The sequence below is a fragment of the Hypanus sabinus genome, chromosome 2 (assembly GCF_030144855.1).
Source record: "Hypanus sabinus isolate sHypSab1 chromosome 2, sHypSab1.hap1, whole genome shotgun sequence".
NCBI lineage: Eukaryota > Metazoa > Chordata > Chondrichthyes > Myliobatiformes > Dasyatidae > Hypanus > Hypanus sabinus.
Genome location: NC_082707.1, coordinates 86,366,323 through 86,602,907, shown reverse-complemented (window position 1 = coordinate 86,602,907; position 236,585 = coordinate 86,366,323). Strand labels below are relative to the sequence as shown.

The window sequence follows — 236,585 nt, the reverse complement described above, 5'->3', positions numbered from 1 at the left end:
GAGGTAAGGGATAATGCTAAGATTAGAGTTGGTGCTTGGGTTGTCTTTTCCAAATTTACTTATAGTGATACGTTGTGGAATAGGACCTTCCAGCCCTTCAAGCCGTGCTGTCCAGCAATGCCCAATTTAATCCTAGCCTAATCATGGGACAATTTACAAAGACCAATTAGCCTCGATCTGCTGTTACCAGGTTCAGATATGGCCCAGGTGCGGAGTGAGAGACACTGAAGCAGGTCGATAGTTCACAGGCTTTAATGCGAACAGTGTTAAAGGGGGAAAATAAACAATAAACGCTAGGCCCAACAGGCCAGTTAACTAAAACTCTCAAACAGGAAACAAAGCCAACACCACGGCTGAAAAGAACATCTAAACATTAAATGAATACCACTAGTCAGTTGACTCGACAATCCAGTTTCTCAGGGAAGACAGAAGCAAACAGGCAGCGAAGGGTTACTGTGCTCTGTCCAAGTCTCGACAAGCACTACGACGACAAGTATCTACCACAATTAAATAATAATTAGCTGACACATACATATTCACAAGTGCAATTGCCGTATCTACTGCGCAGCCAAATCCGTGGTCGTGACGTTGCCTTCATCAGCCATGACACAGAATATAAGAGCTTGGACGTCATGTTACAAATTTGTAAAACATTGATTACTCCTCACCTGGAGTAATTCACTGTGGGGAAGGATGTGATTTTCTGGAGACGGCACAGAAGAGATTCACCAGGGCACTGCCCAGGTTGAAGCATTAGGAGAGAGTGGAGAGGCTGGGCTGGTTTTGCCTGGAGCTGAGGAAGCTGAGCAGTGTTCAGACTGAAATACAGAATTATGAGAGTTAGATGAAGTACGTGGTTAGGAACTTTACCCTTTATCTAAAATAAGGGGGCATGGGCTTTAGAGGGGATTTGAGGGAGAATTCTTTCACAGTGGCTGGACTCTGGAATGTGCTGCCTGAGGAAGTGAAAGAGACAGATACTCTCCAAACGTTTAGACATCTAGACAAGTGCTTGAATCTCCAAGATATAGAAAGCTGTGGACCAAATACAAATAAGTGAAATTAGTATAGGTAACTAAAGTTTAGCCAAAAGGGTCTGTTTCCCTGTTGTGTAACTATAACCCTAGACCCTCAGATGGTTCCCACGTTGGAAGCAGCAAATGTAACCCCACCTCTTGAGAAAGAGGATGAGAATAGTGCTAGATAAAACGTTAGAATCTATTATTCAGGTCGTGGAAATAGACTAGTCAGAAAATAATAGAATTTGGCACCATACATTTTGAAAGGGAAATCTATTAGCATCTTTGGGCTTGTAATCTCAAATGGGCGTGGTATATATGGACTTTCAGACAGGGTTTGATGAGGGGCTATAGAAGCAGGAATGAACCAGTTGTCTGTGTCTTGTGAGTTTGTGAGTGGTGGAGGCCATACAAGAAGACAAAAGTGTTCTCCCCGGTCCATCAAGCAGTGTGCTCATGGTTAATCCGTCTGGGCCTCAGAACTCTCTGTGCTGGTTCCACCTAGCTTGCAGTTCCCCAATATTCGAGAAAAAGACATCTACCTTCTTATTGAATCTTCTAAAGAATCGTCCTCAGAACCCTCTGTGATAGAGAATTCCAGAAATCAATCATCCTCAGTGTGAAGAAATTCCTACGCATTCCATTTAAAATATTCATCCCTTATCTTGTATTATGTCCCCTTATTCAACATTCTCCCATGTGGAAAAATCTCAACCTCCACCCTTAGGAACTCATATATTTCAATAAGGTTACCCTCTCATCCCTTTAAACTCTGAGGAATGCAGGCCAGACATTTTCTGTTTTCCATAACAGGACTTACCCATGCATTCCAGGGATTAGCCTCCAAGTTCCTTCTGCATTGTGTTTCTGTCTGCAAAAAAAAAGGATACAAATCTGTACACAGTCCACTTAGTGTGGTCTTACCCTTTACAAAGTAACCGTGCTTCCCTGTTTCAATTTCCATCAGCCTAGCAATGGAGGCCAAAATGTCATTTGCCTTAAATAATTGTTGAACTTGCACACTTACATTTTCAGGGATTGGTGCAGGAGCAACAACTGTTCACAAGGTAGAGGCAGTCACGGGGTTACAGAGGGCTTCCACACATGACAACTATCCATAATTGATTCCTTTGCAAGTCAGAAATGCTCATTTTCTAGAGTTATGTTGTTCTGCATAACTGAAAATTCACCCTAAAATTGCTCATAATTAAACTCCACTGTATCCTGTATCCTTGTTATTTTATCATTGTTATTGCTACCTAGAAAAAAATCTTTAAAAATGTATGGGAGAAATTGTGTAAAGCTGGATTTCTGTAAGTCACGTCACCCACAACATTATATGAATGATTTGAATGGATCTAAATTAGCCATTGAATCGCCGCTAGGTGGCAGAATGAGCTGTGAGTAGGGTGCGGAAACCCTTCATGGGAATAAAGGCAAGAGATTCTGTAGATGCTGGAAATCCAGAGCAACACACAGAAAATGTTAGAGGAACTCAGCAGGTCAGGCAGCGTCTTCAGCAGTGGTTCCCAACCTTTTCTATGCCCCACACCCCTAGGAAATATTTGATTAATGTTTGCAACCCCTACAAAAGTAGTATCACATTTGAAGATGAAGAAGTCTAATTTCTAATTTTTGAACCACAAATTGAACCACATACAATACTATGGGTGAACAAATTGAACTTAAAAAAAGTAAGCTTTTAACTCCGTGCGTAAAATGCAAATATTAATTGAGCAATCAGATTCTAATTTTTTCAGAAAAATTTGTAAACAGTAAAATCAATCCCAAATGTGAACATAAAATTCAATGACTTCTTTGCTCCTGCTTCTCATTCATGATTCTGTCAAAACATGGAACTTTCTTGCTGACTGTGATCCGCAGGTCTGCCTGTGGATTCAGGCGATTCCTAGATTTTGTCTTGGTTGACAAAAGAGAACTGAATCCAGATTCACACAAATACGTTGTTGCAAATGGAATGAGGACACGGAGTGCTTTTCCACCAAGTCCTGGGAACATATCCAGTGCTGCATACCAAAACTCCTCCAAAGTCTTGCTTTCAAATTGCATTTCAAGAGCTTGATTTGTCCGCAAATCAATAAGATCTTCATCATCTGACATTTTCTCCAAATTGTCGGAATATGGATTCATGATCAATTCTTCTGAAATCTTCAGGTCTCCAGCAGGAAAATATCCATCAAACGATTCTGGCAGCATTTCCAAATGAGCCACAATTTCTTCATGCACAGTAGGAGTTATGGATCCAGCATCATCAACCATCTCTTCTAGTGAAGGAAAATTTGAGAGACTGCCTCTTTCCATCCTTTGATGCCAAATACATAACTTTTCTTTGAAGGCATTCAACTTTTCACGAGCCTTCAATATGTTTATCCCTTTTCCTTGAAGAGAAACACTCAGGTCATTCATACGAGTGAAAATGTCAGCTAAGTAAGCCAGCATTTGGGCGAATTCCTGTGATTCCATTGCCCCAACCAGATCACATTCACGCTCCTCCAGAAAAACTTTGATTTCTTCCCGCAGTTCAAAGAAGAGGGTTAAAGCTTGTCCTCGTGACAACCAACGGACTTCTGTGTGGAAAAGCAAAACTGAATGCTCACTTCCCAGATCCTCACAAAATGATTTGAAGATGCGATGGTTCAAAGCACGCCCCCGATCCAGTTGATGATCTTCACACAAGTATCAACTACTTTCTTCAAACTTGGAGGCAATGTTTCTGATGCCAAAGCATGCCGATGAAGAAAACAATGGGTAACCTGCAAGTCTGGAATCTCCTTTTTCATCGATGCAGAAAAGCGAGATTTATTTCCAAACTTTGCAGGTGCCCGTCAGTGCACACAGAACCAATGACTTTGATATCTAAATGATGTTTGGCAAAGAAGTCTTTCACCAGCTGCATCACATCCTTTGCAGTTGTGTTTGTTTTCAGATCTTTACAAAACAGGAAATCTTCCTCCACAGCACCATCATTGACATACCCCACTAATGTGATGAGTTGACTACAACTGGAGACATCAGTTGACTCATACAACTGAATAGAGATTTTAAGAGGACTAGCTCTGACATCTGAGATGACTTGGTCCAAAATATCTTTACTCAGGTCACTGATTGGGTTGTGAATTACATTATTTGATAGGGGCACCTGTTCAAATTTTTTTTCTTGCTTCTTTGCCCAGGATAATTGTTGCCATTTCCAGTGCACATGGCTTGATGAGATCTTCCGCAATTGTACGGGGCTTCTTGGATTTGGCCACTTTATATGCCACTTGGTATGAAGCAAGAAGTAGTGGTTCTTTAACAATTTTGGAGGAGTTCCTTTGATTTTCAATGACCCAGCATCATGTCCTTCAACATCAGCTCTGCCATGCTTGTTCTTGAAGTGCTCTTGAAGCTTGGATGGCTTCAGATTTGAGTTGGAAAACACAACGCTACAAAGAATGCACTGGGGTTTTTGCAAGCCATCATTTCCTGTTGTGCAAGTGAAATCAAAGCACACATAGTCATCATTCCATTTCCTCCTTTTTGACATGATGAAGGGTCAATGAAGCGTTAAGGGTAAAGAGAAAAATATGAGCTAATATGAGAAAAACTGACTAAGTCAGGGATGACCACTTTACTCAAACAGACACGCCTATAGCAAAGTATCGCAAGAAATACACTTTCAAATATTATATTACAATATTATCTGTGGTTACGCCAAGATAAATCGTCAAGTGGAAATGCTATGGGGACACGACACGACTTATTAGGCTACCCTCTACTGAATTTACACACCTATTTCCGATGATTACCGGAGATATGAACTCCGAACACACGATTCAAAGTCCTCAGAGCTAACCATGATACCTCCTCAACTAACACAATTCAAAATTATCAATGATTCAAAAAAAGACCTTTTTAAGAGAAAAAAGATCTTTGAAATTCAAAAACTTCTCTAATGCATTGAGACAAATACTAATGAATGACTTCAGCTGCTTTTTATCAAAATGCAGCTTTTTAAAATTTTATAATTGAATAATTTACCTACTGTCAGCGGGTTTGGTTTTAACGTTACTCGATGGTTGATTCGGGATGTATAAAGATTTTGGCATTATGAGATGATTTTTAACTCTGAGAAGTAACCTCCTAGCTAACATTGATGAGACTCCTCAATGCTGAGGTGTAACTCCCAGGTAACACTGGTGAGTCTACTCAACGCTGACTCGGACAGCGGGAGACTGGAGTGAGTTTACGTCTCTCTCGACTCGAGCAGCGGGAGACTGGAGTGAGTTTACGTCTCTCTCGACTCGAGCAGCGGGAGACTGGAGTGAGTTTACGTCTCTCTCGACTCGAGCAGCGGGAGACTGGAGTGTGCTTGGGACAAACGTTACCACCACTTCTCAAGGCACACTGGCAACTGGCTGAGTGATGACTCGTGACTCGTCACTCAAGGACACAAGCCACTCTGTGTCGCACCCCCTGAAATTCCATCTCAGGCACCCCAGGTTGGGAACCCCTGGTCTACGGAGAGGATTAAACAGTTGACACTTCAGGCCAAGACCCTTCATCAGAACTGGAAAGAAACGGGAAAAAAGCCACAGTGACATTTTGGACTGCAGTGCTAGGCAGTTGGGGATTAAAATAGGGCAGTGCTGTTACTTTGTTTAATATACTCATAAGATCACTCTATGAGGATTCTGGCTTCATCTTTTCCAGTCCTGATGAATGGACTTCGCCCAAAACCTCAGCTGTTTAATCCCTTCCATAGATGCTGCCTGACTTGTTGAGTTTTTCCAGTGTTTTGCCTATGTCGCTAAGGATCAAAACAGATTTATTGAATGGTAGATGGACTATAGTGCGTAAAAATGTGGTTAACCACTTCAGTAGAATAAATTAAAAAATAAAGTATTTTTAAATAGTGATAAATTGAAAGATGTCGGTGTTCAGAGGGACCCTGGTGTCCCAAATCGGGAGTCAATAAGAGCGAACATGTAAGACAGAATCAGGTTTATTATCACTGACATGTTATGAAATTTGCTGTTTGTGGCAGCAGTACAGTGCAATACATAAATTATTACAAATGACAATAAGAATATATAAAATGTAAATAAATAGTGTAAAAAGAGCACAAAATAGTGAGGTAGCGTTCACGGGTTCATGGACCGTTCAGAAATCTGATGGCAGAGGGGAAGAAGTAGTTCCTAAAACACAGAGTGTGCATCTTCAGACTCCCGTACCTCCTCCCTGGTGGCCACTGATAATCGATTAGGAAGGGGAAAAGAGACCCAAAGAACTGCTGATGCTGGAATCTGGAGCAAAAAATGGAAGGTTTGAGTATAAGAGTGTAAGTGCTTTACTGCAATTAGGTAAGACCCTGGTGGTAGCAGTCTGATCTTCCTCAGAAAGATTGATCTTGCAAGAGAAAGAATGAAATAAATAAAACACAGAAGCCAGAAGTATGATATATAACTAGAGAGTGCAGGGAATACTCAGCAGGAGGAGAGGCAGAGTTAATCCTGTGGGTGGAAGATCCTCAGTCCTGAGAAGGGGTTGCGAAAGGGTAGAGGGCAGCTATGGAGGCCAAGTTATTGGGTTCATTTAAAGCGGAGATTCATAGCTTCTTGATTAGTAAGTGTGTCAAACGTTACAGAGAGATGGCAGGAGAATGGGGTTGAGAGGGATAATAAATCAGCCATGATGGAATGGTGGAGCAGACTCGATGGGCTGAATGGCCTAATTCTGCTCCTATGTCTTATGATCTTAATTCTCTTAAATTAATAGCTATTCAGTATAAGGTACCCTATTTTATTCAGTGTTCAACTTAGTTTGCAACTTTCATTAACTTGATTCAATTTAGGTATAAACAGTTGTGAGCTAATCTGGTTCCATAATTTGAAACACTTTAAAGAGTTTATCTCATTTTCAGACTTAACTTTCTTTAGTTAGTAGCCACTCAAGAATAAAGTATTTGATCTTAATTTAAATGGATTTGCAACAATTCATTACAATGTTTGTATTCATTTCAATGAACTTTACTGAACTGTTGTATGAATGAAGGTATAAAAATTAATTCTGGAACATTTGAAAAGGTAGTTGTCTGAGTGGTCCACGATCGAACGGAAGCAATACCGGAAGATGCTAAAGAGATTAGTCATTCCCAGGTCAAAAGCAGTCCACTGTCGAAGGTCTGTACAGGCAGTGAGTCCCGGGAGTTACAAGGGACGGTGAACCCCCTCACTCCCAGATCACCAGGGTCAGAGGTCCGTGTGTCTGGAAATTGAGGTCTCTGTGAGTACAGAAATCGAGGCCCAAAGGTCAAACCCAGGTTAGACCAGAGGGTGAGGCTGAACGTCGAAGTCCAGAGCGCAATTTCCACTGGCTCAGAGGTCCATGCTGATCTGGAAGGTGAGCTCCAATGTCAGACCCTTGATCAGCAAGTCCTGGCGTGAAGCCCAAAGGTGGAGCTCGATGTCCATGAGTCTGAGAATCTGGGGACAAGAACTGGAGGCCTGGAGGTGGCCTGTCCTGGGGTAGGAAGCCTGTCTGTATGCGTGGGAGGAATGGGAAAGGGGATCATTTTGCTGTTGTTGGCTTGTTTTGTTGTTGCTGCTTGCGTTGTTTGGCTGAACATTGTGGATATGGTATGTTGTCTCTGAAGTGTGTGGTACTACTTGCAGACTGCTCCCAGCACACCCTTGAGTGCCTGTGTTGATAATGTAAGTGACACAGTTCACTGTATGCTTCGATGTACGTGTGATAAATAAACCTGAATCTAAATCTAAACTTTCTTTAATTGTCTATATGGACCTTAGCAAGGCCTTTGATAAGGTTCCTTAAGGCAGAATGGTCTGGAAGGTTAGATTGTGTGGGATCCTGCGAAGATATGGTATTAGATTGAATTCATAACTTGCTCAACGGTAGGATGCAAAGGATGATAGTCAAGGGTTGTTTCTTAGACTGGAGGCCTGTGTCTTGTGTTGTGCCACAGGGCTGAGTCTTCCATGGTGACCTTCATCAATCAGGGTATTGAGTATAGGAATTGAGAAGTTAGGTTGCAGTTATATGAGGCATTGGTGAAGCCACACAAAGTATTGTATAATTTTGGTCTCCTTGTTATAGGAAGAATGCTATTAAACTAAAAAGAATGCAGAAATTATTTACCAGAATTTTGCCTGGACTTGAAGACTTGAAATGTAAACAGGACCTTATTCCCTGGAATGAAACAGATGGAGGGGCACTGCAGGTGTGCGGTCACACGGAAGCTGAAATGCTCCCACACACAGAGCCTTCGTTGTCGAGCAGTTGAAATTTTCTTTTATATAATGTTAATATCATTTTGAAATCTATGTTAATAAAATTTGAAGTCAGGAGCTCATTGCTAATAAACTGTCAGCTGACTCAATGCCAACGGTAGATGTCATTGGAACATTTCAAGCTTCTAGTGCTGACTGCGAATGTGGATTCAGTTCTATGAATTCAATCAAATATAAATCCAGAAACAGAATAGAAGTGAAACATTTGGATGATCAAGTGAGGATTAAGATGTATCTCTCATCTAGACATGAAATTAATCTGCACAGTGTTTATAGACAATGGATTTGAAATAAAGACAGACAAAAAAATGGTTATGAAATGTGAAAGGTTTTCTTTGTTGTCTTGCATTTCATTATACCCTTCAATTAATAAATAAAATCAAAGGTAAGTGATTTCTCAATTTTCATTCTAAATATTCATCATATGCAGATTACACAGTTTTCAGGCCCAGTAAAAATGTCATGCTCAGCACTCATCATCTCCTCAGCTGACCTCACTATCCGCTGCAGGGTCTTGCGATCCAAGGTGATGCAATTCCCAAACCAGGTAGTGATGCAGCTGCTCAGGATGCTCTCAATACAACCCCTGTAGAATGTGATGAGGATGGGGGTGGGAGATGGACTCTCCTCAGCCTTCACAGAAAGTAGAGACGCTGCTGGGCTTTCTTTGCTATGGAGCTGGTGTTGAGGGACCAGGTGAGATTCTCTGTCAGGTGAACACCAAGAAATTTGGTGCTCTCAACGATCTCTACCGAGGAGCCGTCGATGTTCAGTGGGGAGTGGTTGCTCCGTGCCCTCCTGAAGTCAACAACCATCTCTTTTGTTCACATTCAGAGACAGGTTGTTGGCTCTGCACCAGTCCGTTAGCCACTGCGCCTCCTCTCTGTAAGCTGACTCATCGTTCTTGCTGATGAGACCCACCACGGTGTCATCGGTGAACTTGATGATGTGGTTCGAGCTGTGTGTTGCAGCACAGTCGTGGGTCAGCAGAGTGAACAGCAGTGGACTGAGCACGCAGCCCTGGGGGGCCCCTGTGCTCAGTGTGATGGTGTTGGAGATGCTGCTCCCCATCCGGACTGACTGAGGTCTCTGTGGTGAACTACATATACCTGTCTGGACACGCCCCCCCCCGCTGACTGCTCCTGTGGCTCCTCCCACGGACCCCGGTATAAAGGCGATTGGGGACACCGCCCCGGCCTCAGTCTCCAGGATGCAGTGTGGTGGTCAATTGCTGCTTGTTCTTTTTTCCAGCCAATAAAAGCCTATATCTCGCCTCACGTCTCCGAGAGTTATTGATGGTGCATCAGTCTCCCAATCAGAAAGTCTAGGATTCAGTTGCAGAGGGAGGTGTTCAGGCCCAGTAGGCTTAGCTTTCCAATCAGTTTCTGAGGAATGACTACACCCCAGGGACTAAAAGAGGTGGCTGAGGAGATTGTGGAGGCATCTTTCAAAGATCACTAGATTCTGGAATGGTTGCGGGGGACTGGAAATTTACAAATGTCACTCCGCTCTTTAAGAAGAGGGGGGAGGCAGAAGAAAGGAAATGATAGGTCAGTTACCTTGACTTCAGTGGTTGGGAAGATGTTGGAGTCCATTATTAAGGATGAGGTTTCAGGATACTTCGATGTGCATGATAAGGTAAGCCAACGTCAGCATGGTTTGCTTAAGTGGAAAGTTTGCCTGACAGATCAGGAAATAACAGGCAGGATATACAAAGGAGAGTCAATTGAAGTTGTTTACTTGGATTTTCAAAAGGCCTTTAACAAGGTACAGCACATGAGGCTGCTTAACAAGGTGAGAGACCATTGTATTGCAGGTAAGATACTAGCATGGTTGGGAGATTGGCTGAATGGCAGGAGGCAAAGAGTCGGAATGAAGGGGTCTATTCAGGCTGGTTGCCTGTGGCAAGTGAAGTTCTGCAGTGGTTGGAATTAGGAACATTTCTTTTCATATTATATGTCAAAAATTAGGATGACGTAATTGATAGCTTTGTGGCCAAATCTGCAGATGTAGAAAGATAGGTGAAGAACAGCTAGTTTTGAAGAAGGTATGGAGTCTGCAGAAGGACTTGGACAGATTGGGATAAAGGGCAATGAAGTGGCAGAAGTGTAGGGAAGTGTATGGTCATGCACTTTGGTAGAAGGAATAAAAGTGTAGACTATTTTCTAAATGGGGAGAAAATTTTAATAATCAGAGTGGAAAGGAACTTGTGCAGGATTCCCTAAAGATTAACTTGCAGGTTGAGATAGTGGTGAGGAAGACAAATGCAATGATAGTATTCATTTCGAGAGGACTAGAATATGAGAGCAACGATGTGATGCTGGGGCTTTATAAGGCATCGATCAGACTGCACTTGGGTGCTGCATTGTGAGCAGTTTTGGAGTCCTTATCTAAGAAAAGATGTGCTGACATTGGAGAGAGTCCACAGGAGGTTCAAGGGAATGAGATAGGAATGAAAGGGTTAACTTATGAGGAGCTTTTGATGGCTCTGAGCCTGTACTCGTTGGAGTTTAGAAGAATGAGGTGGGATCTCATTGAAACTACTGAATATTGAAAAGCCTAGACAGGCAGGTAGTCATCTTGCAATATTACTCAACTATTACTGAAATATTAAATACACAACAGTTGTGTCTTCGGAAGATTTATAGATGGCATTTGAGTTGTGCTTAGCCACACAGTCATTGGTGTCGAGCAGTGGGCTAAGCACACATCCTTGAGGTGCACCAGTGTTTCTTGTCGGCGAGGAGAGGATGCTATTTCCGATCCACACAGACAGGAAATTTTTCCCAGAGAGGAAGTCAAGGATCCAGTTGCAAAGGGAGGTGCCGAGACCGATGTTTTGGAGCTTTTTAAATTAGAACTGAGGGTGTAATTGTGTTGACAGCAGCCTGACATATAGTTATTGTCTTTATTCCAGAGAGCTGAACATTGTGCTGAGTCTTTAAGTGACGAACAGTGGGGCAGTACCTGATAATGTTCATCACATCAGCATAGCGTATTCTATTTTACATGAATCCGTGCAGGACCATTCCAAATCTTATTCCATCAACAATTTATTTATTGTATGAGAGACTGTAGTCTACTTTTCTTTAAATAGAGAGAAACAGAAGAGTAATTGGCAATGATTCCCTCACTGTATATCTATTTTAAAGTTAATGGCCTTTCTAATATAACATATTCTATGTTATCCGAAGACATCTAATTGCGTTAGTGGTACCATTACAAAGCTTTAGTGACAATGTAGTAATTAGTTTCCAACAACTGTAAGCAAATGTAGTTTGACAGATCAAAGTTCAAAGTTCAAAGTAAATTTATTATCAAAGTATGTGTATACTATCATATACTCACTGAAGATTTATTTTCTTGCAGGCATTCACAGTAGACCAGAAATACAATAGAATCGATGAAAAACTGGACAGAAAGACTAACAAACAACCAATGTGCAAAAGACAAACTATGCATATAAGTAAACAGATAGTGCTGAGAACATACAGTAAGTTGCAGAGTCCTTGAAAGTGAGTCCATGGGTTGTAGAGCCAGTTCAGTGTTGAGGTGAGTGAAGTTAACCACACTGATTCAGGAGGCTGGTGGTTGAGAGGTATTAACTCCTCCTGAATCTGCTGGTGTGGAATCTAAGACTCTGTGCCTCCTTTCCAATGGCAGCAGTGAGAAGAGAGGATGGTGGTCCTTGATGATGGATACTGCTGTCTTGTGTCAGTGCTCCTTGTGGGTGTGCTCAATGGTGAGGTGGGCTTTGCCTGTGATGGACTGAGCTGCGTCCACCACTTTCTGTAAGCGTTCATGGACATGGGTGCTTCTCGCCCAGGACCAGGCCGTGTCACGATCCTCTCTACTGTGCATGTATAGAAGTTCTACAAGATTTTAAACAACATGCCAAATTTGCAACAACCTCTAAGACAAATGATTATAAACAACTTGGTTTCTCATTGTAAAACATTGGTCTTTTTATTTTAAAGACATTATAGGGTAAAACATCCATTTTGTCAAAAGACAACTATCATTGTGTGTGGCATTATCTGTAATTTTAATTCTCACAGTAGGAAGTAACTTACATCAGGTTATTTTATTTGTTGTTTGACAGCTTGTAATTTGCTTCTGTTTTAGTGAAGGCAATGCTGGAGCAATTGAACTGCTAATTCCATTGTAAGAAATTGCTGTTTTGTTACTAACCACCGGAGGGCAGTGCAAGGTCAAGATGGCGCTAAACGGCAACTTCTTTGCTTGCTTCTTCAGAAACAGCTCTATTTCTATCTTTGATCTCTCTTTTTTCCCTTTTCAAGCTTCTTTTGAAGACCCTGACCTGGAGTTACACCATGACTTCAGTTCTGTGCGGGAATGGGACCCGCTCTCAGGGCCTCACGAATGGCCGCTTTTGGTATCCCAAGGACGTAGACTGGAAGACTAGTGCGGCTTTAGGGCGCCGGATTTCTGTGGCTCTGGAGGTTGGCTGATTCAAGGCCAGTGCCCCGATTGAGGCTTCGCGGGAGAACACGGACCATCGAGAGCAAAGGGTTAGCCGCTGGCTATGCGTCCAGAGACCTGAGGCTTTCCAGAGCCAATTCTCTGGGCGCAGAGCTCAGAAAAAGTGACGCAACAGACTTTTAACATCATAAATCAGCGAATTGTTTGTTATGTCTCCCCTTTCACCGTGAAACAGGGATACCTCTTTTTTCCTTATTAGGGAGAGCGAGAGCCTGCAGTATGTTGAGTTACCGGGTGAACGAGTAGTCTTGGGGGGTACTGTGAGTCTGTGTCTTTATTGATGCTTTGCTGCACGCTTGGTTACTCAGTAGAGGGTGCAGATGCTTTTTTGCTGATGGTGTAGGGGTCTTGTTGCTTGTGCATTGGGAGGGGGAGCAGGAGGGCGAGGCTGGGGGGGGGGTCTTCGGGGTTCTAAAGTTTAACTGTCATTCATTCTTTGGACCACTCCTCTGCTCTTGTGATGCTAGTGGAGAAAAAGAATTTCAGGATGTATATTGTACACATTTCTCTGACATTAAATGCACCTACTGAACCGCTGTAATATCAAATATTCTTAATCAAGCAGGAGTATTCCACTTCGAGTGCTGTAACATCTTAAAGCACATTTGCAATGTAGGAAATATTTTCCCCAACAATTGAATTTATACAGATTGTAAAGCACTTTCCTTTATTGAAAGTACGTTTATTATGAAAGAATGTATAAATTATAAAACCCTGAGATTTGTTTCCCTACAGGCAGCCGCAAAGCAAGAAACCTGAAAGAACCTGAGTTACAAAAGTAAAGACTAACCAACCCCAAATACACACAGAGAAAGAGAACAAAAAACATAAATCATGCTAACAATAGAAGCGAGCAAAAATAACAGTGTTCTGAGCCAAATTGAGTCCTTAGATCTAAGTCCCCGGAACAGCCCGGAGTAGGCCCGGAGCCTCAGTATTCAGTTCATCACATTAGCAGGGCAAATCGCCGCAGAGTTTGCAGACACAAAGCACAGCTGCCGGGAGCAGACTCACAGCCTTAGCGTCATGGTGTATGTGTATGTACGGAGAATAATGCTAGGATATTGGAAATATTTATCTCATCATAAGATCTGCAAATTGTGAACAAGAGTCTCCACCTGCATATTTAGACCTTGACATATTGATTGACAATGAACCCTGAAGGTGTTTGCATGTTTCACCATTTTGAGCACTGGGTCCTCACTCCCAATTAAGTAGGAGACACTTCCCAGCTCACAAAGCAGATTAAACATAGTTGTTTTTTTTTATTTTAAATAGAATACATTCATTTTGAGGTTTAATTCTAATGAGAGATTATAATTCCACAAAGGAGCTCCAACCATCTGTACAATTCTTACAAACTAGATAAAAATACCAATGAGTTCCAGATGAACAAGTCATCTATTGAGAAAGAAGGCTCTGGGAAGAGATTCTTCATGGAGGAATGGTTTCTGCATCCTCATCTCTGTAACTCTTCCCCACCCTTTACTGTCTTCCAATATCTTTATCTTATTTTTGCCAGTTATCTCGTGGTGACCCCATCAGCATGTGACGTTTTCCCAACTACACTGATCAAGTCAGATGGCAGTTGCCAAAGACAATATTATTTTCTGATTAGGTTGGAGTCTCAGTTAAGTTAACAAAAGGTTTCCTGAACTTGGATTGATTTCTGAAAAGGAGGTGTAAATAGTACTTGTTAAAGATTAACAAAAAACATCTTGAATCTTAGACAGCTTGTTCTGCTGTGTTAAAAAGGTGAGACCAGCAAAGATCCCCCGGCACTTGGAGAGAGAATATCTATTACACGTCCTTGTTGCAGAGCGAAGTTCTAGCCAAGCTGGTCCCTGCTGAAACCAGTTTTGAGATCGGTCTCCTGCCAGGACTATTCCTGGGGCAAGTCTCTCACTCTACAAACTGTTCCAGTAGGCTAGCAGTAGTAGAGGACTCCTTCTTGATTGTGTGATCATAAGTTGTTTACGCGTTCACTTCCTTGATCTCAGCTGTTCAAATTCTTAGCAGAGTTTTAATTATCATTCAAAAGACAATGTTAAACATTCACATATGTAAAGCTATTTTGGTCAATCTTAAAGGTTTCTTCTTTTACTTTACAACAGATCTTGCTTATTCCAATTTTGAAATAGTGGAATCGTTGATCAGCAATTTCATATATCTTTACTTCTTTTTAGCTAGCGAGGTTTTCAGGTTAAACTGGTGAAGGTAGTCCATTTCTTTTCACAAGAGTCTTCATATTTCCCTGGACATCAAGCAACATCCATTGTTTTAGTGTTCTGGAAGTAAGTTCTATAAGCAAGACCACTGATTCTTTCAATGCACACAAAATGCTGGAGGAACTCAGCAGGCCAGGCAGCATCTATGGAAAAAAGTACAGTCAGCGTCTCAGCCCAAAATGTACTTTTTTCCATAGATGCTTCCTGGCCTGCCGAGTTCCTCCAGCATTTTGTGTGTGTTGCTTGGATTTCCAGCATCTGCAGATTCTCTCTGGTTTCTGATTGGATCACTGATTCTTTTTTTGTTGGTATTGCTGCCTTCTTCTCTTGGCGAGTTTTTCACGATAGTAAAGCACGTGATATATTAAAGCATATTGGTTTGAATATAAATGTCAAGGGAGTAGACTGTGAGGGAATGATGTCATCATTAGTGGTTAATACACCACTTAATTAGGTACACCTGTATACTTGCTCTAATATCTAATCAAATCAACAAATAATGTTGCAGCAGCTCAATACATAAAAGCATGCAGATATGGTCAAGGGGCTCAATTGTTCTTCAGACCAAACATCAGAATGGGGGAAGAAAAGTGACTTTGACCATGGCATGATAATTGGTGCCAGATGGGGTGGTTTGAGTATCTCTGAAACTACTGATCTCCTGGAATTTTCATGCATAACAGTCTCGAGAGTTTACAGGGATAGTGCAAAAAAACTGCAAACATTCAGTGAGCAGTGGTCCTGTGGGGATAAAACGCCCTGTTAGTGAGAGGTCAAAGGAGACTGGCCAAACTGGTTCAAGCTGACAGGAAGGTGACGGTAACTCAAATAACCATGCGTTACAACAGCGGTGTGCAGAAGAGCTCCTCTGAATGCACAGCACGTTGGATCTTGAAGTGGGCGGGCTGCAGCAGCAGAAGACCACCAACACACACTCAGTGGCCACTTTATTAGGTACAGAAGGTACGCAATAAGCTGACCACTGAGTTCATGTAACTGCACCATAATGTCCCTAATCCTAAACACGCTGCTAAACCTTCTTCACCACTCTGTGTACTTGTATGGTGGCATTCAGTACACTGCGTGCCCCCTTTGTACCACAATGCCCATCAGCGACCTGCCAATCACTGCATGTCCTACCCCAGATTGAGTGTCCGAAATGCATCACCTCATACTTACATAGGCTGAAATCCATTTGCCATTCCTCAGCCAATCTCCCTCTCCGATCAAGATTCTTTTTGCATAGCATTACAAACTGCTTCACTGTCAACAAGACCCCATAACTTAATATTGCAGTCTATTTAATATTTCAGTAATACTTAAGTAGTATTATAAATATATTGTTTGATTAAGCATTCTATGTTTGTGTATGTAATTTATTATGGATTATGTGTAAGAAGTATGTCAATAATATACGGCATTATGCCACCTCATCATATGTGAGTGCCTCACTACAAAAAAAAAGGAGGAGAAAAACTAAGCAGACACGAAACCCGGCTCCGGCGTTTTTCTTTCAATTAGCTTCTGGAGTTACAAAACATAACATGTATCATCAGCACGTGTCAGGCAGTCAACTAATAACAATATTATAAATATATATATACCACATTGAGTAGCAGCACAACGTCGAATTGTGAAGTTTCAAGATATGAGAAGTGACAGCACTATGGCATAGTGGTTAGCACAATGCTCGATGGGACTGGTGACCCGGGGTTCAATTCCTGCCCAGTTTGTACGTTCTCCCCATGACTGTGTGGATTTCCTCTGGGTCCTCAGCTTTCTTCCCACAGTCCAAAGACTGTGTTGATCTTTTAACAAGTTTAGTTGGTCATTGTACATTGTCCCATGATCAGGCTAGGATTAAATCGGGAATTGCTAGGCACCACAGCTTGAGGGGCCAGAGGGCTTAATCCACACTATCTCTCAGTAAATAAATAAAAATAAACATCCAAATCATTTACATAAACAATGAATAACAGAGATCCCAACATATAGAAGTGCATAAACAACATAGACAGTGACAAACTTTGGTTTAAAGTGAACAGGAAAAGGGATTGAGATCTATTTTCACCTAGAGGGTCATTGTAATCTGGAAAGCAGTGCCTGAGGAAGTGGTGGAGGGAGCGATTCCCACAATGGTTTGACAGTAACTTTAGTCGTCAAGCCATGGAAGGCTATGGAGTTCAGTGTACGAGTGTATACAACATGGACTCGATGGGCTGAAGGGCCTGTTCCTGTGCGGCATGACTCTAAATCATTACAAATTCCCCAGTACTGCTCTTCACAGAAACAAAAAATGCTGTATATCTAATGTACAACAAACAAGTTCCTTATCTATTGCAAAAGAGGTTTGCAGATGGTGCTGCACACAAAGTTAAATGCTCTTGCATAATAGAATGTGCTTCACTCTTCACTCAATGGCTGTACAATGAACAGAGCTGTGCCTTACAATGAAATTAACTATTACTGTTGCTCTTCACATAAAAAGCAGTTTAATATCTGTCATAAAACAAATAATTTCACTGGAAGTAAATTACTACATCCAGTGGGAAAGAGCTTTACAAATAAAACTGTGTAAGACCATAAGACATAGGAGCAGAATTACACCATTTAGCCCATTGAGGCTGCTCCATCATTCAATCATGGCTGATTTATTTTCCCTCTCAACTCTATTTTTCTGCCTTCTCCTCATAATCTCGGACTAATCCAGAACTATCAACCCCTGCATTAAATATGACTTGGCCTCCTCAGCCATCTGTGATAATAAATTGCACAGATTCACCACCTTCTAGCCAATAAATTCCTCCTTTGCTCTGTTCTGAAGGGACATCCTTCAATTTTGAAGCTATGTCTTCTGATCCTAGACTCTCCTACTATTAGAAAGACCCTCTCCAAATCCACTCTGTCTAGGCCTTTCAATATTCAGTTGGTTTCAATGAGATCACCCTGCCCTCTCCTATTCTTCAAAACTCATACAGGCTCAGAGCTATCAAATGCTCCTTATATCTTAACCTCCTCAATTCTGGAATCATTCTCGTAAACCTCCTCCGGATCCTCTCTAAGCCAGGACATCCTTTCCGAGATATGGGTCCCAAAACTGCTCACAATACTCCAAATGTCGTCTGACCATTGCCTCATAAAGTCTCAGCATTACACTCTTGCTTTTATATTCTAGATCTCTTGAAATGAATGCGAACATTGCATTTGCCTTCCTCACCACAGACTCAACTTGCAAGTTAACCTTGAGGGAATCCTGCAAAGGGCTCCCAAGTCCCTTCGCATCTCTGATTTCTGAATTTGTTCTCTGTGTAGAGAATAGCCTACTCCTTTACTCTTTATACCAAAGTGCATTACAACACACTTTCATCGGTCACTCCTTTGCCCTTTCCCCTGTGGTGCTGTGCTCTGGATAAGGTCCCTTTGACTAAGACGGTATTTCATACTAAAATGGCTCTTAACTAAGTCAAGCCTTAAAATAAGATAAACCATTAAAACCTATCAGTATGCATATACGGGACAGCATGGTAGTGCAGTGGTTAGCATAAACATTTACAGTACAGGCGACTCGGGTTCAATTCCTGTATGCTCTTCCCCGTGACTCTGTGTGTTTCTTCCGGGCGTCACGGTTTCCACCCACTGTCCAAAGACGCACTGGTCAGTAGGTCAACTGATCATTGTAAAATGTCCCATGAGCAGGCTACGATTAAATTGGGTGTTTGCCGGGTGGTGCTGCTCGAACGGTCGGAAGGGCCTCTTCTGCGCTGTATTCAATAAGTAAATAATAAATATAGAGACATAGTTTACAATCTGTCATGACAAGAATACTTTCAGTTCAATGAGCTTTGCAAGCAATGCTGAACTCTCATGGGATGCCTTTGAATAAGATAACATCTTTCATGCTACAATGATGCTTGATGCTTAACTAAAAAGCATTCAGTCTTAGAATAAGAAAAAACCTTCACAACCGCACTAGTATAACACTCACAATAAACAGGCTGCCACACAACTACATTCAGTTAATGGAAAGTTACTGCACGAAGGATGAGTTTTGCAGATAGTGCTGCACTCTCAGCCAAAGAAAACAGTGAACTCCACACTGTAATGGCTCTTAATTAATTGGAGTTGAGTCCTAGGAGATAAACCATCGCAACTATTCCGAAATCTCTCTTCTCATGAACCAAGGTAGTGGACATGCTGCCATACGTTCAGTGGATAGAAGTTGCCTCTCATTTTGGGAATGAGCTTTACAGATGGTGCTGTACTTGCCTGCGCATAATATGGAGAACTTCATTCTGCAATTGCTTTTAAAGCATCATTTTGTCACCTTTTGGAGCATTGGCATACACTTGCTGTTCCTCTTTTCCACAATCAGGTCCTCGCAAGATGCTCACATGAAAAGTCAGGTGAGCTGCTCGAAAACCAGAAAAGCCTCAACTGTTGCAAATCCAAATTGCTAGAACTGCTACGGAGGACAGACGGCATCTGTGAGACGAGAAAGAGCAAACAGGAAATGTTCATTGAATTTTACAGCATGGAAACATGTCCCTCAGCCCAGCTCTTCTAACCATGATGCCCCTATTGCCTAAGCTTGGTCTATAAACCTTCCTATTCGTGTACCTGTCTGAATATCTTTGAAGCATTGTACTTGTACCCATCTCTGCCACTTTCTCTGGCCGCTCATTCCATTTACCCACATCCACTTACCCCTCAGATCCCAGAACCAGAATCAGGTTTACCATCATCGGCCTGTGTCGTGAAATCCGTTAACTGAGCAGCAGCAGTTCAATGCAAAACATAATATGGAAGAAGAAAAAAATTAAAATAAAATAATAATAATAAATAAATAATCAATTACAGTATACGCATATTGAATAGATTAAAAATTGTGCAAAAAACAGAAATCGTATATATTTAAAATGTAAGGTAGTGTTCACAGGTTCAATGTCCATTCAGGAATCGGATGGCAGAGGGGAAGAAGCTGTTCCTGAATCGCTGAGTGTGTGCCTTCAGGCTTCTGTGCCTCCTACCTGATGGTATCAGTGAGAAAAAGGCATGCCCTGGGTGCTGGAGGTCCTTAATAATAGACGTTGCCTTTCTGAAACACTGCTCCATGAAGATGTCCTGGGTGTTTTGTAGGCTAGTACCCACGATGGAGCTGAGTTAACTTACAACCCTCTGCAGCTTCTTTCGGTCCTGTGCAATAGCCCCCCTCCACCACCCCGCCCCCCCCCCCCCCCCAGCAGACAGTGATGCAGCCTGTCAGAATGCTCTCCATGGTACATCTATAGAAGTTTTTGAGTGTATTTGTTGACATACCAAATCTCTTCAGACTCCTAATGAAGTATAGTCGCTGTATTGCCTTCTTTATAACTCCATCGATATGTTGAGACCAGGTTAGATCCTCAGAGATCTTGACATCCAGGAACTTGAAACTGCCCCTTTGAATCTTTACCATCTCAGCTTCAATCCCAGTCCTCTCATTTTTAGCTCCCAAACCCTGGGAAAAATATTGTGACTATCTATCCTGTCTATGTCTCTCATAATTTTTAAACCCGGTAACATGGTTGGTGGGATAGAGATATGTCTCTACCAAAGGAGGTGTAAGGAGCTCCTTCATTTCACTAGCCAGCAGGTCACCCTTGGGCAAGGTGGAGTACCTGCTTAGCCCCCTGATCAGGGTCACATGAAACCATGGAAGCAGGTGGTGAATGGTCGGCCAAGCAGCTGATGTGTATCACAAGTCCTGGTTATGCGACCACTGATGCTGGGCAGGCAAGCTGTGAAGAGTTTTGGTAATGGTTGGGGTCATCCATCTTGTAAGGACACTGCCCAGAAGAAGGCAATGGTAAATCACTTCTATAGAAAAAATTGCCAAGAATAACCAATGGTGCAGACCTTGAATGCCCACATCACACGACACGGTACATAATGACGATGATGTAATCTCATCCCTCAGGCAACTGCATTCCAGGAAAAACATTTGCTACCTATCCAGTCTTTCCTTATAACTCAAACCCTCCAGTACTGGCGACATTCCTGTGAAGCTTCTCTTTATCTTCTCTGCTTAATCACATCTTTCCTGTAACGTATCAATCAGAACTGAATATAATGCTGTACTCCAAGTGTGGCTTAACCATCAACTAGAAGATAATGTTCCAACTCCTGTACTGAATACCTTGGCTGATAAAGGTTAGCATAACATATACCTTATTCACCACTCCATCTACCACTTCCATGGAAGTATGTGCTTGCTGTGGTGAACCACATACACCCGTCTGGACACGACCCCCCCCCCCCCCCCACCGCTGACTGCTCCTGTGGCTCCTCCCACTGACCCCGGTATAAAGGCAATTGGGGACACCGCCCCGGCCTCAGTCTCCAGGATGTCGTGTGATGGTCAATTGCTGCTTGTTCTTTCTTCCAGCCAATAAAAGCTCGCCTCACGTCTCAGAGAGTTATTGATGGTGCATTACTTGCACCCTTGGTCTTGCGGTTCAATAATACTCTCCCAGCCTGGTTTATAACTGGCCGTTGGTCTGTTGGCATCCACACCAGACTTCGAGGTAGGTGGCCCTGAGTTCAAATCTGGCTGGCTCCCGCCGCTTTCGATCCGTGCTGGGTCGAGCGTTGAGCTAGCAACTCAGCCTCCTAGAAAAATCAGACAAATGCTAAAGAAACAGCAAGGTTGCCACCCGATGCACCACAAGGTGTAGAAAGGAACAACAATAACTAATTCAACTTCCCAATCTACATCACTTGTCTCTTGTCTGTTTGTTTGTTTATTTATTTATTGAGTTATAGCTTGGAATAGACTCTTCCAGCCCTTTGAGCTGTGCTGCCCAGCAACCCCTTATCACCTAGCTTAATCACGGGACAGTTTCCAATGACTAATTAACCTACCAACCGATACGTCTCTGGACTTTGGGAGGAAATCAGAGCACCCAGAGGAAACTCACACAGTCACAGGGAGATTTGTACAAACTCCTTACGGGCAGCGGCAGGAATTGAACCCAGGTCACTGGTACTGTAAATCACCATGCTACCATACCTCCATTTGTCATTCCCTTGCCACTTTCCCAGCTGATTTATATCCCATTGTAACCTTCATCAATGTCCACTATACCACCAATTTGGCGTCATCTGCGAAGTTACTGAACATGTCATCTGCACATCATCAGTAAATATGATGAACCATAAAAGTTCCGGCACCAATCCTTACAGCACACCACTGGTTACATGTCTCCAATCCGAAAAGCAACCCTCCATAATCTCCCTTTGCCTCCTGTCAACAAATCAGTTTTGTATGCAATGAGCTATTTCTCCTGGATTCTTCTGGACGAGCCTATCATGTATCTTGCTGGAGTCCTCTGGCCTGCTCTCATCCATTCTCTTCGTCAATTTGCGAGAAATAAAATGGGATTTCCCACACAAAAGCTATGCTGATTATCCTTAATCAGTTCTTACATTTTCAGATGCAATTTAATCCACAGAATCCCTTTCAGTAACTTTCCAAAAACTAGCCTGTAGCCCCTTGGCTTATCCTTGCACCACCTCTTAAATAAATGCCCAACATTAGCTTTCTGCTGTCTTACACACACATTGCTAGCAAAGATTTAAATATCTCTACCAGCCACCCAGAAATCTCCTTTCTTCCTACCCACAGTATCCAAGGATATTGCTGGTCAAACCCTGGGGAATATCCTTCAGCAATTCAAGATTGCCAACACCTCATCCTTTGTAATGTTGATTTAGAGTCACAGAGTCATGCAGTCATGTAGTGTGGAAATGGACCCTTCAACCAACATGTCCATACTGACTGAGTTGCCTGGTGAGCACATTTGGCCCTTGGCCCTTGAAACCTCTCCTATCCATGTACTAATCTAATCTAGATCATTGAAGCAGTCTGAACACCAACACATGCAGAACACTATTAACCATTGGCAGCCAACCAGAAAAAGACCCCCTTATTCCCACTCTTTGCTTCCTGTCTGTCAGCCAATCTTCTATCCGTGCCAGTATATTTCCAGTAATACCATGGGCTCTTATCATGTTAAGCAGCCTCACGCATGGCAGCTTTTTAATGGCCTCTGAAAATCTAAGTAAGCAACATCCACAGATCCTCTTTTGACTTGTTACTTAGTCAAAGAATTTGAACAGATTTGTCAGGCAAGATTTTCCCTTAGGAAAGCTATGCTAACTTTGGCCTATTGTGTCATGTGCCTTCAAACACCCCACAACCTCAACCTTCATAATACACTCCAACATTTTCCCAGCCACTGAAGTCAGGCTAACGCCTATAATTTTCTGCATTTAGCCTCCCTCTCTTCTTAAAGAATTGAGTACTGTCTGCAAATTTTCAGTCTTCCAGAACCATTTTAAAATCTAGTTGTTCTTGAATGAGCAATCCTAGTGCCTCCACAATCTCTTCAGCTTCCTTTTTCAGAACCCTTGTGTGTAGTCCATCTGGTCTAAGTGACTCATCTACCTTCAGACCTTTCAGCTTCCTAAACAACTTCTCCTTAGTAATAGTGATGACACTCCTGAATTTCTGGCATACTGAAATGTGCCTTTCACAGTGAAGACTGATGCAAAATATTTATTGAGTTAGTCAGCACTTCGTTGTCTCCCATAGCTACCTCTCCAGCTGTCTGATATCCATTCTCATTTCTTTTTTATTCTTTATATATCTGAAAAGATATCAGGTATCTCTTTTATATTATTGTCTAGCTTGCCTTCATATTTCATCTTTTCCATCTTTATGGCTTTTTAGTTGCCTTCTGTTGGCTTTTAAAAGCTTCCCAATCTTCTAGCTTCCCACTATATTTGTTGTGCTATATTGTATGCCCTCTTTTGTTTTTATGCTGTATTTGTCTTGCTTTGTCAGCAACAATTGCCTCATCCTTCTACAATGAGGCTTCTTCTTTGTGTTGAAGGATGATGTGTCTCTCAAATGACTCCCAGAAAATCCAGCCTTTGCTGCTGTGCCATCATCCCTGCTAATGTTCCCTTCCAGTCAATTTTAGCCAGCTACTCCCTCATGCTTTTGTAGGTTCCTTTACTCCACTGTAATACTGATACATCTGATTTTAACTTCCCCCTCTCCCTCTGCAGGGTGAATTCTCTCATATTATGATCACTGCCTCCTCAGGGTTGCTTTACTTTAAGCTCCCTAATCAAAGCTGGTCCATTACACAACACCCAATACAGAATCGCCTTTTCACTAGTGGGCTCAACCAGAAGCTGCTCTAAAAAGCCCCCTCATAGACACTCTACAAATTCAGTGATGCCAACAACATCTGCAAATTTCTAACTGTGCAGCAAGATCTTCTACCTTAATTCATATACACCCTATCCTCGTTATATGCGGGGGATACGTTCCTTGCAGTCAGCGCATAATGTGAATAATTATTTAAATGGAGAAAATAGGGATGCATTCCAGAGGGCTTCCTGAATATGTTTTATCTGTAATTTATTCACATTTTCATACCAATGCGACACAAAAGCTGCACCACAAAAGGCAATATTCATATTTTGTATTCATCAATTTAATCAAATCAATCAAATTTCATCAATTTAAGGTAATATTCAACATAATAAATCACAGTAAGTTAATATACTAGGGTGTACAATACTCACCAACAGTGGCAGGTGTGTTCGCTCGGGGAGATGAGTGGGTGTTGTGGTGCAGGATCATATCAAGCACGGCAAGGGGGTGAAGGAAGACTCACAGAACTCTTAGAAGTGCTGGCAGCAGGAAATGACACCGGTTTGAATAAAGTGGTGAGGGTTGTTTGCTTGCCAGCATTTTGTTTTTCAGCATAAATTTGCTTGTAGGGAAGAAGGGTTGACGACAGGGAACGACTGAAATGCTGACTCCATTCTAAACTTGAGACCATGTCCATCCCCATTTGTGCCAAGTGTTCTGACTCCCATCATTCCCTCACCGTTGGTAAACTCCCGGGATTTTCAAAATTGTCTGTTGCTTGCAGCATCTGAGAGATAAAAAAGTACGCCTTGAATATGGATCACACCTTGGTCGAGTGGCTGAATCAGCGATGTGTTTGGCGGCAGGAAACGCAGTTATGTTAGGATGAATGCTGTCCAAATGTTTAGGATGGGCTGGCGCATTGTCAAGCAACAAAAGAACTTTAAAGGCAAGATTCTGTTTCTGGCAGCAGCATCCCAGAGCTGTGTTACCTTCAGCTGATGCTGCATTGCTTATAATTTCCAACTTTTTTTCAAGTGTTAAAGCAGTTCTCTGCTGCTCGGCTGATGGCCCAGGACGCTTAGGAGGCATAGTTAAATATTTCAAGCACAAAATCACTGCATCATAGGTAAAACAAATAAAAGTTTAAGAGCACAAGGTCACATGTCCACACATTTCCAAAACCAATGCAAGACTGGCGGGAGTGAGACTGTGAGGCACGCGCACGTGACTTGTATTGGTGGGAAAGCAGTGCTCCTCGCATAACTCTGAGTTTTGGGTGCACATCAGGAGACATTGGTAGAAATAAGTTCCTCGCATAACTGTGAATCCGCATTGACTGAAGACGCATATAAAGAGGATAGGTGAATTCAATAGAACAGTCCTGTTTTCCTCACCCTTTTCAATTTTGTATCCATATTATTGGAATTTAAATTCTTATTCATTTCTAAACTTCTTGTCTTTTTTTCTTTATTCTGGAGATTTACATAACCTCTCCTGCACCCTCTTTCCCTTTTATCTTTACTTTTCCAAGCTGTTGAACGTACTCCCTAATATTTAGTTTAAAGCCTTATCCATTGCCCTAGATATGCAATTCACCAGGACCCTGGTCCCAGCATGGCTCAGGTGGAGTCTGTCTCATCGAAACAACTCCCTCCTTCCTCAATACTGGTGCCAATGTCCTTTGAATTCAAACCCCCACCCCACCACATGAACCTTTCAGACACGCAATTACCTTTCTGTACTTATTCTGTCCTTCTATCTTAACCTTTTGCCTATTTGCATGTGGCTCAGAGATTACTACCTTTTTGGTTCTGCATTTTAGTTTAGTCACTAGCTGCTCAAATTTCCACAGCAGAGTTTCTCTCTTTGTTCTTTCATTGGTACCCACGTGGAGCACAACAACTGGATCTTTCCCCTCCCACTCCAAATCTCTTTTCAAATCAGTCAAGATGTCCTGAAGTCGGCCATCAGACAACAGAGCTATCGGGCTACTGGATCCTAGCAACGGATAAATTCATCTATTCCCCTGACAATACCATCCCCTATTACAACTACATTCCTCTTCTCTTCACATCTCTTGAATGGCTCCCTGGACCATACTATCACTGTTCCTTTCTACAGCCCCCACTCTCATCCTCATGGGGAGCAACAATCTCAGACCTGTTGGGCAAGCTCAAGGACTGAGGCTCCTCCAGCACCACCTCTTTGTTCCCCCTACCTGCCTCACTCTCAGTCACACCCCCTTGTCCCTGGCTACAGACCGAACTTGAAGTAGTTAATGCGATGGGTGTGAATGCTTCCTGAAACAGAGAATCCAGGCAACTCTACCCTTCCCTGACGCATCGCAGTGTTTGAAGCTCAGGTTCCAGGTCATCACCCTTGAGCCTGAGTTCCTTGAGCAGCCAACACTTGCTGCAGACTTGGTCACCGGGAACCACAAAGGGGTCCACCAGCTCCCACGTTATGCAGCTACAGCACATCTCCTAATCCTGCATCAACAAGAGAAACTCTGCAGGTGCTGGAAATCCGAGTAACACACACAAAATGCTGGAGGAGCTCAGCAGGCCAGGCAGTATCTATAGAAAAGAGTACAGTTGACATTTCAGGCTGAGCATCCCCATTTTATTTAATTTGTTGTAATTTTCTTGATTATAAAACAGCAATACTATAGAAATATAAAAAGAGACATTACCTGTGCATACCTGTGCCTCCTTGCTGAAGCCTCTTGTTCCAAAAACCTCGGATACCTGACTCGTCCACTGGCCCACTCCAAGATAACCTCCTCTGCTCCTCATCAAAGCTTCTTGAAAGCCTTGGCTCTCCACTCTAATGCAGTCCCACTCCAACAATGGCTGCATGCACAACGCTTGCTCCAATCGCTTTTCATTGGTCGTTGCCAAGTGCCTAATTCCCCTACAACCTTTAGACCACCGGATGTCCAAAATGGCCCTGTTCCCTTTTACAAATCACACTCCCACAATGCACAGGGCAACAGCTCTTCGCAGTCTCAAGCCCACTCAACGTCCTCCGCACTCTTGGTATTTAGCACACCCTCACTGGGAAGAATGCTTTCACCCCTGCTTGTGCCCGACATTATCTTATATGTCTCCATCTCATCCCCCGTCAGTCTCTTATGTTCCAGGTAATAAAGGTTCCCAGACTGTGCAACCTCTCCTGGTATCTCAGACCCTCAAATCCAAGCAGGCTCCTGCACTCTTTCTAATTTAATGACATCTTTCCTGTAACAGAAAGGCCAAAACTGTTGAGAATATTCCCAGTGCGTTTTCACCAATGTCCTAGAACTCCTACACTCAGCATAACTCCTATATTCAATGCCCTGACTCAATTTATTCCGGATATCACTGTTCTCTTCCCTGAACGATTCGAGTGCTGGGCCGGATTGAAGAGGCTGGGGTGCTGGGACAGGAGGCGAGGCAAGGGCAGGTTCTGCTGGTTGCTCAGCTCCGTCTTGTACTGAGGCTGTAGCCTGCTCCCGCTCCGGTGGTGCCTGGCTTTGTGTCTTTGGTAAAACTTCAGTTCTGGAGCTATTTGCTTACTTTTATTGTTTGCACATTTTTTTTCTCTCTCTGCACATTGGGTGTCCTACGGTCTTTTATTTTTAACGGGTGCTTTTGAGGCTATGTTTTATGGCTGCCTTTAGAAAGGCCAATGTCAATGTCGTATAATGTACACGTGTTGATAATAAATGTACTTTGAACTCTCTAAGTTTTCTGTTTTTACTTCTGGTGAGTTGCTTATTCAGCCTCCTGCGTCCACTTAACCGGCACTGAATCGACAACAACTTATAAGTACCTGCTCCTTACCGAGAGGCAGGAATCTACGTGAATAGTAACGGGAGATAGTCCAGCTTCCGCTGAAGACGGCTACAACGGGCATCCAAGTTTTGAACATGGATTACTCAATTGCCCAGAAGCGTTTGCAGTGAAATAAGAATTTCAAACCTCAATTTCCTCAGAAGTTGGTTCCGAACAATGGAGTTAAAACCGATGGAGTCCCGAAGACTTTGTTTTTTCCCCCCCCCTTTTTTCCACTGTAAATCAGGAAAGCTGAACACCTCACTCCACTTCTTAGTCTCTGAGACTAGATTTCTTATAGCCCTGCCTCTGTGTTTGCTTATCGAACACTTGCTAGTGGAATAATTTGGCTGCATCTGGGTTTGGGATTTATATGGGAATTGCAGTCAGTGGCTCGCTCAAGTTTTGTGGGCGGAGTCGGGTCAGTGCCAGAGTCTATATTAGTAGACTACATCTCCCGGCATGCTGCTAAACCCGGCGCTGATGCAATGGGTAGGTGCTGATGTTGTCGCTCTTTGTTTAGATTCAGAATAACAGGCAATGGGAGAAGATCACTCGGTGAAGGTGGCTCTTATTTTGTAATAAGAACAAACGCACCACAACAGTGTCAAAAAAAAAGGAAATTGTGCTGTGGTACCATCTTGAATTGGAATCAAATCCTCAAACTCAAGATATCAACAGACAGGAAGAAGTTAACCAGAAAATTAATCTTTGTTGGGAAGAGTCGTTTCTGAACGAGAGCGTCGTTCCTGAGCAGTAAGAACTTTTTTTTCAACTTGCAGATTTTAAACGTGGAACGGCTATAAGTGACTGAGCACAAACGGGAGATTTTGTACATTGATTAGTTTGAGTCAGTGGAAGTTTTGTGCTTAAACAAAATTTTCGTGTTTCTTTCCAAAACACGAAAATAAATTCTGGTAGCAAACAGATATAAAATTAACTTGCTTGCTGATGGTTAATTAATAGTTATAATCATGTTTGGATTGATATCGGTGCAATGATGTGTGTGTGTGTGTGTGTGAGAGGGGATTATTTATATTCAGTCTTGAACAGAGCCTCGCAGAAAGTATTGTTTATGCAATTCCGTTTAAAGCTCAGTCAGTGTCAGAGCGAGCTCTTGGGGAAATAAAGATGGTGCTGACGCGGACTGTTATTGTTCTCCCATGTGACCAGGAGAGGGCTTTGTTTACATTGACTCCCGGAACAGTCGGAATACAGGAATCCTCGGACATAAGACTCCGTGGCGAATGAAAATTCTCCAAAGCACAACTCTATTGTAATCGGATTCCTCTAAAGAAGTAAAAATTAATATATTTAGCCTCATAAGTATAGCGAGTGTGATTTTCCTTTGACTTTTAAGGAATGATCAGGAGAGGGCGCTCGGTGAACCAAACAGCTTTTGTGTTTACCATTTGACGCTGTTTTCCGGGCGGATTTAATATATTTTATCTTCTTTGCTGATTTGAGCTCCACAAAGTCACAGACAGCTGATCCAGCCTGGCGTCGGCCAAAATTGCAGTTTACGACATGTTTCAGGAATCCTGTGGTTTTCTGTCCTGGCAGAGCGGCTGAGAATTGAGGAGCTCGAAATCTTGAAATATTTTGTTGGAATATGTTCTAGTTGTCAGGTGGAGTTGAGGGATATTAACATTAGAGGAAATAAAACTTTGTTGAATAAAACTGTTCTAGGGGAATGGACAGGTGCCAATGTTGGCGAGGTTTGAGTTGCACTGCCAACTGTAAAAGTGACGCATAATTAACTGTGAATGTAGAGGAAGTTTTTAAAACCTTTCTCCCTGTGCCCTCCCGGTGCAAAGATCGAGATAGCTGGATGCCTTAAGTCACTTCCTTTTACTGGTGAACAGCTCCAGATATTGGTGGGGCCAGTTCAACATGCAGAACTGCGCATCCACATATGTAAACTTCACAGCTGATGCCCACAGCCTGCGTCTGGGTGCTGCTCTGTATTTGCGCTTGTGCGCCGTGTTGCTACGTGTAGTTCCGTGTATGTTGCGTGCACATGCCACGTGATACACGGCTGTTTTGATTCAGATGCGTTTATGAATTTGGAGCAATGCCAATCTACAAAGAAATCCGTGCACCTTTCTTTCGTTACAGCCGGTTTAACCTGATGCAACGAAAGCGATCGTTGCCGATCAAAAAAATTGCACCCGGAATTGAAAGTCGCATCCGTGTAATCAAGGACATTAGTTACAAAGGCGAGGAGTTCCGCCTCGAATTTGTTGTTTTTAAGGTGGTGCTATCGTTTCCTGTTTTGTGAAATACATTATTTCCCCTTTGATAACAAATGAACTTCAGTTCATTTAGGTTAACAGCGTATATGCGTGCACAACAAATTAAGCAATATTACCACAAATTAACAGATAATAAAATATATTCCAGAATATTGACCTATCTATATACATTTCGATATTGTGCAGAAGTCTCCAGCGCATTCTGTAAAGCGAGATGCTTTCAAAATATTGAAAAGTTTCTAAATAACAACAAAAATGACTATAAAGAGCAGTAAACAGTTAAAAGAAAAAGAAATCAAGTCAATATTTGGTGTGATCACTCGTGCCCTTTAAAACTGCATCAATTCTCGTAGGTCCACTGTTACGCAACTTTATTAGAAAAACTGGCTGGTAGTTTGTTCCAAACATCCTGGAGAACGTGCCAGAGTTCTTCTGTGCCTCTCTAGGTTGTCGCAGACAGCCTCAGTGATGTTGAGATCAGGGCTCTGCCCATCAGAAACCATGTAAAAATCTAAGACGTTTTGCACAGTACTGTATAGGATGTCCTTCCAGTTACCAAATAACACTTAATACTACTGAGCTAGTACAAAGCTAGGTATTCTTCTTTGTGTTTTCCATTCTCGTCCCTACTTTAACTGAAATACAGTATTGTGCAAAAGTCTAAAGCATTATACACACACACACACACACACACACAGAGCAATGTTCACACAGTACTGTACTTTCCCCCATTTCTGACATAATCCAAGTCACATATATTCACTACTTTTATTTCATGAGGTAACTTAAGTGCTTGCTTATTGACGTTTAATAATGTTGCATAGAATGGGGCTATAAACCCCATTAGGTCATAGTGTAACCACCCTATAGGTTCCATTGCCCCTGCGCTCATTCCCTATGGGTGTGCAACTTATTCCCTGACAAAGTCCGTCCGCATCCTGACTCTATTTCCACACAGCCACTTAGCTATATTTTTCAAATAAGGGTAATTTAAGTGCCACCCTTCCTCTCCTTCAAAGCTGTTTCTCTTATCAAAATTGTTTATGATTTTGAATATCCCTTTTAACTCTTCTGTTCAAAGAAGAACAACAATTCTAGGAATTCTGTTCCTGTACAGGCCACCCCTGGGGCACAAACACTATCTATACATCAGTATTATGGACATCTGTACATAATATTCAGCTGTTCTAATATTATTTAATATATAAGAGTCTGACATACATACTTTTCATTCCTATGAGCAGCAGAACTGCTCCCCTTCCCCTTTTATCCCCCTCTCCATTTTTCTCCTCCCTTCCCCTTCCATTCTCACCCTCTCCATCCACTTCCCCCTCCCTCACCCACACCCCCCTCACCCCCACCCCCCTCCTTGCCCCTCTGTCTCCCCCCTCCCCCCTTATGCTTTGGTTACTGTTCTTATCGGTCTGTGTTTTTATACCATTCAGTGCAACCATGTGGAGATGTGGTTTCCATATCGAGTAACCATTGGCTGCGTTCTCTGCCATGGATAAGATTGAAGGACATCTATAAAAAGAAACCCATTCATTATTGGGGGATAGCCTGTACACAGTTGGAATCAGTCATCACTTGGTGTTTGCCAGGCTCTCAGATGAACAGTTGGATCCCTGCAGTTGCCAGGGCATTCAGAAAAATGCAGACCTACTCACCTCCCTCATACTATTCTAGTACATCTTTTCTGTCGGTTCTCCAAGACCAGGATTGTGGAGTCTGGAACTGAGCACAGTACCCCGGCTGAAGCCTGACTACTGATTTATACATGGAGCTTTCAGATGCCTCGCACTTGTTTTCAATTCTTTAACAAAGCTGAGAGCCTGATTTGTTTTCCTAATTTGTCCTGCAAATTTCAAATAGTAGTGCATCTCTCACTTCCTGTGCCCATTTTAAAATTATCACTGAGTCTTATAGCACAGAAACAGGCCCTCAGCTCCATTTAGTCCGTGCTGAGCTATTATTCTGCCTAGTCCCGTCGACCTACCCTCCATATCCCACACATCCACGTACCTATCCAAATTTCTCATAAATGCTGAAATCGAACCCAAATCCACCTCTTCTGCTGGCAGCTTGTTCCACACTCTCACCACCCTCTGAGTGAAGAAGTTGCCCTTTGTTTCACCTTTCAACTTTAACCCATGACCTCTAGTTCTAGTTTCACCCAACCTCGGTGGAAAAAGCCTGCTTGCATTTACCATATCCAGATTCCACTTAATTTCTCCCCTCATTCTCCTGTGCTCTAGGGAATAAAGTCCTAAATGATTTAACCTATCCCAATAACTCAGGTCCTCAAGTCCTATAAGCTTAATTACCCCTGTGTAACAATACACTACCACCTGTGGCTGACTAGACTGAATTACAAACACATAACAAGTAGACTTCAAGCTTAGTGGAGACATTTGATAAGTGGAGACTTCACCTGGCTCTCTCTAATCAATCTCCCTCCAGAGTAACAGATCACAAGTCCATTCTACAAGGTCAGAACTCAATTACTATTAGTCTTTTGCTTCTGATAACATTGCCTCTGTATTCAGTACATGCAGTGTTTTGTGGACATGTGAAGAAGAATAATATGTAGATCATTAGTTAAATTTGTAACTGAATCTGTTCTTCTGGTCCAGGGTCACGTAGGAGCTTCTTACTACAGAAAGTGGCCGGATAAAGACATGGTGTTGATCTTGGGCCGACGCATTAGCAGGGATGACAACCACTACCAAGACTCGCCCATCACCAAACGTAAAGTCTTTGAGCTTGAACAGAAGCCCTTGACTGGTCAAGAGGTTTATGACTTTTCCTCGGGCTCGTCCCATGCCGAGAGCATCCTGGAGATGTTGAATGAATTTCGGAACAGCAGGCTGTTCACTGACGTGATTATCTGTGTGGAGGGCCGAGAGTTTCCCTGCCACCGCGCCATCCTCTCTTCCTGCAGCAGCTACTTCAGAGCCATGTTCTGCAATGATCACCGTGAGAGCAGGGAGATGCTGGTGGAGATTAATGGGATATTTGCTGAAGCCATGGACCAGTTCCTGCAATATGTCTACACCGGGAGGGTAAAAATCACCCCAGACAACGTACAGTATCTCTTTGAAACTTCTAACCTCTTCCAGATCAGTGCCATCCGAGAGGCATGTGCCAAGTTCTTAGAGGAGCAGCTCGATCCTTGTAACTGCCTGGGCATCCAGAAGTTCGCCGACACGCACTCCCTGAAGTCTCTCAACTCCAAGTGCAAAGGCTTTTGCCTGCAGACGTTCTCGGAGGTCACTCAACACGAGGAGTTCCTGGGGCTGCAGAAAGACGAGCTGATAGACTACGTCTCGAGTGATGATCTGGTGGTCGGCAAGGAGGAGACAGTATACGAGTCTGTGATGCGTTGGGTCTATCATGACATGGACCAGAGGAGGCCCATGATGAAGGAGGTGCTGACCCACGTCAGGCTCCCCTTGTTACACCCCAATTACTTTGTGCAGACGGTGGAAGGAGATCAGCTGATCCAGAATTCTCCTGAGTGCTACCAACTCCTCCACGAGGCCAGGAGATACCATGTACTTGGTAATGAGATGATGTCACCACGGACTAGACCTCGCAGGTGAGGGGGTAAATGAAACCCAACACTTTTAATTAAAGTATCCCAAGGTTACCGCTACTCTGTAAACAGTCATTTGGGTTGAGACTTAGCCATGGAGAAATAACCTAGGTGGCCTCCCTGTATGTAAAGCCATTCCATTGACTAAAGGGTTTTTATTATAGGAAGCAAGCTGACAGGTGCCCTGAGGTAGATCCAGTTAGACTTTATACATCTTGAGATAATTTAGTCCATGATTTGTCACAACAGGTTGGTGTAAAGCTACCGAGGTTCATCCTGAACAGAACCAGATTTCAACCAGACTCAGAATCCCAGCTTTCATGATTGTCAATTGTGACAAGTGCTGTCTTTTCACAAAAAAATGTTTCTACGTTACTACTGACACTGGAGTGCATTAAGCACTTTGCAAAAATGGCACAGGTAAATGCACCATAATTAGTAATTAGTAGTATTCTTTTATTGACACAAATGCTAATGGACATCCATTTAAAGTAAAGGGAAGCTTTAAAGGAGATATGCAAAGCAGGGTTTTATTTACACTGAAGGTGGTAGATGTCTGGAACAGGCTACCAGGAGATACAATAGTGGTGCTTAGACAGACCCATGAATATGCAGGGAATGGAGGGGTCATGGGCAGGTGGAAGAGAGATACTTTAATCATGAGCCAAAGGGCCAGTTATTCTAATCTGTGTTGTTTGACTCTCTCTGTCCTTTCCTTCCCTCTAGGTCTACAGGTTACTCTGAAGTTATTGTGGTGGTGGGAGGCTGCGAGCGTGTGGGCGGCTTCAATCTGCCTTACACAGAGTGCTATGACCCAGGGACTGGAGAGTGGAGATCGCTGGCCAAACTTCCAGAGTTCACCAAGTCCGAGTATGCAGTGTGCGCCTTGAGGAATGACATCCTAGTAACAGGTAAAGGAACGAAGACTGCAATAATCAAATAGAGCATCACACATTGTCCTCTCACACTCTGGGACTGGCTGGTACTTAGGGTCGAAAATGCAGAACTCAACTTGAGTGACTGAAAAGAGCTGCACAATTAAAGGTAGTATAATGTGGAATAATCGACTGCATCCACAGATTTTAATAGAATCCATGATCTTTTTTTTCATGAATTATCCTCTTAGATATGAAGCAGTTTTTGTGCAAGAACTGACGGCAGTGTCAACCACTTCCTATCATTTTCACCCCTCTATCAATGCCCTCCTCAAAACGTGCTTTGATTTCAAACATGGTCTCTTTCCCTGGGCTGTCTTTCTCTTCCCTTCACTTCCTTTGTACTTTACTGCTGCTGTTCCTCTTCATACCACTCCTCTTTCTCTCTCTTCACTCATTGCTTCTGCCCCTCACTTCCACAGACTTCCCCATCCTTGCTCTTCCAGTTTCTTTCTCCTGTTCCTCCCTCTCCACAGTTGGAACTATTGGGATCTCAGAGTCTCACAATAGGAGACTAGTGCCTTGGATTGCTGTACCTGATCATGCAAAGGCAAGATTGACAACCAAAGGAGTGAATCCATACTTGGTAGATGGATTTCTGCAGAATCAACTTATTGATAATCATGTCTTGGAAATGTAGCTGTCACAGAGAAGACCTGAGCCAGCACAGGTTCCATTAATGGGTGGATGGAAGTGCAGAGCTGTTGAGGATCCACTGGGGGACAGGCATACCCGTGACCTAAGCAACAGGCTGCACATTCAAGATGTCGATTGACTGATTTAGATATTAAACTTCTTTAAAGCCCTCAAAATTTGTCCTAATCTCCTTTCTGAACAGTCTCCACTGAAGCTTTTCAAAGTTCAAAGTAAATATATGTCACCATATACGACCCTGAGGTTCATTTTCCTGTGGGCATACTCAGCGAATATGTAGAATAGTAACTATAACAGGATCAATGAAAGATCAACCAGAGTGTAGAAGACAACAAATTGTGCAATTGCAAATATAAATAAGGCACTATAGAAAGTTGAAAGTGGTGTTTAGATTTTTCTTTATGAAATAGGCTGTACCATAATTGAGCCCAGGGTACACAATTGGAGTTTAAATGTTCCTTCCCATTAAGAACACTAAAATCATTTTCCCTTCATATCCTTTGATGCCATTTATCCTAATCCAGTTGCTGGCATAGGTTTCAAAATTCTGAGCGCTCTTTTGTGAGTCAGTGGTTCTAATTTATCCCTAAACATAAGATTGCAGCTCTTTGTTCATGTTTCCCTCTCTATTTGAAATAGTACCCCTGTTTCTGCAAGCAGACAGTGGACGCAGCAGAAATCTGGTATAGGCCTATTTCCGCTAAAGCTTGTAAAAACACTGCACGGGCCCCGTTTCCAGCCGGGTCTCCAGTTTCTCTTTGTCTCCGACAGGTGGCAGAATCAACAGCCGTGATGTGTGGATGTATAACTCCCAGCTCAACATCTGGATGCGAGTGGCCTGTTTAAACAAAGGCAGGTGGCGCCACAAAATGGCTGTCCTTCTTGGCAAGGTAAAAGCAAGTATTAAACAAACCATAGCTTTTCATTCAGATTTAAGAAGGAAATAAACTCTTGTTACTTGCCTTTTTTAATTAAATGAAGATCAAAATGGTTCAAAGAAAATAAGGTTGAAGTGACTGATAATTAGTTAAGCCTGATTTGCAACAGCTCTCATTTAGTTTCTTTGATGGCTAAGTGGAAATGTGTACATACAAGTGTGCTACAGCTCATCACAAAACAAGTTTTGATCTTCAGTTTGTTCTCTGCCTCTCTTGATCTTTCAGTGATCTCCTCTCTCTCCCAGTTCCTTGTTCCTCTCTTTTATTCAACCTCCTTCCCCATTTCACGGTGGTGTCTTCACACATCTACCTGTGATTCCTTCTCAACTTTTTGGGTCACTTTTTGTAGTTACGCCTTTCTTTGTGTCACAGTCCATTCTATTCTCAATACTCTGTTTAGGAAGTTTTTCAATACATAAATGTCAGCCGTATTTCACTTACAGCACATTGTGGATTCCATTGCCCTCTAGTGACTTGAGAAAAAAAATCCACGTCAATATTTCAGCTTGTACTGTGTGACCTCCCACACAGAACTTTAAAGTGAGGGCCACCCACTCATCCAGGTGGATGTTAAAACCCTGTCATCACCCCTATTTCAAAGAGGGGCATTGGAGTTCGAATGTACTGAACGGTTAAACCCCCAAGCAACGTTACCGAAGAACACTCCTTGGCCATTTCTTTTCATGCTCTGTTCAAGTGGAAATTGGCTGAAATGTTTTCCTGTAGGATAACAGTTCAAAAAAAAGTACTCCTTTGTTTGAATTCTTCAGGATGCTTTGAAACATGGTCCTTCTTATAAAAGTGACAGCAAGTGCTGTGGCTTTTGTTACTTTTGATGAATTGGTCCAGTAATATAAAAATAGATCTGTTGCCTTTGTCATTCTAGACAGTAAGGTTCAAAGTCAAAGTTGAGATTTTTGCCGTATGTGCAAGTACATGTGTACATAAATGCAGTGTAAAACTTACTTGGAGCAACTTTACTGGCACATCAGATGTGCAACATTCACACAAAAGCATAACTTAAAGATAAATTATGTGCAATTTTTGCAAGAAAGAACAGAATTAGAGCAAAAATAAAAAATCCATTGTAGTGTGATTAGGGTTGGACAGGTTGGTTCGAAAGCTGAATGGTTGAAGTAGGTGCTCTTGAAGCCCTTGACGTGGGACCTCAGGCCTCTGTATCCTCTTGCCTGAATTAGTGGCATGACTCAGATGATAGAAATCTTTATCAGATGTTTGAGGATCTGGGAGATGTGTGGTAGAAACCTGAGCTTGGTGAATGAAGACAATGTGCATCACCCATGAAGTGACTACCGTTGCAATGAAACAACATTAACACATCTCAGCCCAAAACATTGACTGTTTATTTCCCCTCCGTACATGCTGCCCGGATTGCTGGGTTCCTGCAACATTTTGTGTGTGCTGCATAAGATTTCCAGTATCTGCAAAGTCTTTTGTGTTCATGATTAACAAGTACGTGCGTGAATAGACATCTGCTCAGAATCTGCACAGCCATTTGAAAACTATCAAAAGTACGAAAGGTATACATGTGGATTAAGCCTTTAGATATGGAAGAGGAATGGGATTTTGCACTACACAAACACCTGTCAAATGGTGTAAGAACACATTTTAGGAAAAACACCATTACAAAAGGAGTTTCTAAGGTCCGAAAACTGGCTCACTAAATTAACTCCAGCTATTGTCCTGCTGTTTCCTCAGTCATTTAGTTTAAGAAAACTATTTTCAAAGTGTATCACTGGCAAGTTCGACACAATTTGTATCCCTTAGGAAGATTGCAGTGATGTGAAATCTTGATCCATTGTGGTTCATATGATGAAGGTACTCGTTATGCTATTTTTGTAGCAAGTTCCAAGACTTCAGTTGAGTGACAAGAAGGGAAAATATATTGTTGCTAAAAGTAAGGATGGTGTGTGGCTCAGAGCCAAACTTATAGGGACTGGGTTTCCCACAGATCTTTTCTCCTTTGACCCTCTAGGCAGTAAAGTTTATGGATTTCGGAGGAGCTGCAGTGAAATTGCTGCATTGGATTTTGGAGGAAGATAGAAGAGGAGAAAGGAGAGTGATGTTCTTAGATTCAGTTGAAGGGAAGAAGAAATGTTAGTTTTTAATTCTGGCCTTGCTAGAAGATGACACTGTGTCCCTTTATTGCTCTGTAGTTTCAAATGCTGTCACACAGATCAATCTCCTAAAACTACTTCACCACCGGCCTATGTGCCACACTATTTCCTCCTTCAGGATCGAGGATGACTTTCTTTCACTCTGCATCTGTGAAGTTCTGAGGTAGCTACTCAGGCCAATCTGTGAAATGCAAACTCTTCGACAGGTGGAGAAGGAGATGCTTAACTGGGCAAGTGGGTGGGTCTCCTCCAGAAAGCAGAATACACCTTCCAGGTTCTTTATAATTTGACATGTCAATGTCAGAGTGTTTGAGTTCCCTAGCAGTGTGTGAAGAGTGAAATTAAGGTACGTCCCTGCTGCAGTTGGGATCCTGGCATTTCAGGTCCAGAATTCCAAAGACTGGAGTCTAAGATTCTTTAAACCTGGGATAACCATTGTACCCCAGCCAGCCAGCATACAGGCCTCACAGAGTGAGGCTTTGATCCAATGGTAAGGAGGACCAAAATTAGCCAACTCCTGTAAAAATTGGCTAACCCTCCAGTAAAGATCAAGTAAAACAGCCTTTTTATAAAAAAAGACTCCCCATTATCATAGTTATGCAAGGGTTAATATCGGGAAGTTGTTGTGTTGGAGCTATACAACTACAGCGATGATCCCAGACTGAGCACCTCTACCTTTGCCACGGTTGTGTTATTCTCCTCCCAGGAAAGCCTGCTTCTCTGTGTCGGGAAACACTGTTGTGCTCTTTGTGTGGGTGAACATGCTGAGGCAGGTAAAGCAAATAAGGCTGGGTAACCGAACACCTAGCAACAGAAACGCCAGGGGCTCTCTGCTAGGCTCTCAGATCAGCCACTCACAATGCGCTAATCATCTGGAATATTCCGGGTCACCTCAGTGATACTGGATCCGTAAACATGAAGCACCAACTTGTTCAAACTGGTTGCTGTGGCTTTAAAATGGTGATAGATTTCTAAAAATTATCCTTAAAATATCTTTATCAGAGCTGGTGATTAGTTACTGACATAGAAGTTAACCTTTTCCTCCACAGATTATGCTGGATCTTCTAAGAATTTCCACATTTTCTGTTTCAGTGATGTTACTACCTATGACATTAGCATGTCAACTTTATCATCATCTGTTTTCTGCCAAATAGTGCAACAAGCAGGATTTTCCCTCAATACACAATCGTCATACCTAGAGAGTTTATGAACACCATTAACATCTTCCAGAACATCAGGGATATTCTCCTTCTTCAAAGAACAGTGTTTCCCTTCCTCCACCGTTGATGCTGCCCTCACCTGCATCTCCTCCACTTCCTGGACGTGCTCCCTTACCACATATTCCCAACACTTTAACAGGGATAGAGTTCCTCTTGGCCTTACCCAGCACCCCATGAGCCTCTGCATTCACCTAGTTATTCTCCGCATCTTCCGCCATCTTCAAAGGGATCCACCCCACCCCACTCCCTGCTTTCTACCAAGATCGCTCTCTTCATCAATTCCTTGTCCATTCGTTCCTCCCCATTAATCTTCCTGTGCTGGCATTTATCTATGCAAGTGGAAGAGATACTACACCTGCCCAGTCACTCCTTGCTCATCTCCATTCAGGGCCCCAATCAGTCCTTACAGGTGTATCAGGTCCTCCTGATGTGGCCTCCTCTGCATAGGTGAGACCCAGTGGTAGATTGGGTGACCACTTTGTGGGGCATCTTCGCTCCATCATCAACAAACAGGATTTCCCAGTGGCCAATCCCCATTTCCATTCCAACATATTGGTCTGTGACCTCCTCTAATTCCACTAGGAGGCCAATCTCAGTTTGGAGGAACAACATCTTATATTTCCATCTGGGTAGCCTCCAACCTGTTAGCATGAACAGTGAATTCTCTAACTTCTGATAATTTTCCCCCTCCTCCTTTCCTCTGCTTCTATTCTGCACTCTGGCTTCTTTTTTCACCTCCTCGGTGCCTCTCCTTTCCTTTCTCCCATGGTCCACTCTCCTCTCTTATCAGATTCCTTATTCTTCAGCCTTTTACCTTTTCCACCTATCACCTCCCAGCTTCTCATTTCATCCCCACCTCCCCCACCCACCTGGCTTCACCTATCGCCTTCTAGCTTGTGTTCCTTTCCCTCCCCCTCACCTTTTTATTCGGACTTCCTGCCCCTTCCTTTCTTGTACTGATTAAAGGTCTCAACCCAAATTGTCTAATGTTTATTCCTTTCCTCAGATGCTGTCAGACTTGCTGAGTTTCTCCAGCATTTTGCTTGTGTTACTCTGGATTTCTAGCATCTGCAGAATGTCTTGTGTTTATGACATTCAGTTCACTCCATCTCTGCCTCGCTTTCAACTCTCTCGTGCTTCTTTCATCCTGACCTCCTCACGGGAATAAATCAGCTTGGAAACAGGTCCTGTTCCCCATCTCATCCATGTCGACCATGGTGCTCATTTGCCAGAATTTGGTCCCTATCCCTCTAAACCTTTCCTATCCATGTACTTATCCAAATGTCTTCTAAATGTTATCATTGTACTTGCCTCAACCACTTCCTCTGGCAGCTTTGTGCTTGTGTTCACCACCCTCTGCATGAAGAAGTTGCCTTTTTGTATCACTATGCCCTTTTAAATTCCCCGTTTTATTTGGCGACATCTGTGAAAAGAAGCAGAGTTAACAGAAGTTTTTCCACCTGAGGTATTAACTGTCTCTGTTTCTATTGATGCTGCCTGCTTTCTGAGTGTTTCTGGCATTGTCTCATACAATTTCTGATTTCTAACATCGTTAGTTTTAAAGAGAATGTTTGAGGTCGTACAGAAAGAAGTTTTACCCTGTTTTCACCTTTGTACTTAAGAAAGGATGAGCTGGCATTAGACAGAGGTTTAACCAGTTTGATTACTGGGATGTATAAAGGACAGTTGAGCCTGTTGGGCCTATTATCATTGTACGTGTGATGTTATAAGAGTGGGTGCTTCCCCTAGTGAATAAGGCAGTGCCCACTTCATTAGAAGTAGAGTTGGGAAATTTCTTCTCAGAGGATGGTAAACCTAGATGTCTGTGGAGCTGAAGTCAGTTGTTATATCCAAGACAGAGATCAACAGACATCTGAACTAGTAGAGGTATGCAGAGAGAGTGGGGAAATGGTTCTGAAACTAAAATTGAATCAACCATGATCTTACTGAAAGTTCAAGGGGTCAAGTACATTTCTCGTTCAAGTGTCTTAGTTATCCTGTTGAAATCTTAAGAATGTAATTTTTGAAAAATTGGTCATAGGTAAGGAACTCTTCTCTGCGTCTAACCCACGTGTTACCTGAGCAGACAACTGAATGTTTAATGGGGCAGCATAAGGTTAACTTTCCTCTGTCACTGAACTGGGATGTTTGAAGGCACAGTGTAGAGGGAGGTTTACCTCCTTATCAATCACAGTTGAGCAGCTATTGTTGAATGCGTGTATGGACTATGCACAGGTGGAATGAAACACATCACAGGCATAAAGCATTAGAGACTCAGCATTGACAAGAAAATCATAAATTGCTAATAAATTACACAAAAATTATATAAGAAAAAACAAAATTGGAATACAAAAAAACAAGGTCCATTGTCATACAAAGTGGTGTTGCTAAACTGAGGTAGTTAAGGTTGTGCCAGTTAATTCAAGAACCGATTGGTTGAAAGGAAGTAACTGTTCTTGAACCTGGTGATGTGGGACTTTGGACTTCTGTTACCACCTGCTACAAGAAGATGGCAAGGTCCACGTTGTGGGGATGGTTATTAATAGTTGTTGCCTTCTTGATGTTTAAACTTATGGTGGGGAAGGATGTGCCTGTGACATTGGGCTGACTCCACTACTCTCTGCAGCTTTTTACACTCCTATACATTTGAATTGCTCTACCAGACCAGACTTGAACCAGTGAGGACAGTTGCAACAGTACGTCTGCAAGCGTTTGTTAGTGTTCAGTGACATGCAAACCTTCTCAGCCTTTCCTGAGTGCTCCAGTTTCCTCTTAGATCCCAAAGCTGTGAGGGTTAGTAAACTAATTATCCATTCTTAATTGCTGCTGTGACTGGTAGAATCTGTGCAACAAGGAATTGATAGGACTGTGGGGAGACGAAAATAGGTCATGGTGTGAACATGTGCTTGATAATCAAACCGGACTTGATGGGCCAAAGAGCCTGTTTCCGAACTGTAACTCTGTACAACTGTATGAAAAACGAAAATCAGAGGTGTACAGCCAAGTAAACTACTTGGCACAAAGGAAAATCGTTGTCGTGGTGGGAGAGCTGCCATCTCAGCCACGGAACTCCTCTTCAGGAATCTCTCTGGATCGCGTTCCTGACTTCTGCATAGTACAGTATATTGGTTAAAACAGAAAGGTGTTTGGGAAATAAGAGCACTCAGCTTTGTACCAACTCAGTAGTGTTAGGTGGCATTTGGTAACTGGAAAGACATAATACTGTATACTGTACCCTAGTTTTAGGTACCCTAGCAATGTAGATGTTCCTGAAATTGAAATAGATGAAAGTTTGTTTTCCTAACACAAGTCCTAGGATATTTGAAACCTTGTAAGTTCCAGTAACATGATGATATGGCACACATTGCCGCTTTGTGTGGGAGTTGGAGAGGGCAGAATGCCAGAAATGCGAGAGTGTCAGTGACCAAAGTTGCTCTTACTAAAGAGAAGGTGTTTGGGAAGCTGAAAAGCCTAAAGGTAGATAAGTCATCTGGACCAGATGGTGTACACTCCAGGGTTCTGAAAGAGGTAGCCGAATAGATTGTGGAGGTGTTAGTAATGATCTTTCAGGAATCACTGGATTCTGGAATGGTTCCAAAGGACTGGAAATTTACCAGTGTCACTCCACTCTTTAAGGAGGGGGGGAAAGAAGAAGAAAGGGAATTATAGGCCAGTTAGCATGACGTCACTGCTTGGAAAGATGTTGGAGTCTATTACTAAGGACAAGGTTTAGGGGTACTCGGGGGCACGTGATAAAATAGGCAAAAGTCAGCATGGTTTTCTAAAGAGGAAATCTTACCTAACAAATCTGTTGGAGTACTTTGAGAAAATAACAGGCAGGATAGACAAAGGAGAGTCAGTGAATGTTGTTTATTTTGATTTTCAGAAGGCTTTTGACTAGTTACTGAATGTGAGGCTGCTGAATAAGATAAGAGCCAATGGTGTTCCAGGAAAGGTACTAGCATGGCTAGAGCTTTGGCTGATTGGCAGAAAGCAAAGAGTGGGAATAAAAGATTTTCAATCTGGTTGGCTGCCTGTGACTAGTGGTGTTCCGCAGGGATCGGTGTTTGGGATGATTCCTTTCACGTTGTATTCCAGTGATTTGGATGAAGGAATTGATGACTTTTTGGCCAATTTTGAGGACAATACAAAGATAGGTGGAAGGGCAGGCCTTGTTGAGGAAACAAAGTGTCTGCAAAAGGAGTTAGATAGAAAGGGAGAATTGGCAGAGAATTAGCAGATGGAATATAATGTAGGGAAGTGCATGCTTATGCACTTTGGCAGAAGGCATAAAGGTATGGGCTATTTTCTAAATGGGGAGAAAATTCTCTATTTAGGAGATGCAGAGGGACTTGGGAGTCCTCGTGCAGGATTCCCCAAAAGTAAACTTGCAGGTAGAGTCAGTGGTGAGGAAAACAAATGCAATGTGAGCAGTCATTTCAAGAGGACTAGAATACAGGAGCAAGGATGTAACCCTGAAGCTTTATAGGGCATTGGTCAGATCACACTTGGAGTACTGTGAGCAGTTTTGGGCCACTTATCTAAGAAAATATGTGCTGGCATTGGAGAGAGTCCAGAAGAAAGTGATCCCAGATGTTTGATAGCTCTGGGCCTGTACTTACTTGAGTTCAGTAGAATGATGGGGGAAACTCAATGTAACCTATCAAATATTGAAAGGTCTGGATAAAGTGGATGTGGAGAGGTGTATCCTATAATGGGGAAGACCAGGACCAGAAGACACAGCCCCAGAATAGAGGGATGTCCATTTAGAACAGAAATGAACAGGAATTTCCTTAGCCAGAGGGTGATGAAACTGTGGAATTCATTGCTACAAACGGCCATTCCAGCCAAGTTATTGGGTATATTTAAGGCAGGGGTTAATAAGTTCTTCATTAATTAGGACATCAAAGGTTACTGGGAGAAGGCAGGAGAATGGGGGTTGAGAGGGTTAATAAATCAGCCATGGTGGAATTGAGCAGACATAATGGGCTGAATGGCCTAATTCTGCTCCTAGTATCTCTTGTGGGTTAGCATGGTAATGACCACATGATTTTGAACAAGGCACTTCATTTCTGGCATCTTTACATTGCAGTAAAGAGGATTTAATATTTAACTGGCTCATATTTCCAGCAGGCAAAGACTTTGGTTAGTAACAGTGTAGTGTGTTTATCTGATATACATGCTATCCACTAATGCAGACTGCCAAGATACAAGCAATAAATCATTTGTGTTTTTAGAACAAACCCTCTCCATGACACTGCAAGACCTCTTCCTCAATAACAAATACCTCACAAAATTCCCCCCCACCCCACCTGTACTCAGATGTATCCGAGCATTCCAGAATACAAATTCTCTCCTCAGTTTTTCTAGAAGATACATACACTTCACAGCCGCACTAGAACAAACATTGCCGAAAGGGTGAGAACAAACGTACCCACCCCAGCAGGACTAGACACACATAGCCCCCACCCCCCGTCTGAACAAGAGCAGTCATGCTCTCTCCAGCAGTGCAGGAACACTTAGGCCCTCCCTACCAGAACAAATGTGTCCTTCCCACCGGTACTGGGACACCAGTCCATCCCAGCAGTTAGAACACACTTCCCCTTCTATCATACCCTCAAAACTAACCAAGGTCTGGCTGGGCCTGAGTACTTCCTTGCGCAACTGGATCCTTGATTTCCTCACTTGCAGACTCCAGTCAGTTTGGACTGGTAACAACATCTCCATAAACTCCATCAGCACCGGTGCACCACAAGACTGTGTGCTAGCCCCTGCTCTGCTTACTCTGTATTTATAACTGTGAGGCTAAGTACAGCTCCAATGCCATACTTAAGTTTGCTGACAACTCCTCTGTTGTTGGCCAAATCAAAGATGGTCACAAATCAGCAGAGAGATTGAAAATCTGACTGAATGGTGTCAGAACAACTTCTCATTCAGAGTCAGCAAAACCAAAGGACTGATTACTGACTGCAGGAGAAGGAAATAGCAGTGCCACTATTTTTTAAAAAGTTTGCAAAGATGTCATCTAAAACTTTAGCAAACTTCTATAGATGAACAGTGGAAAGTACCTTGTCTGTTTGCCTGGATACACCAATGCCCTTGAAAGGGAAACCCTACAAAAAGTCGTGGATATAGCCCAGTCCATCATGGATAAAGCCCTCCCCACCAATGAGCACATCTACTTGGAGCGCTATCACAAGAAATCAGCATCCATCATCAAGGACCCCCCACAATCCAGGCCGTGCTCCCTTCTCGTTACTGCATCAGGAAGGATGTACAGGAGCTTTAGGTCGTACACCACCAGGTTCAGGAACAGTTAATAGTCCTCAGCTACCAGGCTCCTGAACCAAAGTGGATAACTTCACTCACCCCGACACTGAGCTGATTCCAAAACTCATGGGCTCACTTCCAAAGACTCTACAGCTCAAGTTCTCAATATTTATTACTTATTTAATCTATTATTTTTATTTCATTTTCTTTCTTTTTGTATGTGCACAATTTGTTGTCTTTCTCACATTGGTTATTTGTTTATATTTGTGCGGTTTTTCAATGATTCAGTTGTGTTTTTGTATTTTCTCAATATGCCCACAAGAAAATAAATATCAGGGTAGTATATGTTCACACACACACACACACACACACACACACACACACACACACACACACACACACACACACACACACACACACACACACACACACACACACACACACACACACACACACACACACACACACACCCTTTCTTTCGTTACAGCCGGTTTAACTGATGCAACGAAAGCGGTCGTTGCCGATCAAAAAAATTGCACCCGGAATTGAAAGTCGCATCCGTGTAATCAAGGACATTAGTTACAAAGGCGAGGAGTTCCGCCTCGAATTTGTTGTTTTTAAGGTGGTGCTATAGTTTCCTGTTTTGTGAGGTGCATTATTTCCCCTTTGTAACATTTAGGTTAACAGCGTATATGCATTCACAACAAATTAAGCAATATTACCACAGATTAACAGATAATAAAATATATTCCAGAATATTGACCTATCTATATACATTTCAATATTGTGCAGAAGTCTCCAGCGCATTCTGTAAAGCGAGATGCTTTCAAAATATTGAAAAGTTTCTAAATAACAACAAAAATGACTATAAAGAGCAGTAAACAGTTAAAAGAAAAAGAAATCAAGTCAATATTTGGTGTGACCACTCGTGCCCTTTAAAACTGCGTCAATTCTCGTAGGTCCACTGTTACGCAACTTTATTAGAAAAACTGGCTGGTAGTTTGTTCCAAACATCCTGGAGAACATGCCAGAGTTCTTCTGTGCCTCTCTAGGTTGTCGCAGACAGCCTCAGTGATGTTGAGATCAGGGCTCTGCCCATCAGAAACCATGTAAAAATCTAAGACGTTTGCACAGTACTATATAGTATGTCCTTCCAGTTACCAAATAACACTTAATACTACTGAGCTAGTACAAAGCTAGGTATTCTTATTTGTGTTTTCCATTCTCGTCCCTACTTTAACTGAAAGACGGTATTGTGAAAAAGTCTAAAGCATCTCACACACACACACACACACACACACACACACACACACACACACACACACACACGATTTCCTTTGGACTTTGAACTTCTCTTGTCAGTCCTAGAACACCAGCCTCTTTGACTACAGTGCTGGAGCACACAGCCAGCATTACTGGAACACTTTGTTCCTGCTGCAGTACTAGAACACTGCAACTTCTCCCTCCCCAGCAGAACTAGAACACTGCCCCTCCCAATGTTACCAGTATAAGTGTTCCTTCCCCAGCATTATAACAACAAATACCTGCTCCCCAATAGCAAAAGCCAGACTAGAATGTCACTCAGCAGTATTAAAATGCTACTTTCTCCCCAGTAATGCCAGGAAACTTTCCAGCACTAACACACATTCCCCATTACCATGCCTGTCTAAAACCAACCATATTCTGAGGACTTGCCATTCATAATCTGTTACTGAGAATGGAATACCCACTGAACTTTCGAGCTCAGTCTGAATACTAGGAGTCTTACTTCAAACCTCATTTAGAAGTGCTATTCGGCGAAGGGTGAAAGTTACTCCATTGACGAGCAGTTTTCCTTTACTCTATCCTGCCGTAGGTCTACGCTGTGGGCGGCTACGATGGCCACAATCGACTGAACAGCGTGGAATGCTACGACTCTTTCTCCAACCGCTGGATTGAGGTTGAGCCACTTAAAGAAGCCGTCAGCTCGCCAGCTGTTGTCAGCTGTATCAGTAAGCTCTTTGTGATTGGAGGAGGACCTGATGACAACACGTGCTCTGATAAGGTTTGTTTCAAACAAGGAATGACTAAAATGACAAAGTCATGCACATGCATGTCAGAGTGTATGTTCACTGGGTTTATGATTTTTTTTAATTTATATTCCATAAACAATATATAATAGCAGAAGTAGACAATTTGGCCTAAGTCCACTCTGCCTTTCAGTCATGGCTGGTATCTTTTTTGCAATTCTATTCTTCCGCCTTCTTTCTGTAACCCTTAACACCCCCTATTAATCTCTGCCTTAAATATATAACCATTAACCTGGCCTCCATAGCCCTCTGTGGCAACAAATTCTATAGTTTTATCACACTAGATGGAGAAATTCCTCTTCTCTGTTCTCCCAACAGAAGTTGTTGTAGGGGTTCCTTAGCCAGAGCCTTCGGCAATTTTGGCATGGAGGGAGAGAGGAAGAGGAGAGTACCATCTATTGAGGCAGAGAGGGCCTCAAGATGGCTGTGGCTCAAAAGAGGGGAGCCATGGAGTCATAAGTAGCTAGCAATCTGAACACGAGCTGGGGTCTGATCAGCCCCGACTGGGTCACCTGGAGGAGGGTTTATGATGTTGACCCGAAACACCCGATGATTCCAGGAACATCACTGAAGATGCTTCCAGAGGCATCAGTAGATGTATGTACACGGTGTAGGTATGTGACTTTATTCCAAGGCTGTGCCCTCAGATACTACACTCTCCAACTAATGGAAATTTCTTCTCCGCATCCACTCTATCCAAGTCTTTCAGTGTTCATTAGGTTTCAACGAGATCCCCCCTTATCCTTCTGAGTTACACTGAGGACAGGCCCAGAGACACAAAAGACTCCACATACACTAAAACAGGAGATTAAGCTTTATTTATCACATGTACATCAAAAACATACAACGAAATGTGTCATGTGTGTCACGTCAAATCAGCGAGGATTGCGCGAGGCAGCCCATACGTATCACCATGTTTCCACCACCAGCATAACATGGCCACAGCTCACTAACCCGAACGGTGTTTTTGGAATATCTGAAGAAACCGGAGCACCTGGTCACTGGGAGAATGTACAAACTCTTTACAGGCAACGGCAGAATTAAACCGCAGGCTGGTGCTGCAGAGCAGTACAATTACGGCTACGCTACCGTGCCACTCCACGGATAGAGAACATAAAACAGAACAGCACGGGAACAAGCCCTTGGCCGCACAATGTTAAATTAGTCATCAAATGTCCAGCTAAGCTAGTCCTTTCTTGTCAATACAATGTCCATTTCCTTCCTTTTCCTGCACCTTCATGTGCCTTTCTTAGTCTCTTGAAAGCCCCTGTTGTATCTGCCTCTGCCATCACCCCAGTCACCCCCCCCCCCCACTCTGTGTGGGGGAAATATACTGGTTGTCTGTCTATGCCTCTCGTAATCTTGTGTAACCCCCGGGTCGCCTCTGGCTCACTCAGCTCGTTCTCGTTTAGAGGGAGCAGACTTCGGCCCTGCCAGACTGGGTAATCAGCTGGTGTGGATGCTGTGTGATGTCCCCGCCTCACCCAAAAACAGACAGTACACCCTATGCGATTAAATGAGTACAATCTATAAAGGTTACTATAACTAAGTGATTAATAACGATACAGTATATATGAAGAAAAAACTAAAGAAAAGGCGCCAAACTTATCAAAGTCCAAACCACTTCGTGCATAACCGTTGGAGCTCAATTACTGAAGTCTTCTGGCCACCATTCGATCCCCTCCGAACTCCTCGACTCGCAGCTTAGGACCATCCGAAGTGGTCAACCAAGCACATCTAGCTTCATCCCACCTCCTCGGAATACCTCCTGGCCTTGGACCCCCGCTTGGGGTCCGTTCCTCGCCCAGTTTACAGCATCGCGTCCTCTCTCTCTCACCCCCTCACGCCGATCTCCCCAAAAGCCCGCCAACAATAGCTTACAGACTCAGAAGAAAGAACAACATTAATCCCAATTGGTTTACAAAGGAATACAATTCTCGTTATCAGTAAATTTTAACCCAAACAAGCTTCCAGCACTCTCTCGCAACAAAAAAGCATTCCTGCTTTTAACAAAACAAAGAAGCCATTTTGATTACATACACAGTAACAAAGAAAAAAAGAAGAAACCCCCTTTACACTTATAAACTTCAATCAGATTTCCCTAAGCCTTCGCCACTCCCGAGAAACCAACTCAAGTTTGTCCAACGTCTCTTAACAGTACAGAGCCACTAATACAGTCAGCATCCTGATTAACCTCCTTTGCACCCTCTGCAAAGCCTTGACAACTTTCCTGTAATGGGGCTGGTAGAACTGTTTGCAATTCTCCACACGCAGCCCAACAGGAGTTTTATAAAGCTGCAATAAAATGTCATCTCTTCGTCAGCTATAGAAGGCAAGCGTGCTGTATGCCTTCTTTACCATCTATTCTGTCTGTTTAGCCTCTTCCAGGGAGTTAGACTTAGATCCCCAAGATCCCTCTGTATGTCAACATGGTTAAGGTCTTGCCATCTTTCCGTTTGATCTCTGAAAGTGCAGCACTTCACATTTGGCACGTTAAACTGTCTGTTGTTTCTCCGACTGATCTGTATCCCACTGTGTCTTACCGGCAAACCTCAGCACTATGCACAGCACCACATGCTTTGTATCATAAGCAAGCTTACTAACCCGCCAATCTTTTACCCAGGTCATTTATACATAATCAGTGGCCACTTTATTCGGTACCTCCAGAGTGTATGTTCATAGTTTTCTTATGCTATAGCCTATCCATTTCATGGTTGGATGTGTTGTGCTCAGAGATGCTCCTCTGTTTTAACAGGTGGTCATTTGAGTTACTTTTGCTTTCCTGTCAGCTTGAGCCAGTCTGGCCTCTCATCAACCAGGCATTTTCACCCACAGAAATGCTGCTCACTGGGAGGTTTTTTCTTCCCCAAACCATTCTGTAAACTCTCGAGACTACTGTGTGTGAAAATCCCAGGAGGTCAGGAGCTTGGGAGATCCTTGAACCACCCCTTCTGGCACCGTTCCACAGTCAAAGTCACTTAAATCACATTTCTTCCCTATTCTGATGTTTGGCCTGAAAAACAACCAAACCTTTTGAGCAAACACGAAGAAATCTGCAGATGCTGGGAATTCAAACAACAGCACACACAATGCTGGTGGAACACAGCAGGCCAGGCAGCATCGATAGGGAGAAGCACTGTCGACGTTTCGGGCCGAGACCCTTCGTCAGGACCTTTTGACCGTGTTTACGTGCTTTTATGTGTTGCGTTGCTGCCACATGATTGTAGATATTTACATTAATGAGGAGGTACACAGATGTACCTAATAAAGTTGCCAATGAGTGTATATCAGAGGTTCCAGCATGGATCTTTGCTGAACACTGACAATATAGACCTCCAGCCAGAATAAGGTCCCATTTACCATTACCCTCTGTCTTCTACGGGCAAGTTAATTCTGAATACAAATTGCTAATTTACCATGGATCCTAATCTTTTGGATAAGCCTCCCATGAGAGATCTAGTCAAACACCTTACCCGCTTCATCAATCACCTTTGTTACCTCATCGAAAATCTCACTGAAGTTAGTCAGATGCAACTTATGGCTGCACGGTCATGTTGACTGTTGAAGTCACCCAAAACAACAACCCTGTTGTTTTAGCCCTGATCTTCCTGCATATCTGCCGATGACAGTGGGGGGAGGGGATGGTTGTACATTCCCATCAGCATGATTGCACCTTTCTTATTTTTAAGTTTTAGCCATATGGACTCAGTGAATGAGCCCTCCATTCCGTCCCCTGCAAAAGCAGTTGCGATATTGTCCCTGATTGATTTGGCAGCTCCCCCTCCCCCTTTACCTTCTTCTCTATCTTCATGAAAACATCTAAACCCTGGAACATCAGGCATCCATTCTCAACTAAGTCTCTGTTATTGCTGCAACATCATAGTTCCACATGCTGATTTATGTTCTAAGTTCATCACCCTTACTCATAATATTCCTAGCATTAAAATACACATTTCAACCGTTCTGTCCCATTGTATCTATTACCTTATTCCTAACTCTTCTCCCTGATCATGACATCCTCCTTCCTCTCAATCGCTCCAAATTCTTGTGTGATGCTCTGGGTTCCCATTCCCCTGCAAAACTAAAAGTTCTCGAGTAGCACCTGCGAATCTCCCAGACAGCATCTCCAGTTAAGGTGCAATCCGTCCCTTTTGTGAAGGTCACCCCTGCTCAAGAAGAGGTTCCAGTGATCCAAGGACTTGGAACCCTGCTGCTGCATCTGTTCCTCAGCCGCTCAGTCATCTGTTCTGCCCTTCTATTCCTGAGAGCATCCCAGTGAATCTTCTCTGAACCTAAAGTCAGCGCATCTTCCCTTGAGTAAGGGGCCCATGTGTTGTGGCCAGGTCTAGCTTTAGGAGTATGTCATTTGAGCAAGTGGGGCATAAATATGCATGTAACTCCACATACACACACACACACAGATACACCCCCACACTCATATACACGTACACTGACACCCAAACACACACAGATACACCCCCACACTCATATACACGTACACTGACACCCACACACACACAGATACACCCCCACACTCATATACACGTACACTGACACCCAAACACACACAGATACACCCCCACACTCATATACACGTACACTGACACCCACACACACACAGATACACCCCCACACTCATATACACGTACACTGACACCCACACACACACAGATACACCCCCACACTCATATACACGTACACTGACACCCAAACACACACAGATACACCCCCACACTCATATACACGTACACTGACACCCAAACACACACAGATACACCCCCACACTCATATACACGTACACTGACACCCACACACACACAGATACACCCCCACACTCATATACACGTACACTGACACACACACACACACAGATACACCCCCACACTCATATACACGTACACTGACACCCACACACACACAGATACACCCCCACACTCATATACACGTACACTGACACACACACACACACAGATACACCCCCACACTCATATACACGTACACTGACACCCAAACACACACAGATACACCCCCACACTCATATACACGTACACTGACACCCACACACACACAGATACACCCCCACACTCATATACACGTACACTGACACCCACACACACACAGATACACCCCCACACTCATATACACGTACACTGACACCCAAACACACACAGATACACCCCCACACTCATATACACGTACACTGACACCCACACACACACAGATACACCCCCACACTCATATACACGTACACTGACACCCACACACACAGATACACCCCCACACTCATATACACGTACACTGACACCCACACACACACAGATACACCCCCACACTCATATACACGTACACTGACACCCAAACACACACAGATACACCCCCACACTCATATACACGTACACTGACACCCAAACACACACAGATACACCCCCACACTCATATACACGTACACTGACACCCACACACACACAGATACACCCCCACACTCATATACACGTACACTGACACCCACACACACACAGATACACCCCCACACTCATATACACGTACACTGACACACACACACACAGATACACCCCCACACTCATATACACGTACACTGACACCCAAACACACACAGATACACCCCCACACTCATATACACGTACACTGACACCCACACACACACAGATACACCCCCACACTCATATACACGTACACTGACACACACACACACACAGATACACCCCCACACTCATATACACGTACACTGACACCCACACACACACAGATACACCCCCACACTCATATACACGTACACTGACACCCAAACACACACAGATACACCCCCACACTCATATACACGTACACTGACACCCACACACACACAGATACACCCCCACACTCATATACACGTACACTGACACCCACACACACACAGATACACCCCCACACTCATATACACGTACACTGACACCCATACACACACAGATACACCCCCACACTCATATACACGTACACTGACACCCACACACACACAGATACACCCCCACACTCATATACACGTACACTGACACCCACACACACAGATACACCCCCACACTCATATACACGTACACTGACACCCACACACACACAGATACACCCCCACACTCATATACACGTACACTGACACCCACACACACACACACAGATACACCCGCGGACACATGTGTAACTGTTTGCATGTAATGAGAAACAAGTAAGACCCTTCCAGCCCTTCAAGCTGTGCTGCCTAGCAACCCCCAATTTATCCCCAGCCTAATCACGGGACAATTTACAATGACCAATTAACCTACCAACCTACTGTGGGAGGGAACTGAAGCACCCGGAGGAAACTCGCGCAGACCCAGGGAGAACATACAGACTCTTTACAGACAGTGGGGGGAATTGAACCCAGGTCGTGGTACTGTTGAAGATTGTGCTAGCCACTGCCATCCCATATTGCCCCTGTGCCACAGCGGGTAAACTGCTGCCCTGCAGCTCCAGCGACCCGGGTTCAATCTTGGTATCTGTTGTTGACTGTGTGGAGTTTGAATGTTCATCCATTGCCAATGTTCTCCCCAGATGCTTTGGTTTCCCTCCACATCCCACTGATGTGTGAATTCATAGGGTAATCATCCACTATAAACACTCGTAGGCGAGTGGCAGAATCCGTCAGGAGTGAATGGGAGGGTGGGATTGGTGAAAAACGGGTGTTTGATGGTGGCATAGAGTCAGTGGGCAAAGGGCCTGTTTTCATGCTGCATGTGATCGTCTCCTTCCAGACTTGATAATGAAGGGAGTTGTTCCGTGTTTCATGCTCTAATCTGCTTCTTTAATCTTCACCAATAAAGACACTAAAGGAGACTGTTCTTCATGAGGTTCACATTAACTTCCAATTAATCCCTGTTTTTATTTACTGTAAGACCATAAGGTATAAGATATCTGGGTCAGGAGCAGCATCTCCAACACCATCACACTGAGCACGGGGACTCCCCAGGGCTGTGTGCTCAGTCCACTGCTGTTCACTCTGCTGACCCATGACTGTGCTGCAACACACAGCTCGAACCACATCATCAAGTTCGCCAATGACACGACCGTGGTGGGTCTCATTAGCAAGAACGACGAGTCAGCTTACAGAGAGGAAGTGCAGCAGCTAACGGACTGGTGCAGAGCCAACAACCTGTCTCTTAATGTGAACAAAACAAAAGAGATGGTTGTTGACTTCAGGAGGACACAGAGTGACCACTCCCTGCTGAACATCAATGGCTCCTCGGTAGAGATTGTTAAGAGCACCAAATTTCTTGGTGTTCACCTGGCGGAGAATCTCACCTGGTCCCTCAACACCAGCTCCATAGCAAAGAAAGCCCAGCAGCATCTCTACTTTCTGTGAAGGTTGAGGAAAGTCCATCTCCCACCCCCATCCTCATCACATTCTACAGAGGTTGTATTGAGAGCATCCTGAGCAGCTGCATCACTGCCTGGTTTGGAAATTGCACCATCTTGGATCACAAGACCCTGCAGCGGATAGTGAGGTCAGCTGAGAAGATCATCGGGGTTCTCCGGGGTCCAGTGAGGACACCAGTCCTCATCAAGGGATCAGCAGTGGGAAGGATGAGCAGTTTCAAGTTCCTGGGCGTCAACATCTCTGAAGATCTATCCTGGGACCATCACACAGGATCGGAAAAAAGCTGCAAACTCAGCCTGCTCTGACATGGACACAAGCCTCCCTAGAATCAAGGACATCTTGCAAAGGCGATGCCTCAAAAAAGGAGGCATCCATCACCCAGGACATGCCCTCTTCTCACTACTACCCTCAAGGGCAATGTACAGGAGCCTGAAGACACACACTCAATGTTTTCGGTACAGCTTCTTCCCCTCTGCTAATAGATTTCTAAATGAACAACAAACACACGTGTTCTACTTATTTAACTTAAATATCTAAATATGTCTTACTATAATTTATAGCTTTTTATTATTATGTACAGCTGCTGCAAAACTGCAAATTTTATGACACTGCGCTGGTGATATTAAACCTACTTCTGATTCATTGTACTACAGAACCATAAAGGGCAAGAGCACACCAGGCTCTCTTCCAAGTGTATTATTAGCTGGTCGTAAATTGGTCAGTTCCAGTGGGTTCACCTTAGATGTCTCTTAGATAGTCTGTTCTTGTTCCTGATCACTCTTGCTAAGTGCATATACAGTGCTGTGCAAAAGTAGAATTGATTTGATTTAGTTTTGTACTGTTTACTGCTCTTTATAGTAAGTTTATTGAAAGTAGGAAGCTTATAATTTCATTACTTTTGGAAGCATCTTTGCTTTACAGAATTTTTTTTACATGTGCCTAAGAATTTTGCACAGTACTATATAATGCAAAATGAAATGTTTCAGTATCTATCTCTTTACTTATTAATGTAACAATGTAAATATTACTGTTTTATGATACCTATATATATTTGTATATATATCTACAATGCCTGTACGTGTTTTAGTATCTTTACAGTAGTTCTTTGCATATTTGTGTTATAGTTGATTTTCACAGTTACTGTGAATATAATTACACATTTCCTTCAGTAGCCTTACATGTATATTTAATTATTAACGTATCTGTTCCATTTGGGCACATCCTGAAGTGATGAAAGATGCCATACAAACGCAGGTATTTATTTTCTCCAACAGGTTCAGTGTTATGACCCCACGACTAGTGTTTGGCTGCTGCGCGCCCCCATTCCCATTGCTAAACGATGTATTACTGCGGTTTCCTTGAATAACCTTATATACGTGGCTGGGGGTCTGACCAAGTCCATCTACTGCTACGATCCAGTCGAGGACTACTGGATACATGCGGTGAATACCTTCAGCAGACAGGTAATCATTATATAATCTGTTCTGAGGGGTATTTTCACAGCACTTCTACTGTGAAAGTGTCCATCATGTGATCTCATTGCATTGTTCCTAATTTTCTCAGAATTTTGAAAATTCTCAGAATTTTCTCGAATGTTTTCTCTGAAAACAATGAGATGATCTCTAGTCTGTCACCCTGTATCCTGTCTTAACTGATTTCAGCAAATTGGAAACAAGGGTTAATGGAATTGGCGTCAACCAATGGTATTTTGTACTTTAGTGTTTGTCACTAATTCGGGTAGTATTAATCAAGAATTTCAGTGCTTCCTAACAGTGATTTTACAATTCATTTTAGTACTAAGGAGAATTGTAGAGATTGCATTTTCCCAGTATCATCACGTCATACTTCTGTGTGACGAGTATACTGAAACAAAAAATTCCCGGGTCAAACACGTGGAGTAGGAGACTGAAACCAGCTACAACTGCTTTAATTTTGAGCCGGGAATATTTGTTCAGTGTGAACGCTGAGGTAAATCCAACAAGGGAGAGAGTGACATGGCAGAGAAACCATAGAGGAAAGCAGACAAAGTGCAACGTAAGAAGCATTTTGAATATAGAGGGACTAGGTGCTTTTGGTAACTTAGAGAGTAAGTTAGGAGGCTGTTCTCATTTCTACTAACCTGCTTCCACTCATTATCTCATCCCAGACAGTATCTTACTTTAACTCTGCTGATGCTGTTTGGATAAAAACTTGGGTGTCATTGAATGAAACATCCAAAAAGAATACACGCACTACTTTATTATTTCTGTTTTTGCTGTATTTATTTAATTCAACTTTTTAATATAGACTTACCGTAACTCCATTATTTTCTATATTTATCACATATTGCATTGTACTGCTGCCGCAAAGTTAATATATCTCATGACACCTGCCGGTGGTATGAAACCTGATTCTCATTCTGATCTTTGCAGGCATGCTTATCTGTGCAGCATCGTAGAGCTACTGCCTCACGGGTCCAATCGACCCCTGGTACAGTCAGCCCAGGCATCACAGTAGATTACCATTAGAATGAAGGGCTGTTGGGAGAATAAAAATGGGATAACTAAGATGGGTGTCTTATGGTCACTACTGTTTTGGGCTGTATGGCCCATGTCCATACTCTGAAACTTTTGGACTCTACTAAAGATGGAATAGAACATAGAACAGTATAACACAGGAACAGACCGTTCCAACCATGATGGTTGCCAGACTAAATAAACACCTAAAGTGTTCCATTCTACCTCAACAAGGTCCATATGCCTCCACTCTCTGCTTATTGTTGTCTCTATCTTAAACACCTCTGGCCACATTTGCCTCTACCACCATCCCTGGCTGCTCATTCCAGGCACCCACCACTCTTGTGTAGTAATAAAAGAGAACTTGCCCTATGCATCTCCTTTGAATTTAACCCTTCTTACCTCAAATGCATGCCTTTGAAAAAAGATACTGACTGGCTATTCTATCCAAGCCCCTCATAATCTTATAAACTCAGGTTTCCCTTCATCCTCCACTGATGAAAAATGCCATTTAAGAGAAGTTCATAGACTATCAGTTGTTACGTTCACTGATAATAGGTAACTGAGTTACCAAATGTTGTGGTCTTTTATAAACTGATTTCTCATACATTCTGTTTTCTCTGTGCCCAACAGGAGAGTTGTGGGATGTCAGTATGCAATGGGAAGATCTACATCTTGGGTGGCAGAAAAGAAACAGGAGAGGCCTCTGACACCATCACATGTTACGACCCAGCAACAGGAATCATCACAGCAATGGCAGCCATGCCCAGGCCCATTTCCTACCATGGCTGTGTGACAATCCACCGATACAATGAAAAGTACAGACCTTGAAATAAGATCTCCAGTTCCCACCCAATGCCAAGTGGTAGAGAGAGACAACCTAACTAAAACTTCCTATGGAGGAATGGAGTCTGCCTCTGAGGGTTCTATATAAGACAATTATTTTCTTGTAGCACATTCTTAAAAAAATTATTGAGCCTCATTTCAAGCATTTTATGATTTTGATATAGTTATAGATCAGAATCTATTTCCTGAGTTCCCAGTGGTAAGAATACCAAATCTGTGGCACTGCAGGCAGTTATGCCACTTGCCCACGTGCCTGCGTCCCTTAGATAATTCTGGACTGTGAATCGTCCATTCAGTTACATTGACACATATCTCTTCATCCAATATATCAAGTGCTAATTTACTTTAAAAATACAAACATCGATAATGCATTAATGCTGCTTCCTCCACCCATGCTCTCATTGACTTCATTAACTTTGATTCCAACTTCCACCCTGCCCACAAATTTACCTGGTCCATTTCTGACACCTCCCTCCCCTTTCTTGATCTTTCTGTCTCCATCTCTATCTCTGGAGTCAACTTACCTACTGATTCTCACAGCTACCTGGTCTATACCTCTTCCCACCTTGTTACCTGTAAAAACACCATCCCCTTCTCTCAATTCCTCCATCTCTGTCACATCTGTTCTCTGGGAGAGGCTCTCATTCCAGAACGAAGGAGATGTCCTCCTCCTTCAAAGAAAGGGGCTTCCCTTCCTCTTAACTTCCCTTAACTTTTCCCTCTCACCTTATCTCCTTGCCTGCCCTTCACCTCCCTATGGTGCTCCTCCCATTTTCTTTTCCATGGCCTTCTGTCGTCTCCTATCAGATTCCCTCTTCTCCAGCTCTGTATCTCTTTCACCAATCAAATTCCCAGCTCTTTACTTCACCCCTTCCCCTCCCAGTTTCACCTATCACCTTGTGTTTCTTCCTCCCTTCCCCCCACCTTCTAACTCTTGACTCCTCATCTTATTTCTCTTCAGCCCCGATGAAGCGTCTCGGCCTGAAGCATCGACTACACACTTTAACATAGATGCTGTCTGGCCTGCTGAGTTTCTCCAGCATTTTGTGTGAGTTGCTAGAGAAAGAAACAGTTTTCTTATATTGATTCAGAAAAAAAGTCCAAGGCTGTTTAATCCAAGTGGAAATGTCATGTTTGATCTGGTTAGAGAGGTCTTTGCGTCAAAGACTCTGAAGCCTGTCCAAACACATGAAAGCATCTATGTCACCTTGATGTTGATGGTAGCTTCAGTGTGGCTCACTGGAAAAGCTGCAAGGAAGTCATTTCTTTCACCGTTTGCTCTTTATTGAGGCTGATGACAAGAAAGTTTTGGACTTGATGCATAAGAGACCCTGCCTCCCTCTTCCCCCCCCCCCCCCCAAACAACATCAGTTTCCTTCTGTTTCAAAGAGCACATAAGAAAAGGCAATGATTAGTGAGAGATGATCCCATATGGTGAGGTTTAAGAAAGTCCACTCACATGTCTCCTCATCATTGAGCACAGTACACCTGTGTCTGAGTGGAGTTTGCACGTTCTCTCTGTGACTGTATGGGTTTCCTGCGGGTGCTCTGGTTTCCTTCCACATCACAAATTCATGAAGGTGGGTATGTTAGTTGGCTAATGTGAATTGCCCACATTGTGTAGTTGAGTGGTAGAACTTGTGACATTGATTGGAATGTGGGCAAGTAAAATGGATTGGGTAGGATTAGCGTAAAAATGAATGTATCATGTGATCAGTATTATGGGCATTATTTCCAACATAATGGAAGACACAGTATAGAAGATAATTTCCAATAATGTTTAAGAGAAAATTAATAAAATGATTAATATTGCCATAAGATCACCAAATCTAGCAATTTAATGTATGATACCTTCACCAAGCCTAGGTAATTTCTATTTTCACAGCACTTGATTCATGATTTGAACTACCTGACCCCAATTTGGAGATCTTGTTTTTTAAAATTGGAACTCCAATAACTTATTTGCATCACTGGGAACTTTAGAATGCATGGAATTGATTACAGGAGTATGTAAAACCAATACATCATATGTTGCAAGGTGAATCAAGAACTTTTAGGTTTGGAAGTTGGATCAAGCTGGTTGACTTAAGAGATGGATGAGAAATGGACTTGGCACATCGCCTGCACAGATCTGTATTTTGCATCTTTTTGAGTATTCTGTTAAAGATGTTTGTTTTTCTTCTCTTTTGTTCTCAGCCAGAGGTTGGGAAGCATTAGAAATATCTGAACTTGGAATTGGTTAACTAATCTTTGATAATTGGCTTACAGTATCCATCTGATCAACAAGGGTGTGCACATTCACGACTATGGAAGCTAAAATATCTGCAGTCCGGCAGAAAATTGTATAACACGGAGCTTTATTCACGGCTAAACACTCACCCAAATAATATCTTTAATTATCTAAGTGGAATACCTGGTGCTTGAAAGCAGCAAGAATTGCAAAACTTGGGTTTCTGTCTGTGGACTATCACCCTGCTGCCTTTCCTAGCTCTCCACTTCTGTCAAGGAAATATTCAAAATGCACTATGTTGGGTGACTTCAGTTTATATATGCTTTTTATTTAACTTAATTATTTTATGTTTTTGTATATATTATTTTAATGTTCAGCTCAGCGACGGTTTTATTGTAAATAATGTCTTGCTACATTATGCTATTTCTAGTGCACAGCTCAGTGAGGAATTGCTATTGATGAGCACATACTGAGATCTGAATTTGGCATAAGCATTCTATAAGAGTGAAGTAAGAGTATTAATGACTCAGTCACAAAGGTCAAATGGAGCTGTTATTTTTGCCACAACAAGCCATTAATTTTCCCTTTTTTATTTTTGGATTTATCTAAAAACAAACTATCTTGGGAGGAGACAAGCTCTGAATTGGAGTAAAGTGCCTGTTGAATTAGTGGCCATTGATTTGTTCGAGGAGCAGTTTGGGCAGACTGCTCCCAGTGCAACAGCCAGTTAGTGGAATGGGTCTGTGAGCCCAGGAGAAAGGGCCAGTCAATGGTGTTCTGGTCCCTATTACTGATTTGTATGCCTTGTGAACCTGGTAAACTGATTAATAGCATGCAGGAGGCTGCGATGACATGTACAGCTTCAGAGAATGTAGTGGAGATGGAAATGTTGTTCCCCATTTGCCAGGAGTTAGTCTTCTGACAGGTAGGCCAGATAGACTTAATAAGAGATGATCGATAATGCCAGAGTAAACAACTTGCTTAAACATAATGAATTCTCGGCTGAGCTTTTGGTGGAAGAATGGTCAGGCAGAATCTAAGGAGAATGAGATAAAGCAATGCAGAGAAAGAGACTTCATCAGAGAAACAATAGGCAAAGAATGTGTGATGTTAATGAGACTTAGACATAACTCCAGCCCCAGCACTGGATGTTGTTATCCTTTACAATTATATTTTATACTCCTGACATAACCCAATGGCCTCAATCTGCCGTTAGCAAATGAAAATCTTACAGCCTAGAGGCTTGCATGGCTCTTAACTTTGAGCAAAAGTCAACATTTGCCATCCCTAAACTCTTCATGGAGTGTTACAGCAGAAAAGTATTAGGATCTCAGTGAAACTTTGCCAGATGGTAAGGTATGGCAGGAGAGATTTTGCTTAAGTGCACTGAGAATGTGCAGTCAAAGTAATAACCAGACCCATTCAGGGCTGCTGAGACCTTGAAGGCAGATCTATGACTGACTGACTGTGCCTTTTACCGTCCCTGTTTCAGGATTGCAAAGTAGGTGGTTATCACATTTTGCACATTTTGTTGTATGTTGTGCTCCTCTATGTATAATCTTCAGCACTGTCTTGCTACATTCTTGAGGTGGTTGTATTTCAGTTGTACAAGACAAGAATATTTTTCTGTAAACTGCTGGAATGCATAATGTCAATTTAGTGCATGATATACAAGAAGCATGAGTCTTTGCATTAATTAACTGACAGTGATGCACAGTATGGTTGTGGCTGTTGCAGTATATCCACCAACTGCCCTGTAATCTGGATGAAAATGCAAATAGTGTGTATTACAAATTCAGCAAATATTTTGAATAACTCCAATCAGGAAAGCTCAAGGTGATTCAGTTTCCTTAATGGTTTAATCATAGAATTTGGATTCATTAATTAGATTTCAACTAGCGGTTCACTTCCAGTTATCCATTCTTCTACATAAAGCAATCTGTACTTTATGGCTAGATTCCAACCTGGGTAGCTCTCTTCCCAAGTATTCACTGTATGGAAAGTACCGACCTTCAGTGTAAGTACGAACATTTAATCAGATCTGCTCAATAGCAAGGAAGAGAAGCTGTCATTTTGAGTTTGTATTTCAGAAGTAGTGGGTGTATATTTTTCAGAGGGCAAGGGACATTTTTTTTAAAGCTGTAAGTAACTGGTAACCTTTTTTTTATATAAATAAATGAATTGCAAAATGGTTGTTATTTTTGTAACAGTTGGCTTGTCTTCAAGACAGAATATGCTTTATATTTGTTATGTAAAGTGTATGTTGGATGTAGACAAACTTGTGTTTTGAGGGTTGTGCAGTATGTTTTAAGCTTGAAAAGAACAATGTGTAGAAAATGTGAAGTCAATAATAATATTCTAGTAGGTAGTGTCATCTAGATGTCCGATTGATGATGCATTGGATATTCTATCTCTGGGATTTTGGTAACGTTTTGGCCCTTTAGGCCACCAGTCTCTCCTTAAATCCTTGCATTGCTTTCTTTTTTTTAATGTGCTCCTTTAAAAGCCACTTTTTTGAGCAAGGATTGATCATCAAAATCATAATAAAGCTCTTTTTGATGGTATCATTGTTTTGTTCCATTATATTCTTGAATGATAGCCCAGATGTCTATCAGTGTAATTGCTGAACCAACAATCCAAAAATTGAGCTCAAATTCCACTGTGGCAGCTGGGGAATTGAAGAAGCAAACCAGTTATTGGCATCGATTTGTTTTAAAAAGCTAGCTGACTAATGTCCTTCCACAAAGAAAATTTGCTGTCCTTGTCCGATCTAGTCTTTATACAACCTCAGACCCACCGTTATTGTTAACTCATTAATGGCCTTTGAAATTTCCCAGCATGCTACTCAGCAGTACAATAACCACTACATTCAAATAATAAAACTGGTCAGACCGTTTGGCATCAGTTCAGACACCAAATGAGGCAAAGTCCTTCCAAGCCAATCTTAGAAAACCTCCATTTGCATCTGGGAGTTAGTGTCTTAAGTTGACTGACTGACTGACTGACTAGTTAACAACCTGACATCATTGTACACACATAACATGCTAGGTCACAGTTCCTGGTAGGTCCTGAACCACCGGCTGGACAAACCTACCAGAAGGGGGAGGATAGTATTAAGTGTACAGTTGTCATATGTACCAAAATGCACTGAAACCCTTTCGTTTGCATGCCACCCAGACAGATAATTCCATACATAAATACATGGAAAAATACAGGATATAATGTAATGGTTGCAGATGAAGTCTAGGGCCATGCAAAGTAGATTGAGAGATCAAGAGTTAATCACTACCATATAAGAGATTAGTTTGTGGTAATAAATAGGGTAGGATATCTTGTAAGCCTCTTAACTCCAGAGTTTGTGAAATTTCAAATCAAATCAACATCAAATCAAGCATGGGCAAGGATATTTCCTGATTATTACTGTAGCTTGGCCTTCATTCATCTGATAACCCCGCATATTTCCATATTGAACAAAGCACTGAAAGTAGGCAGGGCACCAAATGTACACTTGATGGGAGACTTCAATATCCATAACCAGAAGTGGCATAGTCGTGTCACTACTCACCTTCAGGACTCGAGATAAACTGTGTTGACCTCAACCTCACCAGTTTAGCTTTGGCAGATGTATGTGGATGACCACAGCAAAGGACAGCAGATCCTAGAGCATCAACAGAGTCTTTCATTAATATCCAGCCAGGGATGGACTGGTTTGAGATGTGAAGTGCTTGCCAAGGTCAACAATGAGCAAATCTGAAAGTGAAGTGCCAAGCTGGTGAAGTCATAAAACAGGAAGTCTTATGTGCTAGATAATGAAATAACATGCAACAGGGAGAACCAGGCCAACAGATTAGATTGAAATTCTGCAGCCCTACCACATCTGATAGGGAACAGCAGTGAACAATTAAGCAACCAACCATCACTGTCCACAAAGATATGGGGGACCAATGTGAATGCTGAACAAATGGTAGAAGTGCTTTCAAACTTGTTTATTCAAAGCAAAGTCATTGATCCAACCCAATTCCCCCCTGAGATCCAGTTTAATTTGCTTCATATGATAATCAAGAAACAGCTGAGAGCACAGGATACAGGCATTTCTGGACTAATCAGCATTCCAGTAATCATACTCCAGAATTGACCATATCTTTAACTGATTATTCCTGGGTAGTTAAAACAATGACATGTCTTCATTGATATGAGTAACTGCCCAGATGTGCCCTGACGACCCAAAGAACAACAAATCCAATAAGAACTATTCAATCAGATTCCTGTAAATCATCAGCAAAGTGTTGGAGGGAATTGTTGACATTGAAATTTATATTCACCAATGACCTATTCGGCTAAGCCCAATTTAGATTTCATCGGAACTTCATCATGGCTTTGGTCCAAAGATAAATCAAAGAGTTGAATTCCATAGGTGAAGTCAGATGCACTACCTTTGGAATCAAAGAAACATTGACCAAGTGTGGCATCAAGGAATCATGGTAAAATTAAATAGGCATCGAAGGGAAACAACTCCAGGGAGCTGGAGTTGGAGAACTCGGGGTCTTTTGGGAGGCTGACAATTTGATTGACCAGAGATACAGACAGATAGTTACACCTGAGGTGCAGGACAGGGGTAAACTGGGTGACTGTCAGGAGAGGAAAAGGGGATAAGCAGCCAGTAAAGTTTACGCCTGTGGATGTTTCTTTCAATAACAAATGTACTACTTTGGATACTGTTGAGTGGAAACAACCTACCAGGGGAAAGCCACAGCAGTCAGGTCTCTGGCCTGCGGATTTGCTTTGTGACTCAGAAGGGATGGGAGTAGAAGAGGAGAGTTGTGGTGATTGGTACGGATTCAAAATAGGGGAACAGATAGGCAATTTTGTGGTTGTGACAGAGATTACTGAAAGGTATGTTGCATTCCAGGTGCCAGGGTAAAGCATGTCTGAGATCGGGAGGGTGAAGTCATTGGCACCAATGACATAGCTAGGAAGAGGGATGAAGTCCTGAAGAGAGAATATAAGGATCTAGGTAGGAAGCTGAAATGCATGACTTAAAGTATGGTCATCTCTGGATTGCTGCCTGTGTCACGCACTGGTGAGGGTAAGAATAGGATAGTTCAGCAGATGAATATGTGCCTGAAGAATTGGTATGTGGGCAGGATTTCAGATTTGTGGGTCATTGGGATCTCTTCTGGGGAAGGTATGACCTGCATAAAAGGGACAGGTCACACCCGAACTCGAGGGTGACATATCCTTGCAGAATGTTTTGCTAGAACTGTTGGGGGGGGGGGGTTTAAACTAATTTGGCAAGGAGATAGGAACAAGAGTGATAAATCAGAATATGGAACAGTTGGGGTAAAGGTAGACGCAATCTATAGTGAGATGGTGAAGAAGGATAGGTAGTAGTTATGGCAAAATTGCAGTCAGTTGGATGGCTTTAAAATTGTGTAATTCATTGTAAGAAGTATCAGGAATGAGTGCGATGAACTGAGAGCATAGGTCAGTACATGGAGCTATGACAGTGTGGCCATTATGGATACTTGTAGGTCACTGGGGCAGGAATGGTTGCCGGCTGTTCCAGGGTTTAGATGTTTCAAAAGGAACAGAGTGGGAGCTAAAAGAGGAGGGCGAGCGGAATTGCTAATCTGGGATAGTATCATAGCTGCGGAAAGGAAGGATGTCCTGGAGGGTTCAGCAGCTCAGTCGGTGTGGGCAGAAGTAAGAAACAGGAAGGGAGCAATTACTCTATTAAGAGTATTCTGTAACATCCCCCCCCCCCTCCAAATAGCAACAGAGACACCATGGAATGACTTGTGAGGCAGATTTTGAAAAGGTTAAGAAATAACTGTGATATTGTCATGGTAGACTTCAAATTCCCTAAAGTTGATGTGCCTCCTCAGTGCAAAAGGTTTAGATGGGGCAGAATTTGTTAGATGTATCTAGGATGGATTCCTGACACTGTGTGCGGACTGGAAGCCATACTGGATGTGTGACAAAGAAATTAAACTGGTCAGGTGACGGATTCCTTAGTGAGTGAGTATTTTTGAGACAGTGACTCCATGCCCTTTACCATAGGAGCAGATGGTTTGGGGAAATATTTGATTGAGGGAGGTTAGTTCATATCTTACTAATCTTATAGAGCTTTTCAAGTAAGTAACTAGGAAATTTGATGAAGGAAAGTCAGTGTAAGTAGTCTACATGGGCTTTAACACAGCCTTTGACAAAGTCCCGTAAGGAAGGTTGGTCAAAAAGGATTAGTTGCTTGGCTTTCAGGATGAGGCAGTAAATTAGAATAGACATGGGCTTTGCAAGAGAAGCCAAAGAGTGGTAGTAGATGGTTGCCTCTCTGACTGGAGGCCTCTGAGTTGAAGGGATCAGTACTGGGTCTGTTGTTTGTTATCTACATCAGCAATCTGTATGATAACATGGTAAACTGGATCAGCAAATTTGCAGGCGACACAAAGACTGTGGGTGTAGTCGACAGCAGGGAAGGCTATCAAAGTTTGCAGTGAGATCTAGACCAGCTGAAAAATGGCAAATGGAATTTAATGTAGACAAGAGTGAGGTGTTGCAATTTGGGAGGACGAACCAGGGTAAGAATAAAAGAGTGAGCAGTAGGCCACTGCAGAGTGTGGTAGAACAGAGAGATCTGGGAACACAGATTCATAATTCCTTGAAAGTGGTGTCATAGGTAGAGAGTGTTGTAAACAGAGCTTTTGGCACAGTGGCCTTCATAAATCACAATACTGAGTGCAGGATCCGAGATGTTACAGTGAAATTGTAAAAGATGTTGGTGAGGTCTGTGGGCAGCTCTGGTCACCTACATACAGGAAGGAAATCAATAAGATTGAAAAAGTGCAGAGAAAATTTGCAAGGATGTTGCCAGGACTTGAGGACCTGAGTTGTAGGTTAGGACTTTGTTCCCTACAATGTAGGAAAATGAGAGGGGATTTAATAGAGGTATACAAAATTATGAGGACTTAGATAGGATAAATGCAAGCCAGCATTTTTCAATGAGGTTGGTTGAGATTGGAACTGGAGGTCCTGGGTTAACTGTGAAAGGTGTTTGCATCATACACTGGGGTGCTCTCTTCAGTTACCTGGTGAGGTAACCATAACCTATGGCCAAGGGCAGATGTTGTCAGGGGGTGCCCAACCTTCACAGAGTGTTTCAACCCTTAACCACTCCAGTCTCCTGTTAGTGGGTCAGAAAAGGAAGCCAAGTCACCTGAATGGGTTTTTAATCAAACTGTGCTCTCTTTCTTCCTTCTTCACTTCCGCAGCTGCTCCACCATCCTGAGCTTGCACAGCCATTCCCACAGTTTACTGGTTAGATCTTTGTCACCTCTTTTGTCAACTGAACTGTATTTGAATTGTTTGTTCAGGGTCTTTATCTCTCCTCTCAGGTGTAAAATCTCCCTTTCCTTCCTTTTTGGTTGCTGTGATGGGTTAAGATCTCCTATCTTCTGCATTGGGCCCAATTGCTCTTTAGCAAAGTTGAACACAATGGCTGTGAGGAAGTCAATTTTCCTGTAGGCAGGTCCTGCCAATGTAGCTTCCAAAATGCAATCCAGGTCATCATCGAACTGTTTCCAATATCATTGATGATCTAGGCTATCTGATCCTCTCTTTCCTTAATGAATGGATTAGGGTGTCAGTGGAGGAACTCACTTGGTCGCTCGTCTGGCACTGGGATGGCTCAGGTGCAGAGAGATCTTCAGCTCTGTGGGATGCTTCCTGGATGTTGAGTCCGTGTGTTGCACTTGAATCACCTTTGTTCAACAGTTGCACTTGCTTTGGTGTATCTTGAGGCCTTTGATGTTTTCGCAGATATTGCTGCTATGACACTTTGCAGTGAATGCCTCCATGGTCAGTACTGTTTGCTTGAGCCTTCTCGTTATCGTATTTCCAGTCCTGGCCATTGCCGTTATGTCTGTCCTATTGAGTCTTTCATCCTCCTTCCCAGGAGATTCTGGGAGTATTGCACATTTAGTTCATCTGTAGTTTGTATGGGGCTCTCTTGCAAGCGCTGCACACAAGGTTGCTAGCCTTCTGTGCCCACACCAGTCTTTCCTGGAGGTCAGCTATCTTTCCAGCAACACTGATCTTTCTTGATTGTGATTTAGTCTTTCCTGGAAATCATTGGCGAACCAGATGTCACTTGCATCATCCACTGGGTTGCTCTCTTCAGTTCCTGATGAGGTAACCGTAGCCTTTGGCTAAGGACAGATGGTGCCCAACCTTCATGGAGTGTTTCAACCCTTAACCACTATACTCTCCATAGAAAACATAGAAACATAGAAAATAGGTGCAGGAGTAGGCCACCAGCAGTGGAGGCCAAGTCATTGCCCATCTGTTCCTGACTTCCAGCTCAACTCCTCTCGCCTGCTCCATATCCAGCAGAAGGTTCTTTCTGCTTCCTCCCCCACCTTGGTCTTTGCACTTTTCATCAAGGCCCAGGGCAGACAGTGACCTCCATGCTGACCTTGCCGGGAACCCTCTACAGCCAATCTCTGTAGCCACGTCTGCCATCCTTTGCCCCTGCAAGCCTGCACTAAGGACTGGTACTTCAGGGCCCTCCCCCCGTGAGCCTCCTCACGTCCTTCCTCCTGTGGTACTGTGAGTTCCACCAGGGTGAGTTCCTTGTCTTCAATGGACCACAGTGCAATGTCTGGTCGAAGTGTGGTTTGCAGCACCTCCGAGTACGACAGCTTCCTCCCCACGTCAACCCTCATCTCCATGCTTAAGGAGAACATGGGAGAGTGCTTCTTCACTCAGAGGGGCTGAGAGTGTGGAATGGTTGCAGTTTTGATATCAACATTTAAGATCAATTTGGATAGGTACATGGATTGGAGGGGTATGAAGGTCTATGGTACTAGGCAGAATAATAGTTTGGCATGGACTAGATGGGATGAAGGGCTTGTTTTTGCACTGTACTGTTTTATGATTGTCTGAAAACAGCTCCCACAGCTCGATGCATTCACAGTCATACAAGATCCATTTTGTGTATGTTGCTCCAGATTTGTAACATCTGCAGATTCTCTTGTGTCTGTGATTTACTGCTCCACTGCAAAGTCCCTTTGAGGGATGCCTACTGTGAAGAAGTTTAAATCTTCTCAGTGGAAGTTCAGTAAAATCTGTGATCACTGCTGCCCTCCAACTCTTTAAACAGGTGCTCACCCAACCTTTCCATCTCTGCTGAAAGCTATTACCCTCCCCATGGCACTTTTCCAAGATACCACAAGAGACAAAACATGTGCCCCTTTACTTCCTCCATTTGTGTAATCCTGAGAGTTTAAGACTTTTTGTAGGTGAAACAGTGAGTTAGTTGTACTTTGAATTTAGTGATCCACATTCAGTGTTCATGGTATAGTCTTTTTAAAAAAAATCACACGCTTGGTGATTACTTAATGACACCTCCATACAGTCAGGAAGGTTGTCTTGAGCCTCAAAGGTCTGGCATTTTAATTTTCTATCCCCTTCCCATTCTAACTTCGCCATCTCTGGTTCCTTAAACTGTTTTCAGAAAACCTTGAGAAATGTAGCTGATGCATTAGTCTTCAGGACTCAACACTGAATTCCATAATTTCTGATAGTCTGTCAACATTGTCTTGCATCTCCCTTTTCAGCAGTCATTTTTACTTTCTTCTCTTCTGGTAATTTTGGATTTTCTTCACTTCCTCCAATTAATACCCCGCCCAGCTCCAGCACCATTTTGAGTTAATCAATCTCTCCTGGCCTCCATCCAACCAACATTCTTCCCTTTAGTTCTCTCCTAATTCCCTCCTTTCTCTGCAATTTAAAGCTCGTTTCATTTCTAACATTTCCCTGTCATTGATGCAAACTAATAATTTTATTTCACTCTCCACAGATGCTGCCTGATCTCCAGACCATTTCCAGGTCCCTTTCATAATCTCTCTGTCAAAGTCTACTTCCATCTTAAATCTGCATATTTCTACTTCCCTGTAAAATGCTAATAACAGCAGTTATTGGGATTTTCTTCTGTGTTTTAGTGCTCTTTCCCACAAATGTGCACGGGGATTTAATCTTGGAAAGGCAAGCATGCGTAACTTAATGTTATGGTTAAACATGTGTATACTTCTAAACTTCACTATTCTTTGGATAGAAATTGTGTTATGCCATTTTTGCACTCAATGACAACTTGTGTTTACCCTTATAGTGTCTGTTTCCTCTCCATTCATCTGAACTAGTTGATAAAATATCTCAGAATCTCACTTACCAAGAATTATTGTCACATGAAATACAATTCTTCATTTCCAACTAAAACAATCTGGATTCCTGCTTTAAATCCTGTTGAACCTGAATTTCCTTCCAGTTTAAGTTCATGTCCTCTAGTAAAAACCCAGTGAATCATTTGGGCCTACATAGGCTGTGAAATAATAATATTTGATATTATTCATGCTCCCTAGTAACGGATAAAGTTTATTTTTCATCCTGCATGACCATAAATTGTCAGAGAGGAGGTCTGGGATAAGCTCATTCATTTCATGAGTTGAGGTACAGCAGTAACAAAGATCTTGTTCTCTGTACTTATTCAACAAGAGCATTTAATGGACTAACCTGACACCAAAGCACTTCTAGTACAATTGCCCTGTCTGTGAGAGGGCTCTGTTGCATGGATTGGTGATAGTTCTCTAATGCAGTGGAAAAGTTTTCAAAAGTCACCAAAAATCTAGAGCCTTGATGGAGCTTCATAACATTAGACATCAAGGTAAAAAGATTTTAGGAGAGATAGCCAAAAGCTTGGACAAAAAAGTCAGTCTTGAAAATCATTCTTAAGAAGGAAATGTAGAGAAGCAGAGAGATTTAGGGAGGAAATTTCAGAATTAAGAACATTGCTGCAGAAGCTGTGAGCTTAGGATGTTTTTGCACCTTACTGCTGGGTAACACACACCACAACCATGTAAGGCCAAGGAACCGATCAAGAATTAGCAAAGGAATGAGGTGGAGGCTTTCGAATTAGCACTAGCAGAGTGAGCAAAGGATCAGGAATTAGCAATGGGAGATAGAAAAAAATGACGGGAGAATTTGCAGGCAAGTATTGTAAGTAGACAAGGTCTCTAAATAAGAATACATTATCCATCAATTGATCAAGAATATGCAGTGAAATCAAACTAATTTGATGAGAGTTTCTACACTTTTTAAACCAAGATGGTAGGCTGTATGTCTTCAGGAGAATATTGAATTCATGGTATAGCATGTAACTCGCATGATGATTCAAGAGTGATTGTAAAGAAGCACCACTCAGGAGGGCAAAATATGAGAAGTACTAAGCCAAGCAGTTCAGACCTGGACTTCAGGAGAACAATTCCAAAATTTGTAAACGGTATCAAATTGAAAAGAACTTCCATTTGTAACAAAATATAATAAGATATTAATAACTTCACAGAATAGAAATACAATTGGCTTATAATTTTAAGAGAGATAACTGTAAGGTGATTTTTGTTTTGTAGAATAAGAGGCTAAATAGGATAGAGAAAAAATGGGGGGGGGGAAGAAAGAACACTGGTGATTCAAGTTGAAGAAGTTTATAAAAGCAAATCAAGTATTGAGGTTCGTTTCAGAGATACAGAATTCCAAAACAAAGACATTATTGTAAGTATATTAACTAATGTTTGGAATTTTGGGACTAATGGTCACACTTGTTGTGTTTTACATAGGAACAGGGACATCCTGCTTATGGTGAAAAAAAGTATTTGAAATGATTGCGGGGACACACCTAATATGAAAGTCTGAATAAATGGGGCTATTTTGTGGCCGACAGTGATAGTGTTCTTTATGATCATGGAATGGTTTGACGCATTCAACTAAATGCACCACTGTGAAGTTCTGGTGGTGTTTCTTTGAGTTAGAGACACCATATACAAATACGTCATTGCTGCTGCTGGCTTTAATTGCCCCTCTAGTTCAGGGACAATTAATTATGGGCACAAAGTATTAACAATACTGTTGTTCACATTGTTGGATGACTAAATAAAACGTACATTTTCAAAGTACGTGTACTCTGAAAATGTACTTTCAAAGTTCAAAGAACATTTATTATCGAAGTACATATACTTTATACAACCTTGAGATGGTGCATTGGGAGCAAACAATGTGAAAGAAGGAGGTAAAAGGACAGATGTTGCATCTCATATTCTTGTCAGAGTTATGTAGCATGGAAAAAAAGCCATTCAGCCCACTATGTCCATGCTGATCAGTAAGCACCAAAGCTTCCAACTTAATTTCACTCACTCTGTTTTTGCTTGTATCATAACTCATCACTTCTATCTGTTATCCAAATGTGATGTTGGCTCATTTTCTCTTCGACTGTTCTGGCCTGCTGCATACAACCCACATCCCTGCCCAGAGCAGCACGTCACAATCAAAGAAAGGCACTCAGCCTCCAACTACAAAGTAATTCATCTGGACTCCATTAGAGATGTTCCCTTTATTCTACTTATGTATTCCCAATCCTTTCTGTATCTGAAAACCCTGTTTCCCAGAAGACTGGCTGATTGTCAGGTTGCAAAAAGTGGGAATAAAGGGACGCTTTTCTGATTTGCTGCTGGTGACTAGTGGTGTTCCGTAGGAGCTGGTGTTGGGACTGCTTCTTTTCATGTTATATGTCAATGATATGGTTGATGGAATTGATGGCTTTGTGGCCAAGCTGTGGACGATAGAAAGTTAAATGGAGGGGCAGGCAGTGTTGAGGAAGCAGGGTCTGCAGAAGGTCTTGGACAGATTAGGAGAATGGGCAAAGAGCTGGCAGATGGAATACAATGTATGCAAGTATATGGTCATGCACTTCGGTAGAAAGAATAAAGGTGTAGACTCTTTTCTAAACAGGGAGCAAATTCAGAGATTGGACATGCTAAGAAACTTGGGAGTCCTAGTGCAGGATTTCCCGAGGTTAAGGTGAAGGTTGAGTCAGTAGTAAGGAAGGCAAAGGCAATGATAGCATTCATTTTAAGAGGACGAGAATTTCAAAGTTAAAATATACTGTAATACTAAGGCTTTATAAGGCATTTGTCAGATAGGGTTTGGAGTATTGTGAGGAGCTTTGGGTCCACTATCTCTGAAAGGATTTGCTGACATTGGAGAGAGTCCAAAGGAGGTTCATGAGAATAATCCCAGAAACAAAAGGATTAATGTATGAGTGGTATTTGATGGCTTTGTCCTATACTCACTGGAGTTTAAAAGAATGAAGTGGGATCTTCTTGAAACCTATCGAATATTGAAAGGCCCAGAAAGAGAGGATGTAGAAAGGATGTTTCCAATAGCGGGAGAGTCTAGGAGCAGGGGGCACAGCCTCAGAGTGCGAGGAATTTTTGTAGCCAGTGGCTGGTGAATATTTTGCTATTGGTGCCTGTAGAGACCAAGTCATTAGGTATATTTAAAATACAGTTTGATAGGCTCCAGATGAGCAAGGGTGTCAAAGGTTATGGGAAGAAAGCAGGAGAATTGGGTTGAGAGGGATAATAAATCAGCTGTGAATGAATGGTAGAGTAGACTCGATGGGCTGAATAGCCTAAATCTGCTCCTATGTCTTATCACCCTCCCCATTCAAATGAAGGTCTGGCATCTGAAATGTTAACTTTATTTCTTTTCCACAAATACTGCCTGACCCTCTGAATGTTTCTGGCGTTTTCAATTTTTATTTCAGATTTCCAGCATCTGCACTTTATTTTGATTTCTTTTTACTTGAAACATTTGTATGTAACTGAATCGGAATCTGGTTTTATTATCACTGACATATGGTATGATTTTTTTTTTGCAGCACCAGTACAGTGCAAAACATAATTTTTATAAGTTACAAAAATAATAAAAATCATGCAAAAGACAACTAATGATGTAGTGTTCAGCATTCAGGACTGTTTAGGATTCCCCTGTGATCTCTGATAACCTGCTTCACAATAAACAACACCTCCTAATTTTGTGCATTCACATCCAGATCAATTTATATATTAACAAATAATAAAGATCCCAACACCAACCCCTGCAGCACGCCACTAGTCATTGGCCTCCAATTCTGAAAAATATCCTTCAATAACCATACATTACTTCCTACCTCCATGCCAATTTTGAATCTATGTAACCAGTTCTCCTTGGCTTTCATTGGACTTAATCTTCCAGAGCAGCCTACCGTGCAGAATCTTGTTGAAGGCCTTGAAGATGTCTAAATAAAAAACATCCACTGCCCCAGTGTTGTCTAGCTTTTCGGTTACCTCTTCAATAAACTCTTAAAGGTTTGTCATACATGACTTCCCACTCCCCAAGCTGACTCCTCGTAATCAGACCCTACAATGCTGGTAGATCCTGTTTCTCAAAATTCCCTCCGTAACTTCCCCACTACTGATGGCAGGCTGACCAGCCTGTAGTTCGCTGGCTTCTTGAATAATGGAACAATGTTAGCCACTTTCCATTCTGTGGAACTTCACCATTGACTAATAATGAAGCAGATCTTTCTGCAAGGGCCTTCTGCAATTTCTCCTCGAATTATATTTTAAAAGTATGTAACTTTAAGTGTATCTGAAACATTAGGAACATGTAATGAACTATTAAACAAGAACATTTAATAACTATATTTGTTTAAATTATAAAGTACTTGGAGTTGCACAAAGGAGATCTCCAGCCTTCCATGGATTCAGAGTACTCAGTAAGTTTGGAGTTGGTGCCCTGACTGCATGTAACTGGGTTGTATCTGGAGTTCCTAAATTCTTCTGTTGAGGATGAATGAAGAGCAGAACTAACGCTGTGAAAGGAACCATCGATTTAGGATGATGTAAAGAGAGGGGGCAGGCATGTTTGCAAAGGCATTGCGTAGGAGATCCTCAGAAGTGTTAAAGGATCCACTGAATATGGATGCTGGTGGAAGGAAAACTGGGAAAGGGTGATAGCTGAATTGTGGGGAAAGGGACATACATGTTCAGGGTCCTTGTCAAACACTTGGACGAGAGAAAAAAAACATCACTGAATGACAAAACCTTCAGAATAAGTGCAATGGAGATACCGAGACTGGGGGAACAGGATAGCCTTCTGTGAAGCAAGGTAGAGGAATTAGAATTGAAAATACACTTGGACTAAGATGTTAACTGTCCTGTGCTGTCACCAGTGGGTTCATCAGTTGATCTGCCACCTGTCCTCAGGAGTTTCAGCCCGCTTATGGTCAAGACTCCCTTGAGGTGGTGGGCCAGCACCACCTCCCACTGGTGAGCTTAAAAACCTGGCCTCTATCAGAGTTGATGGTGTCTTCCATCCAACAGATAGTCTACTCTTCAGGTGAATATGTAACTACTGAAGGGTTTGCAAAAGATGGATACACTCTCCGACTATCTGCCCCTCTGGACGTACTTGGTCCACACCCATGATGATCCTGTCTCTGCTGCCTCAGCTACATTATCATTATAGTAAAATGATATAGGAAAGATGATAGTTATAGTCTGGTATCTAAAGAAACAGATTAAGTACAAGAACAACAAATAGAGTAAGAAATAAGGTCCAGGTATTCATCTCTCCTGCTGTACATCTGGATTCTGTGTGCTTCGTCATTATAGGACCTCCATGTATAGTCACTGCTAAAATGGGGTTACTGACACTTCTTTTTGAGGCTAGTTCTGGTCTCCTGCCTCATTTTTCTTCCATCTCTTTCGGAAGGGTACATAGTGAAACTTATATGGGAGGATGGGGTTGATGGACTGATTGGCTTTGCAGGTTAGAAGGAAGTGACATGTGCAGGGAAGTAGGCTGAAGAATTTGCAGACATTGAGAGTGCTATTTTTCTGTTCCTCCAAGTTTGGAAGGAGGAACACAGGATTTTTGATTGTTGTTGGAAATCTTCAATCTCAATGTTACTTTATAAAACGTAGATGCACCGGCATCTTATGCCTTAAGGTGCAGGTCTCCTGATTCCCTTGAGCCACTTAAATAACCATGGTGAAAAATATAAGGATTGAAGTTTGAAAGATGTACTAGAGAGGGAGAAAAGAACAGTCAGGTTTAGAAACAAAATATAGTAAGTATGAATAAGATCTCTCCTTCATTTCTTTTAAGTAGAGAACTACTGAAGTTGCCACAGTTGGTAGGCATAGTAAAAAGTCAATATTTCACAGGGAAGACTGAGTAACCATTTGAATGATGATTATGAGTAATGTTCCTAGTGTCTCTGCAACTGGATCTTCAACTCCCTCATCAGGAAAGCACAACCAGTGCGGTTTGGTAGTAACACCTTCTCCTTGCTGACAATCAACAAACTCTCAATCGGTGTCAGCTAGGCCAAGGAGCTGATTGTGAACTTCAGGGAGGAGGAGTCGGGAGAACAAAAACCAGACCTTATAAAGGGGTCTGCGGTGGAAAGGGCGAACAGCTTCAAGTTCCTGGGTGTTAACAACTTGGGGGCCCAACACATTGATGCAACCATGCAGAAGGCTTGCCAGCAGCTCTACTTTATTAAGAGTTTGAAGAGATTTGTTATGCTCTAAGGATTCCTGAGGTTGACTATAGCTGCAAAACGGACGGCATCACTGCCTCAAATGGAGATTCTAATGCATTGGATCAAGAGTCTGGAGAAGGTTGTAGACTCAGCCAGCTCTATCACAAGCACAACCCTCTTCACCATTGAATACACTTTCAAGTGGAGATGATTCAAAAAGGTGGCATCCATCACTAAGAACTCACACCATCTGGGAGATGATCAGTTCTCATTGCCTCTTTTGGGGAGAAAGTTCAGAAAATACAGGAGCTGAAGACCCATACTCGGTGTTTTATGAACAGCTTCTTCATCTCTGCTATCAAATTCCTGAACGGTCCATAAATCTATGAACTACCTTTTAATTCCTTTCTTTCTTAAACATAAATAGGGATGGAATAGGCCCTTCTGACCTTCAGAGCCATGCTGCCTGCAAACTATCGATTTAAACCTAGCCTAATCATGGGACAATTTACAATGACTCATTAACCTACTATCTCGTACGTCTTTGGACTGTGGAAGGAAACAGAAGTACCTGGACAGAACCCACATATTCTGCAGGGAGGACCTACAAACTCGTTACAGAGGATACTGGAATTGAATTCCGAACTCCAATGCCCCGAGTTATAATAGTGTCGCATGAACTGCCCTACCTTAGCACACACAGTTTTGCACTATTTATTTATTTTGTAATTTATACTCATTGTTATGCCTTGCTGATTCTGATCTAGGCGTGTTACATCCTGCAACAAAATCATAGCTGGTCTTTACATAAATATCCCCATCCATGCCCAAATATTTCTTAATATTTATTTATCTATCTATCTATCTACCTACCTATTTAGTGCAACATCACAGAACAGGCCCTGCCGGCCCAACATGCCACACCGCCCAGTAACCCACCTATTTAACCTTAGCATAATCACGGGACAATTTATGATGACCAATTAACCTACTAACTGGTACATCATTGGACTGTGGGAGGAAACCCGAGCACCTGGAGGAAATCCCTATGTTTCACGGTGAAGATATACATTCCTAGAATTGAACCCCAAAATGCTGCAAGCTGTAATAACACTATGCTACCATGGTGCCCCTAACAGACAGATTAAGAGTAAGGTTAGCACTTTGAACTGCAGGTCAGGGTGTTTCAGTGGAGGGTGCCTCACAGGACAATCAACCCCAGTTCAATCCTGACCTCTGGTACTGTCGATGTGGAGTTTGCACATTCTCTCTCTAAACATGCCAGTTTCCTCTGGATATTCCAGTTTCCTCCTACAGTCCAAATGCATGCACTTGGTAAGTTAATTGGCCACTGTAAATTACTCCAGTGTAGATGAGTGGTAGAATCTGTAGGGTGAATAAAGTGGATTAAAGTAAATGTCTTAATAGACTCCGTGAGCCAAGGGACCTGCTTTCTGCACGGATGGGGAAGGCTTAGAAAGACACGGACCAAACACCAGCTGCTGGGTCCAGCTTGGTTGAAATGGACTAGTTGGGCTGAAGGGCCTGCTGTTCGACTCTATTTCCAGGCACATTGTAAAGGAAAGAGATGTTAAACGGAGAGATTTATGGGAGGAATTCCGACTTGGAGCTCGTTGGCGGACAGAGGCAGTGCTGCCAGCGGCGGAGCGATTAAATCTAGCATTGAATGCTGAAGAGCCGAGAATATTGGATCAGTGCAGCCCGCCCTAAGAGTACATCATCACCGAGGCACGGGGGCACAAGCACCGGCAGCGTCTGTGAGGTCCTGGCGGAGCGCAGCCGGGACGCTGACTGACGTTCCTTGCGAGTGTGCTTAGCAGCGCCGCGCCGCGCCGCGCCGCTTCCTCCCAGCCTGGCGTGCGGCCGCCTCACCTCCCAGCGGGGCCGGGGCTTTGTGTCCCTCTGCACTCCCCTGTCCGCGGCTGCCGGGCGCAGGGACGGGTCGGGGCCGCTCACAACTCCTCCTCCACGGCAGGCCTCGGGCTTTCGGCGGGCTCGAGTAGCGGGCGGCTTCGCAGACGCTTGGAGGTGTCGGGATAGGAGCGCAGGTGGGAGGGGGTGTCCGCGGTGAGTACAGGCCGGCCGGAGGATGAGGCCAACGTGGATCTGGGCAGGGAAAACGTGGAGAGGGGGATGGGAGACGGGAGAATGTTGGGGAAAGGGTAGTAGATGGTGGAGAGTGGGAGGCTGGTTGGGGTAAAGTGGGGTAAAACTAGAGAGAGAATGGGGAGCGAGTAATTGCAGGGGAGTGTATGGGGGGTGGGGTAGAATGAATAGTTGAAGGTAGCCAGGGGTAATTGGATGCTAAAGAGGCAATGTGGGAAAGAGAGTGTGTGTAGGTGGGGGTAAGGTAGGTGGTAGGGAAGGATGAATAGGAAGCCTGAAACTGTTCAGCAAAAGAGGGGTATTATGTGGGAATTAAGGTGAGAGGTGGGAAGGAATTAGGGAAGATGTGGTGATTAATAGGAAATAAGTTGTTGTGAGGGGCGGGGAAGTTGGCTGAAGTGAGCCTCTTAGGGATTGTGACAGGAAGAGGCTTGTAGGAATTATAAAGATTAGGGAGGCAAATGGTAGAGACCATGAGGTGAAAGAGGTGGACAGAGTAGAGAATTAATGAGCATGAGGGGCAATTCCTGAGGTGGGGTGGAGCAGAGAGTGGAAATGGGTTAAAGAAGAAGGAGAGCTTATGGTGAAGAGGGAAAAGGGGTAAAAGTAGTGAGGATATGTAAAGCAGAAGGATACAGAATTGTGTCAGGGAGGAGGACAGTCTGGAAGGGTCAGGAAAGGAACAGGGATCTGTGAGGGGAATGGAAAGTGATGGCTACTGTAAGGAAGGAGAAGCGTGAGGGCATGGGTGAGAGCAGAGAGCTTATGGGGAGAAAGGAAAGGAATGTGGAAGTGGAGAGAGTTTGAAAAGACAGGAAGATGAAATGGTTAATAGGAAGGTTGTGAGAGATTTTGTGGGGATGAATATTGAGAGGGGTTGTAAGAGGGGGAGACTTTCAGGGGTGGGGAGAGTGAATGTGGTCAGTGGGAATGACGTGGGTGAGGATTAATGAGGACAGTGTATGAGGCAGCAGTGGCGGAATATAAAAGTGAGAGAGAGGGAAGGGTATTGTTGGAGAGGGATATCCTGGATCCATGTTGGCATGACTCTTTCACCTATTTCCTTCCACTAAATGTTAAATGATATTTTAAATATTCTTCACTATATTATGACAAGTCTTTAATCTTTTCATGTTGAAGCATAGATTTGCCAAATCTGGTTTTCTGCAAATAGCACCAATGCTAGTAACATTCTTTATATATTAGTTACACGTGAATCTTTTCCCAGGAAACTGATATTCATATGAGGGGATTGCATACTGGTACATGAACTGCCTGGATGTGCTCATATTCTTAGAGCTCCAAGGGCTGAGCAGGATGTGTTACTAATGCCTTGGCCACCTAACTTTATGGACGTGATCCTTTTTTGTCTTGGTTCTTGGTTCTGTTAGAAAGTTGACCTGTGTTGGATGGTTTCTTTGGTGGCTTTGACAATGTGCAATGATTACCTTTGGAGCTGTAAAACTTGATTCCTTTTTATGAAGAATATGTCAATTATGTGAAAACAGTGTGGAGTGTAACACACTTCCCAATGGAATTTCTGCTGTGAAGGCAGCTGAAGCATCTTGCTTATGACTTTTTTGTCCTTGTGTCTAGAATCGGTCTTTAGCTTCCCAATTTCAGAGTTTACAAAATAAAAGGGGGTTTGTGATTGTGGTATTGTGAGTGCACACTGTCACTGTCTGCCTATTTATAGACAGCTGTGCATAATTTAGTGCCTGAATGTCTGATACAGACTTAAGATAATTCATAACACAGTGGATAATTAGAGACAAGTGTCTAACAACTAATCATCTAGATGTGGTAGTATGTTGTACACCTGTTGCTGCCATAGACTTGATGTCTTTGGGAACATATATTTATCAACAGACCCAACCTGTGAATGTGTATGCATGTCTGTGTTTTAATATTGTAAACAGGGAGCAAATACACAGGTTACAAATTTAAGCCCCTTTCCAAAGTCCTTGAACACATTAATCTGATAGGATCTGTAATGTGGACTGAGATTGGGAAGGGGACAAGGAGGGGGTAAATCATGGATGGAGAAAGGGAGAGGAGAGGGAGCGGGAAGCACCAGAGAAACATTCCGTAATGATCAATAAACCCATTGTTTGGGATCAGATGGCTTTGTCTGGTGTCTCGGAGCTGGGTGTGTCTGCACCCGCACCACCTCCCCGTCCCTCACTCTCCTTCTCTGTCACCTGTCCACACCCCTCCCGCGCCACTCCACCTTTGCTGTTCCCAACATCTTTTGCTCCCACCAGATTTACAAACTCTATCTGTGCTCCACAATGACAAATACAGTACTATGCAAAAATCTTAAGCACCCTGGCAATATGTTTCTGCCCAAGACTTCTGCACAGTACTGTAGTGTGGTTGGCATCCATCTGTCTTGAAGTTCAGTGGGTGATGATCATCATAGTCCTGAGATGCCCAATTGGCAGGATCCTCCTCTCGGCCTCAGCAGTAGTCCAAAGGAAAGCTTATGAAGCGATACGTTTGGCACCAGCTTGGCTGCAGGAGTTGCTGGAAGGAGGCTTAATGGTGTCCAGCGGCCTGAGGGGCTCCACTCCGGCTTTTCTGTCTGGGTTTACTCCTGTAGACTTCGTCCCTCCTGAGGCTGCCGACAAAGCAGTGGGGCTATTTACCCATAGCTGGTGATCTGGTTGATGAGCACCAGGGCGTACTGTTGCTACGTGTGCAGGGGCCAGACCTCCTCCCCATCCTCTGTAGTTCAGCCTGAGTCCGAAAGGAATTCGGTTTCTGTTTGTCGCCAGCGAGGATGCACTACATGAGGCTTGCTTTTGGAGAGGCTGTGTACTGGCAGGGAGAGACCTACACACTTGGCTCTCCTTTTTGCGAAACTGTTAACCAATGGTGGAAGCTGAAAGTGAGAGTGACAATCACGAGCCAATACACTACCACACTAGACGTGTCACACCAACCATTTTGACACCACGGTACAGTATGTGCATGTGTACATATGTGTATATGTGTGTACACGCACACACAAAAGGTTGTCAAAGGACAGCAGGATATAGATCAGATGCAAACATTAACTGCTCTGTTCTCTCCATAATTTCTACCCTGAATTTTCTTCCTTTTCTTTTACATCTGCACTTTTCCTTCTGTTAGGAAAGTGCCAGACTCACCACTTCAAAATATTATTTTTGCCTGGCCTTTCACGTAAGCTGATAATGTGAAGCAGTCAGCAGGTTAGGCAGCATATGTAGAAATAAGGAACAGTTGAAGATCAGGTCAAGGATCTGAATGTCTATCTGATAATGGATTATGGATCTTCAGCAAGTAGTTCCCACGTCATGGTAGTGTTCTGTTTCTGAGAACTGTTTGTAACCTGAACGACTGGTAAATTGGAAACGAACCGCAGTGTGTGGGGTGGGGGGGTGGAATCCCAGAACAGAGCAAGCAGGCATGGGAAGAGCTGCCGCCAACTGGTCTCGTAGTCCTGGTGAATGAGCAAGAGGAGTCTGCTCAGCTCGATTGCTGAGGGTCAGGTTGGGGGGAGGCAGGAAGAAATCATAAGGAAATTCCCTGTTCGCACCCGACATAAGCAGCCTGCAGCCAGCAAATCTATCCCATCCATCACAGCCGTTTCCAAAATGCTTGTGTCGGTGTGTATATGTTGACTGTTTATAACCTAGAGAGGACCTGTAACTATGCTACCTTTATGCTGTTTTTCCAGAAATTTCTGTTTATATTTCAGAATTCTAATGTACTTGATGTCCACTTCCCTGTATTCAGGTTCGCAGGTAATTTCACTTGAATGATACCATGCAACAGAAAGCAAAGCATCTTGGAAGTGTTTATAAAATCGGCATGAGATGCCTCAAAACAATTACCGGTTTGCTGAAAGATCTACAAAAAACAGAGAGATTCTTTATACTTCCGTGCATTTCCTTGTCTGCTGCACCTCCTTTCGCTCCATCTCCCTTACTTTTCTCACGCACACCCTCAACTTCTGCCCCAGTCTCTCTCTGCATTATGTTGGCAGTTAGCATCTGCTGTTTGGGAACAAGTTAATTACCGTTCAGTTCAGGAGTGGTTTTCTCAGTGGGTGTTTCTCTGATATCTCCATGATCTGGCACTACAGCAGAAATTCAGGGGCAATTATAAAATATACAAACATAAACTGGATGACTTCTACACTCTTCACCTAAACCTACCCTGTCTAATAGAAAGCAAGTGATCTTGTGAGCATGTGAATGGAGTGACTGGATAAGCTGAGGACCTTTTTTTTTCCTTGGAGCGTAGGACAATGCCGGGTGACCGTATAAAGGTAATAGATAATAATGAGGGTAATAGATAGGGTGAAAGAATGCTGCCTTTTTCCCCAGTAACAGGAGTCTAAAACTAGAGTGTATAGATTTAAGGTGAGAAGGGAAAAATTAAAGGGAAATTGAGGGGAAAGATTTTCACACAGAGGGTAATAGAACAAGCTGCCAGAGAAGCCGTAGAGGCAGGTGCAGTTATAACATTCAAAAGGCATTTCAGCAGGTACATGGAAAGGAAAGGTTTAGAGAGGTTTAGGACGGACACAGGCAAATGGGATTAGCTCGTGTAGGTAATTTCGTTGGCATGGATGAGTTGGGCTGTATCACTCGATTACTCTTGTATTCAGTGAATACTGAAATTCCTCAAAAAAGACACCACATAATACTGGGTTCACTTGTCAGCTATGGCAAAACAGTGGCATTCTCACCTCTAAAGTTGCTTCCACTAAAGTGACAGGAGCACAAAATCCAAGCAATGCTCCTTTATGCTAGTAACAGTGCCAGGATAAATCGTCAGGTATATATGCCAGGCCTATATTTCATAACTTGGAGCTCTTGTCAGTATTTTGCTTGAATAAGTACTGTACCTTTCTGTGCCATCTACCCATCTACATTTTTAATCAGTTTATATTAGAAATCCAGCCTCATTCAGACTATTGGCCTGATATCCACAGCTCCCTGAAGATGGCAACACCAGTAGAGAGGATGGGAAAGAAGATTTAGAGCATCTTCTCTTCATTGGCCAAGTCACTAAACATAAAAGGCAGGATGTCACTTTACAGCTATATATAACTTTTGTTAGGCCACTTTTGGAGTATTGTGTGCAATCTGGTCACTGTGTCCCAGGAAGGATTTGGAAGCTTTGGAAAGGGTGCAGAAGAGATTCAATAAGATATTGTCTGGATTAGAGAGAATTAGCTATAAGGAGAGGTTGGACAAAATTGGATTATTTTGTCAGTAGTATCAGGGGCTGAGGGAGTGACCTGATAAAAGTTCATTAAATTATGCGAGGCATAGGAAGGGCAGATAGTTTTTTTTCTTCCACTGTGCAAATGTCAGATACTAGTGGGCATTGGGTTAAGGTGCAAGAGGAAGTGTAAATGTGAATTATGAGGAAAGAATTTGGATGTGCTGCAAGCGTAGGTGGTGGAAGTGGGTGCAAGTGGAAGTTTCAGAGCCGTTTTGACAGCCACGTGAACAGGTTATGGAAGGATGTACACCATGTGCAGGCAAATGAAATTAGTTTATATTGCAATGCTCAGCGCATTATGCTCAAACAGATATTGTGGACTGAAGGATCTTACTGTGCTATATTGTTCTATGTTCTACTTTCATTTAAAGCTGATGTTCTGGTGCAGTGTTTATTCCACCATCAACTTTAGAATAGAGTTCCTGGTCATCTCATTTATGTTTGTGGAACTTTTGTCTAAATTGGCTTTTTTATTTCCTATGTTTTATAAAAGAGGCTGCACCTTCAAGATAGTATAATATGCTTCTGTGAAGGGCTTTGGAACTTGGGAAAGGCGCTCTGTCAGAGGAAGTTTGCTTTTTCTTACTTGGCCATTTGAGAACTGGTGATTGTTATTGAAAGAATTACTGATGACCTCCTGCTCAGTACTGTTGCATAATTTACTGTAAACCAACGCTGTTCCTTTAGTTGATGCGTGACTTCATTTCTTCTGTGGTTCTTCCTTGGAACTCGTATGTTTACAATACTCTGCCACTAATAACCTAGTTTATCATTGCTGTCCCCAGCTTTCTCTGAAGATGGCAGGTATGAAAAGAAAAATCGAGGATAAAGATCCAGACTATGAAGATATCTCAGTCTGCCATCAGAACAAACGATGTAAAAGGATTGAACATTCGGGTGAGTATTAGCCAACATTTCATTTTGTGTGCGCAGAAGAGGAATATTCACATTTTGATAGATTGGGCTCCTATTTTGAATTTTTCAGTGGTGTGATTAGTAGTTGATTATCCCTTAGCATTCTTTATAAGTATTATATAGAGAATATATTTAAGACTATAAGATATAGGAGCAGAATTAGGCCATTTGGCCCATCGAGTCTTATCTGCCATTTCATCATGGCTGATCCATTTTTCCTCTCAACCCCAGTCTCCTGCCTCCCCCTCCCTATATCCCTTCGTGCCCTGACCAATCAGTAATCTATCAACCTCTGTCTTAAATATACATAAAGGCTTGGTCTCCATAGCTGCCTGTGGCAATGAATTCCACGGATTCACTACTCTCTGACTAAAGAAGTTCCTCCTCATTTCCATTCAGAAAGGGCGCCCCTCTATTCTGAGGCTGTGTCCCCTTCTGGTCTTAGACTTTCCCACCATAGGAAATGTCCTCTTCACATCCACTCTATCAAGGCTTTTCACCATTCGATGGGTGTCAATTAGGTCACCCCTCATTTTTCTGAATTCCAGTGAATACAGGCCCAGAGCCATCAAACGCTCTTCATTTGACAAGCCGTTCCATCCTGGAATCATATTTGTGAACCTCCTTTGAAACCTCTCTATTTTCAGCACATCCTTTCTAAGATAAGGGGCCCAAAACTGCTCACACTACTCCAAGTGAGGCCACATCAGTGCTTTGAATGCTAACATCGCATTTGCCTTCCTCACCATAAACTCAATCTGCAAATTAATCTTCAGGGAATCCTGCACAAAGGCTTCCAAGTCCCTTTGCACTTCATATTTTTGTATTTTCTCTCCATTTAGAAAATAGTCAACCCTTTTATTTCTTCCACCCCAGTGCATAACCATACACTTCCCGACACTGTATTCCATCTGCCATTTCTTTGCCCAAACTCCTAATCTGTCTAAATCCTTCTCTAGCCTATCTGCTTTCTCAAAGCTACTTGCCCCTCCATCTATCTTTGTATTGTCTGCAAAAGTTGCAAAAAAGGCAGCAATTCCATCATCCAAATCATTGATGTACAAAAAGAATCTGTCCTGACACAGACCCCTGTGGAACACCACTAGTTACTGGCAGCCAACCAGAAAAGGCTCCCTTTATTCCCACTCTTAGTCTTAAGTCAATCAGTCTCTGCTTTATCCACGTTAGAATCTTTCCTGGAATACCATGGGCTCATAGCTTGTTAAGCAGCCTCATATGTGGCACCTTGTCAAAGTCCTTCTGAAAATCCAAATACACAACATCAACTGATTCTCCTTTGTCTATCCTGCTTGTTACTTGTTACAATTCTTTGAAGATGTTTGTCAGGCAAGATTTTCCCTTGAGGAAACCATGCTGATTATGGCCCATTGTATCATGTGCCTCCAAGTATCTGAAAACCACATTATTAATAATTGACTCCCAACATCTTCCCAATCACTAGGGTCAGACTAACTGGCCTATAATTTTCTTTCTTCTGCCTCCCTCCCTTCTTGAAGACTGGAGTGACATTTGCAACTTTCCAGTTGTCAAGAGCCATTACAGAATCCAGTGCTTCTTGAAAGATTATTACTAATGCCTCCACAATCTCTTCAGCAAACCTCTTTCAGAACCCCGGGGTGTAGCCCATCTGGTCAGGTGACTCATCAATCATCAGACCTTCCAGTTTCCCAAGAACCTTTTTGTTGTTTACGCATTTGATGGTTTTGTTGTGTGCGATTTTTCTTTACTTTTCTCCACCATGTTACTACATTAAAATTACTATATTATTTTGTAACCTATTCTCTATGATGTCAGTCTGTGGAACCGTTAGTTCTTATTTCTGCATGCTTGTAGTTTTGAAGGAAAATTCAATTATCTGAATTAGGAACTTACAACACTGAAGGAACTCATTTGGTTGGTGCTTTGCTAAAATGATCCAAAATTTAATATATATAGTCAAATTAAAGATTTCTTTTGAGGGACCGTCCGATTTAATTTTCCTAGATGAGCCCATTTCATCTTATCTAATATTTTGGAGCAAGCTTCAATAGCTTCTAAGCTTTTGTACCAACTTATGGGTTCTCAAATCTTTACTAGAACTTCTGTCATTTAGATATTGGAATTGTTCATTGCTCCAAGAATGATCTAGCAACGGTTCTGGACAAATTTAACATCTCTACTATTTAATTCTATCCATATATGCAATTCTTCAAGTTTTCAAAGGGTTTGCTACCACAGACACAATTTTCACTACAGGGAAAGATTAGAATTGGAGTTACGATTATCACTGGAATCCTGCTCAGTACTACCTTGACAAAGGGTTGATTTATTGCATCAGTTTTGTTCCTGTAGTCAATGCTTACAGGTCTGTACCTCTCTCCCTTCAGCTTTTTAAGACTATCTGCTGAGATGGCACCGTGCTGGATACTTGGAATGAACTTTGCCGTGTGTTGCTGTTCCATTAACAATGGAGCAATGATCCCATTGCCAATCTGCTCTGTGTGAAATGAGCCACGAAGGCAATGCATAGTGGCTCAAACCACAAACGAGAGAAAATCTGCAGATGCTGGAAATCCAAGCATCACAAACAAAATGCTGGAGGAACTCAGCAGGCCAGGCAGCATCTGTGGAAAAAGGTGCAGATGATGTTTTGGGCTGAAACTGTTCAGTAAGACTGTTTTTTTCCATAGATGCTGCCTGGCCTGCTGAGTTCCTCCAGCATTTTGTGTGTGTTGAATGCATTGTGGCTGCCTGTGACAGTTGATGTTAAGTGGGTTTGGGTGTCAACTCCGCAGTGTACTTCTTTTATTCCAGTAAATCAGTCAGAGCAGTTGTAACACTTGGATTAAGTAGTGCTCTGGGTTTTGGTAACCCTGATCTAGGCAGGTAGTAGTGCAAGGTAAAACTCAGTTAGATTACTCTCCAGAAACATCCTTTCCTCCATATCGCTGCTGAAAAATGCAAAGGTGGTGTTCAGCAATGGTGGCTCTAATCAAATAACCTATGAAGACTGGTGCTATGAATCCTTCCTCCATCTCACACACCTTCCTAGTTCAGTAACTCACCATCATCAGTTTAGATTAAAGTTTAAATGGTTTTGTGGCTAAGTTTGTGGACGACACCAAGATAGGTGGAGGAGCAGGAAGTGTTGAGGAAACGGAAAGGTTGCAGAGAGACTTGGTCTGTTTTTGGAGAGTGGGCAAAGAAATGGCAGATGAGATACTATGTTGAGAAATGTACGGTTGTACATTTTGGAAGAAGAAACAGTCAGGCAGATTATTATTTAGATGTGGAGAAAATTCAAAAATTGCAAGTGCAAAGGGACTTGGGGGTCCTAGTGCAGGATACCCTAAATGTTAACCACCAGATTGGATCGGCAGTAAGGAAAGTGAATGCTATTTTGGCATTCATTTCAAGAGGAATAGTGTATAAGAGTAAGGAGGTGTTGATGAGGCTCTATGGGGCACTGGTGAGACCCCATTTGGAATACTGTGTGCAGTTTTGGGCCCCCTATCTGAGAAAGGATGTGCTGATGTTGGAGAGAGTTCAGAGAAGATTCACTAGGATGATTCCTGGATTGCAGGGACTAAAATATGAGGAACATTTGTCGGCTCTTGGATTGTATTCATTAGAGTATAGAAGAATGAGAGGGGATCTCATAGAAACATTTCGAATGTTGAAAGGGTTGGACAGAGTAGATATAGAAAGGCTGTTTCCCTTGGTGGGTGAGTCCAGGACAAGAGGTCACAGTCTTAGAATTAGAGGGTACCCATTTAAAACAGAGAAGAGGAGAAATTTTTTTAGCCAGAGGGTCGTGGATTTATGGAATTCGTTGCCACACACAGCTGTGGAGGCCCAATCATTGAGAGTGTTTAAAGAGGAGATTGATAGATATCTAATTATTCGGGGTATCAAGGGATATGGGGAAAAAACCGGAAATTGGAACTAGATGGGAGAATAGTTTAGCTCATGGTAGAGTGGCGGAGCAGACTCGATGGGTCGAGTGGCCTACTTCTGCTCCTTTGCCTTGTGATCTTGTGTAGAAGGAAGTGAATGCTGTTGATGTTTAGCCTCAGTGATTTTACGTCCACTGCTTCCGGCTCTACCATTTGGTCTGTCGGTATTCCATTGTGTGCTGGATGCACTGCTTCAGTTACAGAGAGGAAATTACTGTTTTAGTGAAACTTTGACTGCTTATCTACTCAGTAATGGTTGGAAGGAGAATGGATCTTTAAATTAATTGACATCAGCACTTAGACGACATTCTATGTGCAGAATTCTTCTAAAAATGAGTTGATATCTTTTAAGTTAGTTGTATTATCAGCTTTCAGAAAGGAAGGATTGGCACTGAGATCTAGGCATTAACCTAATACGAGGTGTTGCAATGAACCACAAGTGCTGACTTTTTGCCTCCTTCAAAATGCAACGAATTAGGTAAACAAGACTGCTAAATCCCTCCTACTTCTAACAAGGACTTGCATTTTTGCGGCACCTTTCATGACCATAACTTGTCTCAATCTGCTTTACTGCATGTTAAATGTCTTTTCCAAATATTGGAAACATGGAAAATACTTTGCATCACATGAACAGCAGTGTGTTCAGACCGGATATTTAGTGATGTTCAAGGGATATATTTTAGACAAACACCAGTTTAAAATCTGCTGTGACATGTGCATCAGAGAGGTGAAGTCAGATCGTCATACATCTCAGCAGAAAAATATGCAGTCTAGCCTAGAACCCTGCACAATTGTTCAGGTGCTGTCTCACTATATCTTGTCCATCTGTAACATGAAGTCCCAACTCTTGTACTCAGTACCCTGTCCAATTAAGGCAATTGTGCCAAACGCCGCCTTCTCCGCCTTATCTGCCTGTGTTATCACTTTCAAAGAATTAAGTGCTTGTATCTCTAGGTTCCATTGTTCTAATTTCAAGGCAGTGTTTTTCCCCTATAATATTTTTTGAAATGTCTTGATACAGTTTTTGCATTTTTTTCCTTCAATGTTGAGTAATGGATGTTAGAAGATATCCTGTTGGATAATTTTTCTCAGAAAATTAAAGATTGGCTGTCAGCCATGGAGCAAGGTAGAAGCCAATAGGAGAGTTGTTCCTGCTAGACAATTACTTGGAAACCAAAGGGAAACATGCTGATGACAGAAATCTGAAATGAAAAGCAAAAATACTGATAGAAACCTGAGATAAAAGCAAAAATGTTGGAATCATTCAGCAGGTCAGGCAATATCTGTGCAAAGAGAAACAGAGCCAGTTTCCAGTCAAAGACCCTTCAGAACTGGGAAAAGGAGAAGACAAGTTCATTTCAGGATATGAGGAAGGAAATGGTTGGTGGTGAACAACCTCCTTGGAATGCTGGGTTAGAAATGAAAGAAGTGTTTGGTGGCAGAAAGTTGGTGAAATTGGTGGATATTGCATAAGGTGATTCTGCTAAGTACAGAGGCTTGGTGGAAAGTGAGGAATTCAATTCTGGCTCTGTAATGCGTGAAGGTACAAGAGACTGCAGGTGCTGGAACAGACAATATGCTGGATGAGCTCAGCAGGTCAGGCAGCATCTGTGGAGGTTGGGGTTAAGAAATAAGGAATTGTCAGCATATTAGGCTCTGATGCAAGGTTTCAACCCAAAGCATTAGCAATTCTTTTCTCCCACTGATGTTGCTTGACCGGCTGTTCCTTCAGCAGACTTTGTTGCTTTGTAACCCAACGAAAGGCAACTAAAAAAGTCTATAAATAGGGAAAAGATGAAATATGAGCAAGACTACCCAAGGATATAAGAGAGTAAAAGGGAGGTGAGAGTTGATATTGGACCACTGGAAAATGATACTGGTGAGATAGTAATGGAGGACAAGGAAATGGCAATGAGCTTAATGGATACTTTGCATTATCTTCACTGTGGAGGTCATTAGCAGTGTGCCAGAGGTCCATTAGTGCCATTGCTATTACAAAGGAAAAAGTGCAAGGCAAACTCAAAGGTCTTAAGTTGGGTAAGTCCAGATGGACTACATCCCAGTGTCCTGAGAGAGGTTGCCAAAGATATAAGAGGCATTGGTCATGATCTTTCAAGAATCACTTGATTATAGCATGGTCCCGGAGGACTGGAAGATTGCAAATGTCTCTCCACTCTTTAAGGAGAGAGAAAGGCAAATGAAAGGAAATTATAGGACTGTCAGCCTAAGCTCAGTGATTGGGAAAATGTTGGAGTCTATTATTAAGGATGAGGTTTTAAGGTACAAGGAGACTAATGATAAAATAAGTCAAAGTCAGCGTGATTTCTGTAAAGGGATATCTTGCCTGAAAATCTGTTAGATCTTCGAGGAAGTACCAAGCAGAGCATTTGATAAGGTGCCACACATGAGGCTGCTTAACAAGATAAAATCTTAGGATATTACAGGAAAGATACTGTCATGGATAGCAGAATGGTTGACAGGCAGGAGGCAAAGAGTGTGCCTTTTTGGTTGGTTGCTGGTAACTAGTGGTGTGCCTCGGGGAGTATTGAGACCACTACTTTTCACATTGTTGTCAACGATTTAGATAGTGAAACTGATAGTTTTGTGGCAAAGTTTGTGGATGATATGAAGTTAGGTGGAGGGGTAGGTAGTGCTGAGGAAGCAATGCAATTGTAGCAGGACTTAAACAAATTGGAAGAATGGGCAGATGGAATACAGTATTGGGAATGATATGATAATAAGTTTTGGTAAAAGGAGACTATTATCTAAATGGGGAGAAGGTTCAAACATCAGAGATGCAGAAGGGCTTGGGAGCCCTCATGCAAGACTCCCAGAAGGTTAATTTACAGGTTGAGCCTGTTGTTGAAAAAGCAAATGCAATGTTGACATTTTTTCAAGGGTAATAGAATATAAGAGCAAGGAGATAATGCTGGGCCTTTATAAAGACACTAGTCAGGCGGTACTTGGAGAGTCCGGAGGAGGTTCGCAAGGATTATTCTGTGAATGAAGGGGTTAACGTATGAGGAACGTTTGGCAGCTTTGGGCCTGTACTCACTAGAATTTAGAAGAATATGGGGGGATCTTTTTGAACCTACTGAATGTGGAAGGGACTAGATAAGGTGGATGTGGGGAGCTGTTCCCTATGGTGGGAGTTTTCAGAACTAGAGGGCACAGCCTCAAATTTGAGGGCCAACTCTTTAGAACAGAGGTAAGGAAGATTTTTTTTTAGCCAAAGCGTAGTAAATCTGTGGACTGCTCTGCAGTGGAGGCCGAGTCTGGGTATATTTACAGTGGAAGTTGGTAGTTTCCTGATTGGCCAGGGCATGAAAGGATATGGCAAGAAGGCAGTTGTATGGGGTTGAGTGTAATCCGGGATCAACCATGATGGAATGGTTGAGCAGTCTCGATGGGCTGAATAGCCTAATTCTGCTCCTGTGTCCTATGGTCTTATGGTAATGTAATGCATGACCCTGTTTTCTGACTCAAGTTCTTCAAAAGAAATTTCAGAATAAAATAAATCCAAAATATTACAGATACTGCAAACTTGAAATATGAAGTTGGAAGTATTTAGTAGGTTAGGCAGTATCAGTGGAAAGTGAGAAAGACTTAATGTTTTAGATAAAATACCTTTTGTCAGATGTAGGGATGAGAGAATGTAAGTTGTGTTAAGTTTGAAGAGAATGTGAGGAAGGATCGGAGGTGTGAATTGTAGAGGTACCCTGCCCTGTTTTTAAAAAAAAAGACACACAAAGTCAGGTTACTGACAGAGCCTGCTCTTCTCAAGAAAGATTTATGTGCACCATGCCTCGATCAAAACAAATTTCAGAGCACCTTAGAAGAAGAATTGTAGGGATGCATGAAGCCAAAAAAGGCTAGAAAAGCATTTCTAAGGACCTGAGTGTTCGTCAGTCCACAGTCAGAGAACTTGTTTACAAATGGAGGAAACTCAGCACTGTTGCTACTCTCCCTAGGAGTGGGTATCCTGCAAAGAAAAACCCTGAACAAGAATGGTGCTCATCATGGAAGGACGCTACCAAGGAAACCACTGCTCTCCAAAAAAAAATTGTTGCATGTCTCAAGTCTGCAAAAAGACCACCCAGATGTTCCACAATTCTTCTGGGACAACGTTCTGTTGACAGATAAAACAAAAAGTTGAATTTTTTGGCAGAAATGCAAAAAGTTGGAGGAGAAAGGACACTGCACACCAAAACCAAAACCTGATCCCAGCTGTGAAGCATGGTGGAAGGAGCATCATGGTTCGGGTCTGCTTTGCTGCTTCAGGGACTGGACCGCTTGCAATTGTTGAGGGAACAATTAATTCAAAATTGTATCAAGACATTTTGCAGGTGAAGTACACCCACAAAATGTTGGAGAAACTCAGCAGGCCAGGCAACATCTATGGGGGAAAAAAAGTACAGTTGACATTTCGGGCTGAAACCTTGTCTACTTTTTTCCATAGACGCTGCCTGGCCTGCTGAGTTCCTCTGGCATTTTGTGTGTGTTGCTTGGATTTCCAGTGTCTGCAGATTTTCTCTTGCTTGTGATTTTACAGGTGAATGTCAGGGTAGCGTAATAAAAAGTTTAATGGAAGTTGGATGATGCAACAAGACAAATTATCCAAAACACAAGAGTGAATCAACAACAGAATGGTTTAAAAAGAAAAATATTGTGTTTTGTAATGGCCAAATTTGAGTCCATACCTTAACTCAATTGAGATGCTGTGGCATGACCTGAAGACAGCTGTTAATGCAAGGAATCCCAGAAGTATTGATGAACTGAAACAGTTTTGTATGGAGGAATGGTCTAAATTCCTCTTCACTGTTGTGCAAGTCTGATCAGTAGCTACAGGAAACTTTTGGTAGAAGTTATCGCTGCTAAAGGAGGTTCTACCAGTTATTAAATACAAGGATTCACATGCTTTTTCTGGCCTGGACCATGAAAGATTAAGTAGTGTATTCAATAAAGACACGAAAAGTACAATTGTTTGTGTTATTAGTTTATGCAGATTGTGTTTGTCTATTATTGTATCTTAAATGGAGATTAGACCACATTTTATGCAGAGAGCCAGGTAATTTCAAAGGGTTCACAAACTTTCTCTTGCAACTGTATGTAAGTGTGTGTGTGTAAAATTGCCGCTCGTGAGCAGCTGTACGTTAGAAGAGCACACCTGATTTTCATCTCTTGTCCTGCTTCCACATACTTTGCAGTAGCTATGTTGACATATTTTTCAAATACCTGGACATAGGAGTGACACTTGAATTCCCACTGTCTGATCCAACAGAATGATAGCTCTTACATCTGTGTACTTTAATGGAATAGTGTTGATGTTTGTATTTAGAATACTTTCAGAAATAACGATGAAAGCAATGCAGTTTTTCACATCAATAATTCTGCTCCTGCATGCAAAGGTTGACGGTGTGAGAATCACTGGTACATAAGTTGAAATTAGAATAACAGGGATTGTTATCAGCTGTACCCAATTAGAGGAATTAGTTTGATTAGCATGAAACTATTTGCTAGCCTGAATACTTTATGAAAACTTTAGAGACACAAATTCTAAATAATTATTTCTCAGACTTGCAAATGTAAAATAAATGACTAGAGAAGCTTTTATCTGTCATTGTATTTATTGCATTCTTCAGCATTGAATTGCATTACTACTTGTTTATTAAATCCACACCAGTATATACCATGGAGAATTGATAATGCAAGGTCTGTGTTCCCAATGGTTATAAAAGATGCCTACGTTTAAAAACTATTGAGATGTGATTTCCAGGAGTTTCATATCTCAAACAATAACAAGCAAATGAAGAGGAAATCATTTGCTTGTATTGAATGAAGAATCTAGTTCAATGAATCACCTATCATAGTCTGTGAATTCTTGTTAGGCAAAATTTCAGTGATTTTCGCTGAGGTTTAATGAAGTCTTAAATTATTGCCATCATTTTTTAGTAAATACGGATACCACATGCTAACTTGCAACTTTTGTGATTATGTTTCTATGCATTCCCATCTAACTGAACCATCCTTCCATTTTCTATGTAGCGCGTGAAGCCACTTTGCAAAAAATTGAAAGTATCATCAAGGAACAGTTCGCTGTGGAAATGAGGAACAAAGAGCATGAGATTGAAATTATTGATCAGGTAAAGGTTTTTTTTTGTTCCAAATTGCTGCTGGAAGCAGGAAACACGAATAACCTGTCCTTGAGAAATGATGTTTCTTCAATGCTTTAAGGATTCATATCATTTGTAGGTAAGACAATTTTTTAAACAATTGCTTATTATGTAATTGATTCAATATTTGCTTGTTTATAAAGCGCCTGAGCGAGGCCAGAAGGATGATGGACAAGCTTCGTGCCTGCATTGTGGCCAATTACTATGCATCAGCTGTTCAGTCCAAGGTTACTGAGGTAAGGAGAAAGAACAGGTATTCTGCGTGATTGTATTTTAATTGTGTAAGTATTGTCATATGCTTCTGACTTCACTTAGCAGCTGCATGATGACGGCTCCTAGTGGAATTGTATAAAAGTGGCTCATAATTGATGCGATATTCTGCGCATACAATCAGATAATCATAAATCAAAAATGTCATTCTTTTAAAATTTTGTTTTAGGGTCACTGGGAAAGGCTGGAAAATTATATGCTGTCGGTATTTGTAAGGCAGAACTTTAACAAATTTGCTTACCTATTTTAAGCAAAATTTTCAAAAGTTCCAGCAAAGTTTCCATTTTAAGTGAAAATTTAAAAAAACCTAGCTGGAAATCTGAAATAAAAGCAAAAAATGCTGGAAATGGGTAACATCTGTAGAAGGAGAAATAGATAACATTTCAAGTCTGGATCAGAAGGGTCTTGCACCAGATGAAGTATCCCAGACCTAAACCATTGAATGTTTCTCCTTCTACAGATGCTGCCTGACCTCCTATTTCGAACATTATCTGTTTCTGTATTCGTTTTAAGACTGTGGGCTCTAATGCTAGGGGCAAATCATCAGCATGTATGATGTAGCATGTCCTTTGGATTGTGCTAAGAATTCAGTTAGGAGATGGTAGGGATTGAGGGGTCTGATTTCAATTTGTCTTCATATGTGCATTTGAAACTGAAAAGCAGACAGTATTATACCTTTTTAAGGATGGCTGAGAAAGTTAAACAAAGTGAATGTACTGTACTTGATATGACAGGTCGAAATATTTAATTAGTGATAAATGAAAGAAACAAAATACATTAGTGTAACATGTACATAGTATCAGTCGGAACAGAAACAGGCTTTTTATCTGACCATGGCCACGCTATCATTGAGTACTTACCTATACTTACCTGATATACTAATACTTGCATATAGTTTAGTATACCTTGGCAGTTCAAGTGCTCATCCTTCACTTAAATATTGTGGAAGTTACTTTCTCTTCAAGAAGTGCATTACAGCATGCAGTGACCCTCTGAATGTAAAAAAAATACTTAGATCCTTTAAGCATTTATTACTCACCTTAGAAATGTGACCTCTACTTTTAGACATATCTGTCCAAGGGAAAAAGTTCCCTACAACCTCACTAATAATTTTGTGCATCTCTCAGCCTCCCATGTTCTAAGGAAAATAAACAATCTGTCGATTTTACTAAAATCTCATGCTTTGAGTTACTGAGTGACTTTTAATTTATCTTTTCCTCTCTTTTGATACTTCTTTCTATCCTGAGCAATAGAATTTGGTCACGTGCCTGGAGGTTCCTAAGAAAATCAAAGAACACTTTCTCTTCGAAAAGACCCCACAGTCAAGATTGAATCAAAGTCACTTTAACAATTGTACCCAAATTTACTGTGTCACAGAATGTGTTTTCAAAAATTTGTCCAGGGTCTGCATAATTTCAGTTGCTTTAGTGTACAGTGTAAATACTTTTTATGTGTATGTTACTGTGCTGAACTAACCTTTAGAATATCTCTAAATGTAGTACTGTATGTAACTCTTTAAGTAACCCTAACTTTGTAGTGGAGCCAGCAAATTAGAATTTGACATTCCAACATTTCACTACTTTCTGAAGTAACACACGAAAGCCGTGTGTATCCTGTATATTCTCTAGTATATGCTGATAGGAGTTTAATTGTTAGACTATACTAGCTGTGACAAACGACAGAACGAAACACAGGGGATTCCTTTAGAAAGCATTTATTCTGCTCCGTCATGAGAAAAATGCTTGGAGAAAGTACTCAAATTCAGGCACTCCTCTGCTTTCCAAGTGTTAGCTTTTCCTTACAATCCTTAAAATACAGTTTAGGCATGAAATAGTCATTTACTTGGCCTTTACTTTTTTTCTCCAAATTTGTGTAGCTTTGACCCTTTGGTTAACTTAATTCTTAATGACATTAAGCTTCAGAAATTTGCAACTTCCTGAGGCACTTCTGTTTAATTAGAGTCATACAACACAGAAACAGGCCTTAAGACCTTCCCATCCATGCTGACCATCAAGTATCACCAAGTTTTCCAGATACAGTGCGCTTCCTTTTCATTATGTGCTTTGGGTATTTTTGCAATGACCCTGTATCTTTTGTGACTTGGCAACATGGTATTTTTGGCTGAGCATGGAATTTTGGGACAATTCATTCCTGTTGTCACAGAAAGATTGTGTGTAGGGTTTAATTTATTCTCTTAATGATATTACCTTGGCTAAAGTGGTCTGTTTGTTTTATTTTAGGGTCCAAGATCATATGATCCAACTGTTTTGAACCACCCTGTCATCAAGAAATTTTTAGAATCTCCTTCAAGATCATCCTCTCCAGCCAATCAACGCTCAGAAACTTCATCTGCCAACCAATCAGAAACTGATTCGGTCACTCACCAAACTGATTCTTTTCTAGACAAAGAGAGTGAACAGGAGCAGCAAACTGCAGCAAATGAAGATACTCATCCTGATGGGTCTGAAAAAAGAGTAGGGAGGAAAAGTGGACAGGTATATAGCCAAGGGGCAAGGCATAGCGTTAGTACTCATATGGTAGTAAAGCACTGCTTATGAATCTTAAGATAGCAATATATTAACAGAAGATGATAAAGCCCCACATGGTCCTGGTCTGGCAAAATGTGCCAGGTGTCCTCAGTCATAACCAATGGAAATTGCATGTATTGTCTGTGTGCAAGGTTGGCATACTAATTCAGTAACTTGGCTTGTCCACAGATATACACACACAACAAATGGTAATTTGAAAGATGAGCTGAGTGGGCATCAGTACCTGGGGGATCATCAGAAATTTAAAAAGCACAAACTGACAACAAAACAAAAATAAATCTAAATGCATTAAAAATTATATCCATAAAGTAAAGTTAATGCAAAAATAATGGACAAATAGTGTGTAGGAAGTATTACTGTACCTGAAAATAATCCTCCCAAGGGAATATAGAAATACAATACTTATAAAATTAAAACACGGAATATTTGTACAAAAATACAGAATACTTTTCTGCCACTCTCTACTGTACATAATATTATGCCACGCCAGATTGGATACTGGTCAATATCAATATTTAAATTAAATGTAATGGTCAGTGTTTAATATCCAGATACAAAAGAGGTGTAAGTTAAGGCAGACTGCAAGAACAAAGTGCAAAAGTGGCTGAATATTAGTGCCAGACTTAGAATGTTGGGGAGACTGGCTATGAAAACTAGCAGATTAATCTCAGGGTGCGTTGCTGGGCTTTGTCACCAACCAAGTTGGAAGACGATGGGGATTGGATGGTTTTGCTAGAGACCTGCAGTCTAGTTGGATTGGAAGAGACAGATGAATATGATAAGCCCATGAAGGTTAGAGGATAATGTTACATAATGTTTTCTTTTCATTCCTAGGATACCTGTGGAGTCCCAACTCCACAGGAGATAGAACGACGGTGCGCATACCTCACATCTAGTGATGACCCTTCACGCCTTTATGTAAAGAAGACAATTGTTGTTGGCAATGTTTCGAAGTATGTTGTGGGGCTACTTTGGGGGGCTTCTGACCCTTAGGTGCTTAATTGTGCTTTCCTTTTATTGTTTCTTGGCCTTCTCTGCTCAGTTCCTTGACTAATTTTCTTTTCCTTTATCAAAATCCTTTGGATATTTTCTTTCTTAGTCAGACCTGTAACTACTTAGAATTTTGCTCATTTCATCCAAACATTCTGAAATAAGTTGAGAGGGTTTGTTAGTGAGGTCGATGTTACCGCTATCCTTGGTTGACTCTTTTCTAACACTGCAGGTATATTCCCCCAGACAAGAGAGAAGAAAATGATCCGTCTACCCATAAGTGGATGGTGTATGTGCGAGGTTCACGGAAAGAGCCCACGATTGACCATTTTGTGAAGAAGGTCTGGTTTTTCTTACACCCCAGCTACAAGCCGAATGACCTGGTGGAAGTTAGGTGAGGCTTTTTCTCCCACTTCAGGCATCACTTCTGCTGAAAGCTAATCAATGTGGTCGAGTACATTACGTCAGGAAGTCAAGACGATGGCAGCCAGGTGGTTAGTCCCAAGCCATGAAATTTGAGTAGCATTCTTAACTTTCATCAAACATTACCTTTCAGCTGAGGGCCGGTGAGGAACCATGGCTTCCTCTATACTTCAACTATCCCTGTAGTACAGGGTAAAGTGACCTGTCCACTGTCACATCCAGGTCATGTTCCTTATGGACTCAAACAGAATGAAGTTTCCTTTGCACCTTATGCTGAAATAGACCCAGAATGATTATGGATGTATGAAACAAATTTCCAGATTTGCTTCCCCTCTTTTACTACTTGCCTTATGGACAGCTCTTTTGGCTCTTAAAAAAGGATATGCACCATTAGGCTGTGACTCCAGGCTCTTAAAATAGTGGAGGAGTGAATCAAAATTCATCTGGCACTTTGCAGTGTTATAAGTTGTGCTTTTTTTCCTTATTGAATGATCTTTCTCTTCTTGCTTTTATTTTGTACATAGTGAACCACCATTCCACCTGACCAGGAGAGGCTGGGGTGAATTCCCTGTACGCATTCAGATCCACTTCAGGGACCTGCGGAACAAAAGAATAGACATAATTCATCATCTGAAGGTAGATGGTTTCAGGCTGCCGCTACTGTTCTTGTGTTTCACTCTTGTTAATTTGTGCTCAGCACACAATCTTGGAGAACTTGAGAGCTGGAGAAGTAGGATTAATATATAGTATGTATAGTTGATAGTTTGCATAGACAATATGCGCTGAAATAGCGGTTTCTGTGCTCTGCTACTCTGTAATATTTGTGATAAAACACAGCTCTTCATTGCCAATGAAACACTCTTAGCAGGTGTAGTTTTTGTTTCATGTACGAATAATGCATACTATTTATATTAAAACTAATAATCCACTGTCCGACAATTCAGATTTCCCAACGCTCCGGTATCTGGTTCAGCAGGAAATAGGTTTCCTGTGCACTCCAAAACTCAGCTGGGTCCTGATCTCCATGTTGTTCCAAAATTCAGTGGGTGCTTGTATAACCACATTCTTCTGATGCTCACTAGGGCCCTATTTCCACCCTCACCACCCCTCATTACTATCCCCAAATCCTATAAGACTTAGTGGGGCATTCGTGAATTTACCAAGTTTACTCATTTATTGTAGTACTGAATAATATCTAAGTAAGAGTAAAGTATTTTGGGGTATTTTTAGGTGTACCATCCACTAGTCCAAAAAAATTTCTGTATTTTGCCACTACCATAATTCCAAAAGTGCCAGATTGTTGGATTTTTATGAACTCTTATAAAGGTCATATAGCCAACATATTTGGTTATTTACATCCAAGGATAAATTGTAGCCAATTCATTGATGTTCTTCACTTTCTGATGTAGGAACATTTTTGCCTTCCTCAACAGAAATGATACATTGGTTTAATGCCCCACCTGAAGGACAGCCCAGTCAACACTTCAATGCGCTGAAGTGACAACAGAGGTGAAGTGCTCAGGTCCTGGAATGGAATTTGAACCATGACCTTTATTAAAGCCAAGATTTCTATAAACATAACCAACAAGCTGGAACTGTATCACTGCAAGTCAAATTGTCTGCATGACGTATTAGAGGCAAAATGGAGTTTTTACTGTATCTTATTTGATTTGTGCCTCATACATTGCAACATTTTAATTTCTAATGCCAACCATTACCTAAATAAGATTGCCAATTGGGATTTATTTTCACTGCATTGTGATTACTATTTCAAACTTATTGTCTCTCTATTGTGGTAATGACTTCTAATATACTTTGCTACTCATTAGATGGAAATTCTATCAACATTGCATCAGTCTATGTTCAAAGTTCAAAGTAAATTGTCACCATATAAAACCTTGAGGTTTGTTTTTTTTTGGATATATTCAATAAATTTGATAACCACGCTATAATAAATGAAAGACCGCACCAACTGGGTGTACAAGCAGCGTACAAAGGACAACAACCCATACAATTACTAAAGAAAATAAATAAATTAAAAAAAAAATTAAAAAAATATATAGAGAGAACATGAGATGAAAAGTCCTTGAAAGTGACTCCATAGGTTGTGGGAATATTTCAGTGATGGGGCAATTGAAGTTGAGTGAAGTTAGCCCCTTTGATTCAAGAACCTGATAGCTGAGGGGTAATAACTGTTCCTGAATCTGGAGGCATGAGTGTTGAGGCTCCTGTACCACCTTCCTGATGCCAGCAGCAAGAAGATAGTTGACAGTGGGGATCCTTGATGATGAGTGCTGCTTTTTTGTATCAGCGCTCGGCATAGATGTGTTCAATGTGGGGAAGGCTTTATCTGTGATGGACTGGGCCATATCCACCACTTATAGTAGGATTTTCCATTCAAGGACATTGGCGTTTCCATGCCAGGCTATGATGCAGCCAGTCAATATACTCCCCACCACACATCTGTGAAGTTTGTCAAAGTTTTAGATGTCACACTGAATCCTCGCAAACTCTCAAGGAAGTAGAGGTACTATCGTGCTTTCTTCCTGATTGCACTTGTATGTTGGGCCCAGGACAGGTCCCCTGAAATAATAACACCAAGGAATTTAAAATTGCTGACCCTTTCCGCCTCTGATCCTCTGAAGAGGACTGACTCATGGGCCTCTGATTTCTTCCTTCTCAAGTCAAAGTCAGCTCCTTGGTCTTGCTAACACTGAGTAAGAGATTATTGTTGTAGCATCACTCAACCAGATTTGCAATCCCCCTCCTATATGCTGATTCGTCACCATCTTTGATTCAGCCTACAACAGTGGTATCGTCAGCAAACTTGAATATGGCATTGGAGCCGCACAATCATAAAAGTAACACAAGTAGGGCAGGGAGCTAAGCACACAGCCTTGTGATACACCTAGTACGGTAGATATGAACTGAAATCCCAAGAGTGAAAAATCAGTGCTTAGGCAACTGTCATTTTTAGTTCCTTGATCATATTTTCAAATTTAAATGTTCATACTGATGGAGTCTGCAGCTCTTTCTGTGTTTACTGATCCATGTTTGGTATTTTTCTGCAGCTGGATAGAACATACACGGGCTTGCAGACCCTTGGTGCGGAAACGGTATGCTTCTCTGTTTCTCTTTAACTGATTCATCTGTTTTCCTATTCATTCTTCTTTCCCTTCCACCACCTGTTTGAGAATGTTGATTTCATTTAATCTAAATCCTAGGTGATAATGCACGTGATTATTGCTCAGGTATAAACCTGGAATATGAGTATGGGTTAGATCCTGAAGGTATGGAAATTAGAGTCAAGACACTGTCTATATTTTATTGATGGAGATCCTTCCATTGGCGCCTTGAAAGGGATCCTTCCTCATTCTCTACCTGGAGGTTTGCAAAAATCCCACTTTTTCTATGGTTGACACTTTCTTATATATAATGATAAACTTCTCATTTAACCAAAATATTATTGTGTAAGTTAATTAGGTAAAAGCTCTTAGTGACACTCTACTGTTCATTTTAGTGTGGCTGTCAATCATGGGAAAGGTTAGGACAAATGTCTGCTTTAAAGCTGTGCCCAGTTGTGCCAGCTGATGATTTCATCCACTAATGCCTCATAGGCTTTCTAAATACAGCTTCCTTTAGTCCCATTCCAGATACCATTCTCTATCCATGGCAGGTATCTGACACTGACCGATTGTAACAATTTGTGTCATATCAGACTCTGAGTTGAGATTTTATTTATCATTTCCTCACCGATCAACAAAGTTGCCTGTTTTCTCTTCTGTAACTTTTCCTTTCTCTGTTTATCTGCAGCTGTGAACCTTTATTGTATGTAGATCTCTATTCATGATCTTTCCAACAAACTCTTGGCTCTCCTCCCAAGTTCTATCCGAACTTCTTGTTCCTGTCATAACTGGCATGAAATCTTGTTCACCAGCTCTCATTTGTTCCATGCTAAGTACTGCTTTGGATTTAAAGTTTTCAAATGCTATCAAATTCCCTTCATAGGATTCTGTCTCTCCATTTTGCCATCGTCTCCTTGCATGGCTTGGAATTAGATAATTCTATGAAATACCTTAGTGAGTTTCACTTTGTTGGGTAGAGTAGGAAATGCTCCCACAAAAGAGGCATCTGAAACCACATGGCATAGGTTTGAAGTTGGGACTAAAATAATTATTTGGGGGGGGGGGGTGGGTGGGAAAGATTAAGCATTATGGGTTCCTAAGGAAAATATTTCTCACCCAGAGGATGATTGCACTTTGGAAACCACTGCCAGATGAAGTGGTGCAGGTAGATTCGCATAATCTCATAGTTAAGAAGTATAGCATCTGTATTTGAATCACCAATAGATAGGTGGCTACAGAGCAAGTGTTGGTAAATGGAATTGGTATGGAGCATGAACATGATAAACCAAAGCTGTATAACTCCATAAATGTTAATTCAGATGCCGATACTCAAACTAGAAAGGTGAATTTTCTTAATGATTGGTTTGGCACTGACAGTGCTCTGTGTGCATTTTCTCTGGAACAGGTGGTGGATGTTGAGTTGCATCGCGACTCTCTCGGGGAGGACTACTGCACTGCGCTGCCTCCTAGTTCCACAGCAACGCTGCTTTCTTCGTCCTCCTCCTCCTCCTCCACCTGCAGTAGGACACCTCGGTCTGTCACGCCATCACAATCTGCATCGTCTTCCACCCCCCCAATGACCTCATCTGGAGGTGTGCACGGGCCTGTGGCTGTTCTGAATGCTGCTTCAGGAAAAGTGTCACACGATCCATTGGGCGGCACTGCTGAAAAAGGTGAGTTGTCTCTTGTATGACTAATACACTACACACATCTTGAAATAAAGCATACAGCCATACAAACAAATTCAAAACCAAACACAATTCTTCTGTACAGTTATGTATCTCTTCATTGTATCTGCCTCCACAGTTTCTTCCGGCAGCTCATTCTACATAGTCACCACTGTCTGTGTGGAAAATGTGCTGCTCAGATTTTCGTTAAATTTCTTCCACTCTCACTTTAAGCTATGCTCCCTGGATTTAGATTCCCCTTGTATTGGAGTATTCAATGTATCCTATCTATGCCCTTCATAATTTTACAAACCTTTATGAGGTCACCATTCTGCCTGCTACATTCCAGTCGGAGAATAAACCAAACCTATCCCAACTCCTTACATCTACACTCCTCTGTTCTGGGTAACACCCTGTTGAATTGTTTCTGCACTCCTCCTAAAACTACATGCATCTTTCCTGTAGTGTGGCCACCAGCACTGTATATGATAATGTGGCCTGTCCAATGTTTTATATAGCTGCACCTTGACATCTCAACTCTTATAAGACGTACTGGAGGAGTAGAATTAGGTCATTCAGCCCATCAAGTCTGCTCTGCCATTCCATCATGGCTGATTTATTATCCCTCTCACAATCTCATTCTCCTGCCTTCTCAGATCCTTTGACACCCTTACTAATAAAGAGCCTATCAACCTCCACTTTAAATATACCCAGTAACTGGCTTCCATAGCTATCTAAAGCACCGAATTCCACAGCTTCACCACCCTCCGACAAAAGGGATGTCCTTGTATTCTCAGACTGTGCCCTCTGGTCCTAGATGCTCCCAATATAGGAAACATTCTGTCCAAGCCCACTCTGTCTAGGCCTTTCAATATTCAGTAAGTTTTATTGAGATCCTCTCTCATTCTTCTAAATTCCAGCAGGTACAGTCACAGAGCCATCATAAGTGCCCTGCATATTAACCCTTTCATCCCCAGGATCACTATTTTGGGCAAGCATATTAATTGTTGTCTACTCTATCCATCTTTCTGTCAATTTTCAGGGATCTATTAACTTATACCCCAATGACTGATTGTACATCAACATGCCTGAGGTCTCTGTATGTGTTCTGTTAGTAATTGATGACACAGGATACATTACCTCACGCTAATTTGGATTAAATTTCATCTGCCACTGATCTATTACCCTCTGCATCCTTTCACAACCTTCTTTACTCCTGTTACGAAATCCCGTAACTGGATCATTTACCAGCAAAGATAGAGAGGTCTGTTGAAGTCTGGTACTATTTTTAAAAGTCTTTATTCATGAAGGGGCACAAAAATAAGATTAGTACAAACATTCAGATAATATACATCGTCACTACTCAATCTAAAAGTGTGGGTCTAATAATAACCATCAATAAGAAACAGCTCGATCGTTTGTCTAGGGGATAATATATTGTCCGATGGAAATATAAAAGTCACTCAGTTCCGGCAGGCCTCAGCCTTTTGGTGGGGGGGGGGGGGGACTGCTGGGTTTTCACTTGTTGGAGAGAGAGAGATTGGTGAGAAAAGAAACTTGCCTGGGTCTTTTATGAAGCGAATCCGTTGAATCAGGGGAGTGGGCTTCCCCGTTGTAGGCTAAAAGCTGGTTTCCATGGTTCCAGTCACCGATTCCAGCAACGGAATCGAACGCACGTGACTTCCTTCAAATGGCTTCCCGCTACCACGGGATCATTAGAGTTTCTTCTGGTGCGTCTGAAGGGGTTGTTCCCCCATACCCTCTTTTATACTTCCTCACGGGGTCTCAGATGTCATTCAGGTTGAGGATGCAATCTCTCTCTCAACCAGCCCACTTTGCCCGAGGGCTTGCACGTAGCATAGTCCCCAATCCACAAACGTGGTCTCCAGGAGACAATGGCCAGGTCTCTCTCATTTCCTGGGTCTTCTGAGCCAACCCAATAATGCTCTTGCAATTCTCACAAAGGAGGGGGCTCCCCCGCCCCTTCGGCCCCTCAGAGCTGTGGTGCATTCATAACACTCGCTAATAAAAACATATAATGCTGGCAGAACTCAGCAGGCCAGAACCCTTCATCAGGAGGGTTTGTGGAAAATGGGAGGAAACTAAAGCACCCAGAAGAAATGCAGAGAATGTGCAGACTCCACAGACAGCACAGGAGGTAAGGATCAAACCAGGTCCTCTGGAACGTCTCAGGATTTCTCCTGATGAAGGGTTTCGGCCCGAAACGTTGTCACTACCTCCTCCCATAGATGCTGTCTGGCCTGCTGAGTTCTGCCAGCATTCTGAGTTTTTATTTATTTCCAGCATCTGCAGATTCACTCGTGTTCTTCTCTACTCCCTGCTGTTTCACCAGTTTCAGGTCATTAGCAGATTTACCATTCAGTAGACTTACATTCTTGTCCAGATCATTACATATGACAAACAAGTTCTAACACTGATCCCTGCAGTAAACCACTGGTTACAGACTTTGTCAGAAAAATGTTCCTCGACCACTACCCTCTGCCTCCTATTATCAAGCCACCTTTTGTATGCATCTTGACAACAGTCTTTGGGTTCATGTGCCCGACCACTTGCCTAAAGCCTTGTTAAAGTCCAAGTAAACCACGTTTACTACTGCCTTGATCAATTTTTTGTTTGTGTCCTCAAAAAAACTCAAACTTGTGAGACATGATTTCCCCTGCACAAAAGAATGTTGTTGCCCATTAAACAGTCCCTCCCTTTCCAAGTTAACATTGTCCCGTTCCTTAGGATTTATCTTCTAATAATTTTCCCTATGATTGATGTGAGTCAGAGAGAGATACAAGGAACTAGGCCAACTGAGTACATGCCAATTATCGACTGCCTGTCTACTCTTTAATTTTGTATTAACTCCATTTTGTATTCTCCCACTTTCTCATCAGCTGCATGTAGATTCCACCACTCACCTACATGCTGGGGTCATTTAGAACATCTAAATAACTTATCAACTCTCATGTCTTTGGATGTGGGGTGGTGGGGGTGGGTGCAATAAGGGGCACTCAGAGGAAACTCGTGCGATTTCGCAGAGAGAGCATGCAAACTCTGCAGAGACAGCACTCCAGATCAGAATTGATCAGGGCCTGTGACATTGTGAGGTGGTAGCTCTACTAGCATAACTGAATAAGGGAAATGAAAGACAGTATTCCCGTGTACTCATCAGTGAGCTGATAATCAGCATAACTAAGTAGGGAACAAAAAAGATCTGTGATGCACCACAGCTGGGGTTCCCTAAGTGTTGCTCTGACTTTGGCCTGAGTGCTGCTGAGGCACTGTACTTATACTGCCCGGGGTGCGCTTGAGTTATGGCCCAGCTGTTCTCTCAGAAGTGCAGATTACTGGAGAGTGTCAGTTAGTAAACTTTGAGATGGAGTTGCATAATTGCATATACTGTAAACTCAAACCAGATGTGTTGTCACACACGTACATCTCCATTCCAAACCTGGTAAATGAATAGAAATACGCAGACAATGCAACATGCATGAAATCATGTATGTACAGGCCCTGAAACAAGTAGAATGTCATATGTACATGTGTATATCCCAAAAATCAGGTCATACACATGTATAAACTGCAAATAAGCCACTGTTTCAAGTTCAGTGACAAACCAGAAATAGAGGCACATGGACAGTTCAGTGATGCAGCTCCTAGAGCAGCTGCTCACGTTCCAGAGACCCTGGTTTGATCCTTACCACCTGTGCTCTCTGTGGAGTCTGCACATTCTCTGTGTTTCTTCTGGGTGCTTCAGTTTCCTCCCGTTTTCCACAAACGTGTAACCTGGTAGACTGAAAATTACCCATAGTGCTTGGCTGATTGACAGGAATTTGAGGACAGTAGTATACAGGTTATGGTAAGATGTGTCAAAGTAGGTGGCTGATGTTTGCTGCGCGTTCTGTAAGCTGGGAATCCCCTTTCTCTGCTGTGTCTCTTCATTGACATTTTGGTACCCACTCAAACCAAACACTGAGGTAGTTTACACAGTTTTAGATCAGACTGGGACACACAAATAGCATATGTGAGTGGTAAAGAGACCTAACAGGTCCATCCACTATGCTCCCAATTGTATGCAAATACCGGCATCTCATTCTCTGGTATTGTGTTGGTTTTAAACATGGCTGTTGACCAATACCACTTGTTGCAATCAGTCTGCAGTTCCTTTGAAAGTAGGTGGGCCTACTAATTAAATACTTGAGGTAGAATGGAATTTCTAATCTATTTAAGGTACTTTATTACTTTCTGAATTTATAAACTTTGATTCTGTGCCCAGTTAGGAAAATATGAAGAGCTGAAACCAGGCTGCTGATTGGTACAAAAATGTTCCTTTCATAAGGGCATTAACCTTCAGATCATTTGTAATTTTCACCGTCTGCTTTGGTGAGGGTCCACTTCCTCAGTGCAGGCTGAAATAATAAATTATGATTTTTTTTTGTTTAACGTACTCTGGAATATAGAGTAATAAGTTCTTAGGAGTAAGCCTCAGGGGTAAAGTTCAGAGAGTGATCTAATGGGTATCATTCTGACGATTAAAGGATTTGATTTAGTAGCGTTATTTCTTCCAGGGAGCAAGAAGCATAACCTTAGAGTTATGCTTTACATCTGTGCAGGACTTTGGGGAGTCCACAGCAGCAGTTTGAGTCCCTTTAATTCACAAATGACATGCTTACCTTTGAAGGCAGTGCTGTAAAGTTATATTAGATTGATGTTGGAACAAAATGAGGAGTCTATTGAGATTGAAGAGAAGGGCCCTATGTCCTCTGGACTCATAAAAGACTGCAGAGGTTGGAATCTGGAACACAAATTAAAAGAACTCCACAGGCTTCTTCAGTGGAGGGAAATGTAGAGCCTTGGCTTTGGTTCGAGGCTCTTCATTTGGAATTCCTCCAGCATTTTGTTTGTTTTTGTTTTATATTCCTGGGAGTTGAGGAGAATGAAAGTTGATCACTAAATGAAACATTGCTGAATTTTATGGGTTTATTGAAGTCTCATTCCACGTCTTACAACAATCTTTGAGCAAATTCAAGAACAAATTCAAATTGTTTGCAAATTGGCACTGAGAACATTCTGGAAAATAGTACAGCATGATGGCACAACATTAATTGTACAGTTCCAACCACCTGGGTGGGTTCCTAACTTCGGCTTTTTTTGTGGAGTTTGTACATTTTGTATGTGGCCATGAGGGTTTCCTCCAACCACTCTGGTTTTCTCCCATTATCCCAAAGACATACTGGTTGGTTGGTTGGTTGGTTAACTAATGTAAATTATCTCTGGTATAGATGGGTGGCAGGAAAAAGTTGATTGGAGAAAACAGGTTACAGGAAAATAGTTGGGAGGATTGGAATGATGGGGACCCATTATTGTGGGTTGAACATCGTCATCTTATGTTTGAAAAAAATAGAAGATTCTTAACACTCATTTCTCAAGAGGAAATGAAAATTGTTTACAGTTCTTTATTTCTTTCAGTTAAGTTGGAACTCCCTGTCAAAAATGAATCAAGTTCCAGTGTTCACACGGGACATTCTTCCCTGGAACGCACACCAACCAGGCCAGTGGCCACCCAGAAGGTGACATTTGGGTCGCATGGCAACTCAGCTTTCCAACCAATCACAGCCAGCTGCAAAATTGTTCCTCAAGAGCAGCTTCCCAGTCCTGCTGATTCTCCAGGAAAGTCGTTCCAGCCCATAACAATGAGCTGCAAAATTGTGTCAGGTATGCATATTCCTAATATTGAAATGTTATATCTTAAAAAACCTGGAAAAGTAAGTCGGAGGCATACCAAATGTGAGAAAGTGTTTTCAGAGTAATCCAATTGTAAATGAAAAATGCAGACTAACTCAGAATTGCTCTGACCCTTCCATCAGAATTGAGTAAAGGAGAATATAGCTTTTTATGGAATTAAATAGAATGGGGAGGTGAAAGAAGAATTAAGTAATTCTGTCATATTTTCCCTCCCTTTCTTAACTACAATTCAAACTGTTGATTTGGACCATCAGTGGCTTCTGTATACAATTGTTTTAACTAAAACTGACAGGTAAAATGGATGAAATTATAATGGAAGAATGGAAATAACAGTTTGATTTGGTTGGAATGGATACAAATGATATAAAGTATGGGACATTAAAAAGAACAGAAATGCTGGAAGGGAAGGAATGATGCTATGAGTGAAATATAGACATTATGAAGATGAAATAGATAAGATATTATGGATATAAGTTGGAAATTATTTGGAATTGTTAATGAAACAATAGGAATGGAAGTGAGGACAGGAATAATTGTGAGGATGGAACAGTGGAAAGACTGGAAATGTGTTTTTCAGGATAGTAATGTTGGGAAACTGATGATGAGGCTGAAATAATGGAAATAATCGAAAGTTTCATCAGAAAATGACCATATTTCAGGAAGGGAGCTCCCCAACACTCCTAAACATAGATACATTAAAAAATTATTAAGTCTGGGAATAATAATGAAAATAGGAAAATGGCAGTAAGTAATGGATAAGAATGGAAAGATGAGAATGATCTATTATCACTTTCCGTTATTTCAGGCAGTTCAAATTGTTTTAAAGCCAATTAAGTAACTTCATAAGTCATTGCAACGACTACTTTTCTCACAACAATCTTGTACAAATATTATTATGATGATAATTTGGAATTGATCTAATTATATTGAATGTGAAAATGTTGTTTCATGCTACTGCAGGATCCCCGATCTCCACACCATGTCACTCTCCTTTGCCACGCACACCATCTTCAACTCCTGTCCATATGAAGCAAGGATCATCAGTCTCCGTCATAAGTAATCCATACATTATTGTGGACAAGCCTGGACAAGTAATTGGAGTGCCAACATCAAACACAGGTATGGACAATGATTAATCACATGCACCACTGTTAGTATCATGTATATTTCTCCTCCTCCATCGACCATTTCTATGTACCCAGTAAAATGTACACATGCATGATTGCATATGTACTGCTGTTACATGAAACATTCACTCTTATGACATAATGAAGAGAAAGTGAATAATGAAGCAGGATTCCTATAGCCATGACCTGGGACTAGAATTGGGATAAATGAGTTTTAATCAGTTTAACTAAGTAAGATTTTCCTTGATCCAATAGTTCTCCAAATTCTGGTTCCATTTCAAGGATAAGAATGGAAAGATGAAAATGATCTGTTACCACTGCCTGTGGATTTCAACTCTTTTTCCTCCGGTTGGGATCAAGGTTAACAGAGGGGTGGAGATGGGTGTCACTAAGCAGGTTATTGGTAAGTTACGGCACTGTCTAGTGAGAGAAGATTAAATCGACATAATTTGGTATTTTTTAAACTTAGCTCTATTTTCAGTCTTGCAGCTTTAGTTTGGCTTGAGGCATGGGAGGCATGGCTAATTCTAAAGAGCATTTTAAACCATAAGACTATAAGACATAGGAGCAGAATTAGGCAATTTGGCCATTGAATCTGCTCCATCATTCAATCATGATTGATCCTTTCCCCCCTCCTCAGCCCCATTCCGCGGCCTTCTCTCCGTAACTTTTGATGCTGTGTCAAGTCAAGAACCTATCAATCTCTGTCTTAAGTACACCCAAATAGATGATCACATTAAGAATGTTATTATGACCCATTGTCTTAGTACAAGGATATGTAACTCAAATTAAGTGGGCTTTTATTTTCAAATTTAGCCAAAATATTCAAATTTGAGCTTCAAAGTACATATTCGCTATTTCACTAACTGAGTAACAGAGCGGGGATATGGTATTCCACATTGTTGACGTTTTCTAGGTCAGAGCATTTTTACAGAGAACAAGATCTACAAAACAACTATTTCCAGGGGTCAGTGACCTGAAATGTATTTTCTTTTGACAACAACCAAATACATGTTTAAAGACAAGTTTGTTACTCCATTCACTGCCTCTCACCACATGTTTGGAACATGGTTCCACTTTGTTAGTGTTCTCAATGTCTCTTGTAAGGAAATTTTAGAACTTTTTGGCAGGCATATTGATGGGAATAAAAACAGGTCTTTCTGCCCATTGTATGTAAGCCAATCATCAGACAACTGGTAACTCTAATGTAAATTTAAAAAAAACTTTCACCAGATTCCCAGCATCTTGTCCTGATTCTATCACTCACCTACATAAGGAGCAATTTACAGTGATTAATTATTCTACCAACTACGTCTTTGAAATATGAGAGGAAACGAGGAGCACTGGAGCAGTTGCAGGGCAAATGTGCAAAGGCTATCCTGCACTGGAGGTCCGGATTAAATCGTTTTTGTTATAGTGTAAGGCAGCAGCTCTTCAAGCTGTGCCACTAACCACTTGATAGAATCAGAATGTTTGAGAATCTTTCAAGTTCACACACCCATGCCTGTCCAGGATAGGAATAAAATCTGGCATGAAGGCCATCGGGGATGGTAATTCAAAGAACCTTAAAATCAATTGTGCTTGTATCAGCTTTTTAAAAGAGCCGTACATAGAATTAGCAAGAGACCAGGGCTAAATGCAATTCCGGATATAGATGGCTGTGTTTGGTAAGTTGTTGTTCGAAACATTTAACCTTTCCTGGGTGCATTTCATAACTCTTGATTTCTGCAAAAAGCAACATTTGGGAATAAAATGCAGTGTTGCTGTAATCTGCCAAAAGACAGCACTTTCAGGCATGTGAAGATAACAGAAATGTACCGCGAATGTTGGAACTCTGGATGGGTGGCAGGGAAAGCACAGTGATTTAATGTTAGTCGGTCCAAAATGTCGACTGCACTTGTTCCTATAGATGCTGCCTGGCCTGCTGCATTCCACCAGCATTTTGTGTGCGTTGCTTGAATTTCCAGCATCTGCAGATTTCCTCATGTTTGCTATCTAAGAAAATATTATTTTGCAGGACTCTAACTCCTAAATATGCAAATAGGAAGATTTTACTGACTTTGTAGTAAAGTGCAATAATTAACTGACTCTGGTTGCCTCCCTATTTACAAATTCTTTAAAGCCACCAACGAAAAAGTCTTACTTTTGATGTGACGTTAGTTTGGCTTTGTACTGAACTATGGGTCTCAGACTGTTTGTGGACTTCAGTTCGGAGCGCTATTTGCTTGCGGTTATTGTTTCCATTATTTGATTTGTTTTTCTTTCTTTTCACTGCACATTGGGGTATTTGATTGTCTTTTTCATTTCTTTGTTTCAATGGAGACGAATCTCAAGTTTGTATAATGTATACATACTTTTCAATGTACATTTATTATCAACTTTGTCCAATAGTTTATTTTCAAATTCAGGTTGATTTATTTATCTTTTTGTTTGAAGCAGGGAGTCCCACTGCCAAGCAGTCAGGCATTTCACAAGGTGCACATTCACCCATCCCAAAAATCCATGGCAGCAGCTTCATTACAACAGCTGTAAAGGTAAGAGTCTGCTGCGTTGAAAATAGTTTTGTTGAATTGCCAGGGTACATTCTACTACATCCCATTCAAAATCAATTCCTTCTGGAAGGAACAGTGATATTGAAGGTTATGAGTACCAGAAATCAGTGTTTTTCTTGTCTGACGTGGATACCAAAGCTAGAGATTTGCTTTGAGCAGTGTCTGTGGCTGATCAGTGACCAGTGAAGAAATCCTGATTATTTCATAAGGGGGCAGTAAACTTTATTGTTTCCCATTAGTGTTGTGTGGCCTATGCCTGCTCCAAAGTTGAAAGGTACTGATGACAATTACCAGTGATAGGCTGGCTAGCAAGGAGAAAACACAGATTTAAAATAAATGGGAAAACAACACACAACAGTAGTTACTATTTTTCAGAGCATGGTTGAAATTTATGGTACAAAGCCTGGAAGCATTGTGGGATAATCTTTATTTTAAATTTCAAAGAAGATTTGGATATATATTTGATTTGCCCCTCTATGAGGAGAGACCAATGGAGTGAGATGAAATAGACAGTACCTTACAGGGTTAGCTCAGGCATGGTGTGCCAAATGTCTGCCTTCTGCATTGTATAATTCTACGACCTTAACAACAAAACCATATGTGATCATATCAATCTGTGGAAAATGCAAGTTCACAAACATGTTCTTTCTTTTTCAATCTTTTTATTAATTTGTTTTTAAAAAACATAACATAATAATATTACATATGTTATGAATACAATAGATTTAAAATTGAGTTGGTAACAAGATAACAATATCTTATTAAACTATCAGCGAAAAATGATCATACAATATCAATCTAATCTATGTAGATTATACATGAAACGATTAAAAATAATCATCAAAAGAAAAAGAAAAAAATGTAAAATATAAGAAAAAATGTATATTTAAAGAAATAATAAAAAAAAACTAAACCTAAACTAACATGGGCAATAATAATAGTTTATATGTATATGATAGTGTCAAAAAACTCCGGAACTCCACACCAGAACAAGAATAATAAGAGTAAAGGTCTGGAAGAAGTCAAATTAATTCATGTGAAAGTGTCGAATGAACGGTCCCCAAGTTTCTTCAAATTTAATTGATGAATCAAAAATAGTACTTCTAATTTTTTCTAAACTTAAGCAAGAAATAGTTTGAGAAAACCATTGAAATGTGGTAGGAGGATTTACTTCTTTCCAATTTTGTAATATAGATCTCCTGGCCATTAACGTTACAAAGGCAATCATTCGTCTAATTGGAGGAGAGAATCGACTATCATCTTCATTTGGAATTCCAAAAATTGCAGTGATAAAATGTTGTAAATCAATATTCCAAATTGAGGAAATGGTAGCAAATATGTCCTTCCAATAATTATGTAAAGTAGGACATGACCAAAACATGTGGGTCAATGAAGCCACATCTAAATGACATCTGTCACATTGAGGATTAACATGAGAATAAAACTGAGCAAGCTTATCTTTAGACATATGAGTTCTATGTACAACCTTAAATTGTATTAAAGCATGTTTAGCACATATAGAAGACGAATTAACCATTTGTAAAATTTTTTCCCATTTTTCCGTTGAAATATTGTATTGAAGTTCTTTTTCCCATTCCTGTTTAATTCTACCTGATATCTCTGGTTGTATCTTCATAATCATATTATAAATAAGAGCCACTAATCTCTACTGACAGGGATTTAAAGTAAAAATCATATCTGAAAAATCTATCAAAGTTGAATTAGGGAAGGATGGTAAAACTTTTTATAAAAAGTTTCTAATTTGTAAGTATCTAAAAAAATTAGATTTAGGTAATTTAAATTTGTTAGAAAGTTGATCAAAAGACATCAAACCACCTTCAGAAAAAAGATCACGAAAACATATTATACCTTTCCTTTTCCATATACTAAAAGCTTGATCTGTTAAAGAGGGTTTAAAGAAAAAATTAAGTAAGATAGGGCTATCAAGAACAAAGTTTTTTAGAGTAAAAAATTTACGAAATTGAAACCAAATTTGTAATGTATGTTTGACAATAGGGTTAGATATCTGTTTATTAAGTTAAGTCAACAGGGAGAGAAGAGCCAAGAACAGAAAATAAAGAATATCCTTGTGTAGCGTTACATTCTAAATTTACTCACTGTGGGCACAATGGTAAATCTAAATCTAATTTCCAGTATAATAAATTCTGAATATTATTCGCCCAATAGTAAAATCTAAAATTGGGTAAAGCTAAACCACCATCTTTTTTAGATTTCTGTAACTGTCTTTTACTTAATCTGGGGTTTTTATTTTGCCACACAAAGGAAATTTTTGAATCAATGTTATCAAAAAAAGACTTAGGAATAAAAATTGGTAAGGCTTGAAATAAATATAAAAATTTCGGTAAAATCATCATTTTAACAGCATTGATCCGACCAACCAATGATAAGGATAAAGGAGACCATCTAGTAGTAAGTTGTTGAATTTGATGAAACATAGGTAAAAAATTCAATCTGAATAAATCTTTATATTTCTTGGTAATTTTTATACCTAAATACATAAAATTATCAGTAACAATTTTAAATGGTATCCTGTCATTCAGTAAAGTTTGTGCATTTAAAGGAAAAAGTTCACTCTTATCCAAATTTAATTTGTAACCAGAAAAACTTCCAAATTGAGCCAACAAGGATAGAATAGCAGGAATAGAATTATCAGGATCAGAAATATATAACAACAAGTCATCAGCATAGAGCGATAGCTTGTATAATTTCTCATTACGGGTAATACCAGAAATATTAGGGGATTCACGAATAGCAATGGCTGAAGGTTCTAATGCAATATTAAATAATAAAGGACTTAGGGGACAACCTTGTCTCGTACCACGAGATAATTGAAAAAAAGAGGATCTATAATTATTCGTAAGAACAGAAGCAACAGGTTTATAATATATTAATTTAATCCATGATAAAAAATTAGAACTAAAATTAAAATTCTTCAAGGCATTAAATAAGTATGTCCATTCAACTCTATCAAAAGCTTTTTCAGCATCTAATGAAATAACACATTCTGGGGTTGTGGGTGAGGAAGTGTAAATTATATTAATTAATTTTCTAACATTAAAAAAGGAGTATCGGTTCCTAATGAAACCAGTTTGATCTCCTGAAATAATCTGTGATAGTACCTTTTCTAACCTAATAGCTAAAATTTTTGTAAGAATCTTAGAGTCTACATTTAATAACGATATAGGGCGATAAGATACACATAAAGTAGGGTCTTTATCTTTTTTAAGAATTAAAGAGATAGTAGCTTCATAAAAGGACTGGGGTAGTCTCTTAATAAATGCATCATTAAAGATTTCACATAACAAAGGGGAAAGCAAAGAAGAAAAAGTTTTAAAAAAATTCTATAATATAACCATCAGGGCCAGGAGCTTTCCCTGAATTCATCGATGAAATAGCCTCTCCTACCTCAGCCATAGAAATAGGAGCATCAAATAAACTTCGACCTTCATCTGTCAATTTGGGAATATTCAAATTGTTAAAAAAATTATCCATCATAGACAGATCACCATCAAATTCTGATTGATATAAAGATTTATAAAAATCTTGGAAGGTATTATTAATTTCTTTATGATCCGTAGTCAGATTACCATCTTGTTTACAAATTTTAATAATTTGTCGCTTAGTTGAAATAGTTTTTAATTGATTAGCTAACAATTTACCAGTTTGATCACTATGGATATAAAATTGAGCCCTGGTCCTAATTAATTGATTCTCAATTGAAGAAGATAACAGTAAGCTATGTTCTATTTGCAGTTCAACTCTCTTCTTATAAAGTTCCTTGGTAGGAGTAACGGAATAAATCTTATCAATTTCTTTAATTTTATCCACCAGTAAAGCTATATCTAAATATCTTTGTTTTCTTTTACCAGCAGAATATGAGATAATTTGTCCACGAATAAAAGCCTTAAAAGAGTCCCAAAGTATTCCTCTGTCAATCTCTTCAGTATAGTTTGTTGAAAAAAATAAGTCAATTTGCTGTTTTATGAAGGTAATAAATTCTGGATCTTGAAACAAAGTAGCGTTGAGTCTCCAAGATCTAGTATTAATGAAAGAGTCCAAAATCTTGATAGATAACTTCAAAGGTGCATGATCCGAAATAGCAATAGAATCATATTTACAGTCAATAACATCTGCTAATAAACGATGATCAATAAGAAAATAATCAATTCTAGAATAACTATGATATACATGTGAAAAAAACGAAAATTCTTTATCTTTAGGGTTCAAAAACCGCCATATTTCAGTAATTCCCGAATCGACCATAAAAGAGTTAATAAGTAAAGCTGATCTATTCGGAAGAGTTCGAATAGGTTTAGATCTATCCATCAAAGGATTCAAACAACAATTGAAATCTCCACCCATTATCAACATATATTCATTTAGATTAGGAAGGGTAGTAAATAAATGTTTAAAAAATTCAGGGCAGTCAAAATTTGGAGCGTAAATATTAACTAAAGCCACTTTTCGGTTAAAAAGTGAACCAGTAATCAACAAAAATCTGCCCTGTGGATCAGATATAATTTCATGATGTATAAACGAGATTGAGGGGTCTATAAAAATAGACACACCCCTAATTTTAGCAGTACAATTTGAATGAAATTGTTGACCCTTCCAGAATCTAAAAAAGCGTTGATTATCCTCCCTCCTAATATGGGTCTCCTGTACAAAGATAATATTAGCATTTAGTCTATGGAATACTTTAAATATTTTTTTACGTTTAATCGGATGATTTAAGCCATTAGTATTCCAAGAAATAAAATTAATAGACTTATCCATCATGCTAATATTAATTGTATATACCATAAAAGGTTGAAAAAGACACATAACCCATAATTCAGGAAGAAGGAAAAATGGTACAGGAGCAACCGGAGAACATGACACTTCAACAATATTAATAATTTAAAGTCGGCCCATAAACTAAAAGCAAAAAAATAAAAAGCAAAAGCGTGAAAAAAGATCCCTCCCCCCTTCCCCCACCCCTCGAAAGAAAGCCAAGCGGCAGGCGCATAAACTAACACTAATATTAACCCCATTTCAAGATGGCAGCTCCATGAAAAGTTTAAAAAAAACTATATAACACCCAGATTTAAATATAGGGTTGCAAAGAGAAAATGTATATCAATCAGAATGAAAAAAAATAATATAATAAAACAAACGATCATTAATAAAAAAAAGGTATAAACATTAAAATTTGAAAGTGTAATATACCTTTAAAAAAGATTCCATGTTCAAATACAAGAAAAATGATGTTTCAAAAGCAAAGGCTTATGGAAGAAGAAACGACATTTTGAAAAAGCCATATTACAAAATATAAATGTAAGTTCAACGATCTATTAAAAAAATTTAATAGAAAAAAAAGTTATCAAAATAGGATTAAAAAAAAGATTTAATAGACACTACAATATATAATAAAAAAAAAAGACCAAAAAAAAATCCAAAACATTCGTCCCATTTCCAAGTGCAGGCAAACAGATAAATGTTTACAGAAAGTAAAGTCTTATGGGAAGAAGAAACGACATCTTAAAAAAAGTAAATCCTTATTACAAAATATAAACGTGTATATCCGAAACAGAAAAAAGAATAATAAAAAAAAGAGATATTGTAAAAAGTTAAAAGAGCATCTATAAACGATGGTGATAGTAAAAAAAAAGAAACCAGACCCGTAGATCAGGATAAGAAGTTATAACCCAGCTTCATAGGTTAAAACTTAAAATGAAATGGCATCTTCTCTCCAAAAAATTTTCAGCATAACACATAGTTCAACTTGCACTAGAAGATCGATATTCTTCAACGAATTTCTTCGCTTCTTCCGGAGTATTAAAAAATTGCTGACTGTTGTCGTTCAATGTAATTCTAAGATTCGCTGGAAACTTTAAAATTTGTTTAAGTCCAGTCGAATGAATCTCTGCCATCACTGGTTTAAAAGCGATTCTCGCTCTCATTACTTCGAATGAATAATCCTCAACAATTCGAAATGTGTTGCTGTTGTGAGAAATCCTACCCTTTTTACGAGCTAATCGAATTAAAAGCTCTTTCTCCCGAAGATAATGAAGGCGAACAATCACAGCTCGTGGTTTGCCACTCGCAGCTGAAAACCTAGCAACTCTGTGAGCGCGGTCGATAACAGGTTTAGTATGCAAACCTTCAGCACTGAAAATTTCCCACAATAATTTAGAGAAAAATTCAGTTAAATCACCGGACTCAACTTTTTCGGGGAACCCGATAATTCGCAAATTCTGTCTGCGAGATCGATTTTCAAGATCAGTAATTTTAAACTTATAACTGATCTAATGTTTTAACAGTCGAGTGTACCTTCTTCTCCAGCGCTTCAATTGTACGTACTTTTTCGCAAATTAATTTTTCAAGAGTCGTGATCTTATCTTCATGTCGCTGAATTTCTGATGCCTGCGATTGAAGCTTAGTATCAAGTGATCTAACAAATCCTTCGAGTTCAGATATTTTCGTGGTAAGCTTATTTTCCAAACTTGCCAGTTTACTTTCCAATTTGCTTTCTAGCCTGCTTTCCAGAGTTGCAAGTTTAGCGTCCAGAAGATGAGAAATAGAGTCGATGGATAGAGGATCCTTAGACAATTTCTTGCTTGTAGCCATTTTAAGTTTGACAAGATTAAATCAAATATTGTTTTAGAAATAAAGAGTTAATCAAAGGTATCAACTCATATGATTAGGTTCGAAAAGATTTGATTAAAGGGTGATTATAGTTGAAAAAGTAAAGAGCGCCTAAAAGGCAGATGCTTTTGTCGCCATCTTGAAACTCCACCCCCACAAACATGTTTAGAGAGATCTATATGTGGCTAACTGTGTTTGGGAAACCTCTGACTATATACAGTGAAATACCAATTATCCTACAACCATTGTTCAGAAATCTTGACGTCTCAGCATCTGGGTGATTTATTCATACAGACTGTGTGTGGTGGGCCCCAAGTGCATGGAGTGTGTGACCAGAGCCAGGGTGGAGAGGAAGGAGCCTTGACTCCAGGCTCCAAACTGTGGGCCAAGCCTGTGGCTAGAGCTGGGGATGGGCTCTGGAATACCAGGATTCAGGAACGTGGGCAGGTTTCCAGCTGGAGCTGGATCTGGAGAGGTGCCTCTAAGCTCACTCAGTTCACTGGAATATCCATTATACTTCTGTGTAATGCATAGAAAAAATGTGAAATAAGATTTTGTTTGGATATTAAAAGGAGTGACATATAATAGTCTGGAAATTTTGCTGGGCCGGTACCACCAGAGTCCAAAGGTTTTGGATTATTGGGAGTTTTGCTGAACTTTGGTGGAGGTATAAATTAGGTTAACTGTAGAAGATTGATATCTTGTATCTGTACTGGAGATTCCTGTTTCAGAAAGAAGGTGCTCTTACTAACTGTGAATGATTCTTGAATCTGAGGTGACATGTTTTCTTTCTATTTCTGTATAATATTTGTTACGATATACTTGTCCATGCACTCGTGAGCAGATGATTAAAGTTGGTGCACATGCGCTGTTGTTTTTATCTGAAATATCTGTCTCGAAACAATATTTAAGAAGCCAAAAGTGGAGGTAAGAAGCAGCTGTGGTAAGTAAACTGCAGAAAGAAAATCTACATTCAAAGGTTCATTTATTATCAAAGTATATAACTCTGAAATTCTTGAACTCTCCGGGTAGCCATGAAGCCAAGAAAGATTATCAGCCCTGAAATTTGACCTCCCCACAAAAAGAAACAAACAAAAATGGAACAAGCACATCAGCCCCAAATCCTTCCTCCTGCACGAAAATTGAGCAATATGGATCAGGCACATCGACCCCATTCCTGTACAAAAACAATCTCGAAAATTTGGCAAAAAAACACAGAATGTAAAAGCTATAAGACGGAACAGAAGAGTCTATAGCACAAAGTCCAAACCCAAAGCGCAGAAAAAACCTAGACAACACTCTCCCCTCTCCAGTACAGAGCAACTGATCTAAAGACAAACAGCCAGTGCTCACCCTCTGCACTTGTTTTGATGCTTCACTCTCCCTCATTGCTTTAATTGGCAAACGATGGGAGCTTTAATCAGCAAAATGGAGCCACACATTGGCTTGTGCACGCTGCCTCTACCTCCAGGAATCCTCAAAGACTGCAAACACTGGAACACCAAAACAATCTTCAAATTTCTGCACTTGCCTTGATGTTTCAATCCCCCTCGTTGCTTTAATCGGCGAAAAGGGGTAAAACATCGGCTCATGCGCCATCCTGCAGCCTTCCCACCACGAGGTTTGTCACACTGCCCCTGCCTTCTGGAATCCTCTCAGAGACCGCAGAACGCTGAAGCACCCAAACAACCTCCAAACTGCAAAACATAGGCTCCAACACTTCCAGAATCACATTCAAGATGATAAGCAAACGTAAAAGGCATAAAAGAAGTGAAAAAGATGGTTTCATGATCTATCCAGAAGATGTTGACCAAAGAAACGTAGCATGCATGGGCCATCTTGATCAGTCACTGGTATATTTCATGTCCTAAGAACTTCCCTACGAGGGAATTTCTTTTGAAGTGGCAAAATATTTCAGAAACACTATCTAGAACATTTTGAAAATACTCAGCAAGTTTGGCGTTATCTGTGAGAGGGAAGCGGTTAATATTTCATCAGAACTTGGAAAAATTGCAAATTGTTTTAAGATGCAAATAGAACGAAAGGAGAGAAAGAGAAAGGCTTGTAAAGAAAGATTGATAGAATTCAATCTTTTTTAGCCTAAGTGGATGTAAAAGGGGTGGAGACATGATAGAAGTATTCAAAATCACTAAGGGTATAGTACAGTGGATGCCAGCTGCTACTTCAAAATTTATCAGTCATCAAGTTCACGGTGCCATAGGTGGCGACTGGATAAAGGGAGATACCAGACTAACATCTGATATCATTTATTTCCACAGTGAGCTGTGGACAAACGTGGAACAAATTACCTAGTTCTGTAGCTTAGAGGCTTTCAAACCTAAACTCGATAGTCATATGTGTAGGAATTTGGCAAGCTTTGTTGAGCCAAATGGCCCATTCTTATCAAAAACTTTCTAATGTAAAGAGATGGAATATAGGGGAGATTAAATGGCAATTCATTGCAATGTGATAATGGAGAAAGGAAGGCAACATAGTGTTGGGCTGGAGAAGATATAAATAAATCAGTATCATGCATGTTTAGAAACAGAAGATACTGCAAGCACTCATTATCTGAAATTGTTGAACTCACTGAATCTGAGATGATATGTGCCTAGTTAGAAGATGAAGTTCTGTTCCTAAGCACACAATGCGTTGGAGGAGCTCAGCAGGTCAGGAAGTATCTATGGATGGGACTAAACAGTTGACATTTTGGGCCGAGCCCCTTCAAGTCATGATGAAGAGTCTCAGGTCAACTGTTTATTCCCATCCAGAGATGCTGTCTGACCTGCTGAGCTCCTCCAGCACACAATGTGTTGCACTAGATTTCTAGCGTCTGCAGTACCTCGTGTCTTCTGTTCCTAAGTCTACTTTGAGCTTCACCAGTACAGTGCAGGACCTGGAGGACAGAGAAGGGGTAAAAATCAGAAATCTGCAAATACTAGATGTCTAAAATAAGAAATGGAGATGCTAGAAACACTCAGCATGTCAGACAGCATCTGTTGGGAAAAAAAAGAGAAACCGAGTTGATGTTTCTGTGAAAGAGTTCTAATGATAAATTCCCAGTTCTGATGATGAATCTGACCAAAAATGCAGAGAAACATCCAGGAAGACAGCAGACACTTAAGGTTTAGCCGAAGGGAATTATAGAAGTCAAGCACAAGCAGTGGAAGGAATGCCTAATAATGCAATTATCCTACTCGCATACCCTAACAAGCTCTACCTGTCTCAACTGTCAATCAGACATGAGATGCATTAGTCACTTCAGAATACATGGAATTATAGTAGAAGCAAGTTATCTTTAACCCCGTGCTCTTCAAGGGGATTCAGAAAAACCGTTTCATAAGACCATAAGACATTCCCTTGCACGCTTTCCATCTGTGCTGGGTTGAGCGTCGAGCTAGCAATTCAGCCTCGTAAAAACAAGAAAGCCTGCTAAAAAAACGCTGTCATGGTGGAGTCCCAATGACTCCACTCGGAGATGAGGGCTTTCTTCTTCATAAGACATAGGAGCAGAATTGGGCCATCTGGCCCATCGAGTCTGCTTTGCCATTCAATCGTGGCTGATACTTTTTTTTCTCTCCTCCTCAACCCCATTTCCCAGCCTTCTCCCCGTAGCCTTTGATGCCATGTCCAATCAAGAACCTAACAATCTCTGCCTTAAATAGACCCAATGACTTGGCCTCCACAGCTGCACGTGGCAACAGATTCCACAAATTCACCACCCTTTGGTTAAAGAAATTTCTCTGCAACTCTGCTTTGAAAGAGTGCCCGTGTGCCCTCTTGATTTAGACTCTCCCGCTATGGGAAGCATTTTTTCGCATTATTCTATCTTGGCCTTTCAACATTCGAAAGGTTTCAATGAGGCCCCTCCCCCATCCTTCTGAATTCCAGCGAGTACAGATCCAAAGCCATCAAACTTTCCTTGTATGATTCCTTGTGAACCTCCTCTAGACCCTCTCCAATGCCAGCAAATCTTTTCTAAGATGAAGAGCTGTTCGCGATACTCAAGGTGAGGCCTCACGAGTGCCTTATAAAGCCTCAGCATCACATCCTTGCTCTTGTATTCTAGACCTTTTGAAATGAATGCTAACATGGCATTTGCCTTCCTCACCACCGACTCAACCTGCAAGTTAACCTTTAGGGTGTTCTGCACGAAGACTCCCAAGTCCCTTTGCATCTCAGATTTTTGGATTTTCTTCCATTTAGTAAACAGTCCACACATTTCTACTGCTAATGTGCATGACCATGCACTTTCCAACATTGTATTTCATTTGCTACTTTTTGTCCATTCTCCTAAGTCCTTCTGCATCCTGCCTTTTTCCTCAACACTACCTGTCCCTCCACTAATCTTTGTATCATCTGCAAAAAAGTTTCCAGTAATTTGATTATATTTCAGATTTCTAGTCCTTAATATCTTGAAATTTTTGTGTGACTTTTTGAATTGAGTGCTCTTCAAGGGGATTAGAACATAGAACATAGAAATCTACAGCACATCACAGGCCCTTTGGCCCACAATGTTGTGCTGACCATGTAACCAACTCTAGAAACTGCCTAGAATTTCCCTACCACATAGCCCTCTATTTTTCTAAGCTCCATGTACCTATCTAAGAGTCTCTTAAAAGACCCTATTGTATCTGCCTCCACCATCGTCGCCAGCAGCCCATTCCACGCATCCACCACTCTCTGTATAAAAAAAAACTTACCTCTGACATCCCCCTTGTACCTACTTACAAGCACCTTAAAACTATGCCCCCTCGTGTTAGCCATTTCAGCTCTGGGGAAAAAGCCCCTGGCTATCCATACGATCAAAGCTTCTTATACAGCCAAGTCACCTCTCATCCTCCCTCTCTCCAAGGAGAAAAGGCCAAGTTCACTCATCCTACTCTCCTAAGGCATGCTCTCCAATCCAAGCAACATCCTTCTAAATCTCCTCTGCATTCTCTCTATATTATCCACATCCTTCCTGTAGTGAAGTGACCAGAAATGAACACAGTGGTCTGAGTGGAGTCTAACTAAGGTCTTATGTAGCTTTAACATTATCTCACAGCTCTTGAACTCATCCCACAGTTGAGGAAGACCATCACACCATATGCCTTCTTAACAGCACTGTCAATCTGCGCAGCAGCTTTGTGTGTCCTGTGGACGCAGACTCCAAGATCTCACTGATCTTCCGTACTATCAGAAGTCTTACTATTAATATTATATTTCTGTTTTCATATTTGACCTACCAAAATATACCATTTCACACTTATCTAGGTTGAACTCCATCTACCACTTCTCAGCCCAGTCTGTCCACAACACCCTCAACTTTGTGTTATCAGCTGCTTACTAACCCACCCTTCTACTTCCTCATCCAGGTCATTTATAAAAATCACTAAGTGGAGGTGTCCCAGAACAGATCCCTGAGGAACACCACTGGTCACCAACTTCCATGCAGAATACAAACCATCTACAACCACCCTTTGCCTTCTGTGGGCAAGCCAATTCTGGAACCACAAAGCAAGGTCTCCTTGGATCCCATGCTTCATTACTTTCTGAAGGAGCCTTGCACAGGGAATCTAATCAAATGCTTTACTGAAATCCATATACAATACATCCACTGCTATCTTCATCAAGGTGTTTTGTTACATCTAAAAATTCGATTAGGCTCGTAAGGCATGATCTGCCCTTGACAAAGCCATGCTGATTATCCCTAGTCAGATTTTATCCTCAAATGCTCGTAAATCCTGCCTCTCAGGTTCTTCTCCAACAACTTGCCCACCACTGAAGTAAGACTTACTGGTCTATAATTTCCTGGGTTATCTCTATGCTCTTTCTTGAACAAGGAAACAACATTGGCAACCGTTCAATCATCTGGTACTTCTGCTGTCCCTTTTTGATAATGTAAAGATCATTGCAAGAGGCTCAGCAATCTCCTCCCTTGCTTCCCACGGTAGCCTGGGGTATATCTCGTCCAGTCCCCGTGACTCATCTAACTTAATACCTTTCAATAGCTTTAGCACATCCTCTTTCTTAATGTCTATACTCTCCCAAGAGTTTCAGTCCACTGTAAATCATCCACACAATTGCCAAGGTCCTTTTCACTGGTGAATACTGAGTTCACCTGCCTGTTTACGATACTCCTTGCATTAAAATTGACACATCTCAAACTATCTGGCTGAGTGCATCTTTGCTCTATTATCTGCTTCTCCTTCCTCACAGACTGCCTACAGACTGTCTCTACTTGTGCAACAACCACCCCATCCTCTGCCTCTTCACTTCGATCCCCACCCCCCTGCAAATCTAGTTTAAACCCACCCCAATAGCATTAGCAACCTCCCTCCCAAGATATTGGTTCCCTCTCCAGTTCAGGTGGAACCCATTCCACTTGTACAGGTCACTCCTTACCCAGAAAAGGTCCCAATGATTCAAGCACTTGAAATGCTGCCCCCTGCACCATCTCCTCAGTCACTCATTCATTGCACTACCTTCCTGTTCTGACCTTCACTCGCTCGTGACACCGGGAGTAATCTGGAGATGACCACCTTGGAGGTCCTGCTCTTCAGCCTCCTTCCTAACTCCTGAAGCTTACTGCACAGGAGCTCTACCCCTCTCCTGCCAATGTCATTGGTATCAACACATACCACAACCTCTGGCTGCTCACCCTCCCCTTCAAGAATATTCTGCAGCTGCTCAGAGACATCCTGGACCCCAGCACCTGAGAGGCAGCACATTATCCTGGTCTCTTTTTTGTAGTCGCAGAATCTCCCTATTTGTACTCCTAACTTTTGCATCCCCTATGACTATTGCTCCACCTGATTTCACCTTATACTCCTGACACTCAGAACTGACACACAGTCCTATTGGTCTGGCTGCTGCTGCCTTGTCCAGAAATGTCATCCCCCACAGCAGTATCCTCAGCAGTTGCTGAGGGGAATGGCTACAGGGGGACCTTGAACTGATTTCTTTTTCCCTTTACCTCTCTTGGTGTTCACCCATCTACTCCCCAAATTCTGCACTCTGGGTGTAACCACCTGCTCAAAATCATATCTATCATTGCTCTGCCTCCTGGATGATCCTAAGTTCATCCAGATCCAGCTCTGGCTCCTTAATGCGGTCTTTTATGAGCTGGAGTTGACTGCACTTCCCACAGGTGTAGTCATCAGGGAGACCATCAGGTTTTATGAATTCCCACATCCTACAGGAAGAGCATTCCACTGCCATATCTGCCATTCTGCCTGCAGTGTACAATGGGTAACCAAGACCAAATCTTCTGTATTGTTATTTTGGCCTCAACCTCTTCTCGTCGAAGCCTCTTAAGTCAAAGCCTGATGCGCCTACTCTCACTGCTCTCACTGCGCCTGTTCCCAATAACGGCCGCCCCACTTGTCCTTTCTGTGCTTTTACTAATTTCGCATTTTGCTCTGTTCCCCCTGCTGATTGGGCCTCTGGAATGTCTGAACACCCGTGAAGCTCTCCTTTTATACGAGCTTCGCCAACCTTCTCGAAACTCTCTGCTCCCGCTGCTTATGGGCCTCTGGGATTAATGAAATAAAGTAGGCATTGATCTTAAATCCTTTGACTGTTGGAACTGACAGAATATTTCAAAACTTTAGTTGATTATAAAAGCAGGAGAGTTCTCCCATTGTGCTCAACAATATTCCTTCATTATAACTGACATATTTAAGAAGTACTTAATTGGTTGGAATATACTTGGAGGCAACTGAGAGTGTGAAAATCATAATTTAAATATATTTGGCAACATTTCTCAACCAAGATTACTAAAACATTAGTCATTACTCACTATGCATAAGTTAGACACTGCATTTTCCATTTTTAAGTGTTTACCCTGCAAAATTACTAATTGATTATGAAGTACTTTGGATTGTTTCATGCTTTAAATTTCTTGTTTAACAGTAATTTGTTCCTGATTTGTTATTAAATACCACTTGACCATTCTCTGTGGTTTATCTCAACAGAAGCTAACATAATCAAGGCAATAATCAATGTCTGGGAATACATCCAATCATTAATTCACTCAGCTTTATATGAGTGTTAATCTAGTTGCCCCACAAGTCACTCAGGAATTTCATCTAATTTACAGCCCACATTACTGACAAATGTGAATTTAAATTCCCCCATAATATAGCATTTAGATCACCAAGTGAGTTGGTTGCATAAGCATTATTCAGTGTTGATTCCTTTATATCATCAAGAAAGAAAAAGGAATAAATCTGTGATTTTGACTAGTTGCATTTCAGCCTGGTGTGGAGGCTTCAAAGCACTATTTTACTCCTTTTTTCACTATATATATATTTTTTCTTATTGTAACATATATTAATGTTTCATGTATTGCACTGTACTGCTGCCACAAACAACAAAGTTCACAACAAGTCAGTGATGATAAAATTGATTCTTATTCTGCAAGTAATTTTTAATATTGGTTTCATTCCTGCAAGTTTCTGTATAAACCAACGGCAAGCAAATTAGAAGTATAAAAAGGCACTATAAAATATCATCCATAGAAAGATTGTGAAATCCAGGGCATTTTACAAGTATATTAAGAGAAACTGAGTAACCAGGGAAGGACTCAGTCCCCTAGAGAACACAAGTATGCTTGAATCTGGGCAATGTGCTACGTGAATACTTCTTACTTCTGTTGCCTGAGAGAGTTCAGGGCAAGAGCTGATAATGTTCTGAAGCATCAGCAGTAGAAAAATATCAGATGTCTGGGGAATCATAAAGGTGATTAAATCCCAGGCCTGCTATGCAGGCAAGATAGAAGATTGCTGAGGCCCTGTTGCTCTTAGATAAATTAAATTATTTTAATTTATCTAAGAGCAACAGGAATAAAGTAAATAAATTATTTTACATCTCTGTTAGTCACAGGTACAATATCAGACAACTGGAGGATAGCAATCTTTATTTAAGAGCAATAGGAATAAAGTAGATAACTATAGGTCAGTGAGTCTCATTGGTGTAGGACAGTTTTGCTTAGGCTTTTTGACGAGATCCTGTGTGGTAGACTGATTCAGAGGTCAAAACCCATGGGATCCAGGGCAAATCCTATTAGTCAGATAGTTTGACTAAAACTAGGTAGTGGAGGATTGTAAATCTGTGAACTGTGCTGTACCAGAGGATTGTCACTGAGACCCTTGATGTTTGTGATGCACATTAATGACTTGGATGTAAAGGGACGAGGTATGACAATAAGTTTACTGATGACGTGAAAATTGATGTAGATAATGAGGAAGGTTGTTTAAGGCAACAGCATGATGTAGGTCAAAGTCAGGCAGAGCAATAGTAAATGGAATTTAATCCTGATAGGTACAAGCTAATCCATTTTGGGAAGGCAAGCAAGGAGAAGATGTGCACATTAAATTGTCGGGCCCCAGGGAGTCTTGATGAATATAGGGACCTTAGGATCCAAGTGCATTGATCCCTGAAAGTGGCCATGTGTGTTTAAGGTGGTCAAGGAAGCATATGGGATGCTTGTCTTCATCAGTTGTACTATAGAATACAAGAGATGAAATGCTATGTTACAGCATTATAAAACAATGGTAACACCATTGCTGAAGTAATGTGTGCCGGTCTGGTCACCACTCTGTAGGAAAGCTGTGCTGGAGAAGGTGCAAGAGAGATTCACCAAGATATTACCTGGATAGAGCGTTATGGTTACATTGAGGAAGTGGATTGGTTGGGTTTGCTTTCCTTAGGGTGGAGGAGGATGAGATCTGACCTGATAGATGTTATGTAGTGGATAGGTAAGGTAGATGGTAACAAATCTCTATATCATGTGGGGTGCGTCCCTAACATTTATTCTGTATTCCTATCCTTGATTGCCTTCCCAAAATATATCACTCAACATGGGACAAGAGGGCATGGGACTAAAGTAAGGGGTAGGAAGTTTAGGGGGGATCTGAGGAAGAACCTCTTTCTCAGAGGTGATTGGAGTTTGGATTGCCAAGGAGATCTCACAACATTTAAGAAGCATCTGGAAAGAGCTGCGGCCCTAATGTGAGTGAGTAGGGTTCAGGTATAACAGGCAACATGGACTAGGTGGGCTGAGCGGCCTGCTTCCTTGCTGTAGGTCTGTATGATTTGTTTTATATATACCTGTTAATATCTGAAAACATCGCAAGAGTGTAATCAGGTAGAAAATGGATGCTATGTTGAAGAGTGTGTGCAGTTTTAGATTGGATCTTTAAAGGGTAAGAGAGAAATGTTCGAGGAATTTTGTAAGTTGATCTAAAACTTCCTGCTTGTTATGGCTGGCAGTGTGTATGAAGCCATGATGGCAACATAGGGGGATGATAATGTCCAGTACCAAAGACAGATGTGATAAGTGAATGGGGGAGGAGAGGGAAGTGTAGGGGACAAGGTCATTCGTGGGAATTATAAACTGAAAGTATAAAGGGACTGTAAGCACAGGCTGTTGCACACAGGAGTGAACGTTGAGCGGGAGTAGAGGGAAGGGTCACAGCAGTTGAATTTTAGATGGCCTGAAGTTTACAGATGTGCAACTGGCTAAAGTGAATTGAAAGTCTTCAATGTGGAGCTGACTCAGGCGTGACAAAATAATTTTTGTTGCAATTGTTTTAGCCAATATATTTATGCAGTCTAACAAATTCTATCAACACACACAAAATGCTGGAGGAACTCAGCAGTCCAGGCAGCATCTATGGAAAAAGTACAGTTGACGTTTCAAGTACAGCTGAAACCCTTTGACCTGAAACATCGACTGTACTTTTTTTCCATAGATGCTGCCTGGCCTGCTGAGTTCCTCCAGCAATTTGTGTGTGTTGCTTGGATTTCCAGCATCTGCAGATTTTCTCTTGTTTGTAATTTGCTAACAAATTCTTTATTCTGTTTTATTTTCCCTTTAAGTTGATGTGGCAGATATGGTTGTTGCAGGCCATGCCTGTAGGGTGTTTGTATGTTCTCCCCATGACTGAGTGGGTTTCCTCTGGGTACTCTGGTTTCTTCTCATAGACCCAAGATCTATCAAGTGTTGCTGGGCAGTTCAGCTCAAAGGGCCAGAAGAGCCTATTCCACATTGATTCTCAATAAATAAATACTTTCGAAATATTATCCTTTTCTCTTTCCCTCACTCTTAAAGGTGGAACCTGCCTGTTGAGTATCTCAGGCTTTTATTTTACATTTCCAGTTGATTACGGTTTTAGATTACTATTTAAAACAGTGATAATTCTCACCATGATAAGTTGTTACTGGTCACCATACAGTTGAATGCTTATTATTGTTACTCACAAGCCACAGGCTGTCACCCAATGCTAATGATGGCAACAAATAAGTGATTGGTGTTGCTTGAATTTAAATTTGTTTTGTCTGTATCTGTGGGCATTGGTCCATCTCTTAACACAGTGTTACTGGGCTGCATTTTTGGATAAAGGGTTAAGTGAGTTTCTAGACTGAACTTAGATTTTTTTTCAGCAGGAAGATGCGCTTTTTGCGGCTATGCCACCTTTATGTCCCATTGGAAGTCACCCCAAGGTCCAGAGCCCTAAACCTGCCACTGGGGGTCTTGGTGCCTTCACTAAGGTGAGAGTTGTTTTGTGGAACCTGTAATTTAAAATCTTGTTTTTGCTTTACAACTCTTTTTAACGTGGATGTTAGTCCTTTGAAAGCAGTCTCAGATTTGCTATATGTTTTAATTAGATGACTGACCACAGATCTCGCGATCTTGGTTGAGGCACGGATGATTTGTCATGTAATGACTTTCTGTCCATTGGCAATCCAAAAGGGAGATAATCAGAGAGCATACATTGCAGGATATTCACTAGATATCTGTCAGCCAAACAGCCTGGGTCATTGGTTTAGACTCGTGTCAATTTTGCCCAAGCCTTGTCCCAAGTCAGGTTACATGACACAGCTTGCAATTAATAATAATCTCGGCTGAATCACAGTTATCAGCAGTCTTTGTCATGTGTCGTTTAAGCAACGGAATAAAGTAAGAGAGCTTTTTTAAATCAAAACAAATTAAAAATCATTCACCTTCACCTTGCCTGCCAGAGCAACCTCATACCTCTTTCAGCCTCCCTGATTTTCCTGGAAAGTTTTTTCTTGTATTTCTTATACTCATTTGTTCCTTGCTACCTATGCCTGCTGTGTACTTTCTTCTTCTAAGCCAAGGCCTCAATATCCCTTGAAAACCAAGATTCCCTAAGCCGGTTAACCTTGGCTTTTATGCTAACAAGAACATACAAACTCTGTACTCTCAGTGTTTTATTTACCAAGCATCCCTTTGCCAGAAAACAATTTATCCCAATACACACCTGCCAGATCCTTTTTGATACCATCGAAATTGGGCTTCCCGTAATGTAGAATCTCAACATGAAGATCAGTCCTGTCCTTCTCCATAATTATTTTGAAATTATTGGACATGCTCATTAGATCCAAAGTGTCCCTTATACACACTTCTGTCACCTGCCTTGTCTCGTTCAGTAATAAGAGATCCAGTATCACGTTCTCTCTAAATGTGTCCTCTAAATATTCAATAGGAAATCCCATTACCGTGTTCAACACTTTCTTATTTCTCAGTTCCACTCGTGTAACCTCTGTAGGCAAGGCATCCTGTCTGTCTTGCCTGAGCATTGCTGTGACAAAGCTGTTAATAATAATCTAATTCTGTTAACTACCTTAGGTTAAAAACAATTATGATAGAGTGTAGGATAAAATGTTTCCTCACTCAACATTGCCTTTTTTTTTGCATACAGAAAATTTTAGCATATAACAATGTAAGTTAGATGTCATCTTACAATCTTACATTCCTGTACTGATTACATCCAAAAAATAGACTTGATATCGCCATTTTCCAAGATATCGATGCTGAGTGATTGGGTTAGCAGTGAAGTTGATGAATATCAGGCAGAGCACTTTTAGATATTATCAGGCTCTCTGTTTGCATGTGAGTGTGTTATCTAATTCTTACTGTAAAACAATACATACTGATTTTCATAAGCTCAAGAGATTCTACAACTGCTGGAAATCCAGAGCAAATACACACAAAATGGGGAGGAACTCAGCCGATCATGCAGCATCAATGGAGACAAATAATAACAGTTGACTTTTCGGGCTGAGACCCTTCGTCAGAACTGAAAAGGATGGGGGAGGAAGCCAGAGTAAGAAAGTTGGGGGGGGGGGGGGGGTAACTGAGTACAAATGTTGAGTGATGGGTGAAACCAGGTAAGGTGGGTGGAAGTAGGGGTGATGAAGTGGAGAGCTGGAGGTGATAAGTAGAAGAGTTAAAGAGCTGAAGACAAGAGAACCTAATAGAAGAAATGAGTGGACCCTGGGGGTGATGGGCAAATGATGAGAAGAAAAGGGTTAAGAAGAGAACCAGAATGGGGAATGGAAAAAGAAAGAAAGGGGTTGAAATTACTGGAATTTCGAGAAAGTTCATGCCGTCAGGTTGGAGGCTACTCACACAGAAAATGAGGTGTTGCTCCTCCAACCTGAGAGTGATCTCTTCACGCCAGTAAGGGAAGCCTCAGACCTACATGTCGGAATGAGAATGGGAAGAAGAATTAAAATGGGTGGCCTTGAGAAGACACACCTTTTGTTGCAGACAGTGGTCAGAATAGGGAAAAGGCCCAAACAGTCCTTCCATGTGAAGTGACACTTACCTGCAAGTCCACTGGGGCCGTTTACTGTATTCTGTGCTCCTAGTGCGGCCAACTCTACATCACTGAGATCCAGTGTAGACTGGGGGACCACTTCGTTGAGCACCTTAGCTCTGTCAGCTTCAAGAAGTAGATTGACTTCAAGAATCGCAGTTAAATACAGTGTTGAGTTTTTCCATTGACTTACTTCAGATTTACTCGCGGTCCTCCATTGTGCACACAGTTTAAAAGTTGCCTTGAGGTAGGCGTTTCCATCTCACTAAATGATGTAACTGTTTTGTCTGTGTTTGGGGTTGGGGTGCATATTGTATGGTCTGGAACTGAATACTTTTGGCAAGAGCCAGAATGTGTAACAGTAAACAGGGATTTGTTGAGTTCTGGTTGATTAGCTCTGTCAGTGAAACCTTGTATCACTTTGTGGATGAATCATGGTAAGCTTCAGGCAATGGTAACTGGCCTGTTTTTTGTGGACAGGGCATTCTTAGACATTTTTCCACTTGTAAAGCTCACTTTTCCTCATGTCAAAAATATTATGGTGATAGTGACTGGTAATAGAGACATCTTGAAATCACTTCCTCCTTTCCCTTGAGGTTATTTTCAACAGTGTACAGTAGTTAGTTCTTTTTATGCCAGTTATTTGATGGAAGCAATTGTGTTGAAATCAGATTGGAAACATTGAAGATTATTAACCTTTAACCTGTTTTGCAGTTAAATAAATTCTCCATGGGGGTGACTCACCTCCTGACACTTGAGGGCTTTGTTATAATTTGTAAAGCACTAGCTAGGAATATGATCAGATACTCTTAACTTGCCTGGATCAAGACAAACATCCTGGGTGATTGGTACTCCCAACACAACAAAAAGCATTTATTCTTTCTAGCATTTGCAAATTGTGGCTGCAATATGTAACGTTGATCTCAGCTACAGCAGTTAGCTTCCTTGGCTGGTCTGAACACACCTGCCAAACCCACAACCTCTACCATCAAGATAAGGTCTAAAGTTTCATTGAAGCACCTTAACCTGCAGGTTACGCACCCTCATAATCTGGAAAATTGTCATTGTGCTACATTCATGCTGGGTTTATGTTCTGAAATTCCTTCAACAACTCTGAGGAAGTATCTTAGATTTATAGAGCTATACATCACGGCAACAGAAACCTTTCGCCCAATTTCCCCATGCCTACTGCGATGCTTTCTGGCTAAGACAACCAGAAGAGCTATCGCACTTCAAGAAAAGGAACCTCACTATCGTCTTTTCAGAGGCATTTGGGACTGGATGTTTAATGTAGAAGGCACATGTAAACTGAAATTACTAAGAGATGCAGAAACCTGAGTGTTGAAAAAATGGGATAGAATTCACCAAAGGTAGATTATCTGAAATTATTAAACTTAGTGTTTAGCAGAAGACTGCAGTGTGCTAAGTCTGAACATTGGTTGCTATTCCTTGAATAAATGTTGAGATTCATTGGAACAGCATTGGGGCTGAAGACAGAACAGTCGTGGTAGTTCACTCATTTGTTACTCAAACCAACCTTGTTGTTTTCTGGACCCTCACCTCTTAAATTTCTGCAGATTTCTAACATTTGCAATTTTGTAATTTTGCTACGTTAATGGTTTATGATTCCTGAGTCAGGAGCAACAAGGAAATAATTTTAAGGGAAGAATAAGAAGATTAAATGAGCTAGTTTACAACTGTTTCCTTTTTTATTTAAATTAAAAGTGCACATTGCTGGAAATACTCGCCAAATCATATAACGCTGGTGGTGAGAGAAACAGAGCAAATATAATGCTGGTTTCACGTAAAAACGATAGGCATCCACGCTATGCATTTTAAAAAATATCTCTGTCCACAATAAAATGGATATTTTGGTGAATCTCCTCCTACTGTACATGCGCAGGACACATCTACTGAAAACAAGCGACATGTTTGGTATTGAATCTCGCTGTGAAAGATTTGCTGCGTGTTTGTCCAGTTACAGACTAGAGAAACTTAAATGACAGACAGCTGTTGGCTCTCGCGCAGGAGGACTTTAAAAGTAAAAAAAAACAAATACTGGAGCGTATGGAGGCAACTGACAGGGAGTTCACGGACAGTATGACCCAGCTGATGACGAACATTGAAAAAACTGACAAACTCTGTTGCATTAATAAAGCACCTGGTTAAATGTATAAAACATGTCTGCATCAGTGTTATCTTGTATTTCCATACAATGTTACATTAGGCTGTTACACATCTATTGTCAGAGAAGTACTTGCATAACTATGTAAACCACCTTGATACGAGCAAGGACAGAAAACAGGGCAAAGTGAGTATTCTTATTTATTCAGTAAGTTATGGGTCAAACTATTTAGTGAGTACATTTCTAACTCTTCTGGCTTCAGTCTCGTTGCCGTCTGTTCTGAAGTTGTTAGGTTGCGTTCAAGAAAACAATGAAATTCCGCGCTGCTGCTACCGTCTGTTCCGGCACGTCATGACAGCGTTTTTAAATTTCTCTGGTTACCCCATCCACACTGCTCCGGTCAAGCAGCTTTTTCAAAATTACACACTCTGGACAGCGTTTCTGAAATCCTCCCGGTTTTGGGGGATGAAAACGCTGTTTTAGTGTGGACAAAGGGTAAAAACGAAGAGAAAAAGCTTCTGTTGTGAATTTATCTGGTGTAGTGTGGACATAGCCTTATTCTCCCTCTCCTTCACTTCTACAAATTGTTTCATGTATTAAGACAGTGACCACACTTCAAAGATTTTTAATTGGCTGTGAAGTGAATTGAGATGTTCTACAGCAATGAAAGGTGCTATATAAGTGCAAGTATTTCTATCTTGTTATAAAGCATAGAACAGAGCACAGTACAGACCCTTTGGCTCACAGATGTGCTGATCTTTTAACCTATTAGTCTAATCCTTCCCTCCTATATCATCCTCCATTTTGCTATCATCCATGTGTCTATCTAATGTGTCTGTCTTTACCACCACCCTTGGCAATGCGTTCCGTGCACCCGCCACTCCGTGAGGGGGGAGAAAAAAACTTAACCTCTGACATACCCCAATCGCCTTAATATTCTGGCCCTTCTATTAGCCATTTCCATCCTGGGAGAAAAGTCTGTCTGCCCGTTCAGGCATCACTAAGTGATTTGATGTAAACATCAGCTTATTGGTTGAAAGGAGCAGCTTTGAAGGACAAACTGGACTAATTTTATTCACCTTTGTCAAAGGCTGTGAGAGAAGAAGGTACTAGTAACCTCTAGGATCCACATTCCAGACAAGCATCTTTCCTAGGATGAGGGGTGGTCATCTGTTAGATCGGAACTTGGATATTAATTCCACGTTAAGAGCATACAATTGCAAACATCCTCCTCCTCCTCCTCACCCACTTAAGATATTAGTCTCCCATTTTCCCAAAGCTAGGATTGAAAGTTGGGGAATACTATGGGAAGGGTCAAGGGAGGTGGGATGGAGTAAGGCTGCTCTAATTTGCTTTAATATTGCCACTAAGAGGAACATTGACAGAGCTTTTGCACAAGAAAATGAACTCCGTGTGTGGTGACGTGGGAGTTTACAAGTGTTGCCTTGTTTTATCCATGCCCTTGCACGGGGTTGACCTCAGCTGTTCAATGCTGCAGAGAAACATTATTAAACAATCACTTCATTCACAGAATATCACTGAATTTATTGTAGCTACATACCTGAATAATGTCCTTTTTACTGGCCTCTCTGAAGAACGAATGGCACGAGTTGAGGAATGAATAGATCTCTGGTAATATAAACATACACACAGCTGGCTAAAGAAAGAATGAAAGGACTATTAGCATGCAGCTTGGAAAGTGGCACTTCTGAAAGTGTGAAAGGTGGAAGTACTCTCAACCTTGGTGTGATTGCCTCTCATGCCTGTATCTGCTGACCTACAATTTGCGTCTGGTCCAGAAACATTTTGATTTTTAAATACTGTCTTGCACTCTCCCTCCACTCCCACTCCCACCTGAGAGCTCTGTCTCCATAATCCTCTTAGTTCTTATACTTCACCAGGATTCCTGATCTTAATCAGTCCACCAAAAGCTCTTTATTTTCTTTCCCTCTGTTTAGTTCCTACACACTCTAATTCCATGACTCAACCATACCACCTCTTTTTCCAACTTCAGGTTGTCTATTAAAAACTTCTATTCACCTCAGTATCTCACTTAGCCTGGCAGTTCTCCTGTAATTCTCCACTACTTAAATGTTTGTTTTTGTATTATGAGGTAGCAAGTATCTCATGATGGAATAATGAATAAGGTGACACTTTTGTCTGGGTGTTATTGGTTCATGGGTTGTAGTGATGTTTAGACATAGAAACTATTCAAAGAGTATAGATTCTTCAATTGATGTACATCTACAACCCTCTCTGAATTCATTAAATTGGATACAAGTGCTTCCATTATTTTTTGCATTTTCCACCTCCTTCTCCCTCAATGTGCAGAATTTCCAAATGTAGAAACTTGTTATTTGGTGTAACACATCAATGATGTACCCCTCCTACCCCTCCTCACAGCCCCGCATCCTGCTCTCGTGACTACACCCCTCCCACTCCTGAAACCACCACGGTGAGTTTCACAGCTGAACAGGTGAGAAGACAGCTGAAACATCTCCACCCAAGCAAGGCTACAGGCCCGGGTGGTGTCAGCCCCAGGGTGCTCAAAGCCTGTACCCCCCAGCTATGTGGAGTACTTCACCATGTCTTCAACCTGAGCATGAGTCTCCAGAGGGTTCCTGTGCTGTGGAAGATGTCCTGCCTCGTTCCTGTACCGAAGACACCGCACCCCAGTGGCTCCAATGACTACAGACCGGTGGCATTGACCTCCCACATCATGAAGACCCTGGACAGACTTGTTCTAGAGCAGCTACAGCCTATGGTTAGGCCACACTTAGACCCCCTCCAGTTCGCCTACCAGCCCCGACTAGGAGTTGAGGATGCCATTGTCTACCTGCTGAACCGTGTCTACGCCCACCTGGACAAGCCGGCGAGCACTGTGAGGGTCATGTTTTTTGACTTCTCCAGTGTGTTCAACACCATCCACCCTGCTCTGCTGGGTGAGAAGCTGACAGTGATGCAGGTGGATGCTTCTCTAGTGTCATGGATTATTGATTACCTGACTGGCAGACCACAGCACATGCGCTTGCAACACTGTATGTCAGATAGAGTGGTCAGCAGCACTGGGGCTCCACAAGGGACTGTCCTGTCTCCCTTTCTCTTCACCATCTACACCTCGGACTTCAGCTACAACACAGAGTCTTGCCATCTTCAGAAGTTTTCTGATGACTCTGCCATAGCTGGATGCATCAGCAAGGGAGATGAGGCTGAATACAGGGCTACGGTGGGAAACTTTGTCACATGGTGTGAGCAAAATCATCTGCAGCATAATGTGAAAAAGACTAAGGAGCTGGTGGTGGACCTGAGGAGGGCTAAGGCCCCCTGTTTCCATCCAAGGGATCAGTGTGGACATGGTGGAGGATTACAAATACCTGGGGATACGAATTGACAATAAACTGGACTGGTCAAAGAACACTGAGGCTGTCTACAAGAAGGGTCAGAGCTGTCTCTATTTCCTGAGGAGACTGAGGTCCTTTAACATCTGCCGGACAATGCTGAGGATGTTCTACGAGTCTGTGGTGGCCAGTGCTATCATGTTTGCTGTTGTGTGCTGGGGCAGCAGGCTGAGGGTAGCAGACACCAACAGAATCAACAAACTCATTTGTAAGGCCAGTAATGTTGTTGGGGTGGAACTGGACTCTGACAGTGGTGTCTGAAAAGAGGATGCTGTCCAAGTTGCATGCCGTCTTGGACAATGTCTCCCATCCACTGCATAATGTACTGGTTAGGCACAGGAGTACATTCAGCCAGAGACTCATTCCACTGAGATGTAACACTGAGCGTCATAGGAAGTCATTCCTGCCTGTGGCCGTCAAACTTTACAACTCCTCCCTCGGAATGTCAGACACCCTGAGTCAATAGGCTGGTCCTGGACTTATTTCCACTCGGCATGATTAACATTATTATTTAATTATTTATGGTTTTATATTACTTGGTTGGTGCAGCTGTAACGAAACCCAATTTCCCACGGGATAAATAAAGTATGTCTGTTTGTCTGTCTGTATATGAAATGGAGATAGTCCAGATCAATTGGTCCATCGAGATTGCTCTGCCTCTTGTCAAGATCGTGACTAAACACCTTTTCCCTCCACCGTCCCGAATCCCATAATTGGGATGGCACAGTTGTATAGTGATTAGCACAGCACTTCTACAGTACCAGTGACCCAGGTTCAGCTGCACCTCTGTTTGTCCATTCTGTCCGTGACCATTCCTTTTTCCTCCCATATTCCAAAGACATGCAGATTAGTAGGTTAATTGGTTACAAGGGTATAATTGGGTCGTGTGGGCTCTTTGGGTTTGAAGAGCCTGTTACCATTCTCTGTATCTCTAAATAAATAAATAGCCAAAAACCTAAATGTCTCTGCTTTAAATGAATTTAATAACTGACCCTCTGCACTTTCAAAGATTGACTACGTTCTACATGAAGTTTTTTCTTATCTCAGACATACATGACTGATAGCTTATTCTGACACTATGATAATTATATTCTAAATACTTACTCTTGAGCCAGGGGAAATATCCTCCCTGCATTCAGCCTTTTGTGTCATGTGAGCTCTGTTAGTTTTAATGAGATCTGTTTTTTTCCACCTCTGGAACCAGTCTGGTGATTATTTTGCTGTACTTCCTCTTTGTTAAGTATATCCTTTATTTGGGAGGTAAGACAGCCAATGCTTTGCGCAACATTTCCAAATGTGATCTAATTACAACACAATATAATTATATTGAGTCATCTTAACTCCTGTGGAAGCAAAAGAGCACGAAATAGATTATTCAGCCCTTCAGGTATGCTCTGTCATTCAATAAATAATTGCCAATCTTCTAACTCAATGTCACATTACTACTCCCTCCCTAAAATCTTATTTCATTGTGACTTAAAATTTAGCCCTTCTCCATGGTAAAGAATTGCATTGGTTCATAACCCTCTAAGTGAATAATTATTTTCTTTGAGTGAAGAAATCAGATCATACAGTACAGAAACCGTTGTGGCTGACTCCATCTTTGCTGACCATCATGTACCCATCTGTATAATCCCATTTGCCAGAACCTCAGTACCATGGTGACGAAAGGTTGTCCAGATACTTAATTTTCATAAGACCATCTGCCTCTGTCACCTTTTCATGTCTTACATGTCTTACCTTATGTGAGACTCGAGCTCCATTTGGAAGGGTTGGTTAGTAAATTTGCAGATGGCACAGAGGTTGGTGTGGTGGACTGTAGAAAGTCTTCGTAGGATTCATTGGGATATAAGCAGAACACAGAGCAGGGCAGAGAAGTGGCAGATGGTGTTCAGTCCGAAAAAATGTGAAGTGTTACAATTTGGAGGGTTGAACGTGAAGGTAGAGTACAGGGTCAGTGACAGGATTCTTAGCAGCGTGGAGGAACAGAGGGATCTTAGAGACCAAGTCCATAGCTCCCTCAAAGTTGCTGCACAAGTTGATAGGATGGTTAAGAAGGCATATGATATGCTGGCCTTCATTAGTCAGAGGATTGAGTTCAAGAGCCATGAGGTAATGTTGCAGCTTTATGAAGCACTAGTTAGATTATACTTAGAGTATGGTGTTCAGTTCTGGTCATCTCATTATAGGAAGTCAGTGGAAGTTTTAGAAAAGTATAGAGGGGATTTACCTGGATGCTAACTCTATTAAAGAATATGTCACGAGAAAAGAGTAAGCAAGCTAGGGCCTTTCTCTTTGGAGCAAAGGGGAATGAGAGTTGTAAAAGGTTGTGAGAGACATGGATGGAGTGGACAAGTAGCATCTTTTTCTTAGAATGTTAATGGCCAATGTCAGAGAACATCAATTAAAGGTGAGTGGAAGAAAGATGTCCTTTTACACAGAGTGGTAGGTGCATGGAACACACTGCCAGGGATAATGGTACAATAGGGACTCTTAGATAGACACATGGATGTCAGAAAAATAGAGGGCTATGCTGCTTTGCTCAAATCTTGCAATGAAGACATACATTTATTTGTGTGGACTTTCTGTAATGACATCTGAATCATCTTAAAGCCTCTTTGTTTTCAATTACAGCTCTCAGATCAATTTGGTTTGGTATCATTAGTAAACTTGGAAATAAGATATTTGATCCCCTCACATCAGTCCATGTTGACGTATCTTTTGCCTATCTAATTACTCGTGGCACCAGAATGTTGGCTTTCAGTGAATTGTGATATCAATGCAGAGCCGTACCTTTGAGCATGAGTAATTCACAGCAATTTAGAAAATATTCTTTTTTTGGTGCACCAAGATGGATAAATTTGCATTTTTTCTCATGATCTTGCACCCACTATTTTCTTTTCCACTGACTCAACTTGCTTTTATTTCTGTGAAGACTTCTTATATTATTCTTCCTTATTAAAATTCCATCTAGCCTTGTTTTGTATTCTTAGCAAATTTTAAAATATGATAGTCGATTTTCTCAGCCAAATCATCAAAAATTGAGAACGCCAGTCCCTGGAATAATCCCTTGTTATAGCGTGCTGACCTCAGAAAGATTTGCTTTTATTTATTAACCAATTCTCAATTCATAATTGTATAGTATCACTAGCTCTATTTGCCTTAACCTTGTTATCCAACTTGCTCCATTGGATCTTATTAACAGCCTTCTCAAAATCAAAGCACACTTTGAAGTATTTGTACTCCAGATGTTCCTTCTAGCATTACTCTTCCAATATCAGTTTAATCTTTCACTCCTTTCAGCAAATAAAGGGAGATTGAAAATCTGGCTAAATGGTGCCATAACAACAACCTTTCACTCAATGTCAGCAAGACCAAGGAGCTGATTATTGACTTCACGAGAAGGAAACCAGAGGCCCATAAGGCAGTCGTCTTCGGGGGAGTCAGAGGTGGAGAGGGTTAGCATCTTTAAGATCCTCAGTATTATCATTTCGGAAGATCTGTCTAGGCTCAGCATGCAAGTGCAATTACAAAGAAAGCACAGCAACACCTCTGCTTCCTGAGGAGTTTGCAAAGATTTAGCATGACATCTAAAACTTTGACAAACTTCTATGGATGTGTTGTGTAGAGTATATTGACTGATTGCATCAAGGCCTGGTGTGGAAACATCAATGTCCTTGAATGAAAAAATCCTACAAAAACAAGTAGGTATGGCCCAGATCATGATGGGTAATGCCCTCCCCACCTTTGAGCACATCTACACGGAACATTGTCACAGGAAAGCGGTATCTGTCATAAAGGACTCCCACCAACCAGGCCATGCTCTATTCTCGCTGCTGTCATTGGGAAGAAGGTACAGGACCCTTGGGGTGCATATCACAGATTCAGCACCGTTAATTATTCTTCAACTATCAGGCTCTTGAACCAGAGGGGACAACTTCACTTAATTCACCTTCACTTGCCCCATCATTAAACTGTTCCCACAGTCAATTAACTTACTTTCAAGGACTCTTCTCATCTTTTCAATATTTATTGCTTATTTATTTATTATAATTTTTTCTTTAGTATTTGTCCATCCTGTTGGATATTTTTCTTGGATTTACTATGTATGCCCACAAGGCATTGGTAAGGCCGAATCTGGAGTATTGTGTACAGTTCTGGTCACCGAATTATGGGAAAGATGTCAACAAAATAGAGAGAGTACATTTACTAGAATGTTACCTGGGTTTCAGCATCTAAGCTACAGGGAAAGATTTAACAAGTAAGGTCTTCATTCTTTGAAGCGTAGAAGGTTGAGGGGGGGACTTGATAGAGGTATTTAAAATTATGAGGGGGATAGATAGAGTTGACGTGGATAGGCTTTTTCCATTGAGAGAAGGGGAGATTCAAACAAGAGGACATGAGTTGAAAGTTAGGGGGCAAAAATTTAAGGGTAATACGAGGGGGAATTTCTTTACTCAGAGAGTGGTAGCTGTGTAAAACAAGCTTCCAGTAGAAGTGGTAGAGGCAGGTTCGGTATTGCCATTTAAAAAAAAATTGTATAGGTATATGGACAGGAAAGGAATGGAGGGTTATGGGTTGAGTGTGGGTCAGTGGGACTAAGTGAGAGTAAGTGTTCGGCACGGACTAGAAGAGCCGAGATGACCTTTTTCCGTGCTGTAATTGTTATATGGTTATAAGAAAACGCACCTCTGTAAATCGTATATGGTGACATACATGTACTTTGATAGTAAATTTATTTTGTACTTTGTACTTGCTCCAGCATACTAGGTACTTACATAGTTTCCTATTAAAACCATCCTTCTCTTTGAGCATTGTTCCACTAGAGCCAGGCTTTTTTGCTAACCCATCAAAGCTTCTTGAGAGTTTGGACAATGAGTGTTGATTTCTAGCTTGTTCTGTAATACACAATTAACCCGTTCCTCCTTTAATCTAATGTGTGTAAGCATTTTCAAGCAAAGATCAAATGTTATTATCCGAATAAGGACCATTGGCTGGTGTTTCTCTTCCCTAGTTGTAACAGCCAGTTGCAGACCAAGGATTGAACCTGGAATCTTCTCACCTGTATGGTTTATTAGAATGCTGAAGTGATACCTACTCCAACAAAGACAATCAAAAATGGCAATATTCGTATAATGAAATCATGACTGGTTGTATGTAGCAATTAAGTTATTTGATATAAGACTTGGAGAAGTTCAACACAGGTTTAGGTTTTATGATCAACTTGAGAACTATGTAAACAAAACGTACCAATATGCCCAAACCCAAGAAATGCAGTTACAGTATTACATAGGTATGCCATTTGCCTTCGTGGATCTTGTTTGTCGTTCAATGAACTAAGAGTTTAGTTCACCATCCTAACCCTGAGGCTGAACTTTGAAACTACCTATTGCTATTTTATGTTAGAATTATACAATTTTAGAAATGGAAGCAAATAATTTTGGATCAATATAAAAAATGTTTTTTCATGCTTTAGGACATGTACCTCAACTGAAACTTTCAAACTTGAGTTTTCTTGACTAACTGTTTTGAGAGACGTGATATAAAGGTAGACAAGTAGAGGTACCGTATATTCCAGAGTATAAGCCAACCCCTCATTTTCAAGGTTAAAAAAGTGCCATTTTCATGTTACCTTTGTATAAGCCGACTCCTTTTGTAGAGATTTTTGACTTCTACCAGAAAAGATCACAAGATCTCACATGCCGGTACTCAGCTTTGCCAGATCCGGAACTGGGAAATTTTGTGAACCAGTACCTGCTTAAAAAAAAACCAGGCCAACACATTGTAGAGCATTATAAGCAAATTCTTAATAATTAAATCAGGGAGGGAAATTTTGGATTAGGTCTCCAATGGTAAAAAATCCTCAGAATTGTAACCCCTGCGAAACCATTTAACGCCCATTGTAATCTCGTTAAAACATAACACGAGGTGGTGGGATCAGTACGTTTACGCAGTATTGAGTTTGCAACTGCCACGTACAAAAGATTAATACAAATGCGATATGATGCTGGCTTCAAGCTGAAGGTTGTTGATTTTGCTAAAGGAACGAATAATTCTGCAGTTGCTAAGAAGTTTATTGTAAACGAGAAACAAGTGAGAGAGCGGAGAAAGGCAGAGGACACGTTGAGGGAAATGCCAAAGATGAAATGTGCAAACCGCGGGAAAACATGCCAGTGGCCAGAACTGGAAGAAAAAGTTTTAAAGTGGCTGAATCACCAGTGATTGTCCAGATACATTGTTACGAGAGAAATGATTCGAGTTCAAGCGTTGAAATGGGGCAAAAAACACCATGAGGTCAGCAAAAATTTCAAAGCTACGAGAAGTTGGTGCATCCAATTTATGAATATTCGTGATCTTGTGTTGAGACAAAAAACAATGATTGCTCAGAAAATTCCCATGGGGTGTTGTTGCTTACGTTCAAGAACGCTGCTGGATGGATGAAGCGGGTTGCTTGAAGTGGGTTGAAAAGGTGTGGCGTTGACGTCCCGAAGGTTTCCGGAAAGAAAAGTTGCTACTTGTCTGGGATGTCTTCAAAGTGCACTTGTCAGGTGAGACAAAAGCAGCACTGAAAGCTGAGAATATGGACATTGCAGTCATCCCTGGTGGTTTGATCTCCGTGCTCCAGGCACTAGATGTGAGTTTAAATAAATCATTCAAAGAATTCGGTGGAATAAAATTGACTCAAAAACAGCCAATAAATACGACTTGTCTTCCATGTATTCGTTTTTCCAAAGTTGGCACCCTCTGTATAAGCCGACCCCCTAATTTTAGGACCAAAATTTAGGCCAAATTCTCAGCTTATACACCGGAATTTATGGTACCAATCAGATATTGACTGGAAGATTAGGCCGAGGGAACTGTGTGAATTGGTACGTCCTTGAAAAGAGCTTGTACTTACAAGTCCTTCCCAGGTTACGTCAGGGTTCCATTCATGTGACCTGTAATTACCTGAACAGTTCACCACTTGGATATGCAGCCTGGTAGCAGATGGCTGCAGCAGCCAGACAATTAGAACCACTGGTTTTCCAAATGTTTGCTCATGTGTGCAGGGTATATATAAGTTGTGCATTATTAACCGGAGGATCGTCCATGTACAACTATTGCAGCTACAATGTCAAATTAACAGAGGCAAAGTACAAGACAGGTGAAAATATTGAGGAATCAGAGTGTGTGTTGGGATTTTGCCCATCTCTCAGTGCCTTTAGTGAGACCCAAGAAAAAGCACAGAGCTATATGTTCATTTATCCAGCCGTTTCTCTGAAGCTGCAGAGTCAGATTACCAATCTAGTACCTTTGTGTTTGTTTCTCTTAATGTATCCAAGCGATAATTGATATCACTGTACATGAAGAGAAAATATGATACTTAATAGTTAACTTGCATGTTTATATTTAAAAACGAGTGGAAACAAAGCCATGGGGACGATTTGTAAAGTTGGAATTATGACCCCTCCACCTTCTGATGGGATTTAGTAGTGGAACTTTGAACACAGTTTCATAAACACGGAACTTGTAGTTTCATTGTCATTGGTGAGTAAGAGACAGTCCAAGGGGAGGATGCCAAATAAAAAGATGGGGGGAGAAGAAGGAGGACAAGCTAGAAGGTGATAGGGGAAGTCAGGTGGATGGAAAAAGTAAGGGCTAGAGAAGAGGGAATTTGATTGGAGAGGAGAATATACCATGAGAGAAAGGAGGGGCACCAGGCAGTGGTGATAGACAAGTGAAGCAAGAGGCCACAGTGGGGAATGGAACAAAAGGGGAGGAGGAGGAGAAAGGAAAAGAAATCACCGGAATAAGAAATCATTGTTCATACCATCAGGCTGGAGGCTACCAAGACGAATTATGAAGTGTTGCTCCTCCACTCCACATATCCCTCCCTGCAAGTGAGTGAAATGTATGTGTTGCTTGGATTTCCAGCATCTGCAGTATTTCTCTTGTTCATGAAATGCTACACTTGCCCATTCACCTTCTCCCCACCTCAATTCAGGGCCCATAACAGTCCTTCCAGGTGAGGCAACACTTCACCTACAAATCATTTGGGGTTGTCTTTTGTATCCTGTATTCCCGATGCTGCCTCCTGCATACTGGTGAGAACCCAATGTAAACTGGGGGACCGCTTTGTTGAGCACCTCCATCCATCCACTAAAAGCAGAATTTTCCAGTGGTTAACCATTTTTATTCCTATCCCTATTCTTGTTCTGACATGTTGGACCATGACCTCCTCTTCTGCCATTCTCAGGTTGGAGGAGCAATCCGTTGTAGTTTTTCTAGGTAGCTTCCAACCTGATGGCATTAACATCAATTTCTCCTTCCAGTACTTTTTTTTTTCTTTTTTCCCCTCCCATTGTCTATCCGTTGCCACTCTAGCCTCTTACCACTCCTTACCTGCCTATCCCTTGATGCCCCTCCTGTTTTCCTTTCCACATGGTCCTATCAGATTCCTTCTTCTCCAGCCCTTTCCCTTTCTCACCCACCTGGCTTCACTTATCACCTTCTAACTTGTCCTCTTTCCCCTCCCCAACCTTTTATTCTGGTGCCTTGCCCCTTCCATTCCAGTTCTGAAGAAGAATCTCAGCCCGAAATTTTTCCGGTCGATATTAAGATAAGAACATAAGATATAGGAGGAGAAGTAGGCCATTTGGCCCATTGTTTCTGCTCTGCCATTCAGTCATGGGCTGATCCAATTCTTCTAGTCACTCCCACTCCCCTGTCTTCTCCTCATACCTTTTGATGCCCTGGCTAATCAAGAACCTATCTATCTCTGCATTAAATGCAGCCAATGACTTGGCCTCTACAGCTGCTCGTGGCAACAAATTCCACAGATTTACCATCCTCTTGATTAAAGTAATTTCTCCGCATCTCTGTTCTAAATGGACGTCCTTCAATCCTGAAGTCGTGCTCTCTTGTGCTACACTCCCCTACCATGGGAAATAACTTTGCCAGATCTAATCTGTTCAGGCCTTTTAACATTCGGAATGTTCCTATGAGATCTCCTCTCATTCTCTCAAACTCCAGGGAATACAGCCCAAAAGCTGCCAGATGTTCCTAATACTGTAACCCTTCCATTCCTGGAATCATTCTCTGAACCCTCTCCAATGTCAGTATATCTTTTCCAAAATAAGGAGCCCAAAATTGCACACAATACTATGTGTGGTCTCACAAGTGCCCTATAGAGCCTCGACATCACATCCCTGCTGTTGTATTCTATACCTCTAGAAATGAATGCCAACATTGCATTTGCCTTCTTCACCAGCGACTCAACCTAGAGGTCCTCTCTACAAATGCCAGATTCTGAACAGCCTACTCCAAAATGTTCATCTGAACTTTTCGTGCAACAATATCTTGCCCCACCTAGGTGCCTACTTTTTGGGATGAAATAGATCAGTGAGTATTGGGAGATACTGCTGCTGAGCCTGATGATTAAAGTATCGATTAGCTTCTGCTCAGAATTGGAAAGCATGGCAGATACTAATCCTGGGCACCAGACCAGATTTATTCATGCTTATTCTATGTCCTCACCTGACATTACCCAACTCATCTCATGCTAAGACTCAATCCACAGGTCTTAGGCATGCATGGTTCACCACCAACCTGAGGCAATGGATATGAATATAACAGATAACTTGTATCTTGTGTTCTAGACCCTTGGGGGTATATGATGTGGGAAAAAGGTGCTGCAAAGATTAGATGATGACCATGATGCTTTGATACTTTTGATATCATTTAAATAGAAAATTCAAAAAGATAATAACTCATTAAAATGAGTCACCAGATGATAGCATGAGAAAACATATTTTGCAAGGTGTGAACGAGTGGTGACTTGTTTTCAAGAGTTGAGAACCACTGTTCCAGTTCAATATGGAATACCAAATTTTATATAGGAAGGTCTTGTTGCTTATACAATGAGTTGATTGTTCAGGGTTTGCATTTCTACTGCATCTCTCAATCTCGGGACATTCCTAAAATGATTTAGTGCCAGCAAAGTATTTTCTGTTGCATCCTAGGGAATATGGCAGACATTTTACACACACTAAAAAGCTACAAATGCCACTGTTAATGATCTTTGCTACTATCTAAATACATCTCTACCATTGTTCAGTGGAACCAGGAAGGTGCTTGCCAGATAAATAAAACCAGTACGCTTTCGGAACCTCTTTGAAGGAAGGCCTTAAGGATTATGTTTAAAGTCTCATCAGATGAAGTTATCCGTGAAGAAAGCAACAAACTCAGTGCTACTCTGTCTGGATTGCATGTGTGTTGAATGCACAGCTCGTGTCACCAAGATGTTCCTTTGAACAATAGCAGAGGTTTATTTGTATTGTGTTGTTTGTTTTTGTTAAACAATGAGTAATCACTGATCATCCTTTAACAATGAGAAAATAGGCATGTGTATCTTTGTTTGTATTATTATGATATATACCTCTCTCACTTTATGATTAGAGGGTGATCCAATGATTATGTCACCATATCACGGCTAGGAGAGTTGCTACCTCAAGGACCCAGAGATCCAAGCTCCATCCTGTCCTTGTGTGTTTCCCATGTGGAATCGACACACTCTCTTTGTTTCCTCTGTGCATTCTGCTTTCCACCTACATTCCAGAGATGTGGATTGGTAGATTAACTGGCCAATATGAATTGCCTTTAGTATGTGGGTGAAGGGTACATCTGGGGAAGAGTTGATTGAAATGTGGGGAAAATAAAGATGGGATTAATGTAGGATTGGTATAAATGGATGTTTGCTGTCAGCGGAGACTGTTGATTTTCACTGCTGTATATCTATGAATCTACAGAGAGTCGCAGGAATATAAAACTATCTTATTCTGTAATGAGAGGGCAGGATTTATTATTTCAGTTTTTCTAATCCATATCACCACTTTCCTTTGCCCAGTTTCTTCTTCCTCTTCCTCCTCTTCTTGGAATCCTTTTCCGTTTTATGAACGAAATGTGGGAACAGAGGCAGGTGAGATGGTTGCTGTTCAGGAGGGGATGGGTAGTCTGTGAGATGGTCGACATGCTGCACAGGGTTCTTGTGTGCTTCTAGTGCATGGATTCAATGTTTTAAATCCCATTCCAAATGCTTCTTCTCCACTTTGAGCAATGATGTGCCGGCGATTGCAGAAAACGTCTCCGGGTGACACGGGGCAAACCTTCAGAAGCCTCTTTCAATCCTACCTTTGGTATCCGTGTGGACTGTGAGCATTTACGATCATTCTATGACTACACGGGCTCTTCTCATGTGCCAAGCAATGATGACTACACGGGTTCTTCTCATGTGCTAGATTTGTAGGTTGTGTGGCGACTGTCAACTTGTCCAGATGTAGGCAGGAGCACTAGTGGGGTTAGGAGGGCAATGGTGGAAGATAATAGTAATGGGATGTGAGAGGAAAAAAATGGGATTGCAAGAGCTATTGCATATGAATGTTTGATGATCAGAGCAGACCTGATGAGCTGAAAGGCTTGTTCTCATTCTGATTGACTCCATACATCCTAAAATCTGTTATCCAATATGTCTGCTTTTCTCTTCCAAGGTCTGGTTTGAGAGTGTAGTGTTGAGCATGGGGTTGATGTAGTCTGCCATACATACAGGACAACAAGCAACTCTGACCTCAGTGTTGGGAATATAATGACTGGGAGAGGAGTCAGACATCAGGTCTGCTTGCCATTCCAGTAAATTTGAAAGATTTTGTAGAGATTGTGTGGGCTATCAATGTGTGACTCCACTTCATATACTTCAGTGAACAAAACAATATCATAAACACCTATTCCACAGAAGCAGGTGCATGTCTATGGTAGGCATCAAAAACATATCTATACTAAACCCATTTACCAGTACTTGGGCGGTGGACTACTCAGCCTTGCTTATTCTGATGCTCATCTGGATGGTTCCTAAATGTTATGACAGCATCTCCCTTCATCACCTTCTCAGGCTTTGTGTTCCAGATTGCAACCATCCTCTGGGTAAAAAAACAAAATCTTTCCTTTGACCCCTAATCATCTTATTCATCTTAAAGCTGTATCTTACATGGGGAGATGTTTCTTAGTATTGACCTTAGCTTCTTGATACCTATCTTGATCCAGGATATCATGGAGTTCAATTTCCAAACGTGCAGATGCAAATATAGTTTGACTACTACAGTTTAGACACTTAGCTTTGCTTGTCCATTGTCCTGGACAAGTTGTACAACTTCCATAAGTTCTGAATATCAGCTCCATTCCCGCTGGAAGGTTGTTGGAGGTGATGCCTAACATTAAGGCAAAAGAGACCGATAGAAGTACTTGAGTGTTCTGGATCAGCACTAATCATCACTGAGAACAGTTCTGCTGTGGATCCAATGGCTGATGTCATGGCTTGTGTGCTTGGAGTAAAGGTAAGATGGAGATGAATTTTTGCAGCCAGTCATATTTGAGGAATGTGTACCACAGTCCTTATGCAGTTAATGGAATCAAAGTAGGTTGGAAACACTGGACTTTTTAAAAAGTTATCATTTGGTGAAGATCATGTCCATTGTGCCTCTGAAAGGACAATGTCCACATGGCATGCATGTCTTCTTCAGCACTGTAAAAGTCATCTACAGTCCCAGAGCCCAAGGCCACACCATTAGGGTCAGGATGGCAGTCAATGCCGTTGGAAGAAATACTTCCAAGACTTCCCAACCACAACTCAGTCCTTGATACAAATGCACTTGACTGCATCCCACAGCAGCATCTAGTCCAACCTTGCTACCATTGAATACTTGTACATGGAGCATTGCCATAAGAAAGTAGCATCCATCATGAGACCATAAGACACAGGAGCAAATTTAGTCCAATCAGCCCATTGAGTCTGCTTCACTAATTCATCATGGCAGATTTATTATCACTCTCAACCCCATTCTCCTGCATTCTCCCCGTAACTTTTGATGCCTTTACTAATCAAGAACCTATTATCCTTCACTTTAAATATACCCAATAACTTTGCCTCCATAACCAAATGTGGCAATGGATTGCATAGATTCTGGCTAATGAAAATTCTCCTCATCACTATTCTAAAATAATGTACTGGACATCCTTATACTCTGGGGCTGTGCCCTCTGGTCCTAGACTTCCCCACTATAGGGAACATCCTCTCCACATACACTCTCTCTAGGCCTTTCAATATTCAATTGGTTTCAATTCAATCACTCCTCATTCTTCTAAACTCCAGCGAGTACAGGCCCAGAGCCATCAAACGCTGCTCATACATTACTGTAAGGGGCAAAAACCGTTCAGAATACTGAAAGTGCAGTCTGACCAGTGCCTTAAAAACCCTAAGCATTTAATCCTTGCTTTTCTAGTTTTCTTGAAATTCGTTCTAACATTGCATTTGCCTTCCTTACCACCATTACCCTTGTATTTTGCCTTAAAATTTGACCTTCCAAGATGAATTACTTCACACTTTTCTGTTTTGAACTCCATCTGCCACTTCTCAGCCCAGTTCAGCATTCTATCAATATCCTGTTGTAACCTTCGAAAACCTTCTACACTGATCACAACACCATCAACCATTGTATCATCTGCCAACTTACTAACCCACCCTTCCACTTCTTTGTCTAAGTCGTTTATAAAAATCACCAAGTACAGGGGTCCCAGAAGAGACCCTTGTGGAGCTCCACTGGGGATGGGTATGTTCTTGGAGGCAATGGAGTGACTATGAGCTGACTCTTGAGATAATGATTGCTAGACATGGCAAGAATAAAAGTTGTTTATCACCGAGCTTTCCAAATGAGTGTTAAAACTCTTTGAGAATCAGCACCTTAAATGCCAGTTTAAAACCTGACACTGTCACAGGCCAAAGGGCCTCTACTGTCTTATGTTCTAAATATTAGGTTAAATTATCTACCATTCCCTTGTTTCCTCCTATTAATTTCTGATGTCCTATGGAAGTCCCAGACCTCCTTTCTTTGTATATCCATAAGGGCTCTTGTTTACTTTCTTTATCTTCCCAAATTTTTCTCATACTTTCAATCTTTTGCTCTGGTTTCCTAAAACTGGTCTAACTGTTCATTTCACTTTATACATTTTGTTTTGTTTTAATATTTTCCTTGACCTCCTTTGTTAACTGTACATGGGTCATTTATTTCAATAAATATCTTTCTAACTGGGATAAGTTTCTGCAGAGCATTATTAAATGGCTGCTTAAGTATAAGGCACTGCTCAATCTTTTCCTGTTTCCCTATTCAGAATAGCCAAATCTTCTAACTTTGCAACTGCTTATTAAAGTTCAAGGCACTGGTTTTGGACTCATGGTATTTATTGTAGTGATTGCATTCTATCATATTGTGGATTTTGCTCACTAAGGGATCCTTAATTAAAAGGTTTCTTATTAATCTTATTATTATGTGAGAATAAATGTAAAATAGCCTGTTTCTATTCTCGTTGATCAGTCATCTGTCTAGTATTTAACAGATGAACCACAGAAGTTGAACTGATTTTGGCTTATATTGATCATTAGTCTCAACAGTTAGGAGTGATTCCTGATACTTTAACATTGTGATTGAATGCAAAGTCTACATTGGTGGTGAAAAACTTGCACACATGTAAAGTTTGAATGCTTCTCGGGAAGATATTTTCAATGGTCAAAGTATATTCTTCATTTTGTTCTTTCTTGCTGTGGTGTGATGTAGTACTTCACAATGAAGGGTTTTGTGTCTTTTCTAGGTTATCATCAAACAAGAGCAAGAAACAGTGGCCCAGCAGTCGGGGGTGTCAACTGGGCCCGCACAGCAGGCTGTGCAGCAGTTTGTGACTGTGAAGGGTGGCCAGGTGATTGCTGTCTCCCCACAGAAACACAGCAGTAGCATTGGAGCAGGAGCCACCCAGACTAAGGTATGCCCTTGGAGGCAGTGGAGCAGCTGTGAGCTGACTCTATGATAACGATTGTTAGATATGGTGAGAATAGAAGTTGTTTATCACCCAGCTATCCAAATGAGTGTTAAAGCTCTTGAGAATCAGTTCCTTAAATGCCAATTGTGTACAAATGCCTATTATTTAGAACAAAATAATATTCCTTGCACACACACTGAGCTTGGAATATTATCTTGCTCTGAACAATAGGCACTTGTAAATGAGAACAGTAATAAAACAGTAGCATCAGCATTCATTTGGGTAGATACACTCCATTCAACCTTTGCCTTTCACCTCACCACACTCAAACACCCTTCCATTTTAGTTTATCCCTATTTGTAGTCTTTTCAGAATGACCTGTAGTTATGGCTAAGGGTAATTATTAGAGTTTGATTGTTGAAGACCATTTGATTGTAATTTAATGCATCCCATGCATTTCTTTCAGATCGTGATTTCCACTCTGGAGTGCAATCTAATGATTTTCCCACACTTCATTAAAACTTGTAGTGAGGATAAGATCAAACTCAGTTGTGATGTGTCCTATAGTCAGTGGCCTTGTTGATATTTTCTGTTACATAAATGATATCCATGACTCTCTATCAGGAATGACCACAAGAAAATAGGAACAGGAGGAAGCTCCCCTGCCATTGAATTACGCTGGCCTCACTCCTCGTGTTATTTCCTTATGATATTTTCCTTATCCCTCTGTTCCTTGATCTATCATATATTTCTCCAACTTCTAATGATCCTGCTTACATCGCCAGCGGCAAAGAATACCAGGGATTCACCTCTCTGGAAGAAGGAGTTTCTACATGTATAGTTTTAACTATGTCCACTTGTTTGAGATACCCCCACCTAATGAAAATGTCACACCCCCTCTGATTAGGATGTGTTTAAATTAGGTCACTTTTCATTTTCTAAACAATAATACAAACAAATTGGCCAATTGGAGAATCTCCTCTTCACAGCCTCCAAAGCTGCTGTATATTTTTAGTTACGTGAACCCAAAATGTGTACTGTATTCCAGGTATGATAAGAGCTCCCTAGTTTTAAACTGCAACCACTTTACAGTGAAGACCAAAATGCTATTGCATTACTCCATCTGCCAGTTTTTTACATACTCACTCAGTCTATCTGTATCCTGTTGTAGAATCACAGTATCATTGCCTTTTCACCTATTTTCATATCATCGGCAATGATGACAACAATGATATGAAAAATTTGGAATCCTTGCACACTGTTTCTTCCTGCAGGTCATTAATATAATTGGTGAACAATTGCAGGCCAAAAATCGATCCTTCAGTACTCCACTGGTTACACCCTTCCATTTTAAAATGACCCATTTATTCCAAATCTCTGTTTTCTATGAGATAGCCAGTTTTCAACTGCTTCCTCCAATATCATGGGCTGTTAGTTGATGTGTTAGACTTTGATATGGCACCTTGTCAAATGCCTTTTGGAAATGTAAACACAGGTTCTTCCTATCAACTTTCTCAAAGAATCCTGACAAATTTGGCAAACGTGGTTTACCTTTGAGTCTGTTTGCAATTCAATTTGTATCAGTTAATTTACACTTAAACAGCAGTAGTCTTTGGACCCCACCCTTGATGCCCTTGCCTAGCAAGAATCTATACAGAAGTAAATCATCCAATTGTGCTTCAGCATCTTTAGTTCCTTGCTTGAAAAGATTTACAGTTTACAAAGAAAATTATGTACAAATTAAACAACAGGGAGGAGCCCTTTCAACGTACCTGTTCCATACCAGTATTTAAGCTCGATATGAGCCTTCCCACAGACCTTCATTTAGCTTTAGAGTAATTGAAAAGTACAGCACAGAAACAGGCTTTTTGACCCATCTAATCCATGCAGAACCACTTAAGCTGCCTACTCCCATCGACCTGTACCGGTACCATAGCCTTCCATACCCCTACTATTCACGTACCTATCCAAACTTTGCTTAAGTGTTGAAATTGAGCTCACTTGTGCTGGCAGCTCATTCCACACTCTTAAAACCCTCTGAGCAAAGAAGTTTCTGCTCACGTCTCCCTTAAACTTCTCACAATTTCATCCTTAACCCATGACCTCTGGTTGGAGTCCTTCCCAACTTCAGTGGAAAAAGCCTGTTTGCATTTACCCTATCTATACCCCTCATTACTTTGTATTCCTCTATTAAATCTCTACTCTATCTTCTACATTTTAAGTCCTAACCTATTCAATATTATAACACAGGTCCTCCAGACCTGGCAACATCCTTGTAAATTTTCACTGTATGCTTTCAACCTTATTTATATCTTTCCTGTAGGTAGATGACCAAAACAGCACACAGTACTCCAAATTATGCCTCACCAATGTCTTATACAACCTCAACATAACATCCCACCTCCTGTACTCAATACTTTGTCTTATGAAGGCCAATGTGCCAAAAGTTTTACTTTCATAGAATTATGGACTTGTAATCCCAGTTCTCTTTGTTCTACCACACTCTTCACTGATCTGCCATTCACTGTGTAAGACCTACTCTGGTAGATGCAACACCTCGGACTTGTCTGCATTAAGTTCCATTTGCCAGTTTTCAGCCCATTTTTCCACCTTCTGCAAGCCATGATAGCCTTCCTTGCTGAACACTACACCTCCAATCTTGGTGCCATCTACAAATCTGCTGATCCAGTTAACCACTTTACCATCCAGATCATTGATGTAGATAATAAACAACAAAGGACCCAACACCGATCCCTGTGGCACACCACTAGTCACAGCCCTCCAGTTAGAGAGAGAGCCATCCACTAGCACTCTGTTTTCTCCCACAAAGTCAATGTCTGATCCAGTTTACTACCGCACCTTGAATGCTGAACAACTGAACATTCTTGACCAACCTCCCATGTGGGACCTTGTGAAATGCAAGTCCATGTAGACAACATCCACTGCCTTACCTTCATCCACTTTCCTGGTAACTTCCTCAAAAAAAATATAAGATTGGTTAGACATAACCTATCATGCACAAAGCCATGCTGGTTATCCTTAATCAGTTTGTGTCTATCCAAATAGTGTATATACTTAGAATAACTTCCAATAACTTAACTACAACTGATGGCAGACTCACTGGCCTATAACTTCCTGGTTTATGTTAGAGCTTTTCTTAAACAGTGTAACAACATTGGCTATCTTCCAAGCCTCTGGTACCTTTCCCGTCAATAAGGATGATTTAAATATCTTTGCTGGGGCCCCAGCAATTTCTACACTTACTTCCCCTAGGTTCCAGTTGAAAACCTTGTCAGGCCCTGAGGATTTATCCACCCTGATCTGCTTCAGGGCAGCAAACACCTCCTTCTCTGTAATCTGTATGAGGTCCATGAAGTTAATGCTGCTTTGCCTCACTTCTGTAGACCCTGTGTCTGTTTCTTGAGTAAATACACATGCAAAAAATGTATTTAAGATCTCTTCTATCTGTTTTGGCTCCACACATAGATTACCATTATAATCTTCCATAGGAAGATTTTGTCCTAAGCAATCCTTTTGCTCTTGGCATATCTGTAGAATCCCATCCTTCACTTTGTCTGCTAGGGCAACTGCATGCCTTCTTTTAGCCCTCCTGATTTCTTTCTTAACTGTTTCTTGCATTTCTTATACTCCATAAGCACCTTATTTGTTCCTACCTGCCTATACCTGCTATGCATCTCCTTTTTCTTCTAATCAGCCTCACTATCTCTTGAAACCCAATGTTTCCTATACTTGTTATCTTCAACTTTTATTCTGATAGGCATATATAAGCTTTGTAGTCTCAAAATTTCATTTTTGAAGGCCTTCCACTTAACAAGTACACCTTTGCCAGCAGCCTGTTCAAATCCACACTTGCTAGATCATTTCTGATTCCATCAGAATTGGCCTTTCTCCAATTTAGAATCTCTTTGCATATTTACTGTGAAACTAGCGGCATTGTGAACACTAGGCATCTGTCCATCTGCCATAATTAATGCACTTGTTAGCACTCTTTGGGGCAGAGAATTTTTAGTTGGATTTATTAGTTATTGCTGTGATGGTAGATTTTTGTTTTTGTGTGGTTGCAAATGGTGTATCTCAGAGTGTCTAACTCAGAGTGTCTATTTCTCACCCACAGGTGGTTGGGATTCCAGTCGGTTCAGCCTTGCAGCCAGTGGTGAAGCAGGCAGTGGCACTGAGTGGTGGCCAGATAATTGTTGCCAAACCAGGCACCACAGTTGCTCGGACAGTTGGACAGAAACAGATTGTGGCTCAAGGTGTGGCAAAGGCTGTAGTGAGCGGAACAAGCGGAACCATTGTTGCTCAGCCTGCACAGGCAGTCAGCAAAACTCAAAGTTCATCTGTTATTCAGAAATCAGGATCACAAAGCTCAGGTAAGGAGAGAACCCCAGCTTTGCTGCTTAAATGGTGAGTGTCGAAGTGGTTTTTAAATCAGCCCTCTTTTCTGACTTCCAGAATAAGAGCAGTTCTGACAGATTAGTGTTATTACAGGAGTAGGCCTGAGAATTGAGATTATTTCCACTGTATTTGTATTCAGTTTGAGTCAAGGTACAATGACTACAACATGCAGAGGAATTCTTTCCACCACGTACCTGAGTGCTCTCATTTACAATGTCATGGAAACTTGCATTAGTATGGACTTCAGCATCCACTTTAAAATCTTTACAGATACTTCCTTTGCTTTTTTTAAACTGGACATTTAAAAATAAAAAAATGTGAAACAGTGCATCAGGTTTTGAATTTGGTAGTGTAAGGCAGGAGATATTGATTCAATTAAGGAACGTAATAATTGTGATTCTGGTCTACATCAAATGCATCTACTTCTGGGGAGATGCTGCTGCTCCTTGAAATAAAACTTGAATCTGCATGGAAGGTCACAGTTTGAGTCTTGAGTGCATGTTTGGGCCATTGATGGCTGCATACTGGTGATTGAAACATATTTATTATAATGAAAATGTTAGACTTTATTGTTGATACCAAAAGAGGAGGTTTGCAAAAATTGCAATTCAGTCTGACCTTGAATAAATCTATCAGCTAATACAGTTGGCACTAGCCATAGGAACATTATGCAGGAAGAGGCGGTGTAAGAAGGGATTGCAAGATTCTGAAGACCAAATGAGTGAGTGGGGTTTAAGTAGAAAGCTTTCAAAGAGCCAAATGGCTGCATCTTTTAAAGTACAGTCCTCTAAAATGGTGGACAAAAGTCTTTATAAGCTGTGTAAACTCTGTCTCAAATATACAAGTGAATGCAAAAATGTCTATAGGCATGGGAACAGGAAACAGGTTGTACAGGAAATGCTGGGACTGAACAGAGGCCAAAATGGAAATATGCTCAAGGAGGCTGAATTATTAAATTAATATTTCTCATCACCCTGCACCAAGGTAGGATGTGTTGCTGGATTCCCAGCAAAAGAACATGTAATTCACATTGTTGATGGACTAAAAATTGATAGAAGTTTACTGCACTTAAATTAGATAAATAGTCTTGTGTTGAATATATCCCAGGTTCCTATCGAGAATGAGGGAGGAAATTGAGGAGACCTTGGGCATAATTTTTCAAATGTATTGGAGTTAAGGGTGGGGGGGGGGGGAGTCCCTTTTGAGAAAAGGTATAGGAATAAAATGACTGAGATTTGAGGAGGAAAATATAATATATGGTACAGATGGGCTTCCAAAAAGATATTTGATAATGTGCCATATAGGAAGCTTATCATCAGGTTTGAAGCCATGGTTGCAGCTGCATGAACGACAATCGAATAAATATCAGGAAATAGAAAATATTCATGAAAAGTAGTTTTTCTGACTCTTGGAAGGTCCTTTAGGTTTAGGACTAGGATCAGAACTTCTTTGTAATGCATATTAATGAATTATACTTGGATAGAGAGACATAATGTCCACATTTTCAGATGACATGAAATTTGGAATTAGTGAACTGCGAGGGGGATCAAGGAGACATGATCAGGTGGATGCATAGGTGACATACTGTTGAGGAGGAGTCTAGAATGTTGAAGAAAAAGAAAGAAGTGATAATATAAACCATTGGGCAGAATTTCCAAACAAGCACAAGAAATGAGCCCTGGAGTATACCTACATAGTCTGTTGAAATGGCAAGACAGGTAGAGAAAACAGTTAAGTACAACATGCAAGAATTTGGGTTTTGAAAAAAGAGGCACATAGTAGAAGAGTTAGGAATGAACCTCCCCGAAATATCTATTTGGGCACGACTAGACCATTTTGTATAGTTCTGGGCTTCACACCTTAATAAAGTTGTAATGGTTTGAGCGATGGTGCAAGAAGAGGTTTATTTAGATCATTCCAGGGCTTCAGTTTTGTAGATTGATTGTACTGACAGTGGTTCATGAAACAAAGAAGGTTTCAAAGGGGTCTGATAAAGGTATAAATAGAGATGGATAAGAGGAAAATATTGTCATTGGCAGAAAGGTTGGCAAGAGAACTGAAAGTGATGTGAGGATCGATTACTTAATGCAGTCAACAGTTACAATCTGGAGTGCACTGCCAGGAGAAGCAGTGGAGGTTATCTTAATTGTACTGAAAAGAGATCTGGGAAAGAAATAATTTGTTTGGAATTTGGGATGAGGGTTAGGAGTTTCCAGCGGAATTGTTCTTCATTGAAGACAGTATAAATTTCTTCCTGTAATCATTCTGTGAAATGCAAATTATCTTAGGCATGGCATTCTCCACAGCCTTGGCATCCAAATGAATCAAATTACTGCCTCGGGAACAGCAGGCATATCTGCCATTGTAAATGCAGAAAAGCTTTGGAAGTTCACAGTCCATTGCTGGATTTTATGAAGTGTTCAGTTTTAAAGTGCAAACCAAAAAATTCCTGATGTGCAGAAGTTTGGGACTTCAGCATTTCTGCTAGAGTCCTGAATTTCACACAGATATGGAGGTTTCATGTACAACTGATAGCATTTCTATAAAGATTAAAGATGAAGATGAAAATTAACTATTTGTTATATGTACATTGAACATACTGTGAAATACGTCATTTGTGTCATTGACCATCACACTCTGAGGATTTGCTGGGGACAGTCTCCGGGTATTGCTATACTTCCAGTGCCAGCATAGTATGCCCACAAGTTACTAACCAAAATGTACATCTTCAGAATGTGAGAGGAAACTGGATCACCTGAAGGAAACCCACGTGGTCATGGATACGTACTCATCTACGAGTATCTTTATAAAGTTCACGTCAATTGTGGTGTATTCATTCAGGTCCTCGGGATAAATCCTTGATCATGGTCTAGTCCACCAACTCGAAATAATCCTGTAGCCACTCTTCTGCCTCCCATGACTGCCACCTTGTTGATCTTAACTCTGGTGCCTTGCTCTTTAGTCTATACAGGTAGAAGGAGGATAGCCAGATGATCACATTAACTGAAATTAGGTTGAGGGATTGAAGGCATTCTTGATGGTAGTGTGGCAATGGTCAAGTGTGTTGAGTCCTTTGGTGTTGCAGGTGATGTGCTGATGTTAGTTGGGTAAAGATTTCTTCATGCTAGCTTGATTGAAGTCCCTGGCACATCCATTCCTGATGATGGACTATTGAAGCCTTGTCTCTGAAGTAGCTGAATAAAGCTTTGAGCATTGTTAAAGCTATATTTTCAAGGTTTAACTTTTAACTTAACCTTTATTCACCTTTGTTTTAACATGATCATATATATTACAGATAAGAATACCACTGTATAAGCCTGTGCAAATGCTATCCAGGTAAAGATAAAAATGGCTTCAGAAACCTATGGCAATCAGGAAATTTGAACAATCCACAATTATATTTTAAGTTACTCTGACCTCTGCTTTTAGTGCTGCTCCAACAATGCCCAATATAAACTCAGGGAACTGTTTCTCATCTTCCAATGTGGGAAACTGAGGGGCAACACTTTCACACAGAAGGTAATTTGTATATAGAGTGAACTGCCAAAGGAAGCTGTCGAGCTGGGTACAATTATAATGTCTAAAAGACAGACACAGATAGAAAAACGTTTGGAGGTATACAGGGTAAATGAAAGCAAATTGACTAGCTCAGATTGACATCATGGATGACGTGGATGCATTTGGCCGAAGGATCTGTTTCTCCACTAGGTAACTGTATGACTTTATAATTCAACAATTTCATACAACCAGCTGTTCAGATAATGCTGTCATTTGGCAGGTACTGATGTAATGTCATCAGCATGTGATGCTAAATTTGTTTTTCTCTCTCTACAAGTGCTGCCTGATTTGTCGAGCAGTTCCACAATTCTCTGTTTATATTTTGGCATTTTAGCATCTGCAGTATTTGGAATTTCATAACTCTTACATTTTTAGATCTTTACACAGCTTTCTGTTATCTCCTTATATTTACATCTCCTCAGATGGATTCATTTCTGATTAACAAGCCCTTATCCTTGCTCAGCAGGTGGCATCCCTACATGTGCCTTGTAGTTTTTCTTGTCTCCATTCTATTGTAGATAATCTCTTCATTTTAAGTTGCAGTGAAAGACTGGAGGGAGCATATCTGATTTCTCATTTTTCATAGTTCCGACAAAGTTTCTTTGATATGAAATATCTAATCAGATCAAAAAAGAATGTAAATAATCAGCAAGTCAAGCAGTCTCAGTGGAGAGAGAAATTCCACATTCATAGCTTTTCAACTGAATTGTAATGAATAGTCATGATGGAAACATTATAAATTTATATCCCCCTCTACGTATAGTGTCTGGATGGCTGAATAGTTCTATTTTGTTTTTACTTCAGGTTGCCAGCATCTGCATTTATTTTTCCATTCTGATTTTAATTCTTGTATGCCTATTCCTAGAACTGTTGACATTTTCATTACTATACATCAAAGCACTTAGTCACAGAACAGCATTTCTAAAAATTACACCCCTCAGGTGGTTTTGAGTGGAGCCAGCCCATATTGCTCAGAATTTTCTTCATAATGTTGTCTAACTCAATCCTTCGTCAGAGTGGAGAGTGTACCACTGATTTTTTTTTAAACTGAGCTCTACTAGATAGTGGGTGAAGCTAAGATGGTATTTGTAATTATGTGCGTGGGCTGAGGTTATGTACAAAATGTGGAGCTTTTAAGGGAGCTGCCACAAAACTCCTGGGAGCAAGGTAGTGTAGTTGTTAGCACAACACTTTACAGTACAGGCGACCTGGGATCAATTCTCACTGCTACCTGTTAGGAGTTTGTGCATTCTGCCCATGATGGCTCTGAGTGCTCCAGTTATCTCCCACAGTCCTCAGTTGATAGCTTAATTGGTCACTGTAAATAGTCCTGTGATTAGGCTGGGATTAAATCGGGATTACTGGGCGGGTGGCCCGGAGGGTCTCATTCTGCACTGTATCACATTAAATAAATACATACCATTGTTTTGGCAGTCTGCACTTCCTAATTCTCTGTGTCATTTTGTTCCTCTCTGTGGACATGAATGTATTAATTTTAGTCAATTATAATTCCAGATGTCACAACTGCCCGCTGATGGGGCAAGTACTCACTGAGTGTTAAGATGCTCGTCTGTCTCAGACGGCATCATATGCATTGTCATTCATTCATTTCTCATTCATCCTCTTGATCCCTCGCCTGTTGGTATTGGAATGGTTTGTTTTTGTAATATGTGCCAAATAAAATATAAAACGTACCATAAATAGTAAATCTGTAGGGTCAAGAGTCCATCTCGTACTAGGGAACCCTTCACTACTCTTATAACAACATGGTGGAAGCTATCCTTGAGTTGGTGGTATGTTCTCTCAAAGAGAAGAGAGGTGGGTGAGGTTATGCAGGCTGCTTCACTGAAGTATGGACAAGTAATTCTTTATGTATCTGTGAATGTATATATGTATATGTTATTTATTATTGCAGTATACTACTGCTGCAAACTGCAAATTTCACGACATATGTCAGTGATTTAAATAAAATATCTGATTTTGGCTCTCATGGAGTCCATAAAGATGAGGCTAGTTTCTGTGACGTGCTGAGCTGTGTCAATAACTCTCTGCAGTGAGCAGAGCAATTCCCATACCAAGCCATGATGCATCCAGATAAGACGCCTTGTATAGTGCATTGATAAAAATTGGTTAGTTGATGGGGACATAGCAAATTATTTTTAGCTTCTTGAGGAAGTAGAGGCATTGGTGAGCTTTTTTCACTGTGATGACAACATGGACCAAGACTTGACTATTGGTGATGTTCACTCCTAGGAACCTGGAACTTGAAACTTTCAATCCTTTCAGCCCCAACCTTTGATGTGGACAGGAGCATGTGCATTACCCCTCATCATGAAGTCAATGATTATCTCTTTTGGTTTGCTGACATTGAGGACAAAGTTGTTGTCATGATACCATGCTCTCTACCTCCTTCCTGTACTCCGATTCATCTTTATTTGAGATACGGCCCATTATGGTGGTATCGTCTGCAAACTTGCAGATGGAGTTAGAGAACACACATGCACAGATATCTTGCCCCAACATGTAGGTGCAGACACTTTCCAACAAATTGGAGTATGGTTACTTACACTCCTAATGTGGGAATACAGGGTCAAGGGGCTCTCTATAGCTGTTCCAATTTAGATTCTGGGCCCAGGGCTCAGTGCCACATCGGATGAGGCATGTAATTGCTGAACTGACATTGTAGTAGAAGAGTTGGTAAATTCCTTTTTGATCACCATTGTTAAGGTTATATATTGGAGTTATTGCTTAAGGCAATTCCCTAGGTTTGATTCTTTGTAATGATAAACATCACACTGAAAGATGGTGAATTGTGATCATTCATTCGATGTTGTCGATATTGCTGTTGTCTCCCTTGCTTGCTTGGCCTCATTTCTAATATAGCCAATTGCTTTGCTGCAAACCCATGGGAAAATGTTATCCCACCAGGGAGAAAATTATATGAGCACGTTATTAGCGATTTAAGTGGTTAAATTTCTTCACTTGCACTGACTACAAACAAATAAATCTTTTACTGGTAAATCTAGTATGAGAACTGGCTTTACCTGAATAGTATTATTACCAGGAAGTATTTTAATTTTGGGCAATGTAATTAATCCATGATCACACAGTGGAATGTCAGGATTTACATCATATTCAGAAAATGGTACAAAGTCTTTCCAGAGAACTGAGATCATGTTCAGTAAATGGTGTCCCTTGAATATTGTGATTTTATTTTTAAATTTTAAATGACAGATGACATTTGAACATTGAAAGGTTGTTTACCTCTCATATTACATTTGTTGTTGTGAAGTCATCGTGCCACTGACAGCAGCCTCACAGGAAGTGTGTTATTGCTGCAATACTGCAATTTTTGTTGTTAGTTTAAAAACATCTAAGTGAAACAGCAATTATGTGAAATCAGTGCAGTCATGGTCACAGCTGCTGTCTGTTCTTAACTCTTTGTGAACTTGCTGTTGCACCTGCATAATTAACCAGTTACAAGCTGTCAGCTTTGGTTCATTGATAGCCCATGAGGCAAGATTGTGCCAACACAACAGCTACCGCACCTCCAAATGTTGTGCAGCTCTTTGCAGCCAGAAGTGATCATTGGGGGCAGTCATCACTCTAGTGAATACTTCGGGGTGCTCGCTCAGTAAAACCAGTCTCCTCAGCAGGTCACGTTGTTCCTCCTCACCGCACGTTGGGCAACAACCTTAGCATTTTGTCTTTTTTTTTAATGAGACCAAGTAGCTAGCTTAACGCTCAACCCAGCACAAATGGAAAGTGTGTAAGGAGCCAGCAGGGTTCAAACCTGTAACTACTCACCTGGAAGTCCGGTGCAGATGCCACTACAGCACCAGCTGGCTTTAGCAGGTCATGTGGTTGAATGTTCTATCGATTTTTCTACTTTCTTTCTTTCTTCCATTCACTAGAATTAACGCACGTGTCTGAGAGAGCAGGCTGCTGTTAGGTATCTACAGTGTCCAGAGAACTGTCTGCACCAGTGACTTGACCAGTGGGCTCATATATTGACCACGATCATGGTCTCTTTGTACCAATAGTGATCAGTGGGCTCTGCATGCTAACAGTTTAACAGATGGATCCTCTGCATCAAAATTGAACAATAAGCCACCCTTATCAAGCATTTGCCTGCTTTTGGTAACCAGTTAAAGGCTGGTGTCATTGGTGACTAACCAGCAGGCTGTCTGCATCAATAGTTTGTCATGACAAATGTTAAAGGCAGTATAACTATGTTAAGAGACATTCAAGTTCATTGTTGATGGGATTATTCAGCATGGAAGTAGGCCCTTTGGCTGTTGCTAATTAACTGCAGCACACCGTTTGTTACCTAACAACAATATTAGATTATTCACTATTAGTCATGCAACTTCGAGACTTATTACATAGAAATAAGAAGACCCATTAGGACTTCAATTTCACAACTGTTTTAATTACTTTCATAGCTTCCAAAACACACTACCTGCATTCAGATATTACACACTCCTGCCAACCCCTGGCAGGGTTTGATCTCACCCAGTTCTTCTGTTACCTGATTTAGGGTTTCTTCAGTAGCTGGTCTCTGAAGTCATTGGTGCTTGTCATAGGTTTTTATAGCATGAAAACAGGTCCTTCTGATCAACTGGTCCCTGCTGTTCAACATGTTCGATCCAAGTTAGCCCCATTTGCTAGGATTTAGCCCATAACCTCCAAAACTTTTCCAATCCATATACAGTCCAACTGTCATTTAAAAGTTGTTATTTAATCTGCATCAGCTACTTCCTCTGGCAGATCATTATTGATTATATGAAGAGATTGTCCCTCAAGTTTCTGATAAATCTTTCCCTTCTCACCTTAACCCAGGTCCTCTGGTTCTTGATTATCCAGAAAGCAAAGCAACTTTTCATACACTTATTCACATACCTTCCAAGTATTCCCTCAGCTACAAGTATACTCCTTTGGACACTGTTGATGGGAATGACCTATCAGAGCACAGCAGTGTCAGCAGACTGGCTGGCTCTGAGGCTCTGCTGGGAAGGGTAAAGTCAGACAGGGTAATGGTGATGGGAGACTGAATAGTTAGAGGAATGAGAAGACAGAATGGTATGTTGCATCTCAGTTGCTAAGGTCCAGGATGTCTCAGAGTTGAGGCAGAAAATTCTGAAGCTGGAGGGTGAGCAGACAGAGGTCATGGTGCACACAGCATTAAATGACATGGGTAGAAAGGGGGAAGAAGTCCTGCACAGTGAGTATAAGAAGTTAGAAAAGAGGCGGAAGAGAAGGATCTCCAAGGTAGTGATCTCAGTATTGCTTCCAGTACTTCGTGCTAATCAGGGCAGAAATAGGATGATAGCACAGATGAATGAATGGCTGAGGGAGTAATACAGGGGGCAAGGTTTAAAATTTCTGGATCATTTGGATTTCTTCTAGGAAAGGTATATCTTGTACTTGAGGAATGACAGGCAGATAATAGAGCAAGATTGCAGTCAGTGGGATGATTTAGAGTGTAACATGTGCCCAAAATTGAAAAGTGTGGTGATGAATGCAGTACTGATGATGGTATACTTGAATTCATGCAGTATGCAGAAAATGGTAGATAGTCTTGTAGCGCAGTTAGGATTTTCAGGTATAACATTGTGGGCATCACTGAGTCGTGGATGGGAGCTTAACTTTCAAGGATACTCAATGTATCAAAAGGACAGGCAGGTAGGCAGAGGGGGTGGGTAAAAAATAAAATCAAATCCTTAGAAAGAAGTGACATAGGATCAGAAGATGTAGGGTCCTTGTGAATAGATTTAAGAAACTGCAAGGGTAAAAATATCCTGAAGGGATTAATATACAGACATCCAAATATTAGCCAGGATGTGGCATTTAAATTACAATGGCAGACAGAAAAGATATGTAATAAGGGCAATGTTACAATAATCACCGGGGCTTTCAATATGAAGATAGATTGGGACAACAGGTTGGTGCTGGGTCCCATAAGAGAGAATTTGTAGAGTGCCTACAAAATAGCTTGTGCTTGGGCCCACTATGGGAAAGGCATTTTTGGATTGGGGGAATTTGATTTGATTAGGGAGCTTAAGGTAAAGGAACCTTCGGAGGCAGTGATCATGATAGAATTCACCCTGCACTTTGAGAGGGAGAAGATAGAGTCAGATGTATCAGTTTTATAGTGTAGTAAAAGGAATTATAGAGGCATCAGAGAGGAGCTGACCAAAGTTGATTGGAAGGGGACATGAGCAGGGATGATGGCAGAACAGTAATGGCTGGAGTTTCTGTGGGGAATTCGGAAGGTGCAGGATAGATACTGTACATCCCAAAGATGAAGAAGTATTCTAAAGGGAGAATGAGGCAATCATGGGTGGCAAGAGAAGGCAAATACAGCATAAAAGCAAAAAAGAGGGCATATAATAAAGCAAAAATTACTGGGAAGAAAAAGCTATAAGGAGGGAAAAGATGAAATATGAAGGTAAGCTAGCCAATAATATAAATGACGATACCAGAAGTTTTTTTTATATATTGTATGACGTGTAAAAGAGAGACAAGTTGTGGATATCGGACAGCTGGACAATGATGCTAGAGAGATAGTAATGGGTGACAAAGAAATGGCAGATGAGCTTAATAAGTATTTTGTGTTAGTCCTCGCTGTGGAAGACACTAGCAGTATGCCAAAAATTTGAGAATATCAAGGAGCAGAAGGGAATGTAGTTGCTGTTATTTAGGCGAAGGTGCTTGGGAAAGGGAAACATCTGAAGAATCGAGAGATGTTCTCTCACAATGCTTCCTTTGCTCTAGATTTCCAGCGTCTCTTTCTAGTCGGCAAAGTGTCCTCCCTGAACCTAATGGGATACTTGACATTTCTGTGGTTACTACTAGCCCAACGTATCCACGCTAAACAATGTGCTCACATTTGTGCATTCTTTGGCCTATTATGCGTGTTTCCAGAAAGAGAAGAGTTTAAAGAACAGAGTATCACAGAAGAATTGGCCTGTGGCTAAGGGAAGGTGATTCTTTGGCTTTTTCTGTTCCAATATTCATTGAATTGGGCTTGATTTTTCTTAAGTCAAAGACAATTACCACTTTTGATAAAATGAGCAGTTCAAAACTGATTTTAGACTTTAAATATTTAGAGTCCAGTAATCCATTTAAATCTCTACAGGCCATCACAAGTAGTTATCTGACACGGCAATGGTCAACAGATACTCGTTTAGTTGTCCTTAAAAGACTTGAGCAACTGTCTGAGCATCCAGTTTTTTTGTACTGTTGATACCTGTTATTTTTGTTAAAACTCTTTGTTATTTTGAGATAATTTAAAGGTCATGAAACATTCAGCTTCTGCAGAATAATGCTGTAAACATAGCCAGTTTGGAACCGGTTATACTGGTGCTCATGGCACAGCGCCAGTCACAAGATCGCATGGCTTTAAAATCAAGTTCTGAGTCAGATGAACCTACAAGGATTGTGATTTGCATTAACTAATAGCACCATCTGGTGAAGAAAGCTCTTCATTTTAATATACAGTAAAATTCTGTTAATCCAATACACTTCGTTGGTGCTTGACTGCCAGATTTTATGGACTATTGGCTGTTCCAATACGACTATCCCAACACACTTGTAAGTCACTCTTTTTTTAGATGTACAAGGGATACTATAATTCATTAGTACAATGGAAGGAAATTCACAACTCACTTCATTTACCTTGGAGCAGCTCACATTGTTTTCCATTGCTACTCCTAAGTCAGACAATAGTACAACAAACAGTAGTACAATAAACTTTCCAGTAAACCTAATCAGCTTCACGGGAGTGAGGAAAATGGAATTCTTTTTGAATTTCAAGGAAAGAAAAGAAGTGAGAAACTGGCATGCATCAAGGGAACGTAAGAACTGAGACTCACTGAGTTCCAAGAAATGCAGGACATGGGTCCTGGTGATTTGAAAGGGACAGCAGGAAATGGAATCTTAGTGTGCTTGAAAGGAGAGCTAGAAATAGGGCCCAGATGAATTTCAAGCACAGGAATATTTACCTGGCGAGAAACATGCCAAACTTCCAGGATTTCTAAATACTCAAATAATAACAGCAGATTTTAATGTATTTGGCTTTGGTAAATATGCGTTATATGATCTGTTTGTGTGAGAGAGTTAATGTACAAGTAAAGAACTAAAAATCTGTTACTTACGGGTCTGAGGCCAGCTCGTATTTTTATTAATAAAGTGAGTGGTTATAGGTTTGCTTACATATAAGTAAAGGAAGGTGCCTGTGTTTTATGCATAAAATCAAGGAGCCAATATTATTGTTACACTTGGGAAAATATTGACATTACTATTTATCTGTTGATCAGCAGCCGCAGTATGTAGTTCATACTCTTTAGCTCTTCCTCTGAGCTCTTGGCCCCAACTGCCAGGTTGTTCCGACTTCGTCCTCTCACAAATTGCAGCTGCACACTCTGAGTTATTTTGTGATCAGTCAGCTGAAAATGAAAAATTACTGAACAGGACAGACTTTCCTTTGGTCTTCACTGTTGGAAGCACCAGGTCGGCAGAAATATGTAACACGATGCCTTGATGCTAGAATAGAATGTTTTTGTCTGTTTAAACAAAACAGAATAACTATGCCCCTGATGCTTCTCAGGTGAAATCAATAGCTTCCATTCAAATATTGCTCCACTTTTCACTTGGAACGTGTAGCCATAGCTATGTTTCCTCAGCTGGTCTTAAAGGCCATCAGGGGATCAGTATTTAGTCCTGCATTGGAAGAATATGTTAGATAAATTGTACAAGGGATATTATAATTCATTAGTACAATGGAAGGAAATTCACAACTCACTTCATTTACCTTGGAGCAGCTCACCTTGTTTTCCATTGCTACTCTAAGTCAGACAATTGTATAATCACAAGAAAATCCAAGTAACACGCAAAATGCTGGAGGAACTCAGCAGGCCAAGCAGCTATGGAAAAGAGTAAACAGTCGATATTTTGAGCCGAGACCCTTCAACAGGACTGGAGAAAAGGATGATTCAGAGCAAGAAGGTTGGGGTAGGGGAGGAAGAAGTACAAGGTTGTAGGTGAAGGGTGAAACTGGGAGGGGGAGTGGTGAATTAAAGAATTTGGAAGTTGATTGATGAAAGATGAAGGGCTGGAGAAAGAGGAATCTGTTAGAAGAGGGTAGAAGGTAATGGAAGAAGGGGGGGTAGGAGGAGGTCAGAGGGAGGTGAGGTGCAGGTAAGGAGATAAAGTGAGAGAGGATAAAGGAAATGGTGATGGAGGGCACATATTAATCTTATGGATTAGCCTCGCATGAGGAACTTTGTAAAATCCATGTAGACAACATCCACTGCCCTACTCTCATCAATGTCATCATAATGGTTATAGAGGACACAAAGATGCTGGTCAAGGGCTGAGCACTCTCATCTCTTGCCTCCTTCAATAACCTGAGGCCACCTTAATATTCACTAGGAGGCCGAACAGTTTCTCCTCCTGGACTTCTAAGTGCATTTGGACCCTCAGCACTGATCTCCTGGTTCTCTATATCCGTTTCCTCGGTAATTACTGAAGCAAAGTACTCATTAAGTACCTCACTCACATTCTCAGCAACCAAGCAAATGTTTCTCCCTTTATCCTTGAGTGGTCCACACTCTCCCTCGTTATCCTCTTACTCTTGGTGTATGTATAGAATACCTTGGGATTCACCTTAATCCTACTTGCCAAGGACTTTTCATGGCCCCTTTCCATGGACTTTCCTAATTCCCTTAGTTCTCTTTTGGTTTCTTTATATTCATGTGCTTAGTTTGGTTCTAACTTCTGAAGCTTTACATACTTCTTTTTCTTCTTGACTAAATTCACCACCTCTCTGGACATTCAAGGTTCTTTTATCTTTCCAATCCTGTCCTTCCTTCTATAGGAACATACCTTTCCTGTACTCTATGCAATTGATCTTTAAACACTCTCCACATGACTGATGTGGACTTGCCAGAGGAAAGATGTTCCCAATTAACTCTTCTTAGTTCCTGCCTAATGCCCTCGTAATTTGCCCTACTCCAATTTAAAGCTCTCCCACAAGGACCATACTTATCCTTATCTGTAGCTATCCTGAAAGTTAAGGAGTTGTAGTCACTGTTCACCCACTGAAATGTCAAGTCACCTGGCCAGGCTCATTACCCAACACCAAGTCCAGTACGGCTCCTCCTCTCGTTAGACTATCCACATATTGATTTAAGAAACCCACTGGATAGCGTTAACAAATTCTGCCCATCTAAACCTCTTGCACTAAGAAGATCCCAGCTTGTATTAGGAAAGTTGAAATTTCCCATGACAACAACATTTTTACACATTTCCATAATCTGATTACTTATCTGTTCCTCAATGTCTGGGTGGCTATTAGGGGATGTGTGGTACAATCCCATCAGTATGTTGCACCCTTCCTCTTCTTGAGTTCCACCCAAATGAACCACTCCATTATATCTCCTCTGAGTGCAGCTGTGATATTGTCCCTGATTAGTAGAGCAATTCTACCCTCTCTTTTACCTGGTATATTAGTCGCCCATTCTTGCCCCTCTCTCAACCAAGTTTCAGTAATGGCTACAACATCATAATTCCATGTATTGATCCATGTTCTAAGTTCATCACCCTTACCCACAATACTCATAATACTCCTACTACATCTTCTGCACCCTCTCTAAAACCTTGACATCCTTCCTATAATGAGATGACCAGAAGTGTATGCAATACTCTAGATGTGGTCTAACTCAAGTTTTATAAAACTGCAACATAATTTCCTGATTTTTAAACTCAGTACTTTGACTAATAAACACGAACATGACAAATACCTTCTTAACCACCCTATCAACTTGTGTAGCTACTTTCAGGGAGCTATGAACTTGGACCCCCAAGATCACTCTGTTCATCAACATTGTTAAAGGTCTTGCTGTTAACAGTGTACTGTCTGCATTTGAGCTATCTAGGTGCAACACTTCACATTTGGGTAGATTAGCTCCATTTGCCATTTCTCCACCCATATCTTCAACCGATCTATATCTTGCTGTATTCTTCACCTATCTTTTATGCTATCCATAACAGCACCAATCTTCATATTATATGCAAACTTACTAATTCACCCATTCACATTTTCCTCCACATCATTTATATACATCACAAACAGCAGATGTTCCAGTACAGATCCCTGCAGAACACCACTAATCACAGACCTCCAGCTAGGATAAGTTCCTTCAGCCAATTCACCATTGATCCTGTACATCTTAATCTTCTGGATGAGCCTCCCATGAGGGACCTTGTCAAACGCCTTACTAAAATCCATGTAGACACCACCTTCATTAACTGCTTTCATCAGTCACCCTCATCACCTCTTCAAAATACTCAATCAAGTTAGTAAGACAGAACTTGATCTGCACAAAACCATGCTTGGTCCTACTTAGGCCATGGTTTTCCACAAGCTCATAAATCCTGTCCCTAAGCATTCTCTCAAGTATCTTCCATACCACTGATGTGAGACTCACCGGTTTATAGCTTCCAAAATTATCCCCGAATAATAGAATAGCATTAGCTAATCACCAGTTCTCCAGCTACTCAGCTATGAGTGGATACAAAGATATTGGTCAAGGCCCCTGCAATCTCATCTCTTGCCTCGCTCAATAACCTTGGGTTAATACCTGCAGGGTCAACCCACAGAAGGCTGCTGGTCCAGACAACATCCCTGGTAGAGTGCTCAGAGGATGTGCAGACCAGCTAGCAGATGTTCTCATTGACATCTTCAACATCTCCCTGAGCAGCACCACCTTTCCAATGTGCTTCAAGGCCGCCACCATCATCCCGTGCCAAAGAAGTCTTCAGTGTCCTGCCTAAATGACTACCATCCCGTTGCACTTACATCCATCATCATGAAGTGTTTCGAGAGGCTCGTCATGAGGCATATCAAGACACTGCTGCCCCCCTCACTGGACCCCCTGCAGTTTGCGTACCGTCACAACCGCTCAACAGATGATGCCATTGCCACCACCCTCCACCTGGCCCGAACCCACCTGGACAAAAAAGACACACACGTTCGGATGCTGATCATAGATTTTAGTACAGCATTCAACACAATCATCCCTCAGAAACTGATTGGAAAGCTGAGCCTATTGGGCCTGAACACCTCCCTCTGCAACTGGATCCCAGACTTCCTGACTGGGAGATCTCAGTCAGTCTGGATCAGGAGCAGTGTCTCCAACACCATCACACTGAGCCTGGGGGCTTCCCAGGGTTGCGTGCTCAGTCCACTGCTGTTCACTCTGCTGACCCATGACTGTGCTGCAACACACAGCTCGAACCATATCAGCAAGAACGACGAGTCAGCTTACAGAGAGGAGGTGCAGCGGCTAACGGACTGGTGCAGAGCCAACAACCTGTCTCTTAATGTGAACAAAACAAAAGAGATGGTTGTTGACTTCAGGAGGGCATGGAGCGACCACTCCCCGCTGAACATCGACGGCTCCTCGGTAGAGATCATAAAGAGCACCATATTTCTTGGTGTTCACCTGACAGAGAATCTCACCTGGTCCCTCAACACCAGCTCCATAGCAAAGAAAGCCCAGCAGCATCTCTACTTTTTGTGAAGGCTGAGGAGAGTCCATCTCCCACCCCCATCCTCATCACATTCTACAGGGGTTGTATTGAGAGCATCCTGAGCAGCTGCATCACTGCCTGGTTCATCTCGGATCGCAAGACCCTGCAGCGGATAGTGAGGTCAGCTGAGAAGATCATCGGGGTCTCTCTTCCTGCCATCACGGACATTTACACTACACACTGCATCCGCAAAGGAAACAGCATTATGAAGGACCCCACACACCCCTCATACAATCTCTTCTCTCTCCTGCTGTCTGGGAAAAGGCTCCAAAGCATTCAGGCTCTTACGACTAGACAATATAACAGTTTCGTCCCCCAAGCTATCAGACTCCTCAATACCAGAAGCCTGGACTGACACCTTGCCCTACTGTCCTGTTTATTATTTATTGTAATGCTGGCACTGTTCTTGTGCACTTTATGCAGTCCAGTGTAGGTCTGTAGTCTAGTATAGCTTTCTCAGTGTTTTATTTTATTACATAGTTCAGTCTAGTTTTTTGTACTGTCATGTAAACCATGGTCCTGAAAAACGTCTCATTTTTACTATGCATTGTACCAGCAGTTATGGTCGAAATGACAATAAAAGTTGACTTGACTATATCCCATCAGGTCCTGGGGACTTATCCATCTTAATACTCTTTAAGAGGCATAACACCATCTCCTTTACCTTGAAGTGTCTTAGCATATCAATATGCTCATCACTGATCTCGCAATCCTCCATATCATTCTCCTTGGTAAATACTGATGTAAAGTATTCATTTAGGACCTCACCCACATCTTCTGCATCTTAGCAAGTGATCCCCTCCCCTCCCCCCTTTTATCCTGAGTGGTCCTGCCCTCTCCCCCTTTATCCTCTTGCTCTTAATGAATACCATGAATACCATGGGAGTGTCTCTAATCCTTTTTTAAACTTTACGTACTTCTTCTTTTTGATCAAAGTCATTACTTCTCTCAACATCCAAAGTTCTCTTACCTTGCCATCCTTGTCCTTCCTTCTGACTGGAACATACCTGTCTTGTCTTCTGTGTAATTGGTTTTCAAACACTCTCCACACCCTCCGAAAGGTGTTCACTTGGCCAGGCTCATCATCCAACACCAGGTCCAGTACCACCCCTCTTCTTGTTGGACCTGTATATTGATTTAAGAAACCCTCCCAGATGCACCTGTCACAGTCCTGCCCCAGCTAAACCTCTGGCACGCGGAAGGTCCCAGTTTATATTAGGAAAGTTGAACTTGCCCATGATAACAATGCTATTGCTTTTACACGTGTCCTTAATCTGCCTCATTGTTCCAGTGGCCTTTGGGAGGAGTGGTCTGTGGTACAGTTCAATCAGATTGATTGCACCCTTCCTATTTTTGAGTTCTACCCATGATGACTCAGTGGATGAACCCTCCATTTTGTCTCCTCTGAGTGTAGCTGTGATATTCTCCCTGATTAATAGTGCAATTCCTTTCCCTCCTCTTTTTCCTCCCTGTCTATCTTTACTAGAACATCAAACCCCTGGGATATTAAGTACCAATTTCTGTTCCTCACTCAACCAAGTCTCTGTAATGGCCACTACATCATAGTTCCATGTTCTAAGTTTATCACCATTAATCATAATACTCCCAGCGTTAAAATACACACACTTCAAACAATCTTGCCCATTATGCCTATTACTTTGCTCCTACCTGTAGGTGTTTTACTGGCCCTGATATCTACCATCCTCTCCATGCCTCCACTTTCTGGCCTGGCACTCTGGTTCTCACCCCACTGCTGAACTAGTTTAACCCCCTCAGGTAGCACTAGTGAACATCCCAGCTAGCATATCGGTTCCCTTCTAGTTCAGGTGCAACTCGTCCCTCTTGTACAGGTCACATCTGACCCAGAAAAAATTCTAATAATCCAAGAACCTGGAACTCCCTGCACCAGTTCCTCAGCCACTCATTCATCTGTACTATCAACCTGTTCCTGCCCTGAGTAGCATGTAGCTCCCAGGGATTGCAACCTTGGAGGTCCTGGTATTCAGTCCCTTTGCTAACTCCCTGTACTCACTGTGCAGGGCCTCTTCCACCTATCTACCTATGTCATTAGTGCCAATGTGCACCACGACTTCTGGCTGCTTACCCTCCCTCTTGAGAATATTCTGCAGCTGCTCTGAGACTACAGAGTGCTTTGTTAATGATTGGCCCGTTATTTTCTAGCTTATTCTTGCTACTCTTCTTAATTAAAAGCGCTATATTTGTTGACCTCCAGGCATTTGGTACTGCATCTTTGGTCAGCAAAGATTTAAATGTTTCTGTCACATATAGACTGCAAGCAGCAACTCGTAGACAAAACCAGTTTTTTAAAAGTGGAAACGTGAGTTCAGGGCTAATGTGTTCCTGTAAAGGTAAAGGGCAAAGATGGCAACTCCAGGGAACCTGGATGTCAAGGGATAGCACGGATTTGTTTTAGAGCTAGAAAGGAACCACATGGAGTATAGAATCCCGAAAATGGGGAGTTCCTTCAGAAGTAAATGATGTGTAGATGCCTCAGAAAGAAATTAGGAGGGCAAAGAGGAACAACAGAATATTATTGGCAGATGAGATTATGGAAAACCCCAAGGCATCTTATAAGAAAATAAAGAGCAAGAAGGGGCCCAGTAGAGACCAGAGAACAAATCTATCATGGAACCATAAGTTGTGGGCAAAGTCCAAGATGAAACCATTTCATCTGTATTGAGCAAGGACAGAGGTTCCCAACCTTTTTTATGCTGTGGACCAATACCATTAAGCAAGGGGTCTGTGGATGCCAGGTTGGGAACCCCTGAACAAGGAGGACAAGGGCATTGTAGTCGGAATGTCAGTAGGGGCAGAAAATTTGCAGCACTTAAGATTAAAATTAGTGAGTGTAAAGATGAATAAATCCCCAGACTCTGATGAGATATATCTCTGAATGCCATGAGAGGCATAGAAAGAGGTTGCAGGGATTTGAGATTTTTAAATATATTTGAAATCATCCAGTCACTAATTCAAAGTTCAGTTCCTACCAAATACTGTTCAGCCACTTGAGTTGTATTGATAAGATATACAGTATGTTAGCTTATTTGCTGATAAGGGTCAGAGCCATCTCTATCTCCTGAGGAGACTGAGGTCCTTTAACATCTGCCGGACGATGCTGAGGATGTTCTACGAGGCTGTGGTGGCCAGTGCTATCATGTTTGCTGTTGTGTGCTGGGGCAGCAGGCTGAGAGTAGCAGACGCCAACAGAATCAACAAACTCATTCGTAAGGCCAGTGATGTTGTGGGGGTGGAACTGGACTCTCTGACAGTGGTGTCTGAAAAGAGGATGCTTGGACAATGTCTCCCATCCACTCCATAATGTACTGGTTAGGCACAGGAGTACATTCAGCCAGAGACTCATTCCATCGAGATGTAACACTGAGCGTCATAGGAAGTCATTCCTGCCTGTGGCCATCAAACTTTACAACTCCTCCCTCGGAGTGTCAGACACCCTGAGCCAATAGGCTGGTCCTGGACTAATTTCCACTTGGAATAATTTACTTATTATTTAATTATTTATGTTTTATATTGCTATATTTCTACACTATTCTTGGTTGGTGCAACTGTAATGAAACCCAATTTCCCTCGGGATCAATAAAGTAATTCTGTCTGTCTGTCATAAAAGCAACATGCTCATCCCTGTTCACAGAACAGAGGCATGAGGAATGAAGATCTGTAGCTCAAACAAGAACCTGTTGAATATATGATGTCCAGCAGGTGGCAGTGTAGTAAAATGAAAGCCGAAATTTAAACAGCAGCTGGAGAAAAAGACTCCAATATCATGCAAATTACACAGTTGCTATGTAATACGCTGTGTGCCAAACTTTTTTCATGTGTAGTAAACCTTTCAGAATCTTCCTGCTGCTGTTTGTAAGAACTTTGTACGTTCTCCCTGTGACTGCGTGGGCTTCCTCTGGGTGCAGGTGCTCCAATTTTATCCTGCATTTCAAAGATGTAAGGACTAGGACGTTGGTCAGTCTAGGCTTGACTGTACTGTATATATAAATAAATAAAAATAAAAAATAAATCTGCTATCTAACTGTTCAGAAATCCTTTCGGTTTGATATGTAGTTCGACAATTGATGTTTCTACCATTCCCTTTGATCTCAGTAGGGCCCCCATTTCCCACAATCTCCTGAAATTTGCTATAGTTCTTTATACTTAAGCTCAAGAGGGCCCTGTTTCCTTTGCTCCCTTTAAATTCACCATGGTCCTGTTTTTCAAAACTTACTGTGTTCATTAGAATTAAAATGTTTTAAAATTTTAAAATTTTAAAAATGTGAATTAGAGGCATGATTGAGTATAGTGGGAATAATATCCAAAGGCTTTGTCCCTATCAGTAGAGGGGCAACATTTCCCCTCATTTGCAGCCACAGAAACAACTCTTTGCCCTATAACAATGATAGAATCCACTTGCTTTCAGTCTTATTCCTCCCCTTCTATACTACATGGCTCTATGTGGTGATGTGAATTGGGCTCTTCCTGCCATCATCACAATAGTATCCAATTTTCAGGCTAGACATAAATGCATTACTATGGTACTGTGGGAGGATATTCTAAAAGGTTTCTCAAAGGAGGTTATATGGGAAGAGATTAGGAATAAATACAGTGTTGTCACTTTGCTAGCAGTGTATTACAGACCAACTGATAGTCAACAAGTGATAAAGGAGCAGTTGTGCAAGCAGAAGTTAGTGAGATGTGAGAACACTTGAATCTCAACTTACCAAATATTAACTGGGTTTACTTTAGTGTAAGAGGCTTGGAATTTTTGAGGTATGACCAGGAGAATAAGTAAGTAGACACCTATCTTCTGGTATCTTTTCTACATTCCTGAAGAGTATGTAGACAAACAGCAAGGGATAGAGCATTACTGGACCTTGTTTGGGAGAACATAACTGGTCAGATGGAGGGAGTGTCAGTGCAGGATGCATTTTAGTTAGTGACCGTAACTCCAAATATTTCAAAGTGCTTCTGGAAAAAGGTAGGGATAGAATGGGAATACAAATATTAAATTGGGGAAGGCAAGTCTGTCTGGCTGCATTACGGCCTGGTATGGGATCACCAATGCCTTTGAATGGAAAGCCCTACAAAAGTTAGTGGATTTGGCCCTATACATCATGGATAAAACCCTCCTAACCATTGAGCACATCTATCTACATGAAACACTGGATAGAAAAGCAGCATCCATCGTCAGTATCCACCATCCAGGCCATACACACTTCTCCCTGCTGCCACTGGGTAGAAGATAAAACGCCTCAGGTCTCACTCCATCAGGTTCAAGAACAGTTACTATCCCTCTGCCATCAGGATCTTGAACAAAAGAGGAGAATAACTACACTCACCTATTGATATGTTCCCACAATCAATGATCTCACTTTAAGGACTCTCTATCTTGTTATTTCATGCTCGTTATTTATTGCTATTAATTTATATTTGCATTTGTCTTCTGTGCTCTTGTTCTTTCATTGATCCTGTTTATAGTTGCTATTCTATAGATTTGCTGAAATTGTCCACAGGAAAGAGAATCTCATGGTTATATGTAGTGAGATGTCTGTACTCTGATAATAAATTTAACTTTATTTTTACTTTAAAACAAGGTGAAACCTAGATTCAAAGCATCTATTTGCAAATAATTCTACATGTTCACAGTGGGAAGTGTTCAAATGAAAAATAGTGAGAGATCAATATGAGGATGCAAGCCAAGGGTAACAAGTATAAGCAATCATTAATATAAGGGGATTTCAAGAGATAGATAAAGAGATGAAGCATTTAGCAAGTATAGAGAGTATAAATATGAGGGAGCCCCATTAAGAGTATAAAAAGTGTAGGGTGATGTTCAGAAAGGAAATTAGCAAGGCAAGGAGGAGTCATAAGGTATCACTGACAAACAGGATTAAAGTAAATCTGAAGGCATTTTTTTAAAGTACATTAAGAGCAAAAGAATAATCAGGGGAACAGTAGAGCCATTAGGGACAGCAGGGGCAACTTGTGTGTGGAACCAAAAGCTATAGATGAGCTCCTAAATGAATACTTTTCATCAGCATTCACGAAGGAAACAGACTTTGTAATTGGAGAACTCAGTAAAAGGGAAGGTGAGAGGTTAGTGCAAGTATTCATAAATAAAGAGGGGCTGCTTGATGCCTTAGCAGGATTAAAGGCCAGTAACTCCTCTGGGCTGGCTGAGATTCATCTCAAGTGGTTGTGGGAAGCAAGGAAAGTGATTGCTGCAGCTTTGGCTGAGATATTTAAATCTTCGCTGGACCCAACTGAGATACTAGATGATTGGAAGGCATCAAATATTGTGCCCAAGGCAGCAGGGAAAAGCCTGGTAATTACAGGCGCATGGGCTTAACGTCAGTAAAGGGAAGTTTTGGAAAAAAAAGTTCTGAAGGACATGATAAATAATCATTCAGATAGGCAAGAAATCAGAATTAGCCAGTATGGCTTTTCTAAGGGGAGATCTCGTCTGACCAATCCGATTGAATTTTTTTAAGGAGGTAATAAAATGTGTTAATGATGGCAGTGCAGTAGATATGGTTAACATGATTTCTTCAAAGTCCCCCATTAGAGACTGGTCTAAAAGGTAAGGGTCCAAGAAGTCCAGGTCAAGTTGGAAAATTGGATCTAAATCTGGCTGGGTAATCAGAAGCAGATACTGGCGATAGTATTGTTTTGTGTTTGGTTACCAGCGATCAGTGGTGTTCAACAGGGATTGGTGCTGTTCATCTTCCTGTTTGCAGTGCCTGGGAATGAATTAGTTGTAGGAGACATGATCACTATTGCAGAAAACACAAAGGTTGGTGACAGTACTGAGGTTCTATACAAGGTGAAATTGATAAGTTTGTGAAATAGGCTCAGAAATGGCAGATAGCATCAAAATAAGGTACTTACATATGCTATGAAGTTTGTGGCAGCAGTACATATAAAATTACTATAAGTTGTAATGGGTAAAATATCAAAAAAATTAGCGCAAAAAGAGAAGAGAGTGAGGTAGTGTCCTTGGGTTCATGGACCATTCAGAAATCTGATGGTGGAGAGGAAGAAGCTGGTCCTAAGTATTCTGTCTCTTGTACCTCCTACCTGATGATAGTAATGCAAAGCGGGCTTGTCCTGGATGGTGAGGGTCTTTAATGTAGGATGCTGTCTTTTTGAGGTATCATCTTATTACGATGGGGAATTTTATCTCATAAATGTGAGGTGATGCATTTTGGAATGTTAATGAATCTTGGATGTCATGAGGCCCAAGGGAGTGCTGAGGGTCATTAAAAGGGTAGATAGGATACTATCCTTCAGTGGTCAGGACATTAAATAGAAGAGCAAGGAATTTATGTTACAACTTTTTAAACATTGGTCAAACTTCATTTGGAGTACTGCGTGCAGTTCTAGTCCCCAAACTAGAGGTAAGATGTAATGGCACTGGAAAAGATGCAAAGGAAATTAATCAGAATGTTTCATGGTATGGAGTGTTGTGTTTTTAAGAGAGATTTGAGGGAGAAGGTCTATTCTCCTCAGACCAGAGGAGTTAATCTGGGTCACGTTTGCAGTATATAAAAGTGAAGGATATCAATAGGGATGATTAGGGAACTACTCCTCTCATCAAAGTTATATAAATCTACAGGATATACATTTAAGATAAAGAGCAAGATCTGAGTGGGATGATTTTCCTGGAACACATTGCCTGGTAGAAAGCTGGAAGCAGACTGAGGCCATTAAGAAATGTCTAGGTGAGCACTTAAATCACCATGGTAATAGGCCTTCTATAGTTTGGAAGACAGCATCAATGTAAATGGGCACCCACTGGTTGGCATGGATGCAATCTGCTAAATAGCCCTTTTGAAATAGCAGTATGGGTTAAAGGGCCAAGTAGCACACCGCTGCTGCCTTTTGGATGTTGTTGTTTAGAATACCAATTGATCCCATGTGTTATTTATATTTGTTGGCGGCCATAGCCTCAAGTAAACACTGGAATTACCTTGCTTTCAGAAGGGATCCATATATTCATTGCATATTTCTAGTGTATTCCTGTACTTTGCTGAAAACATGCAATCAAAGTACACTCTCCCCACTGCTTTAAACATCCACATTTAAAACAAGTGATAACCATTGATAATTCATATTGATGCCAGTTTCAGCAGTTATAAGTACAGAAATTTCACCACTTACTTCAGATGAAAATGGCTGCGATTATTTGCTGTTCCATCCATGTTGCACAGAATGCAAGAATAAAGAGGAAAAAATGGCGTATGGCAGTGTACTTGCTTAGAATAGGATCTCTTCATTTGACCAGTTCTGCTTTGTTTTGACCATGACAGTTCTGATATAAGAACCATTATTGGCAACCAGTTAATGCTTGAACAATATGCAATACAATGAAGAGTCTTGGAACAGGTGAATTCAGATTAGTTCTGCCATTCTATTTAATCATTTAACGTATTTAATTTATTGTTGTTTCCCACACCCTGTTGTGCATTGGGCAGCAACCTTACAGTTCCTGTAGCATTTATCTTTTTTATGAGGCCAAGTTGCTAGCTCAACACTCAACCCAGGATGGATGGAAAGCATGCAAGGAGCCGGCCAGATTCGAACCTGGGACTGCTCGACTCGGTCTGGTGCAGGTGCCACTATACCACCAGCTAGCTTCTGATCTGTGACCTCACTCTGATATTCACCATAATTAATTCTTTTGGTTAACAGTAATTTATCAATCTGATTTAAATTTAATCATTGACCAGAAGTGGTTGTCATTGGCAGATGAGAATTCCAAATTTATACTGTCTTTATTTAATACCCCTGAGAGTCCTGGAGCTAGACTCAATAGATAGTAGTGGTTTCTCTTTGAGCAACCAAAAGACCCAACCACTAAGCCCAGCCACCACTTGATTGCACTTTACCAAAGTATGTGGGTGCTGGATTGGCCTCTACAGGCATTTGAGGACCCACAAATAGGCAGCTCCTTAGGAGATCACCATATTTGACTCAAGTGATTTTGCACCACTGCTAGTTTCTCTTTATCCTTCCAATTAAGTTCTCTTCAAGTCTTGGAAACTTTGATCAAATTAGACATATAAATTTCAGAGAATACTAGCCCAGTTGTATACTGTTTCCTTGTAATTTACCCTATAAAATACAGGTGTTGGGGGGGGGGGGGCAAGATCTCAGAGTAATCCACTCTAGTTTGGTTGGGACATAAACTTTGTATTTTAGTCCTCCATATGTAAAAATACAGTATTATACTAACCCTTTTTATTGTATTTTGCACCTGTCTGACATTTTAATCTTTTTATCTGGAACTCTATCTGTTGTACTGCATTGATATGTTCATTTTAGATACAAAGTGAATGAATTCTCACATTGAAATGCATTTGCCATATTTTCTTTCATTCGCTCAGTCTTTTGAAATCACCCTGTAATTTAATGCTTCTAAGTACAAAAACACGAATCTTGCTCGTCAGCAAATACGAACATGTGGTTCTCTATCTCTGTGTTTAAGACTTTAATAACTAGTTGCAGCAACCCCAATTGTATCTGTCAGATGCAATAAACAAACCTTGCCAATACTTTAGCTCAACATTTTTATTTCCTGTTGCTCCTAGGCAGATCACTAATTTGCCTTCAATTTCATGAACTACTTTTACTTTAATGTTAATTTAATGAGGCTTTATCAAATTTTTTCTGTGTGTCCATTTAAAAACAAGCCTTCATATTTACTTGACCGTTACTTATCTCAAAATAATTCAACCAACTTCGAGGCATGACTTTCTCATGTTGGCTGCCTTTAATTATGGGAGTTTTTAAATTGTTCAGTCAATGCATACTTAATCCTTGATTTCCCTGATTTCAGCAGCAGTTATAGACTCTTAGTTGCCCTTTCATCTATCTTAAATAATTGAGTGATGTGCAACTTTCAAGTTAAAAGGAATGGAAGATTACTTTGATTTTAAGTCAAGTGCAATAATTCCACCAGTTCCTTTCAATATTCCTGACTTGAGGACCATCTAATCCTGGAGCTTTCCATTTCTCAGTGCTGTACTTTTATTTGCTACTATTAATCCTTAATTTACTATTGGTGTTCAGAGATTATTGACCACCATCTAACATCCTTTTAACCATCTTTTTTTCTTACATAATTGCCAATTCTGATAACTTTTACTTCATTACATAAAAATTATTGCAAGTTTCCTTTCATATTTCCTTTGTAGTTGGCACTTACAACTTTATGCCATCAGTCATTATTTGTACGTCTCCCAATTGTAAGGATCTGTATGTTTTTTTTAATGTACTTCCAGTTTTATGCTGTTTCTTGCCTCCTTTGTCAGAGTAGTAGGTTCCAATTTTGGCAAGTAGAGCTCATTTACCTTAGTACAAACTGTATTTCCAATCTTGATGAAGGGCATTGACCCGAAATGTTGGGTTTTTATTCTTTTCCTTAGGCGCTCTGACTTGCTCAATTCCTCCAGCATTTTGGATGTGTTACTCTGGAATTCCAGCATCAACAAAATTTAGTATTCAGGTTAAATTCTGATTTCTTACTTCGTAACAAATTTGTTTTGTTTATTTGGAATTAAGTTGTCTCTTCCTTAGGGAAGGTACCTTGTTGAAAATTAGTATCTTAGTAGAAGTATAATGTTTCTCCCATTCAATCACCACATTAGTCTCAGCAAGCTTGTAATGTTCTCAGATAAATGCTCAGACACTTTCAAAGTCTGAATTAAATCTGCTCATTACAGGTCCTGCCCAGTTCACAAATGCCCAACTCTACAGCCCATGTATATGACAGAACATTTGGGGGACCAGCAGGGTGGATTTGTTGGTTGCTGCAGGGCTGCAGGTGCCTTCTCCTCAATGGGAACTCGGATCAACATGGCACTTCCAAATTGCAAACTGCAGTGGATTCTGGTTAATTGGGCCATCAGTTAATCGGGGCTCCTGTTTATTTGGGACAAATCTTAAAGAACAAAAACTAAATTGTGAAAATGGCCATGATTCTTTTTATTTAATTGGGACACTATGCTGCTTAATTAGGGCAAGAGACTGTTGTCCTACAGTTTCTAACTCGCATCAGTCATGTACACCTGCATGGCTGTTAAGACACTACTCCATGCTTAGAGTGGTCAGTTTTTAAATAGTGTCAGCTGCGTGTGTTTGTGTTCAAAAAGCGGTGATTTTGTCACTGATAGCTGGTGGGAAATAAGCAGAAAAACAATTCGGATCTGTTTTGCTCACCGTGGTTTTAAACATTCAAGCTAGACGTTGCCAGAGTTGTCCAGGAATTAAAATAAAGCAATTTCACTACTTCAACAAGTCAGGAATTATGAAGAATTTGAAAATATCGACAATCTTCTTGAATGTTGCAATGAAAATGAAGATTTGGATGATGCAATTGTCTAAAGCATTGTATGGAGATAGTCCATTATCTGCTGTAGGTGTCTGCACTGATTTTGTTCATTTACAGTCAATCATAAGAACACAGCAGAAAAATTCCTCCATCTATCACTATTAAGAGCTAATACACAGTTTTATTGTACTATAGAGGCATTGTAGTGTTGTAATTTGTTCTGTATTTCATTTAAATACATAAATTGTTTCTGCTACTGTATTTATATTGTGAAAGAGTTTGAAGGAACAGAACTCATTAAGTCTGATGTGATCTGACTCCTTAACTGTTATAGGACATTTTGTTGTCATAAACTATGTTGGACATATTTCAACTATTCATTTCTTTTCAGTCACAAAATAAATTTGTTTATTCTTTCACTAAGTTAAAGTGCCACTGCCTTATCAGCATGGCAATTACTGCACAGCGATGACGGGATTCTATGAACAGCTTCCAGTATTTTCATTTTCTTTCTTTTATTTTTATCTGCGTAAGTCTTTATTGCCTAATCAACAGGTCAAATTAAGCCTCTGCAATATCCCTTGCCTAATCATGAATGACGGTGTGCAATTGAAAAGTTAATGGAAAAAAGCTCAGCAAATACCCTTATTAATAATGAAGGTAGGGCAACACTCAAGAGAGTGTTAAAGATATGGCCGAAGCACTCAAACTGAATCCAACCAGAAACGTTAAATAGATGATACATTTTGATTCTCTTCTGAGATTTTCCCTATCAGAGAATCCAATCTACAGCCAATTTGATTCACTCCAAGTAATGTCAAGAAAAAGCTGAGAGCATTGGATATTGAATAAACTGTTGCACTGGAAACCTGTCCTCAGCACTGGCATCTACCATATCTTGTGGAAGGTTGCCCTAGCATATCCTGTACAGAAAAAAAAAAGATATATCCAATCTGGCTAATTAGCATTCAATTAGTCTAAACACCATTATCATCTGAAGTTATTGCTAACAGTTCTATCAAAGGGAACATGCTATTCAACATTCATTATATTCTTTTTGCATCAATGCTGAACTTTCCATTACCTGGTAAACTCTCCACAATAGCTCTAGCAAACCTGCCCAAAAGGGATGTCTTCCTAGTCTTGTTGAAATGCAGCCTGATTGCCCTGCTTTCCACCATCGCTAGATCTAGCCTAAATGTCCCAAGGTCTAAAGTGCACTCTCCTCCATCATCCCTGCAGCCACACTTTCATTTGAATTATTTTTTCTGTACCCACTGCTATATAGGACAAGCAGTAATCTTGTGATTACTATTTTTTGAGATCCTGCCTTACCATTTGCCTATCTCATAAAATTTGTTTACTAGACCTCATCTCTCTTTCTGACTATGGTGTACTACCCATGTGGACCAAAATCTCTGGTTTCTCTCCCTCTCCTTCTAAAAATATCCTGGAGCATGGCACCAGAGAAGCAACATTCCTTTTTGGAGTTTTACCCGTGACTATAGAATTTGTGTGTTCCCCTAACTTTCACTCTCATGACCTTTTAACTTCTTCCGCATACAGCTGCTGCCATGACATCTGTATGAGAAAGAAAGCAAATTGGAGATTGACGGTGGTTACTGGCATCATTTAGCCAAGGAGTGCTGAGAAGATAATATGCAACAGTCACAGAAAATTAAAAGCTCTTTATTTTGTTGTTCATTAAGATGAGTAAATATTGCCAGTGGTTCAGTTTGTCTAATCCAAGCTTTATTGAAATGAATATTGAATATTTAGTTTATCTGCTGATACTATTATCTGCAACACAGATATAGGTACAACATATCTCTGCGTAATCATGAGCCTTATCACAAATGCAGGGGAAACAGACACTGTATGATAACCGGCCAATGAGTGGCCTGAAAAACAGTTGGTAAGTCCCACCCCAGCTTCATGAATAAAAGGCACATAATTGACAGAAGTTTCATAAATAGAAAACCAAAATAAGATTTTACTGTGCAAGATAGTCTAAGAAGCCACTGATACTTGGGTGAGATAGTTTGAATAGGAAGTATGTGAGTGAGGTAGTGACAGCAATCTTATTAAAATGTTAGAATGTCAATATGGAAAAGAAATATAATCCCTTCATTTTGAGAATATTCAAGAATTTGCCATAGCATGTTGATTTATGTAGAGATGATTTTTGTTCTCATTCATTCAGAGAGAGATTATTAACATATGGAGAGAGCCTTGGAGCTTCATTTGGCAATCTGTACACACTTATTGAGAAGTTTCATAATAAGGAGCTTATCCATTACATTAAAGAAAGTGTCCTTTAAGACTGCCTGTAGAGTGTCAATAGGAACATTTTACAATATGCAGCTGTTTAAGTCTTTCAGTTATTTATGCAGTGTATTTGACTTTTTTCAGTGAGGTCTATTCACATTTAAATATAATTCAATCCAATTCTCTGATGCATCAACATCGTATCAATCAGCATAAAGATAGACTGTATATGAGGTACAAAAATTTGCTGACGATCTTTCACACTATGTTTTCTGTTCTTTAGTTATGGCCACACTGCAGCTTCCAGCAACCAACTTGGCCAACCTGGCCAATCTGCCCCCAGGGACCAAACTCTACCTAACAACCAACAGCAAAAACCCCTCAGGCAAAGGCAAGCTGTTGTTGATACCCCAAGGAGCCATTCTGCGGGCTGCCAATCCAGCAGGTAAGATGTCAATGCAAACTGTTTCTTTGCTGTGATGCATTCATCAAACTCCAAAGTAGAATTGCACCACCCACCTGGATGGTCATTTGGCCTTTTCTGTGCCTCTCCTCTCATGATTATACATACCTTTATAAGATCATCCTCACCCTATCACCATCCTATCCAACTTGTAACTTAAGCTGTACAGTTGTGACAGCATCCTTACACCTTTCCTTCCCAGCTTAATGACATCTTTCCTATAGTTAGGTGACCAGAACTGCACACAGTACTCCAGCTGTCGTCGCACCAAAGTCTTGTACAGATGTCGCATGATGAACCATTCTTGTACTTAATCCCCTTACCGATGCAGTCAAGCATGCAAATTGCCTGTTTCATCACCCTGTCTACTTGTGTTGCTATTTTCACGAAACTCTACATGTTGGTGTGCTTGTTTTGCTGAACCTGCAAGGCACCACTACTATGTCAATCCTGCCCTGATTCAACTTCCCAAAATGTAACACACTGCACTTGACCAACTTAAATTACATCTATCATTTCCACTTAATCTAGTTCCTGTAGTAATCTTAGATAACCTTATTCTCAAGGCTCTGATAACCATGTGATAGAGTGAGAGATCATTTGAATTTTAGGAGAGTTGGACTGATATTTATATATTAAGGGTTTCTTAGAACCTAATTGTATTACCTGGAACTGTGCAACTCCTTAATAGAAATAAAGTGTTGCTAATTTTTTATCCCACGCCATCCTACCCCACCCCCGCTCCATAATCTACTGACCTGATATTAAGCAGTGGACAAGAAAGATAAATGCAATGAAAAATTTTATTTTGCTGATTCAAGGTTAGAGGGTTAGCATCAATAAATGTTATTCCTGAAGAGCAGCTACTACAGAAATAGAAGTGAGTGATGTGCTCCATATTGGCTAAACCAAGGACAGATATCTGCTCTCTTGGGAGATGTTTGGGGGTTATATTAACTACAGTGCATTTTCTGCACAGGAGTGTATTCTGTACTGTGCCAAAAATCACAGGGTTATTAATACTGACATGTGAGGTTGGTTATTCTTAACTGGCTATGCTCACAATATGACCTCAAGTTTTGGCAACTCCTGCACCACATTGTCACATAGATCATCACTAGATCTCACATTCCAGCCCAGCTTGCCAAATTCACTTCCCTATATCCCAATTCTAATCCTTGCACCCCCCTTTTTTCATTCCCCATTCTGGTTCCCTTCTCTCTCCTTCTCCCCTCCTCTTCTTGCCTGCTCTTAACTCCCTCTGGTTCCCATCCTCTTTCACTTTTTCCATGGTCTATTGTCCTCTCCTGAGGTTCCTCTTCCTTCAGTCCTTTACTTCTTACACCTGTTATCTCCCAGCTATTTACATCAACCCCCCCTTCCCCACTCACCCACTTCCCCCTCACCTGGTCTCTCACCTATCACCTGCCAGCTTGCTGAGTTCCTCCATCATGTAGTGTGTGTTGCTCCCAACTTTCCTGCATTTTGGAATTCCTCACTCTGGTTTATCCAGCCTTCCTGTACAGACAAAACCCTGCTGTTAACTGAAAAAATGTATTTGAAAGTAATCCTCCGAGTGGGGATTTGTGGAAGATGCAATCTGAAATGAATGATTTCAGTGCTAAAACATTGTGAGATGTCCCTTTAAATGACTAATCTCAGTGAATATAACAGCTGTGCTGATCTTTAGTCTGAACACAACAAATAGATGTCAAGCAGACCTTATCATTTATCTTTGCTGCCCACATAATTACCTATAAATCTGAATAATCTTTCTGCTGACTTTGGTTAACCATGTGACATTGTTTATTTAACAGGTCATCAGGTTCAGGGGGCTTCACCGAGCACAACTAGTAGCATTCAGGGCACTGTGGTTGGTGGGTTACCACAGCAACTGGGCTACACCTCCTATATCCTCAAGCAGACGCCGCAGGTCAGTCCCAGGAAAGCTGCCTTCCATCAGCATCTGCTTGTGTTGTTGAAGTAACTAGATACACTAGAGGCTCATTCCAGAAGAAGGGTCTTGGCCCAAAGTGAGAACTGCTCATTTCCATGACGGCAGTCTGACCTGCTGAGTTTCTCCATCATTTTTTGTGTGTTGTAGAGGGCTTTAGGTTTATTGGGGCTGTAGTTGGTTAGCCACGGAGCAGAGGAATGCGGTTCAGTCCTTAGAACTTCTATAATTGACTGGATGAACCAAATTCTTGATTTGATACTGCTTAAATGTTGTCAGGAAGTGTACAATGTAAGGAGAATGAAATAATTGTTACTTCTGATCTAATGCAGCACCAAAAGCACAAGATAATGAACTACAATGATAAAAAAGCAATAAATATATGGACATATGAATAGCTTATTTACATAGATTGCTTGTAAGTCTATAATGTGACTCTAGGCACAGGAGTGTGTACATAGATTACAGGAAATGATAAAGTTGTGGTGTTTGGGGATGTGGAGGGGTGTCTTAATGGGAGGAGATTTTAATCAGCCTTACTCCTTGGGAAAAGTAAATATTTCTGAGTCTGGTGTCCTGGTGTGGATGCTATGTAGCCTCCTCCCTGATGAGAGTGGGACAAACTGTTCATGAGCAGGGTAGGTGGGATCCTTCTTGATGTTACTGGCGCTGATGTTACAGGGTGTCAAGGTCTGTAGAACAAAGACAATTGAATGAAGTTGAAGTACCGATCAATCACAATATAATTGAATGGCAAACAAGAGAAAATCTGCAAATACTGGAAATCCAAGCAACACACACAAAATGCTGGAGGAATGCAACGTGCCAGGCAGCATCAATGGAAAAAAGTACAGTTGACGATTTGGGCCGAGACCCTTTCTATAATCTGTTGACAGGTGTCCTGCTGAAGGGTCTCGGCCTGAAACTTCAACTGTACTTTTTTACATAGCTGTTGCCTGGCCTGCTGTGTTCCTCTAGCATTTTGTGTGTGTTGCTTTAACTGAATGGCAGACTAGCTTCAGGGCCTACACGAGCAGACATACCACGCCAGCCTTCAATTGGAATGAAGCAGAGACCTAGTTCTGTGAGGGACAGGACTGGCAGTTCAGTGTTACGGACTGAGTGGAGTGACAACTCTGATAGTGGGAGAACATTTTAAAAATTATGACCACAACTCATTACGTTTTTAGAAGGTCATGATTAAGGATAAAATTGGATCTTTCAGGAAGGTACTAAATTGGGGAGGGCAAATTATGACAGAACAAAACAGGAGTGAAGAGGCATTGATTGGCAGCAGCTATTGTCAAACAAGACCACATCTTACATGTAGGAGTTTGTTTAAAGACCAGTTGATCGGAGTTCAGGATTGGCATCCAGTGAGGGGTAACAATGAAGGTTGTAAGATAAGGGAGGCCCGATGATCCAGAAGGACCTGAATTTGGTCAGGACAAAACAAAAGTGAAGTAGGCATAAGGTTTAGAAAGCTAAAATCATACTGGGACCTCATAGAATATAGAGATAACAGGGGCTTATTCAGGCTGGTGATTAGGAAGGCTGAAAGGGACAATGAAATGTCCTTGGTGAGCAGGATAAAGAAGAATTCCAAGGCACGTTGTACATAAATCATGAAAAGAGGATAACATAGGAAAGGATTGACCCACTCAGGGTTAAAGGAGGCTATTTGTTCTTGGAATCGGAGCAAATGGCTGAGATTTTAAATTGAGTACTTTGTGTTGGTATTAATGGAAGAGAAGGATTTGGAGGATAGTGAAGATAGTGAGCCATGCTAGGACATTTTGAGATTAAGGAGATTATAGGTATTTCAAAAATGAAAAGCATTCTGGTGAATGTCCCCAGGGCCTGATGGGATGTATCCCAGAATATTGAAAGAAACAAGTGAGGAGAGTGCTAGAGCTTTGATGAAGATCTTGGTATCCTCACTAGCAACAGGTGAGTCTAGAGGACTGGAGAGTAGCAAATGTGCCTTTATTCAAGAAGGAAAATGGGAATAATCCAGGTAATTATGAACCAGTAAGCCTCACATCAGTCACATCACATGAGAGAAGCTGTTGGAGAGGAAACTGAGGGATAGGATTTATATACATATGAAAAGGCAAGGCCTACTTAAGCACAGTTATCATGTCTTACAAATTTGACTGGGTTTTTTGAAGAGGTGACAAATGTGCTTGATGAGTGTAAGGCAGTGGATGTTATCTAAATAGATGACATGTTATCTACATTTACATGGTAAAGCATTTGATAAGGTCCTTCATGGTAGCTGGATTCAGAAAATAAAGATGTTTGGGATTGAAAATTAATTGCAAGGTTGGATTCAGAACTAGCTTGCCCATAGAAGATAGAGACTAGGGGCCTGAAGGCTGTTATTCTGGCTGGAGGTAGAGTGTTCTGCAAGGATCAGTGTGGGGCCCTCTGTAGTTTCTGATATATATTAATAGCTGGGTTGAAAAGGTAGATGTGTGAATTAACAAGTTTGCAGATGACATCAAGAATGGTGGATTTGTGGGCAGTATAAAGGATTGTAAAAGAATACAGTGGGATATAGATCAGTTCCAGATACAGGCAGAGAAGTGGCAGACAGGGTTTAATCTGGGTAAGTTTGAGGTACTGCACTTTGTGAGGTCAAATGAAAGAAGAAGGTATGCGGTTAATTGTAGATCTCTTAATATTATTGAGGTACAGAGAGATATTGGAGTCCAGATACATAGTTCACTGAAAATGGAGACGCAAATGGATAAACTAGTAAAGAAGGCATTGTAGCATGCATGCCTTATTGGTGGAGGTGGTAAGTACAAGTATAAAGAAGTCATACTGCAGTTATATAAAACTTTAATCAGATGGCACTTAGAGTATTATTCAGTCTGGTCGTCCACTATGGGAAGGATGTGGAGATAGTGGAGAAATGAAACCAGGATGTTGCCTGGATTAGAAAGGTATGAACTATAAGGAAAGGCTGGACTAACTTGGGTTCTTCTCCCTGGAACACTGGAAGAAAAGGGGAGACCTGATGGAGGTTTTTAAGTTACGGGCGGCATAGGTAGGGTTGATAGAATCTGGTCCTCGGGTTAGAACTGACAAAACACTGGAGGACATGTTTTTAAGGTTGATCGGGGTAAGGGGGAAAGTTTGGTGTAAAGGCGATACGAGGGGCAAGTTTCTTTACACAGAGTGGTAGGTGTCTGGAATAGATTACTAGGGATAGTAGAATCAGGCAGTTTGGTGGAGTTTAGGAAGCTTTTAGGTAGACATGTACTGTAAAAATGAAGGGAAAGAAGAGATATGGATGATGCACAGGAGACGAATATTTAGTATAAGTTGCTATCAAAATTGATACAACATTGTGGACCGAATGGCCTGTCCAGCGCTCTACTGTTCTATGTTATATAAGCCACTGATTTCCAGAAGCTTAAATACATACTCTCGAAATGCCAGGTAGTTTTTAGGTAGAATTTTTAAAAAAACATATTCATATGTAAAATGCTTCATTTGAAGTTATGTCTGCTGAAAGGTCATCTTTCATTCACTTGCAGTGTGAGAAGCAAGTGTCTGCAGCATTGGCCTGACATAGAAAGACATGTGGAATGAAACAACACAGAGGTGCAAGCAAATTTAAAGGTAACTTTCAAAATGAAAAAAGGATTCCCACGTTATAATGAAGTTTGTTATAATCAGGTAGCTCTTTTAAGGAACAATCATAGCCCATCCTGCCTGTGATTGTTCCTTAAAAGAGCTACCTGATTAAAACAAACTTCATAATAGCATGGGAATCTTTTTTTCATTTTGAAAGTTACCATTAAATCTGCTTGCACCTCCTTTTCATACCATCATAATTTTCTCAGTGAAAAATAAAATCAAATCTTCAGGTCTCTGCATTTCTCTATTACCATTTATTATTTCCTCTGCCAGTGGAAAATGTCTCCTATCATGATTTTGAACACTTGTTTAAATCTTCTTGTAATCCATTCTATTCCAAGAACTCCCCTGATATGACTGTATTCATATATTTTCTTGGCCGTCTAGTAAAATGAATCTTCTCTTATCCTGTAAATGTGAAAATTTAAGTCGGATTCTGTTTTTTTTTCATCTTGTTCAAAGCTGAGTTCCTCACCTTCAAATTGTTTGTGCTGATTGCAGCTTTTCTTCTTATAGGGCACATTTTTGGTGGGCCAGTCGGTTCCTCAGGCCTCCGTGAAACATGGACCCAGTATAACAGCGCAAGGACCGCCTTCCACAAGTTCCCATCAACAATCCATTAGAGTATCCACTGCCCAAAAAGCTGTATTTGCACAGGTAAATTCTGACCTCCGGCTAATCAACAAGACGGCGGTTTTCTAAATCATACTTGAATCCTTGCTTGAAATACAAGAACATTTATAGTTGGAGGACTGAATTGATCCGGGAATTATCCTTAAGGGGAAAATCTTTCCCAAGAGTGAGACATAAAAGAAATGTAGGGAAATTTTACAGCATATGTGTGAAATGCAGAGCATGTTTTATGGCCTATCTATAAATCTTGACACACAAAAAATTGTGAGGGGTCATAGAAACATAGAAACAAAGAAAATAGGTACAGGAGCAGGCCATTCGGCCCTTCAAGCCTGCACCGCCATTCAGTATGATCATGGCTGATCAACCAACTCAGAACCCTGTACCTGCTTTCTCTCCATACCCCCTGATCCCTTTAGCCGCAAGGGCCATATCTAACTTCCTCTTAAATATAGCCAATGAACCGGCCTCAACTGTTTCCTGTGGCAGAGAATTCCACAGATTCACCACTCTCTGTGTGAAGAAGTTTTTCCTCAGCTCAGTCTTAAAAGACTTCCCCTTTATTCTTAAACTGTGACCCCTCGTTCTGGACTTCCCCAACATCAGAAACAATCTTCCTGCATCTAGACTGTCCATTCCTTTTAGAATTTTATATGTTTCAATAAGATCTCCCCTCAATCTTCTAAATTCCAGTGAGTATAAGCCTAGTCGATCCAGTCTTTCTTCATATGAAAGTCCTGCCATCCCAGGAATCAATCTGGTGAACCTTCTCTGTACTCCCTCTATGGCAAGAATGTCTTTCCTCAGATAAGGGGACCAAAACTGCGCACAATATTCCAGCTACGGTCTCACCAAGGCCTTGTACAATTGCAGTAGAACCTCCCTGCTCCTGTACTCAAATCCTTTTGCTATGAATGCCAACATACCATTTGCCTTTTTCACCGCCTGCTGTACCTGCGTGCCCACTTTCAATGACTGGTGTACAATGACGCCCAGGTCTCGTAGCACCTCCCCTTTTCCTAATCGGTCACCGTTCAGATAATATCCTGTTTTCCTGTTCTTGCAACCAAAGTGGATAACCTCACATTTATCTACATTAAATTGCATCTGCCATGAATTTGTCCACTCACCTAACCTATCCAAGTCACCTTGCATCCTCTTAGCATCCTCCTCACAGCTAACACCACCGCCCAGCTTCGTGTCATCCGCAAACTTGGAGATGCTGCATTTAATTCCCTCGTCTAAATCATTAATATAGATTGTAAACAACTGGGGTCCCAGCACTGAGCCTTACGGTACCCCATTGGTCACTGCCTGCCATTCTGAAAAGGTCCCGTTGTGAAATGTAGAGAGGAAGTTTCTTCTTTTGGGACACTCTAGAATAATTGATCATCGTTTAAAATCAAAAGGTCATTTGTTTAAGGTAGCGATAAAGCAGAATTCTTTCTCAATGAGGTTTGTAACTCTCTTCCTTTGATGAAAGCATAATCCTTATATGACCACCATCCACTTCGTCTTTCTCTTACCTGTATCCTCAATACCCTCAATATTTTTCAAAGAAACCCAACCCCTTAGTCAGAGGCTCTCCGTGTTCCTCCTCCACTTCAAGATGAAAAGCATCCATTCTCGTTGAGGACCTCACAGCCTTCAAACATGTTACAGGGTGATCTGATTCCACATCTCTACAGCTGGCTGGGTTGCCTTTTCTGATGTCCATGCTCAAGAGTTTATGACTCCCCAGGGCCAGATTCCTTTCCCCTTTAATTTCCAAAAGCAGGCTTCCTGAATCATTGCTCTCCATGGCTGGTCTAATTTCTAGACACCCATTAATGTGATTATCTCCTGTGAACCCTACCTCTCCACCCACATTTTGCTGGCCTGTGACTGTTCTTCTAAGAAGTGCACCAGATAGAATAATTTCAGTTGTTGATCACAAATGAATTTTGATGGGGTGGGTTAGCAAAGGAAGCATTCGCTGCTCCTCTGCATTAATGGCATTTGTGTGCATCCTGAAGTGCACTGTAATTTCTCGGCCATAGAAATTTGATGGAGAATTATTGTCGTCATAGTCATTGAAGTGCTAAGTCAGTCACATTTTCTGTCTTCCAAAGTGAAAATGGCTGGTCTCTATATCGTTTCTTCCACCCTCTCCACCTTTTTGAAGACTGGGGAGCTGAACATGGTTTAGTATGCCTAGCTGTCCCACTTGAGCATTAGGTTCTAAAAGGTAATTGACCTGAAACATTAATCCTGTTTCTTTCTACACAGATGCTGCCTGTCCTGTTTAGTATTAACGGAATTTACTTTTTTATTTCAAAGTTTCTGAAGTTTTTTTTAAAAACAGTTGAGCAAGATGTTGTTTGAGATGGTGATTTTTGTCCCAACAAAGTGAAATTTGTGTCCAGCAGAGCCAGTAGGGTTGATGACAATGTCAAGCCTCAGGCATAAATGAGGTTATGTAATATAGTTTGCCTTCACAGAGTGAAGCAATCTGAGTAATTTTTTTTGCCTTTTGTCCAAGTGTGCATTACACATATATTATTTTCTCAGTTAAATGGTTATCTTCAGCTAATTTGCCTCATCTTGTTTCTGACCAATCTTTCTCTACTCTTTTGTTCCTTGCACCCTTGTTCTAAAATATTTCCACCTCTAATAGTTCAAAGTAAATTATCAAAGTACATATATGTCACCATATGCAACTCTGAGATTTGTTTTCTTGCAGGCATTCATAGTAAATCCAAGAAACACTGTAGAATCAATGAAAGACTGCACCCAGAAGAACAGACAACCAATGTGCAACCGACAAAAAATTATACAAATACAAATGGAAAAAGTTAATAAATAAATATCAAGAACATGAGATCAAGAGTCCATAGGTTGTGGGAACAGTGAAGGGGCGAGTGAAGTTTCCCCTTTTGTTCAAGAACACGATAGTTGAGGAGTAATAACTAGTAGTGGCGGTGTGAGTCCTGTACCTTCCTCCTGATGGCAACAGCGAGAAGAAAGCATAACCTGTGTTGTGGGGGTCCTTGGTGATGGATGCTGCTTTCCTGTGACAACGCTCCATGTAGATGTGCTCAATGGTGGGGAGGGCTTTACCTGTGATCTACTGGGTCATATCCACTGCTTTTTTAAGAATTTCCCTTCAGGACATTGGTGTTTCCATACCAGGCTGTGATGCAACCAGTCACTATACTGTCCACCACTGTCTAGAGAGCTTTGTCAAAGTTTTAGATGTCATGCCAAATCTTCACAAACTTCTAAGGAAGTCAAGGCACTGCTATGCTTTCTTCATAATGTCACTTACTTGCTGGACCCAGGACAGATCCTCTGAAATGATAAAACCATGGAATTTAAAGTTGCTGAGTTGCTGACCCTCTCCACCTCTGATCCCCAATGAGGGATTCATGGGCCTTCAGTTTCCTCCTCCTGAAGACAATAATCTTCTCAATCTTTTTATTGTTGTTATTAATATCAACAAAATAAAATTGGTACATAGATAATGGGATTACAAACATACACAATTCAACTGAACGTGAAAGAATACATAAGCAATGATTACAGTATAAATGGGTATTCCCAAATCATAGATGATACAATATACAAATAAACAAGGCAAACCTATGTATATCATAATATATAATAAAAAAAACAGAAAAAAGAAAAAAAGAGAAAAAATATTATGCAAAAAAACTAATCTAATAATCTAGTAACTAATAAGGGGAAAAAAAGGGCTGTTTATAATATCTCACAAAAATACAAAATCATCAGTGTCGTCAACTCCAATCCTCTCAACATATATAGAATCAAAACTGGAAAATCAAATAGGCCTGGAACAGGGTCATATTACATCATATGAAAATATTGAATAAATGGTCTCCATATCTTTTCAAATTTAACAGAAGGATCAAATACACCACTTCTAATTTTTTCTAAATTTAGACAGAACATAGTTTGAGAAAACCAATGAAATACAGTGGGAGGATTAATTTCTTTCCAATTCAACAAAATAGATCTTCTAGCCATTAGTGTAAGGAATGCAATCATTTGACAAGCGGAAGAGGATAAATGGAGTGAGTCCATCATTGGTAAACCAAAAATTGCGGTAATAGGATGGGGTTGTAAATCAATGTTCAATACCGCAGAGATAATATCAAAAATATCTTTCCAATATTTTTCCAAAAGCGGACACGACCAGAACATATGAGTTAAAGACGCTATCTCAGAATGACATCTGTCACAAATAGGATTTATATAGGAATAAAAATGAGCCAATTTATCCTTGGACATATGAGCCCTGTGCACAACCTTAAATTGTATTAGTGAATGTTTAGCACATATAGATGATGTATTAACTAATTGAAGAATTTTATCCCAATTCTCAATAGGGATAGTAAGGTTAAGTTCTCTTTCCCAATCTTATAAAAAAGTCTTATAAAAGGGCTCTGAACGTATCTTCATAATTATATTGTAAAGTTTTGATATTAGCCCTTTCTGAAAGGGGTTTAGTTCAAGCAAATTCTCCAAAATGCCTGAAGACACAAAATTTGGAAAAGTAGGAAATACAGTATTTAAGAAATTCCTAATCTGTAAATATCTAAAAAAAATGAAATCTAGGCAAATTATATTTATTAGATAATTGCTCAAAAGACATAAAACAATTATCCAAAAATAAGTCGGAAAATCGTAGTAATCCTTTAGTCTTCCAAGCTGAATAAGCTTGGTCTATAATAGAAGGATAAAAAAAACAATTGGATACAATAGGAATATTTAAAACAAACTGAGTCAACCCAAAAAATTTCCGAAATTGAAACCATATACATAAAGTATGTTTAACTATTGGGTTGTCAATTGGTTTCGGCAATTTAGAAAGAGCAAAGGGAAGGGAAGTCCCTAAAATAGAACCCAGTGCAAATCCTTGTACAGATTTAATTTCCAGGTTCACCCAATGAGGGCTAAAAGATATATCCCAATCCTTTAACCAGCATATCAAATATCAGATATTAACTGCCCAATAATAAAATCTAAAATTAGGCAATGCCAATCCACCTTCCTTCCTTGCCTTCTGTAAATAAATTTTACCTAACCTAGGATTTTTATTCTGCCATATATATATGAGGAAATTTTTGAATCAACATTAGCAAAAAAAGATTTCGGAATAAAAATTGGTACCACTTGAAATATATATAAAAACTTGGGTAAAATAACCATCTTAATAGCATTAATCTGACCTATCAGAGATAAAGATAGTGGTGACCACTTAGTAAACAAACATTTAATCTGATCGATTAAGGGTAAAAAAATTAGCCTTAAATAAGTCTTTATAGTTTTTTGTGATTTTAATCCCTAAGTAAATAAAAGAGTCATTAACTAATTTAAAAGGTAAATTTCCATAAATTGGAACCTGTCTATTTAAAGGGAACAATTCACTTTTATTAAGATTTAATTTATACCCGGAAAAATCACTAAATTAAGCCAGTAATGATAGAACTGCAGGAATAGATTTCTCCGGATTAGAAATAAATAATAATAAATCATCTGCATATAATGATAACTTATGTATATCTGTCCCACGATTAATGCCAAGAATATTCTGTGATTCTCTGATAGCAATTGCCAAGGGTTCTAAGGCAATATCAAATAATAATGGACTAAGAGGACAGCCTTGTCTAGTGCCCCGAAATAAATGAAAAAAGGGAGATCTTTGATTATGAAGACAATAATCGGACCCTTGATCTTGCTGACGTTGCTGTTGTGGCATTGCTTAGCCAGATTTTCAATCTCCCTCCTATATGTTGACTGATACCCATCTTTCATTTGGCCTATGACTGTGGTGTCATCAGCAAACTTGAATATGGTGTTGAGCACAGAGGGTTCGTGTGCTGTGGAAGACATCCTGCCTCATCCCTGTGCCGAAGACACCATGCCCCAGTGGCTCCAATGACTACAGACCGGTGGCATTGACCTCCCACATCAGGAAGACCCTGAAGAGGCTTGTTCTGGAGCAGTTCCAGCCTATGATTAGGCCATACTTAGACCCCCTCCAGTTCGCCTACCAGCCCCGACTGGGAGTTGAGGATGCCATCGTCTACCTGCTGAACCGTGTCTACGCCCACCTGGACAAGCTGGCGAGCACTGTGGGGGTCATGTTTTTTGACTTCTCCAGTGCGTTCAACACCATCCGCCCTGCTCTGCTGGGTGAAAAGCTGACAGTGATGCAGGTGGATGTTTCCCTAGTGTCATGGATTATTGATTACCTGACTGGCAGACCACAGTATGTGCGCTTGCAACACTGTGTGTCAAACAGAGTGGTCAGCAGCACTGAGGCTCCACAGGGGACTGTCCTGTCTCCCTTTCTCTTCACCATCTTCACCTCGGACTTCAACTGCTGCACAGAGTCTTGCCATCTTCAGAAGTTTTCTGATGACTCTGCCATAGTTGGATGGATCAGCAAGGGAGATGAGGCTGAGTACAGGGCTACGGTGGGAAACTTTGTCACGTGGTGTGAGCAGAATCATCTGCAGCTTATGTGAAAAAGACTAAGGAGCTGGTGGTGGACCTGAGGAGGGCCAAGGCACCAGTGACCCCTGTTTCCATCCAAGGGGTCAGTGTGGACATGGTGGAGGATTACAGGTACCTGGGGATATGAATTGACAATAAATTGGACTGGTCAAAGAACACTGAGGCTGTCTACAAGAAGGGTCAGAGCCATCTCTGTTTCCTGAGGAGACTGCGGTCCTTTAACATCTGCCGGACGATGCTGAAGGTGTTCTACGAGTCTGTGGCGGCCAGTGCTATCATGTTTGCTGTTGTGTGCTGGGGCAGCAGGCTGAAGTAGCAGACACCAACAGAATTAACAAACTCATTTGTAAGGCCAGTGATGTTGTTGGGGTGGAACTGGACTCTGACGGTGGTGTCTGAAAAGAGGATGCTTTCCAAGTTGCATGCCATTTCGGACAATGACTCCCATCCACTCCATAATGTACTGGTTAGGCACAGGAGTACGTACATTCAGCCAGAGACTCATTCCACCGAGATTTAACACTGAGCGTCATAGGACGTCATTCCTTCCTGTGGCCATCAAACTTTACAACTCCTCCCTCAGAGTGTCAAACACCCTGAGTCAATAGGCTGGTCCTGGATTTATTTCCACTTGGCATAACTTACATATTATCATTTAATTATTTCTGGTTTTATTTAGCTATATTTCTACTCTATTATTGGTTGGTGCAACTGTAAAGAAACCCAGTTTCCCTCAGGATCAATAAAGTGTGTCTGTCTGTGAGCTGTATTTAGTATAAAGTGAGTAGATCGGGGGGGGGGGGGGGGCTAATTGCAAACCTTTTCATTCACCTGTGCTGATGGAGATCGTGAAGGAGATGTTGCTAATCCAAAATGATTGGATCGGCAAGTGAGGAAATCGAGGGTCCAATTGCACAAGGAGGTATTGAGGCCAAGGTCATCGTTTATTGATTAGTTTTCATAATATTGAATGCTGAGCAGTAGTCGAAAAATTGCACCCTGATGTATACAACTTTGCTGTCCAGGTGTTCTAGGGTTGGGTGAAGAGCCAATGAGATGGCAGCTGCTGTGGACACTCACTGTGGTTATTTACACCATGCTTTTCTGCATGAATGCTTTCCAGCTCATAAATGCCTCTGGAATGTTGCCTATTGTTAATTAATTGTTGTGGCTGGTCTCCTATTTATAACCATGGCAACTCCAGTGTTCCTTCACTGAGATCAGGTTCATTTTTATAGAAAAATGTTTGCAGCTTATTACTTTAGGATGCTATTTCCTTTTAGTCTGTTGTATTCTTTCACTTCTCTTTGTATAGATTCTCGCCAGGATGTATAAATGGAGGCAGTTGTAGTTTCTATCTGTGGGGATCACGGATCAGCCACAGGGTGAGATCAGCATTTTTATTGCTTCCAAGGCAGTGTCAAGTGTCAGTATCTGGTCTCCATCGAGGTTGTGGCTCAGACTTAGTAGTTTTTTTTAGGTTTGTAGGGATGGTTTTGGGGATATAGAGGGGAATTAAAGTTTAGGAAAAGGATTGTGGGGTGTTAGAAATCAGATTAGGATTTAAAGGAGTTAAATGTTAGGCCGGAGTCTAGGCCTGTGCTCTGGGTTCAAAGACAGCAATGTGGATGTGTCATGAAGGATGTTGTGCTGGCAGGTGCTGTTGATGACTACCAGTGATGATTAGGGCTGGTGATGCTCTCTTCCCATCTCCCCTCTCCCCCCTCCCCACCCCACTGGGTCATCAAGTCCCTCCCAAGTTGTCGTCGGGTCCCACGATTGGACATCAGTGCAAGCAAGAGGCACCATGGCTGGTGACTACCCCCCCCCCCCCCCCCCCCCACATCAGGGTACGTGAGTTGGGATCCCATCATCGAAGATCAAAGCCTAAAGGTCGATTGGAATTCAAAGCCCAATGGCTGAAGCTGTGAGTATGAAAATCCACAAGGAAGTCGGAGGCCATTGGAAGCTGGAAGCCATCAGGCCTGTCCCGGGGTTGGACTCCCTGTGTGAGTGGGTGGGTGGAAGGGAGGAAAAGGGTTTGTTTCTTTGTTAATCACAAACACAAGAAAGTCTGCAGATGCTGGAAATCCAAAGCAACACACATGAAATGCTGGAGGAACTCAATAGGCCAGGCAGCTTCTGTAGAACAGAATAAACAGTCGACATTTCAGGCCGGGACCCTTCATTAGAACAGAATAAACAGTCGACATTTCAGGCCGGGACCCTTCATCAGGACTTTGTTTTGTTGCTTTTTGTGTTCTGTTGAATATTGTGGCCATGCTATGTTGGTACTGAAATGTGTGGCGACACTCGGTGTTTACCCCCGTACGTCCTTAGGTTGCGTTGGTTGTTAACACAAATTATGCATTTCGCTGTATGTTTTGTTGTACATGTGATAAGTAAATAAACAAGTGAGTGATGATGATATAGAGCAGTTGTGCCCAAGTCATTATGCTTCATGCAACTTGGGGAAAAAAGATATACTGGAGGAACAAAATGGCAGTAAGAATCTCTCACTGTATATATTAAATGTTACTTGACACTAAACCAACAATAAAAGTCCTCCTTTTGCATGCAGGTCATCCCTAGTGCCCAGGCATCCCCTTTGCCCTCAGCTGCTGTTTCCTCACTTGTTCATTCTCCCTCGCCCGATGGAGCCACACGGCAACTATCTGTAACTTCCTCCCTCTCACAGCCTGGTACCACTACCTTGAGGGTGACTGGAGGGGTCATCACAACAGCCAGCCTGTCATCATCGGCCTCAGGAACAGCAACAGCCACCATGGGGACTGTGGCTCTGCAGGTAATTAGAGGATGAGGGCTGAGCAGAGCTGGCAAAGAATGACAGCACAGTAATTGTACATTTGAAGCTGAGAAACAAATCTCTTTGAAATCATGTTCCCAGTATTTTATTTGCACAGTATGTCTTCCTTTGCACCTTGGTTTTTGTCGGACTTTGGTTTAATTTATAGTTTTTCATAAAATTTTATTGTATTTTGTTCTCTGCAAAAAAATAAATCTCAAGCTAGTATTTGGTAACATGCATATTTGAAAAGTGATCTAATGCTTTCACAGCGTATTCTGTATAATGTTCAAACTCATCTCGAGCTACCAACTGGGTGCAGGTGTTGATGGGTTAAAATTGACGTCTGTACCCGGCTGGAAGCCCGAGAAGAGTCTGTGCATCATATGCATTTTGATAATAGATTTACTTTGAACTTTTGAACTTTGAACTTCTAACTCTTTTAAGAATGACGTGATCAGATTTAAGAGTATGTCTTGCAGGACCTCTCTGGTCTTGAATCTGAACAATTAATGCAAAAGCAGTATGACACTACTAATTCTTTATTTTTTTTATCAGTCTGAGTCGACGAGCTCTAGCACCCCTGCATCCTCCACAGTGCCTGTTATCAAGGTCTCTGGTCAGCAGCCATCCCTCCTGGTATCGCCAGTTCAGCTTGCCACTAGCCAGTCAGCTCGCCGAATCTCTGTTGGCTCCCAGGCAGCACCAATGGTGCCTTCTCAGCACAGTGGTGAAGGGTCCATCAAGGTCAGCAATTCAGGAGCAGCCAGTGCGGTTTCTTTTGCGTGCAGTTCCTCTGTTGGGATGAACGCTGTAAGTGGAAAATCCATTGAGGCACCATCAGGTAAGACAACAGCGTATAACTTTTCTATCTGAGCTCAACCTTCTATCCACTTCATTCTGAGGAAAACGTCTCAATTGCCATGTCTCCCTCTGCAACATTTACAGGTGGACGGTACTGAAATGTCTATCTCTTCTTTTGAGGTATACAAATTATAAGAGGTATAGATAGATAATGAGCAACTTTTTTCTCATCGTAGAGATGTCTACAACCAGAGGGCAAAGGTTTAAACTAAAGAGTAGGAGATGTTAGGAAGGATTTATTCACTCACACATGATTGAAATCCAGAAGCCATCGTCTGAGGGATGGTACAGGCAGATATACCCCCAGCATTTAAAAGATAATTAGATAAACACTTAAAATCCAATGGGATAGAAAATTACAAGCAATGTGCTGGAAAATTGTATTAACATGGATAGGTAACCATTAGCTTGGACATGGTGGGCTAAATTTCCGTTCCTTTTGATCGTGACTCAGAAATTATGAAAACCAGCACTTATAGAGCAGAGGAGGGAAGAAAAATAATTTGTTGATTTCCTTTGTAAAATTACATCTTTTGGAGGATGATATTATGAACAAAACTGGCACCAGAGAAGGGAGACTTTTTGTGTCCAAGGGAATCATCAAACATTCCCATTTACAGCTATTACAGCTGATATCTGCAGTCACAGAGACTGCAGTAACATTGTTTTAAAACATTTCAGTGAACCAGCAATGTTCAGACCTGGCAAACTCCGGACTCCGGGCTACACGCAGAGTGAGTGTATCAGCTGGAACCTCATGGGAGGTCTCCATTGTCTCAGAAAACAGGGCTCCAGATCAAATGGAAGTACAGGGCCCTAAGATCCCTCCTCCTTACCATCCACTGGCTAATGTACAGTATGGGGAAAAAAATGAAGACCTCAAATCAAGGTTGCAGTACTGAAAGGACATCAGAAACTGTTGTGTACCCTGCTTCACAGAGACATGGCTCATCTCCAACACTCTGGACACAGTGCTCCAGCCTGAAGGTCATGCCATCCAGTACATGGTCTAGATTACAGCATAGGGGAAAGAAAGAGATGGGGGTAATGGGTAACTCACCAAGGTACACAGTTGTGGGGTCTGTCTGATCTGGAAAATCTGGTGGTCAAATGTCCATTCTCCCTGCCGAGGAAGTTTTCCATCATCATCCTGGGAACGGTGTACATCCTACCCCAGCAAACATTAAACTGTTACTGCAAGAACTGAGCACCATGATCACAGCCATAAGACAATCCACCCTGATGCCTCCCCAGACTTCAATCAGGCTAACCTGAAGAATTTTCCAACCATGTACTCCAACACATAACACACACAAAATACTGGAGGAACCCAGCAGGCCAGAGAGCTTCTATGGAACAGAGTAAACAGTAACGTGTCTCCTGCAGGACAAGAGGAGCCAATACACTCAATCACTGTTCCACCAGCATCAAGAACACTTGTTGTGCCATCCTGTGCCTGCACTTTGGCAAGTCAAATCAGCTGGTTGTACTTCTACACCCAGCATATAGGCAGAGATTGAGGACCCCAGTACAAGTGGTGAGGATGGTGAAGGTATGGTCAAGGGAGATGGAAAACTATTTACAGGACTGCTTTAAATCCATGGACTTGACCATATTCAGGGATTCATCTATGGATCTGAATTAATATGCCAAAAGTGTCACTGACTTCTTCAAGACCTGTGTGCCCAAGTTTGTCACTTTGAGGAAATACCAAGTCTTCCTAAACCAGAAACCCTGAATGAACCAAAAGATTGGCCGTCTCTAGAGGGCTAGATCTGTGGTATTCATTACCAGCAATCCAGAACTCTACAAGTTTTCCAGATATAAACTATGGAAGGACATTATGGGAGCAAAAAGGTAACTGAATGAAGCTAGAGACTGAATTGGATATATATGACAGCAGTTGCAGGATTTGTACACATTTACTTCCTCTAAGGTGAAACCTAACAGGATAAATGGCAGTGATCTTCACTCCCTAATGAGCTCAGTGCCTTTTATGAGGATTTTGAATAGCACTACATCTGTGTGAAACTCAAAAACCCTGTGATCTCTGTGTTGGAGGCCAACCTCTGAACATCCTCCTCAAGGGTGAACCCTCGTAATGCATCAGGCCCCGATGTTGTACCAGGCTGAGTACCAAATGGCTGAAGTATTCAAGGATATCTTCAATCTCACTGCTGTAGTCTGAGGTGACCACTTGACTCAAGAGGGAATTAATTATTCTGTACACTAAAAGAGCAGGATGAACTGCCTTAATTACTGTTGCCTATAGCTCAAACATTTACTGTAATAAAGTGCTTCAAGAGGTTGGTTACGGCTAGAATTAATTCCTGTCTTAGCAAGGACCTGGACCCGCTCTGACTTGCCTTTTGCCATAATACAATCTCATTGGCTCTCCGATCTGTGTAACTGTGTTCAGTTCTGATCGATTCATTATAGGAAAGATATTTGAAGTAAGTTTTGTGAGCTTCATAGATAATAACTTTTTCTTGTATTTTTTAATTGTATTTAATTCTCCATCTCAAGTACTGTCCCACCACCATGCCCAGCCAGTTACATCATTGTGGAGATTTAATCCTGTATGATTTTCCATAATGTTCAGTTCCTTTCACAATTCCTTGTACTGTAAATAAGTCTGGTTACAATAATACCAGGCCAACATTCAGATATAAGCTCTTAGTTGGCAGGTCACATTTGCAACACCAAGTATAAAGCAATGCTATTTCCCAACAATAGAAAGTCGAATAATGTGCCCTTGGTTATCACCAGCATTTTTGATACAAAATTCCACACCATCTAAGTCCTCTTGTCACCTTAAACTGGACCAGCAATGTCATTTCGGTGACTAAAAGAGTAGGGCAGAATTTATGTATTTTACATCTTAGGCATTCCAACCAGCTCAATGGTGGGAATCAGCAATGTTGGATTGCTCTTTGCATAATGATTTAAGGGCAGCTTGTAAGTTCTTAAAATGGTTAGCGCCTTCCAAGGCAAAACTGCCCCTGAGATTGACACCAAGTCCACCACCTCCTTCCACATTGTACCATCTCCAGAACACACTACAGAAATCCATCAAGGGCTTTTTCAACAACACCTGACAAGCCTGCGAGCTTTTCCATTTAACAAGAAAATGCCAGTTGTGTGTGGAAACACCATTCCCTGCAAATTTGTTTCCAAGTTCTGTATCATTCAGTTTAGAGACAAACCATTACGTCATTTTCATTTTGTCAAAATCCTAAAGCTCTTAAACTAACAGCACTGTGGTTCTGTGTCTGTCACAAGGAGTTCATTGATTCTAGAGAGTACTAGAGGAGATGAAGGTGGGTAGTAGATGTGGCCCTTGCCAGGATGACCTCTTGCGGAGACAGTTTCAGGGTTTGGTATGTAGATCCACTGTGATCTTCACTTCCTGACTTCAGTCCAGTTGAAAAGTTGGTGGCTGGATAAGGGAAATAAGTTATAATTTTTATTGTTGTGGAACTCCATCTCTTTTCGTCAGTAGTCAATTCAGTCATTCAGTAATTTTACCAGCAACAGAGTCCGTTCCTTCACTCACTCCCATGATGGGAAAAATGAAGAAATACTCCCCACCCCACAGAAATCTAGTGCCGTCACTCAGTATATTTTCCTTCTACTGAAGTTGATGCTTTCATTTAGTATTTCCATGTTCCCATGCTGTTCTTCCCCCCCCCCCCCCTCCCCACCACTTAACGTTTCCATTCATTTCTCAATGCTTCCTTCTGTCGTGAATTTAGGAGCCGATAAAGTCAAAGGAAATTGTGCAACATCGAAATGGGCCTTTGAATTCAACCCATTCATGCTGACCATGATGTTTATCTACACAGATCCCATTTTCTCCACATTAGGTCCACAACTAGAGTGTTGAATTTATTTTTGTTCACTACAGTTTCAGAAGGATGGCAATGGCTTAATTAGAGCGCAGGAGAGATTAAACCATTCGGGAGATGAAGGATTTCTACTATAAGGATAACTGAAGAAGCTTGTGAATGTCAAGCAGACTTTAAGATTATCAATATCATATTGGTCTCCATTCCTGCGGGAAATACCTTGAAATATTTTTCTTAGCCCTAAGTTTGGTTAATCATCACTTCAAAATGTTCAAAAGGCAGTGAAGTTTTGAGAAAGCATTTAAGAATTGTTGTGTTACTAACTTAAGCATCAGATATTGTGTGTAAATGTAAAAAAAAAGCAAACAGAAATAGGAATGGTTTGCTGACTGATAGCCAAGCAGTATAATGTCTGTTTGTCATTCTTACATTTTTGTACAGTCAAGCCAGAACCTGGGTCTTCAGGAACTTGTTTCAGCCCCACGATTTGCACAGCTGGCACTGTGAAAGTGGAACGAGCAGTATTGCTTGGGGCATCTGAAATGATTGAGTAAGACCAGAGCTTAATTTTGATTTTTAATTTTTTTTTCTATGGATATCTCCTAGTTTGTTGAATTTTTAACAGCAAGTACTGTACATGTTAGATATTGAATAAGGCTCCCATTATGTTGACCATCAAACACTCCCTCGTTAGATTCAGGGTGAAGCTTCATCCACTTATAAGGCATGCTCTGGCCTGTACAGAATGAGCTGAGTTATATTTGATATTTATGTCTGCTGCATTGGAATCCTGGTAATTCTTCTTTGATCACCCAGAGAAGGTGTGAATCTTTAAATGCAGGGATTGTATGTACGAAGTCCAGCACAGTCAAATAGCTTTGCAGCAACCAGTGCGTAGCTTCACAGAGAGCAGATGAGAAAGGTAGTGTAGCAGTTAGTGCGATACCATTACAGCTTGGGGTGTTAAGAGTTCAGAGTCCCTATGACCTCCTGTGGAATGCATGGCTTCCTCCGTGTGCCCGTTTCCTGTCAGAGTCCAAAGACCTGCTGGTTAGTAGGTTAATCGGTCATTGTAAATTGGCCCATGATTAGGCTAGGGTTGAATCGGGGGATTGCCGTGCAGCTTGAAGGTCCAGAAGGGCCTATTTTGTGCTGTATCTAAACAAGTGAAAACAAAATATATGACGACTTCTATTGCAAGCAGTCCACAGGCAGTCCCCTTCTATTGCAGGCAGTCCTTTGTAACAGCAATCCACAGGCAGTCCCCTTCTATTGCAGGCAGTCCTTTGTAACAGCAATCCACAGGTAGTCCCCTTCTATTGTAGGCAGTCCTTTGTAGCAGCAGTCCACAGGCAGTCCCCTTCTAGTGCCGGCAATCCCCTGTAATAGCAGTTCACAGGCAGTCCCCTTCTAGTGCCGGCAGTCCCCTGTAATAGCAGTTCACAGGCAGTCCCCTTCTAGTGCCGGCAGTCCCCTGTAATAGCAGTTCACAGGCAGTCCCCTTCTAGTGCCGGCAGTCCCCTGTAATAGCAGTTCACAGGCAGTCCCCTTCTAGTGCCAGCAGTCCCCTGTAATAGCAGTTCACAGGCAGTCCCCTTCTAGTGCTGGCAGTCCCCTGGAACAGCGGTCCACAGGCAGTCCCCTTCTAGTGCCGGCAGTCCCCTGTAATAGCAGTCCACAGGCAGTCCCCTTCTAGTGCCGGCAGTCCCCTGTAATAGCAGTCCACAGGCAGTCTCCTTCTAGTGCACCCTGTAACACCAGAAGAAAAATAGAGAGGAAAAAGATAAAGAGATCCTGCTAATAATTTGTGTTGCATATTAAAGCTTCAACTAGAAAATGTTAGTTGACATAGCATCCTTCTGTACCATCAATTCTGACACATGTCAGAATGGTAATATGCCTGAAAGTAAAGATAGGTCTTAGCTGGGTGTTGGAGTTAGCACTTTTTTAGAGATTCAAAATATAATCAGTATCTCATCCCTCCCTTGCTGCCTTTAGCCTTGAATATATTGAAAATATGCATCAGCTACTCTCTGCCATCTTGAAGAAGTTACCCCTGATCACGCCCAAGAAAAGTGAGTAAAGCTCCTTGATTTTCATTTCAAACACTAATGTTGAATGCAGTGGTACCATTTCACAAACTGTGAAGATGGGCATCATCTGTAGGAAGAGAAACGGTTTCAAGACACAGCTTGACCTGTTGCCAGGACTTTCTGTTTTTATTTCAGATATCTAGCATCTGCAGATTTGTTTTAATTTTCAATGAGCTTTTTGTTGTACAAAGCTAATTTACATCAGACTATTTATGTACTAAGTGTGTTGGGTTGAGGTAAATTTTGACCAGGTATGCAGGGAACGATCTCCCTCTTTGGTGTAGATTATATTATGGTTCGAGCTGGGTCTTGAATTTGTTTCATGTCCTCCAGATGCTGCCGACGTTCAGGGTTTGTGAAAAGGGAACAGAATGAAAGCAGTGGTACAATAGGATTATAATAATCTAGGAAATGCCAGTTCAAATTTCATTCTGGCAGTATGAAAATTTGAATGAAGAAATAGAAGTTATCATAAAGCTACCAGATTCTGTGAATCGGAAAAAGAACTAAATGGTTTAAGATTGGAAGCTGTCATCTTCTCCATTCTCCTAGACCAATATGGCTGACCACCTGCTTCCTATGATAAATTACTCTATGTATCAAGCTGTGCAATTGTGACAGCTTGAGAAGACCAGAGACAATTAGGGATGGGTGCATTCTCTCCAATTTAAAGTGATGGGCATGTGATGTATAGTTAGGTGATGTACCCATCACTTTAATACTCTCACAACACACACACAAAGTGCTGGTGGAACGCAACAGGCCAGGCAGCATCTATGGGAAGAAGTACAGTCGACATTTTGGGCCGAGACCTTCATTTTCTTTATTTCTTGACTTTGCTAATAACTTTCTAGTTGATGTGATGTGTTAACCACTCTCTGCTGTCTCATCACCTCATTTCTCTAACATCCATGGTAGCCGGTAGTGATTGTATAGCACATGCGGTTATTGATCAGTAAACTTTCTCCAACAGCTGAGGACTCTCATCCCTTCTGTGCCATTTCTCTGGAACAGTATTACAGCTGGAATATTGGGAAGAGGAGAGCTGCAGAGGTAAGGTCCAACTCATGGTGTTCGTGAGTCCAGCTCAAATTTCAGTCCAGTGCATTTTGCCGTAAGTTGAAGCAAATCAGCAGGATTGCCCTCCTCCCCACCCGACTGCTGTTCATTAATCCATGATGAAAATTTCTAGAGGATTTTGAAAGCATAACCAAAATTAGCTTTAATTTGCTAGCGATGTATTTATATAAAGCAATTAGCCCTTGCTTGGAGTCCTGTTGTAGCTGAGACTATTATGAGTGGGGACCAGTAGATTTGGTTGGACAGGAGCTGTACAAGATGATACAAGGGCCACTTGTCAGTTTGTGTTACAGGGTGTGCCCAAATGCTGCGTGATGTGGGGATTCTATCTTGCACTCTCCTCTTCTTTTGAGTAAAAATTAAAATTGCTGAAAATACTCATGAGGTCAAGCAGCATTTGTGGAGAGAGAAACAAGTTGATGCCCTTATGTAGCAGCAAAGCTGGCCTGAATTGATCCAAAATCACAACAAAACAATTGCCGCCAGCCTGCAACCCCACAGAGTTGTCATTCTTGTATGACACAGCCACAGCTCCAATGAGTCGAATTCCTTATTCTGATCTTTATTAGCAATTAGCAGACATACAATTCAGCATTATTGAGTGTTATCTCAGCAGACAGCAAAGATATGACCTCTGTGGTTCCAAGCTTTAAACTGCCACAAAATAAGCATGAGTACATAGCTTATTCCCTTACCATAATAAATGCTCGGCACAGAATACAAACCAGATAGAGAACAGATATATGGCTCCCACACCTTATAATTGTTTGAAAAAACAGTCGGCAAAAACAAATATGGACCTCATAAAGATGATAATGGGAGTTATTTTAATGGGGTGTAAAGAAAAGCCTGAGGCATCATTTATTTTTTTCTGTTTATCGATTACACGAAGAAATCTGGATGTTCTTGTTCATAGAGTATGGAAGGTAAACATGCAAATCAGAAGCAGTGAGAAAGACAATGGATTTATTGCAAGAAATTGGAGTACAAAGGGGAAGTGATGATGAGATTGTTCATGAGTTTGGAAAAGCTTTATTTGAAGCATTGATTGCAGTTTTATTCTCAGTACCCATAAGTGTCCTTGCTTTGGATCTCAGAGGAGATGGATTTCTTGTGAGAATAGGGTAAGTAAGACTGAGACTTTTCTTGCTGGAATTTGGAAGAATGAAAGGCGATTACAACAATCTTGGGTGTGTTTGCCAAGTCGGATGGTGAAATGCGGTGCCTCGGGCTGGAAGATCTGAAGCCAGAGTTGTAGTCTCATCAGAGAGTGTCACTAAACTCATGAGAAATTTGTTTAAGCAGAAAGTTGAAATACTTGAAATTGAAACCTCAGAAGGCTTTAAATCCTGTAACTGAGCCTGACTGGGGGATTTCTGTTTATCAAGCTATTGGGAGTATATGGTGATTGGGCAGTTAAGTGGACCTAAGTCACAGAGAGTGCAGAGTTATTCTGAATGGTGAAGCAAACTTGAGGTTTCTTCCTTGTTCCTTTTCTTGGGCCGTACAGTACAAGTAGAGTTCCAGATATAGTCTGACCAAGGCTTTTCCGAACTGAAGCCACACTTTATTCAACAGTCCTCTTCAGATGAAAGCCAGGAATTCTTTTGGCCTTTTTGACTGCCTCATTCTGAGGATAATGTTTCTAATTTATTATTTTACACTTATTTTTAGGAGTGTTTTGTAAAGAAGGCAACCTCACATTTTTCTACCCGTTTTTCCCTCCTAGTGGCAGCGTGCAGTAGCTGTGAGAAAGGTTCTGCAGGAGGTGTTGGAAAAATGCCCGCGGTTTAGCAGTGCAGAAGCCATGAAGACCAAACAGATAGTGTGCTGGTGTCGCCATCGTGGGTACACACCCCCTGATCCAGAGACATCTGCCGAAGAGGAACTGATGGAAGATATACTGACCCAAATAGACAATGAGCCAGGTAAGTTGATCAAGAGACCAAACAATAACTGGATTATGGTTAGAAAGATGAAGCAACCAAAGTAACCTGTCAAATTCTTTACTGCGGAGAAAGGCTGAAATCCCCTTCAAGTTACAAATGAAGAGGGAAAAATTAGGGCAATTCTTCCGACAAATGGTAAGTTTAATGGACTTCATTTAACCTAAACGTATTGAAGACAGTTTGTTTAGCTGGAAGATGGGGTGGACACATATCCTACTTCACAGGAAAAAGACTCATCACCCTGGGCTTGCTGATTACCTTGTATCTCTCTTTACCACATGCAAGGGGAAAGTCACACTGCAGGTGAATTTTTGCTACTGTTGGCGTCATCAGTGGAAATGTTAGGCTAAGAAAGTAACTAGTGCTGAACAAAACTGTGCAGAATATCAGGGAATGATTGTTTTTCTCAGTGCTGCAGCCCTAAGTTAAGTGTGAAGTTGCTCTTTCCCAAGTTGGGCCAGTTTTCCTCTGCAGAGCACAATACTTTCATAGTTGTGAGAAAGTATTTCTAGCCCTATGTGTTCTGTGCGCAGGAAGCACTTTGTACACCTATACGGCAAATGTATCTGAACGGTGTACCATCTTTCCATGTCTGGAGTGGAGGTCTCTCTCATACCCTGTGTACTCTGTGCACACGTGCCTTCTCTGGTGCCCTATGCAGAGTAGAGACTACTCTTTCCATATACCTTACAGCGAAGATTTCTGAACAGTGGAGGCTTTTCTAGTGCCCTGTACAATGGGTTTGTAGAAATTCCTCCTCCTATACCTTATAATAAGGCTTCTCTTTTCCCTGTATCCAATATTTGCAAAGTGTTAATCAACAAATTATCCAAAAAGTGGCATCAGCCCTTTTGTCTGAATTGATATTAGTTCCATATTCAACCATTATCTGATGCTCTTCCAGCATTCTGTTAGTGCCTTTTTGTTAGCGAGTGTTTCTAAATATTGCAACTGACATTAGTACCCCGGCAGCTATTCTATAGACCATTTTAACAGTCTGTCAAATTACAGACTTCTTCATAGTCTGTCATGGTATCCTTGCCTGCCTAGTGGTTTATTGCAGGGTTAAGTTTGCTAGGATAACATTAGATCAACATTTAAAAGTAATCTGGAATATATAAATATATGTCTAATGTATTATCAGACACAAGTCACTTTGTGGAACAAGTTGCCACTGGTTAGCTTGACCCCTTACATTTATGTACTAAATTGTCAATATTTACAGATAGTTGGGGGATTTGGATTCTATACCCTGCATTAAAAATGAAACAGTTTGGCATTGAATTGAAAGTTTCTTCTCTGGAGAGAATGTTGTTTATAACATTTTCCCTGTGTTAATAGTTTGGTCACATACTAGGTCCTTTTTTGTACTAGAATCTCGCAGTGCTCAGGAAGCAACACCAAAAGGGGTCATTGTAACATTACTATAGCACTGCTGTGACACTAACTCCTGTCCTCCCCACTGGTGCAGTCAGAACTTGGAGCTCAGCCCTGCACCTAGGCCACAGATGAGTCTGAATCATTACTGGTGACTGGCAGCAACTACCCCCATCTGGAGGAGCCCAGCTCGATTGAAGCTGATGGATGTCATTGTGTCCTCTCTTTTGTGTGCATACAAGCTCTACCAGGCCTGAGATTTCTCTCTGGTAGCAAACTTGTGTTCACTAGCCATGAACTCCACGTCACTGAGCAATGTATTTCAATGTTGAGAGACCACTTCACTTTCCTGTTCTCCAGTGTCAGCCTCTTCACTGTGCCTTGATAGTATACCGAGCCTCGAGGCAGCGAGATCACTATTTCACTCCTGTGGGAATGCCTGCAGGAGACAGGGTTTTACATCAGGTTCCTGGCACAGAAACATGACGTTTTTAAAGCACTGTGTGGCATGCACTTTTGGACTCCAGATTCAGGAACACTGTACTGTGACGAATCTGATTACTGTAGAACAATGCTAAGTAGGGCACCAGGATACAAACTTAACGGCTACTGAAAACTTCATGATGTTATTAACAGGACTCATTATTTTCAGACTCTTGGAACCATTTAGATGTTTATCTTTGTATTTCAGAATGTCCTGCCACATATACTGGGGCCAATGAACTCTGCCAGAGGCTCATGGAAGTAGAGAATATTTTGAAAACTGAATCTGAGAGTGATGAAGAGGTGGACATCATTAATACAATTGAACCTTCCAAAGTGAAGGTCAAGAAAGAGCTGGAGGATGTTGACGAAGAGGTCAAATTCTACATGGGCACAATGCCAGCTTTGGAGTATGCTAGAGACACGGCCCAACAGGTATTATATCAGGAAATCAATCTGTAGTCGATACTTATCTGTTTGTGTTTGGCAAAGTCTGGATCCCTAATTCCATAAAATGTGCATGAGTACTTTGGTGCTTTCTAACTGAGTCCTCCTTATTCTTCTGGTGAATTTTCCTGCACTAGCTTACCTCTATTTGTTCCCAGTGAAATTGTCCTTGTACTTTTTGGAGCCTGCCCCCACGTTCATGGAAGATCCCTGTTCTAATATTTTGCATCCAGGTTTTCCTCATATCACCTGATATCTACATTCGTCAAATGTTAACCCAACACCAATAGTTGTTTCTGGAGGTGTAGTGAATTTACTCCACAGAACAATCTCCCGACCGTTCCTGAAAGACCTGGCCATAATTTTTAGAGTACTCCCGCATATTCCTTGATGGTCAGAAAATGAAAATCGTTTCTCTCTATACTCTGTAAAGCATATTGCTGGACTTGTGACCAGGGCAGTTGATCGGGAAGTGAGAGTATGGTGGCTTTGAATTATATTAATTAAGTAAAACTGGAATTCAAAAGCCCGGGATTAGCAAGGTGAGTATGAAACTACCAGTTTGATATAAAATTCCATCAGATTCACTAAGTCACTGTTTCTACCCAGTTTGGTCTGTGTATGATTCTAGATCTGTCAGCCTAGTCTGTAGAGCCTGAGGACACCACAGTTCAAGCGATCATTGGAGATGGGCAAAAAATACTGGTCTTATTAGTAAAATCTATAGCATCTCCTTGTGTGTTTTTAAAGTGGGATCACAGGCTATATGGTGGGATGGTTGAGGAACAGTAGAAGACTTTAAAGGAGATTTGTCATGGTGCTTATCAAAAGTATATTCCAGTTAAAAGCAAGGACAGTAAGGGAGGGGAGAGCCAGCCTCGGATAACTAAGGAAATAAAAGAAGGCATCAAACGAAAAGCTTGTGCATACAAAGAGACGTGTGAAACTGAAAGATTAGGAAAACTTTAAAAAGCGACAAAGAACCACTAACCACTAAAATATAAAAACAGTAAAGTTTTATAATTGTATTAAGCGGAAGAGGGTGGCTAAAGTGAACATAGGTCCCTTGGAGAACGAGAAGGGGGAATTGATATTGGGTAATGGGGAAATGGCAGACGCTTTGAATGGCTATTATGTGTCGGCCTTCATGGTGGAGGACTCGTCTTAACATGCTAAGGAGAGATGTTATGGATGTGATGGGAGGTGAGGGCTTCAATACAATAGCTATTACTAAAGCGGTAGTGCTGAGCAAACTTGTGGGCCTGAAGGTAGATAAATCCCCTGGTCCTGAGAGAATACATCCCAGGGTACTGAAAGAAATGGCATAAGTTATTGTAGAAGCTTTGGTGACAACTTACCTAAATCCTCTGGACTCTAGGCGAGTCCTGGCGGATTGGAAGATGGCAAATTTCAAGCCACTGTTCAAAAAAGGATGTAGGCAAAAGGGATGTAACTATAGGCTAATTAGTTTAACATTTGTAGTTGGGAAAATGCTTGAAGCTATCATTAAAGAAGAAATGGCAAGGCATCTGGGAAGAAATGGCAAGGCATCTGGAAAGAAATGGATCCATCAGGCAGGTGCAGCATGGATTCAGCAAAGGCAGGTCCTGTTTGACCAACTTACTGGAGTTCTTTGAGGATATAACAAGTGCAGTGGATAGAAGGGAACAGATGAACATTATTTACTTGAATTTCCAGAAGGTGTTTGATAAGGTGCCACATAAAAGACTTATCCATAAGATAAGGATGCATAGAGTTGGAGGTGATGTATCAGCATGGATAGAGGATTGGTTAACTAATAGAAAGCAGAGAGTTGGAATACATGCGTGTTATTCTGGTTGGCAATCGGTGAGCGGTGTGGCTCGGGTCAGTGCTGGGCCCACAACTGTTCATGATATACATTAACGATCTGGACAAGGGGACAGAGTGTAATGCATCTAAATTTGCTGCTGATACTAAATTGTGCAGAAGCTATGGAGAGTCTGCAGAGAGATATAGAGAGGTTAAGTGAGTGGGCAGGGGTCTGGCAGATGGAGTACAATGTTGGTAAATGTGAGGTTATTCACTTTGGAAGGAAAAATGAAAGCAGCTTATTTAAATGGTTAAAAATTGCAGCATGCTGCTGTGCAGAAGAACTTGGGAGTGCTTGTGCATGAATCACAAAAGGTTGGTTTGCAGGTTATCAAGAAGACAAATGGAATTTTGGCCTTCATTGCTAGAGGAATTGAAGAGCAGGGAGGTTTAGCTGCAACTATACAGGTTACCGGTGAGGCCATACTTGGAGTACTGCGTGCAGTTCTGATCTCCTTACTTGAGGAAAGATATACTGGTTTCTGGAGGCGGTGCAGAGGAGGTTCACCAGGTTGATTCCTGAGATGAGGGGATTAGACAATGAGGAGTCACCTGGAACTATACTCGCTGGAATTCAGAACAATGAGAGGAGATTTTATAGAAATATAGAAGATTATGAAAGGGATAGATAAGTTGTTTCCACTGGTAGGTGAGACTAGAACTAGGGAACGTAGCCTCAAGATTCACGGGAGTAGTTTGAGAATGGAGCTGAGGAAGAGCTGCTTTTCCCAGAGAGTGGTGAATCTGCGGAACTCTCTGCCCAATGAACCAGTGGAGGCTACCTCAGTAAAAATATTTAAGACAAGGTTGGATAGATTTTTGCATAGTAGGGGGATTAAGGGTTATGGGGAAAAGGGAGGTAGGTGGAGATGAGTCCATGGCCAGATCAGCCATGATTTCATTGAAAAGCGGAGCAGGCTGGACAGGCCAGATGGCCGACTCCTGTTCCTACTTCTTATGTTCTTAATGGGTTGTAATTCCCCGATTATTCTTTTTGCTAATTGAAAAAAACTTATAAATTTTCTTAACTTTTTTCTGTTTCTTTCCGACTTTGCAACTCTAACCACTTGCTTTGTAACTTTTCATTGTTTGTTCGTCATTCAGAATCTGGGTTTTGCTTTTTGCGCTGTCCGTATGATTGTAACTGTAGTGGTGCAGTGGAAAGTGTTATTTATTTAATACATTCCATGCTTCATTACAGTTTTTTCCATTTTATTTTGGACAGTTACTGTCTCAGTGTAAGGAGCACAGCCGGACTCAAAAGTAGCCATTTCTCATTTTACTTTTCAATCACAACATTGAAATCAGTCTGTTAATTTTATTAGGTCTAGCTCATAACTTTATATTAAATATTCAATGGACTTCTCCCCTGTTGTTTCCGGGATATGTTGTTGAAAATTTTCCTATCTACACTTAGGAAATATACCTGTCAGACATGATCTAGTTTGCTTTTCCTTCTTTGTATGGAAGTTAATATTCTTCACTTAAATGTGGTCCATAATTATCCAATTTTCTACATTCTACTACTTCACTGCTGCCACAGGATATCCACTCACAATCACCACTGGACTTCAATCCCTTTCTGCTTCTACTTTCTATTTATCTCTTGCTATATTTTCTGTAATCAATGACACACTTCAGTTAGGCTCGTGAGGCACAACCTATATGACTGATGCTGACTATCCCTAATCTGCCTATGCTTTTCCAAATGCTTATAATCCTGTCCCTAAGAATCCTCTCCAACAGTTTGCCCACTCCTGACATAAGATTCACAGCTCTATAATTCCGTGGGTTACTCTGATTACCTTTCTTGAACTGAAGAGTTACATTTGCCTCCCTCCAATCCTCTGGCGCTACTGTGATCAGTGGAGATGCAAATATCATTGCCAAAGGTGCAACAATCTCCGCTCACTTCCCATAGTAATTTGGAGTATATACCGTTCAATTAGGATTTATCTATCCTAGTGTTTTTTAAAAAGTTCCAGCACATACACTTTCTTAACGTTGACATATTCTAGTACTTCAGCCTGATTTATTCTGTCCTCGCATTAGTCGAGGACCCCCTTTCTGTTGAATACTGAAGCAAAGTATTTACTAAGGACCTTTCCTACCTCCTCTGACTCCAGGCATATTTTATCCTTGATCATTCTTACTCTCACTCTGGTCATCATCCTGTTCTTGATGTACAGGTAGAAAGTCTTGGGGTTTTCCTTAATCCTACCGGCCAAGGCCTTCGCATGTACATTTCTAACTCTTCTAAGTCCATCCTAAAGCTTCTTCCTGGCTGTCTGATTCTTGCTTCCTAAACCTTACGTATGCTTCATTAATCTTTGTGACTAAACATTCCAGATCTTTTGTCAACTATGGTCCCTTCACCCTACTATCCTTTCTCTGCCTTAATGAGAAAAACCTATCCAGAGCCCCAGGCAAGTGTTCCCTAATGAACCAACACAATTCCATTGTGCAGTTTCCCATACATCTGTTCCCAATTTCCTGCCTGATAGCATCACAATTCCCCCTCCCCCAGGTAAATACTTCCCCATACCATCTGCTCCTATGTAAATCCTCCTAAGGTTATGGTTAAGATCTGAGAGTTGTGATCACCATCTCTGAAATGCTCTCCCACTGAGAGGTCTGACACCTGACCTGGTTCATTGCCTCTTCTCTAGTTGCCCTGTCTACATATTGTGTCAGGAATCCTTCCTGGACACACCTATCAAATCTCACCACATCTAAACCTTTGCACAGAGAAGTTTCCATCAATGTCAGGGAAGTTGAAGTCACCCATGACAAAACCCTGTCATTTTTGCACCTTTCAAAATCTGCCTCCTGATCTGCTCTTCAGTGTCTCAGTTGCTATTGGGGGCTCTAGAGAATACTCCTAAAAGAGTGACTGCACCCTTCCTGTTTCTGACTTCCACCCACACTGATACAGTAGACAATTGTTCCACAATGTCCTCTTTTTCTGCAGCTGTGATACTACCCCTAATTAGCAATGCCACTTCCCCACCTCTCAACTCTCTCCCTGTCCCTTTTGAAGCACATAAAATACCAGAATATCCAGTTGTCATTCCAGCTCTTGTAACAACTAAGTGTCTATAATAGCCACAATGTCACAGCTTCATGTACCAATTCATGCTCTGTTCATCACCTTTGTTCCTAATACTACTTGCATTAAAACAGAAACATTTCAACCCATTCAACTGATTGCCGTTATGCCCTGTCCACTGCCTAACTTCTTTCACAGTCTTTCTGAATGCTGCATCTACTTTGACACAAATTGCCCCAACCTCTGATCTATTACTCTGGGTCCCATCCCTTGCCAAACTAATTTAAGCTCTCCCCAACAGCTCCAGCAAGCCTGCCCGCAAGGACATCTTCACCTTCAAGTTCAGGTGTAACCTGTCTTTTTTGTACAGGCTATACCTTCTCCAGAAGGGATTCCAATAATCCACAAATCAGAAACACTGCCCTCATACCAGTTCTTCAGCCACACACTCAATTGCCAAATTATCTTATTCTTACCCTAAGTGACACAAGGCACAGGCAGCAAACCATTACCAGAGATTGTTAGCCTTCAAGTCCTCTTTTTCAGTTTCCTTCCTAGCTCCTCATATTTTCTTTTCAGAACCTCAATCCCTTTCCTAGTTAACACGAGGAAATCTGCAGATATTGAAATTCAAGCAAAGCACACAAAATGCTGGTCAGGACAAAGGGTCTCGGCCCGAAATGTCAACAGTGCTTCTCCTTATAGATGCTACCTGGCCTGCTGTGTTCCACCAGCATTTTGTGTGTGTTGCTTCCTTTTCCTAGTTATATAGTTAGTGCCAATATGTACCATGATTTCTGGCTGCTCACCCTCCACCTTAAGAATGCTGAGGACCTGATCTGAGACATCCCTGACACTGGCACCTGGGATGCAACATACCATCCAGGTGTCCCTTTCATGTCTATAAAATCTCTTATCTGTTCCCCAAGCTATTGATTCCCCCACACCAACCACTCTCCTCTCTCTCCCTTCCCTTCTGAGCCACAGGGCCAGACTCAGTGCCAGAGACCTGGCTGCTGTGGCTTTCCTCGGGTCGATCACCAGCCCCAACAGCATCCAAAGAGGTATGTCTGATATTGAGGGGAATATTCATAGGGGTATGTTCTATGAGGCTGTGGTGGCCAGTTCTATCATGTTTGCTGTTGTCTGCTGGGGCAGCAGGCTGAGGGTAGCAGACACCAACAGAATCAACAAACTCATTTGTAAGGCCAGTGATGTTGTGGGGTTGGAAATGGACTCTGACGGTGGTGTCTGAAAAGAGGATGCTGTCCAAGTTGCATGCCGTCTTGGACAATGACTCCCATCCACTCCATAATGTACTGGTTAGGCACAGGAGTACATTCAGCCAGAGACTCATTCCACTGAGATGCATAGGAAGTCATTCCTGCCTGTGGCCATCAAACTTTACAACTCCTCCCTCGGAATGTCAGACACCCTGAGCCAATAGGCTGGGCCTGGACTTATTTCCGCTGGGCATGATTAACTTATTATTATTTAATTATTTATGGTTTTATGTTGCTATATTTCTTCACTATTCTTGGTTGGTGCGGCTGTAACAAAACCCAGTTTCCCTCGGGATCAATGAAGTATGTCTGTCTGTCTGTATTCTGCACTACCTTCCTGTTCCATTTCCTTCCCTGCAGTCACCCAGCAACCTGCCTCCTGCAACCTAGATTACCTCTCTATCTATCACCTTGTCATTCACTCAAATGAGCCAAAGGTTCAAAGTTCAAAGTAAATTTATTATCAAAGTATGTATACATTACCTTATACAGGTTGAGCATCCCTTATCTGAAAATCCAAATTCTGAAATTCTTTTGAGCACTGACACGACGGCACAAATGGAGGTTCCGTAAGGCATTGGGAAGCTTCTCAGGCAATGCACAGCTCTCTGCACACCACCTACGCTGAGAAGTAACCTCACATACCCTGAGTGGGGCCCTGTTGGCACCCGTTTGTTTTCAGCAGTCATTATAGCCAGACCTTTGTATATTTATCACAGTGATTACCTTGTGTTTTGTGCTTATTCTCTGCTCTGTGCTGTGAGCTATTGACATTTTTGAAAATGTCAAAAAGGCCTGCAGTTACCCCTGTGGGTAACAGTGAAACGAAAGAGGAAGCTTTTATGTTTATCAATAGCACAAAGCCAAGTTGTTGGAAACCCCTGACATCAGTGTAAGTATGAAGCATCTGTCAAAAGAGAATGGTTTTGGAACAACCACCATCTATGACCTGTTAAAGTTCTATCTGAACGTAATGAAAGTTAACAAAAAATGGAAAAACAATGCATAAAGTGTAAAACGGTCTTAATCATATATTGAAAAAGTGGACTTGTCACCACGCAAGTGAACATATGTTACTTAACAGTATGCTGATCAAAAATGAAACAGATTTATCACAATGAACTGAAAATTGAAGATAATGGTGTATATTCAGCAACTTGGTTGCAGAAATTTAAGAAAAGGCACAGTATTTTTTAAGATATGTGGTGATCAAGGGTTCATGAAGCAGCAGAGAAATTCATTGATGAGTTTATCAAGATCGTTGCTGATGAAGGCAGCGAGGTTGATCAAGGTAGTAATAGCACCTTTCTGATGTTTCAAGGTACACATTATTGTTTCATGCACAAAATTATTAAAAATATTACATAAAATGACCTTCAGTGTATATGTAATGTAAATAGATTTTGTGTTTACACTTGGGTCCCTTCCCCAAGATAACTTATTACATAAATGAAAAAATTCCAAAATCCAAAACTCTTCTGGCTTCAGTTACTTCAGATAATGTGTGCTCAACCTGTACCAGCCTGAGTTTCATTCTCACGCAGGCATACACAATAGGACAAATAAATAGGATTAATGAAAAGCTACACACAAAGACTGACAAACAACCAATGTGCTAAAGAAGACAAACTGTGCAAATATCAAAACAAAATTATAATAAATAAGTAAATAATATTGGGGACATGAGTTGTGCAGTCCTTGAAAGTGAGTCCATAAGTTGTGGAATCAGAGGTGAGTGAAGATATCCATGCTGGTTTAGGAATCTGATGGTTGAAGGGTAATAACTATTCTTGAACTTGGTGGTGTGGGAATTAGAAGCAGATTTAATATCGCTGGCATATGTAATGAAATTTGTTGTTTTGCGGCAGCAGTACATTGCATTACACAATAAAGAAACAATAAATTAGAATAAAAATATTTTTAAAGAAGTAGTGCAAAATAGAAAGCAAAAAAAAGTGAGATAGTGTACATGGGTTTATCATCCATTCAGAAATCTGATGGCGGAGGGGACAAAACTTTCCTTAAAATGTTGATTGTGTGTTTTCAGGCTCCTGTACCTCTTCCTTGATGGTAGCAATGAGAAGAGGGCAGGTCCTGGGTGATGGGGGGCCTTAACGATGGGTGCTGTCTTTTAGAGGCATTGCTTTTTGAAGATGTCCTTGATGCTTGTGGATTTAGTGTCCATGATGGAACTGACTGAGTTTGTAGCTTTCTGTAGCAGGACCTAAGACTCTTGCATCTCCTTGCCAATGACAGCAGAGTAAAGAGAGCATGACCTGGATGGCAGGAGTCCTTGATGACAGATGCTCCTTTCTTGTGACGGTGCTCCTTGTTGACATGCTTAATGGTAGTGAGGGCTTTGCCTGTGATGGACTGGGTTGTATACCCCATTTCTGTAGGCTTTTCCATTCCTGGGCATTGCTATTTCCAAAGCAGGCCTTGATGTAACCAGTCAGGATGCTCTCCACTGTGTGCCTATAGAAGTCTGTCAAAGTTTGATATGTTTAATCTGCATAAACTTCTAAGAAAATAGAGACGCTGTAGTACCTTCTTTGTAATTGCACATGTGCTGATCCCAGGACACTTCCCTTGAAATGATAACATCAGGGACTTTAAAGTTACTAACCCTCTCCACCTTCGATCCCCTAATGAGGACTGGCTCATGGACCTCTAGTTTCTTCTTCCTTTGGTCAATAATCAGCTGTTAGGTTTTGTTGGTGTTGAGTGAGAGGTGGTTGTTTTGGCTCTATTCAACCAGATTTTCAGTCTTCCTCCTATATGCTGATTCGTCACCACCTTTGATTCGACCAGCAACAGGATGGCTTCGGAGCTGTGCTCAGCCTCACATTTATAGCTATAAAGTCAGCAGAGCAGAGGGCTAAGCACACAGTCTTGTGGTGTACCTGTGCTGATGATGAATGTGAAGGAGGTATTTTCCCAAACCATACTGACTGGGGTCTGCAAGTGAGGAAATCAATGATCCAGTTGTACAGGGATTTATCAAGGCCTAGGTCTTAGAGCTTAGTGATTAGTTTCAAGGGGATGATAGTGTTAAATGCTGAGCTGTAGTCAATGAAGTGCAGCCTGAGGCATGCAGTTTCACTGTCCAGATGTTCCAGAGCTGAGTGAAGAGCCAATGAAATAACAACTCCTGTGGACCTGTTGTTATGGTAGGCAAATTAAAGTGGATTGAGTCACTCCTCAGGCAGGAGTTGATACGCTTCCTGACCAAAGCACTTCATCACAGTGGATTTAAGTGCACTGAACAATAGTCATTAAGTGTATAAGATGATGAGAGGCATTGATTGTATGGATATTCAGAGGCCTTTTCCCAAAGCTAAAATGGTTGCTACAAGATTACACAGGTTTAAGGTGCTGGGGAGTAGGTACAGAGGAGATGTCGGGTGTAAGTTTTTATGCAGAGAGTGGTGAGTGTGTGGAATGGGCTGCCGGCAACAGTGGAGGAGGCGGGTACGATAGGGTCTTTTAAGAGACTTTTGGATAGGTACATGGAGCCTAGAAAAATAGAGGGCTATGGGTAAGCCTAGTAATTTTTAAGGTAGGGACATGTTCGGCACAACTTTGTGGGCCGAAGGTCCTGTATTGTGCTGTAGATTTTCTATGTTTCTAAGACAATTTACCATGTTCTCCCTGGGCACCAGTATCATTGAAACTTCTTTGAAGTAAGTGGGTACCTCAGACTTCTGAAACGACAGGTTAAAAAAGTCAGCCAGTTAATTAAAACAGATCTTCAGTACTCAGCCAGGTTACCCATCTGAGCTAGTTATTTCTGTGGGTTCACCCTTAAGAAGGATACTCTCACGTGGGCCTGGGGGACTAAAATCATGGAAGCCGTGGTAGTTCGTGAAGATGCCTGCATGTTCTGTTGATCAAAGCAACTGTAAAAGGCATTGAGCTCGTTTAGGAGCAAAACCTTGTTGTCATAAATGTTACTTGATTTTGCTTTGTAGGAGGTGATGTTGCTTCAAGCCCTGCCACAGCTGGTTAGCATCCTTCAAGATTCAAGTTTGGTCTGGAATTGCCACTTCACATGTGAGATGGCTATTCTAAGATCATTTACTTTCAAAGTAAATTTACTTTGAACTCGGAAGGTCACCCAATTCTAGCTGCGGTTCCTTGACATGGTTCTCATGGATGTAGCAATGAGAAAGACTGGATGTGTTCCAGATCTCCCACATCTTGCATGGGGAGCATATCACAGACCTGGAATCTGTTCTCACCACTCTCGCTAGCCACTACTAAAGAAAGAAAGAGAAACCTGACAGAAACCACACCCTAGCCTAAGCAAAGCCTCAGTTCCCCCCTCTAACTCTGTCCTGCTCCTACAGTGGCTTAAACTTGTTTTTTCAGCCCTTTCCAAATGTCTAATGCCCAGACAATCTTAAGCTCTACTGAAGGTCCTTAGAGGACCCTCTTGCCTGTTAAATCTGGCACTACGTTCCACCAGTAACTATTACTGCAATCTCAGGCTCCTCTTACACAACTTCATTTTATCCCCAATTCCACATATTATCGTAGAGTGACCAAGTGCTGAAACGGACAAGTGTGCACTGATCATCGAGCACACATTGACACTGACCCCATTTTGTTCTCCTAACAATGCCAGAAACCTTTACCAAATTCCACCACTCATGTGACCACACACACTAGGGACAGTTCACAGTGGTCAATTAACTTACTAACTCATATGTTTCTGGGATATTCGAGGAAACCAGAGCACCTGGTGTGAAATCCATGTGGTCACAGCAAGAATATGCAGTCATAACCCAGACAGCACTGAAAGTCACTGCAGCTGGGAGACATAGATCTATTTGCTGCACCATTCTTTAAGATAATTTGTATGAGACTCATAAGTAATCTGTGTGATTGAGTTCTTTAAGTTAATTATATGGACTGGCAGCTTCCAGCTGGCCCTGATTTCCCTCAGACTACCATCAATGAAGCAACATAACATATAAGATTTGTCCCTTGACCCTGTTATGATAGTATTATGAGCCCCCTTATTCTATCCAGCTTAGGTTCAGTATCTACAAAGATATGTACTCACTAGTACACACCAACCTCATTTTAATCTGCACTGTCATAAGTGACCAACTCTGAAGCAAGGTCTCCTATTCCGTGTTATGTGTCAGAATATGTCAGACTCACATACGACACATTGTCAGTGAGCTGGACAGCTTCCAGACAAAGCTGTTAACTGCAGACTTACTCCACTGCGGCAGTCTCACTGCTTATAAATTCCCATGTTCTACCACTCAGATACACTGTCTGCATTTGCTAATAGGTTAAGTTATAATATTTATATTTTTAAAATCAAGTCTGATAAAAGTATGTTTTAAAATTAAACTAATATAGGTTAAATATTGAAACAGGCAATATTTTAAAATATAATTCCAAATTGCCTTATTGAACCACTAGGTTTCGTACAACCCCTTCCAGGTGGTGCTGCTGTGTTCTCCGATTCTTGGTTATTCCGTTATTGTCAGTATAACATTTTTCTTTGAACGATTATCTTTGCACTTTTCTGTTATTTTCTGACCATTACATTATTTGTTGATATTACTGTTATGTACACTGTTTACTTTATGAGCTGCATGCGAGCGAGGAATTTCATTGCACCCTGCTGTGTATGACAGTAAATTAAACTGAATCTTAAACCAATGCATTCTGATGACAAATTCAGAGATCTCGTTTTATCAATAAACCCAGTTCCCCTTCTGAAAAATACTGCATCAGATAGTGTTTATTGACACTCTCAGTGTGTCGGCAGAAACTGTTTGCTTCAAGCCATTTATTCTGTTTGTGGAGTTCCCATTTTCATCGTTTGTGCTGGTCAATTTCCTGGCACATCAGTCACCCTTTCTTCATGTGAATTTCCACAAGCTAACTGCACCTTTTCCACTGGCGAATATCACTGCATATTTCTGCTTATTTGCCTCCACTAAATCTCCTCTAATCTGTACTTTGAGCTGTTTAATATCCCTACAGGGACTGCTCTCCTTTCTCCTGCTGTATTTCACTGCACTGAATATGGAGTCATATCCATGTCATGGTTCTGCTGGTAGATTCCCCTACACTGACTGTAACTCGGTGTGAACATATTTATGTGCATGTTTATCCTCTTCCGACTGCTGAATATCTCTGCTGTGAGTATTGCCCCTTCTGGTTCACTTCCCTGCAAGTCAATCCCTCCTGGTTCTGACAAATTTCCTTACATCGACTGTCTCTGTTGCTGCTGGGATTTCCCAGAGGTGACTGTCACTCTTCCTGCTGCTGAATTTCTCTGCATTGACTGCCTCGTTTCTGCTGGTGCATTTTCCAGCACTGACTTTCCCTCTTTCTGCTCCTGAACTTCCCTACATGTTGGTACCTCTCTTACCAGTAAACTTCATTGCACTGTCTGCTAGTTAATTTCCCTGCATTGACTGTCGCCATTGTACTGTTGAATTTCCTTACACTGACTACTTTTCTATCCTGCGGTAGATCGGTGTTGCCATCAAACCTTTGGAACTGGAGAGCCACGTCTTCGCCCCTGTGATTGAAGATATGATTATAAAGGTAAAGTCAGGATGAACCCAACTACGTTTTCAACATTGGTACAGAAAACAGAGATACACTGAAGTGATTATGTAATACAGGTGGCCCCCGTCTTCCAAATGTTCGCTTTACGACACCTCGCTGTTACGAAAAAAGGCTCCTCCCCCAGAACTGCATTCTAGCCGCCATAGCTTAAATGCTTGCCTCTGAGGATCTGCTTTATGTCAATTTATTTTGTGCATCCGTTAGCAAGATGAGTTCTGAGGTATTGGAAAAGCCTAAAAGAGCTCGTAAGGGTGTTACACTTAGCGTAAAACTAGACATAATTAAGTGTTTTGATCATGGTGAACGAAGTAAGGACATTGTCCATGCGTTGAACTTGCCTGCGTCCACCATTCACACTACAGTATTTATACACAGAGAGAAGGAATCTTGAAAGCTGCCAATGTTGCTGTTGGTTCTGCTTGTAGCAAAGTCTCTTTTAGTTGGCATCCAATAATGGATAAAATGGAAAGTCTGTTGCTTGAGTGGATTAATAGGTGTACAAAGCGTGGTGTTCTGTAAGTTACTTTATACTTAAGGAGAAATCAGTCAGTCTTTAATAACAGAAAGCACTGGACGATGGTGATGAAAGTGTTGCAAAAGTGGAATTTAAAGGTTGTCATGGGTGGTTTGATCAGTTTCTGAGGCAAAGGCAGCTTCATAGCTTAAAGTTAAAGCTTCATAGAGAGTGCTTCCGCTGAGATACTGAAGCTGCTGAAAAGTTCCCAGCAGAACTGAAATAATTACAGAAGGTGGTTATTCGTATAAGCAAGTGTTTAACTGTGATGAAATTGCTGATCACCCTAACCTCCAAAGACTCGGCCTAACACACCATCATCAGTGTGCTCGCTGTCTTCCCAATTCCGGTAAGTGAAACTACAGTGTACATATGTTATTTCTACTTGATATAGGCTGTGTATATTTATGTGTTTTTGGTATGATTTGGCAGCTTCATAGCTTAAAGGTTACTGGAGAAAGTGCTTCCGGTGAGACTGCTTCCGCTATGTAGTGAGATTTTTGCTACGCTGCAGTGCTGCAATAAATGCAGAAAAGTATTTCTAATTTATATAGGCTGTGTATTTATCATATGATTCCTGCTTTTATTATATGTTACTGTTTTAGGTTTTGTGTGTTATTTGGCATGATTTTGTAGTTTATTTTTTGGGCCTGGGAACGTTCACAGATTTTTCCCTTATTAATAAATAGTAATTGCTTATTTCACTTCACGACATTCCGGCTTACGAACCATTTCATAGGAACGCTCTACCTTCGGATAGTGGGGGAAGCCTGTATTATGATTAATGAGCAATACTGATGTCCTGATGAAAGGTCTTGGCCTGAAACGTCAACTGTTTATTCCCATCCAGAGATGCTGTTTGACCTGCTGAGCTCCTCCAGCACATTGTGTGTATTACTCTAGATTTCCAGCATCTGCAGTACCTCCTGTGTCTGTGATTATGATTAATGAGCACTGCAGGTTGTAAATTTCAGTACTTGGATGCTAACTGAGCAGTCTACAGACAATGGCTATGTGAGATACTTTGTCACTAAAACAGTTGTGCTCAACCCTATGAGATGAAACATCGTCAAAAAAGCTATTTTCTCCCGTGTACAGGTGTCTCCCCCTTTTACAAAGGTAGAGCGTTCCTATGAAACCTTTCTTAAGCTGAAATGGCATAATGCAAAGAACCATTAATTTATATGGGAAAAATTTTCATGAAAGCGAAAATCCTCTTTGTAATGCAAAAACAGGTTACTAATGTAGGTCTTTTGTAAAAGCGAAGTGGCATAAAGCGAACATTTTTAAAGCAGTATTGGCTTTGATTTTGATTCTTCTGTTAGTGGGAACTTCAGTCTGTGTAGTTGAGAGCAGGATACAGAATGAAAGGGCTGGCAGAAGCTGCAGCCAACCTTCAGCAAAATAATATCCTTATCTGATACTGATCTGTCTCGTCCTTGTTTCTAGGCCACTGAACAGTTTGTAAGTGACATTCTTCGAGAGTCCTTGGGAATTGCATACCAGAATACTTCTCATAACAGGTACAGTTCTGCCTTATTTCTAATTGATTGAGGGGTAATAGGTTTGACACCCATAGTAGCAAAGGATGTAAGTGAATGAGCAGGACTTGGTGGAGGATAAAGTTTTCAGCTGATGTTAACTGAGTAGGAGGTTGGGGTTGTAGCATGGTAACAGAAGGGTGATGAGATTTCAGAAGCAACAGATATGCAGTTGGTGAATGGTGCTGATGTTTTTATTTTGAGGTATTTGTGTTTATAAATTCAACTCTAAGACTAGAATTTGACATGGTTAGAAACTGCTTCAGCTTTCACTGGTGCTGGGGTAGATGGACTCATGATTTGTGAGTGAAATCTGTAGCTGAAGTTAAAATTATTTGGCTATAAACCTCCCAATATTTAACCCAAGGAAATTATATTCCATCTTCAAATGACTCCTAAAGCCAGCAGTTTAACTACATGGAGATAAGAGGACTGTGAGGGAGATGACAAGAGTTAAAGGTTACAGGCAGTTCCTGTGAACTGTTTGTAACCTGATCTGCTTGCAAGTCAGAAATGAACAAAATTAGTGTGTGGGAGAGGATCACAGCAGCAGTGAGACTGAACAGATACAGAAAGAGCAGCCATCAGTTGGCCTTATTTACACAGTGAGTGAGTAAGTAATTCTGCTCAGCTTGACCCAGCTCCCGGCTCTTGTGGCTCCAGGGAAGCGGATGTGCTGGTAGGGGAAGTTACAGGGACATGTCCTGTACCCACCTGACAGAAAATACCTGCCGCCAACCAGCAAATCTATGCCATCCATCCCACCGGCATTCATTCGTTTGTACGGGATGTCCATAAGTTAGGTATTCCCAGCCTGGAGAGGAAACCGGCCCAAGTTCGCAGCATATAGATCAGGAAGAGGACAGGGGAAAGCATGGAAGTTTGGAAGACTCAATAAGTAATGATGCCAGTGTGCAAAGAGAAAGCTATAGAGGTACAAGGTACTATATCTGTGATTCAGGGTGAACCCATTGGGAATCGTGCCCCTCAGTTGCAACTCAAGTGTAAGAGGAAGATGACACAGTCAGTTGTACCAAAGTTGAAAAGAAGATGAGCTTTCAAAGTAGAAACATATGTTTTCCTTGCCATGGAAAAAAATTATTCTGTTTTGAAGGTTACTTTTGAAATTATTTCCAGCACTCTTCCAGGAGTTCAGTGTAATCTAGTTAGTAACTCTGACCTCAATCTTCATATTTCTTCTTGTTTCTCCGTTAATGCACTGTTGTCCCAAAGGCTGTGTCAGTTTTGAATGCATTTTAAGAACTCAAGCATCCACAACTTCTTGGGTTAAAGAATTCAGAGATTCACATCCTTCTGTGAGCAGAAGTTCCTTCTCATCTCAATCTTTACCCTGGAACTGTCGTCCCTCGTTCTACATTCTTTCACCAGAGAATCTGCATTGAAGTAAGATCAGAAAGGGGTGATGCGTCGGTGTCACTGCCACTTCCCTGGCTGTCCATTGCACAGTAATGCTGAACCAGTGCCCGAGATTTCCAACTGCACATAAATAAACAAGTGCAATTGAGTTCATATAAGTAAGCCACGTGAGATCAGTCACTGTGTACTAGTTGTTCAGTGTGAATTACAAGAGAGTTGGGGCCCAAGAAAGATCAAGGATCGGGCTCTCTTCTCATTACCACCATCAGGGAAGCGGCACAGGAGCCCAAAGACCCGTGCTGAACATCTTAGCTACGTTTCTGAATGGTCTGGGAACCCAGTGTAACTTACTGTATGTTAATTTTATTGTAATTTATAGTATTTGCTTTATATTTTGCTCTAATCTGCTGCCACAGAACTACAAATTTCAAGACATATGTCAGTGATAATAAACTTGATTCTGATTCTGATGTGCTCAAGCATAGTGAAGTCCAGGTTCAGTGAAAAATGTATTAACAGCAGCATCATCATAGACAAGTAGATTCAGTCACACACAGAACATAAACTATACAACTCAGTGAAGCAAAGCAACATATTAGTGCAAAAAACCCACCATCAGAGACAATTCATTGTTAGCAAACCAGCTTTTCAGCCAAGAGGCAAAGAGACCTTGGAGAATTGAGTTGTTTTTTTTACATAATTAATTATTATGATTTGCACTACCTTCTTGGAAGAATGTGAAACTGATTTTAAATAGTGGTCTTCAAGTCAGAATTGTCAGAGTCATTGACAAGGGAATCAACAGCACAAAGTTAGTTGAACAAATTAAATAGATCTACCAAAGAGACAGCACATACGATAAGTTGAGTGGTCTATGAGCTGTCTGGTTTGGAAATAGTGATTCTTCTGTTTCTGTTTTATTCAGGGCACCAAAAGAGCTAAGTTTAACCAACGTGCACCAAGCTATCTGCAACATTTCTGTCTGCGACTTTCTCACCAACAAGTACATGGGCGTCCTGAGAAGTGAGCAGACTTCGCAGCAAGAGCAAGAACGATGAAAAGCCTCAGTCCTCTACCACTCCATTGCTGTTCCTGCTTTAAGACGGACCTGTGACTGTCCCCACGTCAGTGCACTCTGTCCTCCTCCTACCCTGCCGAGAGTGGGAGAGAGTGTCACCGTGCTGCTTCAGAATACACATTTTTCACACTCAACAAAGCTTCTGGGTCAAACAACGTTGGGTGAAACTAGTACTTGTAGAAGATGGGAGGGGGTAGACTCATTGCTTTTGTTGATAAAGACCTTAAAGGGCAATACCACTAGTGACATGTCTTTTGTTGGCCGTACCACTGGTCTGATGAGTGAAAGAAAGTAATAACAGAGCTGCAGTCTGTACTTGTTATGCTGTGCAGGAGGACCTAAAGCTGTCTCTCTGTGTTCGGGGAATGTACCCGGTGAGCCAGATCGCCATGGCTTGTTAGTTTATTACAATAAAAAAAATCACAAAATGGTACTGGCTCTGATTTAAAGTCACATCTTTTATTGAGGAAGTTCTTTGGTGGCTGAGGTACAACGATTTCACCGCAGAACTCTTTCACCTGCCTGCTCTTGAATCTCAAGTGTGGGCCAGATCTTACCTGCAGCACATCAGCATTCATATAACGTATTGAGCTGACTAATGGGAGTTTGGCGCTGCCTTTGATTCTCAGTTCTTGGCCAAGGACACTTGTTGCTGTGACTTAATTAAAGAGCAGCATTGTGCAGTGCAGCCTATTTGGCTCATTTACAAAACAGACTGTCCTGTCTGTGTGCTGGTCTGAATCTGAATGGTTAAAACCATTGCTGGATAAGAATGCTGTTGTTTTGGCATTGCTGGAAAATAATATGTTTATTCTTATCCTCTTTCTGAAACTAGAGATAGTAACTTGAATATTCAGTTGAATAAAAAGACTTGAATCCATTTTAAAATAAACGAGTTTTGGCTATCTGTGCGGCATAGAATAATAATTTTGAGGTAATATGAGACCTGATAAATTGCTTTTTTTCCTCCCCAAGTGCTGCTCTATAATATTGTTTTAAGTTTACATGTATAATTCTGATTATCGTCCCAAGCTTGAGATATGCATTCCTCTGAGGTAAAGTAGAAACCTCGGGAGGGAAGATAAAATTCTTGTCAGCTTATGGAAAAGACCCAAAACAGTCCTCGTCAGCAGACCTGTTTAATTGTGACTATTTACCTTCCAGTGAACCGTTTCCACCAGTTGTTGTGTCAGTAATAGAGGACTAAGATCACCGTTAAAAGAACGTTTGGGGCAGAAATTTGCAATCCTTTGTAGAAGTTACAATAAGCAATAATTGGATTAAATGGAGAAGTAGACTCAAGTGGCCAAATGGCCCGTGCCTGATTCCAATTTCTATTTTCTTACGTTAGTACAGGCTGTCCCCAGGTAATGAATGGGGTCCATTTTTGTAGATATCCATAACTCAGATTTGTCTGTAGGTTAAAAAAATGTATGAAAACCATTCAATATGGGAACCTTATCTCCACATAATTGTAATGAATGACTTGAAAACCATTGATGATAATGAACAATTACTAAAAGCAGAGGGGGAGAGGAAACTAGTTCTGCTATTTGTAAGAACAAACCTTTTCAGTCCCAGATCCCTTTACAACATTGTGCATTCTGGATGTTGTAATACTATAGGAAATATGTAATCTACTCATAGGACTTACTGAGTGGCTGCACTGGACTATTTGTGTCTGTGAAGTCCCAGAACCTTGTAATTTTAGACAATTCCATCAATTGAGCAATGGCTGATATTGAATTATAATCAATGACGGGTGAAATAGCTGAACACCATTTTACTCTGTCTGTGTCTGAGACCAGAGATTGGGTCACCTACTAACCACATTCTGCAGGATATTCCCTAGTTCATTATTTACT

At 41.2% G+C, this 236,585-nt stretch overlaps 2 protein-coding genes across 10 annotated transcripts; both read left to right on the top strand.

Annotated features, from left to right (window-relative positions):
* The first annotated feature begins 28,557 nt into the window (after positions 1–28,557).
* Positions 28,558–63,697, top strand: klhl24a (kelch-like family member 24a). Of its 2 annotated transcripts, XR_009507847.1 has the most exons (8): positions 28,558–28,839; positions 32,972–33,936; positions 34,660–34,844; positions 36,294–36,412; positions 47,944–48,132; positions 56,837–57,025; positions 58,691–60,483; positions 61,172–63,697. XR_009507847.1 is itself a non-coding variant. In XM_059949741.1 (7 exons), exons 2-7 carry the CDS (start codon positions 33,017–33,019, stop codon positions 58,886–58,888), a joined length of 1,800 nt encoding a protein of 599 aa, XP_059805724.1. In that variant the 5' UTR covers positions 28,558–28,839; positions 32,972–33,016; the 3' UTR covers positions 58,889–63,697. The 2 variants fall into 2 exon arrangements, 1 of the variants encoding a protein (XP_059805724.1); XM_059949741.1 differs by having other exon boundaries at positions 58,691–63,697.
* Positions 63,698–79,010: 15,313 nt separating this feature from the next.
* yeats2 (YEATS domain containing 2) lies at positions 79,011–235,150 on the top strand. 8 transcript variants are annotated; one of them, XM_059949724.1, is made up of 29 exons: positions 79,012–79,638; positions 85,725–85,836; positions 95,856–95,953; positions 96,127–96,219; positions 98,494–98,748; positions 99,637–99,755; positions 100,025–100,186; positions 100,740–100,851; positions 103,287–103,331; positions 104,746–105,013; positions 110,483–110,728; positions 111,719–111,877; positions 114,322–114,419; positions 132,516–132,623; positions 154,895–155,062; positions 159,195–159,450; positions 189,538–189,699; positions 191,535–191,650; positions 195,839–195,979; positions 205,176–205,283; positions 205,842–206,127; positions 210,437–210,545; positions 211,994–212,070; positions 213,062–213,141; positions 214,898–215,096; positions 217,186–217,412; positions 230,112–230,186; positions 232,174–232,247; positions 234,568–235,150. In XM_059949724.1, the coding sequence occupies exons 2-29, from the start codon at positions 85,737–85,739 to the stop codon at positions 234,698–234,700; spliced, it is 4,074 nt and encodes a 1,357-aa protein (XP_059805707.1). In that variant the 5' UTR covers positions 79,012–79,638; positions 85,725–85,736; the 3' UTR covers positions 234,701–235,150. The 8 variants fall into 8 exon arrangements, with proteins under 8 accessions (XP_059805714.1, XP_059805707.1, XP_059805676.1 ...); XM_059949693.1 differs by having other exon boundaries at positions 79,013–79,638; positions 132,519–132,623; positions 205,059–205,283; XM_059949701.1 differs by having other exon boundaries at positions 79,014–79,638; positions 114,325–114,419; positions 132,519–132,623; positions 205,059–205,283.
* The last annotated feature ends 1,435 nt before the right edge of the window (positions 235,151–236,585 follow it).

Bases quoted from the DNA above. Each gene is read 5' to 3' on its own strand.
- klhl24a (XM_059949741.1), top strand. From the start codon at position 33,017: ATGGTGTTGATCTTGGGCCGACGCATTAGCAGGGATGACAACCACTAC. The intron at 34,845-36,293 runs GTAAAGGAACGA...TGTCTCCGACAG, and splicing joins GAATGACATCCTAGTAACAG to GTGGCAGAATCAACAGCCGT. The intron at 57,026-58,690 runs GTAATCATTATA...TGTGCCCAACAG, and splicing joins TGAATACCTTCAGCAGACAG to GAGAGTTGTGGGATGTCAGT.
- yeats2 (XM_059949678.1), top strand. From the start codon at position 85,737: ATGGCAGGTATGAAAAGAAAAATCGAGGATAAAGATCCAGACTATGAA. The intron at 213,142-214,897 runs GTAAGGTCCAAC...TTTCCCTCCTAG, and splicing joins GGAAGAGGAGAGCTGCAGAG to TGGCAGCGTGCAGTAGCTGT. The intron at 232,248-234,567 runs GTACAGTTCTGC...TGTTTTATTCAG, and splicing joins CAGAATACTTCTCATAACAG to GGCACCAAAAGAGCTAAGTT.